This window comes from Bombus terrestris, chromosome 7 (genome assembly GCF_910591885.1).
Source record: "Bombus terrestris chromosome 7, iyBomTerr1.2, whole genome shotgun sequence".
Classification (NCBI taxonomy): Eukaryota; Metazoa; Arthropoda; class Insecta; order Hymenoptera; family Apidae; genus Bombus; species Bombus terrestris.
The window spans coordinates 14,261,031-14,494,223 of record NC_063275.1 but is presented as its reverse complement, the minus strand read 5'-3'; the positions used below and the strand labels follow the sequence as shown (position 1 = coordinate 14,494,223).

The following is a 233,193-nucleotide window of genomic DNA, read 5'->3' as shown; positions in this document are numbered from 1 at the left end:
TATGCCGTGGAGTCCGAGTTCAGCAACAGTGGCAACATCCAGATTATAGGAACCGATAGCAGTAACATAGCCTAGGGTCGTAGCAATCGATGAAGATGACCCTCACTTGAAATCAGTAGCATGGACATTAAGGTCGTGAAAGGCAACGACATACTCGACTATTCGATTCGATCTTTACTTCGCGATCTTTACTTTGGTAGCTACACTAAAAACTTACAACTTCTTCTATAAAAGGTAATCAGTATTTGTGTCAATGTTTGGCATCCTTCCCGGTAGTTCTAGATTTATCAATAAAATATTAAAACGATAAAAAGACTCGAGTAGCATTCAAATACCCACTTGCAAAAACATTACAGTCAATTAAAGTAAAAGAATGTTCAACGACTGGAGTGGTGCTTTTTCAGCTAAGATAGAAGTAATGGGAAATGAGAAAAATAGCGAACTGCTGCTTCTATGCAATGTCCCCGGCCGTCTGACTAATTGGTAATTAGGCGACGCGCAATTAATCATACCTCTTAACCCCCTTCTTTCCTTTCCCGGTCGAGCCAACCGAGAATCTCGAGTCGAGGAGCTTGAATGTTTAGGTCTATTCAGCTTGGCCATTCGTTAATGAAGTCGCGTGTCGGGACGCCAAGTTCATTTCCCTCTGAATGCGACGAGTCCGAGAATCATAATTACTGTATTCTGTACGCATATCCCTGCTGATGCGAAACGTGCACACGCCCACTCGGCTCCGCCCGGAATCTCGATTAAACCCATGGCCAAACGATACTGGAATCACCAGCACTCACGAGCATGTGATCGTGACCACGAATATTCTGTTTACCAGCGTGTCCAAATTCTAGTCCTTTCATTAAGCTTCTGTTTTATAGTTTAACGTTATCACGTCAGACTATCTTCCATATTCCGTGCAATTAAATTAAATCAATTAAACAATTTCATATGGAATTATTAAACGCTCCAAAGTCTCAACGTTACAACCTATTACATTTTTTCATGTATGATTCTTTTTTTACCTCATCGTTCCTTTTGCTTTTTGATTATAATAGTCAAACGTATTCCATAATTGTCTTCTTTCGGCACGTAATTTATGCGTATCACGTATCAGCTTCACAGACTTCCTTTGATCTTTTCGATAGATCGATTTCAATGCAACGACGCACGGAATGCCAATCAATCGCACGACCCATTTGGATATGGCGTCGCGGTCAGCTGTTCTATGAATTCTCTTTTATCCATCGAAAACTGAGCTATGTCACACGAATCGGCATTGGCGCACGACCACACGAGTTTTAGCGCATCGACGTTCGCCAATGTGGACGGAGCCGTGTTCGCGCATACACACCAGTGAGAAACCGCAGGTCGTAGAAATATATGTACCTTCGGTGGAGGGGTGATTGTATAACATGATCAGCACCCGGTGCACGCCTATAACGTTTTGATTATAGGGCACTCGCATTTGACTCCGTTAAACCTGATGCCGGGATTTGGCTGCAACTCGTGCCGACTTCGAATCGAACCAATCATCGCCAGCTCGTGATATCGAAGTCGCAATGTTCACGCTCGGCTTAAACCGCTTACACTAACGAATACGTTATACATGTTGTATTAAGATGCCGTTAAGGTTGAGTAACGAGGCAATCGATATATTGCCAGCCGGATCGTTGATAATCGAGGCGTCTCCATTTAGCTTCCCCCCGTCTGATTGCAAAGTTTATTTTGCCGTTTAACCCGCGTAAGAAGTTTCATCGTGTTCCATTTATGTCAACGATGATTGTGTTTTAATATAGATCAACGATATACGATCTTCTCGATTTTTTTGACCGAGGGTTGGTCAAACGTTAATTCGAAATATCGAGTTCGGTACAAGCCACGACACGCTTCATCTGTGTGCTTTGTTCGTTTAATACAGTCCTGTGGATGATATACCCCGACTTCGTGCGCAGGTAAATAATCTGGCACAAAGAATCTTACGATCCTATGTGTTCCAAACATCTTTCATGTGCAATTATTTATACCGATGATGGAGTTCTCGAGGAAAAGTACCGTTGGAAAATAACGCACGACATTTCTCTGCATCGATTCACAATCGGTGCAGTGGTATCGAACTTAATTGTAGCTGTCGATCCGGCCGCGCACGTTGGATTTAATTCGAGCGTGAGCTACCTAAAGCGGTGCACAACCGAGCAGCTAATCAACGTGCCGTTCTCCCTCTGTATTTACAGTACTGTCGATTCCTTCTCAGCCTCGATATTCCTGCTCGTATGCAGCTTTGTATCTCACGTTATGTAGACACAGAACGTAAATATCCTGTTCAGGTATTTGTACACTTTGCGATGCATTTATCGTTTCCTGGCTGGTCTGTGACTTCACTCGATTGTAACCGCTGTCACGTGTACGTGACCCATTTACTTCAGTTTGTTTTTTAACCCAACAAAACTGATACGTGGACTTTTGACGGACACGAACAGCCGTTCAATCAGTGAACACGTCGATGTAATTATTGTGTAATATCGGCTCTTGCTCGTTATTTAAGAAGCACGCAAAAGTAATTCGCCTGTGGTGTTCTCGCGCGTGAAAAGCAAAAACCTGGATAATAGCATTACACATACGCAAAAAATAAATGGAATTGGATGTTATCGACATAAAATACATTCTTGCTGGAACTGGAGATATTTCCAGAGTTGTTTTACGGTACATATTACGAACGATTTCAAAATGGGTATAGAAACGTTGAAGTAGAAAACTATTCAACCTGAATTCTTTAATTATATTTCGTTACGACGTTTTACATTGCCAGCCAATCAACTAAATAGGATTAAATAGATTTCTCTTTGTAATAATAGGATCAGATCGGGTTGGAATTGAGGAAAACAGTAAACGTTACATAATAGAAAAATACTCAGGAATATATTATATAACAGGTATTATCTCTAATTTAAGATTCAAGCAACGTGTAATTGAGGATCGTTCGCGCTAGTATCAATCACACTTCTAAGAATATCGATCGTTCGACTATGTCATGGATCAACAACGACCCACGCAGAGAACATTCAATCACGTCGTATCGCGCGTTTCCGGATTACATTATTAAAACAGAATATCGTAGAATTTGCACGCACACGTGTTGTGCGAGCCAACAAGAGGATTTCCTCAACAAGCGGATCCCTCAAGATTTTGCCGCCGCGATTTCCAGTTGCTCAGCTTTTCTACTTTTAAGCGACGTGTAGATAAGAACGGCAGGATTAGATTTACCACCGGATGCAAACCATTTCACGTAACCTACGTCGTGAAAAAACTGAACGGAAAGCGATAAACAACGCATCACGCCGCGTTTTAAGACATCAAACCGATCGTGTGTTAGGAAAGATATACTACAACGTTCGCCAAATGGATTATTGGCCGCTCGACGTGAGCAGCAAAAAGAAATAGAGAACAAAATCAGAGAAAGATTGAAACGCATGGCCGCTGGCCATGGTACCAGAAAACGTTTACAAAGATACAGAAAAGATGGTAATTGAATTTTGTTGATTGCAAAACGCGAAATCGAAACGACGATGCTCTAATAACGATCAGCCCAATAAAACCGAGGTATGTAACGTGCAAACGCAAACGATCCTGTCACGACAATTGCAATTGTCACGTGAAATGAGAATAGCGTGTCTCCGTGCTATTCTCTCTGCTCTTCTCCGCGTGTTTAATCACTCTTGGCCCGCGTATCCTTTCAAAGGATGATAATACGTGCTCGAAAACTAACAGTCAGACAACCATTAATTTTAATCCTCCAGCGAATCGTTCGTTTGAACTACGATCTCGGCGCGATCTCTCCTTCTCTCTCAACAGACTCAAAGAACACTATGAGCATGTATAGTTCTATGCGATGTTCAGGCATCGAGGAGCATATCAAGGTTGAGAAAAAGCTCATGATTCCAATCGCGAGCAAAACAAAATTATAGGAATCCATCAATGTCTGCCGGTCATGCCGGCACGTTCGCCAGCCGTAAATACAAAGCGAGAAAGGAACGTAAAAGAAACCACGTGGTTAGACTATAGACGCAAAGGATGTTAAATTGTGGTAATTAACTCGATACGTCGTCTTTTTTTATTGTGGTCAAAGAAAACAAGTGTTTCAGTGTACGTCGAAGATAAAAGGATAGTGTACGCTTGTTATCGGATAATGTAATTTGCGTAATTAGTTGAGTCAAGCAGCTTGTAAAGAGAAATCTCGGAATTTAAAGTACGTTTGGAGCAAGCACAATTTACTTTCGAAACACGTGTGTATAAATATTATTTTAAAGAGGTTCCATCTTAATTTCATAATTTAATTATCCTACTACTAAGTTGGCAGAATACAATAAATTCCAACTTGAAAGATTGAAATATTTTTGCTAGCAATATTTATGTAGCATTATTTATAGCAATATTTGTCCTATTTTTGTTTCCTTATTGAAATCTTAGGACGCTCACGTATTTTTACAATAAATCACAAATCACGACAGAAACATATTAGGGAAACGTCGTGTATCAGAAACAATATGAATGCATCCATCTTGCGAATCCATTCTCTGATAAATGGGGCCGGTGGACAAAAAGACGCCGTGCTGATTTTGATATGTTATTAAAAAAGGTAGGGGAGGGAGGAAATATATCAGATAAGACGAAAGAAAGGGTGAATGGGCAAGCATGTGGTCAATTCTTGGGTGTCGGGTAGTTGCGCAGAGGACAACCCTGATTGGTCCGTCGCCGCCGGTCGGCTGACGCGGCTTGTGGCTTTCGGCTCGACGAGCTTGCCTCGACTCGCTCAGTCGCACTCGAACCGCGCATCGGTGAGGGTGCTGTGTCGCCCTCTCTCGGCACCTTCTCCTTTCGGTGTATGCGTGTGTGCGTACTTACGGGAGCGGTTGCCACGCGAGTCGTACCACGTTGTCCTCTACGTTCTTTTTTCTCGTTTCGATTCGCGCTCGACTGGGACAGTCAATTACGGAGAATTATTAAATAACCGAACTTTCAAGGTGAAAACAATACGAAATCCTATACATCAGGCGATACGTATCTTAACGGTTTTTTGTGTTCCTTGTTTACCTTCGACAGTCGGTAAGAGAGTAAGATAACTCGTAAATGTGCAACAGAATAGCATTCGAATTTTGTATATTGGCATTATTGTTTAACGTCGTTAGTGTTATCGTTTGAAATTTTTATGCCGACCGTTTGTAAATTTTGATCGTACATTGTATTGGTATGTTCTCTGATTTTACGCGTAGCGTGGTTTAGAATGGAAAATTTAAAGTAGTTTAACAAATGTAATTGACAATTTCATTTTAAATTGGACGGATGGTCGAGTGCAATCATATATGAGATGTCAACAACTTTAACGACATAAACTGTCAACATACTCACCGTGCGCTCCATCTTGAAATCGGGTAACGATTCGACTTTTGCCAGATGATTATTCCAGCTCGTGCTTTCGATCGCCAGTTGTTTTCTTTTCCGGCCACTCGAGTTCGACGATCCTTTAAAAGGATATCGGACGCCATTGAATGTTCGGTACTGTTCCCAGTCGGCGCGAGGACACAGTGAATAGTCGGTGCGCGCGTGTTTGTCGTCGTCGTGCAGTTCGTACTCACGGGAGTATGGGGAGTGCGGGAGATAGATCGTCTTCGGCGTAATCTGGCGTTGACGTGACCTAGCCTAACGTAACTTTTGTTTGGGACATCGGTCGCCACCATTCCATCATCTATCCCACTGTTTCACCCATTCGGTGGTCTCGTGTGTGTGCCTATCTTTTCTGGAGTTGAATACGACTACTTCGAGCTACAGTGGGACTGACCTCACACGTTTTTCTGGTAAGTAATGTGCTATATTTATTTATCATGGCAGTTTGTCGCACCGATTTATGAATAGGTGTCATGCTTGCACAACCTAAGTTTCGATACCATTTCGAACGATCGTGGTATTTATCTAACAGTTCTCTCTCAGTATAATAACGATTTTATGGAAATTAGTGTGTTGTTTTAATTAGAATTTCACAATGAACTGTTCGTGTTATCACCTTACTTGTTTGTTTAGAACTTCTCGATACGGAAAGTACATATTACATGTTTCACGAAATGAGACGCCATTTTGATAAGCTTATATTACTTCGATATTTTGCGATACATCGCACGGTGAAAAATTTATGAACGCGTTTCAAAGCGAAATTAAAAAGCAAAATATTGGCATGCTCGGGCGTTTTTGTAAATTTGTTCGTATTTTTTTAGATTGTATCCGCTCTCGAAGATAGTTTTTAATCGAAATACGATATAACCGTCGGATTTATGTCGCGGATACGGTATTTCAGAGAACACGAAAATTGGATTTCAATTTCGCTCGCAATATCTTCCTGTTAAAAATTGTTGATTCGAATTGAATATAGAGGAGACGTTCGTTCTCGTCGCAATATTTTCCAGGCTTCTAATATCTATGTCGACATTGCGCGCATAAATAATTTTCGCCGTTACCAATATTGGAAAACGTTCCTTCGATACCATAAAATACATTACCGGGATTATAATTCATTCCCGCTAATATTCAAATTTTCCTCATGCTGATACGTTTGTATTTTGTAATCAGCTATAGTTACCGTGCCTTATAAAATACGCGATAAAAATTATTTTTCATCAGTCTCATAAATATATAGATAGAAATATTAATTAACAACATATTACATTTTAAAACAATATTATAATTTAGGTTTTAAGAATTGATAATAGATATAAAAAAATTATCTTATAATTTACTTTGTTTTAACATGCTAGTTTTGAGTGGTACATTCAGTTAACTTTCTTAATAAAATTCAGGACCAACATTATCTCGTGTAAAATTGCAAAAAACGTATGAAACATTTGTTCGCTAACGGATTCATTAATTTTGCTAGTTTCGATTTCCAAGCGCCCCTCAAACGGAATAGTAAATAACGTTAAACATAAGAGGACTGCGACGCGCTCGGCCGTCCACGAATTTTTCATTTTACTTGAAAATTCATAACACGAGTCTCGTTTCGTTAAGCGTGTCGTGCCCTCTTCCAAGCGTGTCCCGTTGCAAAGAGTTGCTTCGCCGCAGAAATAATATTCGCTTTGGCGAGTTCAAAGCTTTGCCAAACCACGGCTAGCAGCGGAGCCTGTTGGCACATGGTGCTGAAAATAGGCGGACACCAGCGGTGGTATTGCATCTTTCATCACGGGCCCGTTTGGAACTGCTGTTCCAGTATCTAGAACCGTGATTAGAGAAAAGAAAAAAAAAAAAAAAAAGGAAAACACGAGGACGGGGTGGTGGGCGCTAATTGGTTAATGCTCGCCATTACGAGGTTTACAACGGAGCTGTTAAAGGGAATTAAAAATAGCTGGCCTCCACCCGAGTGCACTGGCCAAGAGGACACTTTTCGTTCTTTTATTAGCTCCTTATTCATCGTTTTCATCGGTGCTGCCGTTAATCGAGAATGCGCAAAACATTTCGAGCAGAGGTCGTTCCATCGAACTAAATTTCACTCTCGTCTCTTAATTTTCATGTAAACTCGTTTCGTTTTGGTAAAGTTTGAATCCCGCCAATCCTGTTTTACTTCTCTTCATTTAGATTCCCCGTCGTTATACGTCTGCCTTCTGCTTGTTTGTTGAATTCCTTCTTTCCCTTTCAGCCTAATACTCTCGTATATGGAAATCAATGGAATTTCTCTACTTTTTGTTCCTCCGCCTTTTTCCTGCGTCTTCCAAGCTGTCGTTCTTGTTCGGTTTCGCTTTGTTGCTCGGTCACGCGCATTCTCGGTATTCATTTCCACGAGCACGCAGAATCGTCAGCAGCTTCTCGTCGATCGGACAATCACGCTAAGGTCGCGAAAACACTTCGTAACAACGTTCTTATCGTGTTTCATGACTCGCGACCTCGTGGCACGTAATCCGGTGATTAGGGCTAGTCGAATGTTTCACTCGCTGTTCGAACATGAACCGATCTGGTTCAACATTTTCTGGTTCCTTTAAACAAATAAGAACCGTGTACGGGGTTCTTGTCGACCCGTCTCTTACCACGACATTTCCTCCCCACCAGAGTTTTATTGAAATCGTATTTATTGAAATGCCGTTGACGTTTTGCAATCTGTAAAATCATTCTGTTTGATTTCACGGACGATATCAACGCATTGTTTAATTCCGTTCTACGCGATTTAATCAGCATCATGGTTTATCAATTAAATTACGCGTTTTATCGCAATCTGCACAAGTTTAATTGCTAAATGACGTTGGCAAGGTTTTGGCTATTTTGGTGAATGAAAATTCATGTAATATGATAAACGGTCATTTTGTCCTGTTTTGGGAGAACTAGTTACATATGTTTCATCCATTTCATGCATTTGTACATTCCATAAGAGAAATTCTTTTTACGATATGCGTATGCGAATGAAGGAATTGAGGAAATGTAGGAATCGAGATGCTTTCTATGGAACAGTACCTGTAGGAATGTTGTATAGGAGTATAGTATAGGAAACGTCGAACTTTTTTCTCTCTAGTCTTTTTATCGATAATCTGCGTACACGTAAGGATACGCGCATAAATGCAGAGCTCCCTGGCATTCGTAATAGCGAAAGTATGAGAAATTGAAAGATTCCAGATAGCGGGGGTTAGAGTTCTCCAGTGACGTGCAAGTCCACGGAGTCACGTGAGGTCGAGTGACTTACACCATCGTCCTTACTACACAGAAATACACTTACGCGCTGCGACATTCATTTTCTGCTATCGTGAGTTGTACCTAGGCGGCAGGCGAGTCGCAAGATTGAAAAATTCCAGATAAAAATGTTACATTGCATTTTCCACACTCTCGAACGCTTTTGAGCAACGAGTATACAGCCCGACCGTGTACATAGATGGGGTCTTACTTTATATCTTTTTTGCTTGGTTTTGCGTAATAAAAGCAGCTACTTCTATGTTTATTTATTATTTAATAAAGTTATAGCTTTTATAACACTTGCAATAAATTGCAAATATTAATAAAATATAGTAGAAAATTTTCGGAAGATATTTTTGAGAGATTCTAGACGAATAGATATAATTTCTATAAAAAGAGAGATATTTCGAGAAAGATATGTTTTAGTTAGACGACGAATGTAAACGAGTATTGCAGCGTTAAATTTTCACGAAAGCTAATGTCTTTCTTAATTAGCAGCAATTATTTTAATAAAAGATCTTCAATGTAAAAAAGACACTCCTAATTATTATTCCGTTAATCTTTTATACATTTCAAATTACGATAACCATTACGAAGCATTTTCTAACTCTGCTTTCTAGTTAGTTTACGGAAGATATAGGGATCTCGCATAACATTATATTTGTGCAATCTTTTTATGGGAAGAAACTTTGATATTTCTTTTACAATACTACTTCTTTTCCGAATTCGAATGTATCCAGCAATTTAAAAGTTATACTTTGAAGATTCGTAACTTTGATATCGCTAAAGATAATTGGATCGAAGGTTATAGCGCGAAACGTAGGAATCCCGAAACGAATTTCGGACTGATCGTCCAATTACATTTTTTCCTCGATTGAAATTCACTATACCGCCTTGTTCTTTCGATGAAAGACGAGTCAAATGATAAACGATTGTATTTTTACTAAACAATTAGTGGCAATTACAATTCACTTTGACAGCTAATTGGTATCAATGGTTGATAACATGCAAATTCGTCGTAGATATATTGTTATGTAATTCAATGTGTTTCGTTTCGTTAAGTTACATTTATTTGTGACAAGATCTGTTCTTAATCATCAGATCGGTACGTGTTTTCCTTTAATTCTTTCCCAGGCCTTATTAAAACTAAGCATCCGTCGAGCGACGCAGTAACGCGTCGAACGATTTCGTGTTCATTGTGTATTTAAGGGTCCATAAAGTAGCAATGTCGCGAAAATTTGTCTCGGCGCGCGAGAGGGCGTCAGATGGCTGGTAGCGAAATTTGCATAAAGGGATTGCGACGAGGGACGTTCTCGTTTTCGTTTTTGGGGTTTTCGCCACGCGGTATCCTCGCCCGTTTCGTTCTACGAACGCCACGAAAATGCAAACGAACACAGAACGTACCATTTTCTCACGTAATTGGTTTCACGCGAAATGAGACGATTTTCATTGCATCGTCCCCTATCTTGTATCTTGTCGCGATCGTATCGCGAAAATGGCAGTCATTTCACATTCCCCTACCTTCTTTGCTCTACACGTACAAATTTTCGATATTATACAACGGCGGCTGTTAAAATACGCGAGTCATTGATTCGACGTAATTGAACTACCATTCACGAGCTGACAATAATATTTAGCCACCCAGACAGGCTCCACTGCCGAGACCACTTTGTCGTTCCTGAACTAAACTCCGGCAGTGTCGTTCCTCACATGGTAATAGCGCGAGTTCACGACGAGATTCGATAGCGTTTAGTTACCTGGTGTACAGGGTGGAAAGACTGCTCGCGGTTGCTGCCATTAACACATACACGAAGGCCCCTGGTGTAGAGGAAGACGGCGGTGCATTTATGGACGGTCGCACAGGATGCAGTGACAAGCAGCGTACGTTTCAGTCGGCGGCAGCACTTAAAATTTCCATTTACTCGTTGCACGCAGCCGTTCGTATTGACGTACGCTTAGCTACGTTTTCGAGAGGGTTTCGCGGACGAACGACGAAGAACGCAGCAGCCCCCTCGGTCGTCGAAGTCACTGCATCCGTCCTCCACCGTTGGAACGAGCTTGGAAAAAGACGATGTTTAACGCGAAAATGTTTTGAAGCATAATGGCAACACTTGACCGAAATACCGGGCGGGGAGTGGAAAGAAGCGTTCTCAAAGGCGGCGATACCAGCAGCAGACTTCTTGCATTTGCGCGTGAAACACATACGACAGAGAACGGACCAGAAAGTATAAAGCAGGGGATAAAAGCGTAATTTCGAAGACGCATCAGGAATTCTCTGTGCGAGGTAGGCGTCTTTGTGGATGGATATGTGTTCGGTCGTTATGCAGAAATGTCTCCAAGCAGTCTCCGTAGGGATCACTTGGCGTCACTGTGAAAGGAAAGACGATCGAATAAAAGTTCATCGTTTAGGAAGAGATATTTCTTCGTTTTTGCTTCGTAAACTTTTTAGAGACGCTTCGTAGAAAATTGGAAGATACTTGGTAATCATGCGCTTGGTTCTCACGCGTGTATCAAAGAATCGAGGCGAATGCGATAGTCGCTTCAGGATCGATAGAAATTGGGAACGCTTGAAGCTTGTGCGTTAACTCCATGATGCTCAGCTCGTTGTCCGGGATCGATTCTCGTTACAAGGGGAATTGCTGATAGCAGAGAAAAGAGTTCGGATACTTTGTACGATAATACATTAGGTCTCTTTTGTATTCTACGACGCAAATAGAACGATTCCCTTTTACCGATGACATCCCACTTTCCATCGGAGATAGACGTTCTCCTTGATTTATAAATCATCGAACACATCGAATCGTCTTTGAAAGGCGGTAAAGCATTTAGAATTCAACGTTCGTGTCTGGCTCGTATCTAAAAAAAGAACTTGAACGTAAAACTAAATATGTTTCCTCCCGTTGCACGCGTTTCGCGCCAATACCTATCCAATATTCTGGCAGACGTTATTGAAAATTTGCGTAGAAAACAACATAGGATAGGGCGACGATGTAGCAACAGCTCCTGTGTTTAACTTTCGAATAAGGACGCGCATCTTTTAGTCGTATCCTTCAAGTATTTCGGTAACAGTGTCGTCGACCATTTGCAGTTCAACTTGGAATCTGCAAAATTGTAAACATGCAGAAACAACGCCAATACCTTCGTTGCTTCCTACGTTTGGGAGCTCGATTTGGAAACAGAGGCCCGTGAAAATAGAAGAGAGAAGAAACTAACATTGAAATTAAGAGCATCTTTAGGAGATCCTTTGCTAGCTTGTGAACGAGCTCGGTGGGACATTGGCCCGTGGAATTTCAACATATCCGACATACCTGGACAATTTAGTTTTTACACGGAACGAGATGGAAGGTGGCATGGTTGAAATCGACGTGAAGCTCTGCATTACTGCGCCATCGGTGCGATCTGCGTATCAGGAACGCAATTACACCACGTGCAGAATGCAATTATTGGAATTCAATTAATGAGAGCTGTCGGATTCCGTGCCAGATTCACCAAGCAGGAACAAGAAACTAATGATAATTAGGTATATGTGGGTGAAAAAAATTGAGCCAGATAGTCGAGATTCCGACGTTTCTGTTAAGGATGTTCCTTGGAGATCGAAAGGATAACTTTTCTGTGAAAGTTCGATACGCCTGTGTTAACGCTTCGGCACGTCGCACCTGTTTCAGAAATTGATGCTTCTACGAGACTCCCGTGGGACAAGACGTGTGGAGTTCTCTTAAATAAGGGATCGAGCTCAGACACGGCAACTTGGAAATTGCGGCCGTGACGTGGTTGCGGTGATCCCTCACGTGCGATCACGATCACCCCTTGGATAAACAGCTATCCCCTTTGTCTTTCGTTCGTCTTTGCGTTTTCCCTGTTCCGGTTGCCTACCAAAGTCGTAAAGACAGCCTCCTCCCAGGATTTTGATATCTAATACCTGTTGAAATTGAGTCACGTAATTGCTCGCCTTCGGCTTCATTTCACCTCTAGAATGAATAATTTAAACGTCGAGTGAGATAATGAATTTGGTAGAATGTATTTATATAAATTTATTGAACGTCAAGGTACCTTTATAAAAAGATTATTTCATTAGTAGAAGAATTTCATTTCCTTCACTTCGTGTATTTAGTATACTTCATTTATTAAAATGTCTTAACAAACCAATTATTCTTGTAACTGGGACATTTACAAGGGCAGTCAAAATATGGCACAAAGGATTTCGCGCGATGTAAATGGTTTTACAGCTACCAAGTCGGTGGCTGTTCAAAGTACGATGCTCGACAAAGGCTGTGAACACGGACAGAATGTAATTACCGCGCGAAGTGTACTCGTTTCCCCTTTTTCATTTTAGTTACAACGATACAATGCGTAGTGCAAAAATTACCTACGCGGCCTGAGCCACGTTTCGGAGCTTTATCGCGTTTTAACGTCACCGCGTTGGGCCAATATTAAGCGCGATATAAACGGCGAGTCGTGCTCAATTTGCTAGACGAGGTGAAAATGAGGCTAAAAAACGTGCCGTGGGCTGTACTGAGAGTTTTCGGCCGTCGCAGAGTTACCCCTCGCTGTGTTTTATTTTTTCACGACGGACATGCCGTATCAGCGTGGAAAGTGGAGCAGGTTACAGCGTTTGTGGTTCATATGTAGGCTAGATATTTTCGTGTCTTTGCAACTATGCCGCGTTGTATTTTCTTCGTTCAACTACCCCATCCATCCCTTTTCTGCATTATCTATCTTTTACTCTCTCTCTTTTTCCCTTTTAATCTTGTCTTTTTTCCCGACCCAACCCGGGGACAGGCGAATATTTTACGCGACTGATATTACGGGACAGGCACCGGTACCGCCGCTACAAATGATAACGTGAAAACGTTTTGCCGAGATTCCTCTTCTCTTTCACGGTTGACTGCGGGTGAAAAATATAGAGAGCTCGCTCGAACCACATTATCTCGGAGTGCGCGTTGATATTGATACTATGTTGCGTGAAAACCAGTAGGAAATTTCAGCACTGTTGGAAAAATGAATTTGTGACATAGTACCGTTAAGTACATGTAGCTGAATGTATTTTCGATCGGTCGAAACTCGACCGCGATTTGACGCGATCTTTCAAATACAATGTACTATCCAATGACTGCATATTGGTTGGATAGTATACGTGTCATTTTATTCGTGTACACGTGTTGTTAATGATAATATCAGGGCGTTAAATGATATAACACTTCATCGGATAAATGGAGGTGATAAAGTTGGGGTTACATTGCGGGTGACTGACATTTTAATTCAATTAGGATTCGTACGCGAGCTTTCGTAGATTTCATTTATTAAGTATTTTACGAGGATCTAGGACAGCGCGAGCTCTTCTCTAATTTATTGTGTTCGGGGAAACGAAAATTTTTCTTTTTCCTTACAACAGTTTAGTCGGTCATTCGGAGAGGTTTCACGTTTTAATTCTAGAAGACAGTAAGACATCCTAAAAAGCAGTATTTCTACTTGAAATAATTACTGTTGTATTATGTTACGGTAGTTTACATGATTCAATGGCGTTTATCCTGGATGCACATTTAGATAACTGAGCGGAGGAAATTAATAAAAAATGTCGTTAGGTTGCAATGTCTGGAAATAAATTTTCTTAAAGTGGACATTCAATAAAAGAAGCAAGCAAATTAATAGCTAATCTGTGTCGTAGGACTTCCGCTATTTAATATCAATTCAAGAGCAATGTGTCATCTAGGTCAAGCGATTCGTATTCATAGCCATGTGCAGCTGACGGATAATCATGAAATTCGCACCATTGCAGTCCGAATCTCAGGCATTTGAAAGTCATTTGAAGGTCATAGAATGTTACAGAGGTTATGTTATTGTCACTAAAGGTCAATGAACGTCTTTGAGGTCGCTTCACTGTCACTGGTCATTGATAGTCAAAGCTCATAAAACCTATGTCATTATCGTTCAAGCTAATTCAAAAATTTATAAAAGTCAAGGTTATGTCATTAACATTCAAAATGATTGGGGTTAGGTTGGATTGTGTATATATTCAGCAGAATATTTATATAATTTGTGCGCAGAGATATTGCAATTTATTTTTAAATGATCTTGATTTTCCAAGATGACGGATTTAGGGAACGTTCAGTATCCCTGAGCATGTTTCGATACCTTATATCGTCATGTAAATCATGGCTATGGTCACAGTGTTTGAAGTTCGTTCACGCTTCTTCACCGCGGTCGACCGAAAAGCGGAAATAGAGAGCTTACCGAAGGTAAATTTTCGTGTGTCCCGTTTTCGAGAAAATCACGAGATACCGTCGAGGGTTTTAACGGAGCACGGCCACGTACTCGTCGTTAAATTAAGCTGAACGGTTCGGTTCTACAAACAAATCAAACTGTCCTGAAAGAGGTTCGATTGTCGCTTTGTGGCGCCCGGTTTTCAGAGTTTCTCAATAATGGAGAAATCGGTGATTGGATTGTCCTATGTATCATTATGCTTTCGTCATTTCTGCTTTTGAGCCAGATAACGGATAATATTATGCTAATTGACTACGTGTTCGAATGTATAATATCTTAGCGATGATTGGAAATTATTTCTGATAAATACATAGCCACTGTGAAGAAAAACATTTATGGAAGAAGAAACGTGTAGTTTAACTATTTTTAATTTCGTTTAATCCTATGTTTTTCCATATCGCTCGATATTATTAAAGAACAGGAAGATGATTTATGTTTCTTCATTTTTCATGATATTTTATAGCGACTGTTTTTTACAATCAGCTTGAATTGACGTTTTACTCGAAGCAGAAAATAGGAAGTTATCGGGACGGAACCGTGTATTTCTTTGATCATGGATTTACACATCGCAATAAGCAATTTTTCTTGATAAAGCTGCCTCGAAAAAATTTGTATTGGCGCTTTCCTCACGAGAGTTATGGTTAAGCAAGTGGGACATTGGTCCTGTGCCGTAGGTCAACGAAGTAAATTTACGCCGATGAGAAAATTCCACGTGTATTGGATTGCCCCGATGAAATGAAATTAAATTTTCGTAAAGCTGTTCCGGGATAAAATCGAATTCACGGTTGTCTTGGCCAGGCCTGCCTGTTCAAATTACAGCGAATCAATTTGATATAGTATATAACATCAAAAATTCTAGCCGATTCGGTTAACTCCGGCTATCGAATCGAAGTAATACGGAAAATTGTCAACTTCAATCGTCAACCTGTACCGTGCAGCTTGATCGATATCAATTTATAGATGGATGCATCGTATTTTCAAAAGTATACTAAATCCAAGAAGATTAATGGAAGGCGATTTCAGAATTTCGATATGTCGATATACTGGTTTACTAGATAGACCATTGTATTTAGTTTCATCATTTTATATATCGTTTCATATTTCTTTCAAATATTTCAGTATCGTCTCATAACGTACTTTAACGTCATAAAAAAGAAAGAATAGGGTGAGCTTCGTATAAGAAAATAAAGTTAAACTTGTATCCGTGGCCCTCCATCCGCCGACCTTTCTCTTTGATATTCTAATGTTTCTCCAACCTTTTAGAACCGCTACTTTATTCAATTTTTTCAACCCTGTGCGCTCACATAATGTATCCATCTGGAAATTAAGATGTATTACCTCTTATACACACACATACAAAAGAAAAAAGGAAAAGAAAGTAAGAGACACGATTGCCGCACTTTTCTATGGATAAATTTGATATTTCAAAGCTCACTGTTTATCATCCAAATATATTTTTTTCTAAATTCTTTGTTACGTTATGTTTATAGTTTATTAGCATATATTTCCTTGATTAGTAACAAAGCTATAATCGAACGTCATTTGTTTTATGATTACAAGTCACCGTTTAATTTTCATACATTCTCATTTTAACGACATCGTCAAATTGAACTTTTATGACTATTAAATGAGATATCGGCTGATAGTTAGAACGGATTCGAATATTGAAACTTCAATTCTGAAAACGAGTGAACTGTACCTTGTTAACAAAGATTTCCATGAACGCGAAAGTTAGCATATTACAAGGCTTCGTTGCGAAGTATACGTAACTGTATTCGTTTGTCAATTTCCTATAATAAATCCCGAGTGTGCAACGGCAGCGTATCGGATGACATAACGCTGTAAATCACAGACACCAGTTGCGTAATGGTGGGAAAATAGTTGTTGAATTAATATCTTCGCCTTTCATGCACGATCTGTTTTATCAGGAAGGAATAGAAAGATGGATAGGTGGATGGGTCTAGGGAACAAAATTCTTTCGGTATCAATCTCTGTTCGATAAAATCTCGGATTGATCGATCGCGCTTTCTGACATGCCGCGGAGATCTTTTTTATTCCTGCCGTTCTGTAATATCTTGTTTTATGGTTCGCGTAGTAATAGAAACGTCTGTGATTAAATTTATTTCACTCGAATGATCCGCAATTTATTACAGCTGCTCCTAAATTTTCCTGCATCGCGTTACCTGTCGATATTCTTTCCCCGTGCCGTCCTTCACGCACGTATCTATACACTCGTGAAATTCACGAGTTCGTTTAGATGTGTTCCATTTTCCGCCGATAAAGAGAGAAAAAAGAACATGGAATTCGACAATCGTTTCTGTAGTCTATTTAACATTTAATTTCATACATATCTCGAACCGTAGATTGCTGGCATTCTTCTTTCCAGCGATCTTTTCAGATCTCGTCACGTACCGAGAACACGATGATTTTTATTATTGTATGTTGGAAACGTTAATACCTTGGTCTTGGGAAGCGGCCGAGCCTCGTAATCCGTTTACTCGTTTCTTTTTGTTCTTTTTCTTTTGTCGCTGATGAACGCAGCTTATTTCTGCATCGATAGCTTCGTAATCCTCTAATTTTGCTTTTCGAGAAGTCTACGCACGTTGGATTAATTAAAGGACAAAAAAAAAAAAAAAAAAAAACAGAAGAAAAAGAGAAGAAACCGAACGGGCTGGAAGAGGGTGAGAAAAGGGAAAAGAAGGGAAGGATGAAGGACTCCCAGTAACGCTGTCAATAAAGCCTTAATTGTCACGCAGAGCGCGGTCGATCGCAGAAGTGGCCTTGTTAAACATCGATTGGCATATCGGAAAGTTCTGCCAATGACGGTATACCTAGAAAAATCGTAATTTAAACGACCAACCCCTTCTTTCAGCGTTCGTAGCCTCGACCTCTTCCTCCATGCTGCAATCCTCTCCTCTACGTTTCCTTCTCCGATCTTTATTATTCCTCGTGACTCGGTGGCTCGTTTTGCACATTTTGTTCTTTTCTTTTCCTCCTGGGAGCACTCGCACATGCGCTCACATTCGCTTCCGACCCGTGATTTTCTAAAAGGCTCTCGTACGGTGCCTGAAATCTGTTCTCGTTTTCCCTTCCTTCTTCATTCTTCTCTTTCCATCTTCATCCAACTTCTTGTCTCGTTCTTACGACCTTCGAGAAAAACAAAAAATGTCGTTCCCGCGATGCTTTCGTCGAATTTCACATCCGCCGCGCGGCGAACAGGATCGTTCAAATTAAAATCGCGATTCGATCGATTAAACTTGCGTTAATTTCCTGTCGATGCTGTCGTCGTTTTGCAACGACAGAGGGTGTTTCGGTATTTTAAATGGCTGGACGCTTATCAGCGAAACGTTCAATTAAAATGTCGATGCTTGGATTAGAGTCACACGAACGACAGCTTAATCGAAAGATTACCCATCCCGGCGAACCTGTCCCTCGATTGCCGATAAAACGCCGCATGAATGCAAATTTACCACGAAACTTGCCTCGTAATCAGCGTGATTATCTGTACGTGATCGAGCCGCGCCTCCTCCGAGACGTTGTGCGTTATTTTGCTCGCGGGTCTCCGTCAAAGGAGTCGAAATCGTGTCACGTACGTACGAGTTTCGACATTTTTTCGCAATCAGCTTATCCGCGCCCATCTCTGCCGGCTATTCGATTTAAATTGATCGTTTTATCAGGCCGTTTATGTCGAGATGTCTTATGACGTGGCTTTTCGCTCGGATTACCTGCGAATGTTTACGCCGCGGCTCGATAAGCGTCTTGATATCACATTACTAGCAAGGTAATTATAATTAAACTCTTACTAATAGTTCGCCGGCGACCGCTCTACGACGCTATAACTGCGATGCTGTACTAACGAACTCGAATAGAACGTTCAATTAAATGCTACTTAGCACGACCGATCCAGAATCCTGCTTTCGCTCCCGCTATCCCTCCTCTTTCCTACGTTTGCCACATCGAACGGGGGATCTTCTGCCACGCTAATCACCATCCCATACTACTGAAAACGCGCTCAAACCTCACACCAACGAACCGTATATCCTCCAAAAGGAGATGAAATTGTTCGATGGTTCGTAGTCTCCTGTAACCTTCGACAAAACGACGAACTTGCTGGCTTTCCACGCTGATGTAACTGGGTCGGCTACCAGCTGGTCGACGAGGGCGTTATTGGCCCGCTTAATATTCGGATAATTTGTCGATGATTTCTCCCTTAGCCTTCCCTTCTTAGGCAAAATAATTCTCTCGCATTTGCAAGGGAAATTTCACTCCTTCGTATATTAGTTTTGAAATGGCTCATTTCGTTAAAACGTTTGACGTGTATAATTTTGGAGTATATCATTTTCAAAGACTTAGAATTTAATAGTTTTAGTTTGTAAATGACGAACAGAGTTAATAATGTAGTTGAAGCCAAACGTTTAATTAAGTTGAAATTTTTAGAATCGAAAATTATGACATATTATACTTTCAGACGTATTTGCGAATCACACAGCAATGAATATTACAGGCATATTTGAACACCATTTGCCAAACGATCCATTCGAAAGGTTTCTAACATGGTGTTTTAGCTCTAACGGGATGAAATATCGTTTGACCTGTAACATCTATTGTTACTCACTATCGGGCTCGCGAATATTTATCATTTCGTTGCTGCTCGATGGAAGCATGTGCGAATATTCCCCGCGTTTCATTCTGAAAATCGGTAATTTATCAGACGTTGCATTTCCATACAAATTCACATTTTAAGCTTTCTATTCCCACCCCTTCCCCTTTCTCTCTCTCTCTCTCTCTCTCTCTCGTTTTTTTCTTTTTTTTTATTCGAATGAAAACTCGCAATTTTACCTTTCCATTGAGAATAAAACATTTTCCGAAGTTTAACCCCATTAACGATCGTAACAACAATAATAACGAGCGACGTCGAATGCAGTCAAATATTCCTAACGTTCCGATAATAAAATTTAACAACAGAATTTCAATAAATTAATGTCAATAAAACTTCAATAACGAAATTCCGGGCGCAACTTCCGATACGTCAGCATACGCGCGAAACGTATACCGCGATACGCTCGTTTAAAATTATTTGCTTCGTGCACACACACACACGTTAACCTGTAACGAATTTCAACACGAGAAAAATCGTGGTTGCGGGAAAGTGAATTTATATTCAACAGCACTCGAGTTCTATTCCGTCGCTATCCATTTTATACAGAACCGTCTTCCACCGCAATCCGGCTTTAAGCATTCGTGAGATTTTGATCTTCGACTCTGCGCAGAGCTCGAAATTTATAAAAAAGTTTGACGCGTATGTGTAAAACCTGTCGGTGTCGCGTTATAAAAGTAAAATACAATGTTCAGAAGCACAGATTGCAGTATGGAAGCCATGAAAGTTCTAATTTGCTTTTAGTCGCCTTCGCAAAAAGAACAAAAGCGAAATAAAAGAGATTGGTAATGTAAATACTCGAAATCACACCTCCTATCATAAAATTCGTGCGTTTTTGATATCTCTATTTCAATTTCAAAAGCATCGCTATTAAACATGTTTGAATGATGATCGGCTCTCAAACGCAGCGTGCTAATACTTCATTAGAATCTGGACGCGTGGGCTCGCGCGATCGCAGGTGCAAAATCGTCACGTCGTTGCGACAGCTGCAACTACCTGACAGGTTGCGATCGTGCCAAGCACGTTGTTTAACGGTAATTATAACGTCGCCATTTAGTGGACGCAACGATTGTATAACTGGTGTGTATGTGTTGTTAACATGTATGCTGGTGCTAAAATTCAGAACCAGGAGGAATCTCTCGAAACCTCGCTTTCTATCCCGGTCCAACCATTTCCAAGAGAGACAACGGGAAACATTGGCCGTCTAGCGTTCCACTTTCCCTGCAGTTGTTATCATTATAGTGTCTCGCTCCGGCGAATTTATCTTGGACCATATTTCTTGTTCCGGCGCACTCCAGAGACTCTGGGGATGAGTTAGATTCGAACGTTCGATATTACGCCGCTATCTCTGTGACCGTGGTGCCGCTTTATAGTTGCACGGGATGCCTCGAAATACGTTGCGTATCGCTGCTTAGCGCCATTTCACTTTCACGCGTGTATTCGTGTCCCTCACCTCGTTCACGTGTATGCTCATGCAGTGTACGTCGCGATGAAAACAAGCTTGATATATTGGATTGGCCGTGGGAGGTGCTAAAATTGCGCGGAGCTACTGTGTTTTCAATATTCCAACGAGATTCCGTGGGATACCGAAGCTGAGAATGGCGAACGAATTCGATACCTCGGTGAAATTAGGTATTTAGGAAAACGATCGAAACACACCGAAAGGATATTGCCGTCGTTTATCTTCGCGTCGCGTCCTGCAGCTGAATTTTTATTAAATATGGATTTTATGAAGCGACGGTTTGAAAGGTAAATGATGAAAGATTTGGCTATTCTTTTCCCGATACGCGTATTATATTCTGTATCGCGAATATAGAGTACCTACCATGGGAAATATTGATTCTGTCTGGTGAACGATAATTTCTCGTTACCATTTTATGATGCCGCTGAATTATTACGTTTATGAAGCGGGGGTATATATTCGCGTGTGAAATATTATCCTAATGAGTGGTAGGTTTCAGTGAACCGGCTATTTCGAGGTATAATATTCGAGTGCGCATAGAATAGTCAATTAATTTCGTAACTCGTATTTAGCCGTGACATAGAATATTATATTATGCGGCGTGTAAAATTATGAAACGAAAATTTCGTATTATCGGCTCATTTATCCAGAATTGCTACTCTCCGGTAAAAAGCTCGCGGCGTTATAATCGAAGAAGCGTCGGGCATATTATAATCATTTCTGCTTTCCGCTCACAAGATAATTGTGTTCATCCCATCGAAGTCGTTGAACCTGCTAATTACACTCGATTGCTGGAAAATGTGTACGTATCAAGCAGGCCAACGTATGCGTCATTAACAGTCAACTAAACGATGCACGTTACATTTTCTTTACTTCGAACCCGAGATCCTGTTAACGAGAGTCGCTATCATTCGAAGTAAAATACGGCTAATGTACGGTGGAAAATTTTCGACGTGGTAATTCTTCGCGTCGAAAGCGACGAATGATTGATCGTTTGGTTCAATGCTCTTTGCGCTGACTTCCACTTGATTTAGATTAATGAAACGAAGCTTAGCCTTTTATCTCGCGTAAGTATACGTCGTTTCTAATATGCGTGTAATTGTAATATCACTGTAAATCATATCAGTACCGCGAATGTAATAATATCACAGTGTGTTTACTTATAGATTCATATTTATTTTAAACGTATAATTGCAAATAAAAGTTTAACATTATTACATGTTCCATACCATCCAAAGATCTTGAGACGAAATCAGGCTTGCATACCATTATGTTGGAAGACCATTTAATAAAAATTTTATCGGAGTTATTAACAGGACAAATTAGCAGGAGATTAGCAATTCTTGCCATTCGCAATCAAACAATGTTTCAAGATTCAGATGACACGTTTTTAACATTTTAATTACAATACGATCTCCTAGCGAACAGATACATCGAAGTTCGCGTTCCGATTATCTATACAACGTAACGTATTCGTATTTCTACTCGTTCCATTGGGATTATTTATATACTTTTTGGTGAAAGCTGAAATCACGAACTGTTCGGTGAAATTGGCCAGTGGCAATATCTGTGACGTTCGATTAAACTACGGTGTCGTGTAATCTCGAATGGATCACTTTCAGATTCGCTTTAAGAAAATAAAATATTCACCTAGCCATTTCCGCTTTGCACGAATTTCCGGCGATGATTCGCGGATGTATTCCCAGACCGCGCGACCGACTAATAGCGACTACCGTTTCGAAATAAAGCGAACGGTGCAATTCTCTGCATGTTATCATTGACGCGTGTGAAATTTCAAAGCGAGAACTCGTTTTAATCACGCGGTTCGCTCTCGGGGATTATTTTCGCCATGTTCAGAACACCGGGCGCGCCTACAATCGGCAGATACGAATCGGAGATGCCCCGATAGTTCGAGTCTCGCGTCGCTCTGGGTATTGCCGCGTGTATTCGTTCTTTCAAACGAATTACACGCTCGGTAAAAACAACGCCAGGTATTATTTCTTGTTGCGTACCGCTGCTCGCTTTCGTATCGACAAATGTTCCCGGGATATTCTTATTCGTCGATCTGTCGTTGATCTTCGTTGCAAGTCGATCTCCTACAACTTCTATAGAACACATTTAACCGTCATTCGGACCGAACATATGGCGATTATCATTATATCGTGCGAACAACATGCGCGCGTGGGAAGCCTCGCGAATTCACTGCAATTACAAACGAGAGCGATTCGAAATGAAAAATAAAAATGGTGAAAAGGAGGTATAACCGGGAAAATTCGTTGGTAATTTCCGATTGTATGGCAGCTCGTTTGATTCCCGCGACTTGATGGAACTGAACACGCGCGACAACGTTCTCGCATCGGTGCGCCCCACGACGAAAATTTTTAAATTCACTGATCGTTCGAAACGGTCATAGGTTAACAATAAGTTTGCTCGGTGAGATAACATCGTTTATTTGATGGGAAATCGCGAGGTTGGGATCGGATGAAGCGGGTCGCGACGCGATTTCGGGGAATCATTTTCAACGTGCACGGCTCGTCGCGTGCATAATTGAGTGTGCATACGCACGTACATACGTAGGTACTAGACGCATACGTATCGTTGAACGTTACGATAGTTTCCGGTCGTAACGGATACCGGCTGGTGTTCGTTGTGTCGATACGACTCGTTGAACTGTGTGTTCACCACCAAATTGTACGTGTGCTGTAGTAGGTTGTATACGCGGCGTAAGGTAGCATGATACCGTCGATTAATTCTGAAAAGCTCGAAAGCGCCCGCGGCGTCGTCGAAGCATTATGCGATCGGTAGACGCGCGCAGACTGTAGCTTCCGTGGCTCGCGCTTCTATACGTGTGTGAATACATCGGAATGTCGGAGGCCGAACAATGTTGGCGCCGATGTAATTGTCACCTGTGAATATCGGTCCTCACAGTCTGACGATCGCATTATGTACGATGCTCGAATTTTCGGAACGAGTCTGGACGGCTCGTTATCGCTGGCTGCGAGTTACGCTCCGGCGTTAGCTTCGTTAAAAACGATCGCCGGCGATCATGTTCCGTGTGCTTATAATTTTTAGTTAACGATAGTTGACGGAATTTAGCCGATTAAATTATACATATTTGTTTATTTGTTTGTCAGGTCTTGTGGAAAATTCGAACATTTTTGGTGACCTGTGGTGAAGTAATGTTTATCTTTTTAATTATCATAGAATCTCTCGCACTTAATCGCGTTCCATTGATGGTTTTTTTTTTTAAATTGTGCAGTTCATCTCAAAGTTAAATCGACAACGAGTCTGTCGATATCCGGTAACCAACGACAACTATACACGAATAGCCGAAAAATTATGACAGAATAATTTGTGGAATTCTGCGGAAGAAGTATCTGTTAGTTTGCTATGTAATACCGTCTTTACAATTTTAGAGCAATCAATTTCTTAGTAAATTAGTCTTTTAGAAGCAAAACATCGCGTGACCTGTCCGGCGATTTTGAAACCCCGAAAATTACTAACTCTGAAAATCGTGCGATGTAAAAAAATCGATGGTGGAAACACGCGAGAGTATAAAATTTCGTTTCAAAGAGATTTGCCGTGAAATCAAAAGAACGCGTTAGCTGGCTAATTGGCCATGATTTTCAGTAGTAATAAAGGTCGTAGTTCTTGAAGAATTTCCAACTTGATCAGGCGTACGTTAATAAGGTAGCAAGATTCCGAGGCTGATATTTACGCCTTCACGGAGGGAATTCCTGTGTAAAATGAAGGCGCGAGCGCTCGCGAAATTTGAGAGCTGCGCGGAAATCATATTTCGCCGATATTACTTTCCGACGTGACGACGAGGTAGCGCGGTAAACAACAAGACGAATGAATGTTTGGAATCTTGACAAATGCAAGGAACTATGGCACTTCGGTGCGGTGCGGTGCTTCGTATACGTTCGCCGGAAAACGTTCGTCGGTCTCAAGTGAAATACGATGGCATACGGTCCGACAATATTTAATTGCTCCTTCTGGCGGAATAACTTGCTGCTTGGATAATAATGCCGGAAGGTATGGGAACCTATTGTCGAAGAAAGGGAAACTTCATCGTGAAGGAAATTGTTCAGTTTCCTCGCGTTGATTCTGCCAAAATTTCGAGAGAATATCGAGACATTTCCGTGGTGCTCGTTCCCTGAGAACGTTCGATAAAATTTTCGAGTTTGTACGATCTTATAACAAATTCTATTAATATGTTACGGTAAATACCTTATTATTTATTGCTTATTGTTTATTTATTGTTTACGGGAATAACTCGTTAGAGCATATAAAGTTGATAGACAAGGAGAATATACGTATATACATATAGAATAAACATTACAATTACAATTAAAACTACAATGAAGTATATAACTTTTATAATAATGTATAATAACTTTTTGATGGTGGAAGAAGGTTCAGAGAATATATCAATTGTGGAAAGTGCATTATTAATGTTAAAGTGCATTATTAAATCATGCGATTTATGCTGCTGCAGTAAGCAAACTCAGTGTTGCGCGGTTGAACCTGAAAAATTTCGTGGTGACACAGATTTCTCACCGAAACATTAATTGCGGATCTCTCGGTAATATCGAGGCAGTCTATGAGACCATTAGACACTTTACGTAGAAATAGGATGTTACGGAGCCTTCTCCTATTTTCCAATGATGTAAGACCAAGATCAAACGAAATTGGTCGATAGTCGTGGTAGGTGATTGGAACAGGCTCACAACGGTGTTTCGCAGCTATGTATGAGAATTTGTACGATCATCGATAAAGTTTCAAAATTAACAAATCTCGGATTCTATCGCTTCTAACGCAAATAAGTTCTCAGGAGCTACTGGATTCTTTCGCGCGATATTAAAAAAGTTTTCAAGGTTTAAGTTATCGACGTATCGTGAGTGGATTTTTGTCTTTTAATTCTATGGGTTGGAGAGCATGCAAACAATGGCTAATCGCCAAAGAGCAGGAGACATCGGGTCGCGAATTATCGGGAACAGTTTGAGCGGTAGGCGGACACGTCTAGCCACACCTGTTCGACGATTATCGATTTTCGGAACGTTTCGATGTGGAATCCAAACGTCGTTGGTAGACCTCGCGGCAACCGCCACCCGTCGACCTGACGTATTATCGATTATCTGTCCCTGGCTATGAATAATCGCGTTCAAGTCCTGTATTACGACCGAGACTTTCAACGGAAGACCAGGTTAACCGCGAACTTGGACGATCGATCGCGCCGAATTCCTGGATCGTTCGAAAGTTGCCTGGAAAGAAGTTGCCGGTGGAATCATTGGTATTCGCCACTAAGATCGCTCTCGAGAAATCTAGAATGGATAGTTTTATTGAATCACAGAGGAATTTGGAGTTTCAATGCTTGAAATCAACGAAATTTAATCTCTGTTCGCTTAAACGTGTCGAGTTACTCTTTTTCATCGTGTTTCGCGGGGGTAGTTGGCAGCTTTTGTAGAATTTATACGGATGGTATTAAAGGTTGATAAATTTTAATAGGTATCGATTGACCCGCTAATTCGAGTTAACACTGTGAAATTTTGTCCATCGGCGATTATTACATTCAATCGATTGGGCCGCGCGAGGAATTGATCCTGTATCAATTACCAATTGCATTATCTATTTTAACGATATTACTATCTTACGTTTCAATAACGCTCGACACAATTACGTCGATCAGCTCTTGCTGTTGCATGCGCGCGTGCCGTGATTGAAAAACAACCGTTGCATGGAGCAACGTTAAATATGTATTTATAGCTCCCTCGTTGTCGCCGTTGTTTAACATTAAATACAGTACATTGTAGCTCAACGAGCGCATACGCGTCAAACAATAATCCGTATTGTGCACTTTGACCGATTATTTTGAAAGTTACCTTGGTACGGCCGAATCGGATTAATAGCATTTACTCGTCGTTCGATGTGTATCTTAGAAGTTAGTTGAACGGGAATTAAAAAGTGAAATTAAGGAGGAAGAAAAAATATTAAGAAATTTAAACGATCGAAAGTGGAAGAGGAAGCAACTGGAAGAGGGGCTGCGTACAAAAATTGATATCTACAGGCAGGCACGAAATTGCAGCGGGAAGGCCGCGTGCCGGGAAAATCAATTCGCCGCTACAAATCCATTACTAACTCAATCTAGTCAATTTTAGACTTGATTCGGCTCGATTCTGAGGCTTCACGCGAAGCAACAGTTTCTTCCTTTTCTCTGAACGTAACCTCGTAATAATTTATTTCTATCCATCAGAAGTGCGCCGGAGAGGGAAAAAATGCCGTGATACCGTCATCGATCGAAGTCCGCCAATAGAATTGCCTACACGGTTTCATTCGCGCGGTGCTTTTCAAGCAACGAGAGGAATGTTCGGAAATAGACGTCGAAATGTAAACGGCGAGAATTTGAGAATTTTGTACTGCTCGCAATTTTTCCAGTTCCAACGAACCAACCAACCGCGATGGACGATGAATTCGTCGACATCCAACGAACGAATTCTTCTCTATCTCGCGCTATTCTACGTCTTTGTCCCTCGACTATCGCGTCGTTGTAGTCCGTGTTTCGTGATCGAGATTGCACCCTTGCTGTGAAACAGGATAGATAAAAAAAAAAAAAAAAAAAAGAAAGAAGAGTAACCAAGGACCGCGCGGAATCTCAACACTGAACGAAACTGGAGACATCGGTTTCGCGCTGACTTGATACCCGACAAAAGGTGAGGAATTCCGTGTAGCCGCATCAACCGTCTTACCGCCTCTTACCTTCTTTGTGGCTGCTTAAGGAGGGAAAAAGGGGAGTGAGCATCGTAAAGAATGTCTTGTTCTTGGCAATCGTCCGAATATCTCGGTCTATATAGACACGCCGCGAGGTATAAACGTCGGGAAACCGGCATTCGAGTTATTCCAATATTCAGAGATAGATGTATAACTACTACGGGCTTTTGCTTCGTCCTTCTCTTTTCATCGCGCGCGGACTACCATTTCCCGCTTCCGTCTGTTTCCCGATTTCGCTCGTACTGACCCTGTCGTCTTCCGGACCTTCTACGCCACTCGTTCCTCTCTGCTCCTGTTCTTTGCTCTCATTTTTACCTTTCCTCTTTTTCTGCTCTTCTTTTCTTTCTCGTTCTTCATTTTTTTATTTCTTTCTGTACGCGGTAGATTTTAATCTTGGCAGTTTTTCACCGTTTCGTACCTTTCGCTGCTTCCATTTTAGAAGTTCCAACATTTCAGTCGCGCCACTTTTCTCGCGCGTTTGTCACTCTGTCTCACCTTCGGCATAGTACTTCCGCGCCTACTGGCTCGTGCAAAGAGTCTCCCAGGGCGTATCCATTGTATCTAAGTCTCCGGATACGGGAGGTACGAATGTACTCGCGCGATCCTCCGGGATTCATATACACTGTATATCTGTCTAAGTGGCAAGATGATATTTTCCACCTACGGGACTTCCCTTTATTTCGATACACGGTCTATGCGTGTCTCGCTTTTTCTCGCTGACCTCTACCATCCGCTTTTCCCCGCTTGTCCAACTTTCCAATTATTTCAGATTTTTATTTTCGTTTAGCGAACCGACGTATGAACTATTAACTGGTAGGACAAATTCAACCAATTATCAGTGTGATCGTTCGATAATTAGCAACTTATTGAGAAAGCGAGACGAATAAGCTGCCGTTTCCTTTGGAAAAGAATGTCCCTTACGTTGATACTGTGACGTTTGAAAAAACCGTCTACATGCGTCTTTTTGTTACATTCCCCGTTAGTTCAGCGTCGCGGTCGTCGTCTTAGTCGTTTACTTTTTTCCCTCATCATTTGTTTTTTACCCGGAACGCCAGTTCTTTATGACTCTTCTCAATTCCTTCCTCTCCGGCGTTCTTTTCTATTTAAGAATTTCGGGCCTACCTCAGGCGTCCCACCTCTCTCTCGCTGCCTCTCTTACCGCCATCCCACCTCGCTCGCTTTCGCGACGCCACGGAATAATTTAAAAGCTCATTAGCTCTGCCATTTCTTAAGTTCGGGATAAAGTTGGCGGTAGGTCTTAGGAACGCGGGTTTCAGTCGTTCCCTCTGCTCCCCCGCCGCCGTCCTATACCGCCCATCCTTTTGCTGCACTTCCTCTTCGTTTCCTTACTATCCATGTAGCTCAGGATTCAGCCAGGGATCGTGGTGGTTGTGTCGGTGGCGACGCTGATGGTGATGGCGGTAGGAGCGGTTCACAGAGAGAGGAAAGGAATATAGGAAGGGGGTGGAGGGCTTCGCTCGAGGGGACTTGGTGCTGGTTATATAGCCGCAGCCTGGCCTCCACCACATTGGTTTGTCGAGCCATTAATCGGAACAGCTTTATACCAGGAGATTTATATTGGATTAGGTTGTGGGGACTAGCGGTGGTTTAGTTTGAAGGCTCTTCGTCTCATCTCACTGCCAACCCCCACTACTCGTTTGGTCGCCTGGTCGCCCCCAAGTCGGTTAACTACTATCACCCCGTTTAATGAACGTCATTCCACGGAATTTCTTTCATCCTTTTGGCCTCTTTTCTTTTTGTCGCTCGGCTTCTTTGAAGTTTATTAAAGAACCAACGCGGCCACGACGTGAGCTGGAGATTGGTAAACCGATGCCACTTCCGTTCCTCCAGGTTTTTCCTTGAGTGTCGGGCTCGCGGTTGTAATTAGTATTCTCCCAGCGTAGAAGTTATTACGTGACGGTACTTATAATTAAAGTACTTGTATGTTCAACGAATGGAAGTGCTGTGTAGGGAACCGAGAGGCATAGTCGAGGAAAAGGAAAAAGTAGAAGACGAAGGGCGGGCAGCGGGGAGGAAGAAAAATAGAATAAAAGTTAGAACGAATGCGAGAAGTTATAAGAATCGCGCGGTATTAGGATAAGCTTTTGTTTGGTTAACTCCGTTCCAAGGACCAAGCAGCACCTGCATCGATCCGAACTGCCTATTTTTGAACTCCCTTGTTATCCTGGCCGTATCTAAAGTTCGCGTGTGTTCGCCCGGTGCTTTCGGGAAAATCAATACTTGATCGTGCGTCACCTTCGAAACTTTATTCGCCGTCCGATCGTTGGAACAAATATTTTATCCGACGCGTCGGAAAAGATAACGATCCTATGGAAAATATGCGATGAAAAATTTTCCACTCTGCTTTCATCGCGTTATAGAACGCAAATGGAATTCGATATTCATTCGGTTAAGAGATTTTTCCCAGGGCAACGCACACCCACGCGATTTCCTTTCATCTCGTTTTTGTCAAAGCGACGCCATCAGTGACTAGGATAAAATTTAATAAATTCGAGGATGAGGAAACCCTCTCCTTCACCTCGTCCCTGGTATCGATGTCGACGGGGGGAAAGAACCACAAAGTGATGTTTGATGCATTACGCTTCATCATAGTTCGCTGATCAAACCACTTTAAAGAGTCAACGTTTCATAAAACACTTTCATGATTTAGTACTTTATACGTAAGTCGTCTGCTTGATACGTATTACATTACATCGTCAGCAGAAAGAAGGTATCGATGATAGGGATTCCAGTTTATCCGATTTTTCAGATCTCTTCACTGTTGCGAAACGAAATCTGGTATTACCGTTAAATCACCATCATCCGTTTTGTAACCCTGGAACGATTATCGAGATCGTTAAGAGGTCGCAATTAACATTAAGCACGTCCCTGTCACGGTTTCGTATAAATTGTTAGTATTATCGCATAATGTTCACGAAACTGCTCAAGCTCACGAAACCTGCCCAAAATCAGACCTGTACTCCGCTGTTGAGTTATGACGGTTGGATAACATGAGCTGAACTTCGCGACGTATTAGTTAATCCTTCGGTGATGTGCATGTCCGTGAGAATAGTTTCTAGTAAAAAAAACTCGTTCTCTTTGATCCGCGATCGCACGACCAAAGTTTCATGACGACGTTAATTTCCTCTTTCGTAATATCGCTGTGATTCATGTTGTTGCGGAATATTTGGGCCTCTCGGAAGTGGAATTAGTCAAGTTCGCTTTTCAGAAACAAATAATTTACAAGTTCATTTATCGCAGGAAGATGGCATGGATAATAATACATTCTAAGGTACATTTAAAACACTGTGTCTGTAACATCTTGTTTCAATTTATGTAGTTGACCGATGTGACTTTTGAGCAGCTCGTTTTTATCATTTTTAATCAGAAATCTTCATTTCTCATCGACTACACCTCGATTTCGTTTGGTGGAATAGTGAAATAGAAACGTACAAACGGACGACTTATTTCGTGAAACTCGCGTGATCGTTTAAAGCGATCGCCGCTGATCTCTTCATCGTCGTAATAAAATGTTGAACGGCAAGGAATCATCGTTGAAGAGAGACGTCTAAGTGTCAGAATCTCCGTGGTGAAAGGCGCTGTCGGAAGCCCGTGAACCGGAGCGTGTACGTCCGAACGTGGAACTTCACGGCGGACTAGTTAACTCTGTTTCTACTTCCAGCCACGGTAACCGAGATATCTCGGCGCGAGTCGTTGGAAAATTTCGCTAGCAGGAAGCGTTGCAGCCGCAGAGGTGCCTGTTTTCTTCCGTGTACAGAGCATCGGTGACCGGTTTGAGAGTTTTGCGTACGAATACCTACGCGTGAAACGAAAGAGGGTGGTCGAGTTTCCAGTAGAAACGTCGACTCTCCTGCGGTGGTGTTTCCAGTCCGACCAAAACGCGCTAATTTCGGACGTTTTCGGAAGACCGATGGACGAAAGGGGGCTGCCCAATTAACTCGCCCGCAGCATTTCGTTTAATGAGATTTAATGATCGTGCACCAGCGCGAAAGTGTAGCAATTACCGCCTTTTTTTGTATTTTAATTCCGAGACTTGCCTATTTACATAATTATTTAATTGAAAATTAACGCAGATTATTTACGCAGATTATTAAGATTTCAGAAGGTTATTAACGCAGTTCATATTTTTGTTTTAACTCATTAGGTCAATTATATCAGCTTGTCAGATATGTGCGTCGTTTTATAAATATTTATAAGCCGATATCACGTGTAATTCTACTTCAACAAAAACAGGCTACTATTAAAATTCTTATTTACTAGTTTTATCGATGCATAAGGGAAACTTCGCTAAATTGCACGAAAAATCGAGAACGCGCGTAACCTCGCCGGTTAAGCATTTACCACGCGATCGAGCTCTCTCTTCGTCATCGATCAGTCGTGCTAGTCGAGCTGGTCCATTGATTTCACGATGTTGATTATGCCGCGGCTAGGATGGGTTTAAATTTCACGCTCCACCGGTGAACCCCGTGGGTGTGATAAGGTTACGTAGCGGAGAGCTTTAAGCTGCTATTGAGTACACGAGGTTTAGCGGTTACCCTTCGCGCGAACAAGAAATTCCACTTGGAAGCCCGAGCGCGAATATTAGATATCTCGTTGTACGGCGTTGTTGGCGTTGAAATTATTGCCACGGGGGGATAGGGATCGTTCTGATGCGTTTCACGGCTTGCGGTTGTGCAAAGGGCAAGTCGAAAGGGGAACATAAGAAAGAAGGGAAGTAAGGATAGCGCGCATTGCAACTAGCTATTCGCGAGTTGATCCTCGTCGATTCCCAGGAGTGACACCGCAATCGATACATACGACCTGCAAACCATCGTTTTCTTGCTCGTTGCGCGCACTTTCGCCTCGTTGCATGCTGTTTCTACACGTTTCACGAATCGCTATGGCCAGCCGTTCCGTTACGATTCGTGCATCGAAAAACTTCTATTTCGTACAAGTGTTAAAGACGTGTAATCAAATGGTTTCAATTATATCAAAATACGAAGTAATTGATAAGAAATTGGAAATTCCCGGTCAAGAAAGAGAAACTCTTTAGAGAAGCTGGAATAATAAGCTTGCTTAAATTGTTTCGAGGTTCCTTCAATAACGCGGTATTAAATGAAATGCGGACACGCTGTTTCTCGAGTGCAAATATGAGTTTGCCAGTGCTGTTGGAGTCTTATCGCGTGAAAATAGCGCCGCGATAGCGTGCAATGGAAGTCTCGGATCCGTACAAATTGAAGCGTACAGGGACACTGAGGCAGGAAAATAGTACGCAAATGTGAATATAGAAAACAGTTGAACGGTGTTGATGTTATAACATGTAACAGGGTTATTTTCTCGAGACTGATATTCGTTGAAACTCACCAGTAGCAATTTTAAACGCAAACACGATTGCAAGTGAGAAGGCGGAAACAAACATTTATTCGAACATTTTCATTAGCTTCGTGTCTCGGAACTTGCCTATCTATTTCACGATACCGTGGCTGCTGCACTTTCAGTATCGTAGCAAGATACTGCGAACGAGAAGTTTCGCAAAGTACCATCGTAAATGAACTGAAAACAGTAATAACCTGAGCGAAACCAGGACAAAAGAACTCGATTCATGGATCTTGATGAAGATAGAAAACGTTAGAAAGAAACTGATCGTAATCATTTCGTGGCGCATATCAAAGAAAAGGAGAAATCATTTCTACCAGCGATCGTCTATGGTGCACGGAAGCTTCTAGCATTCTGCGGATACGAGATCTACAGACTTATCTTACTTTCTCGTAACCTATTAGGTACTCATCGTATCGAGGCAACATTTCCCTAGTACACTGCAAAAGTTCGTTTAATGCGAATAGCTTTCGAAAAGATTGCTACTACACTGATGTATCGAACAGTTGCAACGACCCAGACTTCTTGAGTATGACTGTGAAGTTACATCTTCATAAAATGACTTTGACGTTGCTGGATCTAGCTTCAAGTGACTTCAAGATTGTTAGCTTTCAAAGATTTCGTATTCATTTCATGTTAACTGGATTCTGTTGTATATGAGATAGAAATTGTTGATGATATCCTCTCCTGAGTAGGTTTTTATTACTTTTCTCCGATTACTATCGTGGAAAGTTATTTCGAGTTAGATCGATTTATTTTTCTGAAATACAAACAACACGAGATATAGTGTACGGATTACGTGTATATCTGGAATATGGATTAGCTTTTCTTACGTATCTTTCTTCCTGATATTTATAAAATTCAGTCCAAAACGGCGCATATCTCTGCCGTTCGAATAAAAGCTTTTTTCTGTTCGATTTACATAAACGCGATTTCCCTAAAACTTTCAACGCGGCGCGTGCTTTTTTTCCACCCAAAGATAAATAAATCATAACGTCGCGTGCATTTCAGCGACGACATCGTCGCTCGCGACTTTCTTCTCGAGAAAAAGCTACGGCGGAAAAAGTTTTCCCCGCAACTGTCTGAATTCGTAAAGAACAGTTCCGCGGAAGCGACGAAGATCGCGGAAACGTCGTAAGTCGCGATCATGGAGTTAGCTCGCATTATCGCCGCTTATTCTGCCGCTTCCGCGAGAGAAACACGCAAACGTTAAGAGCTAACCAGCTGACAGACTGTTTCGAAACTTCTCTGCCGCTTCTTCACCTTCCGTGTCCCTTTCGTCTCGCTGGCTGGCTTGTTGACTGGCTTGGCTGACTCGAAATTCGTCGAAGGAACTCGGCCAACTGCTTGGCGGAAGGAGAAAAGGGGCGACGAAATCTAACCTCGCGGGAGCGAGAGCGAAAGCCAGCCAGTTTCCGGTTTCTTGGACACATCCCGTGCGGAAAGTTTTGATTTAACAGACACGCCCTGCTCTGGATTCTCGGCCCGACTGAAGTAACTTGATTTTCAGAATGGCTTGTCATCTCGACTACCAGCCGGCCTATCCCTTCTCCTGAATATAATAACCTCGTTGTTCCCCATCTGTGGTTCTTTATCCTCGTTTCCTCGTCTTTGTTGTACAACGCGACCTTTCCCATTGTTTCTCTCGGCTCTTATTTCCTCTCCTAGTCCCCGTTATTCTTTCCGCTTTTCCGTTTTCCTCTCATGGAGTTGCTCGACACCCTCGACTAGTTGCCTCGTGCTCGAAATAAAGCTACTCTCGTTTCCACGTGTTACCAAGAAACACGTTACATCGTACGGTATCGGTATCTACTCTATCGAATTCTCGTTACGGGTATCCTGGATCGAATTCGTCAATTATTGGGCAAACTTCCGCGATGATTCGAGTCTCTCAAGGGGATCGCTGTTCTAGTTAATTTCTTGGTTCGGCGAACACTCAGTCATTGTGATTAGGACGATCGAATTTGCGTGAAGAGGCTTCAGAGAAAGTAGATATATATTTCGGTATAACGAATTGTGATATATTTGAGCGAAGTAGGTAACATATATAACAAATATAAACAATTAAAATGGAAGAAAAAGGATAGCGGTGTTTAAAGTTTATTTTGAATGGTAAAAAATTAAATTTTCTTTGCCTTTATACGCAGGAAAGTACGCTTTTGTACGGTATACGGGTCGATATTAACGAGATATTGTTAGTGACGTGGAAAATTTTGGACAACACACAGACGCTGCTTAACATTCAGAGATCGCGTGACAGGTTAATTAAATACTTTGTACACGGATTTCTACGGGTAAATTTCACAGTGTCCGTGAGATACTAATTAATACATGCACACAAAGTGGAACAGCATAGAAACGTTAAATGCTTCACTACACAAAGCATGATATGGTGTAGGCAACCCATTTGTTCCAACCATAGAAGGTCATCCTCCTAGAATTTACGTGTATCGCGGTGAGATAGAGTGTAGAGGCAAGAGATGAAGTATGATAGGAAGCTGAGAGCGGCAGAGGAGGGGAGAGTTAAAGGCAGACGAAGAAGATAGGCAAGTATAGCAGTCGAAACAAGGATGCAAAGCCGAAACACAAAGACGCAACAATATTCTCCTTCCTTCGTACTTCAGTTAGCTTGCATTATAAACCAGAAATTTAGTGCTACCCTGGGATCAACCACTCTCGAGGAGAGTACCACTTCCTAGCAACGACCCTAATAATGCCATTAGATACATCGCGAATCCCTAATCTGGGGTTAGAAACTTGCATAATTCTCGACTGGCGCCCCGCTTGAGTTTGCTGCTTCAAACTTGACTGCCAAAACTCGCGCTCGCGCACGAGTAAGCCAACGATGTTGTATTCTAAAATCATTCGCTCAAATATTACACTCCTGAGTAATAAGTTTGCCCTCGTTCACGATTGAAACTTCGCGTTGGCTTTGTTTCACGATCGAGGAGCCAAGCTATCGAAATCGATACGATCTGTAAGCGTTAGAACGATGGATGGATGGTGTTTTACTCGGGAATAGTATCGATTATTTCGTAAGACAAGCCTCTGGCACGTGGACGTCCCCGATTCGCTTTAAGTACGACGTACCGATATCGGCAGTCTGGTAATGAAAGCTCCGCCCGTAGTAATTACTTTATCGATACAGTATGGTATACAGCGATTTTTCTCAATTTCCTCGCTTATATCCCCAAGGTTCCGCGGCTTCTCCCGAAGAGCTTGGGGATTTATTTATAGAGTAGCTATCGCGGACATAAGTTTGTCAGACAAGAACCGTGGGCTGTAGAGGGCAAGGATAGAGAGCAAGGGCAAAAGAAGAGGGATCTGTAAAGGGTGCGAGCAGAATAGAAGCAGAACGATGGATTTTATATCTATACATATAGTATAGGAACTAGTGGCCATGATACGCCTCGGAAAATCACCAGGGACGAACGATGCTTTCACGAACTTTGCCGCGAGTTCTCGACTCCTAGCCATTTTATCTCTTTCTCTGTTTCATCTTTATTCCTGTCGTCTTCCTTCGCTACTCTCTTTTTTCCGACCTCCGTTATCTTTATAGCTTCATGTTCTTCCGCTGTTCCTGCATATCTAATCACGATTGTCCATTTCTTTCGCCTTGTTTTCTATCAATTAATATAAAACTACTTTCTCGATTAACGTCCCTTTAATAGCGTAATTTCGATCCTCTCAGTTGCTTCTTTTTATACGGTCAAATTTGTCAGTGGCTCCTATTGTAGATCGTTAAGTCGTACTTTGTTCCACGCTTCTGCTTTTATCGAGACCATGATGCTCATTTAAATTCTCTATCACATTGGTCATGAGTAAGTGGTCGCTATTCGAGAAAGTTTTGCAGCAGACTTGCCTGATTGAGATTTCTCGCCGTACTAATGTACCAATCTCCATAGTAAGTAATCATCACAGCATCCCTAGGAAACTTCTTGATTTTTCTACTTAACGGGACGTGCTGCCATATTAAGCAAATTATATTCCCTAATGATCCGATAATCATTATGATTAAAGACGTAGATAATAGAGTGAATGTAATGTTGACAATTTTTTATCGTTATTACTCGAAAATAATTTAGATTTTTATTCGTCGATATAGGATAATGTTAAGTATGGCAAGTGAAGTCAAATACAGCCTTTTTGAGCACCAACATTTTTAGCCAAAAAATATCATTTTTCATAGAAACTATTCATGAGTTACTTTGCATGTCATCAATGTGAAAATGAAAATCTGCGTGTCATTTGAATCGTAAACACAATCGTGTATACGATTGATACGCGCCGTGTGTATAATTACGTAGAGGATCATAGTGACGCGGTGTATCTGAGCAAACGATGGATCTACGAATATCTGATTGAGCAAAAGGTAACATCGATCGGACCCGAATTTATGCGCCTAAACGTGTGTTTATTGATGAGACGGCTGCAGGCGAAAATACCTTAATGGCTTCGTTACGCACGGCGGAATTTTCAAATTCACCCCTAGGCAATTGTTGGGGCTACATGATAATACGTTCTGGCGTATTGCGAGTTTCAAGTGTTTCCCTCACATGCGAGCATTTAATTAGTTTACACAGTCTCCATTATACCATATAATGCACGAATTTCCAAACGAAGTATAAATTCTAATACGATAATGTTTATAATCATAAGTCAAGATGGAAATGTTAATTGTATAAAAAATAATATGCCCGTATCCGACGTTATGTTAAAACGTTATACGCGTGGTAAAATGTATTAACTGCTTAAGTGTAAAGTATTCAGCTAGTATGGACGTAGAAATACGAGCAATAAAGAATGGGTTTACAGTCAGGTTTGCAGTCGAAAGAGGACAGTATTGTCCAGTTCGCATATTAAGTTATCAGATCAATTAGAGTTATTGCTTTATTCCGGCTCAACGCTTCGAAAGTTTTCGCGGAGCTGAGCTAGCTCGTTACCCAGCCAATTTTGCGGCTCGAGCGAAAACCGACGGAGTGTGAAGCTCGACTAAAGTATTCGCAGAAAACAAATAGCGTAAGGCAAATGGCGAAGAGTTCCGTTATTTTTCACCGTTGTCGACCAAGTCAAACAGATTCACCGACTCCTGCAACAACTACCGGTTTTATTCCAGAGCTTTTTCCCCCCTTTCTGCCCCCTCTACTCCGCCTCTTTTTTATTTAATTCAACGACCGTAGAATTTCACGTTTGAGCGCGAGATGAGAAACGAAAGGTGAAAAGTTGCCATTCGATTGTCGGATACGCGAAAAGTTTGGGAAATAGTTTTCCATTGATTTACCGCTGCGCGTCTCCTTCCTCTCCGCTCCATCTGCTCTACATAGACCCCATAGTTAACGTGAAATTCGAAACTCGTGATTCGTCGTCGTCGAAATGAAATATTATCGGGACAATGGTGGATGTTCTGTAATTGTTCGTCGTAATGTTTCATCCCTGTCGTGATGGTCGGGGCATGGTCAAGAGTTCATTAATCGCGAATCGTCGACGTTTAAGTAACGACGGAAAAGGGTAAAGTACAACTGGCAGCGAGCCACTGTGATTTTAACGGAATCAAGATTTTCGTTGACTTTTTATCGTCGTCCCTCTATATCATCGCGTTTCCGATCGCAGCGGGTCAAGTTCGTTAACATAAAGGAATTCAAGGATGCTGTGAATGAATTCGCTCTAACGACCGGGCAGGGAGTGTCACTTACCGGAAACGACGGCGGCCAAATCGATAGCGTGCGGTTCGAGTACTTCGTGAGACCTTTCATAACATTAGGCGAGCCGAGCACTCGGCAAACGGCACTTCTCGATCGTTTCAAGATCTGCCAGCCACTGTTGCTGCTCGATCTTGAAGCAACTGGGACGTGAGAGAAAAAAATCAAGTTTAAAGATCGGACCGATAATCACCAGATTGCGAACAATGAAGTGTGAAATTTTTCTGTTTTCTCTTCAGAAATTCTTCAGCGAAGTGTAACGATTAAAGAAGTAGGGTAAATTAAAATGTAAGATAGTGCGATAATGACGATAAGAAGAGGAAAGAATATATTTGAGAAAATCGATACAGAACTCTTATTCGCGTGTCTTTGTATGAACTTGCAGTTCTACTTCTGACCATATTCATAAAGGGAATACAGAATGAAACGCTTAAATCCGTTACAAGAAACTTTATTCCTTTTCATTACACGAGAAATCACATAAAATATCTACATCGAATTATCGATGTAACAATTTTTTCTGAATATCAAATACCTTTTTCTTCTTGAAGAAGATAACATTGTTCTTTACTTAAATAATATTTCCAATATCTATGTGACTATAGCTAACATATTATCATATACTTAAAAATTTATTGTACGTATTACCAGTGCTAAGGTCTACTTCTCTCTCTTTATCCAAAATCTTTATTTGTCCACCGATAATAATAATTCATCGCCTCATCGATCGTCACCCTTAAGACTTTCCCCCATTACGTCTTCATGGACATGGAGAAACGGATTCATCACAGAGACAGTTCATTCGTGGAAACGAACGTGCGCAGACCGCATTGTAGTACCTCTGCCGCAAAGTTTATTAGATTGAAACTCGCAGTCACGACGAAGCAATATACATGGATGTTTTATCGGTAACAGGCTCTCGTACACGTTCCTGTCTTTTGAGCACAGTCGGTGCTTTAATGGCGTCCTGAGCCACGCTTTCGAGGTATTTATACGCGCATCAAACCGACTGTGCGAGCTCAAAGCGCAGTCTGCGCGATCTCAAATACCTCTGGACTCTTTCATTCGCTTCTCCTCGAAAAGCCATCCAAGTGAGACGACGTTGTAACGAGTGCACAAACCAATCCCCTTTTTTACCTCCTCGCTCCTTCTGATGCACCCTTCCTTTTGCTTTTCGACTTTCCGTCGTCGTCTCAGCCATTTATTTTTCCCTCGTTCTCGACGATTCATGTGTTCACGCATGCCGACCAACTTTCTTCGTATTCTGGTTCGCGCGTTTTCCATCGCCTACGATGCAAACGAGACGCCTAAGACCGATTTACATTTCCATTAGTTGGCTGGTCTCGCATCGATAAATCTGGTCACTTTTCTTGTAGGTGAGAGCTGCATCCGAGATACAACGAAACGCACACGTTCTCTCTGTTTGTCTGCCATTGCGGTACCGATGGCCAAACCTAATTTCATTAACGGCGGTTTACGACGCGTTCGCCGTGAAAATCTCTATGCAAACCGAGTTACGCCCGCCTCTTCCATTTATGCTTTCGTATACCGCTTGAAATATTCGATTGTGAATAGAAAAACCAGCTATACGAATTGTTTGATTCATTGAAACGATTGTTTCCTTTTTTGTGCTAATTCTTTTAACACGTTCCGTAGCTACGGGGAAACGAGTGTTTCGTAGAATTTTAAATCCGAGAGTGAAAACGTTACATTGGAATATTTAATTGCTAAATGAAATAATATTTTATACGGAAATCTTCTTACTCCGATATTCTCTTGAATTTGCTGTGAATTTTATTTGAATACTTTATAGCGAGGATCGTAAATCACAGGTGCTTTACTTGGAATACTGTTAGAGAGTGTCATAGTAGTGAGATCTATGCACCGCTTCTTATGCAAGACGTAAGACCAGTAATTAACAATAGCGTATCGTGCTGTACTTTCTAGGCATTGTCATCACACACGTCACGCGTTGTGTAAAGTCATAAATCCATTCTCATTTAACTGTAATAGCTACGAACTGCAATATGTGTTAACCCTTTGACATAGAATGTTTCTAATAGTCACTTGAGCGATCGTAAGCTGTTTAGTATCGTGTTAACGCATGGCATTATAAGGAAAAGAGTTAAAATTAATGGCAAAGCAGACTATGGATTTTTACGCTTCATATTTTTATGAACACGACTAAAAAGATGGAACTTAAACAAAGATTCGTTTTACGTATTAAAAATTATAACGAGTACTCTGCTTTGGATATTTCATATATCAATAATTGTATTATTGTATTTACTGCTTTTCTGTATTTTAAAATTTTAGCCATCTAATGTAGAAGCCATCTAAATTATTCCTTTTCTAACAAATCTAATACACGGCTCACCTAACTATTACAATACATCGTATTTCTAATTCATAAAACGTGAAACTACGAATTGTTTCACATTCTAATGAAATAAATATCCAGGTTAGCGTTCTCGTAGAAGGAAATTGAATAATAATTCCTTGGGAAATTTAGGAGAGCATTGGGAAGATAGAGAGAGATAGGAGGCATCGAGAGAAAAGGATGCTCGTCGGGCATAAACTGGAGAACGATGTTGCGAAGTCGTAAATCACTCTCTTAACGAAAATCTTTGTTGCAATTTATGCGAGGCGAGCCGGTAAATCATTTCGCGAACCGATGGGGCAATTTATAACAATTAAGTGCGCGGCTCCGCCGTGACTGCTCCGAGGCAGTGCGAAGGAGCTTTTCTCGTTGAGAAAAGGAGGCTGTAGCTGGCTCTGCGCGTGAGAACCGTAATAAGTCTTAATAAGTACGCCGGTAGCGGCACACGCTTTGAGAAAGCCGTGCGGTCGTGTTCCTTCTTTTCCCTTTGCTCCTTTTCTCTGCGCTCCAGCCTCTATTGAGGCCAGAGTATTGACTTGGTTGCATTCTTTCGCGGTGATAAAAAAAAAAAAAAAAAAAAAAAAGAAAACTCGGAACGTCAATTATTCTACGAAAGCTTAATTACACTCGGTACCCTCGTTCTTATTAAATATTTGACTCGGTTCGTTGAGGTAGGAATAGAATCTGGATGTTGAGCTTAAAATGTGATTGCTCTTTTAAACAATCCTTGTTCCTTCTTGCAAGAGACACTCTATTTTAGTCGTTAATAGCTATATAATAACGATGGCTTCTCTTCAGAGTAAAGTTTCAAGTTTCAAAGTAAAGATCAATAGTTTGAGATCGACATCATCTTGTAAGGTAAGCTTATGTTCCCAAAGACATTCAACGATGACAGTGTAGAAGCCGTTATTTTTATCGCGATAAATGTCGTATTTTCATTCACAGTGTAACAGTGTCTTTTCATCCCTTATACATAGTCGATGATTATCTTTACGTTTTTTTATGTCTTGTCGTTTGTCGTCGACTCGACATCACTTTGAGCAACTTTTAACGATTGGACCAAGTATTAGATGTAGGTTAAGGCGACGAACAACACATTGGGGCGAGGGATGAACGAATTCATAGGATAACGGGTCAGGTGAAGCTTAATCTCAAAGATGTCTGACATGAATCTCGAGGTGAAGATTTATTGCCTCGTAATATACGAGCAGCTAGTCGAGTCCAGTAATGTTACCCACCACGAGAATTATGCTCGGTCGAGACATGAGATTTTGGACTCTCACCCCTGTAAGTTTTCATATCTCTGTCATAGGAAACCATAGAATCAGTCGTACGATCGCTATCGAGCGATCTATTAATCCATGAGAAATAGGAGAAGCTCGTACACAAAATCGTAGGTATATTATACTTGCGTCCATAATTAATTTAAGAAATTTGGAATTATACTTTTATTACTGTATATGAATAATTATGGAAGCACTCTAAGCAAATAATAAATTTCTTCCACAAATTAAAAAGTTGTAGGATTCGAAATCTATACAATTTTGTAGAGATTTCCCCTAATAAGGCTTTCGTGTCTTCACAGGCACGTCACCTTGGTTACACCCTATTTTCTTCACCCTTTTTTTCGTCCTTGGCTCTAACGATTAGTATGCCTGTTGAGAAACCGCTCTTGATTATCATATTCCCATTGAAGACGATTTCGGTTGGATTCCAGTAATTTGCCGGTGCACCGCGAGGAATATTCATTAAGCGAGATACGGCGAACGCGATAAAAATTCTAGAAATTTAGCCAGTCCAACGTTTCTTGATTTTTCCGCCGGCCGGAAGCTCTTTATTTGATCTTAACGCATATCCTGCTCGTTAAGATGCAGACGGGCGAAGGAGGAGTGTGAGTCACTGGTTCGCTGAGTCACCAGCCAGCCGCCGTGCCGGTGCGCCGAAATTCCGGATGCGCCAATTACGCAGCCCGATAATGAAACGAGCTTTTGCCAAAAAGTGCATCGCCCCAATAATGGTCACTTACTGTCAGGTCAGCCTATTGTATTATTGTCAACCTTTGTATTAACACTTGGTAATAACAATAGTTTCGTCGCTGATGGAACGGTATATACACATCTGATCGTTCCTTTCACTACTGACAACATAAAAAAGATTATTTTCCCAGCCATTATAGAAGAATTTAATTTTCTTCGTTATTAGAGAATTATTTATAAAAGATCGGCGTATTAAGAGATTTCGATCGATCGACTGCGAGAGTTTGGTATAAATTTTGTAGTTTTTAAATATCAACGGAACACACTGACAAATTCATTCAGTTCACGCAGCGACGATGTAACGTCGTGCTCGTTTCCCAGGGACGAACTTTGAAAATCGATTTTTGCAAAGCCAGCGTAATTACAATGACGGATCCAATTAGAGCGAACGAGGCTCTGGGTGTCGCGTAAGTGCACCGAGAATTCGCTAAAAGTGAGTATTCTCGTCAGGTATTCTGATTGGAATATCTAATCAGGAGTCTATGAGGACCCCGGAGACGAGACCGCCAATTTGAACCGGTGCCAGCGCTTTCTGCGTGACATTGGTCTCGTTGGCAAACGTCGAGCTCGGCTGAGTCGAATTGAAACTTGAACATTCGTCTAGCGTTTCCTTTTTCCCTCCCCCCTTTTCTTTCACTAAAAAAACTCAAACTGCTGATCCTCCAAGTTTACCTGCAAGTATATGCTTTCGCACGACGCAACGAAATTTTAGTTAATACCCTAATAAGTGAACTTTTGCTGGTTGAATTCACTTATCTGAATACGAGCTCCTATTATGGGTGGTGAAAAATAATAGGGAGAATTGACGAGATCCTATTATACGGACTCTAATTACAGAGTCTGTGTGATCGTCGACAAGCTCAGCTACATTATGAACTTGCACTGTACTGATGATTTTGACTGTACATGGAATCGAGATGCGACGAACGATAGAGCTGTAATTACAGATAGCGGGGAAACGTATGCCTGCGTTGTAACATGATGTAAAAGTCACCGATACTTCTGTTCACCCCCGTTATATTGCACACCCTCGACCGCGTCTAGACGCTTCGTGCAGTCGAGTGTTATCGTGAGTGGTAGATACGGCATGTGGAGCGAATGACTCAACGGTTTGTACAGCTCGTGTGTTGCATGCTGTTACGTGTCCCAGACACGTTTTGCAACATTCTGCAATCTAGGGTGACATATTGCTCGGCAACGCGAAAAAACCGTGCTCTACCTTTGTACCACTGGAAGGGACGTCAGCGGTAGCTTTGCTCCTACTAGAAAGTCAAGAAAACCTACACATCGTGGTATGACTTGTTCACGGGTGCTACGTTTGACACGTTCACTGCGGATTTGATTTTCATCTTCCACGATGCTCTGTGCTAACAGATAGTTTTCGTACAATACCTATCTGTATATTGTCAAACTTTAAAAGTGTGTTTTATACGAATTTTATGAATTGAATGAAATTTAGTAGATTTTTTTATCACCTTCCATATTCAGTCTTTATTTATAGTGCAGGAGGAATCATCGTTAACACGAAGATTGAATATCTCGTTTTATATGAATAAATTATAGGAACATTTTTACCCCTATTGTGACGACTGTTATACGTTTACTTGAGAAGTAAAATAGTTCATATAGTTTGATAGAATAATAAATGTAATTTAAAAATGGATTGTAAAATCCTCGTCGAAAGCCGTGATATTGATATTATTGTACCTTAAAGATAGTACCTTAACGTTAACATTTAAGATTCACTGGTTAAACCAGTATCTGGAAAATGAGGTGTTTTGTTGTTACCTTCGTTAATACTATCGATCGCAATGGGTTGCCGATTGCTGCGTAAGATACAGTAGCGATTGAATCTAAATAACGATACAGAGTCTACCATATGCTCCTGTTTCGTGCAGGATGAATATTCTGATGTAGCGGGCTGTCAGGTTTAGCACACAATCAAGCATTATCAGGTACGGTCAGACGGTAATTAATGGCTCGGCCTGGTCAAACAGTAATCAATAATCAATGGTCACTCATAATCAGGTCAATGGTACGAAGCCACATCACTTAGATCGGATCTAAACGTCATATCAAATTCAAAGGTAAACATCGGTATATACCAAACGGCTGGTCACCGTATGTTCTGTTAGCCGAAGTCCAAATACAATGTGCATCCGTGAATAAATCCCTTTAATTATTTTATCCCTTCTCGCGGACGATATTTATTTAAAAAGAAACGATTCGTATTAACGATAATTCAAAAAGATATAGAATATCCATCAAATGCAAATGGAAATGTATGTTGGTGACGATGTGCCTTTAAGATAGCCTTTCCAAAGACAGTTCAACGATATTTTGAGTTGGAAGGATTTATGGTAGATGCTTAGACTGTATGTACCTGGTCAGTGAGAGTGCGGATGGAATTGTGTAAATCCTCAACGATAACTATAACCTACTACCTCGAAGACACATTGCTGTCAGATATCGAAAGATTGATTGTTAGGCACGACTGAGTTTGAATACAGCAAGTAATCCCAGGTTGCGTTGTCTTAACACCAAAACTAACCAAATGACTCGTATTAAATTCTTCGCTTTTGCTATACTTTTAATTAACGATATATAACATACGTAAATACATATTAATAATCGATCATTCTAGTGCTATAAAATAGTAATATTATTCGTGAACGAACTATCTCCGTAGTAAAGAAGGTGAAGGAGCTTTCTGAACCGAGGACTATGAAGAATATCAGGCGATTGATCTCACAACTTGAAAAAATATTTGAGTGATCCACGCAGTAATTTAACAATAAAATTTTCTTTGCTCAATAAAAATTTCTAGCGTAGATATTTTTTCAGTTGAAACAGAGAATTCGCATCGAAGAAACAAACGCCACTTTATGGGGAGGTAAAGAGGAGGAGGATGAGACTGGAAGCTTGAAAGTGGAGGCAACAACGATTAAGGTTACACCTCGACCTCTAACCTCAGCCCCACGTTCGCGTGGAATCTCTTCTGGCAATAGCAGCCTCGAGTCGAAGCTTCCTTGCTCGTTCGCGAATACGTAGAGCTGCGAGTCTCGTGCAGCCAGTGCAGAAGCTATTACTCGACGAAAACTTACTTTTCTCGGGGAAATTACTTTCACGAAGTATCTTATTTCGTCGGCGACGCGAGGAGAACGGCGCGGCGTCGTTGCTTTCCCATTTTCGAGATTTCACCGCCGAAGGAGCGGCCAGCAGGATCACGGAAATGCGCCTGCGTCGTTAAGCGTATTTTCGGGTGGCTTAGGCTTCATGCTCATAGATCAAGACAGCTAGAAACAGAGTAGGCTTCCAATTGAATGGGGTCGATCGTTTACCCGTATGGAGAACATCGTTCAGCCAAATTAGATAAAGTTTCCAGTAGGATAAATACAACGAGTGATACCCTATTTGTTTGGAGGGGTTGGTTTTACGAAGGGTGTCTCGGGGTGCGAACGTTTTGATTATATTTGAAAATAGGGGAACTATGATTGATACCTTTATGCGGATAAATTTTCTATTTATGAATGATATATGGATGGATGTTAATTTTTGTGCAATTTTCGTGAAACGTTTACAACACGCTTATACGATGTCAAAAATATCATTTCAGCGTTTAACAGATGCGTTTACAGTTTACACAGGCTAAATTTTATAGTTTCCCGATTCGAATCGGGCAGATATTATCAAACGATAAACACTGTTATTACCAATTTCGAGAAATCCTTCCTCCGTTGCAACGCTTTCATCACCATCGGTCGGTCTTTTGTGAATTCTTCAACATATCGAGCCTGTAATCCGATATCGACAAATCCGGTTAAAACGAAAACAGTCACTTAATACATCAAGTGGAACAGGCTGAACATTTGTTGAGCTCTCTGTAAATCCTGGAATCCATATCGTTGGTAGGTCGCTGTACCAGCAACAACGGGACGAAATTTCGCTGCAACTTTTCGCTATACCATGCCAAGGTTTTTCTTAATATCATAGAAACGGACTTTAATCGGATAACGTCGAAATAGCTACGGGATTAAACAACAAATCGATTGGATTTTCATAATTCTTTTAGAGAAAAGAAAGAAAGAAAAAGAAAGAAAAAGAAAGAGGCATACTTAATTATTAAGGATCTTAAAATAAAACGTGCATTTCACTTCGACCGGAATATTCACGGAAATAGGCAAAATAGAATCTCTTGCGCGAGGTAAGCCAGAATGTGGGTTAGGAAGCTCTAATCAGAATACATTGAATTATACGGTTATCGTGGCCACGCATAACGTTGCATAATGCGAAGCATTCGATCAATTATGCGACGATATTTGTGCTTAATTATGCAAGTAAGCCAGGCATTCTCGCGCCGTTATCGGCAATCACTTTTCGGCCCCGATATTCGCGCGGATTACAGATTCCTAATCACCGATGCCGTTTGTCCAACTTCGCACGATCCGATCGCGATAATTAACGAACCGTTACAGGCGAAATGATTTTCACGTTTGAATTATTCTTCCGTTAATTCCATTCCAACCGCTAATGCTTCCATCTTCTATTGAAATCGGACGAAAGAGGCGCGCGTCCGATCGCGCTAATAACACGCCGTATCCTTTTCGATTTCTCTTCCGACTGTTCCTCATTTGGTTCTTATCTACTCGCGGACGCTTCTGGCCCCGAGGCAAAGAATTTGCAGTTTTAATTATTACTCTCAATACTTCTCCGGGTTCCGCGAAAAATTAGATTTCCGGCCGGAATGGTTTCAGCCTCCGCCCGGGATTACCGCTCGTAATTCAACTTGACGGGCGTCGATACGGAAAGGAATCACGTTTAATTCTTAAATTTGCCTGATAATCCAGTTACTGTGGACTTCATAGTCTCGATCGATCGGATTCGATTCGATTCCCGGTCACTGGACACGCTGCTTTCGATATCGATGGCGAACAGTATGTACGTGCGAATGAAACAAGATGGAAAAACTAGTGGATTCGCTTAGTGAGAGGGATGAGAGCGTAAAAGAGAAAATCTGGAGTGGCAGTTAACAAGAAGATAACAGGAACACGCGTGCTCGGGGATGAAGGAGGCAAAAAGCGTCTGCTTGAGATCGTGGCACGCGACCACTTGCATTTCATCCCTTTGCCCCTTCGTTGCTCGTATCACCCTGGCACCTTGACTATCACTCAACGTCTTAACCCTTTCGTAACGAGTAGACGGTACGCGTGTCAGCGTCTACCAACGAAGAAGCTTTCTACCAGTGCCTTCTTCTTAGCGCTGGTTAACCTTTCGTCTCTTCCATCTGTTTATTTCTCTTCGTAAGAGCCGTCTCTCGGTTCTTTATCCTCGTCTTTGTCTTCCCATTGGTCGTCGTGATTTCCCTCCCAAGATCTCTCGTGCTCTCGCGACCAACGTTATGTCTGAGATCTTTATGACTCGACGTAAAGGCAAACGACCTCGTCGTCACTCTCTCCGGCTATTCGGCCGGAAAGAGAGGCCGAAAGGTGGAGGACCGCGTGAAAGAGGAAACGCTAGTCGGCGAAGGAAATAAAGCATTTCGCGAGGCGACTGAATGCAGAAGGAAAGGGGCAGAGGGGATGGGCGCATAATTTTCGTTTCTTCCGCGGCCGTATTTCGCGGAGACAATGCCGCCTGGGAACCGCAATCCTGGATGCAACCGACCCAGAAAACACGTCTGGGATTACTGTACAACGATAGCTTGCTTTTCTACCATGCCTATTTGTCTCTGCGGCTACGTGTCCACACTTTCGTCCGGCCATATCTGTACGGAGGAACTGAACGACGTGGAACAAAAGTGCGAGACGGTTTGTTTTTCGTGGTACGGAGAGACATAGAGAGAGAGAGAGAGAGAGAGAGAGAGAAAGAGAGAAGAAAGTTAAGGACGAGCGATTAGACATAGCCGGCAGACGTTACCGTGAGAGCGTGATTCTGGATTGGACGGGCAGATTAAGTTCTTCTATGTATATACTTTGTGATTATCCCGTGAAATCATGGTTGGAGACGATTAGTGTTTTTATAGCCATAATATTGTCATTAAAATACTGCGTATACGAACGTTCGCGTCTTAAACGAGTTTAAAGTGGAATTTCTTATGATGAAAAGAAGTTAATAATTTCCAGGAAATGGGAATTGGAAAGATCTAAATTATGTATCGTACTTAAAAATGTATTTTATTATGTAACCGGAATTTCTACTTTGTTGTTTATGTTTGGTGGCTGGATTAACCTATGATTAAAGATAGATTAGGTCTACCTGTAATTTCCAGGAACTACCGATTTAATTTGACGTTGATAGTCGTGCCAGATGTAGACCTCGATCGTACAGTATCTACTCCGTTACGACAGTGAACGTACGAACTCACAGTGCATTTGCTTCGATCGAATATCTGGGAGGTTCGTTTTAATTAACATCACGTCTCTACGTAATAGTGAAAAATGAAATATTCCGTTAATTGAACGATTCGAAATAGGAAGAGGTAAGATAAACGTCGTTCAAAGCACGTCAACCTCTAACCGACGTTCACATATCGATTCCCTATGGAATCTCTTTGGCGGAGATTGCCTGGATCGTCCGGTTGAATGCGCGGGAACCGAACTACGGAAGATGGGAAACTTCCGAATGCGGACGGGGTCCAGGTCGAAGTTTCTTGTTAAATTTGTAAGGCTAGAAACTTTTTCTATTATTAAATTCGCGACGTAGGTTATCCAGCGACTCCCTTAACTCTTATTCCGATAGAAGCTGGAAGCCAATCGCGTTATTCCGCGAATTAAACGCGATCCTTCGACATATTCCACGGTGGTATTCGGAAAACTGGAAAAGTTGCTCCTGCAGCGCGAAAAACTTTGTATAGAAGCTAGATATTCTCAATAATAATAAGAAATGATTGTTAACGATAAATTATTGTTATTATCTTTGTTCTATCGGGTCGTTGAGAAAGTTCGTAGCGTTCCTGAAAATCGATACTTGCAACTTCTATCGAATAAATGAAATACTGGTAACTCAGAATTGGTCAATATAAAGGGTACCGTCTTGAACGAAATAACGTCGGAAATCATGCTACGAGCTTAGCTGCAGCTTTACAAGTACCTTCGAAAAAAACTTTTACGAATCTTCTTAAAACATTTTTTACAAACATCTTTACAATTTCACAAAAGATCGAATATGTTGAAGCTTACTCAAGATCAATGAAAGTATGTTAAATTAAAAACTACTTCAGAAAATTTATTTCTTAAAAGATCGAAATATTATTTAATGAAGTAATCACGTAACTATTCGAAGAGGTACTAAAATTATTATTCAACAAAGTGTTAATCTTGCACTTCAATTCTAAGAACTTCCAGTACTATAAAGCAATGTACGTATATATATATAATACTGGTATAATAAGAAGCAGAGAAATATAAAAATCTCCATGTTTCTCTGCCACGATATTTCAATACGGATAAGATCCGTAGCATTGCGCGCTGAGTTCGCGGAACTAACCTCGCAATGTAACGCCGTGTCATCGAATGAATTCGTTATTAGACTAAATAACTCTCCAGCGAACCGAAGGGACAGACAGGCGAATAGACGAAGCCATCCACAAAGTTACTCGATGAATCCGCTAGGAATAGTTTGTCAGTGTCTTCGTCAAATTTCCAACCAGTCGCGATACAATCTCGCTCCCGTTTTCGCATTAAATCAGACGTAGGTTGGTACGCGAGCGTATTTGCACGACCTCGCCGCGCGGTTCGGTGCCGCCGCATCTCGCGACGTCTACGAATTCCTTAAGCGAAATATTATACAGGAAAGCAGCCATGGTACAAGCGGATATGCGCGCCAGGCCTGTGTTTTATTGCCGGCACGCTTGGATAAATATGCGGACGCCTCCACCACGTCCTCCTACTCGGCCGTAAAAATGATAAAGAAGGGTATCGGCTGGCCGATCGGACTGAGATGTAGAAATACATACGGAAACGCGCTGTCGCGAACGCGGCTACCTCTTCCGCCCGTCCTCGAATCAATATTGAATCCTTTTCCACTGTCACGACCGATTTCAAGCTTCTTATCGCGTCGTTTCTGCCGCGAATCGTCCCCCCTCCCCCGCTTGTACTTATAGGCAATTTTGCACATGATCGTCTAGATATCGAATTTATCTATTCGAGTAGTAAGAAGCATAGATCTTTATACGGAACAGTTTCGAGCTCACTAGAATTAACTTATCGCTTCTGGTTTCACGTGTGCTTGCAGGCTTTCCAATCGCAGACGAAGATGCAGTGAAACGTAGGACGCGCCGAGACACATCCCCACGATCGGTGAGTACCTTTTTCTATCCAATCGTGTCTTTTCATTCGTATTACCCTTAAATCGCGAACCCGCCGCGTTGGAAAGCAATTGACTGTCTCAGTCGGAATCGAGTTCGGACGGTAATATCGTTGACGGTGGCTTAAAAATTTCTAAGCTCCCGGAACCGAAGATTCGTGGCTTCCCACGAAAAGTCCCCGAAACTTTCCCGGCGCGAGACGTTCTCGACCGCGATGATTTCCAAGCGTGGAATATTATTCGGTCGAGCGAGCTGATCGGCCCACCGGCTGCACAGGGCGTCTCTCATGAATTTCATAAAGTTTCATCCGTCCTGTACATTGGAAGTTTCACGAGGCCCGTGAAAATTGGCGCCTTTCGACGCTCGCCTAAAGCTCCGTCCAAATCGAAATCTAAGCTGCGGCATCAATATACGGCGGCTCGTACTATAAATCCTGGTCGCTTTTCTCGCTGGGAAATGGGGTTACGAGATGCGGCTGCTGCGACCGACCAATCCAATCAACTTACCTGAGAGACTTATGACAGGAATTTCATAAAACGAGGAAGAAAGGGCAGCTTTAGGCAACGACGAACGACTACGATAATTCAGACGATTTTCAGCTTTTTGCTATATCCCCATCTTATTTCCTGTTCGTCAGCCTTTAAACTATATTCTTAATCGATTTTCAAAGGTTTTATCAACGCGACCACTCTATTACTCGGTCAAAGATATAAACTTTGTACCCTGATATAGTTCCAGCAACCAAGAACACCCGTTTCATCGAACCTATTAATTTAATTTCAAACGCGACCGGGCTATAAACGTCACTAGTCATCGTGCGTCCATCTGTGTCTGTCCCGGGTTCCGTGTAAAATTCATTCCCCCTTTATAACAATAACGACCCTCCGTTCTCTATGTTCGCCCGCTGAATCATTCATGTTGTCGAGGGGGTCAGGTTTGTGGAGTGTTCGTCAGCTACCGTGCGATTAACGTGCATTAGCCAAGGCAACTTCGCATCCCCGAAGAGGGCAGAAGTGGCCTTACAGGGAACAAGGAAGCTTCGAAACGCGCTCCCGCCACGCTACTGTATCCCATTGTCGCTCTACCTCGATTCCCCACCTGCTTGTTAATAGAAACGTGTCTGTACATTTAATTTTTCTTTCATTATCGTCAGATATCGTAGCTACTAGATTCGTTGTTTCTATTAAACTCCCCCAACCCTCCACCTTTTCATTTTGAAGAGCTCAGATATTGCAGAAACTCGGGACAATTTTGTATTACAAACGAGTAACTTCTTCCTCTCCCTAACAATATCTCGGATAGAGTTCTGGAGAGACTCGATCAAAAGATCGAGAATGCTAGTCGACGAAAACGAAACACGGCTAGAAAAGCAATAGAAGGAACAACTGGCCGGAGCTTAACTACGAAATTGAAACGAAAATGCCATACTGTATCCTATACGCGAAGGAAGAAAGAAACAGAAGCCGATTAAACGCTTTGTTTTCTTCCACCCTCTCAGCTCTTACCCTTTTCTCCTCCGCTCGCCTCTTACATTCTGCTCGAGAAAATCCAGTCGATGCTGGCGGAGTCCAGGCACAGGCAGAAATCCGCGGAAGCGAAGGCAAGGGTAAGTCCGTTGCGAGAATGCGTAAGCGAATTACTGAAGTTCCTCGGCGAAGAGGCTCGGGTCCGGAGGTAAAAATCCTTTGAGCGCCTTCGTCGAGGCTCCGACATCGGGATGATCGACGAGGGAGTTGGGGAATGCTCGATCTTCGTTACTCGTAGAGACGCATTAATTCGTGATAATACGATCGTCAGACTTCAGCCACTGAGTTCAGTGACAGTGATTTCGCGATGTTTAATTGGCTAGCGAATTGATCGATTCGCGTTTTAACGTCTTTGATACGGCGCTCGTTCGCCGCGTAGTGACACTTTACGATAACCATAATATTTATCTAAATCGGACGATATCTAATAATTAATTAAGCTGAGAAATTGCACATAAACTGACAAACTACGTATGCGTAATGAATTGCCGGAACGACCAAACGGGAGAATGTATACAGTCGATTAAAAATGATAGTAAGTTGTATCTACATTTTTGCAAATTGACGAGTTTAACCGATCATTGGACGTAGGGACGTCTTAGGCGACTGTCGACTAGACGCTCGAAAAAGTTAAGGAACGTTCTTCGATTCCTCTGTAAAATAACTCGAAAGAGATTCGAGATTGCCATGGCCCGAGCTATTGACTTCTTCCTACTCGTCGACATAAACTACCTTTTTAGACGGTAGCTTCTTTGTATCGAGGACGCGCGCGCTGCTGTGAGTTCCCAGGATTTCTTGCGGTCGCAGTGATACGCAATCTTGACCGTATAAATTCGTTCGTATCCCTTTCTCTCGGTCTCGTTCTGCCGAATGTAGGGCGTGGTTCAAGGGAAATACGATCGAATAGCATAGAGCGATGAAACCGTTTCCTTCTTCCGATCCTGCAATTGAAACGAACTCGGCCTGCTCTTCGTCGAATCGAAACAACGATTACGCGGACGCTGTTGCTTCATTGCAGAAACTCGCTGCTATTTTGCGACGAAAGCCTCGAACGTATAGTTTTGTATCGACGCGGTTGTTATCAGAAATAATAAGGTCGCAGCCAACGGCGGGTATCCCGTGGGAATCGGTTTGTTTGACGTGGTTCCACGACGATTCACCCACCCACTGACCGAACAACGCGTCACCACTTGACCGACTTTTCCGATTATTTCTGATAACCTTGTTCATCTTCTAGTTCTGCTCGTCTAGCTTCTCCGATAATATTTCGCAGGGTATTTCGACATGGAATATATATCGAAAATGTATCTGGATATTACGTTGAAAGATGGAAGAGCAAATTGCAAACTATTGCGGTTTATTAGATAATTAGAAAAATTGGAGGAATAACCAATGGAGATCTGGCAAACGGTACGTTTAGCTTTGGTACAGGTGAAATATGCAGATACCGCGTTTGTATGCATATGCAACAGTGGCCACAGTATAAATACCATATTGTGGGAAAATATTTAATGACGTATCGACAAATGTGAACCGCGCGAGGATTACACAGGGCTCTGCGGCACATCGGTTTCCATTCCAACGTTACCACTGATTGGTAATGTTTAATGTTTAACCAAAAAACGGTTAACTACATTTGTAACATCGCGCATCGTCGTTATTCGATAGCAACATTCGAGGAGAACGACCTTTTTACATAAATTTTCGACCATTTAAAAATTACAATTGAACATTATTACCATTTGTTGACAGTTATAATTACAAAAGTGCAAAAATGTTTAGATTCAGTTCGTTAAATTCTTATTATTAGGATTCAACAATTTAAAGAATGTAAAAATACGTATATTGGAGTTTTGTTATAAAAAGACGAAAGCTTCGAATTGGTAGAATAATAGGTCACTTCATCCATTTATAAAATGTTGTATAATAAAACTATAGTATACATACGTTATCAACTATAAATAGATCTCGTATAAATGCACGATGCTGAATGTTTTTTGACATCTTTTTAAAAAAATGAGAACGAACTCGTTAGGCAATCTAATTTTTCTCAAAAACATCCATTGTTCTTGCATTTTGTTAGGAAAAATGGAAATAAAGGCAGAAGTATTACGCCTGTTAAACCGCACGAAGTATGCAATTACACCAATAAGGATGGCTCTGTCTTAAAATCGGCATCGAGCGGAAGGAAGGAGAGTGGGGCGTAAGATTCTAGCGTCGAAGGCGTTAAGCTAAGCCGTAATCGTCTTATTCCGTGTTAAATCTCTTCTTCGCCCGGCCTTCCGTTCCTCGAAAGCGCTTCCGACTACAGTGCCGACGATATGACTTGGCGCTATTGTCTCGAGCTTACAGGCACGGCTACACGCTTATAAGCCGCTGGCTTCGGAATGCAAGGATTAAAAGCCCGTCTTGCTTTCTTTGAGGAGAACCTCCGACGGCATGGTTGAAATGCTCCGCTGCCGTAATGTCACTCCGACCAACGACAAAATAAATCAAGAATTCGCGACAAGCGTACGCATCGTTTCACTGGTCTCTCCCCTTTTTTTCTTTTTACCTTATTTCTACTGAATTTCATATCCTTCTTTTCAAAAGGTCCCAGGAATTCTACAGAAACACTGCTCGGATTCAATTAGAGGAATTGTCATGTCATTGAGTGGAATACTTTTTTTTTTTAATTCCACTTTCAAAGCGGAAAAAAGATTTCAAGAAAAAGAACGTAGAATATTTTTCGAGGTTTTTGTGGAAATATTTCTCGACTTTGTAAGAATATTGCGTTGATATTGTAGTGTGTTTTAATATAATTAATTTTGTAATATAATAGCAACGAAATTTTATCGATTAACTATTCGTGGTTTTCGCCGGAAGAGTATCCATAAAGCGGCGTTTAAAATCGTACGCGTTATTCGGTAGTATTGTAGTTTTTACGCTAATATGCTACGATGATATACGTTATTTCATCAAACATTTTGTACAGCGTTCATACGAGAATTTTATTCGCTATATCATTCCTGAAACGTTTTATGGTTATCTTAAATTACGTTGAAATAAATTTTGGATACTACGAATGGCCCGTACTGCGGATAGTCGGTCGGTCGTCAAACCTTTCTGTGTATCGGTATGACCGTATGATTTAACGAAACGGGCAAAGCGTTTAACAAAACGGACAAGATATCGTACAAGATGGACTGGGCATTCGGGTTTTTACGCAAAGGAAACGTTTCACTTTGCCAAACCAGATTCGATATCACGGATATCGGACTAACACAGTGCAATTGGGGAGTCTAGTATTCGAACTCTTATATAGGTCCCATGGAACTTTACGGCTTCGAGTATGCTCATATTTTCCACCGGTTCAGACATTCTTGCGTGTTTTATGACGACTGACGAGACGACAGCTATAGCGAATAATAACGAGGAAAAGGTCAAGAAATTCCGATAACGCGATACGAGTCTCGGAATTCCGCGTGAAATAAAAATCCGATTCAATTCGGGGTTTACGATCCCGCGATCCTATTTCTTCGTAAAAGCGTTGACGATAAATAATTTCGAACACATTCCATCGTCAAGAGAATCAAGATCCCTTTGTTATATTTCCATGATAAAAGGGATTATTCCTGGAGAATATTCCTGGCGTACTACGGGTCTAAGGAAGCTCGATCGACGTCTCGAGATCGCTCAACGTCTTCCGCATTATCAATTTAAAGCTACCTTTCTCTCATCTTCTATTCTATCGCAAATTCTATTTCCACGCTGATTTGTCTTCTCCCTTCAGGCGGACGTACGGCCTCGTAACGCAAAAGTATCTCGCGCATTCCCATAGACCTCGGCGAAAGAAACCGTTTCTTCGGCCGGAAGGGAAGAATAAATATTTGTTTCGCGGAAGTAGAGCGTAACCGCGAAAACAATCGATCCGACCGACGAAACCAAAACGCCAAACGGATTTGCATGAATCGAAGCCACGGATTCTGTCGTTGAAATCGACGATCTTCGAACGTAATCTGGAATGGTCCTCTTTAGGATCGTTTCTATGCGCGCGTCGCAAGGTCGTTCACCGAAAGATTCTGCTGATTCTTCCTGTACTACTTTGCTGAGAGGAATAATACTGTCCTCCACGAACGACAACACGATCCTGCTTTACTCGAACCGATTCGTTGACCGATTATTAGCCGGTCTGGCGAACCATTCACCTCGACATGGCTGCCGCTTCGCTTCTATTCTATACACCGAACGTCTTTATGCACCGCGACATAAACTTCCATGGAGGTCGGAAAGAAGAGCGGAAAGTGCTGTCGAGAATGCCAAAAACCTTTCGTTGGCAGAGTGCACGGACAACAGAATATCGGCTCGGTGGCTTTAGCGGTCTACGATCACTGGTTAAGGGGGAAAACGACACGAGGCTTTCCATGTCGAGTGTCGTGTTTCTTCGTCGTTGATGCTGTTACGTATAGAAACTGAAAAAATTCTTTTTCAAGTTTCTGTGGAGGAGGAATTTTAGCCAAGCATTTATTAAAAATTTGTGTTAACTCTTAAATTCCGCACTAGAGGTATGCATACCGTGAGAATTCTTGGGAGTCCTTGGCTAACTATACTGTTCGTATAAATACGTCCTCTGACCTGACCTCCATTGTCTCAGCGTTTATGACAATTAATGTAGCTTTGAACGGAAGCTCTCAGAGTACCGTGGCTACACCCTGTGCAACTCTATTAGGTTCCTGTCCCCAATTCCTAGCTATCAGTAGGTGACAAGCGGAGCAAATTACAATTTTGTCTTTTCATCGGTTCATTCGACTAGACCTGATTCTCGTGGTTGTAAAGAAATTTTTTACCTCGGCTTTGTTTTTAGTTTGAGCTTCAGCGATCTATCAGAAAGAACTCTTTTAGCGTTTAAGCTGTATCGATGAGCGTCTTTCCTTTCTCTCCATTTCGTTCAACCTTGTTTTCTCTTTCATTTACAGCACCACAAATACATCGATTTCTATAATACTATAGCTGTCGAAAGAGTATATAAAATAATAAATAAGATTTTACAGCGTATAGCTAGCTGGCCGAACGCTGAACGTAGCTCGGTTAACGAGAAACGCGTAAAATACGGCTGACAGTGGCAACTTAGAAGGCGTTAATATATAAGCGGGGTGTATTCGCAGAATATAGTAGGCGATGGCGGAGAAGCTGGCTAATAACGTGGAAGATTACACTGGCCACTTTTGGCAACGCGCGTACTTTCCCCACGAAGCGATCACCCCATGGATCGAATAGCCTAGATTCCCCTGCCTCCTATTTTACCACCATCGTTGGCTCTCCGTGGCGAGATAAATTTTACAAATCGCCCGCGGCTCGATGCTACACGATCCTGCGTTTTACCACGTTATTATATTATACCCTCCGCCGCGCCGGACCGGCTGTAACGCAAGACAAACACATACGTCCCTGACAAATGAATTTTATTACGCGATTTCTGGGATTTGCACGACATTAATTAAATCCAGACTTTACGGATGGAACGAGTATCTTCCGCTCCAATTCGAATCTTCCTTTTCACGTCTTGTTCCGGATCCCTTGGCACGTTTATTTTAAAGTTACTTTTCCAGCAACGGATTACCGGATAATACGATTCTCAACGTTTAACGAATAAAACTTCTTTTCAAAGATATTTCATAATCCCCGATGTTAATAAAAATGACGACTTTTAGTGGAACTCCGGACAGATGATAAAAACGATCTCAGAAATGGAAAACAAACACTCTTGGAGTAAATACACAGGCTCGAAAAGGTATTCGAATGCTTGTAGACACTTTGCAATTTCGTTAATACTTTAACGAGTGAATGAGCACGAATCTGATGTATAGAAATTACAAGATATTCAATGCAAGTGTATATTTCGCAAAGATCGACGTGATATTTAAATATCAATTATTCATCCTATTGGTAGATCTCAATGTGCAGTGGTACCATACTTAACACTTACAATATACTGAAGATAGCTATTCATGCTTTTTTTGTTGAATATTATGTTTGCAATAAATGGCTCGTAATTTCTATATACATGGCAGATTGGTTTTAAATTCTACCAATATAATCACTTCGTATCTCGATATAGTATAGTATCAGTGGAACGTCGAAATTGTTTATACAACGTATACAATATGGACGTAAAAATTTTCTATGGTAAGTGTTCGAATACTTTCGTGAGCCGTCAATTTGGCGTTCGAATTTCTGCCATTATAGAAAATGCAATCCTCTGAAAACGAGTGGAAGGCGGCCGGAACAACGAAGAAAACGAACGCCGCGAACTTGACGCGAATACCGACAAACTGGTGACTGGATTTCTCCAGTCGAAATTCGCCTGTCCGAGCTTCGTGCTTGTTAGTCTAATTACTTGTAAGTGGAGTTGCGGCCGTAACGAACCAACCGACCGGCTGCTCCAAAACTTCTCGACGAGTAAACACGCCCGGCGCCGCAATATTATTCGGCCGATCCCTACTCACCACAACCCCCTTTCCACCCCTGTTCGTTTTCCTCTCGTCTCCCTGCGTGTAGCGTCCCTCTTTTTCTTCATTCACCCTCCGAGCTTCGCGAGCAATCTTCTTTGCGCAACCAGCAATTTTCCCCGACCGCGGGCGAACGACTTCTTCGAACAAGTTTTCATAAGAAGCAATTTCGCGGCAGGGGTAACTGCTTCCAATGCATTATACTTCCTCGTTACAATACTTTCCATCAGTTCACGAAATTCTATTTCTGGTTCATGATAAATAAATCAATTTAATCGGGCTGGTTTGTTACCCGCCGCGCAGATTGCTCTTTTTGCTGAATTTCGTCTCCGAGGTCGTGATTTGTGCGTTATTTTGCACGTTTGGTGTATTTCTGCCCTTTTGAACATTCTTGGTATTAGTAAATGTGTACGTATTCTCATATATTATTCGGTTCAGAAGTAGCTATGTGAATAATTAAGAGAGTTAGGTTTTAAAATACAAGTACGCCGAGTATATTCGGCAAATATTTTTTAATTCACAGTCTACAAGAATTATATTCATGATTTATGAAATTCGTACAAGCACTTTTTAACTCTCGACAATTGTTAATATCTGAATTTTGTAGATTTTCTGGTACATTATCTTGTCAAATTTTTTTTCGCAATATCCTCGTTTCACCTATAATTTCAAATATTCTCAAGCCTGCCCATTCACATTTAAATCTTCGTTCTTCCCTCTGAAATATTTTTTAGTATAAAGCTAATGGAACTGAAACTTCTCGTACGTGCATTTACTCGAAAGCATTTATACTCGAAACTAAAATTTCTCACACGCGTAACACGATGATATTAGTTAACTCGTTCACGTTCTGATTCTGAAAACAGAGGGCGGAATTTCCATTGTGTTTTATAAAGTTATTGTTAGCTTAAGCAACGCAGAGTTATACGAACTGACACGGAGCAGACGGTACTTTTTTTCGCAGCAACAGCGTAACGCTGCACCTCGTGCCCGATGAATTCCCATATATCGTAATCAGCTTAGGAACGGATGCGCGAGCGTTCATTCAAGCGTGTCTCATAGTATTTGCCCGCAGTAAACTTACACGGGAACGACGATGGGCTGAATGCACGTCGCCGTCACAAAGGGAAAAGAAGCGCGACTAGCGAACCCCCTGTGAAAACAGCCTCGCGGAAAAATTTGTTTATTCCGGTATACGGCCGTACGAGAAGAAGCTTCGTCTTCTGGCGACGTTGAATCACGTTGTGTACACTGTCTCGGTAAATTTCGCTAGCATTTCGCGTAAACATAATTAACCTGCAATAATTTCGCTCGCGGTGGAAATTCGTGTTTCACCATACCTTTCGCGGACGATAGTGGGTCATGTCATTTGAAATTATTTCTCGTTCCCTCTGCGTTCGAATTAATCTTGTAACAAATTAAACAGATCGTATCGAAAGATTTTTGAGACACATATGTATATCTTTATGGTACACGTTTGAGGATAGCTTTTGCCAAAATGAATTTCAGTTCAAACGAAAGTTACGTTTTAACTATGTGGCTTTTCCATTCTATGTCTATGTATTAATGGTCTATTAAATAATGTAATAATGATTATGGATGCATACAGGGACTATACAAATTTACGGCTATTATATAACTTTCGATTCGAATGATCCATTCACTATTCTCTGTCTCCCTCTCTGTCTCTGTTTGTCTGTCTGTCTGTCTGTCTCTCTCTCTTAAAAGCTTCACACGCACATCACACAGTCTTGTTAGATGCAGATAAATTTTCATGCATCCTAATCTGTGTATGCGTTCTCTGAATAAATCTTTACTCATTATCGATACCTGAGTATAAACAGCCGCTCAGTTCATTATCATTTAATATGAATCTTTTAGGCGAATCCTCTCTTCTGCTCAAATTTCCGCAAAATTTTCGCTCGAAATTATGGCACCATATATACCTTAACAAGCAACGAACGTATTAACTTTCCGTTAGCTTTACGTTATACATTCGTAATCTGTGTGAATCAGAACCGAGTATGATACACACATCGGTTGGTTTAGATGCATCGCGTCGCGTTGCGGATGAACATCGCGTGTATTTAGTAAAGAAAACGAAGGGAATTTGAGCGTTCGATCGCAAAAGCAGCAAAGCAGCCATGAGCAAAGCTTATCGCCGGAATAAACTTCAAAGTCGCTTAATGGCAAAACTAATTACAGACGGCGTTCCGCGCACGGTCGCACGGCAGTATACAGCTGCCGGGATTAGCGTGACGTGCTTTTCGTGTCCGCTTTTACGGCCGGCACGCAGTTCTCGATGATAACATGGTCGCTTTCGAGTTTCGAGGCTTGAAAATTGAAAAACTTACGGCCGCGCTTTCTGCTTGAGCTTAATGCGTCTAGGAAGTAGCCGGTAAGCACGAGTGCTTTCGTGACATCGGTAACCTGACTTTTCTTTTTCGTTCTTTCGTTCTTTCAAACTTTGCCGTTTTTCCTCTTAAAGTCGTCTATTAAATGGGAAGATTAATTTCTGAATAATTTATCGCCCCGTAAGAGGTTATTATGTCAGACATTGGATATATATTCGAGTTCTTCTTTCGACGAAACGTCGTTTCGTTCCTCGCAGTATGCTCGTCGTTTATCCATTGTTAAAAAGTTTCTCGATGTTATCACGATGCAGGCCCCGATTCTATGCACGCTTTCATTAATACCAATAAAAACACCCTCGGCCTCGTGCTGGATTTTTTTCACGCGGTTAGTCGAAACACGCACATTCTTGGAATTCTTATTTTCCAAACGAACCCTTGATCGTATTTAGCGCTCGTAAAAGTCATTCACAGCAGCGGCGCTAACGAGCTCGACATACGTAGCGAAATTTTCTCCCGAATCCTGTTGGCATATTTTCTCATCGCGTTGTATTAACGGAGTCGCGAAATAATTGCTTAGCACGGTGAAGTGACCACGATGAAAATTTTAAGTGGAATTTAACCATATAACCGTGGCTGGTGCGACGCTCCCTCTGTATTTTCAATTTTGCAATTTTCAACGGTGTCCCTTATTGAAACGTTAATTAATCTGCTCTACCCTTCGATCATCCTTCGTGCGTTTACTTTTCACCGTCAACGTAAACAATTTTATTAAAAGAGTAAATTAAAATTCTTTAATCCCGAATAATTAGTCGAGTAATCCGACGTCCCCTTTTAAGCCACGTTTCATCCGAACGATCGTCGAGATAAGAAAGTAATTTTTTCACCATCGTTCCAGGGAAAAATTGCGGATAATTTCGGGTGTACCATGGCACACAAAAACTTTCAGTAGAATTAACCTAATTACTTTCAAACGTGAGGGCCGTTAAACTGCGACGTTGCGCGTACCGGAGTAATCCTAACGTTTCGGGGAACGACGCTGTTAAAATCACTGTTCTGGAATGCGACTGCGTTCTGCCTCGCGAGAAACGTTTACCGCCAGACCGGCGATGTATGTAGCAGCGTATAAGACGTCAGCGGCGTGCACCGGCTACCCCCGCCGCCATGAGCTTCGTTACAATTTATTCCATGCTCGTCCTTTGTAATTAAAAAAGCCCCGATTCATTAGGAGCGTCGCCTTAGAATTTAATTGCTTCGCCGATGGAATTTCTTCCGGTGGAATAACAAACCACCGGCTGAAAGAGAATTTTAACGGAACGCTGCGGCGGATTTCCGGAATTACGTTTGTAATTCAACCCGCCTGGGAGATGCTGGTTGCGCAGAACGAGGAAACGTTAGAGACGTCTTCGACGAAAATACCAGTTCTCGTCGAATTACGATGTAAATATCCGAATGCTACACTGTTTAGTTCTTTATCGGAAGCGCTAGGAAATGCAGGAATTATGTCTTTACATAGTCTACTTTAACGTTTCCTAAATATTATTTCAAAAGTTATTTCTAGCTCAGTCGGTACCTGTTGGAATACATCAGAGTGTCATATATCAACGACTCATTAAAAGATAAGGATATTTTGTGATCTGCAGACTCGATCGGGATGATGTGCAAAATGATAGTTCATTCATAGAAGTCATTCATATACATTATAGAAAGCGTATACTCACGTAGAAGTTAGTTTTCTGCTTTTTTTTTATCTTAATAATCACTTTGTAAATGCAAGCTTGCGTGTAAAGTAATGGTTGTGTTCAAGCAGTGTAACCTTTTCTTTCTGTGTTTATTAATGTACTTCTTTCTATCGCTGATCTTCCACGCAATTATACAGAGAAATTTTAGCAATAACCATAAATAACAAAGTATCAAGTCCTTAGAACTGAAACCAAAAACGATCGTCTCACGTGTAAACTCGTAACTCGCCTATAATCGATTGCACGCGGCATCGTAGCCAGCTGCACGTTTGTTCCAATTACATCCCCGGACCATTACGGCGTACATGCTATTATAGTATACGCAATAAACTCTCGAGGCAATGCTGAATATTTATTACTATGGCGCGTGTTTACGTTGCACAATGGCACGGGAACCAGTCGAAGACGACATCATAGAGGATTTCTACTCATTGCGACTCTATCCTAATCTAAGAAGACGAGTGCCGAGTGAAACGGAGACGACTGTTTGGAAGACGCGAATCGCTTAATTGGAGAACGCGTCGTGTCACTCGAAAGACAAGTAACTTGGATTCGTTGATATGACCCAGTGTGCAGAGGGAAGCAATTGAGTTAGGTTAGTTACGTCGAATTCAGGCTGCCACAATGGATGAACCGAAGGCTCGTACGTCCCGTGGAAACGAGTGCGCCTGGTTATAAAGAGTATCTTTACGTTTGCTGGAACTGGCGCGACCTGATCCGCTGTAATGAGAGACTTTAGAAGCCTATATGTACCTGTCTCCTCTGTACACACACGAACGGAACACAATTATTGTCGACAAAAGTTCTCTCTCGGTTTACTTTGCAAGTTATGTTCCTTCGAGAGAACTTGTTCACCGTGCCAGAACCACGTGCTCCTTATCCGAGAAGGAATTTAGCGTTGATACGGTGGAATCGATCGTGGAGAAGCAACGGCGCCTAAAAAATTCACTTTTATTGCTTGCTTGGTTGTTGGATCCCTGAATTATTACTGAAAATTTATCGCTTTGAAATGGTAGAAAATTGTGTTGTGTGTGTGGCCTGTCGAGGGAACAAAAGAGTCTGAATCAGAGGATTAATAAGTTTAGCGTTTAAACGTTGAAATGAAATAATTTAACGTATAAATAACACGAGCGAGAGATGAAAAATTCGAAGCAGTATAATTAAGTATCATTGGATAAATCAATGGTATTTCTCTGGATGGTATTTTATAACGGTATTGTAAAAGAACGTTTTATATCAGATTAATATATTGGGTAAAAATAGGGAGAATGAGGGTAGATACCGTAACGTTAAATGGTAATTAAATATCAGATTAACAAATGATCCTTCTATGGCAGCGGCGGAAGAAGAAATGTAAAGGGTGTAATTGAAGCCGATCCGACACGAATCGGCTTTCACGAATTCCCCTCTTTTTTCCTCTACAGTGGATTAATTAATCCACATCGTGGCTCTTTCATTATCGCAACGTCGGGACACGGTATACATAAATTACGTGTCGTGCCAGAGCGACAATGTCCAACGCCATTTTTCTGTTCAGTAGCAGCTTGTCACAGTACGCATATACAGGGTGATGCAGTAACTATTATTGGTTTTATATACTCGACACGGTAGAGATAACGAGTTAACTTTTATAAACTTGAAATTAAAAAAAAACGAAATACGATAGATTTGTATGTGAAAGTTCTAACAATAGCTCAATTAAATACTATTGGATTCCGTATTGGATTTCATATGGGAATTTCCGGAAACGAGGGTGCCGATTGTTAGTGAAACCAATACCAACCCAAGTATTCTCGATGTACTGAAACAAATGCGTAACACTAATAAAATAGTTTTATCACGATAAAGATCTTTTTCTTTATAAAGCAGATTTTTTATACACAACTTTTATTTTAATTATATATACATATAGCAGTTACGAAATATCAATAACATGTACTATGTTAGTGTACGATTTTATGGAAGTAGTAGCAGACTACAATTAAAAATTGAGAGATAAGTAAACCGAATAAGTATAGATCGCTGTAAGGGAAAATGAAAGTCTATGATGGAGTTTTCATAAAGTACGGCGATATACGATATGTCATCGACATTTTTCATTCTCTTCCAAGCATTTTCCATTTAATGAAACAACCCGTATACGGTCTCGATGCCATCGCGTGTATTAGGAAAAGTCGTTAATTACGTTGGCGGATGAATTTTGTGGCTGACAGACTGGTCTTTCCGGCGTAATAATGTTAAAAAAAAAAAACGACTATTTCGCAAGTTTGCATGGTAATAAAGAAGCACGGCATGTTTACGAATAAATATCGAAACGTCGAATCCCGCTCGTCCACTAACGATTTCGACTTTGCATCAAAACGAGCGAAGCGTCAAATGAGTGGTCGGTATTTCCACAAACGATGAGTCGTATTTAATGGCCAGTAGTGAAACCTTCGTACAATAACGCGATTGCTGGCAACACACAGGCACGCGCCATTTGTGGCAAGCAACAATAAAGTAATCGATGCGGATTTTTGCTGATAGCGATCCTTACCTATCTGCAACGTGAATTTTGAATGGCCACGAGTGACCCAATAGTCAAGCGCTTTATCAATATGATTCGAACAAACAAAGTGTCGCTTTTGTGAATTAGCCTCGAAATTTTAAAGTTTAAAACGCAATGGTTTTTATTGCGTATAATAGGATTATATGGAAAAAATTCTAACGTTTGGAATTCGTTGCTCGTGAAAAACAAAAAGATTAGCCAAAAAGAGCGTCGTTAAAAATACTTCGTATGTTTTTCCTATCGCGACATTTCGTTTATCGATCGATCCGTAAAATGGTTTCTAGAGAGGCTCGTGGTTATTTGCGTTCGAAGGAGACGCATTTTGAACGAAAAAGATCGCCACGAAAGATGACGCCCCGCTTCATTAAAGACGCGTTGGGAGCGCGCGTACGAGAGACGGACTTGCGCAGCAACAAAAAAGAAGAGCAAGGGAAAAAGAAAAAGAAGTGCAACGTCCAACTTTGAAACTCAAATAAGGTACTTAACAAGTGTCGGGGCGGTTTCGAGGTTGGAAAGATGGACGAAAGAGAGTTTTCCTCCCGAAAGCTTCAGAGCGCACCAAGTTTCTTCGCTGTGCTCAACTTTGTATCGTGGTGCAAAAAGTGCCCGCTAATTTTGTCCCTCGGCTTGTACGTATGCATAAAACGCAGCCGAAAGTTCTCGACCAGGAATACCGATGCTCGTTGTGGTAAACTTCATGGACATTCGAGTTTTATACTGGAGTATACTAGAGCTTTTGTATTTTTGTAATTTTTGGTATCCATCGTAAAATAGATGAATGCCATTCACAGTCACTTCTTTTGTTCGTGTCTCTTGTATTACAATTTTTTAATCAATAATATTAGAAAGTATGGACAAATTAAAACTACGCGACCTTATTACTTTGACTGTTTTCTCAATGCTGACTGGTAACAATAATTTCTTCTCATAACGCACGTAAGCCGCGTAAATTGAACGAAAGTCGCGAATTCAGTTATATGTAGCAACCAGACGTAATCGAAACGATTCGTTTCGTGTGAACGAACGAATTGGATATTACATATGGCAGAGATAAAAGGAAGAAACGGAAACGAACAGGGGAAAAAAGCCGCGTATTTTAAGCGAAAACACGTATTTACTTTCGCGGAGTAACGGGTACACGCGATAGTTGCGAGTCGACGAGTTTTCGGTTAAAAATATGCGGCCAATTTACCAGGGAAATTGTTCCATGAGAATTTCATAAATCACCGGCCAAATATCAATTACGTCGCGATGCATTTCCACGAGGAGCAAGCGAGGGAGCAGAGAAAAAGGAAGATGTAGTAGGAGGAAAAGAGAAAAGGAGAGAGAGACAGAGAGAGCTGTTAAAAAGTGGAACTACGCAACGATTAGCGTAAATGGCTCTCCCTCTGTTTCCCAGGCCTGTAACCGGGTTATTTTTCTCAGTTTATACACGTCACCGTGCAGAAAGCCGAGGAAAACGCTCTCTTGCCAGTCGATACACGCGTACCATGAACGGCCCGAGTTTCAGAACAATGTCTTTCCTGGAAGCGGCGAGCTTCATTGCGAGAACAACGTCGAGGTAGCTCTTTAATCACGCCCAGCTGCACCGTCAGGGAGAGAGGGGCGGAAGTTTCTAGTTAAACAATACGAGAGGTTGAAACTACCCTTTCCGCGTTCGTTGTTCGCAGCCGTAACTAAATTTTAATAAACTTTCGATCGAATGGAATCCTAGGCAAACTCTATATAATCCTCTCGATTCTTCGCCTGTGGCCCGAGGAGACTCGCCTCGAATTATTTTTTACGATCGATTCACCTTTAAAACTCCGGCAAGCTCGCTCGGCTAATGGTTTCTCGATAAAAATTAATAACCGGCGATACTCGTATCAGCTACAGACGCGTTTGCAGAAACCGAAGAGCCGACCCGAGCCTTCCAAGCTTTAAAGAAGATACTCGTGCAGAGACTAGTTCCTCGAGTATTTTCGATATCCGGCGAACTGATTCGTACCACTCGAAATTTCCAGTGGATTACCAATCGATTACCAGTCGATTACCAGTCGATTACTAGACCAAACCTCCAATCATCGAATATTTCGTATTTCCGTTCCATCTCGTTCTGTTCCATACGCGATAGTTTTCAACATAATTAACATACCACTCGAAGCGAAAGGATTATACAGCAGGGTTGAGGGATTTGCACGCATACTACGAAGTAACACACGGGTCGAAACAATGTGCAGGTACGTACATATCAGTGACTCGCAGGCCTTTAAAGACGAACACGCATTGCGAAGCGGCGGAATCCCGAAGTCGAAACTCACTTTGACGAGGAAGTTAAGCACGAGGAACTTGCGCTCCGCCCGTCTTCGTAATTTGACAAGCGGAATTCATGGCACGCGGCACACAAGGAAAAATCCAGCCAGAGGGTTGAGTCGGTTCCGTGAACACGCGAGAACTTTCATTGCTTCTACAGGTAATTGACGAACTGCTCGGCAACGATTTTGGATAAAATATCGAGGCTCGTTGAATCTCGCCTGCTGCATCATCCAATTTCGTAATACTTATCTCGATTTTCCAACCGAATTTCCAACCACATTTCCACTTGATTACGTTCCAGGGGATGCCCTCTTTAAACGATACGCGTTACTCCCGGAAGAAAAGTCCGATTCAGGTTTTTAAGCGGCTGTAACCAGCGAGAAAGAAGAGAAAGACGATTTCTGCGCTGAAGTTCCCCGGAGGTGGCTTTATCTTCGTGGATCAACGTGACCCAACGAGCGGATCGTGATCTCCGAACGGATCGCCTGACGGTGTAGAGGGTTACACCTGGTGGAACGACACTCCAAGTGTTTGCTCGTTCGAAATCGTTGAACGTGAATGTCGGTACGGTTGTCGACGCTGGTTTGTGTGGTCACGTGGCAAACAATGAAAATCGGAAGTTCGTAGGATCTGTGAAAAGTTTGGTATATCGATCGCTCCCTCCGTAGTATAAATTGGCTTTTCGTGCGGATCCGTAGGATCGAATGTATAGAAGTGAATTTTCGAATTTATCTTTAGGCTATAAGTAAGAATCCGAGGGGCAGTTACGGTTTTACGGAGAAGGAATAAATCTCGTAAGGAGGTCGAGAGGATCGAAATAACAAGTAGCCGGATTGCTACATAGGTGAAATAGAGTTGGTGCAACATTTCTGTAAGGGAAGGAGAGAGGAAGAAAATTGGTCGATCCAATTGTCCGACCGAGATTCGGAAGCCTGGCTCCTTCGTTTATTGCTCCTACAGATTGAACTCGCTGGGTCAACAAATCTCCTCTTTATACCTAATAATCGATAACGTTTGCTGTCTATAAAACCTGTCGGCGTACGACCAAAAAATGCACGTCGATTTTGCAATTACATGGTCTGTAAAACTTGGTTCGAATGTTAGGCCTGGAAAAAGAAAACCTTGCGCGGATTCGGTTAGGTCGTTCGTTCGAACGATTCGTCGAACGAGCATGAAATTCAACCTTTCTGCGGGTTCAATAAATTCAGCTTGACGATCTCTTTTCTCTATTGCGTAGCAAACAACACGGAATATCCGATTAACCGTAAGCTATAGTGAGCGCAAGAACCGAAACAGCGAGTTGATGCTAATTGGCAGAGGCGAGCAGAATAATTTCCAACTAAAGATACAAACCAGCGTTCAGTGAACCGATAAACCGTGTCGCGAGACTAGCCTGCTGGACACAAAGGATCTTTTTCGAAGGGGCGGCTATCGCCTCACCATGGAAACAAAGTGTACAACTTGTACGCACAAACCGACGAGCACACCTGTCCAACACACACACACACACACACACACACACGTAACACAAGGCGACGCAACGACTCGCATCGAGCGTGTCATGCAGAGGGAGAGGCGTGCGAGAACGACGTTGACGAACTGTGAAGAATCCGATTCTCGGGGGTGATAATCGATTATAACTAGTTAGCCCGTCACGCCGCGCCGGCGGCCAACTGATGTGCGATAAACACATCACCCAATTACTTGCGGTGAATCGGGTTGTGTTCACGGCACGCAACGCCGTCAACCAACACACAACACGCGCGCAAAGACGAAGTAAGCAGTCGCGTAAGTATACACACGTCAATGCGCCTGACCATTCGGGGATACTTTCGTACAAAGCACACGCCAGAGGACGGATCGGGAGCAAGCTGTAACGAAAGCTCGTTTCATCCTGCGATGTTGAATCCACAGTCGTGCAAAGCGGAGCTTTGCTCGCTTATCGCTAGACGATGGTACAAGCGTATACAGGCGTTCGGTGGACCGTGGTTTCGCATTGTCGCATCGTCGTAGGCCGTTGAATCGCGCCCGCATCGTCTGGTCGAGTGCGTGCGAACACGAAAATTGAATTTCGCGCGCTGCCAGGGCGGAAAAAAGGAAGGGCCGTACGTCGCATGCAAAAAGTTTCACCGGATGCTCTGCCGACTTCCACCGGCCACGTTTCTCCTTTTTTCTCTTTTTCTTCTATTGTTCTCTCTCTACCTGGCGTTCGACCAGTCTCTGTTTTCTCGCACGTTGTACGTACGTCCTCTGTCGACCGCCCTTTCTATATCCAGCGCCCACCCATCTCCACCCTTCTGAATTTTCACCCTTCCGCGGGAGCGTCGGATAACTTTCGGCTGGTTGGAAATTTGATTCGAGAGGCGCGTTGTGACGTTTCGCGCTGATGATAGGCCGGGAAATAGCCGATGCAGAAGAGAGATTTCTGCGTGTGGTTATTCGGAAAATTCGTGGAATTCGTTACAACTTCGTATCGATATAAAAGCAATCCTTTTTAGTTTCAATTATATTTATCATTAAAGCTTGATAGCATGTAATTCTCTATAACTTTCTACGATGACAATATTAGTCCTCTTTATGAAATAGCGTCCCTTAATGTAATCCGTAGAATATTCTCATCTCTAATGCGGTAAATTGCCACGAAAAAAAAAATGATGTGATCATGGGAAACTGATTTTTCTAAGGACGACGAAGGAACAATAAAAGACTAACATCATGTAGAGATATTACGACCACGATTATGATATTAGAAAGTCGTATAATTTTAAAGACAACATTGCGAAAGCTTCTCTTTTCTCTTTAGAAAATTAGGGTTCGCAGAAGCATAATCGTGCAACGCGCGGAAACATTGATTCGAAAGCAACGCCCAGTCGATTTGCATGCGTCACTCGGCCCCTCTTTCACTCTCTCTCGTTCCCTCTTCTCGCAGGTCGAGACCCATTTACGGGGCGTAGACTTGCAACCTATTATCGACGAGCTGATTCGCCGATGTTATTGCTCTTAAATGGCCTTGGACATGCCGCTGGTTTTTAAGAAATCTAAAAGCTTTCGTTCTCTGATATGCGTGGGTGGATTAATCGGCCATTCTTGCGCTTCGAGTGTCATATTTTATTCTGGACTTTTGAGTGCTGTGGTTTTGGAGTGCTGCGGTTTTGGAGTGCTGCTATATTCATCGACCATTTCCCGGCTACTTTTGCAATTTCTGTTTTTGTTGGTAGAATTTTAAACGCATAACTTTAAACTTGCTCGAGATTCTGGGAACTCGATATTTTTAAATGTAAGTTAATTTTAAAAAACCCAACTCTGTGAGCAACGGAGTATTTTATTTAGTAATGAATCATAATGAATCAAGAGGTGCATCGTGCTAAATTGATGCTGCGCGCCGTGTACCATGCGTCATAGGTTGAAATACGTCATTTCGAGATAAGATAAACGTAATGGACGGGTGCGCCACGGAAAGTTTAGCATTAGCGGATAGTTTGTAAGGGGATAGACTTTTCTCCCGCCACTCACAGGGACAGCTTGAAATGCGAATAACCTGTCCGTACTTCGCAAACAGAATACCAAATTTACATATTTAAATGTTTGATGGTATTCCAAAGTTGGATCGAGGATGATTCGGCAGTATAGGCTTTTGCAGGTTGTGCTTTGATGCATGACTCTATCTCAAATGTTGGCTAAAGTAGTTCGAGTTAAAAGCACATTTAATTAAATAAAGTGACGACCATCGTTATTTAAATTTCTAAAAATTATATGCTGTACGACGATGGACATTACATATATGTATATATATATAAAAGTAATAATAGATCATTTGCTATACATATATTTAAATGTTTAAACCCAATATACTAATGCAAGATTTTTACGAATAATGAAAATGCAAAGTAATGGGACGCAAGGGAAGTAAAGATGCCTGTCACCACTTCTATTTCGTGGATTCTCGTGGGATCCGATTAGGACACCACCCCGAGCTCGGTTAGCGTCACCCAGAAGTTGTGGGATTCGCCTGGTGTCACCCTAAATTGTAGGATTTGGCTAGCCCAGATTCGTAGGTTTCGATTGGCGCCATCGAGGAATCCTGGGATTTGACAGATTGACGCGATCTAGACCACAACATACGTCCCTTTTCTAACTCTCATACAGCGTAATGGAATTGATAATGTATCTAGTAGAATTATATGTATTGCTTGGTGCCTGTAAAGTATCTGACGATTGTTGATCTTTTTTAGTTCAATTGCTATCTTCATTTTACAATATCTTTTACACAATCAGGATCTTAAAACTTCCGCTCTCTGCTTTTGGTTCAATACACGTAACAACTTGAGATTATATAAACTGCCAAAAATTTGACCAAAACTTTGGAATCACTTTCTCAATTACTGTATCTGTATCGAGTCTTTCAATAATTTTGTTATTAATCGTAACTCGATGCTACACATATCAATAATGATTTCTTCGCTTCAATGAATTTCCGAGAAAAAGATTCTTTAACACTGGAAATACACACTGTCGAAATGATTGATTCTACAATTTTATAAATGTATCAACTCTCATTTAGAGATCATGGTCCCAGATCGATTAATAATATCAAAAATGTACTACATAACATGGAATTCCTTCCGTAAGAAATTAATAAATGAATAAATATAAAAATATTCTATTATTACGTATTTTTTTAAGGACCAGTCATTTTGACTGGTTTTGGTAGAAATAGCTTCATGTTAACTATGAGTAGTTCTAGTGTTAAATTAATAGAATTCAGAATTCTTGTGTCTTATAGAACACCCATTTTGAGACTTTTTACGTCTCTGTTTCTTCAAAGCAGCTGCCTGTTCCATACCTCACAGAACCAACAATCTTCCCGTAAATCAAGAATTAAAAGTTGGTGCAAATCAATCTTGAGCACTCGCGATCCAATGGAAGACTGAGTCGAGGACGTAGATCGAAATCGATAACAGAATCCCGTTCGGTTAATCTCGAGATGATTTGCTCGCAACCGGAGACAACTTTTATCCACGAGTTTCTGGTTACACAGAAGTTTCTACTTTCTTCCGCGAGGTGTGCCTAATCTCCGGCTGTCTGTCAGGAATCGACGCGAAGCGGCGTAAATTTCTCCAGTCTCCTTTTGGAAAGCAGGAAATGAGATTACTTAATCCACGTTGTTCCAGCATCGAGACCAACCGTGAAAATGAAATATTCCGCGTTACCGCGGTATAGAATGGGAGCTTGAATGTTCGTCGACGCCGTTCGTGTTAATCTAATCCTGGCTGAAAGTAATTTTAGCGGTGGACGGTTAATTTGCCGCGACGCGTATTCTTCGCGGCAGTTTCGCTACAGTGCGGTGCGCCGAGAGAAAAAAAGCGCTGCGTTTTACCGACATCTGCGGACCGACGTTTTTTTATGTTTGTCCAGCGGTTTCGTTGAAACATCGAGGTTAACGAAACGATCGATAACGTGTTGATAAAATTACTTTTCAGAGTTGAACGACAACGATTTCCTCGAAATAGACGATATAATAGACGATATACGCACAGAACGGTGGGTTGATCGAAATGAAAGTGTAGTATTTTATGGATACTGATTTAGTTAGAAGCCGTCCGAATTTAAAATGAGATTGTATATTTCGTAATATAATAACGAGTTTGTAAATATAAAATCTTGAGGTGTGTCAAATAATTATTTGCCGTAAACTATCATTTTTATCCCATACGGAAACTTTTTAGAAGATAATGTTTAAAACGTTTAAAAATAATGTTTAAAAAATTAATGTTTAAAAATGTTTAAAAATAATGTTTCAGCTGAGGTATGATCGAATGGAAATTACAACAAGCATGACTTCTTACTAAGTAATTACATAAAAATCACAGACGTGTAACTCAATTTATTGCGACACGAAGTGTTGAATCAACGATAAATGGTAACTTGACTTTAATTATTGAAATATCGAAACGTAAAAGGAAGGAAACTTTATAAATTTATCACGGTTGATTACAAACTATTTAGAAGACAAAGTCTTACAATCTCTTAGAGAATTTCATAACTTTAAATGTAAATGCACGAACGTATCGTATAACAGAATATTGTAGGCATATTTGGATGCATGAACGCATCGAGCCGTTGTTCCGAGCGTGTTTAACGAGGCTCGTTATGATGATATATTAATTTCATTACTTTACAGTTCCTTCGGGCGAATACGACTTTATGAAATTGACCGTTAATCCACGTTTATTGCCTCTCGTTTTACGTCCGCCCCCCGTTTTCCCGAGGCCCTGATTTCGCATGGAACCCCCGAAGGACAGGCATTTCCATCGACGTGCCTCGAGAAGTCGCCAACTAAGTAGTTGCTTTCCACTGTAATCACGAATACGCTTCCCTTCGGGACACATTACGTCCTGCGACGCGAACACTCGAGGACAATATCGTCCAATGATCATCCTTTCGACCCTCGGCACCGTTATTTTCTACTCAACTTGTGTTCTATGTTCGCGCTTCTACTCAGGACCGAAGTCCTCCAGCGTTAATCCTCCTACGGGCTAATTGCACCTTTTAAGCTGTGTTTCCCGGTATATGCTGTGTTCTAAGAAACTACTCTCCGAATCTAAGTGGAATATTGTCTAAATATTCGCGAGGAAAATTCATAATCGAAGCATTTCTATATTTTTCTCACTGATATTTTTCATTATAAATTGGACTTGTGTGTAAAAAAATATAATTCGAAATAAACTATCTTGAAAGTTTCCAATATAACTTTCAAATTCAGAAGGGGTAAAGAAATAGAAAAATAAGTTTCATAACAGGAGTTATTTATGAGATTTTTATCTATTTTGTAAATATAAAACGAATAAAGATTTTTAAAAGCTTTCGCAATTGTCAATTGAAACGTAGCTAACGTTAAATTTACAACTAAAACGGAGCGATCTGAAGCAATTTGTACAATCCGTCTTCTTCCAGAAACCTTCTTCGATTATTTAGATCTCTGAATGTTAATTTCCGATAGATTAATTTACTATGCAAACTTCTACCTTCGATACCATCGTTCGTAATTATAATGGCATGCAGGTTGTACGGAAATTTCATATTCTGTTCGAGACCATAGCCGAAGACCACTGATCACCTGTACTTCAAATCAACCCCAAAATCAATTACGTTTTGTTGGACCGTGTTACAGTAGGATGTAACTTTTGGTTCAACTATCTCCAACAATATCATTGACCGAACAGGAAGCAGCACAGAAGGTGGTGTTATATAATTTAGCTGGTTTCCCCTTGATTTCAACGTTGTTTGATCTGGTGACCCGTCGCACTAATGTTCTCCTGCGAGTTTACGCGCGGCTGTACACACAATCTCCGCGCATATTTGTGTATTCGATGGAGCAAGTGCCTGGTCGTGGTGCATCATCGTTGTTCCATTGAATGCGGACGCTTCGCATCATCTGTCGCCGAAGTTGATTGCGGTGCCAGGCCAAGTGTGTGTATCGTCGTGTCTACAGTGAAAGGAGAAATTGAGGAACCTGTTTCGAGATCACCGTCTGGAAATATTTACGAATGTTCCCAAACACGGTATGTTGCTCTGCCAGGATTTTGTACAACGTGGATTTCCTCCATCCGTGAAATATAAATCTTTGATTTGTATAGAATTTTTGTAAAAGGAAGAATATTTGCGATTTCTAAAGAACAGGATTATCGTTCAAAACGTGTATTCGGAATCCTTGTCAAAGGTAATCTCGAAAGCACCATGTACCGCGTGCTATTTCTGTAAAAATCTTGTGTATCGCAAGGACGGTTTTCATGGAAGAAAGATTTGATGTTTTCGGTAGAACTCGTATTCGATATCTATAGAAAGTAAAATAAGATTCAACTGCCTCTGCGAGGACGTACGGTTCTTTTGTAATAGAAATCTACGATATCTCTTGAATAAGATTGCTATGATACGACGATTCATGGTTCTCTGAAAATCCACGTATACGATTCCTATCGTACGTGTATCCACTTCATTGCACAATATCAGCTTTCATCTTTATCCTGTCGTTATTTCAACCCCTCCGTTTTGTTTGTCTTTCTTTCACGGAGAAGCGTTTACACGTCGTTGGAGAAACGTCTGGACGAGCAAGGTAACGAGCACACGCGACACGCCATGTCTGAAGGACGTTATTGTTAATTTTCTAGTCGTGGTAGGTTGCTGCTCGCCGATGACGCTAAAACGACAGCGCTCGTTGCAACCCTTGGCTTCGTTTACGGTCGTCGTTTAAGTCGCGAGTGGTGCCCTCGTTATCTCTCGACAGATGTGTTTACAAAGCGTGCCAACTATCCTTCATCTTGAACGTTCCTTGACTTTTCGTTGTATCTACGCTTTGATTAATTACCGCGAAAAATCACGGCTGACTTTTGTTACCAAGGACTTCTTAGGGAAAAGATACTACGCGTTTCTTCTGCAGTTTTCGATCAAATTGCGCTTTTATGCTACTTAAAAATTTTCTCGAATTTGACTAAAATACAAAAAAAATCGTTTTTGGTATCTGTGACTTCTCATTTGTATTATATAATTGAACTAAACTAAACTTGCATTATATAATTAAACTAAAGCAGGATTTAGAAATCAAAATTTGGCCACCGTGGCAGGTATAATCTTCACGGTCGGATATCAAAGTTCGCATGCTGCAGCATTTTCGTAAGCGAATTGACAGAATTCTATGAAACTAAGAGTTCGAAACTTTAGCTAGCACGAAGTAGATATTAGAGTTTTGCTTCAATTTCTATTAGTAAACGTAAGACACTGTGTACGCGTCTGTAGGTTTCAATGCGTCAATCAGTGTTGCCTTAATTTAAGAGCTGACTAAATGACGGAGGTTACTATATTACTCTGACGATTCTCTTGCATCAGAAGGATTCGTGTCAACATGGAATTTTCAAAAGTCCTCGTCTAACTATCTCGTTCATACGACTATATCCTTTGAGCTGACTTCAACTGCCCTCGCATTTAAAGTAAGAGCCTGTTAAGGAGCCTTACTAATGACTTCACTAACAGACTCCGGACTAACTCTTCCTTTTCTTTTCCTTCATCTTCCTGTCTCTCTTCACTTCCTTCTCTTCGTTGCAGAGACGTGCTATTATTAGAAATGGAGAGTCAATGTTGTATCATTTATAATTTTACGTTCTTTGGAGAAAAGGATGAATTTTCTATTCGTTAAAATTCCTTTTCCGAGGAAAACGAAGTATTTACTCCTTCCTCTTTGTCGAAACAAGTTTCTGGGAATACTTTTATAGAATCTTGAATTATAATATTGGAGTTTCGAGAGTTTGTAGCTGTATATGCCTGCTTAGGTGAATTGGTATAACACAGGCAACCGAATATCAGTAGTCTCGATTTTCACGCGAGCAAGACGACATAGCATTCTTTACGAGTATCGTTCACAAGTATCGATTCAATATATTCTGTATTATAAATTCTAGACTCTCATTGATCGTTTTATTCCTTTACCTTTCTTCTTCTGTTAACCCCTGACAATATGAAACTTTAAACATCGTAGAGTACGATCTTCCGCAGTAAAATATAGAAATGACACATTACTTTCAAGTAGTATTATGAAAAATTCTACACCCATATGGTAGAAATTATTGGGAAACAAGTCATTCGCGTAACAAGAATTTAACTGATTCTCGCCACTGAATTGACTTTTCGTTCATGTGATAGTAGTTCGAGCTTACATAAGTAGAATCAGTCAGGAGTCAGACACTATTTCTATTGCACCAATGAACAGATCGCAATACATTTGCTAAATTAAAACAAACTACGTAACTTTGTCAATGGTCAGTGAAACGCCTGTGTTAATGAAACTTCCAAATGTTCCATGTAACACGTATAATATATTTTTGAAAGATGACTGCGAGCGTTCGAATACTTTCACGAGCCACTGTAGCTTTCTGAGGAAATACGGACTCCGACTAGATGTGCAGCATCATTTTATATCAGTTTCTCATTAGACGAATAAAATAAACGCCACGCCAGTAGCGATTACGTTTGCATGTCGAACGAAACATCTTCTTTATGGAGAGCGGCGATTTCGGGGTGAATATCATCGCGATCTGAATCCGTAGTACGGCCGGGGTGCTCGACGCTGCCGGAAATTGGAAAACATTGGTTATCGGGCGGATCTCTCGACGATTTTACGAGCTCACCCTCGGATTCGGGGCTGGCATCGGCCATTGAACGGCCATCGAACGGCCATCGCGACGATAACGTTGACAGCGTGGATGAAGCGTCGCGACCATTCGTGCACTTGGAGGTCTCGTTCGAGCGCGTAAGTCACGGAATTTTGTTTGCATTCGCCGTGGCGATAGAACACGAGAAATCTGACTGTCGAAATCGGTGATTCAACCATGCGAATTCCTGCTTCGACTCGCCGCGTAATTTGTTTGACCAATTAAAATGTAAAACAGTCGTCCACGCGGAAGCCGAGCACGCGAATAAACGTCCGTCTCGTTTTTCGAGATTCGCTTTAATCGAGCAACGTTGGTTTGTTCCCCGGTTTCTAATCTCACCGGGCTCTTGACTTTCCCCTTTTCGTTGATAGAAGAGGGCGGATAGAATATGTAATCTTGGTTGCTTGCGTTAATTGCGTATGTTTAATTCGTGGTGAACGGCTCGTGAATAAGAGTAGCTGTGTAGGTTTAATGGACTATAGTATGAAGGGTTCTGTAACAAATGAAATACACCTCATTCCTTTCTTTCTGTATATTTAACGCCTTTTGTTCTCTGTCTACGCTTCCTTCCGATTTACGTGGAAAAAATTCGTTTGATTATATTATCGTACATTTACATTATTGAATGTACGTGTTGGAATATTTTGCCAGATTTATGATAACATTATTTTTTTAAATTGTGTATTACATTATGTTTATAATTCTCTGACGTAATCGTAGAGTTAGAGTGTTTGGATTAATTGCTTGATATATTTCCTATCGATTTGGAAAAATCTTTTTTACCTGATGTATCCAGTACATTTTCATGTTAGTTTTTAAAAAGATACTTTATTACCTTTTAATATTTATAACTATTACGTGTAGCTATAACAATAAATAAAATCGATAGAAGTGCACACTTCTGGAAGCAGATTTGATTTCAAAGTATTTTCGACGCTGACCCTCATTAAATAAAAAAGTTGAACGCATAACGTTGTTTCAATTCCTTACACTGTTACCTGCGAGGATAATTATTTCCAGCATCGTTCATTACATCAATATGTTGATTTCTCCGGTGTTCCATTTATTCGGCGTATTTATTTCTTCTGATGCGTGTCTAATCCTCGAGCATTCGTTTACATTAATTTACAAACACCAGCTATCCTATCCGTTTTTGCAAGTATCGTTACATCGAATAATCTGCCGGCCTCAACGAAAATATAAAATCATCGCCGAATGGAAACGAAATCCGATTAATTTTGAATATTAATTCACGTAGGATTAACGTTGTCCGGGTGCACGTGGGGTTCCATTTTAATCTAATTTTAATTGAATCGCGATCCATCTAACGCGCTCGCGACTACCGATTTTAAGCCGCGCGAAACAACAAGCCTCGCGTACGAATTCCCTTTTTCTCTTTTTCCTCTTTTCTCTCTCTTTTTTTTTTACCGAGTAGGCCCTTTCACTCGTACTTCCGTCGGCTATTTTTCTCAAACATTAACGTCGCTGTGCGCGCAGAATTTGCTACAAAGCGGCAAACAATACCGGCAAGACAAAGAAAGGAAAACTAAGGGTAGTAAAGAGCTTTGAAAGTTGCTCCAGAGGCTGTTCAGGCGCTAGTCCGAATGGGTACAGAGAACAAAAATCCACGGGACTACACGGTAATTCAGAGAAGTACGTCATTTAATATTCCTAATCAACTTTTTACTCGAATTACCATCGTACTGTAAAAAGAGAGAGAGAGAGAGAGAAAGAGGCGATTCAAAAGACGAATGAATTTCCCGTTTCTCGCGTTTAAACTTCGTATGGTTTCTGAGTTTAAAACAATTACCAATTCTTTGAGATAATTGGCCTTATTGCGTTTAACAAGACGAACAAAATTTGATGGAGCTATATAACTGACAGTTTAATCAGTCGATGTAATTAAAAGTAAACGCAGATGAGCTTCCTTCCTTAAAGATTAACTCTCAAAACACAGAGCTGCCAGAAGTTCTATTATCGCGCGAGCCCGAAATCTTGTAAATTACGCGAGCTTACGGCCAAATTCCCGACTATAAAAGGAACGAGCGCAAGAACCGCGTTCTCAAAGTATTAAGGAAAAAAGAGAAGCGGTGGAGGGAAAAAGGAGGATCGGAAGCGTGTGGTCGAGGAGAAAGAAACGAGAGAGAATCGCGAGAGAGGCTCGCGCGGATCGATCGATGGAGGCCAAGTTTTCTCGTCGGCTTCATCGACTTCGTATCGACGGAAGGCCAGGCCAATTACGTACGATTCCCATTGCCTTGAGTATATTATCAAACGGCGTTCGAAAGTTAGCCTTCCATCTCTTCGATCTCGCTCGATGGCAACTTCTCGTGGTAGGAAAAGAAGAAGAAGAAAAAAAAACAAGCAACACGAAACTTTATTTTTTCTTACCCGCATCCTCTCGTGATTCTCCTCTTCGTCTTACCTCTAATCATCAATCTCTTTTCCTGTTCGGTCTTGCTCATTTCCGTATCTTCGAGATTCGCCGTTTCTTCACCGATGGTTCGAACGAAGCCCGAAACCAGTTCGAAAAGCTTCGACGGGCCGTACAGTCGGATAGTTAAACGAACATCGAGAAGAAGGTGGCGAAGGAGATTGGGAAGGAGGAAAGTTGGGCAACTTTCAGCCAACGAGTCTAATCGTCCAAGTCGCAGCCAAAGGTTTATTCCCGGCCGAGAGCCGAGTCTGATTTATGACGCGGGGAACCGGAGAAACGGCTCCCGCTTGGTTTGGTTTCCGCTGATCGATAGATCGGAACGAATTATCAACGTCGATTCTCCGGAACTCTGATTGGTTCTACGAATCACTCATGGTAGAGGGGAAGGTTCGACGTACTGACTGGAAATATTCTCGTTCGTTTTACATTTCGAGATGATCAGATGCGCGATTTCTCGATTCCGTGGCATTTCATCGTGAACGTCTTACGGGTAAAATCCGAGCGATGAATAGACGTTTGGTTCTTTTCGTCGGTCGAACTCGTGTTCTCGTTTCACGGTTCTATTTGGTGTGGTATTTTGGAAAATACTTGTTCAAAGAAGCGATAATTAACGAAGTTCTAAGCGAAGGCTCGTGTTGCTGATTTATTTTAAACTTACTCGTTTCGCGCTCAACTTGCTGCAAAAGGGATTCCGATTACGGATTTCAATCCACCGTGCGGGAATTCTGATTTCCAAGAGAAATCATTTCGCCAAGGAGACCACTTTATACCTCCTGTAGCTCTCAATTTGCGTAGTCCGCCCCCGCTACGTTGGATCAGCGAGTCACGGATACGAACAGCCGCGAGCTATTCTTCAATCAAGTCTGCTCATCGCAAGGATCAATCAATGAAAGTCTCTCCCGCTAGATCATTGTAAAAAATGTTTGATCGAGCACGTTCGAAAGAGGAAGAGACCTCTTCGATATGGAGATTGTCGGGTAGTCTTGAGAGAGGAACGATCTTCTGGGAGGAACGACGAAGAGACGTTCATCGTCTATGTAGGAGAAAAAGTATTCTCTCGTAATACAAAGAAGAAACATAATAGGATTCTGTAAAAAGAATTTCATCGTTTATCACAAGACATACATTTTTTTTTTATAGTATCAGACGTTCCAATTTCAGAGACAAAGCACTTTATGTTGATCGTGGAAAGCGTTTTATTAAACGCGTCTGAATGTCTTTGGTTGAAAAAAAAAAAAAAGAAAAGAAAGGCGAATGGAATCGCTTCGGTGTCGATTCGTGTTTCACCGATGATTCTGCCAATTCCATTGACCTAGTTGCATTTTCCGGTCAGAAAGCCGGCTATGTAGATTGAAAGAAGTCTCGAATGCCTGAATAGAACGCAGTGGCGAATAATAACGGAACAGTTGTGACGTTTTGCCAAAGCAATCGTTAATTCGTATTCAAAACAGATCGCGGATATCGTAGCTGCTTCGTGCTTCCATGATGATCCGGCTAATCTTGCTGACCCGGCTGAGGTATCCGTTTATATTACGCTGTTCAAACCTTGGGCAGAACGGGAAGAGAACACAGAGACGGTGTGTGAACGAGATAGCGAGAAGGGAAGAGAGAAGAGTAAGATAGACGGAGATGGCGAAAATCAGGGACGAAAGAGAGAGAAAGGATGAGATAGGTGGCTACACTCCTCGTTCCCCATATTATCTTCGTGCCGCTTTGGTCTACATTGGACACGATCCCGTAACTCATATCACCATGTGTCACCGGCTTAATCTAATTCACGATCGTTGGCCGTCGTAACTCATACGAGAATAATTGGCCGATCGATATTTTGACCGCGACGCCGTACGTCATGCCACCGCACCGTCTCGACGTTCCTGTTCGTCGTGGCTATCTTTCGCACGCCGGACGCACACCGATTTCGTTGCTTCGTAGGACCGCGCGCGCCACGCTTGTCAACCCTCTCCTTTGATTCAATCGAACGGGTTACGTGTACGCTTCATAGATTTGATGAGATTGTTATGCTATTGCCTCTGTACAACAGAGAGGATTTGAAACATTGGATTTAACGATTATTGCGATTATTTTATTTTTAAGTATACAGAGCTTGTATATAGGTTTTTTATGCAATTTTGTCCTATGCGATGAATATAAATTTAAATTCAAATAAATGTCTGTACATTTGCAGCACATTTGCTAGTATATTTTGTAGTATACAGATATACGATTGTTATCAAAACGGATCAGAAACGATTGAAAAATTCGGTCGAAATATTTTCAATTATTGGATGTGTACGCGAATTCGCCAGCGAAATTCAAGATCATCGGTTCGACGAAGCGTCAACAGCTGTCCGGTTGCATCAGTGCTCCGATTTTTTCGGCATGTTGTCATCGATCGAATTCGCAGATGCATTTTTCAAACTCAATATCTAGAGAAAATCGAATGTACCGTTTTGACAAACAATACGGCAAAGATGCGTGTTTTTTGCAAATGCTACCACCATGGACTGCCCTGAGCGAAATTTGTTTTCGCGTCTTTCCAAAGCGAAATGAACACGACCGTGACGTTTCTGTGCAATAGCGAGCTCGAAAAGTATATTGGAAAGTGGAATTTTTTCTGTCGCTCTTTTCCTCGTTTTCTCTTCTTTCTGCTTTTGTCTTTTTTCTCGTCCTTTTTTTTTGTTCTGTTATTCTAGCTGACAGGCTTCTCGCATTGATTGATTGTGACGAATAGCCAGTGTTGCGAGGACGTTTGCCTCGTATCGGCTGGCGTGTACGCATTTCAAACACACTCAGAAACGAGTAGCAATTTAATCAGTCGTATATGGTACTGCGCGCGTTGTCACGCTACGATCGCTCGCACGGCTTTTGCCGTTTTTGCAAGAACCGTCGATCGTATATCGTACGATAATTCATTTTACGGATTATCCGTGTTATTCCACTCCTTCGTGGAGATATCGCGAAGAAAAAATGGCGACAGCAATCTGTAACGTTAATAATGTCTTTCCTTATAAACATACTTGGAAAGAAACAAACTTGTGCTTCGACTATGCTCGAAATCATTCCTATCGTACTTTCATGCACTGTTTTACTCCCGTAAAGTTCCTACATTATTATCGTAAAAATGTAGAAAATGCACTTTTAAAGAATATATTAATATTTCAATGCAGAGATAATATCTGAATTAATTTACAAGAATAGAATACAAGCTGTATATATAATATTTCATTTCAACAGGAGCGTTTTAGAATAATTATCGCGCCAGAGAGTGTTCCTGACGTTAGTCGATCAAATCCCGAAACGTTCTGTAGATGACACTCTGTACGTGTCACGATAAATCCCTTTTACTGCGACAATTCAACAGTAATGTCCCGATACGAACAGTTGTAACCCGCGACGACTGTTTCCCCGTTACATCCACTTTATCCGAATCGTTCTCGTTTTTCCGGCACTGATTCTCAAAAGAATCGACGATCGACGCGAGCACGAACGAACCGGTGGAACTATGGCGCCCGAGTGAGCGGGTGAAAAAAACGTCTCGTGCGCCATATATCCGACAAGTAGACGAGAGATATGGGAACGTTGAAAAAGTCGTGAAATAGTTTGGGAGAGCTCGAAACGTGTTTTATGAGAATAGTTAACACGGTTCGGTACACACGCGAAAATTCCTCTATACAGTAGTCGATCAGTGGTTACCGCGATAAAGAACGAGACAGAGGGAGAAATAGACTAAAGTGGACGTAAAAGAAACTCTGTTCATACGTTTAAAGAGCGAAGTGTGACGGACGAAGAGAAAAAAGAAGAAAATGGAGCAAAAAGAAATGGAGGAAAAAAATAGAAAACGCGAAAATGCCATTCGAGAAGGGTGGGATACTTGAACTTTCTGGCAAGTTTCGAGCACCGAGCTACTCGAGAAGTTTTCAGCTGGCTGCTTTCGCCCTTCTTCCATAGATTTACCCGTTTTGCTCATCGGCGGGCGAGTTTCTGCAATTTGCGCTCGCAACATCGCTTCAATTATAGGACAGGCAGATTCGTCGCTCATTAAGAGCGGTCAGGGTCCGTTCTTCTTTCGTGCTCGTTCGACAGACCTTTCTATCTCTCGAACAGTCTATCCAACTTCTTCTTTTCTTAACCTCGTTACTTCCGATACAGGCTCGATCGACTGGCTCCAAATAAAGGCGAATTTATCTAAAGTCGAAGTTTTCGAGGAGCACCGAGCAGCGGCAGCCACTCGAACAATAAGCATTCCGTCCTGCCTCCTTCTTCACTTCCTTCTACTACCCATTCCTTCGGCCTTTCTTATTAATTTCTAATTAATTCAACGAGCATATCTGCGAATCGGCAGACGGCAGATCTATTCAACAACATCCGTCTGTGACCATCGATCTTGACCTCATTCCGCCGCCTTTCTGCGCGTTCAATGACCGATAAAAAAAAACAAATATAAAAGGAGAAGAAAGATAGAGAAACATTTGTCAATTGGGAATAATTCATTCGCGATTTCTTATCTGTAACAATTCGAATAGGCCGGCTTGTTTTCTGTCGATGCATGAAATACGATGCGTCTAGAGGCTCGACCGATTTAACGAACCGCCATCGAAATTGCGCTCGTTCGCCGGTAACGCGGTGTAAATATTAGAAAGCGGCTATTCTGTAACGCCATCCGTCCCGCTGGGAACAATTCGTTGATTTCTGCGCGCACGCAGATTCGATCGCCATTATCGCGACCGATATCGAACCTGTACGATGTCCGATACGTTCTCGTGAATATTTCGATGAAACGCGTCACGATTTTTCTTGTTTCGAGAAACGAGCGAACGATTGGGACAAGGTGAAACGGTGACGTACACCGAACAGATAAAATATGGAAACGAAGGCCGGTATAATTCATCCGTGCGTTATTCGCGTAAATTCATATAGCGTCGAGTAAAGTCGTCCAGCCCGCTTTAGAGCGTACATTTACATGGAACAGTCCGTATCATCGGATCTGCCGGCTTGGTCCAGGCTTGAACTAACGGATTACCGCCAGCTAATCCCCCGCGGAAAATGTAGAATCATTAATACGCGTTGATGGCGCGGTGTCTGTGCGGTGGCCGCGTATTATCCTAGTCCGCAGACTCGTCAATATGTATCGATGAATTAACGCGGGCATAATAAATTCACGTCGGTTTTTACGCTGCGATCGCATGTTAATCATGGTAGGGTTAGGTTGCTGTGTCAATTTTCCATGATATTTAGTTGGTTATATCAGGGAATTTTTATAACATAGTTCGTACAAAGACACGATTAACTTATCATAATTTCGTTGAACGATAACCGATTGTATCTATATAGCAAGTGACGGATTCAAACGTTACAGGTTGAGTACGTAAGATTAAAATATGAAAGAAATGGCGAAGACGATCGTTGACTGTTTCGTTATAGCTTACAATTATTTCTATCATTTGGCGGAGATACTATGATAAAGATTCCTACAATAACACGACGTGTAAGCTTAGAATCCGCAGATAAAAGCCTTACACCATAGTTGATCAAGAATTATCAAAGAGGATACGATAACCGACGCAAAAATCACACGTACGTGTACACGCGAACGAAAACCAAGCTAAACAACATTCAATACCCGATAGAAATGATAATCGGCACGCATATACGCGGGGAATAAGCTCGAAAGGATTTTACCGGGCGCTGGAATTATTTATCATTACGGATTATGGTCGCTCTCGTCGGCTATTAAACAAAACGAAAGCCATAAGAGGGAATATGCGGTATGATGAAATATCCCAGCGGACGAATGGGGAGAGCATTAAATCCACGGGCAATCTTCGCGCATGCAACTAACAGTACCTGCTCGTTCGGGCTTCGACGGCTGTAATCTTGCATTCTGAATTGCTCGGCGAATCGCGATCGCCACTCCGGCAAACGGGAAACGAGCTGAAATTAACGGCCAAGCAACGCTTGCTCGCTCTTATTCGCATAATTAAACAACAAATTTTTCTGTCGACGATCAACGATACCTCCTTATCCCGTTTCGTCCGTGTCCGGTGTATGCTGAATTATAATTCACTCGTGTTTGTCGAACTGTTTCGACGCGAGTAAAATCGATCGTTCTGCCGAGTCGACGACTGTCGATCAATCGAGGACGAGCTTCATCGTTATTATTCCCGTTTGCACCTTTTGAAACGGCACACCGTGTCTTGCCTTTGATGTCAAAAGACGTTCGAGTGGTGACCCTTCCGTTAACGATATGTCGAAGCTGCGATCTGAATCGAGACTTTATAATGGAACGATATCTCCGAGAGGATCGTTGTACACTTAGAACAGGCGACGATCAATATTCTCCCGTTTGAGCCACGGTTTCTATACACATATTCGTGCTTGAAAAATACGCCCGATATTGCCAGCTCTTCGCGTTGTGAAGATCGGCACAAAAAGTTGCAAAAGGGAATTTATTATTGCGTTGGATGTCACATTTGACATTACAGTGAATTCGGATTCATCGTAGAGCCGAGTTAATTTAGTTTGAGGAGAGTTTGAGGAATGTTACCCTCTTTGTCCAAGGATATTCTCCTAGAATTTTAGTTTTGCTAGAAATTTTGTAAAGTTGATGTCGTGCGTACTATTAATTATTCTTGCTGAAATACGTAGCATTGGATGGAATATCGTGAAAATTGAAACGCGGTAAGGTCAACAGAGTGAGATGAATAGAATTGTATTAATTTTTTCGAAATAATGTTGAATTTGAACGACGCGAATTGAACGACGTGAATCGGTAGGAAACGCTGGTGAATTTTCACCAGTTTTCCAGGCGTGCATTCCGCGTGCCATTGACGCGTAAAATTCGGCCTGGATTTAAATTCCACGGACGACAGAACATCGAACGCATCCGTGATGGGATTGAGTATTTAATTAGGACAATCGAAGGGTAAGATAATTGAATTCCGGAGTCGTTCTACTGGAAAGGCGGGGATGGATCATTCATTATCAATGAATGATCTGTTCTCCAGTGAGCAACCATCTCTTAATTTTCTAGATTGCCATATGTAAGTATATCTACATGCTATTATTCTAACACGTTACCAATTAATGTCTTTTCTATTTGAATAACGTTCGAATTATTCAAGAAGAAGCTCAAGCGATAGAAATTACAAATATCCGAACTTTCGAATATATTATTTCAGTGAAGAACCTTCTTAAGAATTTTCGTTATTTTTAAAGAGATTATTTTGTCTTACAACGTTTAAGATTTACTCGTATATATTCGTATTTATCGTAAAATGATTAAATAACTATCGAGTGTATCATCATAAATGAAAATTCGATTAAACGATAATGGAGAACTTTTCGATCTCTTTTTGCCTGATTTTCGATGGCATCCGGCATTTTTCTTCTCTCCCTTATACACCGTCGGGTGTCCCTTTTTTGGTTCAATTTAATGCCGGCGCGCCAGATATTTGGAATAAAACGTGGAGGAACGTGAAATCGGTGGCTGGTACACGTACATACTGGTGTACGTATCGGAAAACGATTCAGGATCGAAGATGAAAACCGTGGAGCGCATCGTGCACGGTCGACAGTCACCTGGAAGAGTCACGTGGAGAAAAATATCATCGGCTGTGAGTGATATTTGGCGTGAACGGGAGCAAGAAAGACGATTTCGTTTCGCTTTATCTGTTTGCCGTTCCCCACTGCTTTATTAAACTCGGTTGCTGCCCAACGATAGAGTCATTGCTCTTCCTCCGAAAAATACGCCGATATTAACGCTACAGTTTGAATTTCGAATCCAGGGACTGGAAATTTTAGTTTTTCGAGCCGCTCGTTGCCTATTGAATTTTCACTCGTACGACCACCAATGGGAACCAGACACGTTCAAAACGATTTTGCTTTCAATCAAAATCGGAGATTTTTTGAAGCTAATAACAACGTTGCCCAGTTTGCGGTCCACCAGTGAGCCTAAACGCATGCGGATTTCGCGTTGGAAAAATCTCGGCACAAATATTTTTGCCAGCGTAGCTTGATTTCGCGTAACGATCGCGGCTGCTTTTTATCTCGGACCAAAATTTCGAGCATACCGTTTCCAGGGCAAGAAAAACACAGGGAATAAACGGGCAACGAGGTCAATCCGTGCGTCGAATACGCTTTAAAAAATATGTCGTCCGGTATCTGGTGAGCAAGGAAACACGCCAGCAAATACGTTTTTCACGTGCACCTCACGACAAACAGGATGCGTATCTTTTCTATCGCGATATCTTTCCGTCGCTAGCTGTGTCCAAATAACGCGCGGAATGCTCGTATATTCCTGTCCGACCATGTAAAGCAATTTCCTCGCAAGGATTCGTGCGTTGTTTCGCATCAAAAGGCTGGCGCTTCGTAAATCGCGCGGAAGATGGGTCGTAAGCTCGATGAGAAACGATGCTGTGCAACGGCGACCGATGGCAGGTGCGGAACACTGGGAAATGAGAAGACAAAGTCCGGCGTTTCTCTCGCAGGTTACCACTTGCTTCGAATCGCACAGTGTACCCGATACGTGTAACGTCCGCTGCCTTTCTTTTAATCGTATTACCAGACTCTATATACCTAGAACCGGTCGAAAATTGAATCAACCGTGCCCAACGGTACCTTTGAAATGGTAACTTTGCTTGAGTAAAGAAGGGGATGAATTGCGGTTCGTGTAAAATTTAAAATTCCAAAACGAAGTTTATCCCAGTTCTGAAGGTGTTAATGTTCATCGTTCTAAGATATTTACCGTTCCTGTTCTGGTTACTTTTCCTTTCCTAGCAAATAATATGGCACGCATCCGCATTAAAAGAGAGCTGGATTGCTGATATATCTGCTATAAAAATGCTATTAGCAAAGAAATCGCAACGATACAAGATAAAAATGTGTCGCTTTCGCTCATACGTGACTATTTGGTCGAATATAAAGTTCCGTGAAGCGTCTTTATCGAGTAAAATCGAATCTACCGTTTCCGCCCTCGCCAGGATGATCCTCCGTTAACTTTGCGAACGTACCACGCCTTCTCTCATCCACGGTTCGTGCCAGATAAAAATTCCCCCACGGGCGGCGACAATGCTTTCGCCGATCGGACGTGACAGGATGAAGAGGTGAGAGGCGAATAGGGTGGAATTTGATACAAATGCATGAGAGACCAGGATGACACGGACCCGGGCGAAAGTGGAGCGAAACAAATAAGGCTGGCTAACGTGGCTTTAGTAGCGGCGATATTTTTTTTCCCTTCCTCTTTTCACTTCGTCCCGGACATTATTCGGCGCGGAGAGAGCTCCCCGGCCGCTCTATACATATATCAGCACGAGCCAGCCTGTACACGCCTTTATCTCCAAGTATATCGCGCGAGTAGATAGCTGGCGTCCTATATAGGGAATCGTGACTTCGTTTTAAATTCTCTCGACTCGGGGTAACGTCGTTCCGGAGAGAAATCGCCCTTTGCACCGACAATAAGGAACGATAGCGCGGGAGGATGAAGGGCGCGAGTATACATAGGGAGGAAAAGAAGCGAAAGTCTCGTGTAGCTATGCATTTCCTCGATGCACACACTGTACACGTCTCATGGCATCTCCATCGATTTCATCGACCGTTTTTTTTTTTTCACCTGATTTACGATGTCGCTCGTCATCAAACTTTACGCTACGAGGCTGTAACGTAGCACTCGATTATATGCTTACTTTGTTGGCGACCAAGGAACCCTACTCTATGAATTTTCGAGGCTACATATGATTTTTCGATGAATTTTTCGAACATTATGTGCTACATGAATACTCGATGATTGGTATTATTCGCGTTCCAAGGCGAATAAATAATTGAGTGTCCTGGTTGGAAGGAAGTGGCGTTTTAGTAGATTAGGACGGGTCTAGTCAGATACATCGTTGAAGAGATTTTTCTAAGCTAATTCTTCGATCGAAGAATAACGAATTTCTGCTCTTAAATGGGTACTGAATAATGAAATGTCTTAGATCAGCAAGTTCCTGAACGGATATCGTATCGAATATCACACTAATTTTTTGAATTATTTCTTTGATGGAATAATTCTTATCTTTTCTCTTCAAGTACTGAAAAGTGTAACGTTTGCGCGTCAGAAATTTTTATGAAGTAACATATTTGATTTATAATAGGGTATGGTATAATATTGCTTAGCTCCCAGACGGTAATTAAAATCCAAACTTTGCAACAGATTAAAACTTTACAAGTCGATGCATACTGTATTATAATTAAAGTGTAGCTTCCGGTGTTGGCGAACAATAACAAAATTCCGTCAACGAAAACCCTTTTGACCATCGACACAAAATAAATGGTTGCGACAAAGTTGTTCTTGTAACCCGAACTTTCATGAACAATTGCAAACTTCCGAGATGGTTTGTCCTGAACGAAATTGGAAAAATGAACTGGAAAAATTATTCCACATTAGCGGTGTTTAACATTCGTATTAGAAGCAATCGAGCAAACGCTTAATTGAAGTGTCGGCCGCGAACAAAATGGTATTTACTGGTAAATGCTTATTTTATTAGGCGCTGATATTTCTTCAATTGCTTGATTGAATTGCTCACTTGGCTGACTCATTCTTGTTTCAAGCGGATTAGTAACAAATGACGTCAAGCGAGCTGGCAAGAGAAGTGGAACGTTCTGTTAAACGTTCAGTTAAAGGAAATGGATTAGCTTAAATGACATAAAATTCTTGTTCCTTCAACTTTAAGACGCAGATCCAAAAAATTTCAAAACCTAGATTTATTTCTGGTATTTTATTAAATTCATAGCGTATATTCGTGATATTTCAATTTCTACTATATTTAATAGAATAATACAATTAGGAGCCAACGGAGAATATTTTCCATGTCTACATAAATGTTTCATAATACTCTTTTAAAACGATCAGCTTGAATCGAATGATCAAATCAATTTTTCTCCGTTAACCTAAAAGTCACTTCGGACAACATAGAGATTTCGATCGTCGACGTTGATTCGCACGTTGACTAAAGGTAAGAGCCAAGCACTAGTATAATTTCAAACTCCTGCCGAAACGTGAACGTGATCGTCTAGAATATATACAAGACCGACGCAACGGTCGACGGAAATCCAGGTCGTCTTATGACGAGGCTGGACCTCCGAAGAATCTTATCGAACTACGTGAAAATCCGTGAACCGAGTTAAGGAGGTTGGGCTGGACGATCGAAGGACCGACGACACACATGCAAGGAGAAAGTGTAGAAGGTGTTGAAGCGTAAGTGGATGGAAGAGGGATGATGAGAGAGGGTGAGGAGAGGAGTAGGTCGAAAGGAGAACTTAAACGCGGAATAGCGTCGAATAGGCGGCACTCGTCCGGTGCTTCGAGCCGTTCCGCCGATTTAATAACGTAAATTGTGCGCGGCTCGCTTTAGCAGTTCCGTCACGAATTTTTCTAAAGCACACTATCGAGTGTTCGGAACCCTGCCGGGAATACAGAGATCTCTCCCTACAGAACAGGCTGTGCGCGATGTCCCACGAGGTCCTCCTCTAACCAGTCACCTCTTTATTCTTTTCCTCTTTCCGCCGTTGCTCTTCTCGTTTCCTTTTTTCCTCCGTTTTCACGCTTCTCCTTCGTCTCCTTGCCTTCTTTACCTCGTTTTACTATTCCTTTATATCTTTTGTTCTTCCTTCTTCTTTTCATCCCGACATTCGATACAGTTTGACTTCTTTCTTTCTTCTGCTTCTCCTAAGTCGATCGTGTCATACGATTCTAGACTATACCGACAGCTTCAGCGTTCTTCGCGTAGATAACTCGAGGTGACGGGACTGCGTCGACGAAAGCTAAACGACGAATTGTGCTCACGTGACTTGCATTCGACCGTTTTCCGGCTAATATGGCAGCCGTGAAAGCGACATGGTTGAACTTCCTATCCCAGACCTTCTCACCGCTCGACGACTCCTGCTTTCTTTTCTATTCTACCCCCTCTTGTTTTTTAGACAACCTTCGGCTTTGAGCCACTTCTAGGGGAGGTCGCGGCTGAAAGAGAATCGGATATGACGGAGACGGTTATACGATATATTGAATCCCGGTACAGAGAACTTGCTGATGGGGTTTCAGGGATGGCGCGACGCTCGCAATTGCGTTCGTAACTCGTAGAACAATAGACTCGGTCGGGAAATGGAGCTTTTCTTCTATAAAGAGGAATTTCAAATTGGTTTACAAGTTCCTTTTTTCCCAGGGCTTGTTTGCCCCCATTTCCTCACGGACTGCGGGGAAAATTGAGTTCTATCGATGTCGCGTTACAACGTCGTGTTTACCACTGGATTCGCCCGTACTCTTTTACAACGGACAACTATACGACTCTCTGCTTGTTTCAACCTGGATATCTTTCCACGAAAGACTTCCTGCCTCCGTTCGAGGATAAACAACGAAAGAATACATCAGCCGACCTTTGAATTCTGCTTTGCTTTTCCCTAACGATCGAAAATATACTTGAGTCGAAACCGGTTCCACCGGTGTCTTTCCTTTCTAACGCTGTAAACTCGCGAGAAGGAACAAGCACGAGAAAAAGTATACGAGCAAAGGGAATACGCGAGGAGCAAACTCAAGCGAGGGGTGAGAAAAGCGTAACAGAGCGTCGGAAAATGGAAGGAATCGTAGGTACGGCGTGAAAGGCGTGGCAGCGCGCGTGGTCGAAGAATTTCCAGCTATGAAGGCGCTCGGTATTTGCATGTGAGTAATGAACCTGGCACGATGGGGTTGAAGATGAGACAGAACGCGACGCCCTGGAGGCGGCGAGTCTCGAGGAAAGGACGCGAGCCGAGCTGATATCAGCGCCTACCAGACGCGATAACCTCTCATGTATGAAGTGTAGTTAACCGGCCACTCGGGCAACCCCTCGTTCCAACCCCTTCTTTCGCCCTTACGTCACTCCGTCTGAACGACTTCTCTCTTTGTCAAACTCGTTCCCCTTATTTACCTTCCGCCTCCTTCTTTTCCCCGCTGTTTGTCTCCTCGCCATGGGACGAACGTCCCATCTGCCCAGCCGTGCACTTCCATTCTCTGCCACCTAGTTTTCCTATCCAAAGTGCACAGCTCTAGAAGAGTTTGCCGAATAAAAGGGTCCCGGAATGTCGTCCGCGGAACTTCCGAAGTCAAATTGAATGAGGACGCTCGCAGCCTGTGATCGGCTCACGCTCCTGAAATCCGGGATGGAGACTTTATCGATGAAAGTTATTGTTGTCTCGGGAAGAAAATTCCACGAGGCGGTTATGCGGATGGATAATGTTAGTTGGTGGTGCAGGAAGACGTGCTCTTTGTCGGAATGGAACGATTGGTTCTACCTTTGAATAGAAGTATGGTTTATAGCATGAATGCGTATGCAGATCGTGTTACTATTAAGATACGTTGGTACGTACAATGGGTATAAAAAGTATTTGCATATCCTTGTATTTATTATTGCGTTTGCATATTAAAATAATCAGGTCCATTAACTTTTTCTGCCATTTGGCAGTATTTTCATAAGACTACGAAAAATTGCTAATATAAAAGTGAAATGTAGGATTGATAAAAAAGCGTTTCATTGGAAAATAAGTGTATGTACTTGTTGTTGCTGCTGCATATATATGTGTACGAATTACGTTAGGTTCAAATACTTGTTTTTTACAAAATACTAGAAACAGTTTGTTGCAAAGTAACGTTATGTAAAATGGTATGATATCCGATCTTCTTAGAATTCGATTCAGAACATTTACTAGAAGGATAGAAGGATAGACAAATAAAAAATGTGTCGAGGTGATACACTTTTATTCCAACTAATTGTTTCTTAATGGAATGTCAGACAAAATTTCTTGAATTGATAGTTTAAAACTTTACGTAAAAGTTAATTAAGTTAATCCATTGATTAACATCATTATGCTACCAAATATTCTTTTTATGACTTAAATCGGAAAAATTCACTATTCAATAACAAGAGAAGAAGTATTGAATATTCGACGAGATATATCTAGTTCCGGTACTTGTTCTCTAACCAGGCGTTGGAAAGAGTTCCTTGATCTGATGACCTAGAATGGATAAAGTTCAAAATATTCATCATTTACGAACAACGAAATTAATAGTATTTCCTATTTTGTTATTGAATCGAAGGAACCGGAGCGAATAAACCAAGATACGTAACTACGAAGAGAATAAACGGTCATTATCTAACGATAATTCCGTTTACGTTGCTGTCGGGGTACTTCCTTGAATCTATAGACAGATTCTCTTATAAAGGAAAAAACACACCGACAGAAGAGGGTCACGCTAGTTTTCCCATAAAATCTGCTTTATAGGTTGAGTTGTGTCGCTTCGCGGATGCTACCGAAGTTTCCAGACTGTCGTCATAAAGCGCCATTTTCACTGCTCAGAAGTGCCTAATAGAATTGCAACGTACCACGGAAGAAAGTTACGATTAAAGGATAAACCGTCTTTTTCCTGTCCGTTGTCGCGAGAAGTCGAACAAAAGAAGGCCGTAAGAACGGTCGTGCGATCAATCTTCGATGAACGGGCAAAAGTTTTTTCATTTAATTATTTTTAAGCGGCACTCTCACCATCGACTATGGCGTTTATCGTTTGTTTTCTTCGATTTCGGTATCGAACTCGCCACTCTCTGAAAATTGCATTCCAGCCACACCAGGATCGTTTCATTTCCTTTAATATTTTTCATAAAATTACAACGTTACAACGAGGGACAAAAGCAGTCGTGAATTACGCAAAAATGGGCGCAACGATTCAGGTGGCCTTTAATAGCTCCATCATCCACCAAATTACAGTGGATGCTGTTCCCAGCCTCTTTCGCTCGTGATGTACCGAGTGTACTTTTCACGCAATTATCTCGAAATGGCCTTCGCAACCGATAAGAAGCCACGCACACGGTATAACCAAGAACGAGGGAAGGAAATACGTGGTTCTCCTGTCCCGTAGCTAACATTATCATCTATGTAATTCGTCTTGCAAAACGCGCACATGCATCCTCACGAGTCATCATTATCAAACATATTATTCTTATTCGTTTCGTCTGAGAGAACCTTAAAGGATCCACTCGACGTGTCTCGAGCAAGTCTCCAAGTCTGAGAACAAACTCTTATTCGTACTTATTGCGTAACGCGGAGAAACAATTTCCAATTTACGTCGATAATGGCCGCCGGGTATGGCGTTCGTCATTAAATCAAGAGGTCGATCACGTATAGATAGATGGCCGCTCATTGAACGGGTAACTAATGGCTCAAGTACGTAACTTGAGTTTTAGCTTTACCGGATAGCGGTTGGCTCTTAAAGAGATTATTTCGAGACCTCTACTCCGGACCGTTTGGCGAACCATGGCCTATTCCTTGAAGAGCCTCCTATTCTCTTCCTATGGCTGGCTCCTTACGCTTCCTTGACTTCCATGAGGTACTCCGTCTTGTCTTGCCCGGTAACGATGAATATACTCGGCGGAGGATCGAGAAACTGCGGGTTGCCTCTCCTTGCTGTGAATCGGACCGTACCAGCGGGCAAAGTAAAGCGAGAGAACCGGCAGAGGACCGATGGAGTTCATCAAAGAGTGCCATTTATTATTTAGTTTGCTGCCGGGGGAAATTCGAGTAATGGAGTTTTGAGTGGTCGCGATATTTCTTAGTGTCCGCGTGACACGAGGACACTCGCTCGGAAATTTCTTTCGAAGAAAAATTACAAAGGCTCCGACGATATAGTGGTTCTTGACGTTTCTGTTCGGTCGTTATTGGGATATTAATTAAGGATAAGTGCTGAAATTCCGTGTTAAATTGTATCAAAACCTTTACAGTTTATTATTGTACCAGGTGCTTTAAAAGATTATTTTATAGAAGTGTCCATATACGCGTACGGTGAACATGTCTGTAATATTAATCGAGATCTGCTTCTTTGGTAAAGCCCTACAATTCTGAAGTTTTCTTTCAACTTTCTAAAACACCGTATCTAATAATAATTTATTAAGATGCTCGTAAAATATAAATATCGCATTCAATTAATATGTCGATAATGTCTGACAATTATCGTCACGAACTACTTTATCTCCAAGCCACTATTACATGCTAAAATATTTTCATCGACAGCTAATCGCGCGTTAAACAAACTGAAATAATCCCTACTATTTGAAATATCCTGTATAATAACAATTTATCAGTGTGCTGCTACAGCTTAAATTCTAACATTTCTCTTCGTCTAACAATCAATGTCCAGAACTGCTGTATCTATCAGCAGCCTCTTCTATCACAGGTTAAAATATTCTTGTTAACTGCCAATGTTCCCCATCAAATAAACAGATGGAAATGATTCGTACTTAATTCGAAGCCTACCACTTTTCGTTAACGTTAATTCTGGTTTCCGGCGTTTCATAATAAACGACTACTTTGCGCCGTGAAATAGTAGGCGTTAAAGTTCGCGATAAAAAATGCTACGGCACCCCGTCGTAAACCGGCGCACTCTAAAGGGTGAATCATAATTGCTCACTTTGTCGGCGCGGGGGCGCGGGCGAAGCGCAGGCCAGCCTGTTAAAATATTTCCTCCGGCTGGCGGCGTTTATTGTTCTCCCTGTTGCCATTTCGTCGTGATAGGCGGCCGCATGCGCGCGCGCGCGCTCCCTCGTCAGCGCGGCCCACGAAATGTGCTTTTCACGGATACGACGGCCGCTCCAATCAAAGCTCGCGTTCCCTTGCCGAGGAACTGTTCCACTCCGAACGAAATATCGCGAGATTATGCAATTTGCGGGAAACACGCGAAACGCGTACCCATTGTCGTTCCGGGGAGGAGGACCGACGCATCTGGAATACTCGCACAGCTGCTAATTTATGATTTACCGTTACTTTCCCTTTCTACGACCAGCGAGTGTATGGATCCTCGCGTAAAAATGAAACGAGCCACTTGTATTCGTAATTTTCGGTACGTTAAGCGAAACTCGGTGCGCGCACGAAAGGACGGAAACGCGGAAATTGGATGCCGCGAAGATTTGTTTTTCGAAGGAAACAGGTTGGAGAATCGACCGAGCGTTTAAGGGTTGTCGTTGCGAAGCTTCAGTATTTTTAAATGAGGGCGTACAAAGAGGAAAAATGGCAGCTTTTAGGTTGAAAATGTTACGAGCTACACTTGCGGGAAAAATTGGTTGGCTGTTTGAAAATGCTGATAATTGAATATTCGGAATATTTGACGATCAATTTGGAGCGATGTTTTTAGAAGGTTGAATAATAATGTTGATTGATTTAAGTAATGTATTGACCGACTGTTTCGGTATAAAAATAGAGAGAATCGTTTGAAAGTATCCAGCAATTGGATAAAATGATTGGTAGCATGAACGAAACGATAAATCAATATGCACGATATGTAACAGTCGATTCTGTGTGAACTCTGTCAGTGCGCTTTTACGTAGCCATCAGGTGGTGTACAGCTGATACGAAACGCTGCCAGGAAAACACGATAAGTCAACAGAACATCGATTTAACACGATGGGAAAACCTTTGATAAAATGATTTTTACCTAGGGAAGACAACATCGTTGTTGTACTTACCTTTCTTTTTTCCAGAAGCTATCTCGTCTAAAGATTTTCTGGTCGTAAACCAAAATTACTCGTTGGACGTAAAATCGTGAACAAGTCGTGGAACGACCACATTCAAAAGTTCCACCGCGAATAGTTTAGCGACCGTTGGTTACTGACGCGTGAAACATTATTCTATCTTGCGCGGAACAAAGGTTCGCTCTGGTCTGGAAAAAAGTTAAGTCTGTCCATTGTTCCTTCGAAGCATTTGCTTTTCTTTTTTCAGAAGCTAGACTCGAGTCTAGCAATGGAAACGTTTGCGTTTCGAAACCAACGAAATTCTCCGCCGTTGAGTCCTCCACAACGAGTTTTCGAGTTCCGCGCGCGATTCATCTGCACCAACGCCACTGTTTTCCACGGACAATAGCGATACATTGAATAATATCGGGCCTGCTGGAGGATATTGAAACATTTTCTGCCTTACCTTTTAAATAGCTCGTGAAACCGCACTTATTGTTTATTGCAAAATATCGCACAACAAGTTCTGTCGTGTATTGTCGCGCACGCGCGATATTACGCATTTTGTATGCGCAAGTATAGAGGATGGAGCGTGTGTGTAGACGCATCTTGTATTACATGCTGGCGTATTTGCGTGTTGCTTTACATACTGGTGAGTTTGCGCACGTGCGCACACAATGCAGGTCAGCAGATTTTGATGGCTGGATTGGAATACAGAGAGGGCTTCGATTTGTTGTGGGAAGGACGCACAAAGGTTTAAATGGAGTGGAAGTTAATTACAGCAAGTGTGTTATATATGGAAGATGTTCGAACGTAATTATTATGATTCGTGATTTTTCAATCAATCGGCGAATTGTTTTAAAGGGATTATTTATTTTCTGGTCGAAGGTCTAACATGTAAAACGGCGAAACATTGTTAACCGGTTGACCAAACAAATAGTACAACGTAAGTGAATTTCGTCATGATCCTAGATAAAATTCAAACCTCGTTTCTACCATGTTGAATCGGACTATCGAATTTTGTACTACATCGAATAACAGCAACCGTGCTTGGCAAATTGCAAGCTGACGTTACCCATTCAGAAACAGTATCAACTTCCATATCAGACAACGTCTTGTATCCTTCTCGTTTTACAACGAACTATCAAAATTCACATTATCGGCAACGTTTAACACAATAGAAGCTACGTAGAAAAGCACGGTGCATTGTACGATGCCTTTGAATTTTATTTTCTGTTGAACTATACACCGACACATTGTTAAAGAAGGATGTCAAAGTGCCTGTGAGACACATAGATGTTTTTTCATACAACGAAGTTGATGTGATAGGAGAAGAAAAAGTCGGTCAATACGTGTCGATTAAACAATGTGCATCGTGTTTAGCCATACCATTCGATGCAGTTATTTTTGTTATGTTATATTCGCTTAATTAATATAAAATCACTTTAATGTTAAATATTTGATAATTTGTAGTTTAGCATTACACATTGTGTATTTTCTGTTTAATAGCTCGCTTTCATCATTGCGAAAGGGAGTTGTTCGTTGATAAACAATTAAATTCAACATTTTATACGTTATTAAATTACACTGTCAGAACTTGGAGAAAGTTTCATTGGCTGTTGGCTTTCAAAGTATGTGTCAAGTCTCCAACGCTAATAAGGGTTCCTTGAGCGTGCGGCGACCTAGATAAGGTCATAAATCACCTCCCAAAATATCAAGTCTACTTTACCCCCTACTCGAATACCAACCATTGTCCACTGATCCTAAAGCTCACATAACGCCAAAATCGATCGCAAAGTCACATCCTAATGTCACGCTGGCCATTAACCAATGTTAAACGTTAAATCTTCGAAATTACTGTAAAAGTCGTAGAAATGCAATGACAGGAATGAGTTGAAATCTAACCAGCGTGTAAACCAGAGGTTATAAATCTAACTAAGGGTACGCCAACCGTACTGCGATTCGTGATTTAATAATCCAACCATCATCCGATAATCGGAATTACTCCCTTCTCATCCAAAACACAAATTCGATCGTGTAACATTAATTTGTGACAGAGATAGGATGTAGAAATTGCATTGCCTGTACCAATATCACTACGTTGCGAGAATATCAAGCTAAATGACACCCAATAGTACGCAATACTATTGAGAATATGTAAGTCAGAATTTATTTAAATTTCATCATACTCAAAGATGATTTTAAATAGTTACATTCAAAAGTTAAAAAATCGCGAAAGATATAGCGTGCGCGTCTTGTATTCTTAGTTTTAGGATAATTATTTATTTGTTAGAACTGTGGTTCAATTACTTCATTTAAAATACAATCGTTTGCTTTTAAACAAATAGTCGATGATCTAATCTGTTGAAATTGCGTAAAAGAGCGTCGTGTCGAAAACTCAAATGTCAGTTTCAGCTGACGGATAAAATAAAACGTTTTTATTTTGAGAAAATACACCCACAGTTTTCCTTCATATCTGTACGTAAGTACAACTCTACTCGTGTAAAATATAAATACATATATACGTGCAAATCTTATATTATCAATACTACCAATATTATTTCAATCTATTTTTAATTAACAAGTTATCAACGAAATACTTTACTGATTCTAAATTAACACATGCAATGCGTCGCACAAAATCAAAGGGGTTCCTGATAGCGAAAATCGATTTTTCTGTAACTTATGTTCATTCATCCACACGTAAGAAACGAAGAAATCCCAATGGCGCGTATGTTCATCGTCTCTCGTATTGAATGTGTTAATCAAGAGGACATTGAAATAAAAATGAAACGAATAAGATGAAAATAAAATAAATGAAACGAATTATATATTATATTTACTGTAATATTCTTAACACTTAAATTGTAAATGTGGGTATCCCGCGTTCTATCTCGATCAGGTTGAGTTCATCGCAAGGTGGTAGATGAAAAATCTTTCTCTTCCCCCGCGTAAAAAAGTTCTTTGGCAAAAGTTTTACGATAACCTTAATTTAGAACGTTTGTTAGTTAGTTTGTAAGTACCAACTACTGAAAAATGCATCGGACATGAAAGACCCACGTTTACACTTTATGAACACCGTAAAAACGTTTACGGTCCAAGGGTTAATTTATATTAATATTTATTCGTCTATTAAAACAAGTGCTTGGTCCGGCTCGTTTATCATAATACATTTGTTTTCATTAACTTAAAGCAAAAAATCACGCAAAAGTATAGCAGTTATATAAAAGAAAGTGTCCTGAAAATTCGAATACAGGTCAAAAGCGAGCATCGCCCTGCAGTTAGTCATTGACACGATTCGAACACGTGTAGGTCGCATTGGTCGAATGTCGTATTTGGTCGTGTACTTACACAGGTCCGTACGGACGTCGTAGTAGCACGATGAGAGTCGCGTTGGGCTTAACATTGCCACGACATACCTGTATATCATACAGGACATCGCGCGTCGATCGCGGAAACCTGGCCGGCGTCGATTATTGCGTTAGTCGAACGGAAATTAATCGGTCGGTCGCGACCGCTTTTCGCCTCCGGTGTATCGAGTTCGCGTGATTCGTTCTTTCGGCGGGGTGCGTCCGTTTTATGCGATACGCCATCACCCCGCGCAGCTATGATAAATACCGTCGCCTGATTTTCATACAACCAACATTCCACCCTCCTCTCCAAAATTCCGTGGAAAATTTACGAGAAATCGTGGATTCGACGGATTCCAGGATTTATGGAGATTATATTTAGTTATTGAATTCGTTTCGGTGCGCTCGGCTCGTTGTAAACGCGTCAGCTCTTTATTCGATCGACTCAGTGTGAGGATACGTTTCGATCGTATTTCTCTTTGATTCGCTGTTGGAAGTGGTGGAGAGTTTCGTTTTCATGAGCATTTTTAGATATGAATAGCGTTTTTTTCTTTGCGTTTACGTGCCATTATCGCGGACTGAATATATCAAGAAATTTAAGATTTTCTGGTGTCATCAAAAAATTAAAAACACCTGCGGAAATTTCAATTTTTTAACTACAATGGTAAGTGGTAGATTGTTCTCGCCTGTACCAATTATTACTGAACGTAAATCTGGAAGATTATTATGTATACGTTGCAATTATTTAATCTATATAGATAATGTATTATGCCAGAGTATGTTTCATGGAATAATATTCCGGTGTTCGTGTGTACATTCGGGTGTACAGGTGCATTCAAATTTTTAACATGTATCTGAATAACGCTTTGATTCCTAATAACCTCTGTCACTATAAAAAACGCTAATTTTGCTAAAAAGATAAAAAAAATGTTGAAATTTTCGAGTAGTCCCAATTCGAGGATCATTTGCTCTGCGTGGATTTGATCGGGGATTTTAAAAACGAACTCCATGTTATTTCTCGTTATTTAATACGCAGGCGGAAATTTCATGAGAGTTCGAAATATTTCTCGTCGAGCGATTGCTTTTATTTTGACCAGTACATTTATTAAGACCGAAAATCTGCCGTTTAGCCGTCCGATAGTTTTACTCGATTGCCGAGTAAGCACGTTCTGTGAATTCCGCTAATTGCTGTGCTGATTGGCGGAAATTCAACGTGTCCAGCCGTACAGAGTGAATGCTGGTCATTAACGCGTTTAAAAGTCCTCGAAATGTTCGAGTTCTACTGATACTCGTCTTCCGGCGCGAGTCGAGATTCCGAAATGTCTAGCACGATCGTCGCATCACGCGCAGAATACGAATTCGAATTCGAATTCGAATTCGACTTCGAGGAATACTTTCCACGACGTCCTATTTTTCGAAATATAATTAAAATTTCACTTTGTCGGTGGCAGTTCCGCTACGTCGAAGCTCCGCTCGTTAATTCGATCCCTTTTCCTTTAGAATGTTACCCGGCGTTTCCGCCTTCAAAACGTCGTTTCCCCGTGAATATTAACGCCGACCTCTATTTCTCTCGCCCCACTTCGTTCTTTACCCTTCTACTGGGGTCATTTCAATGCGAGACACCCATCCACGACGGTGTCGTTTGTATAGCAATTTAATTAAGTAAAGCTTTAACACAGATATCTGCTTTCCCGACTAATGAAAAATATAAATTAAGTCGCTTTAATAACAGCGCTGCACTCGGAGAAGGAATAACGAGCCGGTAAAGTATCGTCATCATTCGTGCATCGTCCCCCGTCTTCCTATCACTTGATGCGAAAACGAGGGAAAAGAGCTCGTTTTGTCGTTTGCAATCACTTACACTTAAGATTCGATCTTTGATCCTTTTAATTAAAACACGGACGACAATGGAGGAAATTAAAACTTGTCGAAAGATTGAGAAGGAATCGCAGATTTCTTGGAAAGATATCGACAAACAGGTTTTATCAGAATTTCAGTGGAGCAGGTTGGGCATTAGTCAGACCTCGTCGAGATTCTACGATTCGACGTTTGTGTTCGTTGGCGTTCTATGCTAAGGGAATCGCTCGATTTTAGAAAAATTCTACTCGCTATCGAAAGCTCTGCAACGTCGACTCCTTGTCCATTATACGTACAGTTGAAATGGTGTAGAATTTTTGCGCCGTTCCGTGAAATCGATTTCGATTTTTCGAGGGCCGAGACGAGCCACGCGGTACTCTGTATTGAAATCGAAAGGACCGTCGGAAACTTTACAATTTTTCCTGAGCAGACGATAAACGTTGCACTTTGGTCAACGTTCCGTATATTTTCCGTTGAATGCATGTTGCTTTATCGGTTCTTCGATTCGGTAAGCTGAAATAAATCGAAAATGGACGAACGCCGCAGCGACAGCGTTCCTGTCGAATATGCAACGATCAAAATACACGAGAGAGAGCGAGAGAGAGAGAGAGAGAGAGTGAGAGAGAGAGAGGGAGAGAGAGAGAATCAACAGTAAAGATCGATCGCATTTTAATATTACCAACTTGTGCTTTTTATATTGAATCACTTTCTTTTAAAAAAAGACCAAATTTAACGATATTTCACATTGTAGATAATTTATAATTTAGAAACCGTGGACCTTTCTATCGAATGAAAATATTTACTTCTATATTATATATACTTATGTACAGAATTGACGTGTAACACCGATTAATTCTCCATGTTCGAGCTTTTTGTAGAAACTTTGAACTGCAAATTTTTATAGAAACAAAATGTAGGATAATTCTGAACAACATCGTTAAGCCTCCCGTAGACTGCTAACACGTTTCCATTTCAATCGTTTTGTAACAATCTGAATAAACACCAATCAAATAAACAGCCGAGTACGTGAACTACATTTTTGTAAGAGAAAAAGACATAACAATCGCCAGATCATTTTCTTCTCTGTCAGAAACATCCATTGCTATTTACCCATCGAATAAAAGATTTTCTTACTTTTTGGCCACGATAAAGCGCGTAATCGCCTTAAACGAATCTGAGACCGACGATACGCGAACGTCTTCGTCTCATGAAAATTTCACGTGAGCTGTGCGCGGACGTCAAGTTCTAGATCCGACAGAGATCTTTACCGGGCGACAAAGTGTCACGGTGTTCTCCCGATCGAATAACCGTGTTTTCTCGAATCCCCCGACCGTTCGAAGGAAAGAGACGCGATTATTCGAAGGTAGCGAGGTGAGCAGGGCAGAAAAAGGTTAAAGGAGAAACGATCGAGTCGCAATTCAAACGGAATCCTGAAGCTCGAATACGGCGTAATCGAGACGAGGCACGCGTTATCGATTGATCTCTCGAAGGTAAGCTGGATCCATTCACGAAAAAAGAAATGGTTGGACCTAAGGTGTATCTAACAATGCTCGGGAACTACCTACATAGATGTTATCCTGTTCGAAGAATCGGTAAATCCTTGCTTAACGACGATCGACTTAGAAGACTTTATAGTTTCCTACACTTTTCTCCCTGTAACACGTTTTCTTCCAGCCCCCAGGGAGGCTTGCTCACCGTTCTTCTCTTTCCACCTTTTCCTCGCCCTCAAGTAATCCGTGATACATTAGCCGACGTAAAAAAAAAAAAAGAAAAATAACGAGTTTTACGTTTTTCATGTTGTTCGAAACTTTAATAGGTATATCAACCTTGAGTTTTATTAAATGTATTAGACTTACGACCGTACGAAGTTAGAAAGTTATCCTTGAAGAACGAAAATTATTCCACTGTTGCTGATAAACGATTATTCACAGCGAAAGATCGTTATAAATAAGAGACGTATTCTAATTGCAATACTGTTAGCTTCAATAACATAACACGTATATACAATCCTTTCGTGGAATTTAAAAATTCTGAACTGTATTGAAATATTTTTGTAGAAGCAAAATATGCAACGCAAAACCATTGAAATTCATCGAATTGGTTCATTTCCCCCAAAATTTCTCTGTCCCATTATCATGACGTTTGATAAAAAAAGAAACGAAAGTGAAATACTAAATACCTTACGTGACAATCTTGTTTCCAATTGCACCTACTTTGCCGTATTCGCCGATTGTCTCGGCCAGACTGCGTTATTTTATTGGAGCGTTCCCTCGACAGGTCACGACGGCTAGCTGAAAATCTTTCTTGAACGAAAGTGTCGGCGGGGCTTGGTTGTCCCAGGAGGTCGAAGGGTAGCTGGCAACCTGTCAGAATTCATTAACTCTGTCTCTTGTATCGTGTTTTTCCCTTTCCACGAGGAAACATGGTTCCCGGGACGGGACCGTTGCACGATTCGCAAAACTCGGTCGGAAGTTGGTAAACCGGCGCCGCGGTGGTTCGCGAAAAACCGCCTGCGATAATTCTGTCTAGTTGGTTGACGACGCGTAAAGGATCCCGCGGGATCCCGCGCGGATAGAAAATCGGTTAAAGAAACTGGCAAGTTGGAAAGGGAGACAAAAAAAGGCCAGGGAGAAAGGCTGACTGGTTGGACGAATGGAAAGGAATGAGCAGTTGGGGGAAAGAGGAGTGGGATCGCGAAGAAGGAAACGGAATAAAATTTGCATCCGAAAATCCTTTCATTCGGCTCGACCCCCTCGCGTATCCTTGGTCTGTTTCTCTTCTGTCTTGTCTGGCTTCATCCCGCGATAGGGCTAGGAACGTTGGCTCGTCTGCATACGACGTAATGACGGTGCTCGACATCCCGTGAACGGAAGAAGGAAAGTCCATTGGACGGAAGCCGGGCTCGCTTCCGCATCGTAGAGCCTGTTTCGTGTCCCGTAGGCTTGTTTGCCTTGCACGGGCTATCGAACCGACACAAAAGCTACAACAGGCATCACTCTAGTTTGGGTTCACTCTGTGGAACCTATTCACCGATATCGTTTCTGTCCCCTTTCTTTTCTTTATCGTGTTTGCGCACCTTGTTTTCGATCCGAGTTTATAACAGCTAGATTGAATGAATCGATGGACAGATTGGAATTTGATCGACGATTTCCGCTGGAACTGAGAGTCCGCTTTACGATTTTTTCGTAATTTATCTTACATTTAAATTAGAGGCATTCACTGCTCAAGTGCAGCACACCAAAATATTATATGTGGCGCGAAGAAAGTATATTTCATGATTTATACGGATGATTCTATATTTTTGGTATTAGAGTGTATAGATAAGCGAATAAAATACCACCCACGAAGACTTTATTAATTAATTTTCAAGCTCAAGATCATCTTCATGGTACAAATTCTTAAATGAAATTCTATCAAACCAGAATCACGATCTATACTTTTACCAAGCCTGGTACATGATTTATCCTTGCACTTAATTATTTTTATTGAAGAATCAAAGTTCAAATTATAATTGAAACTAAGTTTTCTTATAGGTATAACGTATCTTTGTCGAGATGGAAACAAAATTCGAACCACGAATGCGATTCGATGTTATCCGAAATGTTAAGGATATTAGAAGTAGGATATCAAAGCATGGAATATGGTGGAAGTTCGCGTAACTGGATTTCTTTCTTTGAAAATGCCCTTCTTCCGTTTAAATGGGAAATTTAAGTACCTAACGATCCGCTCCTTCTGAAACATTGAAAACGGCTTTTTGCGAATGCGTCGGAGATCCTTCGGGTTAGACGACGAGTCTTGTGCTCGGAATTAAATTAAAATTAAACAGGTCCTTTACTTGTAGGTAAAACTTAGCGTTCCAGAGGTCGGGGAAGGAAGTTTTTTGATATTCACAAATGGTTGCTCGCAAAGAGTACTTGTTAGGTGAATTGCTCGGGAAATTGCTCACAATCCGACGATTCTCATAGAACTACGCCATGTTGTATCAGGAAGTAGATTCGGTTATGTTATTCTAAAGGCAATTCAGACTTTCCAGAGTATAATTCAATAGAAATTTGAGTGTACCGGAGTGACCGGAAACGACGTTTATTTTTAACGTTTATTAGATAGGACATCTAATGAATTCGATTCTTCGCCAGATAACGATGTTGACCCAGTTTTATTTTACATCAGCGTTTCACCTTTCCTTAGCTTTTTCCCATAGTTGGTATTTCTCTATTTATCGCACGATACAATGGTACAAAGCGTAAGTGAGTAATAGGATATTCAATGCGACGTTGTTTATTTAAAATTTATTGCGATAGCGCATTAACAGAAAACTTATGCCAACTCGTAATTTAATACACTGTGTTTTTGGTCTGTGATAAATTACCTTCCTCTGAGTCATTTAATCGTTCTTAGAATCAATTTACATGATTTACTCAAAATGGAAACTCGTAACGCACACCAGAGAGAGGGAGAGAGAGAGAGAGAACTTTCTGGTTAAAGGATTTTAGAATTTAAATGAGTAACTGTTAAAGGAAAAGGAAAATGAAAAGCTGAAAGCTCAAGACAGGACATTGTTATAGGTTGCAACGTCGGATCCCAGCGTCTTTAAAATTCAAATACACAATCGTGGAAAATAAAGAATGAGAAAAGCGAATTTATCGTTTTTTACGTTGGATCGCCTTCCAGAATCCGATTAAAACGTTATGAGAAATAAAATATACAGAAACGTCTATAAGCCAAAGTCTAGAGAATTCATTATAGATCGCGAACTCAGATTTCAAACGTCGAAAAATTCAAGTAAAATAAGGAGAGCAAACCTTGTTAACTCAGCTCGGAAATTCCTTGGCTATCGAGTTAAAAAATTGACGACCTTGGCATCTAAATATTCCACCGTTGTATATAAAGGGATTTGCAAAATTCATTCGAGAAATCATTTCAACTCGCAAAGCGGAAATTTTTCAGAAAAACGAGCAGTTTTTCGCGGTGTCGTTTAACAACAACGGTGTCACAGTTCAACGAACTATCGCAATGTTGTGTCACTCTAACAACGCACGGTTTACGGTTGCGTGTAATTCGATCTTTTCCACGCTCGTTATTGGCTAACGATCGATAGTTGCGAACAATTAGAGTGAGAGTAAAGGGAAGCGAAGAATATAAACTGAATGATCTCTCGATAATATTTTTTGCCTTTTATTTATTTTTTTTTTTCGTGTTTTAATCGAACGAGTTTCGTCGCTCTATATTTTCCGTTGGTTTTGCCTGATCTCGACCTACCGACAACAAATCACTTTCGTCGGAAATGGGGAGAACGTACAACCTAATTCTAAACGCGTGGCCACGTGATCGGCTATTCAAAGCGTCCGATCTCGAAGTTCCATTATAGGTTTCGGGTACATGCATACCACCATATCTTACAACCTCAATACAGGACGTAACACTTGTTTCTGACGGCTTTACGAGCCTCTTCGTATTCTATAGCTATATATCAGATAGTACACGGGGTTGGCCTCGCATCCTTGAAATGTTACACGGAAAACAAAGACGTGTTCTTCCCCGTTCGTGTGATATTGAACTTTGCCATCATATATTTATATCAGATAAATTGCGCCAGCTTTTTCCCATTTCGCCTGTATCATATAAACGATAAAAGCAGAAATTTGGTCTCATTTCTTTTTCGAGTAGCTTCGGATGATTGAAATAAAATTATTATTGTACTAATTTACATGTGGAATTTCTTTTTGATACGTAAATTAAATCAAATAGCTATCTTTCGATAATTATGTCTAGAACTAGCAGAGTAAAAAAATCCACAATTATGATTTTTTCTAGTTTTATAAATCTACAACGTGATGCATACCTTGTAATTTTAATAATCTATTGAATTATTTTTCTTATCTTTACTCATTTTATATTCATTTCTTTAGAACAAGTTTCATACTTCTGTTCCCAAGAGTTCTAATATTAATCAGCGATATATTTCCCTCACTTTCTCCAATTATTTGTTATTTCTCTATTTTGTATTCATTTTTCATTGTCACGTTTCATCGTTTATCGTTTTGAATTGAATCCTCAAAAAAATGCACCACTTACAACACTACAGATTAAACCAATGCGGTAGTTTAACTCCTAGAAATGTAACTACAATAACTAAAATTTAATTGCTAATTCAGGTATTATTATTTCCTTGTTTCATTGAAGGCTTTGCTCACATATCTGTCACTGACGCACAGTTTCTACTTACATCGTGAATATCCAAAAGTTAAGGCGCATTCAATTAGCGCAAGGCAAATCCGTGTTGCATAAATACAGGCTTAATACATCACATGCCGTTTTAATACCACTATAATGTTGCCAGATTAAAGTTGTACCGCTACTAATTATTTCTAGCCCTTCCAGACTATAGCCGGATTGTTTAGAGCGCGGCCTCCCTTTCGCTCGTACAACCGCTCTACCCACTCGGACTACATACGTACATAGTTGTACACGGTCCGGGAACTTCCTACATAGGACGACGCGGTCGGAATAACTAGGAGTTTCAAACGAATCCCAGGGACGCTTGGTGCACAAATCTATAGCATAGGGGAAAAGGTCGTAGACGAAGTTAAACGACAGAAGTGTATGCCTAACGGATGCTGACGGCAATTGAATTCGGTAAATGACAGAGTCTTCCGTTTTGATCTTTCGATTAATATATTATAATGGAACATTGTACTATAGGAATGGTTCGATCGCAATCACATTTTCATTCATTAAATATAAAATCAAACGTATAAACCTACATTTATCGATGATAAAATAAGAGTTACATTTTTTTTCATCTTTCGCACGACTCACACAGAATTCTCTTATTTTTTAAGCATACCTGAATCATAAAGCAGTCCGTTGAAAAATCTCATGCACACATTCTTGAAAGAACGTAACACATACGGACGTTACTTTCCCATCGAACAAATAATTTTTCTTTTTGAATAGACAAAATTTCCTGAAACCTTAATAAAATTCGTATATTAACTCGTATTGCAGGATAATTTCTACGTGCTTCTTTCGACGGATTCAAAAGTAGAGCGTGATAGCCGCGTGAATCAAGAGCATTCAGCTTCGAGTGCTAAAGGCGTGAAAAAATAGTGTTGCAACTGAATGCTTGAGATCATAGATCTCTTAGGAATGCCCACGTCAAATGAATCACATAGGGAAATACAGAGAGGGAGAGAGAAAATGTGCGAATGTGAGAATAAATGGTCGTAGGAAATACGTATACCAGTGTTTTTCCGAGCATACAATGTATCTAAATCACATTATGTTATTATTCAAATATAATATTTCTCGCCTTTCATATTCTACGTGTCAGGTCTATCTATAATGTAATGCAACATTTCTAAAGTATGAAAGAATGTTAGTATGTACACGGATTAAATTCGTTTGTATATTTGATAATTCAAATAAACTGGGATGTATACATTCTTTCATATCTGATAAATCAAATGAATGTAAATGTGTACATTCGTGATGCGAAATTTTTGTTTGGACGCCGTACAAGCAAACCGACGTTAGGATGTCCGCGAGATATGTCAGACGTTAATGTAGCAACGCGAAGCGCATTTGCAACGCCGGTTGTCGTCCATCATCGTCTACACGCGTGAGTTGTGTAAGCTGCGCGTTCGTGTAAAGCAATTGCCATTACACGGTCTCTTAACGTTTTCTCCAGGAACGATCGTGTTCATTAATAACGAAGGCGCAATTAAAATTTTATAGCCGACGAAGTTACATTAATGAATTATTCATGCAGGACACGCGTGATTCTGTGTCTACGTATACTTTGTAAGATTTCTTGTACACGATTTTAAAGCTGGCTCTGACCTACATCGGGGTGAAAAGTTCAATATCCTTGAAATAAAAGCAATCTCGAAGCGTGAATAATATTCCGCGTTTTTTTAGCGAATACGTCTGTGGAATCATTTTTCTCAGAGTTACGATAAAAATATATTATGTGAAATTGATTTTAAATCCAAATAACATGAAATAAATTCTCAAAAAGAAAAACATTTCTATGTAAATATCAACTTTATTTGTTCATTTATTATTAGATAAATCGATCATTGATTGGTTGGAATGTATGGTAAAGCTAACTACGATTTCCTCTTTCAATTAACAATAATTACAAAGCGTATGATTTGACCAAGCGCAAACGAATGCTATTAATGCTATTTAACAACATGACATTTAATTGAATCCAATGATGTAGAAGTCGGTCGAGCTTTATATGGCACACAACGACCCGTCCGATCCTCATTCGTGCAGATAGGGGACCTATAGAACCTTATCCGACACGATGGCAACTCGTAGGGCCTGATTTAATGCGAATAGAGCATGATTGGATTCCATTCCATACAGACTCGATTGGATCTTATTCAACGCCGATAAGATTCGATTGAATCACATCTGATACAATAAGGTTCGATTGAAATATGTTTGATATCTTCATCGATAAATCATTTGGCAGATATTTCAAAAGATTACAAAAATATTCCTGTTATAATCCAGAAGCGTTAAGAGAGACTCAAATCTATTGTTTTCGCGTCTGACCTAATGCGGTACTATTCTACTGTGGCTGCCTGTTTCAATGATATACCGGTAGATCTGTGTTAAGAAACTATAGTAGAATTTAGAACTGTGAATCGCTGAAAATTCGATACATAATCTTTTTAAGATTTAGACACATTTAAGTTTCATTTAGTTAAACAGAGTCGAATCAAATTTCGTTGCGGTGAGATTATGGTTGCACTTGCTACTTCACGTAGGCAGTGTGAATTGAAGCGGGAGCCGAAGCTTCCGAATCGAAGCAGTTCTACCGATTTCAAAGAGAAACGATCAAGTTTTGGAAGACCGAATGTCAGGTCGAATTGTACCTGTTTCAAAGAGTTTCGATTGTCCTCTGTAACATCGGAGGATACCTAGTCGAATTCCACTGTCGTTCCATTGTGCTCGAATCACCTTATGATAAATTCAACCACCGGTTTCATCGATAAAATACAAGTATGAAACATTGTCTTTGAAAGAATATCTTAATCCGTTTATTAACTGATCGTTTATCTCTTTATACGGTTTTAACGTCAGCTACTATAATATTTTGAATTCGAAGACTTTTACAGAGATATAAATCGTATTAATGTCAATACGTCGACTTATATTACCAACGGGTTTGAAACGTTTGTCAGTGACGTTTCCGTGGCGTCTGCAGAGGATTAACAGGGATTATACTATGCGCAGGTTATCGGCGGGAACACTCACCACCTTTCGGCCATCACGATGCCAGGAACGTGCTCGATGACCGATGCGGTCAGACTCGTCGACAGTTAGTGATGAGGAGGAGCAGGTTGTCGGCTCGCCGATGGCTCAGGTCACCAGCAATATGCCAGTTCTCGAACCCAAGCGGGATCTGGGTCCTTCACGAGGACTTCTGATCGGCGTTTTCCTCCTGCTGTCCCTGCCACGGTGTCGCTGCTTCGACTTGGGTAGGTCAAAAGTTCAACATGTTCTTATAATATGAATTATGTTTCGTTTTTAGTAAAACAATTCATTGAGGATGTTATTTCTGTCAAATACTGCTTTACTATAGTAATTTTGATTTGTCAAGTATACATTGCATTGAAAATGATCAATATTTTATTTTTGACATAAATAATAGTTTCCTATTTGATAGTGAAAATTAGTATCATTTTCTCTTTTCTAGAAATAAATTTTCATCGTTTAACATAATTCTATTTAGTAGCATGTAGCAGTAAAGAATTGAAACCTGCAACTGTGGTTTCGAAAGATAATTTAATGAATCAGTTTAATGAAATAATGTAACTTATGAAGCATTCCATCCTCGGGAGAAATGGATTACATATGGGTTACATATTTCATAAAACAGAAATCAATATAGAAAGTGATAATTTAAAAACACTTTTAAATTCTTCTATGAATAAATCCTATCTCTTCTGCAATGACCGTAACAATAGAAAATGTCAATTCGAATATCAATCTCTAAGTAGCTCCTCGCAATACGAAAGACGTCTCATTCATTCTTTTCGGTAATATGATTACATAAATATCCTCATCCAATAAACGTCATCAGACACATACAATCATGCCCGGTTCATAAGAGCGTAAAAAATACTTGATATCACGGGGGGTTAGAAGCTTCTATAATTCACTGGTTGAGCCGTAGTTCAGCAGCAGGTGTGGCCACGATGACCGTCGTTAAAGCGATTTCGACTGGCTGGAAAGGAGAAGATTCTCACACGAATGGGACACGGTCAACAGCCCACGTCCGTGGCTGTAGTCTGTCGTGGAAAACGTATACCCGGTGTCGTCTAACTCATGGTTCGCGTGGGTCATTTCGCCAGATAAAGGAGGAGGAGGTGAAACGAAGGAAAAATATTGTTCCATTTGTGCGGCGACTATTCCACGAAAATGAATTTACCTTAGTTTTGTCTTTCCCGTTGTCTTCCAGCGTAATATCGCCGGATGCTAAAGCGGAGAAAAATTATTCTGGAATTTTTTTCCCCCTTTGTTCTCGCGCGTATACACACAGGGGAAAACATACTATGCGGCGAGGTTAAAGTGGGGATGAGGGGTAAGCTACGCGACATGCAGCGCCTCCAGGGATTCTGCACGGATTTCTTTTCCCTTGATACGATACGACAGAGACAGAACGAGTACAAGCATAAGAGAGAGAGAGAGAGAGAGAGAGAGAGAGAGAGATACAGTTTGCCCGAAAGTCGGGCTGTAAAATTTAAATTTTTCTACTATGCGCATTGGCAGCGACGAGATGCAAGCAAGCCGGAAGCGAGTGCCACTTTGGCCAAGGTAATATACAATTACTACGGCGTGTTGCACGCGCCAACGAGATATGTACGTAGTCGAATGCGATTCTTGGATGCGACACGGACCGCACGAAAATTTTATTGATTTAGCATATTTTCCCGGCATTCAGCCTGGAAATTGGAGGAAAATTACACGTGTACATACGCGGCTGTAACCGCGCGTTATGGAGTCCGCGAGATGAATTTGTAAAGAGGAACGAGGAACGTTTTCCATAGCATGCGATGTTAGCGCACCGTTTATTCGTTAACTGCGATCTTCGTGTTTCTTATTTTCGCTCGTATGGCTCGTTTTTTCAAATGTCGTGTCGCGTCACTTTTTATCATCCCTCGAAAGTGTCGCGCAAAACGCTCTGTTTTCCGTGAGAATTTGTTGTTCTGGAATCTCATTCGCGATGGACTTTTCTGATTTTTTAATTTTACTTTTACGATACATTATCATCAAGTTGCAGCGTGCTTGTGTTGAGAAAATTAGAAATAACGGTAAAATACGTGGGAACGTAAATGGAGATATTTGAATAAATCTTCAGGTAAACAATTCTACCCTCAAATTACGTATACATACGTGCGATGTCTGGAACTGTTCAGAATGAACCCCGTCGTTATTCAGAAAGATTAATATTCATTATTTTTCTCCGGGGCCAGGAAGTCGGCCGCAATGGAACTACGCACTCAGTTTCTATTGTGCGGCCGCAAATGAAATGTCAACGGCACGATGAATTAACAATACTATCTAATAACTGCTCAGACGCAGGCGAGCAAGCATACGGCATTGTGCCGATTCATTCGCTCGTGCTATACGCATCCAATGTCTCTTATTGCGTATCACTTACTCGTGATGTGTTTGTACATATTAATTATCATCAACGAAGAAAGTATAGTGGCTACAAACAATATTTGCGCACACCGGTATTTTCCAATGAAATGTTTCTTCATCAGGTTCTACATTTTATTTTTATACCTAGTAGAAAATTCTCCTAGCGATACGTAAATAATATGATAAATACAACGGTGTGCAGATACTTTCCGTAGTAATTATATATCGTTCGTGATACCTGTGAATTGTCTTCTACTTTATGCTTTTTCTTCTCTTTTGTTCTATCAGTTTACGTGTCGAAGAAAAACCGATCCGACCTCCCTTTCTTTCCTCACTCTTGAGATTTTTGTATTTCAATTAGCCAGGTTATTTGCATCGAAGGCAGAGAAAACTAGTTGGTTCCCTTTTCAGATGGATTTAATTAACGCCAAATATAATCAAGGCAACGCGCAGAGCTGGCTGCCGATCGATGGGTTTCGGTATTCATGAGTCAATAGGCCATATTATAAAACGGCTCGGGAAGAAAAATGGCGTCAAGGGGCGATCTTTCAAATTGCAAATTGATTAGCGCTTTTCTGGTACGCGAAAACGGAAACCAGTTGTATTTCATCGCTCCATGCGTCGCGTCGAATTTATTTTATTGAATCGGGCACTCGTTTTTCCGCCAACTAGTTTAATTAATACGCTTGAACAACGATGAACAACGAGCCCGCTTAAGGATTGGCAGTTTCATTCAAACGAAACTTGAATTATGAACGAACATTTCGGTGCTTGGCCTTCCGTGTGCTTTCGAAATAGAAACAATCCTTTCCCGTTGAATTTTCTGCCAAAGAAGATTATCAACCGACAAGCAAGATATTATTCTCCTCGTATTATTGTCTAGAAGCAGACACGTTTTCTTAAGATATTTGTGCATGATACAGTTGCGATTGCTGTTACGAGCTTCGTAGTTCATGAGTCCTCTTTGTCCGACTAACCATCAAATGAAAATAATCTAAATTGTACTGCGATAATAAACTACTCATAAATAGGAAGTATAAAGAACGATCGAGTTCGAAATGAATTTTGAATGATGCTATCCAATATTAGAAAATTAATCACTAATAATAGTTTTATTATAATTTCATCGCATCAACCGATCCGTTTGTCTCTGTTATTTTTACAATTGATTAATATTATTTGCGTAATTACTTACCTAACCTCGGATACTAGGTTCCAGAAGGAATCCGTCAGCCGTGTAACCAAGTCTAATTGGTGGTTATGTAGCAAAGCACAGAACTATTTTCCCTCCTCAGCCTTACTGAAACGAACAGAAACACGTGTCAGTTGCAAATGACAGTTGCTTAGAATATCAGACACCTATAGATCAAGTAATATTCCTATTAATTAAGATCTTTCTCCAAACAACCTATACAAAGCATTAGGTACGCGAAATTGTGATCGTAAGAACAATGAACATACGTGTCTCAAACTACGCCAAGTTTCTATTATATATACACAAATACCCGTATCTTCCTCTGTACGTTTATGCTACTGACAGATCGTTGCAAACCTTCTCCAATTCGAATGCTCTCGCAACGAGTCTGTCAGATCCGGAAGTTCCGTGCAATTTTTGGCCAAGAGAGCACCTGCGCGAGGTTCGTGGAACCGCGAACTACACAGTCGGTCTGTTTGCCGCGAGTTCGATAATTACAGCACGGCTCATCTAGTGGCGCAGTTTGCCCCAGTAATGGATGCTGCATAAAGAGGCGCAGTCGGTATTCTGGAAAGCGCGATCGAAGTTACACCGACGCCAGGATGGCGACAGTTCTAAGGATTGAATTGCAAAGAGAACTAGGCCGTGCCTATCTGACAAAGTACAGTTTGTACGGCGTAGACGGGCATGCATATTGGCAAGCCGGGGAACAATGGGCGAGCGTGTCGCACGGCAAATGTTTTATTCCAGTGAGCAATTATGTCAGTGTACTTAGAGTTTCCAACGCGTGTGCTCGTCGATGCGCCTCGTCGGGCAACTTCCCCTCTGTGAAGTATACGTTACTCCCATGAAGTTAATTTACCGCGTAGTTTTCATTATCTTTTCTTCCAAACGTTTTAATTTTCGTTCAACACCGGCGTAGCTACCTTTTCCTGTGAGAAACGACTCGTTGCTATTATTTCGGTAGAGCGAAAGTTTCGTTAAAAGTTTTGGATTTAAACGTAATTTCGGGATCGTCGATTTGTCAATGGATTTGTCTATGTAGCTGATAGTGAATAGTTTCAAGGGGAGAACTGGATCCGACGAGAGGTGAATTCAAATTAACGTAAAAGCAATTATTAGTTCGGCGTGGGATTTTAAGTTAACAGGGTACGCTAGCGAGAACTGTTGGTTTATTGTGCCTGGTCGATGTTGAGCGTTTATCGAAAGGAGTTCGTTCTGATTGTGTTTTGGAAATGATTGTTGAACGTGAGGAACTGCAAACAATCTCCCTGGAAATTGTCCTAAACAGAGCTCGGTGAATCAGTCACGTACTCCTGTTAACTGCTTCGCCATATCGACTTGCGTTCCTGCTTAGGCACTATTTAATCGTTCACCGAGATCTATTCATAGAACGTTCTCGATTTTACTATTCCGTTTGTTTTATCATTCTGCAGAACATAATATACCGTTAACTTTGTAAAATATGTTATCGAGACCATCGATATTAAGCAAAATTTTATTCGCCCGCGGTAATATTTGAATATCGAAGATAGATTCGCACAATGCGTAAATGATAATACAGAAATTTGGAGTTTTCGTCATCCAATTATCGTATACAGAATTAACAGAATTGAATTTTTCTATTATAAACTAATAACGAGCGAAAGTTTCAAATTGGAACTGATGTTTATAACTTCGTTTTTCGTAAAGTCGACGTTCGACTTTCTCAAAAAAGAAATGTTATTTTCCTAAATTTATCTAGCATTGGAAGGTGACAAATAATTTCGAATTTCAAAGAGGATTGAAAAGCATGATGTTCGCGATTGGCGTTATTCTATGCACTGTAATTTACAGAATCGACCGGCATAGCTCTTATTTTTAAGATGGAACTCTGAAAATCGATTTTCATCAATCCTAATCATAACGCGAATTAATCGTTCCAATCGTAAAATCAAAGTTTTCTGACGTACAGAGATAAAGCGTATTAGCGCAACAAGCGAGAACTCGCACGATGTACTACGTTTTAAGGAAAACAAGTTCGCTCAGCAACGTCTTACACGAAACTGTGATTCGTGCGCAAAGTCGGAAAACCAGTCTATTCTGTCTGTATGTATAAGACAATATATATACATACAAAACAGAACGGTGATGCAGGCGAGTTTGTAGAATTTGGAGAAGTAAGAAGCCAGGACGAAGTTTCGTCGTAGTAACACCGAGTCACCAACATGAACAGAAACTAACTGTATTACTGGTACGCATGACAATCGCAGTTGGTAGAATATCAACTCAAGTTGCGCGATTGCGACTTTCCAGCGACCCACATTTTGCAACTTCATCGTTCGTTAAGTCATTTTCTTGAGCAACAACTTTCTTCTAAACGTAGACGGCTACGTCTATTTTATCGTCATTGCAATATCCTCTATTCGAAAAATCATAAGCTTCGCGGCTATTTCCAGTTTAAAATCTTTACGAAAATTCGAAACTTCGGAACGTTCAAATACCAATCAAAACGAAACAAACATATTTCACTATTCAATGCGATAGAACATTGTATTTTTAAATAAATTAAATCAAATTTGTATTTTTAAATAAAACGAATAAAAGCAAACTTTCGTCCGTTATAACGCTGCTTGGCGAAAATCATTGCTAGCGTGTTGAATCTCTCAGGATGCTAGCCAATCCCACGTTCGCCGCATTCTGCAGTTTTGAAACTTTCCAACGTAACAGCACTGTCGTGGCTTAAGTGAACCGGCACGATATAGGCTGTCTCGTGCTACGTCACTATGTATTGAACAATTTATTACAGTTGGTTATCTTCGCATAGTTGTACAATCTCTCGTACATGCTATCATTTGTCCGCCAAACGTTTACCCGATAAAGTCACGTAATTTTTACTCGAACAGAGAGCAAAGAAAAGATTGAATCTTTTTAAAGAAAGGATAGCTTCAATCGATAAATATGAAATTAGGATGGTGCAAGATATTTGTGTCAGGTTATGGTTTTGTTTTATCGCAGCTAGTATTTTCTTTCCTTTCGTTTATCGTGGTCAACTGGCAAACTTTTACGGGGAAGGGAACGAGGAAGGAAGTTCGATCTCAGTTTGGCCGTGAACGCCGATTGGGTCCCTTGTGTGCACACAACGAAGTCACACGCCGGTGGCGGCTTCTGTTCCTGTAGATTTCGTTGGAGAATTTTCACACGGGCCCGTAATCGTGCCACTGCAAGCTGTACGTACATGTATTTTGCGGTAACGTGGCATTTTCCAAATGAATTCGAAATTCCCGGTGTAAATTCGAGCGTATAAAACAAATTATACGGGCGATCTATTAAAATCAATGCGACGATTGAAAACAGTTTGTTTGTCATCAGTCAAGTTTTAATTAGCTAGCTAAATAACAAAATACGTTAAATGCGCGCTCGACCCGTGGAAAAGCGTATTTTCTCGTGATTGTTCGTCGAAGTCCAGTTTATGCAGAGTTTCAACCTGAAAATTGCCGCCCGTTTCTCATTCATTAACGTTTAATTTTACGCACGACCAATCCAGTCCCACTCTGCTTAGTATAAAACGGCCCATAGTTGACAAAGCGCGCGCGAATAGATATTGAGTTCTGACTAACGCCGTTTCGAATCCTTTCAGGACAATGTACCGCGGCACTGGGCATGGAGAATGGCGAAATCCCCGATGAAGATATATCGGCCAGTTCTATGTACGATCCCAGTCTTGGCCCGAAACATGCCAGGTAAGTGAACAATGATATCGCGAAATGCTCGACTGCAGTTAAGTCGGCCATTTTGATTTAGCGCTATAGTTTCTGGCTTTGTTGAATGCATGCGAATGCTGCTTGATTGCAATTAATCGATACGAAGGATCTGTTGCTTGAAATTCAAATTCCTTACTAAAACAAGGTGTTAAACCAGACGAATACATTGGTTTTCTTTATCGGACGTTTTAACCAAAAGTTATTCTCCCATTCGTCTTAACGATTTGCAAGGGAAAAAAGGAAAATAATACAAGATTAAGAAGTAGAAGAAACGAACCTAAAAAAGTTGTACGATTGTATCAGAGAATCGGCTTTTAATTCTCGACCGTTAAAGAGACACGGAGTATCGGTTTGCCAGAAGTTAAAGAAGTAAGTACTTACGTTGAACATCGGCCAACTGGTTGGTTTAATCAACTTTGCCCAACTCTCATCCCTCTTTTTTCCCGGTTGTTGGATTAGGTAACGATTCTTTTCTTCTCGCGATACACTAACCTAACTACCTTATCTCGACGATAGAACATTTTTTTCTTTTCGCAATATGTAACGATACGTTTGCTCAACACGCTGCAATACATACATAACGTGTGTTGGATAGCGGTGAGCGTTTAACTCGGTCGAGTATGTAAACGCAGCGGGTCGTTTCCGACGCGGTGGATATAAATCTCGAACGTTGGAATGATTAAGCTCGATAATTCGACGTCTGCGGCTCGGAGGTTAAGCCCTCTAATTGCGTCCAGATTCTTTCTGTTTCGCATTCTGGATCGCGTGACGCGCACGAACGTTTCAACAACGCGGCTGCCGGCTGGTATTTAGCGAGTCCACTAGGCTGCTCGGTTTTATTTCTTATTACAACGGCGAGATTAAAATCTCTAGGCTGCCCGGGGCAGCTAGAAGCATCCCGTGCCTTGGCTCGGCTGGCATTAAAATGTTAAATAGCACATGGCCTGCAAAGTACGCTTATAAAATCCTGTTATCGAGAGCCAGAACGAGTATCAGATAACGAGATGCGAGAACATAGCTAATAAACTGTAAATATCCAATTAATCGCTAATCGATAGGAAAGGAAAAAACGGGCAAGAAAAAAGAAAAACGAGGGAAAGTGTTCGAGCGAAAGGATAGGTTCGAATCGATCCTTTTTCACGGTATGGAAGTCGCGAGTAACTTCGTTGGAAGAAAAATCGCGAGGTCAGATTAACCTTGATACACTCGGAAGCCGAGTGTCTATCGTTTGTCAAAAAGAGGAATCGTCTTCCTGACATTTTTACCAGCGATATTACGATCCTGATTCGTTGCGAGCGTCGGACGGCTGACAGCCAAATCGATTCGGCACATTTACGAACCGAGGCAATTTATGAGGGTCGCTAGAAACGCACCGCGGATATCACCGACCCATGTCTGTTAATAATGCGCCTCGACATGCTCCGTTTCGTGACGTTAGAAATAATATTGAGAGAGGCGCGATTTCGCTCTATTCTTTGCTCTTTATTCGCTTTATTAACGGTTCGATTTGGAACCGAAATAGAGTCTTTAACGTCGATGATTCTTTTCAAGCGTTTAAATCGTTCGCCGTTAAAGTTGAGGACGATTTAGTAGTACATTATCTGCAATTGTAATTGTAATTACGCTAAGATACATTATTCAGAAAGATACAGAAACTTTTTTTAACCTATAATATACATATTTCTAAAAGATTTCTAATTTTATCAGAATAAATAAAAGTTACAAGTCAGATTATTAAACCAATTATAAATTTTCAAACAAAAATATAAACTTCGTGACACAAAATACGGCATGCATTTACAGAAAAAATGAAACAGTGCCCAATTAAGTAAATCGCAGCCCTCTTGTACAATAATATTTCTTTCTTTCCGATTTCGGCGTTATCTCACAGAGTTAAGTAAGACAGAAAGCAACTTATGTACTCGATGAACTCGTTTAGGATCCGTGTACAGGCAGAGAGGGCAATAGTTCGGTCGTTTCAAGCGAGTTTGCAGGTGCATAGAAGCAGGCACGAGCCCGGTTCGATGTAACGGAGGATAGAATCGAGGGAACGAGTTGGGTGTTGTAGGGGCGCAGGGGGAGGAGCTGGGTAGGGTGAACTCGACCCCTACAAATTACCTCCAATTTCGTGTAAATTCCTCGTTCCTGCGTCAGCATAATACCTGTATTAGGACGGCCAGCTCGGGCTCTTAGGCGGCAATAAATCTGTATTAGGGCGAGGCGTTGCTCCTCTTAGCAAAAGGGGTACAACGCCCCTGGGCCTGGCTAATTTTTCACCACCACGTTTCGTCTACGACCAGCTGTCTGGTAAGATCTCGCCCTAAATACAATTCGTCGGACAGTGAAAGAGAGACAAAGAGAAAGAGGAGAAGTGTGAGCAATCGTCGTTCTCTCGATACATTGTCCCCGTTTCGATTTTCACCTCTCTCCAACCGTGACTTCGTGCGACGACGAATTAGCCAGTAGTGGCCACTAATTAGACCGCAATCGTGGAGCTCTAATTCGCTTCTGTTTGTACCGCGTCATTCCGTTAATCTTCGCGTGGAATTCTCGGAATCAAGATTCAATTTGAGTTTCCGTATATTCGTTGGTTGAACAACTGCTCTGAAGAGAGGGAAGAACAGGGAAACTCGTGGAAGATTTTGCCATCGTGGGGGATGAAAGCTGGAAATTCGAAACGACACGATATCCACTGCTGTGAGTAAGGGTTCGGTGACTGTGCCTGCTTACGTTTATCGCGATACACGCGCGTTATCTCGCCGAGATTGACGATAAGCTCGAACGTGCCACGCTAACGTACGATTATAATTATAGATGGAAGATACGTTTCCATTAGGAGGTTCAACCGTGTATTGCGGTGTAAGATCAACCGCGTTGCAGGATACCTTTGACTCACGAGTTAATTTATCGGTACGACTGCGTTTTCGATGGCGAATAAGTTCATCTGATTTTACGTGTTAGATTAATGCCAGTTATTACCCCATAATTTACGAAGTTTCCTCCTGGGAGTAGCTTTATTACGTTAATAGCTACATGTCGTCGTATTATTTCTTCGTGCCTCTATTGCTATTACTTTGTTGTGAAAAAATGGCTACAAGGAATGATTACTTGCTTATTAACGTTTATGAGTTTTATAAAAAATTCATATTTTCACCTTAAGTATACGTGTTACATACAAAAGCGTCGTTCCGAATTGTTTGAGATAGAAACATCGTAGCTTTTATACGTTGTTTGTATTACAAACGTCGTCGTTTGTTAGAAATTCAGGAAAAGCAATCTACTCAATTTCTCGAAGGAACAACACAATTTTTGCGGGAGGTTCTGAAACTTTAAGCAGCCCACCGCTGGGCGCAAACCTGGCTTTTGTCTTCCGTAACAAACAATGTCGCGTTTCGTTCGAGCGTTACAACTCTGACCTATATCCGGCTTTGTGCCGGGCGTTCTCGATTTTCCAGCGTGAAATATGCACTGCATTTCCATCGTATTGTTACCGCACAAAGGTCCGGCTAGCGTGGGAAGCGACGGTTTTTGTAATCGGCTAAAAAAATGTTTATCGAAAGGAAGCGCGAAAAAGAAACGTATTTGTCGTCCACTCGCTGTGTAAACCATTTTATACTGTCCTGTCGTGGCCACTCTGGTTTCGCCTATTTCCACACAATGTATCGAGTGGAATTCCTCTGTCAACGAAGACAAAACGCTGTCCTCTAAAATTAATTCGAACATTGTGTTTTTTAATCCTCGACCTTCCACCAGTTCCCGAATGTCAAAACTCTCAAAGTGATATGTGAACGAAATGTCATTGTTATTCTTGAAAGCTCAAATTTAACGCTATAATGGCCGGTAATGCCGCAGTGACGTTAAATAGCCGCTAATACTACACTGGTGTCACGTGTTATTTACCTATTTATGCGTTTCTTTAAATATTCATTACCTTCATTTTACTTTTCAAATTGCAATCAATGAATTTTCTTATGAATATGGTGAGAATCACATTTTAATAACTCTTAACGTGGAAATTATACTTGGGTGAAATTAGGTCGACATAATCTTAATGTTCTATACGTTCGTTATCGTCTAATATTAATATTGTAATTTAATTTTTATATAAAAAAAGAAATATATTTCTTATAGAATTTCTTATTACAAATTGTAAATGCCAGGAAGAAAGGATAGTCATCCTCGATCACGATTAGAACAGTCATCAAGCTAAACCAGGAAACCTGCCAAGATTTCCTTGATACCACTCCCAGAAAGAGCGTGCGAATCGTTGGGGCAGAATCACGTGAAGTAAACTCGGAGAACGGGATACAAGAAGGCTAACAGGGTTACATCGCGAGGACACTCGTTCATTGGGAAAAAACGAAGATCGATAATGGCTCACGGGAGTGGATGAGCATCTGTACGTGCTAGGGAAAAAGTTTTCGTTTTCGTGGCCGAGCTAGTGACCGTTCGTATCGTTTTAGAACTGGCACGAGACGGAGGGCCGCACGAAGGAAGAGTCTCGAAAGGCGAGTCGAAGCCAAGTGGGAGAAAGCTACGGTAAAAACGCCAATGATAGAGAGAAAGAGCAGAATGACGAGTTGGAGGAAATAAAAGAAAAAAAGCAGACTGAGAACCAAGTAGAAAGGAAAAAAGGGAGGTGGGAGCCAAGCATGACAGGCCAAAATCTTCGACAGAGGGAGCACGGGGTGAAAAGGCGGAATCACGCAGACATAAAACGTCCTACGGCGTTACGTGCGCTTTCAGCGGTCGAAGCCAACGAAAAATGGTGGCCATATTCTCCCGACCTTCCAACCGGGGCTATCTTCCACTTTGTTACGATTCGAAAACCCCGCTGGCTCTGGTCCCTCTCTCGTTCTAGTGATTTATGAACCGACAACTACACCCTCCGTCCTTCGCCATTCGCCACGGCGTATCCCCCTTCCTTACATCCCCCTCTTCCTTGTCTGTCGTAGTCTCCTCTTATTTTTTATTTTTCTACGTTTCGTATCGCCAGGTACGTACCGTGGTCCCGCGTGGCACGACGAGTCTTGATACGTCATATTATGCCCGAAGGAACCGTCTCCCCCTAACAGTCTCTTACACCCCCAATCGTGACTGTTCGCGTGACGACGTTACACGGTCGCATAAATCTTGGCCAGCCGCGTGGACTGTGGCTGTGTATCGATGTAAACCACCGTCGGATTTTCTCTGGCTTCGAACTCGAGCGAAGCCTCGAACGGCTGACCGGTGCGGTTCCAGGGATTTCGGGGCCAAGATCGGCGAATTGTTTCGATAAACGAAATTTACGTGGCAGATGTGTGAAACAGCGCTCGCCCGTTCGAAATACCGGTTCATTCGCGGTCGTTGAACGCGATTTAGGGGGCCGTCGGTGCTGGCCCGAGAGTGAGCACTATTTGGGAAAGAGATTTTGGAAGCGTATGGTTATCGACCTTCCTAAATGGCTATACCATAAGAGCTTCTTGCAATGGTATATGATAATAGGAAGTTTCGAGCGAAAGGACGAAAATTTATCGACTAGCGCGTACACGACGATTTCTGTAAGCGTTAAAGTCAACTGTATAGTTTCGTGATTTTTACGAGTATTAATGAAACAGGATGGGACTGAGCTCGACGGAGATAGACGAAACAGTTGGAAATTTCTTAGCGTCAGGGTTTATAGCCGCCTGTAAAATTTGAATTCCAACCCTGCAAGTTTGTCCTGCTGATTCTTTAATGCGGCTTTTAAAAGTACCTGCAGATTGAAAATTTTATACCTAACGAAACTAGAACGAGATAGTCACGCAACGTAACACCGCGGAAAATTCCTTTCCGAAATCTACTCCGTTTTCTACTTATTTTAAGAAATGTTATCCGGACCTGTCGACTAGAAATGTCTGACTATTCGACGAATCGGATGACTTGCTAACTTATGCATAATAGCAGTTTTACGATCGAAATAACCCGTCTTAACATTCCATAAAAGTAAACCGTGGAAGCTTTATGTCTGGGTGATCAATCGGCAACCATTAAATCGGTCGACCCTTGAATGTGCTTTATCCATGGAAGCCACCCGCCATCGGCCCCATCGGCCCGCTTATCCCGTTGAAACCTCTTTGTTTCCTGGCTCTCTACATCCGAGACGACTGGTTTCAACGCAGCGAGAGCTTCCCTTTATCCCAGAGCTGATTCGTTCCGAAAACTCGGTGAAATTCTTATCGTAATTGCACGGTCCTCGACACCAAATCGGGGTTATGCGTTCAACGACGCTCGCAAATTGAAACAAGGAATATTGTTTGCAAATAATTGCGAATTATTTCCCCTTTCGTTCGAGGATAATCGTACTTGATCGTCCTAAAATCGATCCTCGATAGTTAAACGTGTTGAAGATTCGTCCAGAAGGCCGTATCGACTGCAAGCCGGTGATTCTCGACGGCTCGTTCTCGATTTTTCTTTTGTTTCCCTCCGGTTGGAATCCGACTGGCGACTCGTTCTATCGAACACGAATCCTTCTTTCTTTCTTAAACCGTGCAAAACCACTCGACGCGCGGAATGATTCATTTCGAAGAGACGGTAAGAGCGGCCGTTTCAACCGAGATAACATCCAATCGCGCTTTAACAGCGACGTTCTGCCTTCGTTAAATTAACATACTCGTTAAGATGTAACTGGGTCGTCGACCACGGGGGTATAGCGAGTCTGCGATAAGTTAGCTTGCGCTTTTTGCGCGGCCGACGTGAAACGTCTTACGATTTTTCACGTGTCTCCGTCGAACCATGACGCTCGACAGTGGAAAATCCTTGGGGAATTCTATTCATTCCTTAGACAGTCTTTTTCTTATTTTTATCCATGTAAAGGGCCGACATGGGGTACGGAAATTGAAAGTGGAATTTTGAGACGGTTCTTTGGAATTTCTTATGTTTTTTTTTCTTCTTTTTTGGAAAAGTTGTATTTAGAAAAAATCCACGTTCTTGAGCTTCGATAATGGTGCTACTACGATCGTCGCGCGATCTCATGAACTATCATTTCGATGAACACGCTAGAGCAATCAAACATGTATCTACACACATATGTATATAGATTCTTGTGCATCTGGCTTTTCACATGCTACATTCATCAGAACACGCTGTGTAGCCACAACCTTCCTGGTGACAGGTGCTAAATAGAAAGTAAATCGTATATGCATTTAAAATTTACATCAATTACAATTGTCTTCCAAAATTTATCGTTAAATTTAACAAATCGAACGAAGATTGAAATCGGATGTAACAATTTGTTTCGGAAAAAATGTCAATGTTTCATGTACGATGAAAAATTGTTCGAAACATTTGAATTGGAAGCACAAGAACGACACTACACGTGATACATATTCATGCGACAATCTTTGCCCACATCCCTATCCAGTTTCACGGGCCTCAAATATTGACGTACAGCTGGACAACAAGCTGCACTATCGACACGAAGTTTGATTTCGTAGCACTGAACTTCATAGAAAATTTTATCGAGTCGATATCCGAGTCGCTTTGACGGAAACCCACTATCTCACGAACGAAACGAGCGCGTTTCATCCTTCGAATTTCGGTATCTTTAACAATTCCTGAATGAATAGTATCAGAGGCAACTTTATCGTCGGCATGCGAATGTTCGTTCTTTCAGACGGCGGATTAGAATTGAAAATCAGCCGAGGAGGAGCAGGAAATTCGCGTTTGCCGGAAGAAATGCGATCACGTGCCGCCCTAGGCTTACAAACTTTATGATCACCCCGTGCATAAACTTCGTACAAAGACCGTGCTAGTACGCCCACATGCTTTTAGTTTTATTTAAGGTCACTGTCGTTCGTAGACGACAACTGGCCCGTTATTGAATATCGATACTTATCGTAAATCGCGCTGCCGATGTCCGCGTTCTTCCCCCGAGATTCTTCCGCGATTGAAAGAAGAAAGTCGACTATTCAACGTTTACGGGATACTTCTGCAAGTATAATGCACGAACGGCGCCTCGCCAATGCGTGGATCGTCTTTAAAGATTGTTTCTCCGATGTTGGAATCGCGATGCAGACTGTTTGGTAGCGATCATGTGTCTGCGGATCACGAGTTGTGCAGTAGAGTTTCATACTTTTAAACATTGTTTGATAAGTTTTATCTTATTATCTGTTGCAAAGTCGTACGAAGAAATATTCCGAGTTTCAGCTATTTTTAGCTTTGACTTAAGAAATAAAGTGGTCATAAAAAGTATTACGATGCAACCCTATTTTCAAATGAAGTGCTTTTTTTTATCAAGTTCCATACGATTCATCTTCATAGGATCACATTTTTGAAGCCGTATGAAAATACGTATGAAAATATATTACGTTACGAAATTTAACATATTTGGATTTCATTAATTACTGTGTAAATGCTATTTTCATAATTATACAATGGTGTTTCAATACTTCTTATAGCTATTGTATACAGAATATGGAAAAATGTTTGAAAGGCAGATAAATGGAATTGTGCTGAAATTTGTTTTATTTAAGAAATAACTTTAGGAAGCAATATGAAAATTATACGTATATTTTAGTTTTCTAATGGAGATCTATATTTTTGATATCCACGTACACATGCTCTCTTCTTTACAAAATATTATATTCCAACATGGTATCAAATAAATCATGTTGTATTTAATAAGATAAAATAACGCGTACAGCTGGCAGGTTATAAATCAGCTTTTTCAATAATCATAATGAGATGAATCATTTTTGTTTTACACGAACGGTATGCAACATTTCCGGGCGTTACAAGATTACAAACATCGTATCCATGAAATGCAATCGAGAAATTGATTCACACATTGTTACGGGTTCCGCGTCCCGATTGTTTTTGAATACAGACGCGAGATCGCGTTATTTTGCATGATTTTAAATTGCGGTTTATTTGTTTTATTGCCATAACAATTTCGTATACCGTGAAATTGAATGTAGCGTTGGATATCAAGATTACATTTTCGTTAATACGTGTGCTCGTGTATGACATCCGACTATGTTTCAACTTAACTTTGGAACACGAATTTGTGCATTTTCAACAAGGAAATCGTATCTAAACATCAAGCCAGATTTAAGAACATGTTTGATTATACAGCAAAAGTAGACAGTAGACTGTCATTAACTCCTAAAATAATCAAAAGTATCCATCGTAATTAACCCATCGGTCACCCTTAAGTTATATCCAACAAAGTCATTTTCTCATATCCCTTGCCAATTTTTATTATCCAATCAAGATCAATTTTTTCTTTCTCCCACTACATGCAATTGTAATGCAACACTAACATAAGCTAGATTATAATCCAGCTACTCTATGCGTGAACATCACATCGCTATGTAAGTAAAACATTCCCAAATCGCTATAAAAATAGTCGACCAGTACTCCACATAGTTTCATCGAGAAAGACGCGATATATATGTATACACAGAATCGCGAGTCCGACAGAGCAGGAACCAACTTTTCTCCAGAACATCGGGCTGGGAGGGGGGCATTTATTTTTTCATCAAAACGGAGCAAAACAGAAGGATCGTGTGCGTCAAACGTGAAACACGATTCGCGTGAATGCGAATGCAGTCGACAGCGACTGGCGGCGGAAATAGAAGAGGGAAAAATGACACGGTCGCTTTGTGAGCCGGTGATATTTTCTGATTTAAAGTAACGAGCGAAAACCGTATCAAGGTATCGAATTTCTATGAAGGAGTTTCGTCGGTCGATCTGCCTGGGGCTTCGGTATTATTCCGCGGCGAGCGAAGCGTAGAAAGACGCAGCCGATAACGAAAATCTATTTGGTTGCTTCCGCGTTCCGCGAGAAGCGTGTGAACACGACCTCAAGCTTCGTACATGGCCGCGTACGTGCATCCTTATTCTACTGTGTTCGTGCGTATCTCACGCCTAGCGCGGCGTATGCACGTACCGCTCGATTTTCAGTTTCGATTCATCGGGACCGAGGCGAGTATCGAACCCACGTATCGAACATTCCGCGCTTCTCTTTATTCCCCTTCCGGTCCCCTGTGAAACCGTGAGCAACCGAGACGAAATTCTCGTTAGCGATAACGTGAAATTCTATTTGCAATCATCGGTGACGCGGCGTGTCTGCCTTATCGAGTTCCAGCAGAAAGTCTCTCCTCCGCGAGTTCTTCAACTCGGGATCTTTCTCCCTTCCGTGCATATTTTCGCGAGAAAGCGCTGCGTTTTCTCAGCCAGCCCACCTTCGCTCGTCGTTTCTCGTAAATTCGCGTGCACGTTGGAAATCGGATTTAAAGCGAACCCGATTTTATCGGGATTTCGTTTCGTTCGAGAAGTTTGTCTGTTAAATGTTGGATCGGAATCAACGTTTACCGGCCGCGAAGGTAAGCCGGTAAAAGCGTTATCGTTCCGCCCCCTCCCTCTTTTCTACGACGATTAAGGTTTCTTTCTAAAGGTTGCAAAGTTTTCGGAACAAAGTGATACGATCTTCTCTTGGTGAATCACCGCACGTACAATGTGCTTTTTGTTTCTTTAGTTTCTACTCTTTTCGTTGTACTCTTGATGTGAATGCTCGTTTAATGTACAACAGATCTCCATTTATCTAAACTCCAATTATTGGAATTTTAGTTAATGCCCGTTTAACTGAGCATTACTAAATGGAAACTTTCGTTAGTTGAATTTACTTATCCAAACGCGAGCTGCTATTAAGTTAACGAAAAATAATAGGTAAAGAGGAAAATTGGTAAACTTCTTAATAGGAGTTCGTATAATTCATATAATTATGAGCACCATTTATCTCAACATATCGGGAGACAAACAGTTTATATTGTATTTATAATTGGATTTCATTTAATAGTAAAAGTTCACCAATTTTCTTCTCTGACTATTATTTTTATTGTTACTCAGATAAACAGAGTTCTACCGTAAACGAAACCGCGAGAAACCGTTGCTATTTTCGTAGACGGTTGTAGCGTGCCATCGCTAGAACAAAGAATCTCGTCTGACGTCGTTACTGACCTAGCACGACCATCCTCTGTCCTGTTCTTACCCTCGTGGAAAACTTTGCTCATCGGTATTGAATTTAGGTTTTGCACGATAGCGGAGAGTTTAAGTCGGTACAACGAGTCCGAAGTTGTTGCAGTAAGTTGTTGTCTCACAAAAGGTGAATCACGTATCTCTCGGCGACGTATGAGCATCGTACGACGAAAGAGTTTCCGGTCGAGTCACAGGGATGACTTTTGCGGATTGTCGTTTCTGATATATGACGAACCGAAACTTTGTCCCCGCTTTAGTTTACAGAAGCTTTCATTATGCATGTGCGCCGCCGGAGAGCTCTGTGCCGCGGCAATTTCACTTCGCAAACACTGGTAAATCTCGAATGGAATATTCGATGCGCCCTAGACGGCTGAATTTCATTTTTCCTTAATGGAGTTCGCTATACTATACCACGCTGTCACTGTACCTTCGGTATTTGCATACTTAAAGGGGTATCGATAAGGGTTTGTTGTCAGAAATTCTCGATTGTCATCCGGAAATTTATTATTATGGACGAAGGATATACTTTACCATTTAAAAGCATCCGAACGTTCGTTTATTTTCGGCAAAAGGTATCTTGATTAAAAAATGACGAATAAATCGAACACCGATCATTTTATTCTTCACAATATTACATAGAATATTATTATGAGGCTAATATACAATAATAAAACTTCTAAGCGATAAAACGTTTGTAATTGCCAAACTTCGTGGAAGCATTTTGTTGCTTGACAAACTCTTGAATACAGCGGTGGTATCTCCATAGTAAGCGTGTGCACCAATGTATGTACTAAAATATATTGCTGCTATACTTTCTAATAAGTAACATAAATCTATAGTATACTGATTCCATAGAAGAGTAACGACGGCTTCTTCTAATTATCGATTTATAGACAATTTACTTCAATTTCCTACAAGTCGACCAACTTATCCTAACTATTAATTCATACGTTGAATTGGTCGAATTGACCAAATCCGGACAAATTGATCAAAGTCTCTGGATGCTTACGCAACGACACTTCGTGACATCTCTTTTGTCTATTACAGTTAGGATTATCGAAATATTATCGATCGTGTCGAAAGTAACGTTAGACATTACAGGTATCGAAAGGTTTCGGCTTGATGCTCGAAGGATGACCTCGTAACTCCATCGTTTACCAGGTTATTGAATACTTCCGACGTGCTGTATAACGCGAGCATTTAATTACGATATTAAGTCCACTGAATACCCAGCGTGCTTTTCATTTATTAAATTCGTTCTAACGCAACGTTCCAGCATGCACGCGTATCTCGTTCGAAACCTGCGTAACTCGTACAAAAGCCGTCACGATCTTTGTCCCAACGAATTTAGATACACAAAGGTGTTTCACGGATGGGGAACGTTTTATTTCAGACAACGAAAGCCGCTCGCCGAAAAACACAATTTACCTTTTATTTTCTACGCGGAATGTCCGCCATTGTCGCCGCTGAGATTTCCTTTTTTGCCGAAATTTTTTTTTGTTCCTATTCCTCCATTTTTTTAACATATCGATGTTTCACGTGCCCTTTACAGTCGCGAAATATTCTGGGGAAAACGAAATCCTCGACAACGAACGCCGGTGGAGGCTTTATAACCGATATCGGGCTGAATCGCGCCCGATTCAAAAGTATAAGTTTCCAACGACGAGTTTCAGCGTGTATCAAGCCGAAACAAAATTAAAAAAAAAAAAAAAAAAGGAAAGGAGAGAAAGAAACAAGGGAACGTGCTTAACAAGGCCCGCCAGACAGATATTCACTGAGGATAGTCGTTGGATACAGTCGACGATGTATTTCGTCGACTGTCCACCGTTGAAATATGCTCAGCCACGCAGTTTCCATCGTTCCATAACGATTTCGCGTAGCTTTTGCCGAAAAGTTTCCGCGTTTCCGCGGATATGCTGACTCCCTTTGTTTTCCATCCTCCTTCCATCCCCTGTTCGAAACTGGAACATTCGAAGCATCGATTAAACTACGATTATTCAACAACGTACCAGGTGTGAAAAGTTTCTTGATAATTTATTTAAATCGGTCGCGATAAATTACCGCAGCCGCGGTCACCCTTCTTGTCTCTCATTGTTTCTGTTCGTGTAGACGTTTTCATTATCGCACTAAACTGTCGTCGCGTGTACGCTTTATTCTCGTGATTAGAGGTCGTAGATTTAAGGATTTGGAATATCAACTTATCGTAGAACGGTGTTCATTGTAGTACTTATGTTGAGGTTAGATTTCCCTAAAGATTTTTGCGGTTCTAAAATATAATATTCATGCTAGATAGAAATAGTAAAACTTTGTTTATATATACCGCGTTCCAAAACTGCAACATCGTAATAAAATTTGTAATCGCTATACGAGTGCGAGGTACAAAAGATAAGAAGGCTTCTGATTCTTCGATACTTGAAACGCCATATTTCTCTATCGTAATGTTCCTCTTAAATACGCATACAGTGTAAAAATGATCTGCTGTTATTATAGAGACTGACTGATACGCTACAATCCAAATAACGTTACATCGTTTCGTCAGAGTTTCACCAGGGTTAAACGCGATACAGCAGACACGGAGAAATTGTAGTTGCCCCGAACGTGATTTTGTTTCTTGACGGTGTTTGCTCAGTGCTGCGTGATGTTTCCTCTTCCACAGAAGATTAGTTGATCTTATGCTAACGGTTGTTTGCAGTGCAAAATTCAGGCTTGTCACTACCGCGATGAAACTTGACCGCATTCCATGTTTGCGCACATGAGTAAACTGAATTGTACGTATGAAAATGAAGTTAAACATGTAGTACGCTTGTTCCGCACATTTTATACCCATTATCATATAGTTAGTCTCTAATCCCTCATCTCTGAGACAAATCTGTGTTTCCTTTTCTTTATTACAATCTAAAACCAGTAGAAGCTGTAAGCACTAGCAATTGAAAAAAAAAAACTCTTAACAAATAAATAATATGAGTCTTTCAGAAACTGCAACGACTACCACATCAATAGCGAACTTCTCAAAAAATGAAATTGTCAACTTGCATAAGTTTGTTTATTGCAAAATATTATAAATAGGCGTAAATTCCATGGAAATTCTTAAAAGATTGTAAATTCAACACACCTTTTTTTACTCTCTAATTTATGGGGTTAGTCGATATTGTTTCTCAACAAATAATGTTTACATATCAAATTAAATGGTAACATTAAATTAACTTGCACGAAACATTATTTTAATAATTAAAATTGCAAGAGTTTGAGAAACATTTGTCTATGAAGATAAAAAAAAAAAAAAAAATGCAAACGCCTGCAATTATGGATTAAAACGAATAAAGCCTGATTTCAATTTCACATTCCAAACGTTCGCAATTTATCTATCGGTCGAACGGAGAATAAATTGCAAATTAAATTCCAGGTCTCTCGGTGCCCTAATTCCCCGCTTACGTTCAATTTACCACTATGTATGTTGTATCTTGGGGTTCCATCCGTGCGTCCGATAAATTTGCCATCAAACGAACGCGACGTTCACGACAAGACCCCAGTCCATCGAAACACGCGACGTCACATCTAGCCGTGCACGAAAGTTCATACGTGGCCCGCATCGAGAACCGATGGAGTCGACAGGTCGAACTCGTGGCATCGAAGTAACGAAAATGGGATCGCCCCATTTGCAGATTGAGTTTGACTTGTGGAGGCTCTCCTGGGGGGATCGAGCCGGATGCGTCCCGGCTCCTTCCATCTGTAACCGACGCCAAGGATACGCGAGAAGGACGAAGATAGGGTGATATGGTATTATAAATGTATAAGTCGTCGCTTTTTCATCCGGTTTATCGTGCTTAACGACGGACTTTGAAAAAGGATCCACGAACGACCCCGCGTGGCTGGTGCTGCCCTCACAGACCGATGTCGTGCGGGAGCTTAAAGAGCCGGGGGTCGTGACGGTAGAAAAATCGCTCCATTTCCGCCTAATAGATTCGGCAGCAAGGTCTAATTCTGGAACGAGCCCTTATGTAGGATAAGTCCGGTGTAAATTGAAGCGACCCCTTGAAAAAGTTCCTTGAGTAATCTGTACGACGATTGCGGTCTTTGATCCTGCTGGGCTATACCCCAGACCTCTTGAATAAAGTAGATGTTGATAACTAAGTTGCTAAAGAAAATAAGAATTTGAGTGAAAGATAAATGAAATCATTATGTTAACTATTAATTAAATTGTAACTTGAATATTTGACGTTCATCATGGACCTATTCGTGTTCAGCGAAGAAGCAACGATATCATCCTGAGAACTTTATTTCGAAGCTTTTCTTATTTGCCCTTCTCGATAGGTTAAAACGGTTTCATAACTCTGGCCGGATGTCATGGATGGCCGTGATTGACGCCTTGCGAATTTTCAAGACGATTTACTAAAAGAGCACGGACCAAAAGAGACGGAAACTAGAAAGAGAAAGAGAGGAAGAAGGGTGGAGTATGAGAAGGAACGGTTCTATTTATTGACAAGTGCTCCGTATCGAGATCCACGGATCGCTTCGAAATGGAAGCAGAATCAATCCGTGACGTTCCATCGAGCATCGCTGTCATTCAGTATAAGCTTTAATATCGACGGTTCTGGTATGACTGCAGCTTTTTCCTCCCTCGTTCTTCCAGCTCAGACCACGCTGCTTTTCCATCTCCATCTCCCTACTCGTACGCGTACGTACGTACCTCTATGTACTCATTCATGCATACACACATGTACACACGTACGTATGCAAGATTGTATGACGCGCGCACGCGACCATGTACGGGAATAGAAAAAAAAAGAGGCTCGATCGAGCTCGCGTAAAATCGCACCGGGGCAGCCGGAATTTTCACGGATCATTTGGCTGATGGCATATTCGGCGGCAGCATTCCCGGCATATTCGATAACCGTTCCCGCAAGCTTCGCAAGCCCGGGAGCAGCAACCAACGAGGGACAGGTGTGCGCGCGAGCGTGAAAGAACGCGCTGCCTCCCCGCTATATATTCGCTTGTTCTCCCGCTTTCCATTGGCACGCCATAACCCGCCGCTTCCCTATAAATCCGTGTCGCCGTTCTCCCATCCCCGCGTGCCCCCTTTTCACGATAGTCCATCGAAAATATTCGATCGACCGAGCAAACTGCGGAGAGACTCGTTGACCTGCGAAACAAGTCGCGCGAGCGAGATTGGAAAAGTTAGGAGGACACGTCTTTGACTCCGGCTGGTAATAGGGATTTCTTTCAGATGGGACCTCCGGTTAAGTTCCCCGCGAAAGAAGCGTGTCAGCAGGTTTTGGACTGGATAAAGCTCGCACGCTCTAAAACTGCAAGGAATTATTTGTCCACTCGGCGAAGACGAAGGGAAGCAACACGTGGTACTCTTCTTCGGCTGTTTCGCCACGTGTCGTTGCGTATGCAATAAATCAACCAGCGAGCTGAGCAAGTGCTGTTACTAGATACTACAAGAGTTGATTGTGGTTCTAGGTGTTTCTGGTTGTTTGAGACGTCTAGTTAACTGTGTAGTCGAGGATAGTTGTTTAGTTCGAAGGATATTAGATTGTTGGCGTTTGTGTTTGTTTGTAGAATTCTTGGAAGTATTGTTAGAAACAGGCATTGTTGCTGTGTGATCAAGTACTATATACTATACTATACTAAATACAAGTACTATAGAAAATCACAAAATACGAAAGTCAAGATTTGTTGAAAGAGCTTAACGAATATATAATAATAAAAGTAAGATTGAGTAGCGACAGATATGAATAAGGGAAACCTTTGATTTAGTATGTTTCGTGTAATTGATGAGTTTTCTCAGTATAATATTAAATCTTTTCATGGTTTAACATTGGAAACGGGATAATTCTTAAATGCGTTAAGAATCGTTCTTCTTACAGAGTGTATATCTGAACGAAACGTACTGCCAGAAATTTTAATCAGTCAGTTAATGAAAATGTACTGTGATAGTCGGAAATAACATTTGTATTTGCAACGTCTGCGCAGCATTTTATCCAAAGATTTATATCAGTGCACCTTGTTTAATTTAGCTTATATAATTACCAGAGTTAAAATCACAGAAACATAATTACTTCCAAAGGCACTACAGCTCTTACCTTTTGATACGTTTCAGAACCACTGCCTGTATAACTTGCCGTTAAAAAATGTTCCCTCGAGACAGAATTAATTACAAGAAGTTGAATTTCCAACAAATCAGTGAAAAATTACCCTTCGATATTTGTTCGAACGGTGAAATACAAGCGGCCAGTTGCTATTCACCGAATGTTAAGCTGAAAATCCGAGCGAAGAGGGGCAATATTTATAATTCCCGTCGAGAAAACGGCCATTAAGAGATTAAATTACCTCTCTGCCTCGAAAATTTCTACAATATCGAATCACTCGTTTCCAATCGCCTCCATCTGTGATCCATTCAATCTTCTTCCTTCATCCTTGTTCTCCTCCTTTTTTCTATTTATATCAGCGGTACCTTATTTTCTGATACTGATTTCGTACACTTTTTAATACATCTCTGAACACATACATACACATATAAAACTTCGGAATTTCATTGGCAATGCCCTTATTATATTGATGGAACTTGAAAACAATCTGAAAATCTATATAGAAGTTGCGAAAGATTTACTGTAAACATATTTAATATAAAATAAGTACACATGGCGAGTGTTAAAGATGGATCCACTTAATATCGAGATTTATCAATATAATGTTCAAATACTTTTGTATTTTTACTAAATATCCTGTACATTTTTCATAGATTTACAGATCTACCAATCGAACTTTACCGATATAATCATGGTAAAACATATCTCAGTCTCAGCCTCATTACGACTGTAATAATATTTCAAAATGTTCTATATAACACATAATACACCAATGGAAGCTTTCTCCAAGCGCCCAAATATTTTTATGAACCACTGTATGATCCAGCGTATATTCCGGGCATCGGGCGCGAGCTTGTTAGCCGAAAATGCATACTTTTCAGCGTCACACGAGTGGCTGTTCGTCTTCCGGAATGCACCACGAGGTGCACTCTAATAGTCGCTCATTTCGCGTCTAATTAGAGAGAACGTTAGTTCTCGTCGAAACATTACCGTTATATCGCGCAATGTTCCTAGTTTCACTCGAGTACGAGTCTAAGGGGTTTTCACGAATCCCGGAGTGGACCGGGTCGCGTTGACTGCTGCTATCACCGAGATTGCCGTATTATAGAAAAATTTAATTAAATTCGACGTTCGTCGAACGCGCCAGCAGAATCACAGACGAAAGCTAGATGCCGTCATCGCAGCGAACGATGGAAGCTCACGTACGCGGGCAGATAATAAAAGGAATCGAGCGGTCTGCGAACGTGGCTCGAATATCGTTCGCCGTTCAGGGACTAAGTCGTCGAAAGTGACCGCGCCGTAAATTCTTTTCGCTTACACATCGGTGATCGTATTGATTTACGGACGACACCAGCGCTCGACAAGGCAACTTTGTAATTCGATTACTATATATATACGGTTTGCACATTCGGTCGTTCATTATTCGGGATGTATCGTCGCGAATTGACAGTACGAGGGTTTAATCCCTCCGTCGTCTGGAAAAATTCATCAGGGACGTGGCTCGAGTATAGAATACTGAATAATAGAAGTTAATTTTTCACGGAAGTCTGTACCGTGTACCTCGTACGGGGATAGAACCTTATCTCCTTGAAATCAACACGATTACTTAATCAAATATTACTGTTCTGAAAAACTAGCACGAATGTCTGCAGTTTCTAAAGATAAATGACATACCTTAGCCGTTACCATGCCAACTACTTTACGAAGTGAAAAGAAGAAGATGGAAAGAGAAAAAGGACGAAGCTATCTCGGGTGTTAGTTTTACAGACACGATCGTGATGGCTCATTTTCGAATAACAAACGTAGCCAGGACTCAAGGTTGGCGAGACGAGGATGGTGTTCGGTGTGGCGTGTGGCGGTAACGATCGCAAGTCATTAGCAATGCTAATGCACCTTTCGACTGATGAGGCAGCGTAATGCCTCTCTGGTCGGCCGAGCTTCCACTCGGGCGCATTTCTCAGCGAGGCTACTTTGGAGTGGCCGAGCTATAAGGCTGCTTGGCTTGCTCGGTCGGTTGGTCTCCCTGCCTGCTACCGTAAATTTCCTCGGGACTATTGGCTTCCTATTAGGATCGAACTCCGTAACTATCTTCCAAGAAATTAGAATACTCTGATGGCGGCATTCCATGTAAAACAGCAAAAGGTTAGGCTTCTAATTACGAAGCTGAATTATCTTGTTTCGATTCGATGCATTTTGAGGATAACAGCACGGCACATTTGTTTGAGAGATTTTCATCGATTGATCTAGTTCCTGTTTGGCTCTACCTTTGATATTTTGGAAACTCTTTGTTGATAGAGTTTTGGCAGCGTATGTAGATATAGTCGTAGGATAGACGTCGACATCAGTTTTATATTATGTTAGTGATTGACGCTCAGAGTCTACGTCGATGCAAATATTTTCAAATCTCACTTGGTCTCGACATGTCCCATTTCTTCTTCTCGTCGTTCAATGTTATATAAAGAGTTCAATAAAAGTGTGACATAAGTGAATTTTTGTCCAGAAATAAGATAAAATATACAAGAAACGAGACACATTGGTGACATACACACGTGTTCATTCCTGACATTCATACATTCGTGACAGAATAAATTATACATAAAATGTATAATTCTTTTAGGAACCTTCAACTTTTCTAACTTAACTATTTGCAATCTTCAGTTTTTTTAGTAAACAATTTTTACATAATGTCACATTCATGCCAACGCATACAAGTATCTGCAAATAAAATTGATATTGAGGCAAAATCAGCAAGAGTTTGAAGGATTAGTTTCAATGCGCAGTTTCGTCACTTTTACCAGTCTTCTGCGTCCCTCCTATTAACCAATTTAAAATACGACAATCTTTAACCTACAACAAAGATTCGTGTGTTCAGAGAAGATATACCTATTGTACTATGATCCATCTAACTCACATTCTTTTCTGTATCCGTTTTATTTATCATCTCTACGCACAGAATTTTAGTATTACTCAGAAGAATTTCATCTATCTTTGGAACCTAAAAGGGAAGGTTTTCAGTCCGATGAAGTTGTTACGGTCGCTGTTTATGGTCTCCTGTAGAATTTTATGATTAAAGGTACGAGAACCCTTACGTATCTTTAACTACTGCGTTTCGAACTTCTTTTACGCGTTTGCTGTTCCCGAAACGAGGCAAGTGCAGCGTTTTTCTAGTGGACGAATTTGTTCTGGTTTCGAGAACGAACATAAGAGAAGTCCTCGCGATTCCTCGAGCGTCGTTCTCTTTCATTTTGTTACGGCCGACACAGTAGTGCATCTGGCCACGTTGATGACGTTATTAACGAAAGAAACTGTTATCGCTATCATGCTACGTACTCCGGCCATGATTCGATTACGTAAACGCAGCGGAACGCATGCTTCTTGGGAGGCGACCACAATCTTCATTGAAACGTCTTGGTTAACGTTTTGCCTTTGCGAGAACTGTAAACCACTCAGGAGGGAATTAAAGTAATTTCGGTTAGGAACGTCGTGTGATTTTAAAGGAAAAAAGAAAACTCATCAAGATGAAGTGACGGATTTCTGCAAAAGCCCGAATGCTTTCAAAACCGTTTGCAAATACTGATTTATGATTTTGAATTTAGTGATTCGATATTTACGAGTAAATAAGAAAGTTGTCTTAATGAAATTCAATTTTACAAGAGCTACTTGTGTAATGTACTCGTGAAATCAAAGATATTCAACGAGTGTGATATTCGATACTTGTAAAGTATTTATATTCGAAGGATCTTTTTTATTAGATTGTACACGTGATTTCATAGTATCGATATGAAAGTACTAGTAAATGACACGAAATTTAATAAACTTGGATCTAATCGACTGGTATATACCTAAATATTAGAAGAAATACAACGACGTGGCAGTAATTTTTGTAGCCACTGTACATACGTACATTCCATATTATTGAAAATGCAACTTCAAAATGCAAAACAATGTTAATTGTTTTGTCATAGCGTTACAACCAACAGATACCACAAGTTACTTCTTGACGGAAGTAAGACCTTGTCTAATAACTTCAAGACATACTAAATTAAAGTATAAATTTACAAACTATCTGCAAACCTACTCGCGAACTTCCAAAACATTGTATAATCCTCATTAACATCCTAAAATATCATTGCGCGTCTCAACCACGCGATGTCGTGCCGTCAAACTATATTTCAACGTCAGACAACCATGTAAAAAAATTATACACATTGGGAACCAGGCTCGACCAACTTTCAAATATTGTCAAGAGAAAAGGAAATAGAAATTTGATGGCGGGGATCGGTAGCCAGACGTTCTATCGTCGTTGTCGAAATTTTCAGCGATCTCTGTGCGGCGGTTAATTTCCTTGCTGACGTAATTAGCCCGCAGGAACGACAGACAATTAGCGACCTCGAGGCGATCGTGGAATCAGTCGGTTGAAGGAGAGGTCGGGGATAACTTTATTCGAACGAAATCCTGGTCGAGGCTGCAGCGTTGCGGAGAATTTCAGCGGTGTGACTAGCTAGGTCTGCGGATAGGATAGACGAAAATGGGCTGAGAAGAGAGAGAGACACGAGGGATAGAAGGAAAGGGGAGAAGAGGGACGAAGCCAGGACATTGTTAACAGCATTGCTGCCTAATTAACCGCAAACGCTTTCAGTGGGTTTCGCCTGGTCTATTGTTTACATGCGGGCATGCCGCCTGTATGATAGTGCTCGACGACCGAACCAGCTGAAATATTTCCATGAAGATTCTCCAGCCGCTTTGTGCCGTACATGCATAGCGTCTATCTGGATCGGGACGTAGATCGTATAGGATACACCGGAAGTAACGTCCACTCGTGGGAAATTCCATGCTTTTCCTGTGAAATCGAGCCTGGACTCTCGATACACCCGCAGCACGATTTCGCTCGCGGCAGATCTTTTGTCGGTGAAAATCTTCTTTGCTTTGACGATCACGATGAAGTTTTCTCTTCCTTTCTGCGGATAAGAGGATCGCTGTTACTGGTTGTATAGGGAGATGATCTTAAATAGGGGAATAAATGGATGTATCAGAGGTTGTGGAGTTGTTAATGGTTATAAGATGGAGAGCCGATTATCTTTTTACTTGAAAATATGGTATCATAATATGGGATTCGATAAAAGGTAACGAAAGTTTGGCAGGTTTTAATCGAGACAAGTTATCTTGTCATCGATAAGATGAAGTAAGTACTTGATCCTCTTTCAGGTATTTGGTGTGTTTGAATAAGTACTTGTAGCTAAGCCTGAAAAGTACATAAGTCTGATCCATGGTCGCAACAAAATCTTTAATATAAAACATACCGAAATGAAACATAACATAAGTTGTTGAAATTCTGATTGTTCGATATTTACTACAAACCCTAGCATCACTGAAATAATCCAAATCGTGCAACCTGTTTTAACACATTCCATTTGTTAAAGTACACCTCACTAGTACGAGAGATCTTAACGAAAATTTTAATGTAACGCAGTGCGAAATACGTAAATTCAACAAATCCCAGTCCAATATTTAACCCAAATGTCATCGTCATCAAAATAATCCAAAACATCCAACCAGTCTTCTAACTCGACTGTCAAACTATCCCATTAATCGGAACGATAGATCGCAACGAAATAATAGATTAATTACCAGTAGCTGTTCCGGGTTGAGCTTGGATCGGAACAAAGTATCGCGGCCTGTCAGAGGCAGGGCTTGCCCGCGGCGAGCCAGTGGGTCAGCTTTCATTAATTTTAATTGACGAGGGGAATCCGCGCAATATCGGGGGAAAAAGTTGGCCGGTCTCGCCAACCGGTAGAGGCGAAGGTTTCATTTCAAGACGATTACCGGGCTAACGAGCTTTGAAAATCAAGGAAATTGTATCGCGGCCTAGGAAGTCCAACCGATGAAGTCCAACGGTCGAGCTGTTTAGCAGCGAGCCACCACCTCGCGAGCGATAATGAGCCACTCGGATTGAGCCGCGGTTCGCTCGCCCAATATCCTTAATTCCGAAAGCTCGTTGCGCGGGGCAAGTAGAGCTTAAAATTAAACTCTGCCGGCTAACTTTCTTATCGCCCGATGAATCTCTGGCCCGTATATAATGCGATCTTGTTATCGGCCGCGGCAGTATTTTTAGCTGGGAGCACGCGTGGAAAGTCGGCCGTGGTGTCTGCTCAGCAAGTGGACTGAACGTGAAGTCACGTATCCCGTATGGATCGGGGCCACGTTCTTCCAGGCTCTCGCTGAATTAAAAACTCGTTTCGTGCTAGAAATTATGGGTCTCGTTTCACGGAATGTCCATGATTGTGTATGGTCTAGGAAACGTTTGGTTGGTTCTTAGGAGGAATATATTAGAACGTATCTCCGTTGGAAGATTATCGTGCGAGGGATTTGTTTGTTGGATAAGAAAATGCTTTCCCTCGTGGATCGTTCAAGTTACGAGCATCCAGATTTCGATACGGACGAGATAAATTGTTTCGGCTCGTAAATCGCTGCTTCGAGTATGAAGATACCCCTGAATCGAGCCGAGAATTTTAGGCTTTCGTGTTACATAGTTGCTACGATGTAAGGCATCCGGGAGAAGTCGTATACGGTAGGAATTATATTCTGATGTTTCACCAATATTGTAGTTCGCTTTTCCAGATATTTTGTAGCATAGTTGAATTCTAGATAGCTTTTTGACTCGTAAAGCGATAAATGTGGAAGAATGATAATTATATTGAAATGTCTTTAAAAATTTCTTTCTTTAATCTATTTTTTTTTTTTTTTTTTTGTTTTATTTTATGCAACAATTCCCAAACGACATTTAATCTTTCGAAATTCACATAACATTTTGATTTCGTTTACATGACAATTTTAAACATTCGGTTCAAATATTCTTCTGTTACATCGTTAACTTTCCAGGTCAAGTATTGATCATTCGCACTTTCATCGCTTGATAAAATCCTGTCACGTTTATAAAGTCAGTGCATCGTGCAATTCTTAAAGAAGCTATATGATATCTGAAGATATAATTTCAATGCGAAATTGTAACAATACGAATCAAATATTCTCGAGGTACTTTTTAATAAATTGAGTCTGTTCATTCCGTCGAAGCTACGCAGATATAGGGGTTGAAGCGTGGATAATAACGGCGTTCCATCGTCGACGAAGTGGCCTGGAATCGAAACTGCTTTGTCGTTGTTCTCCGTGTCGATGTTGTACATAAATAGGTCACAAACGTGTGCGATGATTAAACGTCGATTGCTTTCCCACCTTGTACCACTGTCTATCTCGCCTTCTCACTATTTTCCTCTCTCTCTCTCTCTCTCTCTCTCTCTCTTTCTTTCTCTCTCCTATCTTCCACGTCTCCTGACACCAACGTTGAAAGCCATTATCTCGAAATGCGGATCGACACACATAAATGATTATAAATAACTCAAAATCGATAGTGAAAAAAGATCCCCTGTTAAACGATTGCTCGTAAATCAATCCACACGCTATTAATTTATACGGGTACATCGATCGATCGTTGTGTGGAATCACGCTCGCCAAAAAAAAATACAGGTAAAAGTAATGAGTGAGCAAGGAAGAGAGAGAATGAGAGGAGAAGGAGGAAGAGAGAGAAAGAGAGAGGGAGAGGAAAAAGCAACCATTAATTATTCTACTACGCGTATCGAAATACTGAGGGTTGGAAAATAATGTTTTTCCCCCCTTGGCTGGTGGGAAAGAAAATTTGCTGCACATCCCCAAGTTAAATACAACCTTCATTGCTTATTCATACGAAACAAGGGAGCAGTATCTCCGGCTACCGAAGGAAACACGAAAAGATTCGGCGTTTTTGCACGAGTGTCTCTCGCAGATCCCGCGATACCCACGTAAACGTAGAGTATGCTCTTTGCACGAGAATATTCCCGCGGCGGAGCCGTCGTAATAATTCTTGTCGTAATTCCTCGGTTTCCCAGGCTGAGACAAGACAAGGGCGGCGGGGCCTGGTGCCCGAAAAATATGGTCACGAAGGAGGGCAAGGAGTACCTCGAGGTGAATCTGCACAGTCCGCGTATACTGACGTCCACCAGGACCCAGGGCAGGTTCGGGAATGGCCACGGGGTCGAGTACACCGAAGAGTACTTCGTCGAATATTGGCGACCAGGGTTCAACAAGTGGGTGCGATGGAGAAATCGACGTGGCATGGAGGTACGTACACACACCTTCTGGCTGCTCGCTGTCGATCGATTCGAAAGCGTCCGGACCTTCTTTTTTACCTTCTTCCTCTTTTACTGTCGACCTCGCGACCACTCAACTGTCTCTTTTATAGTCGTTAAGAACGCGACGACGTTCGACAATTCCGTGGCGCAGCTTTGAATTCATTTAAAAATAGAGTCGATTACGTATTCAGTTGCATTTGCAACGACGTTTCGTCATGCAATCTTTTCTAGAATGTTGATTTTAAGCGTATTGATCTGTTGAGATTTATTTGTACGAAAGAAATCGTATAAGAGAGTTCGGGAGAGTTTTCAAACGGTTTTTAAATGATTAAATTGAAGACTTTTGTTAATTTAAAAAGTCTCGTCTTTGCGAACGTATAGAGTAACGTATAAAAGCAAGAAGAGATTTAGAAGATATAAAAATAAAAGCACGATTAACTGCGCGTTTGCGTTAAGTGGAGAAAAGGAGAGTGGAAGTAGTAATGGATCGCCTATAGTCAGACGCTAGTCTCGGGCGTTCATGCAGACGCTACATCTTCCGGCAACTTTTAATACGTGCATCATCTGGAATTTATTTTGAGAAAAAAATTATTCATCAACTTTGAAACTACGTTTAAACTTTATAAGCACTGTTACTTAAAATTTGTTCAATGCTCCTCGACTAACTCTTTTAGAAGTGATTAAAGACATTACGTGAGCTGTGGTTTTTCATAAGCTTTACCAAGAAATCACGTTAATCGTAAGTATGTCAAGAACTTATAACGAAATCATGTAGATAGTTTATATTTCTATATTTGAAAGCACAATTTCACGTTTTTTTCTTTCTCTTCTTTTCAATTTCGTTATCAGAGTTACATTAACAGAGGAGCACAAGAGAAGGGCATTCAATTTTAAGACTCAACGAATTTTTTCCAAACTTCGACTCTTTCTTCGCCCGCATTTGAAGTTCTTGCAAATATTACAGAGTACTAAAAGTATAAAGATAAAATGAATATTCATTTCATTACTGTTGAGCGTTTAGTCAGTTGATAGCATTAGACACTTCTAAACTTCAGAATAGTCTGACAACGATTAACTTTGTGATAAATTTGTACTACGCCAGACTCTCGGACATTTCGTTGCTATTTCATGCTAAGTTGAACAAATATTATACCTATTATACAAACTATCGCTATTAACGAATCAGAAGAAGAAAGATATATCTTCTTCACAGAACCACCAAAACACACACATCCTTCCAAAAATAATTGCTTATCGTTCCTCTACATATTTAAGGACCATTACGGATTAAATCATCACGCGCAACCTTGAATTACTTTGCAAAAGCTGACGACTAAATTCGATTTCTTTTTTCTGAAGCGTAGCGAATATTGTAGCCGACAGATTTTTATACGAACGACCAATTATAAAGCAATTTCGCGGCGAGAGGCGGCCGTACCGGCAGAATTAATGCGGTGCCACTCTTTATAATTGCTCTCGTCAAGGAAATCGGATTACAGTTTTAGCCTGGCTCCAGTGGAAAAAGGAAGGGGAAAGGAGGGGGGGCTGGGAACAAAGCGGCGCCGTCGCGTAATTCCATTCTTTTGAATGGGTAAATCTGCAAGTATCACGCGGAAGCTTTGCTCTCGATAGGCCCCGAGGCCGTCCACCATTTGTATTCCCAAACGGTCGAGCGACCGCTTCCAACCCCCGTTTCGTTCACGTTGTGTCGTGAACGCGTATCTATAGCGCGTAAACCGGAGTTGCCTGTGTTAGGTCAGTGTAAGCTGCCGTTACAACGGAGCGACGTGTTAATTAACGTCTCTTTAGCATGATAATCTGTACGCGATATCCATTAGCTCGTCAAAATACATCATGCCCGGTAAAGCGATTTACCGGCGTCAATGAAATTACGAGGAACAGGCCTTCTCGTGACGTCGCCTTAAATTACTATTACGCGCGTGTGCACACGCCAATAACGACGATATGTGTATGGATGAGACGGCAGGGAAGCGCAAGGATGGTCAGTCGCGATTATAACGAGGAGCTTGTGCTCGACGACGTGTTGGGAATTGTATGTCTTACGGATTAGTTACGGGAATTCGTGACAAAATTTTGGAGTAGACGTAGAACCGTTTGAATTATTGTTGAATTATTCCATTGACCGTATTTAGTGCAATGGAAAGGTAGTTTTTATATTCGTGGATTGTGTTTATTTTAATCAATGATTCAGTTACTTTGAAATTGCATAATCAGAATTATACATACATCAATTAATTTTTCTTTTTATATGGTATAGAAATATGAAATGGAAAACATACTGTTCTTTGAAAAATACAATATTTCAAGTGATTTTATTTTATTTTACTGAAAAATAATGTTAAAATAATGTAACCGGGATTGATTTTGATATCCTTTGTATACATATGCTTATAGTATTATACTATGAACAATATTGAACGAAATACTACATGGTTTCTGATTACACAGTACAGCTAATTCTCTTTTTAATCTATATCTGCATTTTTTGTCTTTTTACCTCAAAATACACTCTCTTTCTCTTTTTTTCATTCAACTCAGACATTTTATAGACGTCCCTGAGTATTCGATCATGCAACCAGAACCTCAGGTGCAACTTGTTTCGCACACTAATCTCGAATGTTCTTGTTTTTACATTCTTCTTTTGCATTTCCAATGTTCGAAACTCTGTGACGCGCAATTTTTCATTTTCACACCATCGTTGATGCTTTCCTCGCAGCAGAGAGAAATTTCTTATAGAGAATATTATTCAAGTCCTCTCGTTCGTCTCACGAGCACACCTCGTGGGTTAATTCCCTAACGTTCTCTCTAGATTTTCACTAAAATACTCAGCTTTGCTTGTACTACACAAGAACACAAACGTACATACACGGTCCCTTAAGACTAAACGAATTCTGCGGAAACTAACCAAAGGTACGAAAGCTTCATACTGAAAGATACTCCGAAATGAGCTTGTTCTTACAAAACAACGCTCTAAAATTTCTTCACTGGTTCACATAAAAAAGAAATCTTACGAGGTTATTACACTGCACTTTCTATGACCCTTTTGTACCTGCGGACAGAAAAAATGTGGTAAATCGTATTATTGATTCAAAGAATTTCTCGAAAATAATATTTTCATTACTGGACAATAAAAATCATTAGATGAATAAGAAATCAGAAGATTATACAATAGTTTTGTATCAGTATAAGCTTTTGTATCAGTATAGCTTATTTTCATAAGATATCATTCGTCCAATATTTTACTTTATTATTTTCGAAATCAAATTTCTTCAATAACATATTTCTCAATATTTAAACGACAATAAAAAGTGTTATTACAATTATTTTGTCTAACTAGAAAATACAATGCAAGATCGTTGAAACGATATAATCGAAGAAACCTCGTCCGGTATTGAGAACAAGAATCGCTATTGTTCGCGGTCCAGTTTAATATCGGCAAATGGAATTTTAATGGATACACTGTTCGTTGAAACAGCCAGCACATAATCAATCGTAACGAGCCACGCTCCATTTTTCGATTTGTCTCGCGTTCTTTTCATCACGCGGACGCGTCGATTAAACGGTTGTTGCTCGAAACGACCATAAGTGGACGGAACATTCCGTGCTTCGCGATAGTTTCGTTTCCTTTCTATCGACAAATGAACACGTTCTTCGGCATTCTATGCTCTTCAGCGTTCGACATGTTAAACTTTGCCCTGGAATATCGGAAAAATTGTATTTCATATGCGTAAAGCCTTTCATATTGATATATTCCTTTCCTCTTTAAATTTTCTTCGATATCTTTCATGAAATTTTAATACCAAATTTTCCTGCACCATCGTTGGATAATTAAGCAGCTTCATCGAAGATTTAAAATGTGGAAGCTAAAATCGATAAGACTAGAAATTTTCAAAGTCCAGTTTAACGTGTCAACTGGTAAAAAATTCGTCGACTATTCGTGAAAATAATCTTTTGGACATTTTTTATTTCGGAATATTTTGTCCTTTCACGTGTTACCTGCAAAGAATAAATTATATAGTGCTTGCGAGTTTTATTTCTCCATTCTAAGAAAGCAAATAGATAATGATAAGAAGTTTTGAACTTAGCAGACCAAGCAAATCATTATAAGCATATCTTCAATTTCTCTCCTCTACGAAAACAACGCAAAACGAAGCTATCTGTGCTCGGCAAAGAAAGTCTCGCGTAGTTAATCTTCTCGATCGACTACGATAACTTAGCCTGATATTTCGATACCCGGATGGCACAACGGGAAAGCGTCCATCGCGTCGTGAAAATACTTGTGAAACTCCGGACTGACTTCCGTCACGAATGTGTGTGTCTCGTTATTCGACGAGCCTCTGTCGTCTGAAGGCTTCCTGGTATTCTCCTCATGGCACGAGTGATTCCTCCTTCTACTCCTTTCTCTCTCTCTCTCTCTCTCTTTCTCATGCACACCACACCGACGCCTGCTCGTTTGGGTACACACAATATATACCATCGTGTGTGCTTCATCCGGTGTTCTTCCCATTTTCACGCAGATTCGCTCAAAGCGAGAAAGCAGACGTTAGATTCAGGCTGCTCGAAGAAGGGGTGTACATTCGAAGGAGCAGAGAAGAAGAAGAAGATGGCATATGGCACAGACCAAGAAACAGACAAAGAGAGAAAAAGAGGGAGGAGATAGTTTAAGGGGGAACGGAAGTTAAAGGAGGATAAGCGAGAACACGAACGTTTACCCTGCAGCCTCAATCTGGCCGGTATGTGATCTTTGTGCACGCGCACCTTCCCTTTGCTCCTTGCACTTTGAATACGAGCAGGAAGAACGAAAGAGCCCGGTTCACCGATAGAGAGATGAGAAAGAGCTAGGGCTAGGTAGAAGAAACGAGACACGGGCTGTACGAGGGGTTGGGGAGGAAAAAGCAAAACGACTGTGTTATCGCCCCGTTGTACGTGACCTGTGCCCTCCACGGGCATTTTTCTACAGCAGACGCGGCCGCCACTCCCACAAAAAGCAAGGAGGAATGCGAGCGCAACGAAAAACGGGCCTTCCGTTTCCGATCGACCGCCAGCGAAATTTCCATGCCGTCACGATTTCCTTTACCTTCCTGTGAAATATATTAAATGAGAAAGCGAGAAAGAGAGAGAGAGAGAGAGGAGAGAAAGGCGTAACGGAAAGAGTAAGAAAATATTTCCAAGTGCTTCCTTTCGAATAGTTTACGGCGAGGGATACATGCACGCACGAGAATCGACGTTGGAAAACCGGTATGAAGGGTGGATCCGGAAGGTGGAACCAGAAGCGAACCCGTGTCTACCTTCTGAACGGAGAACGCTATTTTTCCTAGAAAAAATGTATCGCCTTACCGCGAACGCAATTTCCTTCGTTCACGAAGTATATTAAGTGATACGAAAGAAAAGATCAAAGGGATTGTAAACTGTGAACGTCGAGACGCGAGTCGGAAGATTGTTGCTGGAATACTTCGCGATGAACGTACGTGAAACGCGCAAGGGAAATTACTTATCGTTATCGAACGAACTATCACAGAGGTAAGTGCACCTTACATGCGCCGAGTAATAAATTGCTATTAGAATTCTTTAATATAAACGAAACTCGCATATAATAAATAAAAGAGAAAATAGAATGACTTTAAAATCGTAATCGAACGCAATAAAAAACTCACGTGAATAAATAAAAAATGTAATTTCGTTATGAATAATTCATTTAAAAAGAGATTGAAAATCAGAATGTAAAATGTAAATTTAATGTAAGAGACTCGCCGGCGAGTTATGGCGAGTTTAAGGAACAGAGCTTCGCATGCTGTTTGTTAAGATCGAAAGCAGACGATTGTTCGTGTAGCCCATATCTTGACCTAGATTTTCTGCGTTTTAAGAGTCCCTTCTAATTTTCTTTTTCGTGCGCGTGCACCATAAGCAGAGACACGAAAATACATTACAAGGCCGCTCCCTGTAACAGAGAATTAAGCCGAAAAGGAGATTCGTTTCAACTCATAGTACAAACGATGAAAGAGCAAACGATATACATCAGAACTGCATCCTGATGAAAATGGAACGAGATATGATACCGTACGATACCGTCTTTTCCTTTCGCGTCAGGATGCTCGTTGCCGTTCCTGTGGTGGGACAATTGCCAACCGTGGACGTGTTTCATTAGCGTCCGTGTACCGGCGCCAACAGGAATTACCTCGACCAGCCTCATTTACGACGTTCTTCTACTTACATTCGTTATGAAGTAAGCACCGGCAAATTAAATAACTCTGCTGGGAAATATTGTAGGAATGTTGAATTAAGGATAGGATTTTAATACGTGGAACTTGAAGCGAAACGTGATGATAACTACGTCCAATAATAAAATTGCGATAACGTGTTTACTGAAACTTTAAACTCTGAGTCTCAAGTCTTCCTTGAGTCCTGCTTTCTCAATTCCAACTTTTATCGATTCTCCAGGAAAATATTGTGAGAAAATATTGTTGAGTTGCGGGTAGGATCTTAAATGTGTGAAGGTTTAAATGAAATGGAAATGGAATTCATTTAATGATAAAATTGTAATTATGATTTCAGAGGAATTTAAAACTCGTAGCCTCGATTCTTCATTCCTCCTTCTTTATTCCACCGTTCACCGAGTCTTCAGCTGTTAAGCTATTTTGAAGTTTGCACATGATCAGTTTCCTTTCTTTTGTTTCTCTACTTCTTTCGTTCGATACAGTCATCCTTAGACGACACTCGGGCACGTGCATACACGTAATATCTTCAACGATCATGCACCCTTCATTCATTCAACAATACAACATCTTCCGTATGGTTGAATATATATTCGACATAATGAAATAATGACGATTATGTTAAAAAAGATGTCGAAAAACAAGTATTTAAAATCTTGTATCTCTGAAAAGTAAAAATATCATTGAACGATAAGTGTGAATTGAAACATCAGAATGGAAGTTAATAAGATGGAGAGAGACTACGTTCATTGTTATTCGTAAATTAAAATTTTCAAGAAACCGCGCTGTCGAATAAACACGCTTATAGCGTAATAGCTTTAAATTATAGTAGTAATAGTCGTGCGTGGAATTTATTGCGCATGGAGCTGAGATTCCGGAAGAAAAGGAGGACAGTACACGCGCGAAACAAGACACGGTTGCTCCCTGATGATAACATTCCCAGAGGTGTGTCGCGATAAATCCGCAGGTGAAAGTCAACATGTACCACTATTCTCGGTGAGGCTAAACATATATCCACGTTTTACCTTATTTGAAATAGAGTCTTTCTGTTGTAACTTCTCGCATCTTTTCTGATTTCCAATGCTACAGTCACGGCCAACGTATCGATGACACGTTTGATAACGCCTTGAAAAATTTCTCTTTGCAATTTGTATTCTAATTTAGTTAAACATCTCATCCTTCTTTCGATTATTATCTGGCATTTCAGTTTAAACTCTTAAAAATGTTAATTTGTATTTTTTTACTTGAACCTCTTAATCGAATTACTGAATTAAAATTCGGATTAAAGTTTTCCTTTTGAATTGTTCAACCCGCGTAAAAATTGTTCGATGTCGATGGACCTGGTTTCCAAATCAATTACAAATATCCCAATCTCTTTAAAAATTAATAAAGCTTCGGGACAACGTAGAAATATTTTTTTCATGGATCGAATGACATGAAATGAGATAAATAGCCGGGTAAAATGAATTAGAATGCCTTTTAGAATTTATTAAAGCGACAGAGCGATGGCAAAACACGCGTTTGGCGTGTGGAGATGACGAGTCCTCCAGACTTCTGTTTGACTTGGCGACCGCGCGCCGCTTAAGTCCACAGATACCGACGGTAATTTCCATCGAAATTTCAATCTCGTTTATCCGCAAAGTAACTTCCACGAGCCCCGTCCGTCGCAGTGATCCCTCACCCTTCCGTCGCGCTGTTTCACCCCTCAAGCGACCGTCGCGAGAGACTGGCAGCACGTATCGAATTTTAATCAATCACCGATAGGGACAGCCAATTCCAAAGCCAATTAACATATTCATTCTGCGAGTCTGCTCGCTCTTTTTCCACTGATTTCAGTGAAATTCAAATTGCAATATGGTGAGCACCATTACCGGCCGAGCCGTGCAGTCATTACGCGGCAGTCATTACCGAGCGCGTTCGTTCGCAATAATATTGCACGGGTCTATAGTATAAAAAAGAGAGAAAAAAGAGGAAAATACGGGAGAAGAGAAACAAAGAAAGTGAGATGGAAAAGATACAGCGGAAAGAGAAAATCAAAGAAACACGGCCTCTATTATCAAGCCTGCCGATTGCGTTCGTTTTATAAAATGAATTTTTATAGTATCGCCTTATTAAAATGGTTCTCGATTCGACGTAATTAAAACAAACTAAAGCAAAGCTTATAGAACTCTTTCGATTTCTTAGTAGCCTAATATTTACAGTCCTACAGGTCTTTTGTAATTATAAATTGAATCTCCTTCTTTATTGCTTATAGAAATATTGGAAAACTCGAGAATATCGAGGTAAAAGCTCTATGACAACGAAAGTATAAAAGCCATCGCACTTTTATTACGTAATATGTACGTTTACCTAACGTTGCCTACCGATGGCAAAAATAATTATTAGGTAGGTTATTTCACGGGTTAGTTTTCACTAACCCGTGAAAATAAGCAAGTATCGAGATTCGCATGACAAATGAAAATTCAGTGAAATCGAATGACACAGAAGATACTGTACTTGCGCTAGATTTTAAAGTCCGTTTATGGTATCATACGTTGGTTAAATCTGTTATTCGATAAGGTTGTCATTTCTACTCGTCAAACTTGCGGCACGTTTAAAAAATCAACCGAGCTTTTACGAAGAGCCGGAAGGAAATCCCATTTCATTTCGTCTAGGAATTAAGGAGAGCAATAAAGTTACACGCGACCGAGCCAACAGATATTTCACCTGTCTTTTTCGGATTCGCTCGTGCCCGTGCTCTTCCCAGGAAATTCAATGCGCGACAAGGGGAAACTAGAAAATTTCTCTCTGGCTGCTCGAACATGCAAATGCACAGGGTGTTTCGTGAAAATTCCTGCCTGCTCCCGGGACGATGTCGCGACGGTTCTTGACCGAAAATACGCGTTCGTTCGTGACGTTAAAGGATTTTAAATCTTATCCGGCCGTCAACGCGAAGACAGCGACGTTATCGTAGTCTTAAAATGCAAACGCAAGACGAGTAAATTTATCTTTTTAACGTTAAGTGTCTAACTTTCCAACGAGAAATTAATTTTTACTAAAGCGAGTGGAACCAACGTTATATCGACAAACCCCTTTTGATGTGAATAGCGATTTTCTTCGAACACCATTGTTCGAGTTAATTAAGATTCTGATATAAAAATTTAAGGATTCATCATAAAGGTACTAATTATTGTTTCTACACTGTTTGCTTAATATCATTGAAACTACATATCGTTTGAACTGTTCGTGTTTTCGCATTGCAGTGCGATTATTTCACATAAAGACCCAAATTGGCATGGGCCGTGATTAAAGTTTCAAAGATTGCATTATAAATCAAAATCGCTGGAAACTCTGTTCGCAGTTTCATCATCGACAGTTTCCCGAATGGTTAATACGCTAAATCGATTCGCCAAAAATCGAAGTCGTTTAAATATTTCTCTCGTCTTGCGATTCGCCACAATATCAAATATTTATATCGCTGCCGTTATATTTTTCCGTTCACGCGTTTGCAATGCAAGAATTGAATAATTTGTATCGCGATCGGTAAGGAAATGTCCTAAGGAATATCCAACAGCGGCGAATGTATCGTTTGGTAACGATACAAACACGCGGTGTTACGTGTATAATTTATCGCGCGCGTGGTGAGAGCTGTTGGAGAATGTGTGTGCATTTATACGGCATCGAACCGGGTATCGGTGGATTACGGATTACCGGCTCGAACGTGGACACCCTATTAGCAGATTACCGAGCGGCCCTGAAACAATTTTCTACGGCCACACTTCGTCTCTCTCCCTCTCTCTCTCTCTCCCTCCCTTTCTACCCCTTTCCCCTTCTGTTCCCCGGCTTTTTTCCGGCGACCAGATCTGCCTGGATTTTTTTTCTTTTTCCAATCTCTCCCTCGGTTCTCTTTCCTCTGTACGCGGCTTTATCAGAGCGCAGGCTCGATCGGTGAGTGCTTCCATCCAGACGAGAGCTCTCACCCCGAGGCGCGGAAAAAGATAGGGCTGAATTTTGTTCCTTTTTAGTCCTATCCCCCCCCCCCTTCTCCGCAGGTTCGTTTCGCACGATTTTCGGAATATTTCCAGCATCGACCAAATTCGTTTTATCGTAAACGAATGGTTACAACTGGTTGCTAGCGATTTTCAATTCGTGCAACTGTCGATGGTAGTTTCCCAAAATCGACGCTGCTTTGTCCGCGTGACTCGAAAAATTTGATGCTTTTTAACTTCTCTTTTTTTCTGTGCTGGGATTGATTGTTAGAAAATCATCATTGAAGGTATTTGTGGGAAAGTGTACACCAGTCACGTGGACAGCGATGGTTCATCAAGTCTGTTATGTTTGGTGGAAGAGAATAATAGATTCGAATATAGAATAATAGAATAATAAAAGAATCGTAATAGTCGACTGTAGTACAATTAAATTTGAGCACAATTAAAAACATTTGATGTTATATTTCACATTTGTACGATTGTTGTTTTAAGTTAGATAGTTGTTGTAGGTGGCCTGTCTAAATTAAAAGAAAATTTTCCATGAAAAATATTCAATACACGAGAATCTGCAAAGACACTGAAAGAGAATTTTAATCATTGAAACGAAAAATTCAACATCGACGGACTGAATGAATTGACAGGCGCATGAATTTTATAAGTAACAATTTATAGAATCGATCCAATAAACCTTTAATTCACCATTTGATAATATCATTTATTCATTATCTTGGAAATGTCGACTACAGACAATGTTCAAGATCTAAAGAATTAAAGTCGAATAAAGAATTCAAAGTATCTCTACTGAAAATAATTTGCAAAGGGGCTGATACAATTTTTACCTTTGTTAACCTGCGATACCTGTTGGTAGAAGAAAGATAGAGAAGGATGTATATTAAGAAAAAGGGCTCCAGTTCGTTGAGAGAAGACAAATTCGAATTATACGGGTTTTTCGTTAGCTTAACGGGGGAAAGATTTTAGCCGCAAGCGGATTAGAGACAAGCTTCTCACCGGTAACCTCGGGATCGAGATCTCGCTAACGATAATACGCCGTTCCGGAATATTTTCCTCTTACATTGAGCAACAGTCTAACGACCGTACTCGTTAATGAACATTAACCGAAAGGAGGAAGAGGAGGATGCTTCCTTCGAATGAAATTAAAGGAGAGAACGAACTGGCTCATTCCTTTCTCGTAGGTGTCGAGAGATGCCATTTGACTAGTTAAACGCTGCTGCTGTTTCTATATACTGGTTATTTAGTTCTCCGTTTAAACAGATAGAAATGGGAATTGTCAAATTAACGAGGTTTTCATCGCTAGAAACTGGGTTGGGAACAAGCTTCGAACGTATATTAACGTGCACAGATGCGTTATTATATTAAAAGATATTACTGTTACATTTTCAAAGTTATCACAGAGGAACGTTTCCCTATTCTTAATTCTTTGTCTCTTGGCGTTAATTCTTTGCTCCGCTAAATGGATACCGAAACAAGGAATATACCTGCGTCGATCAAGTTTCACCATCATCTGCAACGTATAGCTGACACATCATAAAATCTATATGAGCTTTTAGAATATAACTAAAACACATATCTCAATGGCTTGAAGATCCCAATATAGAGTCAGATATTGAGCAGATAAAATCAGAAACCAATATTACATTAAGGAGTTTCATTTCTTAAGTACAATTTATGTATCTGCAATAATTTGCAAATATCCAGACTTCACAACTTACGGACAGTACGATCATGCTATGCATAATACTTATTTCTTTCTACATATTTTTCCTTTTCAAAGTGTATTTAAATATCATGTTTATACTTTATATTAAACACTCGATGCGCGTTAATGTCAAAAACTTACTCGCTCGCCGTAAAACAGAGGTCTCATGAATCCGTATTTTTCGAATTTCCTACCTTTGTCTCGTTCTACGAAGTACAACTACGAATTTTGTAAATGTCCCTTTATGAAGCTCCGAAACGACGTCGAAAAACGGTTCCCCAGCCCCCGTAATTCAAACTCTGCGCGCTATTAATTTCGTGGAGCGGAGAAAACGTTCGCGTTATTGCTTTTCCGAGGCGGCTGCGTCGTCTGACAGTCAAAGGTCTCCGCGACCGACTCAAACGATATTAAGGGAATACAACCTGCGATATTTCGTTCACGTTGGATCGAGCACGTTGAAATTAAACAGTTCTTCATTAGTGGGGTCCAGAGTAGCCTCAAAATCGGCCGCAAACAGATTAGAAGCGTGGTCTTTTCCGGCGCATTGATCCTAGAAAGCAATTGACTACACGGCCCCATGAGAAACGAAACGGAAATGGGACGCGCCGCGTAAGCTCGTTCCGGTTTTTCAGCTCTGTAAGACGAGGCATGGATATCACCTGCTTGGGTTACCTGGCATCGACCTCCTAACCTCGTCGAGATAATGAAACCCGGCAGAAGACGTTGCGCCCGTGGCTTTAATTCCATCAGTACACCACCTTCCCAGAGCAATTCCAATTTGTTCCCCTCCAACGGCTTAAACACCATGCGCGATGGAACGTTTCGAGCTGCTTAAAAAAAAAAGTTCACCCAAGATTTATGGTGCCGTGATGGATAATAAATTGGCTTCTTGCCTAGAAGAGTGATACTACCTAGAAAAGTAAATTTTTCAGAATATCGATGGGAAATAGAAAGTTGGGGGGAGAACGTTATTAATTACTCAAGTATTTAACGACGATGAAATGTTCGTTCTTTTATAATTGAAGTGTTTGCAATTATAAGAAAGCAGCTTTAATGTTTGAACTAGATTTATTAGAAGAGAAAGGAAGATGCATAGGTTTCATATTGAATGTACAAAAGATTAGTGCTTCAAAAGTGATTTGATCGATGCCATTGATTGTGAGTTAGTTTTTATTGATTTACGCAAATTAAACGGAGTACAATCTCTAATAAAATATTGTTAATAGATATGTATTCTTTTGCGATTAAAAAGAACAGAGAAAAAGGTCTTTGTGAATTGTGACATTCTTTTTGTTAAATTCTTCGCAGATCAGTTTTACTGATATTTTAGAATTGATGACTTTCTACACATGTCACTGCTCGATTAAGTTTATTGGATAGAAGTTAGTTGAACGTAACTGTATCGTAAATGCAAGCAATTTATTAGGAAGGAAGGATTTTCTTACTGAAGGGGATAAAAGTTGAGTTACTGTAAATAAGGAAATAGCAGATTGTTTATAGTGTGTCTTACCTACGAACACGTAGCTAATAAAATTGTAAACGTATCGTCGAAACTTTTCTGATCCTGTTTCTTATGTTACGACCTGATAGAAAACGCGTGTGTTCTATCGATCGAGGAACCTTCTTAACAACTTCCTGAAAAAATATTTTCAGAACAAAAATATGCGATTTTACGATAAGAAGAAAACATTTTTATTAAAGGTTAGGAGAGCAGAACTTGCTAACTTTAGAACTGCTATGGTGGGTTCACACGCTAAATGTCACGAGGGATCTACTTGACACTCGTAAGTTGAAAGTAGATTCTAAGGTTTTCAGTCCAAAGTCTCGTGCTTATTATCCAAGATTTAGCAAGATTAGTCATCTGTGACTTTCAGTTAGGGATTTCACTAGTTTCGACTTTAAAACGTTAAATACAAGTTTTTGGAGAAACTGATTTTTATGAATTTGATCTTAGGAATACCAAGTGCAATGTCTAACTTTGTGAATTCAAACTCGTACTAATTTCAACTCACCAATACCATCGATGAATATTACTTATCTGTGGTTGCGAATGCCAGCTGTTACAAGATTTTGGTTGCCTTTATCACTGTGTATGGTCTGATGCTTCTAAGCTCGTATGAAGACTATTTGCTACGTGTCTTAAGTTACGGACACTATCTTCCACAAGTGAAAGTCTACGCAAATCCTTTATAGGTCTAGGCTTTCAGGCACTAATTCTTCTTTCAATTGCGGATATCAATTTTTACTAAAATCCAGATTTGATTCTAGCAACTAAGTCAGATATTCATAAACGTATTATCTCCGAACTGCAACCATATACGCACTTCAGCCATGATTCCTTTCATCGTACCTACGTGCAAATTTATCAAGTATAATATCTAAAGCTCACGCTGTCTAATCTGAAACACTAGTGCGACACCTTGGATCGCGACGACGCACATAATCGCACTGCACAAACACATAAATAACCAGTATAATATACAGGGAATCTCTGGTACAATTGCCATCCTATTGCAACGGCGAGAGCGATCCATCTGAGTCGCCGGATATATGGGCTCCCTTCAGAATGATCCTCCCTCCTTCGAGCACGGATATCAATTTTATGTGTCGGTAGGACGATATCGGCCTCGCTCGCTTCCACCCCATCCTGCCGCTTGTTTATGGCTGTATTAATTATTCCTATCGCGTATTCGCCAAGCTACGCTCGCTTCTATTCCCACACGTTGCTGCAGTTGCAGTTGTAATGCATCCGCGGTCGCTCGTTCCGAGCTAGCCGATATAACCACTCGCTCTCGTGCTCGCTCTCTCTCTCTACGCGCAACGGTTTAAGGTTTAAGGGGGCGCGTTCCATTTGCGTGCCGTTTACAACTCGCTGGCCCGCTTACAGCTGCCTGGCCTGTATAACCCTTTGGTGTATTAAGTCCGCGTCAGAACCGCTACGTTGCTACATACGCTGCCACTTCAATGGCCGATTGATTCACAAATAGCGGTACAGCGATCCTCTGATCTCGATACAGCCAAGATGCCAATTAGCAATCAAAAACTAAAATCTCAATTTTGTTTGAATCTTTTTGTTAAGTAGGTTGCGATTAATGAGCTTGTGAATTTTAACAATTGCTTTGGCTTTTTGTATAAAAAATTACTTTTTGTATAAAATAGCCAGTGCTAGCTTGCACATAAAATAGCCTCTCAGCAATATGTTAATTAGTAAGCAAAAATTATTACGTAAGTATTACCGAATTGCCGTGTTTTATTTAAAGGTTTCTAAGGAGTAGAAAATAACAAAATTTTCAATTTCTTGTTTCTTTTCTTGGAAGTGAGGTTGAAAGTTTAAATTGTTTCATTAGCAGGAAGGTAAAACGGAGATTGAAAATTACGTTCTCTTCCCTCTGTGATTTTCTTCGAGAATCGTACATAACCGATCTTGGAATCGTTAGAATCTATTTTCAAACGAGAGTCGTCGTTATTAGATCCCCGTGACCCTGAGTTCGCCAGTATCGGCTTCCATGACCCGAGAGGCTCGATATTGGATCCCGTGACCTCGTGTCGTGGACCTCCTGTCTGGCGAGCCTGCAGTTATCGACATCGTGTTTCACTTGCTTAAATGTCTTAAATATTTATTCCTTAATCTGCTCACTATTTTCCTTAAAATATCATTAGAATTCTAATTAAAAGAACTAATTAATTCTCTAAACACATTGAAATTCAAATCTATATTCAATTAGACGTAAGCTCTTCGCAACAAGCAGCAAGATTTACCCGCTGATGTTTAACATAAATTAAGTGATTTTCATTGTGTTTATGCTCCAACTACGTCATTATAAATCTGTTATTTATTTCTTATACTACACGCTACCAAATATTAAAAATAATAAAATTTGCGAAATTTTTTCTTAGTTGGAAAAATATATTCGATGTTATTTCTCGAATGTATTATTTCAATTTTAATCATTCGTGCATACTGTACGGAACAACAAGAAGCTTATTTCAATGTTTCTAGAATTGTCTGGTATTTTCGAACAATCTTTTTCTATCGCAGCATTCAGCCAGTAGCTTTGTCATTCAATGGTCAGACACGATACGCGCTGAAAAGGCGCAAAAATGTTGTCGCCTATTTCTAGGTCCGTCTTTCTACAGAAGAGTCGCGACGTCGGATTTCATGGAAACGGCACGATCCATTTAATATATCAGCCAAGACGCCGGCAACATACGACGCTCGGGAATCGTTCGATCCGTGTGAAAAATCTTGGCGAAAATCGGCTTTCGACAGACAGCGTATCATTCCGTGTAACTCACGACCAACTTTCACGATACCGCCGTTATTGATACACGGAAAAGAAGTTTCGAGCAGCACGAATTTTTCGAAAGCTGCATCGTTTGAAATATTCATCGTGCGAGCATGTAGAGTACTGTTGTCGATAAAACAAGTGGAATAAAGGTGAAATCTAGTCGTGCGTCAGAGGGTTTGCACAATTCTGACTACATGATTTGAAACATGGTCCTAAAACATGCTTTTATACTTTCAATACTTTTATATTTTAATACTATGGAATTTTTTAGGTGAAATCAGCGTGTTATCGATATTAATACAACTTTTTGTATTACAGTTTATAAAATAATTGTTCGTGCGTAATACGAAATTCACATTCTTTGTCTTTTATTTAATTTTATCTTCCTGCGTATTTAGTATTTTTATTCTTTTTTTCTTTTTTATTGCCTTCGTTTTCACCACCTTCAGCGCTTTCATAATAACGCTATTACATCTATTTCTTTGACAATTAGAATATATTTTCGGCTTCTTAAAAAGCAATTCTAATCCTTGTCTAATATATTTGTATTGTTCAATGCAAACAAACTGTCAGTGTCTTATTTCGAAAGGCAGATAATTAATCGAATTATTAAAAAAAAACTTATAATTTATTTCATTTAGCATAGTTTTATTTAGTAAAATAATACAAAAATATTGAATCATCCGCAATTATTCATAAAATGTGCGATCATGCATCTACTGTGTAATTTCTTGTAAAGAAGGAATCTTCTTTCTACTGTTAACTTTCTATGACAACTCTTCCATTATACTGCCCATATACATATAATAATGGCAGAACACCATCAACTTTTCCTTTCACACTAGTACTATCCTCCCAATTTTGGCCCTACTCGATTCGTCAATACGTAAATGGATCTTAAATGAACCTACGCACGCATAATATCTGATTTCAGTTTCTTACAACAATATGAACACGGCCTGAACATTTCCAGAATATCATCCATCGAGATCTCGTTAAATCAACACCGTGGTGAATATGGTAGACGCGCGAGATCAAAGCAGCCGCGAATACAATTCACATATATCCTGTTACGTTCCTCTTCAAAATAATATACAATCATCCGAATCCACCTTGGTTTTCGCAACAGGAAACGTCAGACGGATCAGATTGCGGCCGCTCATATTTTTCGGATCGAATAACAGATCGGCCCCGTTAGAGATTCTAATCCGAACGGAAAGGCAAACGAAACCCGTGCGCACGTTTGCTCTTCGCACGCGATCGACCAAGTCGCGCATACATACATATACGTATGTACATATATGCAGTCGAGGGTAAAAATAAGTAGACAGGTAGTGGAAATAGGTATCGATGAAATTTCGTTAAATACAGCTTGCTTGCACTAAAGTGTAAATATTACTTTCGATTATCTACCACATAATTTGTGTGCTATAAGGATATTTAATAAATAAAACCGAATTACCTGTATAATGCTAGAACCAGTTCGATTAAACTTCATTGATTTCTACTTCCACTACTTCTACATTTATTTCTGTATCTAACTGCATACGCGTACACGCGGATTTGGTTCGTTTAGTCAGTCGGATTCGTCGTTCGCGGTTTGATTCTCGGCCTCGACGTTCATATTTCAGGCTCGTATCACGGTTATCCTTCGAGGAGTTACGTTCGGGTAGCTTGTTTCTCGAGAATCGATCGAACGTGGACAGGAAGAGATAGTTCAGACTGAATGGAAAGGCAAGAGAAACGAAGCAGCAATGTCCATCGCCTTCATCGAGATTTAACGCTGGCATTTACATTTAGGAGGACCTCTCGAGGTGTTGTTTGCTAATCGGATCCGGAAAATGGTGCTCGTGAAATTCGTTCTGAACGTTGTAAACACGCTCCAATGGTAGCTCGATGCTCCGTCCATCAGCGAGCTTAACAAAACCACCGTCTACCATTCAAGTAGATCTCATCCTGTCTCTGAATCTGAACGTCCAGTCTCGTTGCTCGTTCTTTTTTCGTTTTTAGGCTGAAGGAACATTCCAGACATTGGCCGTACCTCGTTCTCTTGGAGGTTTCGTTAAAAGTTTCCCGCTTTTTATTTTCGTACCACCACTTCCTTTTATCCGCTCGTTTGCTTTCAATATTCACGGAATGGAGATCGTAGTCGCGAGACTAGTCTGGTTGGCTGAAACCGATGGTGATAAAGGTAAGGGAAGTTCTTGTAGGAAACGTCGATAGAGTGGTTGAATTTTTCTTTTCCTCCCGCACGATTTGTTTGGCATGGTGTTCGGTGGATTGTTGGATGGATTGAAGTACGAGTATAGCGCGGAGAGTGGCTTTGAAAGGAACAATGACTCGAACCTTTGTCGAACTTTTCTTGTCAATTTTTATTGCGTTAATATTGTGCGAGATGTTCTTGATGTTTTGAGAGGGCGAAAATCGACCGACCATATGATCGATCGAATTTTTGTTATAGTAGAGCATAAAGTTCAATAAATATGTTACATACTTCCGTAGGATTTGAACAAAAATATCGACCAAATATAAAAATATTTACTACTTTCGAGCAAATGTATTCATCTACTTGACACATACACATTTGCCACAAAACATTACCAAACTTCCACCAGTAAGATTCGAAATTTCATTGCTTGCGAATAAATTTACTTATCAAATTCATTTTCTGTAACATTTATAATAACATTATAATGCTATTTAGTACAGTATCTTCTACTTGAAAATTTATTAAATCTCTAACACGCACACTTAACATTGCTTCTTTAATCAAACATACTTTCTTTCCAGAGAATCTAGTATTAAGTTTAATTAAGGAACTAAAGATAAATGATGTATCCAAGAGATTCCAAAACATTTGGTGGTAAAAGACGATGAACGATCTATTTTCATTTTGTGTTTCAGCTTCTAGCTGGTAACAATAATCCGTACTCGGAGAAGGAACAGGTCTTCGACCCTGCGATCGTTGCAACGAAAGTCCGTTTCATTCCTTATACCTCTCACATGCGGATGGTATGCATACGAGTGGAGCTTTATGGTTGTCCGTGGACCGGTGAGTACAATTTATTACAGTTACTTTCGCCTCCTATATCTCAGGATCTTGCTACTTATTTGTGACAAGGTATCCACCGCTAAATATTGAAAAGAACGATGCAGTGGTTCCTTCGGCATCGAGTATTTTTATCATGCTGTCAGTACTTTCCGTTTTATCGGATCGAGGAGGGAACTTCTTACCGTTGGAAAAGCGTGCACGCGACCGGGACCGTATTTCCTGCGTTCTGTCAGCGTCGATTTTCCTGCCTCAAAAATCTAATACCATTCTCTGGCCGTCGTTTGTCGCTTACTATAATTCCATTCCTTTTCTAGCACGGTGAACGCAATAAATAGTCGCTGAAAAACTTGCATCGAATACAAAGTGGGTTACCACTTTAACTATAAAACTACTTTCAAAACCGATCCAGACAGAAATGAAATACGCTTAATCTTGTATTCCGTTGGATTATTGTGAGCCCAAGCTTTATAAGTAGATCGTGAGCGTCTACCTTTTGGTGGGAAGTTTGAGAGTACAAAAATGCAAGAATACATATAATATGGAGGAACATGTAATAGGTTGTGACGTATGAAATATCCGAGTCTTCAGGATTCGTATCACTGAATTCTAAAATGGATGCTTCTAAAAGCATCTGCTTCTAAAAGGTATCTGCGTAGAAAGCTGTTGAGAAATGAAAGTTGTATGTATATATATATAAAAGACAAAATTCTTAACTTCAGTGTAACATACTACGATACATTTGAAAGTGTAAAAATGTTTATTGAAAAATAGAAATTCTTAGCGTCATTCGTAACTCCATCACTCATACATTTGCCATCTCTTCTAGAGATATATAAAATATTCAAACTACAGTACTCGATGAAACATTTGGAAGATTCCATTTTTAGATTAGATTTTTCCTTCAGATTCCATTTTTTAATTGTATTATTCCATAGCAAATCTAAATTTCCAGACAGTTTTCAATTTTACATCGTTTACTTATAAGTTTCTTCCGATTAATTCCTATTTCAAATTTAGAAGATTGCATGAAACAAAATTTACCAGCTCGACTCAATAGCACAGGTATGTTGCGTTAATTTCACCCCAAACAGGCTCACAAAGTCTCATCTGGTGTAGAAACTTCCAGCTTCGATCGTTATTGCCGTCCTAACAATAGATATCGTTACTTCGTATCGACGTTGTTCGTAGGTGGCGGACGTTTTAAGAAATATTTACACCGACGATGTTTGTTTCCCATTATTGAATTGGTATCGTTCTCGTAGTATCGGAGGGACGTGTATGCACGGTTGAACGATGGGACAGCAGCCGCTTGAAAAGTCGCCCGAATTATCAAGTGTACGATATTTTTATTGGTACGTCGTTAGCGGTGAAAAACAGCACGACCGTAAACGACAACTTGCGTGTATTCAGTTTCGGTGTCGGGCCAGCTGTGCAATTACTGTAACAAGAACGAAAATATTTTTCATATGCTGGATGGTGATTCTAGTCGAAATTACTGCAATCGCGACTGTTACGAGCCTCGGTATTACTCTCTGCGTATACGTGCGTGTATTATATGTATACGCGTATATGCAACATATATATTTTTTTGTGAGTTTTTTAACCCCTCCGTACCCCCATCGCATGAAGCGAACAACACCATGATAAATATAGATACGGTATTTTTATTGCGCTCGAAATTTATCGCTCGTACCGTTTTATCGGAAAAGAAAGCAATAGGAGAGGAAATCGGTGCCATTTTACCAACGTTCTACACCGCCGGAAGCTTTCTGTTCATTTTTCCCTATCATTCGCGCAAACGGCTAATTTAATACTGTCAAGCTTTTAATCTCATTCTCTTCTCTCGAATAGATATTCGTCGTTGTTGCACGACGGACCATTAAGAATGCAATTGATTATTTTTCGAGCGGTAACGTCGAAGCTCGTACTACGTTCTTCCCTTATTGGCATCTGTCAGTTTTCGTCGCGTCGAAGACGGAAGCTTCCGAATAAAAATCATTTCTCTGTATGTCCTTCCGCCGCGAACGTGCCACTCTATCGGATGTCAATCTCCGACGCGGTGATGAGAACGTGCACAGATTAAATTACGCGATTCTTGCGGATCTCTTAAATGAAATCGCCTCAAGTAAATGGCTTAGAGAAGCGGTTTTAAATTAAATGCAGCTTCTAGATAGTGAAATATTTAGAAGCTCTAACCTGTCGAATGGTCAATTTTATATTTATATTAATGTCTATTCTTTTCATTTAGACGTGTACTAAAACCATCGAAATCGCAGCACAATTTTATCTTGTGACTTATTAGATTAAAGTTCGTCCTCATGTAAGATACGACTCGTGCTTCGATAAGCTATTTGTGAGTTTATATTTGTATTAATTAGTTACATTAATTGTAATAAGTTAGAAGGAATATTGACAGAATTCTCTTACAATTTTATTTCTTCATCGATATAATCCGACATTAATTTGATTAAAAGTATTCCTGAAGGCAACTATGAAAACAAACAATCTGGTATCAGTCACTTCGACGAATTTTAAAAGTGGATCGAGCCACTTAGAAGCCAAATTGACTAATTCCTTCATAAAGTTATTAATTTCACGCTATACCAATACGTAACTAGTATCCAATATCTCAAAAGAGGAAGCCTTATTTTCATAGATTTATTTATCACACGTAGATATCACAGATGCTTGTAAGTTCCGAAGAATGTTTAAAAATTGTACTAATTATAATTTTCATTTCTCTATAGAATTTAATTTATGAAATCGATCAGCGCGGTTTTTCAGCCACGATCGATTACTTCTCGATCCTTAAATTACTCTCAAACGAACCGTATCACTAGACTGCGGATATCTATGGAAATTCATATTTCTACGAACACAACGAAAAGAGCAGGACTTAGTCAGATCACTTATGAATTAAATATACCTAACAAATACTATACTTTGGGATATTTTATATATTTTTGTATAATACATGCATTCTGTAAATTTGTACACTTTTAAATTTTCCGTAGCTGTATAAAAATCCGTAGTCTACACGTCAGAATATAAAAAGTAACCACATGGCGTTTATATAAAGATTCGAAAGTTTCCCGGTGGCGTCTATTTCCCGAGGACGTGTGCTTTATCCAACGACCAAGCGCAATCTTATCACGTCTCTTCGTGGAATAAAATGTCCGTCTCATCGCCGCGATGATGCATAGTTCACGAACGTACCGTGCTACTACCCTTTTTGTTTTCTCGGTTGCAGACGGCTTGGTGTCGTATTCCATGCCCCAAGGAATTAAGAGAGGATCGGAGGTTGACCTTTCCGACAGGACGTACGACGGCAGGGAAGAAGGAGGTTACCTCTCCGGGGGACTTGGTCAACTTGTCGACGGGCAAAAGGGTCCTGACAACTTCAGATTGGACGTCAGTGGTAACGGGAAAGGTGAGCTGCCTCGTGCTGGAACGAGATTAACGCTAGAGTTTGATCGTGTCTAGATTAGCGTGATAGAACCGTCTGCTACGTTCCGTGCTCGCGAGTTACCAGCTCGTTCGTTTGCTTATTATTTCGTTCCTTCTTCCATCTTTCCATTTTATCCTTGTTCTTTTTCCTTCTTTCTATTTTACTTTCTTTCTAGCTTTTGTTCTTTCGTTGTTCTTTTATTCTTTTTTTCTTTGCGTTACGCGTAGAAAGGATCGTTGAAATTCGGCTTGACAGGGCTGAAGGAGCTAGTAAAGGGAGGAAAAGGAGAATGGTCTGCGGGTGGAAAGAAAACAGGATCGTTTAAGCTAACGGGGCTCAGTTTTACGGGAATTAACAATTCTCCTGCGGGTGTTTTCTCGAGTATTATTAAATCTCAATTGTAAATTCGCTGTTTCGTTTCAACGGCGGAATTAAATTTGCTGGGCGTTATCGAACTGCATACATATTACAACAGGTAGAAGTTTCTTTAGCTCTGGCGGAACGTATCGATGATAAAGAAACTCGATGGAGAAGTAAATTGTTTTCTTCGTTCTGTAAGAAAAAGCTAATGAATCGATAGCTCCGGTCTTTGAAATAGCTCGATTTTTACGTGACAACTTTTTTCCTAAGTATACTATTGTCCTGGAATTAATTATAGTTATTAGAAACGATATAGTAAGACCGAAAAAGTGAGTTCTTGAACGGTGATATCGATTGATACATCCCTTGAAAGTCTCTTAAATTTGAAGCTACACGCATTAATTAAAACTGTTTGTTCAATAACAAAAATTAATTTCTTATTGCCAAAGAAAAAGGCAATTTCAAATTTATATGTTTTTCAAAAAGTCAAAGGTTTTTAATTCTACAAATATATGATCTTCTTCCCTTGATTGATGTCGCCACCTTATTACGCCTTTTCTATCAACTTAACTCGTACAGCTCATACGTAGCCAAGTTAACAAAAGATCTCGCGAGGTATCTGGTGCCGGCGCTTAAACCGGCGAATAAAATTTTCCTCGTGTCGATTCTAGGTGTATAGAGCAGTCTAGATAGTGATAAGAGAATTCTAGAAAGCTATGTCTGCGAAGGCTAGGATACTCGGACTCTTCCGGAGGCAAACGTGTTCCACGTCGCACTCGAATCTGTTCCAATTTACATTTATATTGAACCGCGGACTAGGCTGCGAGCCACGATGCTGTTTACCGGCTCCCAGGATACATTTGTGTCTTTCCATTTACGCCACGGGACAGGCCGAGGCTACGTACTTTCAGCTTCTTAAACTTTTAAACCCGTCGAGACTGCGTGCACCAGCCACTCCTTTCTCTCTATTCTCTTCTTAAACCTCTGTTGCAATCGGAGTCTCTCGAATCGAGAAGAACTGGCCTCTTAGCGTCCTATGCAGCTGCATCCCGTTTCTATTTTCAAAAGACTCGCGAAAATATTTCTTCGCTTCCATTCTTAGTCTGGTTGAGACGATGATGAAGAAGCCACGTCATTGTTTCTATCGTTGTCCAGAAAGTTTCCGTGAAACTTCCGTTCCGTTGGCATGGATGCACTCACTGTTGCATCCTCGTTCTCGTTAATAAGTTTCCTTGGTTTGCATGCAAGAATACACGAGAACTCGAACAGCACGATGCGATCAGAATGTTAGCGGGAAACGGCTCGTCAGCACCGGAGTGAATAATTAGGTCATTAGGTAATAACTTTCAGATTGCAGTTTAGCGAACATCACGACAAGGACAGGGACCGTTGCTGATTCTAATATCGTCGGGCTAAATCTATGGTATTTTCTAAATTTTTCTGCATCCAAATTTCTTTGATCCGCCGCCTTGTTAATAAATCTTCTCCGTATATTGTTCGCCAAGCTGTTTTGTTGAATGACGACGTGTTACTCAGCGATGTTATAAATGATTACGCGTACAAAGTTCATTGTTTTGATGAATGGAAGAGCAAGAAAAAATTTCAACATACAAAATTTGAGTCATTAATAATCGTCGTAGAAAATTATATAAATGAACTTCGTTCCTTTATCGCTTGCGAAATTGTTTAAAAGGTTGTTTAATTAATATATTTTTGTTCCATACCGCGACCTAGTAATTATACACTCGTCCATTTCTTCATCCACGGTACTTCACATTTCTTTTCTATTTCTATTACAACCTTTCAACACTAGTCGTTTCTAATTTTTTAAACATGCCATGTACATTTTCTCATTTTTATTTTTCTGTCGTTCCGCTTGTCTAACGCTTCCTTTAACACAATCGCTCGGACCTGCAATAGTCCTCAAGGAGTCGTTGCTGCCGTGTCGAAAATTAGTCTTTATCACCACTGATTCCATCTGCCTGCCATAAGGTTTAGTGTTTGCTGTCGAGTCTTTTATTTTCACGATGCGTTAAGTCCAGGCGCTCCTGGGTTTCATTACTTGTAATGGTTAAACGTTGGAACATGCGGAATTTCCGCGTGCGTTACTCGAGGCTAGCGACTGACCTACAGTTTGGAGGCGGCCTGTTCTCATTTTTTCGTATCAGTTTTTCCAACGAATTAGTAACGATGACCGTTGCCCTTACTTCTTCACTAAAAATGTGAATTGACGAATTCTCTTCTCCCATGTTCTAGTTTTCATCTTTTCCACATCCACCACCGATACTTCGCTTGTACTTAGCTCTCCGCACAAGACACACAGAGAAACGACACTAATCCGCTTACACTTAACATTCATCCGTACATTTAATTGCGTTTGTGTTCTTTGCGAAATGTATAGCTATAGGTGTCAGGTTCATTCGAAATATCCCCATCATCGTAATCGAAATAGAGAATTGGCTGGCTCGTGGTGTCGATACTAATCGAGACGAGAATTTACGACTGTCATTGACGAGTCTCGCCGCAGACGCGTTGCTCCGCGAACACAGTTGAACAATCTTTGTAAAACCATCCAAATCAAAGACCACAAGAGAAAGAGAATATTTTGATTATATTTCCCCGGTCCAAAGAATTCCAAATTTCAAGCATACGAAGCTTTCGCAGATACAAATCCACGAAGAATATAATATAAATATTAAAAAGAAATATAATTAATACAAACGTAAATTACAGAAATATAAATCTCCAAAATTTTACAAAGATCAAGAACGCATCTACCATTTCATGACAGTTGATATTTTTTTAAATATTCATGAATTCGATTCGAATGCGAAACAAGGAGAAGGTTTCATTAGTATAAAATGTAACATAATATACTATAAAATGAACCAAGAGCGTATTGAATTTTACAATTACTCTCCGTAGAAAACAAGGAATACAGCTCATCGCATTCCTGCCCTTTGGCTTATAGTCATAACCCTTGGAAAAATAGTTCTACACCATGACTACTAAGCTGTTCCTCATCTACGTCGTTTAAATTCTCTTTAGAAATCGATAACATGCGAGCGTATACCGTTTTACGATCACCATACGCTCGGCAGTATAGTTTCAGGATGGTTTAAGTGAGAAAATCATCAAGCTACGGAGAGTTCACGGTGTGGTATATACCCGTTGGTTCGGCGGTTATCTTACGACCCTTCTGAATGTTCAGAATTGATGGTGGATAACGGCCGAAGGCGGCGGCGGCGACGACGACAGGAAACTGGAAACTATTTACTCGGGGGACGATATTAAGGGTGGTTTATATGAGGGCGGATAGATCAGAGCGATATAATGCTGCTGCACTGCTGATCGTGAACATTGTCGATAGAGAGGGAAAGCGGGCAGCAAAAGCAGAGGGATGGATGTGCCATGGAAAATCCGAATGCCTACAGCATTCAACGGACACGACAAGTCGAAACGAAACTTCGAATTTTTAATAAGCTCCGAGGGATCGAGGTAGGCTGCCTAGTAGAACAGCTCGACCGATTCCCGCACGAAGACTGCGTGAAGATGGAGCTGCTTTGTCTTGGTACGCTCGACATCTTCTACGCTTCTTTCATCCACCCTCAGAGAATTCGTCAAGGACGAAAGAGAAAAATGCACAGGATTTATAGCGCTAAGAACAAATCTCGGTTGCTTCGGAGAGGTACGATCATCGTGTATCTACTTCTCGTCTTATAAAGCGAGATGAGAGGACAGGAGAAATTGAAACGTAAATAAAAAACGCGATTATGGGGAGAATCTTGGTATCTCGCTGTTGACTCGTTGTAATATTATGTTTCTAAAGATATTTCTGTTAACGTAGTGTAACGTTCCGTATATACTATAATTATTGAAATTTCGAATTGCACGGGGTTGCAAGCTTTGATACGCCTGTGAACGACGGAAACTCGGGACGCGTTCTAAGCTGGAATTTGCAAGGTCACAGGAAGTTTTGGAAGTAAGGTCAGATAGCAATCGCTTTACCTTATATTTCAATGTAACAACTAATATATATTCTATACTTAACAAAAAACAAGCAAAAAAGCGTATCTAAAAATGGTATATCTATGTACAGGATGATTATGTTGCAAACTCTGTTTAGAATCTATGGCATATGAGTTCTTATAAATAATTTCAATGAGATTTATGTTTTCATGTTATTAATAGTGTATGAAGTATAGTGATGGATTTTGTAACTTTTTTGCTAATACATAAAGCTGATAAAGCGAGGCGTCAAATCACCTCTGCTTTAACATAGCCCAAATTCTTCTCATTGAGTATTTTTCTTGTAAACGTGTAAGCTCTTGAATTGTATATTCAATCCTTAAACATTCAATCCTTAAACGGAACTAATCATTTCAATGGAACAATGATTGTAGAAAAATCCATCTGATTTCGATTACCATGTGATTACATATTCCTTTTTACAAGAAAGTTTTTTTTAGGTCATTCACAGTAAACTTCCCGGGGAGTTCATTTCGACGAATTCACGTGGAATTCGTAAAATCGCGCGCTCACGAAAGTTCGGCCGGAAAACCGCAGCCAGCGTCCGGTTAAAGGCGGAAATTCGAAGCGAACCGCGAAAAGTAAGAGAGAAACCAGGTTCGGAAAAACGCGTAACTCGCGGTCGCGGCCGGCTTTAGGGTTATTGCAGTCCATTTTCAATCCGCGTGCACTTCCCCCATGGGGCTCGGTGTGTTCGTACGCGAATATACTCGAAACAGTGGTATCTGGCGTCGCGGATCCGTGCAATAACTGCCGCTGCGGCTCCACGAAACTCTTCCATTTTCCGAAACCGTGTTCCGTTGCACTTGCGGTGCGTATCCACCGACACACTTTAAAATAGAAGTTCCAGATCCATATATAGATGTGGAAAATAGTTTTCAATCGAAAACCGGGTTACCGAAAGTTAATTCGAAAAGTAATTAAAATACAGATATGTTAAATTTTTTTTTAAAGATTTAAGAGATTAAAAAGAATTCTTTTCATTTGGAGTTTAAATCCAATAATAAAATAATGTTTCTTTTAATATACTTAGACGCACATACTCGTGCATAGTCTTGCATTAAGTAACTTTCAAACAATAGTCCGTTTCAACGAATCTTAGACAATAGGAAAGTTAATAGATCGCGAAATTATAAAAATGAAATTTGTTTAAATCGGGAGAGTGTAGCATAAACTTCTTAGACTTGGCTCAAATTACACAAGTTTGTACTTGTTTATTATCGTTTAAATAAAATGCGTTTAATCGATATATTATTTGTTCACAAGATTATCAAGTGATCGATTCCACTGATATTTTGCATCAGTTCCACTTTTACGCTCCCATGCGTCAACCAATGATTTATGTAACTATCTCAATCGTTTGCATACGAACTCTAATTTTGCGAACTTTGCGATGTTACCGATCTTTTTTTGTAGTTCTCTCTTTAGATTTAAGCTATTCGTCTATAACTCCATTTATAACCATTAATTGCTTACCTTTATTTTTTGTTTCATTCTCTGTTATTATTTATCATTATATCATTATATCTTCGTTATTATTAGCTTATAACCTGTTATAATATGTTATATTCGCTATTGCAAGAAAGGAATTTTTTTATTTCACCCGCAAGTTATTTAATTAATTTCATTGAATTTAATAATGTAATATCACGTTACAAGCCGTTTGGAAGGATGATAGGAATATCCGAGATAATATTTCGGCGAGGATCGATGATACCCAGAGGCCGACTAACAAAGATAATTCCGGGAAATTAGCAGCAATGGTAAACCAGTGAATATAAATTAGGAGATGGTTTTAGTTCAGTGGCCGGTTACGTTGCCTGTTCCTGAAACTGGAGAATGGTGAGCCGGGTTTTCGACGAGTCACGAAGGTTGATTGTTAATCGGTGGCCAAGAGCTAGTCGAGGGAATGGGGTTGGCCGGAGAAAAGTTGGGAAAGCGATGAAGGTAAGGACGTTTCGTGCAAGGCGTTCTAGTGGACTCGTTAGTAAGGCTTAAACTTTAAACGGACTTCCTTCACACAGACGAGTTTTATATATCTTTCTGCTTTCTTCTCTTTATCGTACGTGTAAATCTAGATTTTAGAAATCTATATATTTAGTTTGTGTAAGGTTTAGAATATTTCATAGTTTCATTTTTATAACTTATTGTTATGATAATATTAATAAAATTGTTATTCTAAAATGTTCTCGTATATGATAATATAATGAAAAATGAGTGGAATGAAAAAAGGGTAGGATATCTGTTAAAATGTAAATTCAGGTGACAATATCGATGGAATTAATGTAGCAAAGTATTCTTAGACAGGGTGAGACACAGAACGATGTTTAGCAATCGGAAATGGTCGAGGTAGGGTAAAACAGAAGGGAGGATTCGTTTCGTGCTGAATCCGTTAATGGACTTGTCAGTAACATATAGGGAGGGAAAGAATTGGTTGATCGGATTGCTGGGCCGAGGATTCGAATCGAGATTTTTCATTTGTGGACCGATTCCACTACCAATTGCGCTATCTGTTCTATCGACGAATCTTCCCTTACCAATCTAAAAAAAATTTTTCGAATTTACATTTTGAATCACGAATCTACCACGTCGCTTTGCGGATATTCAACTTACTCGCTGTTGTTAGAAGAAGTTACAATTTTAGTTCATTCCATTCCATTAACATAATATTTACGAATTTAATCATGAAATATGAGATGCGTGTTCTATTTAAATAATTCGTAAAATCTGAATAAACATTTGAAGGAGACAAGAAAGCAAGTGACGAGACAAAGCAGAAGATTTCATGTTGCGAAGAAATGAGAGAAAGAACGAAGCTACGATCTTCCGCGTTTAAATTCGCTGGTGAAGAGCGCGAATTCAATGCAGTCGCAGATTGCACGAACCGCCTACTATTTCGCATTCAGCTGACGATTAATTAAGGCAACATTCAAAGACCAGCTGTCGTTCGGCTGAAAATAGGTTGGCATTGGGAACGGGCCGGGGCTGAAAGGACATCGCACAATTTGCAACAAATGCGTTCACGTTGAAACAATTTGTTCGTTTGATAGGGACCGGCCCGTTCACACCGCGCGGCAAACAGATTTCACGTCATGGCCGATTCACGGATTATTTATGTTACAAATTTTATTGTCTCGTTTATCGGTACGCGGTGTCGATGGGGTAATCGGATCCAACGACGTAACGTATCATTTTTCAGATTCACGAATGGAAATATTCTCGTCGTATTCGAACTCATCGCGTGATGTTCTCGTCCATATTGTTAAAAAATATAAACGAGAAAAACGGAAAAAAGATGCGGAGAAGAAGAGAGAGAGAGAGAGAGAGAGAGGGAGAATATGAAAAAAGGTACATTTATATGGACGAACGGAACTGAAAAAACAGTCGATCGTTCGATTGTGTTTCAGCCGATCGCCGATGTTGTTAAACTCGAATTAGTCGCGGATTCGAATTTTATCGGACGCCACTGGTCGGTTGTCGAATGGCGGATGCTTCTTGGTACACCGATTCACTGTGATTGTTGAAGGATCGATGAAAAGACATTTCGTGTAACGTTTTTGTCAGGGTACATTGTGCGGCAGAAGTGTAACGAGGCAGGATTAAAACGTGACAGGCCGATGTTTTTGTCCATCCGTATTCGAACGTTTTAAATCGGTTCGAATGACCCAGAGGATGTAGCATTGTATTTTTGCAATAATAAGTTTCTTTTCCTTTCTTGTTTAAGGATACGAATGGGTAGGCTGGAGAAACGACACACCAAGTATGCTCGGTCGTCCCGTTGAAATAACCTTCGAATTCGACTATTCGAGGAATTTCACTGCCATACACTTGCACATGAACAATTACTTCACCAAAGACGTGCAGGTACGTTCAACTTCTCTTCATTTCGACTGTGTTGCAAACGTAAAATAACGAAGAAAGATTTTCCCGAGAATATATTTTCTGCTACGACGGTATCTCCAAAAGCGATATCCAAACACGCTTCTCCAGATTAATCCGATTAATATTCCGATTATAGCCCCTTCTACGCGGAGATCGATGTTTGTTCAATCAGTATGAACTCGCTGCGAGATTCATGAATTCGGTATAATTCATTAAACTTTGTGGATGACTCGTTAACGAGTAAGAAAGACGTGAAAATCGCTCTTTGAACGTTCCTTAAAGCGAACACGCGTTATCTTAACGAAGCCATAGCTTCGTCGAAATTTTCTCAAATACCTTAAAAGGGAATGAGAAAGATAGAACGAAACGATCCAGAACTTTGAACGACGCCCCATCGTTGTTAAACTCGCGTAAACGATCTCGACTACGTTTATCTCGGAAATCGTGCGATAACGTTGCATCGCGGTTTCCATGGCAAATTCAACGCGCTGTAAAAACGCATTTTATTCAACGTGAAAAAACAAATCCGGTAGCTTTTCCACGATTCGATGGACAGGGAATTAAATTTTTCATTCGATCGGCCCATATGGTTCGACGCTTTTGCGTAGAGAAACTATTTTGCCTCGGTTGAACGATGGTTATTACGTTGCTCCATATACTCACACGATACGTACATGTAGCGACTACTGTAGACGAAACAACAACGGGAGTGGAAGCTAAAGAAAAAGAAATAACGAAGGAGAAATAAGGTAGAGAGAAAAGAAGAGAAGAATTTCCATCACGTTCAACGATTCCCTCCCCTGTTTATTCGTCTACCAATCGCTTCATCTTCAGCCATGAACGCGACTGTATTCTCTACACACACGTGATTCTTCCGCAGGTCTTTTCCTACGCGAAGGTTTATCTTGGCACCGGTGGAAACCAGTTCAACGGCGAACCCGTCCATTTCTCGTATATACCGGACCTGGTGTTGGAGCAGGCACGTGATGTTACCATAAAGCTTCACTCGCGCGCTGGCCGTTTTCTGAAGCTACAGCTGTATTTCGCGGCGCGCTGGATCATGCTCAGCGAAGTAATCTTCGAATCAGGTAAGGGAAACACAACGGATCTCTCGATAAAAATCTATTTTTCATCCTACTTCCCCACCTCTTCGATTCACGATCCGTAGACGAGAGTGTGTACTTTAGGGTGAGAGAAAAACGGAGTCACAGGAAAATAGGTAGAAAAAAAGCTACAGAGACGACGGTAAGAAACATAAGGGACGAAAAGAGCGAAAGAGGGAAAGGGATCACGGGAATCGGGATAGCGAGATATCGAAAACGAAATAACTTCACACGGATTTCAAGGCTGCCACGGAAACTTCGCCAAGAGTAGAAACCGCATCCGGTGCACGTTTCGAGGCCGTCGCTTGCGAACTTTGGATCAAGACACGGATGAGTTTTAAAGTCCCTCTCTCCGCAGACACCCGCCCGGTCGATTCGATTTCCAATTTTAGATGACACGTTCGCCACCGTGACGATAGAATCGTTGAAAAAGATGAAGGATAATCAGGCAGCTGCGCGCGAACGACGATACGTCAGAACGTTCATCCTTGATGGGACGATGAATTCTTGAACGTGGCTGACAGACGAATCGCCGATAGAATTTTTATTCGCCTTCCTTCCCAATGGAATATCTTATGCTATGAATTGTTTTATTTAAAACTTTTAGGATTTTTATGTCAGAGGAAAAGTCTCAATAGTGAGTGACGTGGAAGATATATTTCAACTATATAAAGTATGTACCTGCGAGACAGATTAATATCTATTAAGTTAATAATTCAGAAGGTTCATTCAATGATTCGAAATTTTAAGTTGCACTTTCTAAACGTTTTAAACTTTTAGAAACAAAGTTCTAAATTCGAAAAATAGATTTCAACTGTATATGTACATAACGAAACTATATTTCATATTTCATATGCAATCGAGAACGTGCATCTGTTTATCAAATTGTAGCATAATCTATGAAATGAAAGTCACGTCCACAGCGATCGTGTTAAATAACAAACTCGGTAATGAATATTACAAGTCGAAAAAAATTTTAATTATACTTTAACGACATCTCCCTCTAAACATTCGAGGTTAAGAGAGTGAAGAGAAAAACCGCTCGTTAATTCGAAAATATTCTGCTTGTAAAACATTCAAAGGCGGTCTCCTCAGTTATTCCGGTGGTGTTTCTCGGTCGACTCGGAAGCATCAACGTCCAAGAAAAAAGGCGAAAATATACGCGGCACGTTACGCGAATCAGAGCACGTGGTCGCGAAACAGAAGCGAAACTTAGACGGTTGCACCGCGAAGCGCACGCCCTCGAAAACTTTGGTTCCCGTGGCGAACAGCGAAACCGTCGTTAATCATTCTCTCGGTGTTCTATTCCTCCGTTTCCGCGAAAGATAACTTCGATTGCTTATCCTCAAAGTGGCTTGAATTCCTCGGCATCCTCATCCCATGCAATTCGCCTTAGTTTTTTCGCGAACGTGGCGCGAATCGTCCTACTAGACTTCTACTTAATTTCTCGTCCCGTTCCAGCCTTCTACTCTCTTTTATCTCTTTCGTAATTTCGATTCGATCGATTCAATTGAACGGAGTGCAAAGATTTTTGTATTACATAAAAGGAAAGGAAAAGTTCGTATAAAAGAAAAAGGAAGAGGAGAATAGTACCACTTGCCAGCAATTCGAATAAACAAAAGCCAAGAGAAAGTTAAATCATTTTTTCAAACTATATTTTCAAGCTATAAATTTATAATCAATTTATACAAGTTTTTGATTATATAACTTATACCTTTTTTCTTTCCTAATAAGAATACGATTTAAATATCGCGGATTCTCCCTGATCGTTGCAAATCCTTCAATTTTGAAACAATTTTATTATCCATCTGAGAATGGCAGAGAATGAATGAGTTGTATTAAAACGGAAATTTTCAAAGTGGCTACTTTTTTATAGTTCTATTAAAACCAACAATCTCATCTCGCCCTAAGCATTAAGAGGATCACCCTACTAAAATTACGTGATAACCGTATTAATTTCGAGGGTGGTTAGCCCCTTACTGTGTGTTTAAAAGAGCCTCCCCTTCCGTTAACATTCAATTCCTTTGATGGCCGCAAATTTCATTAGTCTCCATTCCTGATGTGCAGTAATCTCCGAATGGAACAACACCGACGATGAAGAGCCGAGGAACAAGAGTGCCATTGTATTGGCGACCGGCAGTCCCTATCAGAATAACGAGGGTCCACTGCAAAGAGACGAAGTAAAGGCCACTTTTAATAAGGAGGAAAACAACGATAATGCCCGTAAGTCTCCCTGTCGGTTTCTGCTATTGTTGCATCGAAGGACACCCTTCGTAATTTTCCGCACGATTTCCACTCTTCTTTATTCCCTTCCCTTTCTCTTCTCTTCCCTTTTTTCCTTCTGCTCTCCAGATCGCTCGCCTTTTTGCTGTTTGGAAGCTGCAGCTTCGAAAATTGAATGCCGATCACGAGCGGCCCTTTCTTTCCCTTGCTCGCTTTTCTCTCTGTTTTTCTCCTCTCTTTATTCGCATTTCACCGGTCGTGTTCGCGATGTTCGTCGCGAAACCTTTCGCGATATTTCGTCGACGCGCAATAAAGTTGCAAAAAGAGAAGTAGGAATAAAAGAAGAGAAGAGGAATTTTATTTTCAACGGTTTCGTCACGGGTAATTTTTGGCCGAGTGCTTGTCCAGTAACGACACGTTGAATAGCGGCGACATACAATATGTTGCTTCGAAATGTCGAAGAACAGCGTAACGATCGATCTATGAAAATACGCGAAATATAATGTACAAAATATCATGCATATTTCCTTAAGGTATTTTGTCAATCATATTGCGATTAATTTATCGATGAATTAAAGCTAACATCGAGACGCGAGAAATATTATTAACGATTTTCACATGAACTTTCTATTTTTCATATATATATTATTTCCTATAGAATCAAGTTGAATTATATTATGTGTATAAATGTTAATACCTTATGAATACGCTGTAGTATTGTAGTATGCCATTATAGATGCAACAACTCTCGAAACGAGTGAACCATTTGCTCTAACCGAAACGAAAAATTATTTCGAATTTTGAAAGTACTGACTTTCCAACTAGCGCGCATTTGAATTTTCTTCATCTGTTTTGTGAGTCTCTCTTAACATTCGCAACTCTGTTTTCGTATTTAACTAGCTTTCAGATAATGCAATGAGTACAACTGACTATTACCTGTACATTTCTGAACATCTGTATGCGGTATCATGGAACATAACGTACAATGTAGGCGATAAAATAATTACTATATCAGTCATAAGTTGACGTACCCACAATTATTACTTTTCAAACGAGCTGTGTACAAACCGAGCGATCGCGATAAACACCAAAAAGCGGTGAAATTGTGTGCAACGCTATAAAAGCAAGATAAAGTGTTTATACGCAGGTTGCACAGCTCTCTAGTTCCTTTCTTCCCGTTCCTTTTTAAATGCACCGTAACGTCTCCCAGGTGTTCTAAAAAATACACGGTCGGTGATCAAAGAAACGGAGCGGAAGAGATCGACAATACTCTCTGCGGCCTCTATAAACCGATAATGTAGCTATGCTTCGTCTTTTGTTTCGCCATCCTCGAGTAGAAAGCAAAATCTAATTAATTTCTTTTTCCCCGTTTACTACCTCTGCCGAGGGAGCTCTTCGCTTTGAATCGAAGTGTTAAAGGAAGTAACTCTTAAAGTCCTGACCGCCCCATTCTTTTACCAATCGTTTTATTCGACAAACTGTCCTGTTGTCTTGGAGTTTCTTTTTCTTTTATCCATGCTGCGGACATGAAGTTTAACTGATCGTTATAGTTTCTTCTGTTTGATCGACTTTTCATAAAGTGACCGAATCAGATTATATTGGACTTTTCTCCTTGTTCACGATCCGATTATTCGTATATTATATAATTATATAATTCGTATTATATATTTGTTTGCTTTACGTATACGTTTATCGAACCTAATTCATGAGGTTCTTGTACACAAACTGCTTGAGAAATCATGAAATTATGAATATGATAATTTAGACGTACTTTGTCCGTATTCGTGCAATTATTATTATTTTACTTGGAATACATTTTTTTCTGCATTAAAATAACATCGTAGTCAATCGGTACCTTTGTTACGGCTGTTTGCACGATTCCAATATTTTCATTCTGAGTTTCTTATTGGTACTTCGAGTCTTGTACATAGAAAATAATCATAGAGAATTGTATCGGACAAATATAACGGATGCGCAAGCATTTCTATCTATTGCTTGATAAAAAATTTACGTATAGCTGTGCCATGATGAGTAGCATTATCACGCCGGAGAAACCAGATGTACCAAGACACTATCGCTTCGATCCTTATAACTTGCGTGATACACGCTTTCTATAATAAATGATGCATCGTATCTATTTGTTAGAAATATGATATTCGTAAAATATTGGCATTTTTATATTTAAATACAATCTCCAACACTAAAGATTTGAAGATATAAATGCAAAAAAGGTGCTGTTATTTTTCAAGCAAATTGTATATGTACAGATAGCTATAACATGTACCGATTTCTTCAGTAACAAGATAAGATAGAAATAACAATCATGATGTAATTACAAGGTCTGAAACTCCTTTGCCGTGTTATAGTAACACGAAACACGATGTTACGCTGTTGCCAGGAAGAAAATTAAAAGCCTTTACATTCAATCGATACGCATGCAAGATCGCGCTCGGGTACGTTCAGCTTTTCACGCGATGAAACCAATATTCCGTTTCCTGCGTAACGATTCTCAGCTTGCAAAGGGGAGTGGAAGAAGCGGATAAGAAACGTTACGAAGCATAACGTTCGCTTTTCTCTTCGTGCATCCGTACGAGAAGCAACAAAACGAGACGAGTTTCGTAGCGTTCTCAAGTGAAGCACGAAGCTGCTTGAAAATTTCTTTCGAATAACAGGAAACAATGGAGAATAACGAAACAACGTTCGCTCGAACGTTTCCTACTGATTCCTAGGAAAGCACTTCCTTTCTGAATAATTTTACGAGACAGGCTGAAGGTTATATCTGAACAAAAATGCTTTTTCGAAATTTAAAGTCTCAATTGTCGATCATCCTCAGTGACCAAACTAAAAAGAAAATCGAATTTCACTTTCTCTTATAAACTTGTACTATACGTTACAGTAACAAACGTGACATTTGCATCAGTTCGTACTTAAATTAATTAACAAGATTATTTCTATAGTCGTCTACATATGTAGAAACATGCATCGTTAAGAGGCTGCAGATGGATTTGTGAAATTCCTTACGTTCGTTGAAAATTCAAAAGTACAGAAATGTCCAGTATGTGTATAATATGCAAAAACATATAAAATATCCGGATCAAAGTACTCGTTATCTCTGATAATCTCTGTTTAGACTCCATACCAATAATAATAGGAATTTACCTAAAAATTGGCGTTATACCTATTATTGTAATTTATACCGCGGTATACACTCATAGAAGAAAAAGTCCGCGAGTGACGAGTGAAGAACGAATAAAGCTTCAGAACCACGCAGATCACGTGTACGCATAGGCTTTTTTGCATTTCTTTCTTTTTCCACCATTCCGGTTATCCCGTCATCGAGGTGCGTTGAATGACAGTAAAATGACAGACGACAGACGTTCAATCTGGCAATAAAAGCAACGAATCGATAAACTACTGATCGATCGTGATCCAATTACGACGAGCATGATGAACGTAATCATCATTATCGAGCCATCGTGCATTATGCGAAGCTGCCTTCACGATAATATCCAGCGTGATAGGTCGTGTACTTTGGCGTATTAGGTGGCCAGCTTGCATACAGATAGTCGTGTATGCGTACGTGTTTCGTGCATCGCCTACAAACGATCATCTATAACTCGTAAATGCGTCGAAATCGAACGAACGTAAACGATGTTTTGCTCTTCTTTAGTTGCATCGATTGCTTGGTATTCAGCCAGTTATTGGACAATCAGATCTTATCAACATGAGGCTGGGAACATGAAAGATAATGGAAAATCCAATGCTACAAATGGTCAGATGATCGTTTCGTTCGCGAAGACAAGTAAAATGTCGTTAAGTAATTCGAGAGATAATATCTGTCTTGACACAAGTGTTTTACATTTTAAGGGATAATATTATATATTATCAAGATGTATGTCTTTACGGATTTCTTTGCCATTACATATACATACATCAGTTCCAGACAAAAGCAAGGAACCAGAATCGAAGCAGTTCGTCGGTCTCGTTATTGGTATTTTGACCACAGTGATCGTAATGCTCCTGGCGGCCATTATGTTCATTTTTTATAGAAATCGAAGGTTGAAAGCTGCCCTCGCACCTTCGACGTTCTACGACCAACACGGCGACTTGAAGGTAAGAAAAATTCTTCAAACTTGATTAACCGCGATTTATATTCATATGATTTGCTGAATGTACATGCATATATATGTATAGCTATTCTTGTATATCCCATAGAAAATTAGCTATCAGCAGGTCCGCGTTTCAATACTAATTTTCGCTGTAATTCAGCTGTATTTCGCGCGGTTCGATACAGAACAACGAATAAACATACGGAGCATAAATAAAAGAGCAGAACAAACAACAGAATCGCAGAATATTCCGGCTGAATCCAATCAGGCTTGTGAATCCATCGTTTAAAACTTTCGAATTACCTTCGTTTCAGAGTTTACATTAGCCAAGTCTCATTTAAAATCCTGCAGACCGGCCGCATTTATTTTGCCTTTTACCGTTTCGAATCGATTTCACTGTTGTTATACAATGGCACAATATAAATCGTTAGGAACGTGAGACCGTCGCGTTTTCCGTTCGATTTCGTTGCGGCGAGAAAATGAAGCATCGAACGCAACCTCGTTAACGGCTAACGCTTTAATTCGAAGTCAGCAATTTGCCAAATGACCGAGGCGAACTTGTTTCCCAGTGTTACGGGATTTTTCTCGACTATCGCGAGATTCATTTGGAGTCTAATAAAGCGACCGGTAGCGAGCGGTTATTTGCTCTCCGTTTTCACGATGCGTTCGACGAAAAAGGCTTTTGAGCAATCATGGAAAACGTCTTGGCGATGTTAGACGCGTTGACGTTGGATACGAGGCATACAACTGAAAAAGAGAGGAAGAAGCAGGGTGGTCTGACCAAATATTTTCCTTAAAGCAGCCAAAGGGGCGAATGGGATTGCGCATCGATGGTCGAAACGAGGGATCAAAAGGGTTCCTCGATAAATAGCCGCTAGCTTCTAACGAGCCGAATATTCTTTATAGCAGAGTGTTTTAATTGTAAGGCGGTTGTTGGTGAAAGTGGTCACGTTTACTAAAGTCAGAGATTTTTAGCCATTTTCATCTCGTGCCGCACGTGGGCTAATTATTAAAACTTTACCGGACACCAAAAAATATATTATATTTGATTCGAGACAGGGTATTCACATCGGATAATTTTCTTTATTTGCCAATCTAAGGAAAGAAAGGACAATGTCCTTAATTAAAGAGTATAGCGCGTTTTAAGAATTTTTGCTGCACGTAGGTAAGAACCAGTGTGTTAGATCTTACCTCGCAAATAGTCTACAGTTTTAAAAGTATAAGAGGAGTGTTTGGATAGATAGGCTGGGATTATGGAGGGTTCGTGGAAGGGCAGAGTGGAAAAAGTAGAAAGAAGGACGAAAGAGAAGTGACAGGGAAAAAAGAAGAAAAGAGAAGAAGATATCAGAAGTATGGAATAATAGATCAGTCTTAATTCTCGTTGAAAAAAAGCCGAATCTTTCCGTTACAAGGTATTTCATCATCTTTATGATATCAGCGGATACATGTTCTTAAAAATATTTCGAGATACTTAAAACACATGGAGCGATTATGAGAGAAAGATCGCTTGCGACCTAACTTGGTCGATGTCCTATATCGGCGCTGTTCAAGTTAAGCTACAGAGCTTAAGTAGTCTCCTTCACTCTGTCTCGATTTACCAAAGAACAGAGTCACTGGCGGACATCAGCTTGGACATGACACACGTACTACCAGACATGCTCACACTTTTCCAAAGAATACATTGATAAATCTGTCTAAGCGACGACTAAGAATCTTTTTCACTCGTTTTATGGTTGCATCAAAAGTGCAAAAAAGTTTGAATGGATTGGTGAAAATGAAGACTATGTGACACTTAGTTTGAAAGCAGAACATTGCGCGTATGTTCCAAAGGGATTTTAGTTTATAATGTCGCGTTTAATCCTTGGGATTATTAAAGTATTTTATTTATTACCATCCGACGATAATCGATACTTCTCTCAATAGCAACAGTTCCGCGAGAAATTAATTACAGATTTGTTATCCCTGTTTCAAATTCTGCCAAATCCTCGTGAGTTAGCTTGCAAGAACGTCGAAGATTCACGATGATGTCTAGCGCAAAAAATGTACGTTATTAAATGTAAAAATATGTATTAAAAATTGTTTGACGAAAATTATTCCAAAGATATATATTTAGAGAAATGGACCAAGTAATGGTCGTCTAGCTTCTGATAATAAAAGACAAGAAAATATTTAATGACACGTAGTGGACGCAGCAGGATTAATAACAAGCTGAACTTCGTTCGCGTGAATGGACAGCTAGTCTGAGTCTTGGACCCTTCCTCTGAAGTGTACAGAAGACAGTAATTAACAGATTGCTGAACGATGGGAAATAATAGGAGCCAGACGGTGGCGCTCGTTTCTCCCTAGACGCTTTCCAAACCTATTCTCCAAAAGCGAATTCAACCTTAAGACAGACGCGGTACAATGCTCTGACATTTGCAATTAGAGATGTGACGCCAGGGCTATATTAAAACCGGTAATAAACATTAATTATATTTCCGCGTTTCGCGTAGATGCTTCGAATGGGCGACTTATTGTTCGGGAAAGCTCGAATTATCGTTCTCCTACTGTCTGCTTTAGTAGAACACAATGGATGTTAGACAAAGGAGCTGCGAAATACTTTCGTGATAAATTGTATGGTGTACAATGCCACGTTACAAAACTTTATTTTAAAAAATGTTTAGTTTCGAAATCTTGTTTTATTTGTTCCAAAAAAAGTGACAGACCATGCCAATAGATATATGAAAAATTTAAATTTACTCTTCTATTCAATTGTATTAACATTCTATCCAAATTTATCCTTTATTCTACCATCTTAACGGGAAAAGAAATTCAGCAGAGAATCTAAGGATAGAATTTCTTTATTTTCGTAGGATATCAATATCTCCGTTTTTCCCTCCAATCAATCAAAATTCCAAATTTAATCGTGTCAAATCAAAAACCACTCCTTTATTTCCTCCCGCTAATTCTACCATACTCATAAAAACTACTTTAAGTAATATAAAGACTACTTTCATCACCTACGTTCACGTATGTAATACATTCAACAAAGCACCAAAAAAAAAAAAAAAATCTAGACGGCTCTCAAGCACACTTCCTACTCCCTGAAACGCTGGTATACACAAATAGCGTGGTTCGCGGAGACGCAGCTAATCTTCTCATCGGATCATTACAGAAAGAAACAAGAGTGCTGCCGGTGGGGTTGGCTCACGTTTATTACGAAGAAGCACTCCCGTTAGAAGAGGTCGCGCAGGTCTCCCTGTTTCTCCTCGCGTTGCGTCGTTCAAGTACAACGAACCAATATAATTCCCGCTGAATAAAATTTTTCCCAGCCATGGATATACATATATACCGGCGTGGCAGTCGGTCGAGCTGACTCCACTTAATTAAAAGAGCTAGTCGTATGACCGTATTGTCGTCGCGAGACGTGCGTTATCTAGCTCGTTCGCCCGCCCATAAGCAAGTCTGTGTACACACGTTCCTGTTCTCCTTTCGTCTCGTTCCACGATGCCACTCCCGACATTAGCCACCTGCTACTTGTCTCGCCTCGACGTTGCAAAGCCCTCGAGTTTCGCGATTTCCCTTTTTTTCCTTTCCCCTTCTCTTTTTTTATTTTTTTACGTTGGCCGACCTTGTTTCGCTTCCGACAGACTATGAGCTTCCGCTGCGAAAGAAAATTCAGGCGAACGTCGATGTCTTGAGAGAAAGCAGAGAAACTCGATTTTGTTAGGTTTGTTTGCTCCAAGCTCGGTTTATTTTAAAGATTCTAGCATGGATGTAGGTGAATTTATGGCGTTAAGATTGGTTAGTCGTTTTTATTTTTATGTTATTGCTTGTGGAATTAAGATTCGGGTAATGTTCGTAGAGTGGATGAGAGTTGAAACTTTGAATTGGAACATTGTCCATTTGAGATGTTCGAAAGTTCAGTTTTAAATTCGGAGTTCCGTCTGAAATCGTTGGACTGGATTTTCCATAGGGCTTTGAGTTAAGAATATTGTCCATTTTTCACAATTATAATTTTTTATGATTCAATCTCCACATCCAGGATTTTGACTACAATTATTGGAATATAGGTATATATAATATGTGAAACGTTGATGAATTTTTATATTTCAAATTTTTTCACAATTATAATTTTCAAACGTCTAATTTTTGAACCCAAAATTTTGGAAAGTTAGTGTAATGAAATTTTGATGAAGCTTCCGGCTAAAATGTTATTTATGCTTTTACAGTTATAAATTTCTAAAATTTGATCTTTAAACCCGAAATTACGACTGAAATTGTTTTAATAAAACTTTGATAGACTTTTGAATTGCGAGTTTCGTTTATTTCCACAGTAGCAGTTTCCTAAAATATATTCTCTGAAGCTAGAATTTGGACCGTAGATATTGCAACGAAATTTTGATGAAGCTTTTGTAATTTTCTTAAATCTAGTCTTTGTACCCACAATTTTAACTGAGGTCATTGAAATGAAATTTCGATAAATCAAAATCGACGTAAAATCGTACTCTTCCGTTTCAATTGGCGAGACATCTGCAAACAGTTGTTATTCGTTTCCTCTATAGAAATATGATTACAAACCCACCATTTTCACCGATAAAGCGTTATATGAGCAGCGTATACAATTGTACAAATTCCATTGTTGCGGAACGAAAGGCTTATCTGATTTTTTCATTGTTGCTTTTAATCCATGAAAAATTTGTGGGCGATATTTCATAGGTTAGTGGAATTCGCTTGATGAAAGGACGATGAGATATTTATACCTTTCGATACGATGGTCGTGCAGGTTTTAAAATAATGAGTGAGGCACTACCCGATGATGAACGTGTATTGTTAGAACGAAAGCCGGATAATATTCTTCATGCTCTTCTAGGTTGCTTCAGAGTAGATTTGTTTCGAAATATTTGTACGCAAAATTATTAAATTACTAGTCACGGGTGAGTGAGTCGTGGATGAGAAATACGACGAATACGTGGAACGGTTAATTCCGAATTGTCGAGCTTCTCTACTACGAATTTCTGCGATTTATGTTTCCAGAGAAATACTAACTTGCTCGATACTAACAGAAACTTTCAACTGGAAATAAATTTTAACGTTTACGATTCATCGATCGCTCTTCAATCAGTGTTTCCACGGCTCATCGACGTTACATAGTGAAATAATCTCTTTCTCTTTTAATGCTATCCTCCTTCATGGCTTCGATGTAATAGCGAGCATAAGCTTGAAGCGTTTCGTATAAATGGTCGAAACAATACCAACTTGTTTGAATGTTTTACGTGTTCGTAGTTCGTAGTCGTATTAACGTGCTCTGTAACACAATGTCAGGTTCGTGGCGCTGTTTCACAGTTCGTTACTTTTTAACGTATCGTGATAAATACGTATTTTTTGAACGTCAACAGTAACGCTCAACAGGAGTCGGTTTTCTGGCCTGTCGAATAATGGCACATAGAACCGAATTATTCTCTGGTATACTTTTATTTTTTTCTTGGAATTATCCTTCTCGACTTACGAAATTAATTTCATTACTTCGTTCACCAGATGTTATTTTTATGTATACGTTTATAATACTTATTTTTAATGAGACACGGCACAATGCAAGTCAGTTTCTTACAACTCAAGCTTATTCACTCTTCTGGTCTTTCAAGTCGTACAGAACTTGCTAAAGACTAACTCGCATATTTCTTCTACCATGACATTTATCCCTGCATTTATGCATTTTCTCTCTATTAATTCAGGTAAACTCGGATAAACTTTGTAAACATTTCAAGAAAAGATTTGAGGGCGTCCATCCAAAAACTTGGATGACTACATACCCTTCTTTTGTGTTTCGAACTCATATTTAAACTTAAATACTTTTATATAAATAATTGTCATTGCCACGTGATGTGAACCATTTATGGAAAATTTTAATATGTAAAGTTTCATAAAATTCAACGTAACATGCATAGATATACGTAGTATTCGAAGAATTATCCGAATAATAACAAGCATACCATGGTTCATGATATATCATACAGTACGAAAAGGTTATGAAAATGAAATTATTATAAGAAGCTCTTACGTCACTCGAACATCATAGCTACAAAACTACATAATCTATCTCCGGATACTCAAAGATACAAACGCGTTAATCTTTTGAGCAACAGACGGAGATTCTAACATCGTTTACTATCTCGTGTCCTTAGACTGCAGAAATTTATGTAAATTCGTATTTTTACGAATGTGATAAAAAAATTGAAGTTACATAAATTATTTTCCGCACCATGTATTGTAAACAGTACTATATTTTGCACGTTTCGTATATTTTTACACATTATCTGCACTTTGAGCATTTCTGCACTTCCAAATTTCTCATAAACGTAAAAAAACCGCAATCCTCGTACCATTATAAACTTTAACGGTGCGAAATATCTACAATTTAATAAAATATAAATCTCTGCCTGGTTCCACTTTTTCATATTGATAAAAAAAAATATGAATTTACGCAAACATCAAGTGATTTAATTGGCATCATCAACGAATGTCAGTTGACAACCTCGTTAATCACCCAGTAAATTTCATCCCCTTCAAAGGAACAGCAGGAATTTCTTCCTCGTTGGTATAATGGGACAAATTTTGTCACTTTCGTTTCGGGTTAGGCTGGCATTGAAACGAAGGCTGGGCGTAGTAAGCAGCTGCGAAAGACACGCGTGATTTCATTAAATTTCATGGAATTTATTATCTTGGAACGGCCCGATCCGTGACGCACGCTAGTAAACGCGCTTTTATTCCGATTCGGTATAGAGTATGCCAGAGGCGTGGTAGCGTTGGTGGCAGCAGGGATCGTAAAATGAGAGGGTGGGCGAGTTGCAGGGTTGGGTGGGAGGCGTTCAAAAGTGAGGTAATGCGATTACCGACTTTAGCTGTGGGGTTCGTCGCGATACGAGGGGCGGCCGAGCGAAAACAGATTATTTTAATTTAAAGCAACAAACTCCCTGATTCTCGTATACTGTAATCCTCCCCGCAAATTTGACGTACGCGTGTATCCCGATTGTCACCGCCAGTAGTTTCCTGGTTAAGCATTAGGAGACAATCTGGCCACAGGCTGGACCGTCTTCTTGATGAAAGTCAAACAGATTCTGCCACTTTCTTAACGTCCATTATTTTCGTTCCCTCTTTTCTGCTTATCGCTTTTGTTGGTTCTATTATTTTGGTATCTTTTTAGTCAAGTTGATTTACATGAGCTATCTGACTAAAATTTAGAATTATTAAATGTTACGTAAAATTCAAAGACTTGAAACGAATTCGATTTGGGATTCTATCGTTTTAGAAATATTTGGTAAAATGTTCTAGGAATAAAGTGAATTAATGTTGATATACGTGGTATCGATTTGCAATTAACTGTGCAAGTTGGACGTAGGTAAAAGAAAGAAAAGGATACTGAATTTATAAGAGAGTGGTAACAAGTGGCAGAATTTTTATATTGAGAAAACTGTGGATAAGTGACGTTGTAAAATGGAAGAAATGAAAAATGAATAATGTGCTAGATTCATCGTCCTATTTTTCGAGTTTTCTCTGGACAACATGTTGATTTACCGTGTAGAATGGCCAGAAAGATGGATCGAAGAATTTGGAGGTGGTACTCATAAAGGTAGAAAAAATGTCATGTTCGTGCAGACCTGTGTATCAATCTTCGTTAAAACTCGGATAATTTATTTGATTTACAACGACGAATGACGTGAGGTGCTTTTTTTCAGTGTACGTGATTAGACATTTAATATTTGCGTTACAGTGGAAGACAGACACGCGAAACATATTTTACAACAATCTGCAACGAAAGCTTGATTCGAAATAAATATTATATTAGCCTGTCTTTTTTGTGTGTTTATTATTTGCCCTATTTTGTATGCCAATCTTTCTCTCATTATCGTTGGAAGGAAATACAAAACTCGCAATTTTTGTTTCTATAAATTACGGAGAACAAAGAACCGGATCATCGACTTCCGATAGTTACAGAAATAAAAATAAAGCGGAGAAAAATATAAGGAATGATACAACGTCAACATTTTTCTTGATCTTCTGATTTTGATATCAAGCGACTAACTTGATTAATTTAATATGACAGGTGAAGAAAGGAGAAATCTATCAGATCTAAGAAAAGATATATTAATTCATATATTTCAAGATTTCAAAAAGGTCAAGATATAATTAATCTTATGACAGTAAAAGTATTTGAAATACTTTTGATTTTGAAACTAAGTAAAAAGAAGAAATAGCATTGATAAATGTCGTATTGAATTTAAAAATAGTTTCCATGGAAAAGATGGAAAATGTTACGTATCATGTTTTCCGCAGTAGATCTCAAATACAATCTTCTCGAAATTGAATATACACGCATACGAATAAGCAAAAAATAAAGACAACCTACGAATTGCTCGTTCAAATTACGATTCAATGGATCTTCTAGAACACATTATCAAACAATGAATATTATTAAACTATTATACAAACATGACTAAATACGTGGCTTATTATACAATCCCCCGTACGCTCGCGAGCATGAAATTAAACGATAACATCGAACGTTCGATCATTTGAATTTATAATCATGGTTCCCTCGATTCAAGCGTGCACAGAAACTCAAATCAAAAAATAATAGAATTCAACTGCTATAACTAAATTGTGGTTCGAATGCAACTGAATTCGTCGAAAAAGGACTGGAAATTGGTGAGAGGATAAATGACAGTCTCGCAGGAGGAGGATGTCGAATAGAGGTGGAAAATGTGCAGATATCCGACAGGTTGTGCAGCTTTCGTCGGTACGGGGGTGAAAATGCAGCCATGGTAATGAAAATGGCAAAAAGCACTCCGTCGCTAATTAATGGAAGATCGTTTTGTTCGTGGAATCTACCTTTGGGCGTCTGGGATTTCATCAAGTAGCACCGGGCTCGGTATTTCGATTCACGTTTTTATTACGTTTATCCGCAGCTAATTATATTGCGCCATATTTATCGCATTCGCCAACACGAGATTGCTCTTGATGTGATGCAATTATTTCACCGTGCAATATTACTCTTTGATCGTGATAAAAAAGATAAACATCCCGTAGAGTCTTGGTAATTCGACCATTGTAAAGTTCTCTTCATTTTGAATATTTCTCCCCCAATTTCGAGCTCCTGTTTCCCTTTTTATCTTCGCCGCTTTTTACAGTACGCGCAACCAGCAACGAAAATCTACAAGGAATTTTTTAAACCTTTACCAGAGCTGGTGTAATTTAGTTCGTTTCTTGTATTCTCTCTCGAGCTGAAGAACATCGCACCATCTGCAATTACTTTTCAAATTGGTTTTGTAATTTACATAACACGCTCCCGCCTACGTTTCTATCGGAAATCAGGATTCTCTTACACAATTAAAATAATATTATTCGTGAAAGTTCGCAAGTCACGGGCCGCAAGTTACTGGTGCTAGCAAATTTTCTTGTATATTAGTAATTGGTTTGGTTATAAATCAAATTTTATGATTAAAGTACCCCATTCGATGTAGAATTGGAAAATTATAAAGGAGAAGCGCTATAATATAATTTATGTATACTTATAATCTGTAAGTTGTCAATTCACTAATATTATTAATCGGAAAATTATTATTCATAACATCTGCATACCTATTCGCGAGATATATACTATCCGTACAAAATTTCCGAATTTCTTCAATGATTTTCAATTTCCGATTAGAAAGATAACTTCAGTCTCACGATAGGAATCGTAGATTATTGAGTTTTTTTTATTTTCGTAATAAACTCAATACGATGTTGGTTATGGAGAAAAACGTTCTCTATGTTTATGAACAAATACGTCACGATAATAAGTTCGTTGGAGCGTTTTCGTTGGTTATAACCAGAAGCTAGTTATATGATGGGTATCGGTCGTCGTTTATTTCATCGAGTTATATCGTGAAACGCCGAGGGCGTATCCATAACGGAAGGCGTTTCAGCAACGTATCGGGCACGATATTTTCCAATAAAAGCGTCTTTGGGTCAATCGAACGTATCCACGTCCACGAAAAGGTTCAGGGATGTATCAATCGAAAGGGTCCTTTTGTGCGGTCAATTGATATACTCGTAACCACGGCAAACACTGCACGACCGGAAGGGAACGTATTATCGTTCTGTCCACGACGTACAGCCTGATTTAAGGGAAATAGTCGACATTTTGGAAGACGGCAATACGATGATGATCGTCGTATGTATTGATAAACCGCCCTTCATTTGGATTGTTTAGCTTTATTGATTTCTTTAAATCGTTTTGGATTTAATCGTGTTGTTCCCATGAAGTATTCAGTTTTCTTTATTGGGACGTTTTCTAAATTTGAAAAAGGCACGAAAAAATCGAAACGTTTAGATTTTATCTTAGTGCGTGTAATTTTTAAAAAACTTATTCGCTTGTTCCCAAAAAGAAATTTACTAAAATTCGAGAATTATAACGGAGTTAATAGAAATAGGATGTAAATATATCGTATAATTTAAAATGTAAGTACCATAATGAAAAGCATCTTCTTTGTAACATTTGTAATTTTATTCCGATTTACAATACATTTGCGTGTATTTATCTTTTCCTGCGTATTAATTTGCATGTTCTTGTTAATGAAATATGCCTGGGTTATAATAACGTTTCGTATGAATAATAAAGGATAAGGACAATATATTGTTTTTAACGTTCGGCGTGTGTTGTTAATTTTCAGCATTGTGCATCGGGGAATTACATTATTCAGTGTTATAAGTGGATTTAAAACGACGAAAAGAGCTTTCAGTAATGTTATTTGAACCGTTCCACGTGCATAAATATCTGGAATTACACGCGTGTTTCTGTGTGAACGATTCCTCTCAATAACTGAAATCGTTTTTCCGGAGATCTCTTTTTTTCAACCGCTCTTTAAATATTTCAATAAAATTCATAAATATCTCTATAAAACGACAATATTTTAATAATTCCATTATATTCAATAATTCCACAAACGGTTCCGTTATTAATTCTATAACAGAGAAAATGAATCCGATGAATTATTCTAACAACGAAAACTTCTCTATTTAAATTAAAGGAAAAACCGAACAATTCGCCGGACTTTTGAAACAAGTCACCGGTCGTGAATCAAAGCAGAAACATGGAACTCTCTGCGAGCGATTCTTTCCCTGTCGATGGTGTTTATTGTGTAATTACTATTTTCAATTAACGCACGACGGCCGGGATCGATTATTTTTCGCTTAACCGAAGATCAGTCGAAAATGCCACGCGCTGATTGGTTTTCCCGTAATTAATTTTTCCGATGTTCCGTTGTATCAAATCATACGCAGCTGCCGATCATCGAGGGACTCGTTCGCACGCCCCCGAAGATTTCCACGTTGCCAATTACCTGCGTGTACCCCCGGTTTTCAACGATGGATAGCCGAGTATCGTCGAGCAAACAAGCGACCACGATCGAAATTAACGTCGAACCCTCCGTAGCCTCTATAACGACTCGTTCGATAAAGGATCGTGGCACGTATACTTTCATACCATTTCCCCTGCTCCATGAAATCACTGATACTCCAAGAGAAACCTGAACGCATCGAGTGATGAATCTCACTGGATCGAGTCAGCACTGGGTACGACTACCAATCGACGTTGCTTCGAATGTCTTGAAATACCTTCGAATGTAAGGTCATAAGGATTGAGGGAAACAGGGACAAGACTTTAGATAGCCCTGGCGGGCTAAAGAGAGCCGTTAAGAGGATCTGGATGACGCGAAGACGAGCAACGTGCAAGAAGAGGGGACGATCAGAAGTAGAGGGTGATCAGTAGAAAGAAACGACAAGGAAGTAAGGAAAGAAGGTGAAGCGAGAAAGGAAGAGGAAGAAGTGGAAGGGAATCACAGCAAAGAGATTCGAGCAGAATCTCGATGGCTAAGTGGTTATCTTATCTTAACGGTGGTTGCGCGGAGCATCTCGCCAAGTCTGGCACCCTAACGCTTCCTAAACGGAAATTAACACCCCTCCTTAGGTTGCGGTGCCCTTCTCGTCGGGTCGTCTCCGTGACGTTCAGGCGGAGGGCAAGCAAAGCAAAAATCAATGGATATTATATCGCGACTCTCCGGAGAACGGTGCTCGACATGATCCCCCTTATCGGTTCTCCGGTGTAGAAGGAAGGAGCTCGGGACGCGACGCTTCTGGCGAAGGATTGTTTGTTATACAATGAAAGCGTTAATTTCCTGGGGTGGCACCGTCGATCCAGCCCCGCGTTGACGAGTTCTTTCCTCGTCGTACGAGCCAACGATAACACGCGGAGGCTGTCGAGGAACGGGGACGCTCGATAAGGAAACTATATCGGATCGTGTTCCTTCGCGACGAAAATACACGTCGTAACGAGGCTTGTTAATTAATGGAAAAATACAAGCAGTGCTAAAAACAGAGAGTCGAGCTTTTCGCTTCTAACAAATTCAGGTGTATTATTTTAGAACTGTCATTCTCTTTTTCCATCTTTCGTCTACCTTTTCGTTTTTGATTTGTAGTTTGTTTTTGGAAGTTTCTTACTTTAACAAATTATTGATCGGAAAGAGAAGTTGATTATGAACGAACGGAGCGATCTGAACGATCCTCTGATCCGATTTCCTCGGCCAGGGAGTGCCGAGACTGATAATTACCCGATGATACGGTTAAATTTTATTCAGGAGAATTACGTGGACCGTTGAATGCGTATCGATGCATTGTGCCGATAATTACGTCGTGTGAAATTATTAGCCACGCTACGCTATGCCGCGGTTCTGTGGTTCTTTCGATCGTGACGACAGCTGATGTGCTTTTCATGATAAAACCAGCACCGTGTCGCCCGGAATTGAATTTTGACGGCCGAACTTCTCTTCCATCTTTTGTCTTAAATTCGCAACACGAACGATATTTGGAAAACCTGGAATCGAGCAAGTGATTATTGATCCCGTTTTAAAAAGATTGCATAATCTGCAATTGAGTATTCGTTAAAGAAGCAGGCAGGTGTTGTTGAAAAAATGATGCAGGTGATAGAATATAAAAGGCGTGAGAAAAAACGAGTAAAGAAGCAGTGGCGCGCTCCAAATGAATTATGCATCGGGTATATTATAACATGAAAGTATCAGTTTGGTGTGTAAATATGCAATGAGAATGTAAAAATGGTGGAGAAAAAATTCATGCAAATTTTGCTCATGCCTCGGACGACTTGATTTTCGGTGGTCTTATTTTATTCGACCACTTGAATAACTGTTAACATTTCGCGCACGTATCGATTCGCGTAATCGTCGAATTATACTCCATTTATATATCAATTGTTCATACCTTAATATGTCAGTCATACATATACACAGAGTATCGTGGGTAATTTCTGATAATTACCATAAGTGTATATGTAAATGTGGAAATATTTTGTGTAATTAATAATAACGAATGCCTTTGAACGATTTAAATAACCAACAACCGCCAACAAATAAAATGCCTGTAAGGATAATAATTATAATATATAAATAAAAATTCAGAAAAAGGGGACGTTAATAATTATCAGCGTATAATTATCATGAAATACACGGGTGATCGGTTGATCTTTCCTCGGATATTCATAAAACAAAAAGCATGCCTCGATGGGACATGAATATTCGGAATGTTCATAGAGGGGGTGGGTGTGCTGGGGCGAGACAGAAGTGGTGGCATGAAGTGACGGAAAGTTTCCGGTGGCGTATCGCTTTTACTCGCGTGGTATACACGCGCGACGTGTGCATAAATGTCAGGTGCATTAACAGGAACGCTCAATATTCGGCCGCAGGTCTCCGTGCAGGAGGAGGGTGAGGACAAGGGACCAATTTGCCCTCCGCTTCCGGCGCAGTACCACCCGGCCGCCTGCACCATGACGACACCGCAACTACACAAAACTATCACGGATTACAGCGGTTGGTAGCGACGTTAAGTGCGACACTTAAGCCTTTCGAATTCTACGCGTGCATGCACGGTTAGGCCGATTTAAATTAATTCGAACAGAGAACCCCGCTACTCTGAATTTCACGATTATCAACGTGCCCCGCGTAACCCGTTGTCCAGAATTATTAACCGCTAACACGGAGCCCCGCCCCCAGGAACCATTTGATACAGCAAAACTCGAAATTTTCGTAATAAGCCAAAGTAGAGAGTTGGAGCCAACACGCGTTTAACCCTTTGATCGGCTCGGTGAAATATGTTTGCGAGGAAGGCAATGGTTTCGCTGGTAGTTCCAGCAAATGTACAGGTGCGCGAGATTGGGTTAAAATTAATTTAGCTGTGAGACTGCAATGTGGAAAGCTAATATAAAGCATTAACGAAGTGTGGTGGATTCTGTTCCATGGTTTTAATATCCTAGTTGTTCTAAAAATTTATGGATATTATTTTTTAATACATTAACGTGTACGATGAATATGATTTTCTGAATAAAAAAATATTTCAACGTATCAATCGCGTGGTACATGAAAACTATTGAAAGAATTTTTAGTTTAAAAAATTTTTGAATATTTTAAACAAATAATTAACACACTTGTTGAATTCTTCTATTTTTGATTTCAGTTCAGTCGCTATTGATTTACGTAGGAAAGTTTTGAGTTCCATAGTCGCTACATTAAATAATGGTTAATAGAAGCAGAGTACCTCGTAATTTAATGCATCGAGTTCAAAGTTTTTGTCTGCTAAAAGTAGGCGATTTTATGGTAGTTCCGCGGTGGTCTTGCTAACGTTTCATCCCTTCGATATTTGTTAGTGCGCGGTGCAATTTAACAGCGGGGAAAACTCGAAATGAGTGGCTCCACGTTGCGGTGCATTATCGAGTTTGCGTTTGACTAAAATTACATAAAATCGACGGTGGGCTATAGCCATTGGTTGCGATGATAAACGCAACACCTACCACGATATGCAAGCACACAACGTTCGAATGAAATTGCGGGTTAATGATCGATGGATTATTACAGAGTTCATAGTACTTAAAGACGATGCTTGCACGAGCACAAATCATATACGAGCCTCGTCATTTACCAGGACCCTTTAATTCGTTTTAATTTTTATTCGCAGCTACAAAATTTTCATATATCCATGCATTCCTTCCTCGCTTATTTTCAAATGTTTAAAAGTCAAATGAAATTCCACAATGATTAATTCTCGTATAAAGCTTCATAAAGCTAAAGGAAAAGAATTCAACTTAACAACGAATACTGTTTCAAACCACTGTTTTTTGCCACATTGTGCCTGCATTGCTCAAATAGTTGACCAATTATTTCGTTTTCTGCTACCTTGCCGACGGTACTGTTTCTCAGAACGGTGTAAAATTACCCCGAGTACACTCTAACCAGTAGAATTAAAAATGAATTTCGCTCAGTTAATCCTAACTTTCAGTTCGTTATCAATTAATCACGCAAACTGCAATATATAAGGAATAACCTTATATAATGTATCGAGTTAAACTCATCTGCTAGTCGCGATTTCACTGCAAAATCAGATATTTCCCTCTCATTTGAAGCCATCATTCAAAGCACAAGGGGTTACATAAAAACTATCATAAACCATCTCAAAGAGAACACAGAGGATAAAACATTCTTATATCATAATAAAAGGAACGTGTAACAGAAGAAAGATAGTGCTCGGTAAAAGAAAATGGCCGAGAGAGAACTCCCCTAAAAAAGAAACGAAAGAGGAAAAATATAAAACGAGAGGAAGTGCTCGTTTGAAAGTTTCGAGGAACATGAAGCGGGAGCAGGGGTAGGACGCGGGATGGGAGGCAGGTTTGAAACGCGCCCGGGGTAATTTCTTTCGTGCATGGCGGCCATCGTGTCTCTAACCTTGTCAAAATTCTTTTTTCCTTTCCGCTCACGGTATCGGCGGACAGGGATCACGGAGGTGCAGCCGGTTATTCCGCTGTTGCTGAGCACGGCGATCAATCTTGCCAGGCCAATTCCGCCGGTTCAAGAATATCCATCTAATCCGCCGCCCATACCGCCACCACCGGAAAAGTATTACGCCAGCACGGAGATCTGTAAGGTGAGTATCAAAAATGTACGGCAGACATGCGATCCGTGACGATTAGTCCTGGTCGCGAAGTAGTTTTGTGGGCTGACGGTGGGAGGGTATTAATGCGGGCCACTTGGCCTGAAACTGTGTCAAACACTGGTTCGTGACTCTGGGATCTTTCATCGCCATCGTGGCAGCTACTTGAATCGTTTCCCTTTCGCGGGCCTTGCCGCGAGCTTGTCCAATGAATCCTCTTAACGCCTCGTTGTTTTCATCAAGCATACATACATACACACGCGCGCGTATGGTCAGTTATGTATTTTACGTTCTATCGTGGTAGAGGCAATTAGCGCCGTGATTAATTTCTTGTATTTCATTCTTGTTTTCTTTTTCCTCCAAATTTTTTCGTCCCTTTTCTTCGTCTTTTCCGCTTTTTTTTTTCTTCTTTTTTTGTAAATTAGGGCGCTTAAAGTTCGCCGTACAGCGCCCAACGGCACGTGCTAAAACGATTCGCGCAGAGTATAATGAAGCTTAATGGATGAAAAACAAGGCAACCAGAAAGAACTATCAATCATGACTAATGCGAGACTTGGGAAAGGAAACGTCTTACGAAAGCATACACTGATCACCGGCCGATAGCGTGAGGCCTGTGATTATTGATTGTATAACGTGCATGTAGTAAACGAGTATTTTAATTTGTACTCTTATTTTTGGACTGACTACGTTTGCCCCAAATCCTTCGCGTGATTTTAACAGTGAAATACTATAGCGAGGTGTTGCTAATTCGCCATTCATTTTTGTTTCGGTTATTTGCGTGAGATGGTAGCTTTTTGTTATATCAGCTATGCGGAAGTCAATATGATTAAACTTCATTAAAATTAATCGTTTGATTTGTGAATAATTAGACATTCATCGTTGTAGTTTGATTCTAGAATTGAAAAGACTTGTTCAATACCATATTTGAAATGTTTGCTATATTATTTGTTTTCTATATGGAGCATACAGCTTCCCAATATAGCGTTAACGACATTATATGTTAAGTATAGCATTGCACGGCTATCCTTGTTGCGGCCCTGGAACTTTCAATACGTCCATCTCACTTTACTTTCAATCGACATAATAAAAAAAAAAAAAAAAAATAAAATAAAAACAAGAATAAAAAAAGAACGATTAATGTTTTAAGATCTTAAGCACAAGAATCAACGTCAAGTATTTACATAACGATTTTCCTCGAACTTATGAAATTTCATAACGCTATGATCCAAAAGGTGCAGCAGAAATAAAATTGTAAAAAGAAATAACATTTATCATTATTAAGTTAACGAGTATAGACTCGTAATGCGATTAAAATGTATGAAAATACCGTAGATGCGAACCAAGAAGAAAGTTTAAATTTTCTTCTAAAATATCTCTTCCTAGGTAACCCGATACTGCTATCCATGGCATTACCACGTCTTGGTTTTTATTACAGAATTCCCTGCCACCGTTACCGCCGTCTCCGACACCGAGCACGCCGCCGCCAATGAGCGCGAAAGCCTCCAGTAGCATGACAAGCTACAGTCCCGAGGATATGCTTACGGAGGAGGAAGACGAGGTGCCCGAGTGCATCTTAGACTTCCCCCGGGAGAAACTCAACATCGTTGAAAACCTCGGCTGCGGATACTTCGGCGACGTTCACATTTGCGAGGTCGACAGGTTTCCTGGATACGACGAAGTTTTCCGGAACACTAGCAGCGACCTGGTGATCGTTAAGTCCCTGAGACCTGGTTCCTTGGATGCGCTTAGGTAAGGTTCTTGTATTATCGAGCATCGCGGAGTAGTCGAACCGTGCATCATCCGGAAATTTGACGATATTAAGCAAATAATTTCGAAAGTATCGATAAGAATTATTTTCAGTTTGTTCATATTCGAAATATCATGACGCGTGGTACAAACTCGAATATTTGCACGGGTATTGTAAAAATAATTGGCAGGAATTGTATATATTCTTCGTCGAAGAATGTCCGTGGTATAATCATTGTGAAAGTTTTGCTCACAATTTTGAAAAACATGAGGTTTCTTCAGATTTAAGCTTTTGCGATGCGGTGATAGTGGTTAGGTGATAGAAATATGGTTGATTAGATGTTATTAAAATAATTGATAATGATTGTATATATGTATGTTTCGATGAAGAGAATTGCTAGTATAGTACTTTCGAAAGTTCCATTTCAAATTCAAAATTTCACGACAGGGTCGAATGTTCGGTCGGATATTATCAAAATAATTGGTAGGAATTGGTTGAGATATTTTTCATCGAAGGAGGGTTTCTGGTATAAATTGATTGTACGTATGAAAATTGGCAGAGAATTTCGGTATGACAGCCAGTGCAGAAGCATTGGCTTCGAAATGTATCCAGCTGCAGCGCAATAAATTGCCGTCGTGTCAATAGCAGAGTAATAATTGAGTAATAGTTTGTCGCGTGTGGCGCACGTAGAACGGTCGTTACAGCGCGTGAATGAAAACAACGTATCGGAGGCTGTTATTGACAAACAAGCGAACGATCCTATCCTCTGAACGCATTTACCTTTCTCTGGAATACAAAAAAAAAAAAAAAGGAGAGAAAAAGGAGAAAGGAATGAAATGAAACAGATACTCCATGTAGCGAATCCTATAAAACGAACAGGAAATTATTAAGAGTATCTTTACGAAAGCAAATTATCGGTTCGCGTCTCGAGAATGAATAAACCTTTCAGTCCACGTTCGCTAAGTATTTTTTGTTACGATTTACAGTGGTAATTTCTTCACGCGCTTGTAAACGAAACAGAAGAGGGCGTCGCATGGAAAATCGGGAATCGATAGCAGCTACGGCCATAATTAAATTAGCCGATAGAAATGAATCGAACAACACGTTATTGGAGTACTCGTTTACGTCGCTAAATACAGTGGCCGGAACTATTAAGCGTCCGATATTTCACGCCAATCCAAAAATATGGAAAGTATAGCATAATCGGGAGAAAATTATCCCGCTCAATTATAGACCGTTGTTCTGATTCATTTACTATCCATCCCACTCTCCTCTCTCGTATCAACCAAACGGGAGAGGAGATTTGCTGTGAAATATAGGGCATCGATAGAAAATTATCCCAATCGATTATATTTAGAGAGGTCGCGTTAATACGATAATTCGATAAACGTGGCGCAAAGTGATTTCGTACATAATGACGTGGCCCGTGTATTAAGTTGCTGCGACGCGATAATGCGGAGAAAGTGTTTAAACGGTCAGTGACTGACGCATAATCGAATAACTTGTCCGCGCCGTTGCTACTTTTCGCGACAGTTTGGCCTTTAACAGCTCCTAAAACTGTGGATTGTTGTCTACGATTGACAATAGCTTGGTAATTTGCCGTACAGAAGTTTCCCTTTGACCTGAACCTCTCTGACGACGCTGCTCGAACCACGAGGAAATTGTTTAAATCCGATCCTGTCTCGACCGTCCTTTTAATAATCGAGTTTAAACGTTTTTAATGCACACAAAGTAACTGTGACTTCAAGTTTCTGGTTGTGAAACTTCTTATTAAACAATTTTGAAGTATATAAGCTTGCGAGGGAAAAGTAAAACGCGTGTTGTTTTGATTTCATTCAAGTTTTTGTTAATAATATACTGCATATGAAATATAATGTATACACTCTGCCAGATACATATTAATTTTTAATCATAATCATTCAACGCATTCGTAATTGATCAAATTTTTATTAGCTGCAGTGATATATGCCAAGAACTATTTTCAGAATTTCAATTTTGAGATATCTACAGAAATTAAATCTGCCTTTATTAGAATTTTATGATCACCTAATAAAAGAATAATTAATAAAAAGGTTATTTTAATTATTTTTTAAACACCGAGCAATACGTATAAACATTATTTTATTAGAGACTTATAAAATCCAGAGATTGTTAGTCGTATAATTAATTTTTTAATCAAACAATGAATACAATGGCTCGTGAAAGTATTTGGATACCTACCATCGAAAACCTTTTTCTGTATATTGTGTGCGTTATATGGAACATTTTCTGATTTCATTAGCACTGTAATGAAACACAACGGTCATTATTGTATGAGTAAAATTTGAATCGAATCTGAAAATATATATAGAAGTTACAAACTTACTGCAAACGCATATATTTAATACAAAATCAATATACAGCCATCTTAAGGATATCATAATTCTGAGGTGTATTAATACAATGGAGTAATGAATTATTGACTGTTTATGTATATTTAAATTAAATGTCTTGTAATTTCTATACAGATAGAAAATTATTTATGTATATAGAGCTTGAAACAAATTTGAAAGAAGAAATATATATATATAACTAACAAGCTAACAGTCGATCTATTTAGGGATTGGAAGGCAAAGAAGTAGGATCGGAAGTACACGATAAAGCGTGTCCCGGCGAGGAACACGCGCTGCGTTATCGCTGGCGAAGCGAAAGGATGATCCGGGTAGACAGGATCGGGGATTACAGAGCTCGGCAACGGAACGTTCGCGGAACGTGTATTGTTGTCGAACGGCCTCTTAACGGGGCACCGGAAGTACAATCGTACTGGTTTATTCCTTTTTCGCGCGACAGACCGCCCGATATCCACGCCAGCACAAGAAACGGTAGAATCCTCCCGATAAAAGCGACAAGAAAGAAACCTGTGACGTCTTCTATTGCCTGATATCTTCGATTGGATTTGTTATATCTTCTTTAAAAGATCAGGCAATTTCATTTTCCAGCAAAAAGAAACATTTAAGATAAGCCGTCTTTTCATTGAAACTTTCCGTTTCTCTAAACAGTTCTAAAATATTCTTCACCGTCTTTCATCGTTTCAAACTTTAATTAGAAAAATTCGGTGTGAATTTTCGAAAAACTACGATCCAGCATACGTCACTCGACGAGAAAGTTTCGATTCGCTTCCCTACTACTGAAAAGTTCTTCTCTGACCCCCAGAGAGACGCATTTTCCGGTTTGCGAGTTGACCTGCCACGGCGTTAACCGTGCAACTTCTTTGTCGCTTGAAATTAGCCAAAATAGTGAAATTTATTAATTAAAAGCCAGTGGGACGGGCCGACGTCGAGTTTCCACCAGCTAACGGCCGCCACAATTACTGCCTGAGGAAACCGGCGGATTTCGTTGAAACCAACGCTGCAACTTTACGCCTGACATCGTATAAATGCAGCCGCTTCACGAATAACAACGCGTCCTTACGCAAATAACATACGAATCCATGAAATCAATCTTCGTGCGCTGTTGTTCGTCCTACGACCGAGCCTGCTTCCGACGTTGTTACGTTCAGAAACATAGTCCTTATCGAGATCCTAAATATTAGACAGCTGAAACACAAGTAGCAAGCTCTGTTAAACATGGAATTCGCGAGTGTTCTCGAAACGATAATCTCAACAGTAGCCGTTATCCCTGGGCCCGTGTTACGTAGCTACAATCCCTCTTCTATTCTTCCCGTTGTTTTCTCGTCGCTCGTCCCTTTTCGTCGCTCCAAACATATAGAACGAAAAAGATAAAGAAAAAGGAAAAGCTTACGGGTACAACGACGCGATACTCGCAGATAGAGTGCTCACATTATTTCCAGTATATCCGCCAGTATTCAATAGCCGTCTGGTTGGTAGGGCAGCCGACTATAAAGATATTACTTCCGAGTGTCCCATGTATTTTCCAGGATAGAATTTCAACAGGAAGCAAAAAGACTGGCACGGCTGGCCGATCGGAATGTCGCGCGGCTACTCGGCGCCAGCCTCGAAGACGATCCCATGTGCATCGTATCGGAAAATGGCGAGTACGGGGATTTGAATCAATATCTGCAGAGCCACATCGCTGAAACGTCTACTGTGCACACTGCTAAGACCCTCAGGTATAATTAATTACGATGTCTCACCGGAGAAATGGTACTTATTGAGGATAAGGCAGGATACACTGTAAAGATCGCTATTAAAGTCTTAAAAATGCTATTTGCTTGTATCTTTCTTTAGTTTTATACGTCAGTAAGGTATTGGTACGGTGAATATCAAAGGATTATAAAGTATCGACACGATGAATATCAAAAGATTATAAAGAGCCTTGTGAAGTATTTCGTTTTTAGTATGATTCTACGATGTGCTTGATATTAGAACCGAAGAAACTTTTATCTAGGATATACGGTTACTTTCATTTCGTATGAGTTTATTTGCTGTCAAAGAATTGTTTTATCAATGGCTTTATTTCGTTGATTTTTTAGCCATCAATTCGCAACAGCCTGTATAATATAAACTAACTTGACTTAAAAGGCAAGAGACACAGTGACCTTCAAATATTTCAACATATCTTAGAATATGAAAAACTGCTGGAACATTTTAATTAACGGGATTACGTTATGCAACTACTAATGTAAACATGTAACAATCAGCGAATTTCGGATAATGTTTTTTCCTTAATTACGACAAACTAAAGCACGCTGTTAAAACGAGGTATCGATTGCTATTGGCACTATCGACACATTGCTGGCGACAAAATGGTGTTCCATTTAACGAGAGAGTTGAGACGCGCAATGAGGCCAACCTTTTTCATTTTTTTAGCCCCGCATGCGTATGCACGTCAGTTCGAATGGCGTTGGAGTTGCGCGTGGAAACGCGACGTATCCGCGGATCGTTTGGAAAGTGCTCGAAATACGAGAAATCGGCTGAAAATGAGAGGCGAACGACAGAGAAGATCATCGGTGCTCGTGACAGCTGTCGGCGCACCGTGTTTTTCCCGTGCGTTCGTTTCCGGTGGCCACTGCAAGAGAAACGACCGATAGACCTCGTTCACTCTTTGTCTTCGTCCAGTGCGGGGAACCGTATCGATCAACAACCAGCTGGAAATTTGCGTACCGAACGACTCCCTGACAAATATTTCGTCACCGATAAAACGAAATAACTCGTCCGCAGCCTGATACATTCGTACGTCACGTGATTTCTAATGAGATAAACGTCTCTGGAAAGTCGGGAAGGAAGGATAAAAAGCACGCGCTGCGTCGGTTCGAATCGGCATACGTTTGACTGTCGTGCTTCCATTTACGCGAGCCGTACGATGGACGAAAATAAATCGCGCGCGCGAGAAAGTGAACCGAAAACAGAATTCACGCACATTGCACGAACAAACAGATACTTGTCTCTGTTGTTGTACGTTCTTGCTGGTTAGAAACTCGTCGCCATGAATAATGACGCTACTAAGGATCGATAGTTTTGTGAGAATTTTTATTCGACTATCTTTGGTTGAAATGGTAGGTATAAAGTAGAATGTAAGACAACTGAAACTAAAGAACAAGTATCATTTAACAACTAACTCAGATACACATCTTCTACTCTTCTATTTTTCTATTTCTTTTACTTCTTCCACCAAACTCTTGGGTGTGCTTACATTCTTTCGTATAAATCCTAATTTCATCCTCTTCCTATATTACTATCCTTTTAATTAAAGTGTCCTCTTCAGTATTTTTCAATTTTCGCCTTTTAGGAAAAGTTATATTATATATGCTGTTTCAAAATAATGACAAGTATGTACTTTAATTTGGATGAAAAAGGACAAGGGCGGTACAGAGAAAATGATAGAACTTCGGTTTTTGTCAGCTTTAAAATGGGACAGGAGAACATTTTAACAAAAAAGGGGAGAGAAAAGAAAAAGATAGAAAAGAAAGAAAGAAGGACAGAAAAGGGGCAAACGTTAAGAACGTTCCACTCGTATACACACCTTGAATAGGAAATAACACTAAAAAAGGGAAAGACCAACAAAAAGAGCACCAAATTTATATCTGCGAATGCAGAAGGGAATGTGGTCGATCTGGCCAGCTTTTGTCGTTAATGCAAATGGTGGACGCGCGTTCGTCTGTGCTTCGAAAGCGTCGTCATTTGCGGTATTGCGAGCCGATACCAACGAGTCGCTTTTGTGTACGGAACGAACGTTTAAACGTGTAGGCTACCACGTACACGAAGCCAGAATTTCACTCCGCGAAACTTCTGAACGTAACCATCTCGTTCTTCGTGTTGCAGTTTCGGCACGTTGGTTTACATGGCCACGCAAATAGCATCCGGCATGAAACACCTCGAGGAAATGGACTTCGTGCATCGGGATCTCGCCACAAGGTAACGACAGACAGTTTCTCATAGATTACTTTAAGCCGAACTTTGTCGATCAGTCATTCCCACGTTCGATGGTACAGCTACGTTCCTGTTTCGCCACGTGAACGCAAACGCGTTTTCTCCGTCGACGGTTCGTTCGACCACGGAACGCTACTTTTGTTTGGGCATCCGGTCGATCGCGCATGCTGTTCGAACTGTAACTTCTCTGCTTTGGTATTTCTAGCAAAATTGTCGCTACAGTTTTGTCACGTGTTTCGGGGAATGGTATAACGATCGATGGGAAATGTAGCGTGTAACTGTTAATGTACTGGGCGTTCGGGACACTTATATTGTTGTGCTGGTTAATGAGCTTCCACTAAGTGTAATTGCTTTTGTAGGTTTCTGTTTTAATTATTTTCGAGTAAATGAATTTTAAATCTATTAGTATCTGTATAGTAATGTAACGTTAGGAAAATATAGGGAGAGGAAATAACAGAAGAGGAAACGTTTTATCTAGGAATCTATTAGAGAAATCATCGATAAAACTAAATACCTTGAAATGATAAAATTCCTAGAATAAGAGCGTCGAGAACTAGTAACGTCTTATTTTACGATATATTCCGTTGAACTGTTACATTTTTCTTACAAGATCAGGCAAAAATAGAAGCGTGGACTTGTTAATGAGATGTTTACCTAAGAGATGCGCGTCTTACGATTAGATACCAGAATACTATAGAAGAGACCAAATCATAGAAACGTATATTGTGATGATATATTGCGAAATACAGTGATTAGCGATAATTTTTTAGAAATTTTGGCTTAGTATAAAAGAACTCTTCTATGCAGATAAAAATAGCCTTCGGACAACCAATATGGAACAACAACAGCATCTTTATTTAAAAAAAAAAAACAATTTTTATCATGAACGATGATTCAAGGTAAAGATGTATTCTACCAAAAGAAAAATCTTTATTGTATAAATTACAACGAATAATCTTATAGACTATAACAAATTGGATAATTACCATGTACTTTAATTAACATATCCAATTTTCTTTCAACGCTGGCGAAGCGTTAGCAGCATTACGTCGCTACATCCGAGTCGCATTATAAGGACTAAATTCTCTGGTTACGACGTCGCCAATTCCTAGCCAAGGTTCTCAAGCTTCGTCGATGTGGAAATTACCTGGTTCCAGTTGTGCTGGCAGATCTATGGGACGTTCTGCGTGGCAGAACCGTTAAAAGGGAACGAGTGGACCGGAGGATGGCTGGGTCACGTGTTCGAATTATTAACTCTAATCATAAACTTTAATTACAATGGCCCGCGGCGCGGCCGTCGCATAAACGCGAAACGCGCGCGCGGCCTGTGGCGGATGAAATTAATTGCCAGTTGATTTATAGAAACGAGTTCTGAACAGCGAGAGCACGCTGGATAAGCGACCAACTAATGAAAAAAATCATAGACAGAAAAAGTATATTTTTCTGTATTTTGTCAATTATTTTCGCTCTCATTAGAATTTTTTACTAAAATAAAGGCTCGCTAAACGATTCACTAAATGGTCAATGTTTGCTTTGATATAAACGATACGCTGAAACGTGTTTAAAATTTTCTTTTAATTCTGTTTACAAAATTACGCTTATTACTCTTCTGTGGCATACGCATATGTGTACGTACATTCAGTTTCTCTTTGATTCCAGATTAAACAATTATTCCAGGAGATATACGAGAGAGAAAATCGTCGTGAATAAATATTCCACGGTGTACAAAAACCTTTCACCAATAATTAATCTTAACGCTCGATAGTAACATATGCGTTCATTATGTTCCTCAATTAAAGCAAAAATTAATTACCTCAAATAAATTCGTTTGCGAAGAAATTAATATTGATAGCACAGGTCGTTTGCGATTAATCGAAAATCAACCTCCCTGATGTGACTGCACGGCGCGACTCGATTAAAAATGAAGAATATTTCGTCAAATAATCATTGTAGTATGAAAAGATTAATTAGAAAGCTTGTAGCAAAACGTTGAAACGGTCGTTACGGTGTTAAACCATGGCGTGAAAAGATATCCTTGGGAATGCGGTGAAAGCTCGAGGATTGCGGCTATTCCGTGTTACAAGCGAACTGAATGCCGCCTCAGTGGCTGCTACTAAACCTCTTCTGTGCTCGATTCGTCGCGGTAAGCGGCCAGTTCCGTGTAGAAATCGGCGTGAAACTTTGAACGATCGTCGCGTTCGACAGAATCACGCTTCCGGTAGAAGCGAGCTGTTTAAAAGCGACACCCCTCTTGAAAACGATCCTCCAGAGTGCATGGTCGCTCAGACGAGGCTTTAGAACGCGCGACAGACCTACTCGAAAGATTTTCTTGAATTTTCGTTCCGATGAAAATGGTTTTAGCTCGAACCTCGAGGTATCATTCCAGCTTTTCACTCGCTTTAACCTCCCTTTCTCCGTTTTCTGTTATCGGAAACGCTAATTAGCCCTTAAGTAATTAGTAAAATAAAAAAAGGTAGACATATAAGAAAGAAATGAATAGAGTTAGAACGATGAGTGACTGTCATCGGTGAAGGGAGGTGTGTTGAATCGGAAGGAATTGTTTAGCGGATAACAATGAATTATGGTCCGTAATTAGTGGATAATGACACATGGTACAAAGTTCCGTTCGTGAATCGTTGATTCAGTGCGTGTCACGAGGGAAAACATTCTCATTAGTGGTTTCTTGTTAAATTTAATGGTTGCTGGAAGCTACCCGTGCTTTTGGTTTATTTACATAGCGATTTGTATTTCGTGTACCTGGCTAGTATCGGAAATATTTAGTGATTTTATGTCTAGTTTACTTGGATAAATTATTTTGAGAATGGCACAACGTATAGAGAAGAAAGTAGCAATGTTTAAATAATTGAAGGAACATCAAATGCTTCCTAGAAAAGGGTCCTCCATGAGACAAAACGATGAATTATATAAATTTCACTGGAAGCTTTAATTTTAGCGTTCTAATACTAGCTTCACTAGTTCCAGTTTGTAATTATAATGGCTCCTATAGAACTTCGTTTTTTTCATATTAACAAAAATAGACCGGAATATTTGAGTAGAAAAATACACATGATATCTATATGTAGATATATTGACTATGGATCTATAGACTCTTTTTTCAAAAAGTTCTACAATTGTTATTCAAATATATTCTCGAAACGTAAACTCACACAAGAGGAAAATTACACCCAAAATATAAACTTCCACTTTCTCTGTCGAGATGGATCAAGTCACTGGTCAAACACATGTGGATCATGCGAAAACCATATTCTTCTTTTGGATCGCGTTGATCCAGCCCCGAGATCGTAAACAATCTTCGAACCGCGATTCACAGCAATACATTCGTGTACGTGTTCGAGTATCGGGATAGGAGAGACTGGAATAATCCACTCGGCCTCGAAGACGGATTATCTCTCGAAGTCTACTGTATTTTCACGTAGCGGGGTGGTTTTGTCGCAGATAAAGAGCGTTGGCTCGAATGGGAAGTCTAGAGGAACGCTATGGTCGATTGAGAAAGCAAAAGAACGAATAGCTGGGAAATAAAACGGGCCACTTTTTCGCCCAGCGAATATTTAAAATGCTGAATATTGAAAAAGTTAGCACCACTAATGTGGGTCAGCTGAAAACCATCAGCGGCTGTAGCCACTGGCGTGCCAGCTGTTGTAATAGAAAAAAATGGTGAACTAGAAACTGGAAAGAAAGTGGAATATACGATGGATGGGTTTATTGGTGTGTTACAGAAATTGTTTGGTGAGTCGTGGTTACACGGTGAAAGTCTCTGACCTAGGTTCCGGAAGAAACGCCTACGCAGCCGACTACTTCCGGGTCGAAGGGCGACCACCTCTACCGATTCGATGGATGGCCTGGGAATCTATGCTAATGGTAAGTCGTTAATTACCAGTTAATCCACATCATAGGGAAATGGTTGGTCCGAGCATTGGATTTGTAGCAAAGGTACTCAACCATAGTTTGGTACTTTGATTGGTCAGATTGACGGATCAGGCTTTTCCTGTTTCATTTTCAAAGTTAGAGATTTATTTATGTTCGAGAATAATTGTGTTAGTCTATCTGACAGCACTACGTGTGACAGACAGCTGATACGATGTTTGTCAATGTATTTGATCAATTGACTCAACGGTAGACAGTCGCAGTACGTTCTAATTAAGTCGATTTATCCTTCGCTACTTTTTTCCGGTTGCTTCCCAAATCAAATATCGACGTAATATATCGTGGGTTCTCTATATATCCTCCTCTGTATAATCCGGTAATTCCGAAAATGCTTTCAATAGCTCACGGTTACGAGAGGGAAAACGAATCAAGTTTGATCGTGACAGACGCCACACAGCAAATTGTAAACGATTTTTGTCGCCGAAGCATGGGAGGAAAAAATAAAGCGAACGCGATCGAGTGGTTTTATTTCGTGCCGCCTCGGTCAGTGATATTTAAATGGACTATAGCTACGCATCCGCGCGATGAAACTCGGTTTGGCTTTCGCGAATACCCTCTGCCGGTTGTTGTCGCTCTCTTCCCTGCGTCGAAATCAAAGCCTCGCACGTTCCATGCTTCGACCGATGAAAGTTCCAATTTTTTTTTCTCTATTCTTTTATTTTTTCTGTTTTTTTCTGTGGCTGTTTTTATTCCGCTAATATTTGCCTTAAAGATTCGTACGATCCCCGTTGCGGCGTGTTGAAACAACAGTGATTACCGTTTAATGGCAGCTTCTGTACGTGCTTCGACCCATTTCGACTTCGAATCTGCCTCGATCCAGCGGGATCTGTTTTAACCCTCCTTCTTGTTCAGAAACCTATCCAGCCTGATCCATGCGGATCGGAGGAACTCGAAGTGGATTCAAGCAGTCGAAGTGGGTTCGGGAGCTACTAGATTAGGTCACATTACGGAGCTAATAACCTAGAACGTTCGCATTTTAATGGTACTTTGATAGTTTTATTGTTTAACAGTATAATTTCATCCAGTATTCGTTGGTATGAGAAATTCGAAGTATCGACTAAGAAATATTTAGGGAAATTAAAAAATTAAAGAATTGAAAAACCGATGTATCATCATACGCGGACATGAAGATCTTTGTTATATTCATTACTATATCTCTTTGTGTCTGGGTTCCCATTTTTTCCTCTTTATTTTCTGTGCTTATATTGTAAGCAATAACAAATATTTGTACCCTGACATAAAGGGAAAAGTTTCCTAACGTTGAAAGTATGCGTGATATTTTTGAAGCGTACCCAAACTGCCGCGGTACACAGTTTGCGGTTAGCACGCTCGATAAAAGAAGCAGGGTAAACATCAACGTCTAGTTTGCGGTGGTCGAGCTTTTTGACTTAATTTTTGATGCGCAGCGTAATAACAGCCTTCGCATTTTTTCCAGCTACTACATCGATGTTTCTTTTTTAACCAGAGGATGAACAACTATTAGGCTGTCGCACGATAAATATCACATTCAAGATATGATAAGAATGTTCTATTGAAAAAGAAATCTTTAATCGAAGAATAACCTTTATTACAAAGGAAAATAATCTGAAAGTCGTTTTTGTATGTTACATTTCTGAGAGATAAAGTATTGTTGCTTAAAGAAAATTACCAGTTACTGGCGCATTATAATACAATCATCTACTTGAGAGTGTAATAGACTCGTAGTACCTAAAGAAGAGTGTAATAGATATAAAATATAATAGACTACAGCTTTCTGAACAAAACAATAGAAAAACGAAAATAATTTTTAAATGTTTTATGATTTCAAGATGTTACAAACGTGTACGTCACAGATATTTCATATCTACGCAGCCAATGTGCCATACGTATGCGTCGTCAATTCTGATCGAAGAAATTCGGAACTGTCTTTCGATTTCTTTCAATAAAAGGCTTTTCCCGACGACTTTTATCCGTTTTATAAATGAGAACATTTTGTAAAATTAACTCAATGTTTGGTATCCAAACATCTGACTTCATGAGAGGAACGTGATCATTTCGTTCGAACGCGAGGCCGTATACGTTTTTCTCTTAATTTATTCGTCATACTATCGAACGACCGTTGTTCAAAAGTAATACAAGCCGGTTAGCATTCATGGACAGGCACGCTGGGAATGAAGTCGCGAAAATACGTTATTCCGCGTAGCGACGCGCGGTTACGGTGAATTTATTGGCAGCGAACGGTATGCCAGTATATCAGTGTAACGAACGGTAGCGTTCGCGCTTTCGCCCAAGCCCGACGTATTTTATTCTCGTGTATCCTGTTTTTAATTTCTCGTTTGTAGCCGTCGATATCGAACTGTCGATCCGCGAAACCGCGAAGCATCAGCCCGATAGAGCTGTCTGCGGTCGCGTGGCATTAACGAATCGGGCTTATTCGCTGTTTTCCCGGGCCTCGTGTCATCGTGAAACCGTCGTAAAAGTCCTGGCCAGAAAACGCGTTTCACCAATTCGTTTTCGATGTCCAACGAATATGTATTTCCTGCTTAACCAACGATTGGAACACGTTCGTTTCATTCGTCGGTTCCCCGTCAAAATTCTGAACGATTTCGTGATCGTTTGTAGGATTGATAGAGGGGTCGAAAAGGGGAGGATGTCGATGTTTACCCTTGGAGAATCTCTGAAAATTCGTATCGTTCTCGAGTGACTAGGGGTGCGTGATTCTTCTGGTGGGAGTTTTTGGGTGTTTCGCAAAGGCAAAGCCAAAGGCTCGTGTTGGAGCGACAAGTGGAATAAGCACGTTCGTGATCAGACACACGATGAGCCGCTCGCTCTCTGTCTTACAGAGGTAATTGGGATCAGGAATATTTGGTGAGACGCGAGTTTCGTGTTAATTGGATGCATTGCAGCTGTAACTGCTAATGTTAGTTTCTCTATAATGACGAGCCTCCGTGCTTTAATTAAATGATAGCGGGTAACGTTAAACTTAATATGCCTTGATATTTTTCTTGTTTTTAGCGTGTTTCGTTATTTTTGCATGATGAGATATCATTTTAACTATTTTACGAATTTATTCATTAGTACTGTAAAGTTTAATTGCGTAATTTTTGAGAAATAGTATTTATTCATTGTTAATTAAACAATCGTATTTAAATATATAGTGACAGCGATATAAATAGATAAATGTTTACTTGTACATCTGACGGATTGTATTTTATGAAGGATAAATTCGCATATCTTGTACTTTGAAGCACTGTAAACGACGTATTTAAATTTCTATTTCGAGCGATAATTACAAATCACAAGTTAATTTTGATAGAACTTTGCCTGGTTCCTCCCGTTACCTTCACGACTAAAATGTATATTTCAACTACCAGTAATTTATAGAATATATTCCAATAATTTGAAAACCTATAATAATTAAAATTCCAAATACACCAACAATACTTGGTGACGGAACTATCAATCTAATATTAGTAAATGTAATTCACGGACGAAAACCTATCTGGAAGGCAGAATTCCAATAATTCTGACAGTAAGGACATTCATCTTGTAGATTCTATTCGTGGAATTGGCTGAGATCGAAGCTTCGATCGACCCATCATCGCGGACCCATTAGCATCGGAAATCGCGTATGAATGAAATCCGTGCAGAAGCAAATTGATAGCTAAATGGTAATTCGACTAAATGGGAAACGAGCGGGCGATATAGTATTTTGCCGCTCGTTCACGTAGTCATTTCGAATTGACTGCGTCGTTAATGTTTCATTATTGCTATCGTTTATCCATCCTGCGCCATTGTACCCGTGTTAATGAAACGAGCCCATGGCCATGGTTCCGTGGCAATGCGTGCTCGCGTGCGTGCCAAATATCTCTCCAAGAATTATACGGAATTAGCGTCGATTTAATGATTTAACGTTCGACTTTATTAAGTTGAACGCCAGCGCGAACTAATGTCCCGCGATTGGCTCCCGTAAACTTTACGACATTCAACCTCGACTCTCTCTCGAACTGGCGACATTAAAGTTAATGCGTGGCGGAGCAGGGGAAACGCTCCTCCATTTGCTAAGAGTCTAGCGTTTCGAGTAAAAAGAATAGGTTAACCCAGAGTGGATAGTACCTTTTAGAGCAAATACTATCGCGGTTAAATAATGACTCCCTTTAACCTTTCAGTGTAAAAAGAATATTATTTTTAATTGTAGGGAAATATCTTTTGTTATCAATTATTAATGGTTGGACTGCGAATGTTTTGACGTTTATAGAAAATTTTATTCTGCATCTTTATTCGGATACTATTCCAGTGTGTTCCATTTTTTGGGTTCATAAAGATATAAATCTCCATAAACACGTGCGGTCTATTAATATATTCTTGTTATTTTATTATTCTTTGTTATTCTTTAATTTATTATATGGTTATCTATTATTCTTTCATAAGGAAGATATAACGCTATAAGAAAGTTCTAAAATTAACGTCAGTTTCATCGAAAATAAATGTTTACAGTTTCTGCAATAAATAGATTATTACAATATGTTTCGCCTATACAACTTGAAGTATAAAGATGTTAGAACTGTATTCCTCTCTTGTTCGTCGTACACTTGTTGATAAATATAATCGGGTTAATAATATTATCCCGATAAGAATATTCGCCGATAGATTTTAATGTATGCAAGCCGTCGAGATAACGAAGCTTCGATGAAAAATTAAGCTCTTGTTGATTTGTCGGACGATTCGATTTTCATTTAAACTCTTAATTACTTTGCCGTAATGGCTAATTACGACGTCGAATTAATTGGCGTAACTATTGCTTTAACGATCACGTTGAATTTATCATAACTCGCAACGTGCACGCACGTTGGCTTAAGAGTCACAGGTTTCTGGTACATGCGTGTTCCGTAAACTTGCTCGTGGCACACTGCAACGCCGGCTAAGACAGAGTAGTACCATGAAATTACGTAACTAAAGCACTCAAGTTGGAGTAATTTCTCGTCAAGCAACGATACCAGCTGCCGTGCTCGCCACCCCGTAAATAGATTTCTACTTCGAATGGCATTTACAGGACAAGCCTGTCGAGAAAATCTCCCATGTTACGTTACAATATATTTTTTTCAGTTCCCCCAATGGATTACAGTCAGTTAAAAACGAAATCAATCTTTGTCCAATTTTGTTTTTCGAAAATCGGATTTCATTTTTTTTTTTTTTTTTTTTTGGTCACCATCGTTACGTCATTGTTTAGAGCGAAACTGTTCGTGTAATAGGATAAAATATATCCCGATTTTCGATACATTGTTTGGAAACACATTCGATTATAGTGTAAAAATAAACGATAATCCTTTGAGCGAATTTAGAATGATTTAAAATTTATAATCCCCTATTTTAATCACTATGGAGATTGATTCTATTTCTTTGGATTACCTATATGTAATTATGATTATATAATTTTGAATGAATTCAGGGAAGACATACGTCGAAGAGCGACGTTTGGTCATTCGCAGTGACACTTTGGGAAATCTTAACCTTCGCGAGGGAACAACCGTTCGAGGAGCTGCCTGACCATCGTATCGTCGAGAATGCAACTTATTTTTACCAAGAGGACGATAGAAGGGTAAGTACCTTTCGATGTTTTCCTCACGTTATGTTAACATACACAGACTAATGAATCTAGCGAGTGCCTTCAATTTAAATGCACTATAAATCTTTTATTGCCATTTGTTCTCAACCTCTCGATTAACTTTCCTCCTCTGAACAATTGTTTCTGTTTAAAAAATTGAAATTTATGGGTACGGTATACCACAAACCTCAATCTCCAAACAATAACATTTTAACTATGATGTCGTTATGATACTAGAGATAAATCTAAAATAATTCTAAATTAGATGATCAGAAGATTGAAATTTATATTTAAAATTAAACTAGATTAAAATAAAATAATTAAAGAAATAATGAGAAATAATCAAAGTAATCTTAACTCAAAGTAAATAATTTAATTATTTAACTTGCAATTACTAATTTTTAATTATTTAATTACCCAGTTATAATCTAAATAAATTTGAAATGAGATTAATCTAGATCTCGAAATATTCTTTTGCTTGACAATAGATTCGATTGGACGAACGATATTTTTCGCAGATTATTCTACCATTACCAAAGAATTGTCCCAAGGACATCTACGAGCTGATGCGCGAGTGCTGGCATAGGAACGACGTGGACAGACCGAGCTTCCGGGAAATCCACATGTTCCTCCAGCGGAAAAATCTCGGTTACAAGCACGTCGACTCGAACGACACCTGATACAGAGAACTAGAAGGCTGGAATCTTATCCGGCTTTCTATGATCGGCGAGCTGAACGGAAACTGGTGGAACTGTCCTTCGACGACCAAGATACACCAAGTCAGACCAAGTTAGTACACCAAGGTCAAAATCCATCTAGTTCGAAACGGCGAATCGTCAGGAACAAAGGTAAATGTCTGATCGTGATCATGTGATTCGTGATCAATTCTTAATTCTTTTTTTTTTTTATTAATTATTCAAACGAATTTAAAGACTGTACGATTACACATAGTGAAAGCTTGATTCATACTACTTGATTACCTTTAAAATATCGATTCGTTATCAACATGTTCCGTCGTTGATATTTACGGAATGGTCTAACTTTTATTATAAGAAAATCGTTATAATTTAAGAAAAAATTTGTATATTTTTGTCAATTTTATTTGGTGAAGGAATATGAGACTATAATTATGCATATAACTACGTAAAGCACAATAAACGAATATACTCACCTGCGTGAAATCATCTGGAGGATGGATCTCCAGCCGCGACATCCGATACGAAATGGAACGTTTCTAGCGCGGGCCAGTGGGCGGAAAGCACGTTCAATAAATCGCACACACGCCGTTCTGAAATTGATACTGTCAGCAAACAAGCTTATGACACCCGCCGCAACGGCACTCATGTCACGTTCAGAATACACGTGGCTCGGACTTTGGAAAATCGCGAAGATACAACAAACGTTTCCACCATGGCGAATCATTTCCGGAAACTCTTCCACGTGCCTCTTGCCCGTATGTGTTTCTATCTGGTCGAGAAACACGATTTCTACCCTCTCGAACGCTCCCCGTAACCATTTCGTGTCTAGAAGTTACAAAAAGGAATAAAAGGGTCGCTCAAACTTCGAAACGTTGAACAGCGGGTCGTCGATTTTGATAAATCAGCAATAGCTTCTTACTGTCTTCGTTGTAACAATTCTTATCGTATTAAATAACCGAGGACACAATAATCGAACGATATTCTACCATATTGTGTATCCTATAACATAAATCGAAGACGAATCCGAATAATATAGACGACATTAGAAAACCTGTTCCTAGTTCGTTAACCGTATTTAAACACGAACCTGGTGGAAGCCAGGGTAAAAATCGACAGAAGAAACAACACGGTTGAATGTACACGCGATCCTTCTTTCATAAGATTTCATTTAATGTCACCGACGAAAGAGGACCCGGGGATTACGCGTGAATTTTTCTAGAGAATTTTTGTGGGCAGCTCCTGGCCTTGGCTAAGCATAAAACTATTGATCGTGTTCGATGACAGACGATACTAAATACACGCAGAGATAATCTAAGTACATATATTAGTCCCTGGTTGGATTCGTCTGAGAGGAGAGAGGCTGAACGATGTAAAGAACGAGGTAAAAGGAATTCCTTGAGCCGCTGGCTTACGTTTAAGTTCCCTGAAACTACTAATAAGCTTAAGATGCGCTTAGCCGAAGTGCATAAATGTTTGACAATACCACTAGAGGTTGCAAGTATAAAGAAACAAAAAAAAGTTCATATATATATATATAATATATAAATGAAAATAAATATAGCGTGTAAAGAGATGTTAAAGGGTTTAATCGATAGCGTAAAATTTATTAGAGAGCGCCGTTTTCAAGCAGCTTGCATTCCCCTCGGCGGTCGCGCGGCGTCGTTTCCCGCCATCGTTCGACCTATCGATTCGCGACGCTTGTTCGATGTCCCGAGGACCGAAACTAGCGATACCGCGAGTCGAATGTGTCGTCGTTCTACAGACCAGGGAACGTATATGGGGTGAATAAGGGTGTGTATGAGAGAGAGTGAGAGAGAGAGAGAGAGAGAAGCTCGCGTGACCTGAAGTTACGTTTATAGGAAGGAATATACACGGTCCATTTACCCGGTGGATATACTTTTGCTCGTCTTTTACAGCGAATTTTTGCCCCGTGATCGAGGGTACAAAATAGTTCGTACGAATAATTGTTCACCGATTTTGCGTTTCGTTGCCGATCATGTGACTTCTCGCTTCTTTTCTCTTCCATCCTCTATCGCGTGTTGAATGCACGGTATATTCTGTTTCGTGCTTAAGAAAATTAATTTACGAAGGTCCTTGTAGTGTGTTAGATCGACTTCTATTGTTGCAGATGTAGATGCTTAATTTATCTTTAATAGAAATGGTACGAGTCATTGAAAGATACAAGGAAGGGAAATTATTGTTGTTATGGCTTTTCTTTGTTTTGCTTTTTTTTTTAACAAGCAAAGATTTTTACGAAGAAAGACGTATTATGAAAATATAGGTATTTGTAACGAGCGAATGTTTATCGGGTATATGAATCGTGTTCAATGCGGAACAATGAGAAATTTATAATTGTTAGAACGAATTCGTAGGACAGAATACATAGCAGACGGTAATAAAGAGAGTAGGATAATAATAAAGAAACGAGGATGAATGGTGGAGAATGATGGCGTACGAGGGACGCTAGATCGCACGATAAATCGACGCGTTGTTCTGAAAATTTATAACGTTACTCAGCTAAAAACAGTCACTCTGGTGGTCTGTAAAATATAAATCGCCGTAGGAAATGTAAGTGATAAATGTGCACGCGACTGAAAGTGGTTCGATAAAGAGACCGTCGATCCAGCACTATTATTTGTTATCTTTCCATATGCAAAAGGAGCGCGATATATACGAAGAATAATACACAATAATTGTTATATTTTACGCTGCGCAGGTCCTTCAAACGTTTATTCAAACAGAAAAGTTACGACAAATATCGATAAATGGTCTTTCTATAGAGCTACACAACCGTCGCTGCCTGAAATTAAGCGAGAGTGGTTTCATTTTGAATATGAAAAAGTCTATGATATTGTCTATGACACGACGTTGGTACTTTATAATATAATCTAAAATTAAGGTCGACGACACTAAGTAAATACTGCCATTGTATTAGGGGAACCTGTATGCGAAATCTCGTACGAATCCTTTCCCTTCGACACGACAAAAAACGATCGAAATTTGCGTTCAATTCGTTGAAACGTCTGATCGAGAATAGCGTTACGATCTGAAGGAAAAAATAATTGAGTAACAATAAAGGGACGAAAAAGCGTGAAGAAATGAAAAGAAGAAGGAAATCGCGATCGATCGTACAGAACACGAGGGAGTCGCGTGGCTAAATGGAATCGATGTACATATCCACTTTGATGAGCTTAACGAATTATTATCAGTGGGAAATTTTAATTCGACTTTGTGGATCGTCTTCTGTGCGATCGAACGAACGATATAGGCGACACGTGCGCACAGTGAAAACTTCCTACAAATTGAAGGAGCAAAAATTATAAGAATTTTTCGCCCGGTCGCACGTATGTTTGGGAAAAATAGAACGAAGAAAAAAAAGGGATAAAATTAGAGATCGAGTGAATTTCAGCAGTTTCTTCTCTTTTTTTCTTCAATTACCAACGTGGTCATTATCTTCTTCATTTCAGCCCGATCTTCTTTCATCGTTAATTCCTCGTTTATTCGAATTTATTTGAATTTATGACGCTTCCTATTCGATTTGCGTTCAATCAATAGAGCAAAGAAAAACCGGACTCCTTTCGCGCGATTAATTATCAAAATTGAAATTATCGATTATCCGATAGAGTGAATATTATTAATTAAGGATTGAATATCACGTATCATTGACATATCGTCCGTTCCGACGAGATAACGTTTATTCTGTCCGGGGAACAGGAAGAAATGCATATCAGCTTGAAAATGTTCGAATTCTGAATCGGACGGAAGTAACGTGACACGGTAACGAGAAGAATTTTCATTACTTTATTAATATTTCGAAATCCTACATATCTCTTTGTGATACTATTAGTTTAATCGTTTCTGTTTGTAGGAAGAATTTCTGTCGCATGAAAAAAAAAGGCTGAAAGAGCGAAAGTGTGAGAGAATGGTCGAGAGTATAACACAGAGAGAGATACACCTATAAATAAATATAAATATAAATATATATATATATATCGAAAAAATCGTTGAAGATTAAGCGACGAAGAGAATTCATTGAACTAATCGTTTCCATTGTAGCGATATGATATCGTACGACATAGGAAGGAGATACTTTGTACAGTTTGTAATAACAAAATCTCGGATACGCAAATATGGCACGACCAGTATTCCATTGATAAAAAGAAAAAAAAACGGAAGAAAAGGAGACACCGAAATCGTTCCATTAATTGTTCTTGCGGTGCGTTCTTATATTTCAAAAGCGACGGGGCCGGGACCACGGGCCGGTTTTAACGTTTCATCGTCGCTATGTTCGACTCCTTCGAGCATAAAAAGTGGGACTCGACCATTCGCGTGCCAGCCTCGGCCATATAGTTTATCGCCTCCGTTTTTATTTCAACCGAGACATAACGCGGCGCGCGGTAAAAATTATTAGTGCGCTCTAGGAGTGTACTATTTTGCTGTACTACTTTATTATGAAGTTCATTTCGTTTGCTACTGCGTCATGGAAGATCCACGATTCATTCGAACATCCATAACAATATCGCGAAAAATTTAGAATTTTCATAGGCACTGAAAGAAATAAACAATGGGCCAAGAACTCGAAATTAATGTCTGTTCCAAAAAATCCAGAAAATTTAAAATATACATACAATTTAATATAAGTTATATTAATAAACTCATAATTATATTTATACTTTAGAGAGCCCTGTCCTCATGAAATCTATGGAGATAAAGAAAATAATCATTTGAATTAAAAATTTACATTATAAATTCAGCAAAATATTTTGTGTTGAATATAGTTGAAAAAATGGGAAATGAATTTTCATCTAGCTTTTTGTTTTACGGCGAAAGTTCATTCATCTAAACGGTTCGTATAATGAAAATTCGATGTCTCGTTTAGATAATAAAACTTGCTGAGCAGGAGTTCAATTAATTAGACGCTACCTGAAATTCCCGAGAAATGGAATTTACACAAGTAGAGTGCAATTTTATGATGAAAAACAAATGGAAAATTTTTATTTTTCGTGGAAGATCCTCGTACGTTTCCCAATAGAAACGGTTACTCTCACTGTTCGAAATCAGGCCCCTTCTCTCCTTTGCAAACGAGCTTTGTTTTTCGCGCGTATTTACGCAATAGAAGCACTCGGTTTTCGTTGTTGGTCCGCGAGTCGCAAACAAAAGTCGGAACACGGAAGTGCCGCGTACACGGGAATTCCACGTTTGCCGATAGAATTTAATATCCGCTACCTTCGTTATGAAACACGATCGCGCTTTTTCTCCTTTTCTATCGGCCGCGCGTGAATTTTCGTTTTTCCAATTCTGATAGAGACGCAACATCGAATCGATATCTCCTCAACGTGTCTCATAACGAATTTTGATAAATAGCGAGAAACCTTATATAAAGATATTTTTGCTCTTTTCCTTCTCTGTTCCTTCAAGATTCAGAGAGGTGGATTTTGTTTGTGAAACAGTTTGGTGAGTTTTATCTTCTTAACACGACATGTGTGTTGGCGAAATACATATATTTTGTTTTATGTATTAGGTTGTTTGGAAAGTTCTGCAGCCAGATTTTACTACTGCATTTGAAGACCTTGTTTATGGTTTTTCACGAATGTATCGTGGCTACAAAAAATATTTGCGCCATTATATTTATTGAATCATTTACCTAGTGTTTAATTGGGTTTAAGTATATCAAATTTTGCATCATATAGTAGTACCTTTATATGATTACAACAATTTGGTACAATGAAAATGAAACGTAAAAACCTGATTAAAAAACGCTCAATGCGGGAAAATAATATATTTATTTATTTTTTAAAATACGTATTAAATACTACTGGAGAAATTAGTTGCAATTGGAAATTTGATGTATAAGTTATTTTATAACAAAGTGTATCTCAGTCGATGTGTTTCGTATGAGTGTCAGATACGAAAATTCGTAGTGAAGGATTCACAAGGTTTTTTGGATCTATTGATCGATCTTCGTAAAACTTTGTGATGGAAAAGATGTCGAATATTCAGAATCAGCCTATAGAAACACTGAAAGAATATTTTAATAATGACAATGAAATATTCAACAGCGACGGATAAATTGCCAAACATTTAGATGACTATCGTAAATAATAATGAATATTACTAATATCCAAGAATAATTAATAGAAATTTTAATTAGAACAATCGACTTCTATCCTGTCAAAATAATAATCATGATAATAATTAAACATAGTAGAACTTTCCGACCAACTTAATATATACAAATCAAAAGCAATTATAGCTGACTGACAGATAGCAACAATTGGAACTAATTGAAATATATTTACCGCAACAGAATAGTTAGCTATCAGACAAACAAAATGGCACGTAATAAAATGTCTGTATGACAATATAGTTAATCGTAAACTTTTCCATTTGGAAATGTTGGTTAAAAATTTCAGGAAAAAAACGGTGCAATTTCTCTGGTTTACCGCTATCGATCGAAATTCAGCGACGAAGGCGGAGAAATGGTAGCGCGTCTCGTTTAGACAAATAAACGTCGCGAAATTCGTGGATTCGCGGAACACGAGCACGTCTACCAATCTCCACGTGCAAATATAAACGGGTGAATGGGTTGCAAATAAGCGTTGGCTGCTCACGGTCGTACGTTGTAGGGCCAGTTATCTATCGTTTATCAGTGGGCGTATTGACTATTGTGCGTGGTTTAACACTCGAAATCCCTTCCACTTTTCCCTGTATAAATGTCACACACGTGTATTTAATACGTTTGTACATAGCGATTCGTTTTCAATAAATACTCAGCGCTTTGACTTTTATCCTTTTCCTGGTTGTTGCTTTTGCTCCTCAAACCGAATGTTAACCTTTTCAAATAAACGTTTTCCGCGTTTTATCGACGGAAAATTTCAAGAAACGGCAATGAACATCGTTTTTCGCGATTAATTCCGGTTCACCTTTCCCTATTTGAAAGTACGGTGCAACTCTTCGCCAGGTTACGTAACAGGAATTCCCTCGCAGCGACCAAAGTTTCTCGGAAGAATCGCTCGAAAGGAACATCGCGGTCGCCGCTGGCTGGAAGGTAAGTTGTTATTGAATTCTGCTTAGTTTCTTCAATGTAAGCTTTTTCTCCTAGTCGCTTTTTTTCACGTTCTCGATGCAGACAGCGCGCTCTTATAACGTTTCCAGTCTCTGGTGTATCGTCGATCCTTGGATCCCTCTCACGTGTTGCGGTAACGTTACTGTACGAAGGAGTCTCGTTTCCAACTTCTTCTCGACCGCGAATAATTTATTTTCAACGAGCGAAGAACGATCGGTTAAAAGCCTTGCCAAGTGTACTCGTGTAATTTTCGATCACGATTTCCGACAATTTTTACGCGGCTGACAACTGTCAATCGGTATCGGCTGAGCGAAACAAAATTCACCGCTGGAATCGAGGAAGATTGATTTAATTGGAAACGCGCTCGTGCAAATAGAGATCAAGTAATCCGAAATCCGCTTACAATCGAATCAAATATGAAATGCGTAATCGACGTAAGTGTTGTTATTATATAAAACGATCGCAAATCCGATTAGGACTAATAATAAATACCGTTTAAGGATTCGATTAATGCTACTTCTATCTCTTTATTTACAGACAACTCTCGAGTACTTGCATCAACGATATTTGTATTACAGGAAAATTTCAACAGTATCAATATTTACTGGGTGCGATATTGTTACAGTATCGTAGCGCTGATATTATGCATTTAGGCAGTTTTATGTTTCTAATAACAGAGTTTCTAATAACAAAGTTCATTAAGAATATATCGTCGAGAGTAATATAAACTTGCCAAATCGCATGATATTACCGCAGTGAGATAGCAATGTTTCTATAAACGCAGACGAGAACTGTGCGATTCGACAGGCCGATATTTTTAGAAATACAGCGTTGTTTACTTATTTGTTATAAAAAATATACATAACCGAATGCACATAAATAACGTAGCATCATTGCTCGTCCGAATCAAATCTTATTATCAAGCTGCGAATTTTTATGCACATATGAGAAATTCAAAGGTGTAAAAATGCATAGAAAGCACATAGTATGTAAAAATATATAAAATATCGAAAGTACGATACTCGTCATAATATTTAATAGGTTACGATATAAATATGCAAATTTTTAGAATATATTTATTGTAATACAAATTTACATAAATATCCGCGATGTACTTATTAGAAATATAAAATTACCTAATTCATAGGTCGAAAACCATATACTCAACGTAAAAAAATTTACTACGTTCGATTCAGCTTGATCCACTTCGCGGATCGATCCGATATACATACATAAATCATCGGGTTTTGTCGTGCTCGCGCTGACAGCGGCCACGTTTTGCAAGGCGGTTAATGGAAATGAAATCGCCCGACGATTTCCATCGGCGACAAACGTCGAGTCACGTTCCCTCGAACCGTCGTGGCTTGTTTCTCGATGCGTGTACAGCACGAACACCGCGACATATTCCTTCGAACGGTCGTTATCGACGCGCTATCACGATGGATTTGCACGATGTGTCCGGATATCTGATAGAGTCACGGGAGACTCGAGAGTGAACAAGAAGGATAGAGAGCCTAGGGACAGATCCGAGCGGAAAGGAGAGGGAAATAGAAGAGGGACGGAAGAAAAGGGAGCTGTATCGCGTGTCCCTCGTGACCCTGCCGCAAGGGAAAGCCAGAGGGCGAGATCCGGAGGAGGGTTAGAGTCACGAGCGCGACGTTAATCCTATGTGAAACACTCTCGTCTTTACTGCCTCTCGAATTTTCCACGGGATTACCCGTAACAGCCGGTTATCTTTATTTTGCACGTACTTTCGGTACGTTGCAAGGATATCTCTCGCGTTTGATGTGTATATTTGTCTGTGGAATGTTTCCTCGGTATCGTTACAGGATGTTTTATTTTTCTTCGGCTGTGAAGAAGACGATACTGGGATAGTCTATAAAGTACGTATGAAAATATTGGAGAAGTTTGTTTAAATATTTTCACGCGAGAGAGGGAAATTAATAGAATAGAAAAGAATTAATATTGTTAACGGTATTTATAAAATATATTCGGAGGGAATTTTATATTACAACGATGAAATTTAAGGGCGTCGAGCATTTTGGAAATATTATTTTTAGCAGATAATTCTACGTTTTATTATACGAAAGACTGTGTCAACGCATTCGCGAATTCGTTATGAAGAAAGTCAGAGGGTTAAATGTGACGAGGGTTGGATATGGGTATAACACGTTAATCCTCCGCGGCAGGTTACACGATATCCTACCTAATCCTTCTATCGAAAGGAATTAGTCTTCTAGAATATGTAGTCGTTTCAGAGCGAAATAGGATATTTAGTTTTTTCTCCAAACGTCAACGTAATAACGCACAAATACGTATCAGAAATTTGATAAAAAATCCGAAAAATCCAAAAGGAAGCGAGAATAATTGTAACGCGGATATATATTTTAATACGATTCGGAATGTTTCGAACCATGTATTGCTGAAGTTCGATAACTGCAGACATTACAACGATATTGGATTACGAATAAATTTTCACGTTACCGTTCGTGTTACAGAAAAAGGATTTAATTTATTTAACGTGTTTCTATTTCAATACGTTACTGCCGTGGATACTACCGATAACGATTTGTATAATTATCGGTAAATTCTATACAGTAATTAATTCCCGAATATGAAATTTATAATTGATGTAATAGAATCACGGATACATTCCACCGAGCTTAAATGATTAACCCAATCAATATTAATTAGGACTGAATACCGTTCTAATGTTTTCCTGTTTTATCGCAGGGAAACCTGCTACTGGTGCATATGTTCGTACAAATATTCGACATAGTCGAACTGTTTGTCAGGGTCTCGAATTACCGACGCAGACAAGCCCGAACCGATGTCAAAGAAAACAGATTACACGTTACCAATTTGCGTAACCTGTTTCGTTTCAAGCATATATATGTAGTTTTTATTTTTTTATCGATACGCCGAGTGATAACGACATCGTATCGGAAGAACGCGAAAATTTTACTGGATCCACGATTGATTAATACTCCTGGTTTTTTAAAATAAATATCCCCGATCGTAATAGAATATCAAAAATACGAGAATGCACGATTGCGAGCAATAGTAACGCTAAACGGATGCGCAAATTAAAATGCGACCGGTCTCCAGCTTTTTCTGTTAGCATTCAGCCTTGCGTGGAATATCGCGTTAATTCATGTCGCAACACGCGGGAAATATTGTACCTGTCTACTAGGATCAAGATATAAGTTACGTCGATCCATGCTGCAGGACGTTTGTCGGTGTTGGGGTACAGACAAGTTCCATTTATGAAATGTTGAATACGATAGTGGTAATATAGAGTGTTGGATTGTAGGTAGGTTTTCCAGTCGTGTAAATGTTACATTAAATAATAATTATTATATTTAATGGTAAAATAAAAATAACCATTATTTAACAAATTATACAACGAATCTCAAATGTTGCATCTTTATTCCATGAAATTCTTATTCTGCACTTTTATTCTTTCTCTTTCTAAAGATTCAGACAATCGTTTCAGACTGAATTTCAAGTCAGATTCTTAACTATCATTAATCTTATCGCGAGTTCTTATAATTACCTTGAACTGTAATTTTTTAAATTTTACCAAATATTTTTATTAGCTTGGTGAAAATAAAATTAACAATAAGTAGTAACAAAAACGAATAATGTTTGTGAAGATGGATCATCCTGTCTAATACCTTTTATCTTAAATATCACCATTTTCTTATCAAAATGAATACCAGACCCCATAGCATAGACTAGAAACTGACTATCCATTTCAATACGAACGAATGTAAAGTATGGCCATATTTCACCAGGTGATCGATATTAATCCCAACCCAATGTACCTGTTAACTTACCATCGGGGACGTCGAACTCTAGGACGCAACCTTGTGACAGTGATCGAGCCCTGCTCGCCCTGAGTCTCGCAAAATTCTCTTCCACCCTGATTGAATATTATTTATCGTTCAGACGTCTGGCTGTCCCATGATTAAGCCGACGTCAGAGACATTGGCTAGCCAGTCTCGTCATCTCTTTCTCTTTTCGATAAAATCGATAATTCAGTATACGTTTTTCTTTTGTCGTTACTCTCTTCTAAGGTGTATTTAAACATAGCGAACGAATGTTTGTTCCCTTTTTCCTTTCTCTATCTGTTTATCAAAACCTCTTTAGTAAAATTAAAGTATAAACAAGCATTCTTCCGCTGTTTGACAATTGTTCGACGAATGAGTGTAATAATTTAATGTAACACGAAAATAATTCACAATGCAAAGGCAACTGTAATAAGATTTAAGAAGACTATAAAGTCTGTAAGACAACTCTCGCAACACTAAGACGACTTTAACAACTTTAAGAAGACTCTCGAAACACTGAACTGTATTCAGAGAGTAGTTCTCACATAAACCTTTCTTATTCGCTATACACACGCTACTTTGAACTTTTTATCGAACAGGCTTTTTAAGCACGTATCCCTTTACTCGTTCGTGTTTGGATATGGTCATCGTCAAAGGCTTTGCCTTGTAATTCTTACTTTCACTTTCATCTGGCGTATTTTTCAAACCTACTTGAGAAAATAACGTACATGTTCTTACAGTAGCACAAATTCTGCAATTTCAATGTAAAGCTTACAACTAGCGTAGAAATATGTATTTTATATGCTATGAAAAGAATAAATCTCTTATGATAAGAGATAGTTCGACCAGTTACGTATGCACAGGATTTCAACATTCTCGAGGTAAGTGTTCTTCACAGTACTTTTACTGAAATACGTCTTTACCTGTATCATTATTTTTACATATATATAATGTCACATCTGTACTTTCTCTTACATACCTTTTCAATAGTTAAGCAACCTATAAATTCATTAACGCTAAACATTTTGCAGCAAAGAAACAAATAAACTGTTTATTCCCTTAGCACGTGTATATTAGATCTTACAAAATCAAAATAGCATCAAGATCGCACATTTCGTTCGATAATTCTTTGTAATATATCGTTGCCACTGTACATTGTATCTTTAATACAATTTGAAAATTATAATTATGTCATGCGTGTTGTACGTGCTAGGAAGTCCTTCCTGCAGCGTTTCATTCGCGTTTAATCTAATTGTTTGCTATAGCGTAGTTTAAAGTGTTACCAATAGGGAGTCGGAGAACCCTGGAATTCGTGCGTTTATAAATTACACGAACGAATTGCCGTGATGGCGGCTGGCCACGTAAATTTGCGTATCCCCCATCGTAGTAATTTTGTCTTCGCCGAATATACGACGCATATTTCGACGTGGAACCGGTATATCCTTAACTGCATTAATCCTTTTAATATGAAAGTAACAACGCTCGGTTCTGCTGCTCGCACCTGGTGCTTTGTACCAGCGGAGGAGAGAGCGTCGAGAAAGATAGCAAACAAAAGCAAAAGGAAGAAATAATATATTGCCCGTGGCTTATGTCGCGTTTTAAAATAGTCCAAGATAATATCGGAGAAATCGGCGGATTAATGAAAAATTATGACAATAGGCAATGAATTCTCATTTATCGAATGTAAATAAAAATATCTGAAGGAAAAATTTACCTGACCATGTACCGAGAAATAATAATAATAAAAGGTAAAAATAGGGGGAAGAGAAAAAAAGTAAAAAATTAGTTAGCTGAGCTGCGTGGAAAAAAAGAGTTGTTATCGATTGAACTGACGGAACGCTCACGGTCTAAATAATAATCGAGAGCGCGGCCGTAATGGCTCTTCTGTTGTTCATCAAACAGAAGAAACTAATCAATCAATAGTCAATTTACGGATAGACCTGGGCACTCACGTGATTAACCAGCGCGTATTGTTACGTTTCCGTGGTGCACGCAAATTGTTTATACGGGTTGAAGGTTAATGGACGGTTCGGTCGATCGATGAGACGCGATACTTTTATTTCAAACAAATCTAAACGATTGTTTTTCGCCACCCTCCCCAAGGGAACGGAAATTTCAGCATGGGAAAACAAGTTAATCTCGAACGATTCCGCGCATGATCGGCTATCGTGGAAATACATCGACGGGACAGGAAAAGACATACGCGAAACCGGAAATGATCTTTGCAGATCTTGTAGCAGCATTGAAATCGGAAGGAGCACGCTTTCCACTTTTGTCGATTGACAAAACATGAAAACACACGTGTGGTCACATATGGATTTTAATGACAAAAATAATTGTGTTTCGATAGGAAAAGTTCGAAGTATTTACATATTTCAGGTATATGGAGAGGTTTCTTTAAAAAGAGTCTTAAAATATTCAGAAGATATTATAAATAAAAGGATAATAGAAGATTTATTGGAAATGAGATGAAATTAGAGAAGTTGACCTCGACGATTAAAGTTAATTGGACAATGATGCTACGAATCTAAAGATCACAATTTAGTATCTTGACATTCGAACTTCCTCCTAACTTCTTCTGCAAGTCTTTTCATCCTTTCTTACTACATGGAAAGTGAGATACGTCTTGATACCAACAGGGAGCAGCACTGACGAAGATATTGGAGAACTTCCGCCAATTTAGAAACTTGTAATATAAAAGTAGTTTGTGAGCAAGGATGCTAATCATTAGTTTATCGTAGGAAGCAAGCAACGCAATTTTCGCGATAGAAAACTTGTATACCTTTTCTCAGTATGTAGATCGTCTATTTTGATCGCTGCAACACTTTCTAGATGGAAAACACTTGAACAAGGGGTTCCAATAAAGAAAGGAAAGATTTTTATAAAAAGGTAGATTCACAAATTACCAAAGATATGGAAGTTACTATAGGATCATCATGCACAAAAACCGGACCATCTAATTATAAATTAAACGACAAAGTAAACGTATTAAGAAATTTAGGGATGAAAAACGGCAGAAGTTTCCTACAGTTCAATTCACTTTTATACCTACCGCAAGTAAAAAAGTAAATTTTTTACAAAAACGAAACGATCTTGTCTTCTCTAAATAAAGAAAATAAGAAATTAAGAAAGCAGACATCGTTTCTTCCTTCTTTATCACGAACGTTCTTCGACGTACCCGTTAGAAGATGGCATAGTCCGTGTCGTCGAGTATAATTGAGTCCTACGAATCCGCCTTAACCGTAACGCCTTGCCGTACGGAAAGAAGCACGAACAGAATTATTGGATGTTTGCTCGTCGAGGAAGTAGCTTAACGGCGGTGGACGTGAGCGGACTTCCGACTGCGTTCGAAATAAACGAAAGACGCGGTCTGTTCTCTTGTTCTTCGTGAGGCTGTTCTTGGCCGGCTGTATTTCTCGTAATTTAAAGGACCGCGGAATTGTCGCTAAAATGATCACCAGCACGAATGGAAGGATATTCCTTTTGTGCTTTTAAATTTCAGCCAACCTCTTATCCTTAGTATTTTAATTGGCAAGATACGACACTAATATATTTGAAGCGTACTTTGAGTTCAAATAAAATTCCAATAGATAAAAAATAAATAAAATAGATTAACAAATTACTATTGATAATTAATCTGTACATTATTCATTCGTGTTTTAAAATATTTGGCGATATGAGAGTTTAATAAAATACTGAGGATAATAAAAGAGCAATTTACGTTTTTGAATTAATATACGTTTTGGCA

General features: G+C 40.2%; 1 protein-coding gene across 7 annotated transcripts; it reads left to right on the top strand.

Moving 5' to 3' along the window:
* Window positions 1–4,799: 4,799 nt before the first annotated feature.
* LOC100645287 (discoidin domain-containing receptor 2) lies at window positions 4,800–225,334 on the top strand. 7 transcript variants are annotated; one of them, XM_048407894.1, is made up of 20 exons: window positions 4,800–5,012; window positions 5,558–5,843; window positions 51,560–51,624; window positions 113,179–113,423; window positions 120,408–120,510; window positions 145,541–145,772; window positions 164,895–165,042; window positions 168,293–168,472; window positions 176,604–176,743; window positions 177,642–177,849; window positions 179,932–180,087; window positions 184,025–184,200; window positions 197,971–198,094; window positions 200,047–200,198; window positions 201,640–201,953; window positions 205,868–206,059; window positions 208,212–208,304; window positions 212,057–212,198; window positions 217,693–217,842; window positions 218,367–225,334. In XM_048407894.1, the coding sequence occupies exons 4-20, from the start codon at window positions 113,243–113,245 to the stop codon at window positions 218,526–218,528; spliced, it is 2,853 nt and encodes a 950-aa protein (XP_048263851.1). In that variant the 5' UTR covers window positions 4,800–5,012; window positions 5,558–5,843; window positions 51,560–51,624; window positions 113,179–113,242; the 3' UTR covers window positions 218,529–225,334. The 7 variants fall into 7 exon arrangements, with proteins under 7 accessions (XP_048263851.1, XP_048263852.1, XP_012165702.1 ...); XM_048407895.1 differs by having other exon boundaries at window positions 5,443–5,843; XM_012310312.3 differs by having other exon boundaries at window positions 4,800–5,094.
* Window positions 225,335–233,193: the final 7,859 nt, after the last annotated feature.

Excerpts from the sequence above, each read along its gene's own strand:
- LOC100645287 (XM_048407894.1), top strand. The coding sequence starts at position 113,243 with ATGCGGTCAGACTCGTCGACAGTTAGTGATGAGGAGGAGCAGGTTGTC. Across the intron at positions 198,095-200,046 it reads AACTATCACGGATTACAGCG|GGATCACGGAGGTGCAGCCG; the intron begins GTTGGTAGCGAC and ends ATCGGCGGACAG. Across the intron at positions 217,843-218,366 it reads ACCAAGAGGACGATAGAAGG|ATTATTCTACCATTACCAAA; the intron begins GTAAGTACCTTT and ends TATTTTTCGCAG.